This window comes from Poecilia mexicana, unplaced genomic scaffold (assembly GCF_051168715.1).
Source record: "Poecilia mexicana isolate PSO_F unplaced genomic scaffold, ASM5116871v1 scaffold_21, whole genome shotgun sequence".
Lineage (NCBI taxonomy): Eukaryota > Metazoa > Chordata > Actinopteri > Cyprinodontiformes > Poeciliidae > Poecilia > Poecilia mexicana.
In genome coordinates this window covers 9,729,476-10,016,805 of record NW_028263390.1, presented here as the reverse complement: position 1 = coordinate 10,016,805, position 287,330 = coordinate 9,729,476, and the positions used below count along the sequence as shown (strand labels likewise).

At 39.9% G+C, this 287,330-nt stretch overlaps 11 protein-coding genes, 1 long non-coding RNA gene and 2 pseudogenes across 33 annotated transcripts; 7 read left to right on the top strand and 7 right to left on the bottom strand.

Annotated features, from left to right (window-relative positions):
• Positions 1 to 12,537: 12,537 nt before the first annotated feature.
• On the bottom strand, positions 12,538 to 30,235 carry med23 (mediator complex subunit 23). Of its 2 annotated transcripts, none has more exons than XM_014985774.2 (30): positions 30,056 to 30,235; positions 29,635 to 29,666; positions 29,114 to 29,201; positions 28,899 to 29,023; positions 28,701 to 28,812; positions 28,431 to 28,529; positions 28,222 to 28,323; positions 27,756 to 27,825; positions 26,121 to 26,233; positions 25,709 to 25,804; positions 21,067 to 21,273; positions 20,186 to 20,329; positions 19,926 to 20,071; positions 19,591 to 19,836; positions 19,362 to 19,504; positions 18,986 to 19,160; positions 18,349 to 18,512; positions 18,115 to 18,239; positions 17,813 to 18,018; positions 17,538 to 17,718; positions 17,287 to 17,457; positions 16,615 to 16,831; positions 16,425 to 16,534; positions 16,223 to 16,349; positions 15,711 to 15,876; positions 14,758 to 14,830; positions 14,465 to 14,679; positions 14,252 to 14,372; positions 14,035 to 14,166; positions 12,538 to 13,100 (listed from the first exon to the last, which is right to left on the bottom strand). In XM_014985774.2, exons 1-30 carry the CDS (start codon positions 30,104 to 30,106, stop codon positions 12,873 to 12,875), a joined length of 4,185 nt encoding a protein of 1,394 aa, XP_014841260.1. In that variant the 5' UTR covers positions 30,107 to 30,235; the 3' UTR covers positions 12,538 to 12,872. The 2 variants fall into 2 exon arrangements, with proteins under 2 accessions (XP_014841260.1, XP_087857811.1); XM_088001685.1 differs by having other exon boundaries at positions 14,758 to 14,812.
• Positions 30,236 to 31,128: 893 nt separating this feature from the next.
• Positions 31,129 to 40,071, top strand: il20ra (interleukin 20 receptor, alpha). Its single transcript, XM_014985784.2, has 7 exons — positions 31,129 to 31,506; positions 33,826 to 33,949; positions 34,094 to 34,302; positions 34,439 to 34,614; positions 35,221 to 35,365; positions 36,431 to 36,567; positions 36,663 to 40,071. The coding sequence occupies exons 1-7, from the start codon at positions 31,458 to 31,460 to the stop codon at positions 37,752 to 37,754; spliced, it is 1,932 nt and encodes a 643-aa protein (XP_014841270.2). The 5' UTR covers positions 31,129 to 31,457; the 3' UTR covers positions 37,755 to 40,071.
• Positions 40,072 to 41,291: 1,220 nt separating this feature from the next.
• On the top strand, positions 41,292 to 57,526 carry ehd3 (EH-domain containing 3). The gene is made up of 8 exons (XM_014985786.2): positions 41,292 to 42,511; positions 46,149 to 46,325; positions 46,945 to 47,042; positions 51,424 to 51,565; positions 52,281 to 52,380; positions 53,032 to 53,202; positions 54,840 to 55,004; positions 55,081 to 57,526. The coding sequence occupies exons 1-8, from the start codon at positions 42,285 to 42,287 to the stop codon at positions 55,606 to 55,608; spliced, it is 1,608 nt and encodes a 535-aa protein (XP_014841272.1). The 5' UTR covers positions 41,292 to 42,284; the 3' UTR covers positions 55,609 to 57,526.
• Positions 57,527 to 69,859: 12,333 nt separating this feature from the next.
• Positions 69,860 to 70,787, top strand: LOC106917078 (C-C motif chemokine 4-like). The gene is made up of 3 exons (XM_014985787.2): positions 69,860 to 70,052; positions 70,239 to 70,350; positions 70,516 to 70,787. Exons 1-3 carry the CDS (start codon positions 69,974 to 69,976, stop codon positions 70,643 to 70,645), a joined length of 321 nt encoding a protein of 106 aa, XP_014841273.2. The 5' UTR covers positions 69,860 to 69,973; the 3' UTR covers positions 70,646 to 70,787.
• Positions 70,788 to 75,912: 5,125 nt separating this feature from the next.
• Positions 75,913 to 92,294, top strand: stum (stum, mechanosensory transduction mediator homolog). Its single transcript, XM_088001993.1, has 2 exons — positions 75,913 to 77,511; positions 91,381 to 92,294. The coding sequence occupies exons 1-2, from the start codon at positions 77,301 to 77,303 to the stop codon at positions 91,569 to 91,571; spliced, it is 402 nt and encodes a 133-aa protein (XP_087858119.1). The 5' UTR covers positions 75,913 to 77,300; the 3' UTR covers positions 91,572 to 92,294.
• Positions 92,295 to 101,847: 9,553 nt separating this feature from the next.
• Positions 101,848 to 121,537, bottom strand: coq8aa (coenzyme Q8A, genome duplicate a). Of its 4 annotated transcripts, none has more exons than XM_014985790.2 (17): positions 121,390 to 121,537; positions 116,142 to 116,242; positions 114,887 to 114,969; positions 114,553 to 114,797; positions 114,279 to 114,462; positions 114,097 to 114,163; positions 110,548 to 110,622; positions 109,311 to 109,439; positions 108,115 to 108,200; positions 106,450 to 106,590; positions 106,093 to 106,174; positions 105,673 to 105,766; positions 104,669 to 104,810; positions 104,404 to 104,511; positions 103,700 to 103,765; positions 103,503 to 103,589; positions 101,848 to 103,404 (listed from the first exon to the last, which is right to left on the bottom strand). In XM_014985790.2, exons 2-17 carry the CDS (start codon positions 116,233 to 116,235, stop codon positions 103,114 to 103,116), a joined length of 1,974 nt encoding a protein of 657 aa, XP_014841276.2. In that variant the 5' UTR covers positions 116,236 to 116,242; positions 121,390 to 121,537; the 3' UTR covers positions 101,848 to 103,113. The 4 variants fall into 4 exon arrangements, with proteins under 4 accessions (XP_014841276.2, XP_014841275.2, XP_014841277.2 ...); XM_014985789.2 differs by having other exon boundaries at positions 121,046 to 121,533; XM_014985791.2 differs by lacking the exon at positions 121,390 to 121,537 and adding an exon at positions 120,607 to 121,001.
• A 1,626-nt stretch (positions 121,538 to 123,163) lies between these two features.
• Positions 123,164 to 155,251, bottom strand: itpkb (inositol-trisphosphate 3-kinase B). 2 transcript variants are annotated; one of them, XM_088001991.1, is made up of 13 exons: positions 154,793 to 155,251; positions 154,634 to 154,710; positions 149,450 to 149,657; positions 149,125 to 149,275; positions 147,725 to 148,003; positions 146,015 to 146,998; positions 131,803 to 131,902; positions 131,514 to 131,551; positions 131,244 to 131,419; positions 130,101 to 130,305; positions 128,423 to 128,524; positions 127,254 to 127,325; positions 123,164 to 126,645 (listed from the first exon to the last, which is right to left on the bottom strand). In XM_088001991.1, exons 3-13 carry the CDS (start codon positions 149,494 to 149,496, stop codon positions 126,436 to 126,438), a joined length of 2,364 nt encoding a protein of 787 aa, XP_087858117.1. In that variant the 5' UTR covers positions 149,497 to 149,657; positions 154,634 to 154,710; positions 154,793 to 155,251; the 3' UTR covers positions 123,164 to 126,435. The 2 variants fall into 2 exon arrangements, with proteins under 2 accessions (XP_087858117.1, XP_014851578.2); XM_014996092.2 differs by having other exon boundaries at positions 154,852 to 155,251.
• A 6,730-nt stretch (positions 155,252 to 161,981) lies between these two features.
• Positions 161,982 to 218,318, top strand: epb41l2 (erythrocyte membrane protein band 4.1-like 2). Of its 13 annotated transcripts, none has more exons than XM_088002217.1 (25): positions 161,982 to 162,278; positions 182,998 to 183,236; positions 183,398 to 183,586; positions 186,434 to 186,688; positions 189,198 to 189,305; positions 189,408 to 189,450; positions 194,092 to 194,167; positions 195,562 to 195,658; positions 195,809 to 195,933; positions 196,066 to 196,153; positions 197,970 to 198,122; positions 198,716 to 198,813; positions 199,136 to 199,308; positions 199,946 to 200,031; positions 204,081 to 204,131; positions 204,242 to 204,280; positions 204,833 to 204,892; positions 206,492 to 206,656; positions 208,384 to 208,452; positions 209,345 to 210,004; positions 211,511 to 211,639; positions 211,926 to 212,024; positions 212,705 to 212,785; positions 213,536 to 213,650; positions 215,290 to 218,318. In XM_088002217.1, the coding sequence occupies exons 2-24, from the start codon at positions 183,012 to 183,014 to the stop codon at positions 213,638 to 213,640; spliced, it is 3,174 nt and encodes a 1,057-aa protein (XP_087858343.1). In that variant the 5' UTR covers positions 161,982 to 162,278; positions 182,998 to 183,011; the 3' UTR covers positions 213,641 to 213,650; positions 215,290 to 218,318. The 13 variants fall into 13 exon arrangements, with proteins under 13 accessions (XP_087858343.1, XP_014851580.2, XP_087858345.1 ...); XM_014996094.2 differs by lacking the exons at positions 161,982 to 162,278; positions 204,833 to 204,892 and adding exons at positions 165,719 to 165,882; positions 206,968 to 207,168; XM_088002219.1 differs by lacking the exon at positions 161,982 to 162,278 and adding an exon at positions 165,720 to 165,882 and having other exon boundaries at positions 204,245 to 204,280.
• A 14-nt stretch (positions 218,319 to 218,332) lies between these two features.
• Positions 218,333 to 225,420, bottom strand: LOC106923192 (uncharacterized). The gene is made up of 3 exons (XR_001419366.2): positions 223,315 to 225,420; positions 220,882 to 221,069; positions 218,333 to 218,690 (listed from the first exon to the last, which is right to left on the bottom strand). It is a non-coding gene; the product is annotated as an uncharacterized LOC106923192 (long non-coding RNA).
• A 2,629-nt stretch (positions 225,421 to 228,049) lies between these two features.
• Positions 228,050 to 230,865, bottom strand: LOC106923194 (uncharacterized; annotated as a pseudogene). The gene is made up of 2 exons (XR_015761830.1): positions 230,775 to 230,865; positions 228,050 to 229,723 (listed from the first exon to the last, which is right to left on the bottom strand). The product of XR_015761830.1 is annotated as an uncharacterized LOC106923194 (transcript).
• Positions 230,863 to 280,761, top strand: tmem244 (transmembrane protein 244). Of its 2 annotated transcripts, none has more exons than XM_014996116.2 (6): positions 230,863 to 230,944; positions 278,280 to 278,362; positions 278,485 to 278,561; positions 279,402 to 279,527; positions 279,758 to 279,802; positions 280,083 to 280,761. In XM_014996116.2, exons 1-6 carry the CDS (start codon positions 230,903 to 230,905, stop codon positions 280,178 to 280,180), a joined length of 471 nt encoding a protein of 156 aa, XP_014851602.2. In that variant the 5' UTR covers positions 230,863 to 230,902; the 3' UTR covers positions 280,181 to 280,761. The 2 variants fall into 2 exon arrangements, with proteins under 2 accessions (XP_014851602.2, XP_014851601.2); XM_014996115.2 differs by lacking the exon at positions 230,863 to 230,944 and adding an exon at positions 275,427 to 275,882.
• On the bottom strand, positions 242,559 to 244,667 carry LOC148153027 (uncharacterized; annotated as a pseudogene).
• Positions 249,943 to 272,721, bottom strand: tmem200a (transmembrane protein 200A). 3 transcript variants are annotated; one of them, XM_014996110.2, is made up of 5 exons: positions 271,500 to 272,721; positions 256,410 to 256,547; positions 255,694 to 255,911; positions 255,431 to 255,594; positions 249,943 to 254,286 (listed from the first exon to the last, which is right to left on the bottom strand). In XM_014996110.2, exons 2-5 carry the CDS (start codon positions 256,538 to 256,540, stop codon positions 253,156 to 253,158), a joined length of 1,644 nt encoding a protein of 547 aa, XP_014851596.1. In that variant the 5' UTR covers positions 256,541 to 256,547; positions 271,500 to 272,721; the 3' UTR covers positions 249,943 to 253,155. The 3 variants fall into 3 exon arrangements, with proteins under 3 accessions (XP_014851596.1, XP_087857929.1, XP_087857930.1); XM_088001803.1 differs by having other exon boundaries at positions 255,431 to 255,911; XM_088001804.1 differs by lacking the exon at positions 271,500 to 272,721 and having other exon boundaries at positions 255,431 to 255,911; positions 256,410 to 258,006.
• A 697-nt stretch (positions 280,762 to 281,458) lies between the features above and the next one.
• On the top strand, positions 281,459 to 285,171 carry fkbp6 (FKBP prolyl isomerase 6). The gene is made up of 9 exons (XM_014996112.2): positions 281,459 to 281,722; positions 282,162 to 282,279; positions 282,375 to 282,464; positions 282,555 to 282,757; positions 283,124 to 283,243; positions 283,318 to 283,515; positions 283,718 to 283,827; positions 283,980 to 284,063; positions 284,671 to 285,171. Exons 1-8 carry the CDS (start codon positions 281,666 to 281,668, stop codon positions 284,056 to 284,058), a joined length of 975 nt encoding a protein of 324 aa, XP_014851598.1. The 5' UTR covers positions 281,459 to 281,665; the 3' UTR covers positions 284,059 to 284,063; positions 284,671 to 285,171.
• The last annotated feature ends 2,159 nt before the right edge of the window (positions 285,172 to 287,330 follow it).

Genomic DNA, 287,330 nt, shown 5'->3' with positions numbered 1-287,330 from the left:
TACTTAATGCCTTTAAGTACTAAAATGGGTATTTTTTCCTTTTTTATTAGCGTTAACAAATGAAACATAAATTAGCAAATCAAAGAGTTGTTAGCCCTTTTTTTTAGCTTCTTACTAAAATATTTCATTCATAATATGTATCTTTAACAATTGAAACGTTAAAAGAGATGTCGGATTGGTTAATGTGCTTTGTGATGTGTTTGTCTTTAAGTTGAGATTTAAACTTTTTAAAGTAATCTATGTTTGATTACATTAGTCAAAAAATAATATTTTTGTGAATATTATTAGAGAAACAAGCTTTAGTACTTTCTTTAAATGACTTTTTATAGCAATATATATATATAAAAAAAAAAAAAATTCCCTTCTCACCCTCCGCGGGTGGTCTCTTTCATCCTCTGAGCTCGGGTCCTCTACCAGAGGCCTGGGAGCTTGAGGGTTCTGCGCAGTATCTTGGCTGTGCCTAGAACTGCACATTTCTGGACTGAGATGTCTGATGTTGTTCCTGGGATCTGTTTGAGCCACTGCTCCAGTTTGGGGGTGACTGCCCCGAGGGCCCCTATGACCACAGGCACCACTGTGGTCTTCACCTTCCAGGCCTTCTCCAGTTCCTCTCTGAGGCCCTGGTATTTCTCCAGTTTCTCATGTTCCTTTTTCCTGATGTTGTGGTCACTTGGTATTGCTACATCCACCACAACGGCTTTCCTCTGTTCTTTATCCACCACCACAATGTCCGGTTGGTTCGCCATTACCATCTTGTCTGTTTGGATCTGGAAGTACCACAGGATCTTAGCTCGGTCATTCTCCACCACCTTTGGGGGTGTTCCCCACTTTGACCTCGGGGCTTCCAGTCCATATTCGGCACAGATGTTCCTGTACACTATGCCCGCCACTTGGTTATGTCGTTCCATGTATGCTTTCCCTGCCAGCATCTTGCACCCTGCTGTTATGTGCTGGACTGTCTCAGAGGCCTCCTTGCACAACCTACACCTTGGGTCTTGTCTGGTGTGGTAGATCTGAGCCTCTATTGCTCTGGTGTTTAGTGCCTGTTCCTGGGCGGCCAGGATGAGGGCCTCTGTGCTGTCCTTGAGTCCAGCTTTCTCCAGCCATTGGTAGGATTTCCTGATATCAGCCACTTCAGTTATTTGTCGGTGGTACATCCCATGTAGGGGCTTGTCTTCCCATGATGGTTCCTCCAGCACCTCGTCCTCTGTTCCCCATTGTCTGAGACATTCGCTGAGCACATCGTCCATTGAGGCTTTGTCCTTGATGTATTGATGGATCTTGGATGTTTCATCCTGGACAGTGGCTCTCACACTCACTAGTCCTCTGCCTCCTTCCTTACGGCTTGTGTACAGTCTCAGGGTGCTGGATTTGGGGTGGAACCCTCCATGCATGGTTAGCAGCTTCCGAGTCTTAACGTCCGTGGCCTTTATCTCTTCCATTGGCCAGCTAATTATTCCGGCAGGGTATCTGATTACTGGTAAGGCATAGCTGTTTATTGCACGGATCTTGTTCTTGCCATTGAGCTGGCTTCTCAGGACTTGCCTTATTCGTTGGAGGTATTTGGCTGTGGCTCCTTTCCTTGTGACCTCATCGAGGTTGCCATTTGCTTGTGGTATTCCCAGGTACTTGTAGCTGTGCTCTATGTCTTCTATTGTTCCCTCTGGGAGAGAGACCCCTTCTGTGTGGATGACCTTCCCTCTCTTTGTAACCATCCGGCCACACTTCTCTAGTCCGAATGACATCCCAATGTCAGTGCTGTAGATCCTGGTGGTGTGGATCAGTGAGTCGATGTCTCGCTCGTTCTTGGCGTACAGCTTGATGTCATCCATGTAAAGGAGGTGACTGATTGTGGCCCCATTCTTGAGTCGGTATCCGTAGCCAGTCTTGTTGATGATTTGGCTAAGGGGGTTCAGGCCTATGCAGAACAGCAGTGGGGACAGAGCATCTCCTTGGTATATGCCACATTTGATGGACACTTGTGCAAGTGGTTTGCAGTTGGCTTCAAGGGTGGTTTTCCACAGCCCCATCGAGTTTGCAATGAAGGCTCTTAGAGTCCTATTGATGTTGTACATCTCTAAGCATTCAATGATCCAAGTGTGTGGCATCGAATCATAGGCTTTCTTGTAATCAATCCAAGCGGTGCACAGGTTGGTGTGTCGGGTTTTGCAGTCTCGGGTGATTGTGTGGTCTACAAGGAGTTGGTGTTTGGCTCCTCTGCTATTTATGCCGATGCCCTTCTGTGCCGTGTTCATGTATTTATCCATGTGCCCGCTTATCTTAGCTGCTATGATGCCTGACATGAGCTTCCATGTTGTAGAGAGACAGGTTATCGGCCGATAGTTGGATGGGACTGAACCCTTTGAGGGATCCTTCTGGATCAGGATTGTGCGCCCTTCAGTTAGCCATTCAGGGTGAGTCCCATTCTGTAGCAGCTGGTTCAGTTGAACTGCCAGTCGCTCATGGAGGGCAGTGAGTTTCTTTAGCCAGTAGGCATGGATCATGTCAGGCCCTGGTGCTGTCCAGTTTTTCATACCCGAGACTCTTTCTTGGACATCTGCCACAGTGATGGTTACCGGGGCTTGTTCAGGGAGGTTGCTGTGGTCCTCTCGTAGAGAGGTTAGCCACTGTGCATTGCTGTTGTGGGACGCCTCCCTCTCCCATATGCCTTTCCAGTATTGTTCAGTCTCCAGCCTTGGTGGGTCTGCTCTGTTGTTAGTACCCTGCCATTGAGAGTACACTTTAGCTGGTTGGGTGGAGAAGAGCCGGTTAATCCTCCTGGCTTCATTCTCTCTTGTGTATCTCTTTAGGCGGCTGGCCAAGGCTTGGAGCCTTTGTTTGGCAGTTTCGAGTGCTTCAGGTATGGGCATCTGGCTGTACTTCTTAGGTACTGGTCTTTTCATTGCACCTCTTTGGAGCTCTGACAGTTGGCTCACTTCCCTCCTTGTTATCTTGATCTTAGCCTCTAACCGTCTTTTCCATGATGGATATTGGGTCTCATAGTTGCTCTTATAGCCGAGCATTTCAAGGATCACTGATGCTGAGTTGTATATCAGCTCATTGGTTTCTGTTATGGTGTTGGTAGGGATTGTTCTCAATGCTGCATTCACATCTTGAATATATATATATATATATATATATATATATATATAGTTGAATTATCTTAAATTATATGTAGACTGTTATCCACCTGTGACTTTGAGCTTATTGGTTTTTAAATGTTAAAAATCCTGAGTTCATTCTTTCAGAAAACCTCGTCTTCTTGCCCCACAGTGTTTGTTGGTTAGTTCACAAGAGATTCAAAACTGAAAATAAAAAAGTCTAAAGTGGGTCAGAATGCATATCTGTGGGGCACTAAAAGCCAGAAATCGTTTTAGTTAATTAAATTTACATTCTGCTGTGGGTATGGACACATTTTACAGCTTTTTTCTGCAAACGGTAAGAGGAGTCGGGGTAATGAGAAATTTTTTATTTCTTTTCACCGTCCCCTATTAATTACGAATAAACCGCTCAGGGAAAAAAAAGAGCTTAGAGTGGAGTATGTAATGCGCTTTTTGCGGTCTATTTTTGGACCAGTTTTATCACAGCTGAGCCAAATCTCAGCCTGGTGTGAGCGCAGGCAGAGGCTCCTCTGGGCAACTCGGATGATTATTCTGGAGGCCAAATAAACTCTTCATCATATGTTTCTGTGACCTCATCTTGGCTTCCTTCTTGGTCATGGAAACACTTTCAGAATCAGACTGTCTGTTCACGTCTAGCCGTGTTTACTTTCCTTTGGATGGTAATAATGTTAAAACAGCTTGTTTTCGTGAGCTTTTTTTTGTTTTGTTTTTTGTGAATTTTGAACCGAATGAGGGAGATTATTACTGAGAAAAGTTTATGGAAGTGATTTTTTTTTTTTTGCAGTAGATGTTGTGCTCAAACATAGTTAGGATTTCATTAAAACATCATCAGCCTCCCGGTGCTCTCAGCATGACCTCGATTGTGGCTGCAGTTTCTCCCTATTTTGGGGCATTTGTCTTTTTCTCACCAAAACAAATTTTAAAAATCTATGAATGAATCAAAGCAGCTTTTGCACCAGGCATTTTTGCTGCGTTAAGAGGATTATTTGTGAATCAGCGAAACATGAGGTGGCAAATGTGAAAATGCACAAAGAGAGGAGAATGGAATACAGCAACTATCAACAAATCTAATACGCCGGCGCCTTTTATTGACATCATTTCATAAAGATTTGAGTAATAAATGGTTACAGATGCATTGAAAACATGTACGTGTGTGAACCGGTAACATTCATTTGGTCAGACTTTTTGTTCCACAAAAATACAAGCATGCGATAATAAACATACTGCTTCAGCCCATCAACAACAAACATTCAAATTAATTTACCTTCCAGACTCCTTCAGACAAAAAATAAAGACAAAACAGAAAAAAAAAATTAAAATAATATTTCTTCTTCAGTATCCCCATAAATACATGCCATAATGTTGACAAAATAAGAATAAGGAAGCATATTCAGTTGTATGAAGTGCATGCAGGGTCTTCTTAATGATGCTGTGTGAAAAGCAGATCATCTATCCAAAAGCTGCCCTGGGTGCTGAAAGACGGTAATAAAACGTAATGAATTTTTCATTGGTTTGGTTGTGGTTGTCCATAGCCCGTTAAAGATGAGCGTTTACACTCTGTGAAAGATTCCTCTAAATCGTGTGCGGTATTTGTGGCTAACGCGGCTTCAAGAGCCGCGCACAGATGACAAACGGAAAGGAAGAAACTGTGGATTTGTTGACGCCTCACTTCCAGCCACATCTTTGGCGAATGCAGCTCTGATTCACGTCGATAAGCGAGTTACCTGCGGTCGCCTCGGAGCGTTTGTTTGATCCGAGTCTCCACGTCCATATCGACTATTTTAATACAGCTTTTAATATCTTCAACGCACCGCCACCCCACATTCTCCTTTTCAAGCTGCGTCGGTCCTAATCAATGTCACGTCCACTGTTGTTGATGGCTGCTTGGCAACCGAGACCCCCGGGGGCTTTGTTGTTGCCATCCTTCAGCCCTCCTACAAGTGCATGAGATAACACAGAGCAAAAACAACTGAGCTAAAAACAACTCAGTGCATAAGTATTCACACTCTTCAGCTTTTTTTTTTGTTGTTGTTTGTTTGTTTGTTTTTCAAACAACCGTGAACGTGAACCAGTCCGTTGTAGCTCTGGCTGTGCTTTTAGGCTCGTCGTCTCAAACATCTCATGCTCAAACTTTGACGCCTTCACAGAACAGTTGGATTAATGCAGAAATCAAATTATACAGAAGTGGACACCAACAACTGGAACAGGAAAAAAAAAAAAACTGGGAAAAGTTTAAAGGGAATACGAAGCCTTTTCCAAGGCAGCCTCCAAACATAAACGGTCTCTCTCAAACGTCCAAACAAATTATCCAGGCAAACTACCGTCTAACTGCTGAGAAGGTCAGAGAAAAGATGCAAACGGGCGGTGTGTTCTCATGATGAAGTGTTTACCAGAATCCAGTCTGTTCGACACACACACACACACGCACGCACGCACGCACGCACACACACACCCACACACACACACACACACACACCAGCTGCACTCATAGGCTCCAACACACGCCAACCTCTTCTGAACAAACAAACAGCTCCGGCTGCTGAATATGTTCAAGCGTTGTTTTAGTCTGACAGATGCTCAGCAGCAAAGACGAAACAAACTTCAACTTTTTTAATCGATTCCTCGGGGTTCCAACGGCCTTATGTTGTCCTCAATGGCCTGCAGACAGAAGATGGAGAGCAATTATTATATTTTTTTTTTTTTACTGGATAAGGATAATATTACAGTGTTGTTTTTTTATCATTAGACGGATTATCTTGGTCACACGTGTACACTGAGAAGCAGCAATGCCTCAAAAAAACCATTTAAAGTTTTCTACCATCACTGATTTAATCACAAACATTTTTTTTTATTTTTTATTTGGGATTCCAATTTAAAATGGGTTATATTTGCACTGATGGCTGCAGTAATTCCTTGCAATGTATGACTAAAATCAACTATCCTGCTCGTTGACATCTCTCATAGTTTGAAACAGGCGCTCTGATCACCAGTGACAGACTGAGAGTAATCAGCAAAATGAAAACATTTATTTTTAAATCCACACAGTTTGAAAGTTACGGAGCCCCTAAGGGGACATGGAGAAAAAAAAAAAGGGAAAGAAATCTCGACTTATTATCGCGAGATCCCGACTTATTATCGCGAGATCCCGACTTATTATCTCGAGATCCCGACTTATTATCTCGAGATCCCGAGAACCTAAGTCAAGATCTCGAGATCCCGACTTATTATCTCGAGATCCCGACTTATTATCTCGAGATCCCGAGAAACTAAGTCAAGATCTCGAGATCCCGACTTATTATCTCGAGATCCCGAGAAACTAAGTCAAGATCTCGAGATCCCGACTTATTATCTCGAGATCCCGACTTATTTTCTCGGGATCTCGAGATAATAAGTCGGGATCTCGAGATAATAAGTCGGGATCTCGCGATAATAAGTCGGGATCTCGCGATAATAAGTCGGGATCTCGAGATCTCGACTTAGTTTCTCGGGATCTCGCGATAATAAGTCGGGATTTCTTTCCTTTTTTTTTTTTCTCCATGTCCCCTTAACAAAAACAAAAAAACATTTCAGTCACTGAATAGCAGATAAATAACATTTACTTTTTACCCTTTCTATGCAGATCTGACCGGAACACAGGTGAGATTTCCAATTAAGTGCCAGGAAGAAGAAAAAAGAGACGATCGACAAACATCTCAGAGGACAACACTGCCTGCGGTCACTTTGGTCCATCCATTAATCTCCTCTCTTCTCTCCTCTGTTCCTCCCCAATCAGTCTCCCGCTTCTTTATCCTCGACTATCTGCTGCTGGTTGAAGACGTACGATGGCCGGAGAAGGAACCGAACGTAAAGGTGAAGAGTTAATTAAGCACAGCAAAAATACTTCAAGGTAGTGAGCCAGAAAGACACAACACACACACACACACACACACACACACACACACACACACACACACACACATCGACCCCAATAAATTCAGTTACTGAGGCAACCTCAGTCGAGGAGAATTGGAACGGTGCAGGTGTGTTTAGCTCAGAGCTTCTCATTTGAAACTAAATTAATGAAAGGGTTGGATTACTCATGACTGCTGTGCGGGGAAAGCAGCGATTAAACAAAAAAGCCAGCGATGCAAACGCTTTGCAGATGGAAATCTTTAATGTGAGACAAATGGAGAGCTCGGGGGGGGCTTTCAAACACTTAGATCAGGATGCATCGTCTAATTCCCTTTAAAAATAAAAAGTCAGAAGTCATCAGAAAGTGTGGACAAGCAAAAATACCCAAACATTTCTTACTATATTCTGCTCTTTGTAATCGACTGAGTGTGTTCTGATTGTTCACAGCATCTAAAGCGTTTTGGTGCTTCCTAATTCTCAGGTTCTGCAAGTTTACATAGTTTACATTGTGCCTCTCTCAACACCCAACAGTAAGAAGACCCAAACACCAGGCTTGGGCTAACTTGGCTAGCTCCGAAGCAAATTCCAGCCATCTTCAAACAACTCAAATCGCAAATGTATAAAAACTTTCTGCAACAAGAAAGTGGCTCAAGTAAACTGTACAAGACAGATCAGTTCCAGAAAACACACCTGTGTGGCAGTTTCACTTATTACTGATTCTCACAGACTCATGCATTTCCTTCAGATTTTCTATTTTTTTTTTTTTTTACTCTAGTCAGCTTTTGCTTCACATATTCAGTTTTGCAAAGTGTGTTTCACCTTGAAGCATTGTTGCTAAAAGCCTTTCACTCTATATAGACTTCTTCAACATGAACTTTAATATAAGAAAACATTAATATTTGTGCCATTTCTATGACAGTCCATTGAATATATGTCAAGATAGTTTAGACATAATGGAAATGTCAAAGGCTAAAAGGAAGGTAAGTAGACCGACAAAGCTATTTGGTTTCATCCTGTAGTGACCCCGGAATGATCCACAACGCATTAAGTTATTTCCACAGGGACGGCGGTGCTGAAGCAACTGACGCACGAACATTAAAATCCTTGCTCACTTTTCCGACCATGTTGTTTGCGCCACATCTGGCATATTTGTTTGGATGTACTTTCATTGGAATATATCCCAAAATTAGATCAAAAATAACTAAAAATTCTACATTAGACAGGTAAAAATATCTGCTGCCAAAGTAAAAAAAAAATTCTAACGCTTTTCATCAGCAAAAATTATACCAACAGACTGTTTAAAAGCGGGACCTGTAAGATTCTGGTGGAACTGTCCTCATACAACAAGAGAAAAACTTGCTACTCTAATACATTTTGATGCATTTTTTTCTTTTTTAGCTGATATTTCTAAGCTCCATGATGGAAAAATAAACAAAAGCCTTCACCTAAAGCTCAACTTCATAATTCAAAACGGCCACTGCATTTTTTTTTTTTTTTTAATTTAGTGATAGTATACGCTTGTTATCATCTTGTAATGTTTAGTGGTTAGGTTGTTGCTACATTGAAGAATTAGCACAGCTAAATGTTCAGCTCTCCTTGATTGAAATCATTTCTTCTGTCAGTGCCAGTTTTTGATGCGGACCATAAGGGACGTTTCCCAGGGCAACACGAGACGATGGGGCGCACAAGCACCATACTACCTCTGGCACAAAAGCAGAACATTTCAGTAAATTATTTTTTTTTTTCACAAAAGCAGAGATATATTTGAACAGCTGGATGGGATGAGAGAAACTCATGACCTCGAAACCCCATGAATTGACTCCACACAGGGGAGGATGCAAACGTAAGCGATTCCACGGCCAATAAGTTTTAGAACCTCACTGTATGGTGCTACAGCCTTACAGTACTTCTTATATCATGGTTTGAGAATGTCACAAGTAGAGGACCTGAAAATATTTATTGTTAAAAAGGTAAAAATGTTTCCAAAGAGTACAGAGGGAGTAAGTTAGTACCAGATGGGTGGAAAGCTGCGGTAAAAGTAATTCATAGATCCAGAATCAATATGGAAGGACACATAAATCCTGTCTGCCGGTTCGTTTTCAGCTCATAATCCCTACGGATCGCCAGGCTAAATTTAAACCCAGCCTTCCCACATGACGGTTGCAGCGCTAAAACAAAGACGCACAAACCCAACAAAAGCTTCGCCCAACCAACGTTGCGATACTTGGCTGCTTTAGCCGCCACGTCCCACCGGCCGTCGCGTTGCCACGTTACATTTTGGGGTGGGGGAGTTGAGTTAAATGGATGAGCCACAGGCCATAAGGGTGCTGCACTCTCTGACCTACATCTCTGCCTTATGGGGAGAGAATGTGATGACTCAATCATGCACGCGCAGCTCAAAGAACAGGATTAAAGCGCAAGAGAAGCGGTGGAGATCTGATAAGGCCTGCATGAAACTTTGCGATGCCGAAGCTTCCTGGATGCAAGCCTACGACACTCAACGTGAAGCCGCAAGTGAGGGCGGGCAAGAATTGCATTAGCGCTGTCCTCGCGATGAAAATCACAAGAGACCCTCGAGTCTCTGATGTAATTTGAAGAGACCTTGCATAACATTCGTGTAATTCACTTACAGCTGACCTGGTGACTATCTAATGTGATCTAGAGTGGATATGGGAGAACAATTGATATTTTCCTGACCTTATTGTTGGTCTGCTACATAAACACTAGGGTTTTTATGAGGTGTTCATAAGCCCGTGCAGCAGGAATCGACAGGATGGAAGGACTGGAGTGATGCTACAGTCCAAGCAAAGGCAGAAGAGAAGCCAGGAACAGAGCAACTGAGACGCTGGCTCTTCACCGCAGCCTACATCTTCACAATCAATAGTAAAAAGTAACTAGACACCAGAAGGAATCTTCAGATTTGTTTTTTTTTTAACTCCAGGATTAATACCTGAGGTCTCGTAGATCTAACATGAGCTGTTCAAACTTGCCTCTAAATTTTGTTTTGTCTTCGTTGTCCTCTTATATAAAGAAAATAAACAGATATTCAGAAAATGACTCTCTTTAGATGGGGTAATCATCAGAAAAGACAACATGCTGCTTCGATCATTATTTTGGTGACCAATACTGACGCTGGAAAACTACAATCACCAACTCTGGGATTTGGAAAGGATGAACAGCAGGGTGCAATTTCCATTCCATAAGAGGAAACGCCTGTTTTTATGCCCAAATTAGGGCAATCAAGTTTAAAAGCACGGGAGATTACAGTGACGGAATTAATAAATGTTACATAGAGCACCAGAATTCATTCTGATACATAAGCACCAGTTGAACATTATCAATGTAAAGGAACTCTTACACTATGTTAAATATTAGGAAATCCACAATCCAAGTGCATAGAGCAGCTTTAGTAGTCAAATTGAAAAGATTTGTGATAATTATGGATTAAATTACTGTATTAAGTGTAGTTGGTTAGAAAGTTATGCAGTGAAAAGTTGTGAAGCAATGTGCCTCTTTCTGGCCTTACAAATATGTTTTTATTATTCCACAAATTTGCTCTTTAATTCAGCTGGTGGTTTGCTACTTTGCATTCTTTTTTTTCTTTTTATCGTGTATTCTGGGCATGGAATTGAGGATGTGGGTGGAGAGGGTCACAGATCAGCAGCATTCTTATCATCACACTGAGGCTAAAAAAACTGCCAAATTTAGGTGCTATCTGAGCAAGGAGATGTTACATTAAAATTGTGCAAATATTAACAGACTTGTCTTAATCACTGCACCACTTTTTAATTGAAGAATTGTTTGGATTATTAAAATGTGGTCGTCAATGTTTATTTTTGCCTCTTTCTATTCTAGAAAACAAAAACCTTAACTAAGGAAAAAAAAACTGGAAAACAGCAGGGAGAGAGAAAGAAATCTCAGAAGGCCATCTGTTTGGATAAGCTGTGAAAACCAAAATATATCAAGAAAAAAAAAAGTATATTTTTGTTAGCAACAATGCCCAGGGCAAAAATAATCTATTCTTTCACTGACTCTTTATTTTCCCTGAAATTGTGGGACATTTGTAAGCGACAAGGATTGGTGACTGAGCAGCTGAATTAGGTGTGCAGGTTATGCTCATGAAAATTTTGCCAAACCCGTTTTCCCAATGCCAAACAGATTTTGTGGAGGCAGTGTGATGGTGTGGGGAGGCGTCTCACTCACTGGAAATAAAACAACGCTCATCACTGTTGATTGCAAATCTTCATACAAAAAGACATCGAGGTAGGTTGGAGAGAACCGGATGGCCTGCCTACAGTCCTGACTCTGGCTACAGCGAACATTGTAGGATCAGATTTCCATCCCACTGCAGGGCCTGAACACGCTGGTGACCAGAATGAGGAGGGATGGAGTGGCAGACCCTTGCTGATGTTGTACGGTTTACCCACACACAACGTTTTGAATCAGGAGAACTTTCTCTCCACAACTGCCCTGGAGTGACTGCTCTAAAATATGACACAAGCCAACATGTCACGTTCAACGGGAAGTGCACATGCTAGCATTAGCCTAGCACTGCAGCAAACTGCTCTAACCGAAAAACACCGTCAGCAGGAGCAAGAAGTGAGTTTGTTGAAGACTGGAGCAGTACGTGTGAGGTCAGGCCTTCACATTTCAGGTGAATATTATAGTAGACTTCTGAACTGAACAGCAACATTAATTCGAGGCTGTTCAGTAAATTTCCCGCTAGCTAGGGAAACATTCGCCATCGCCAAATAAAACGGATGCTGCAACAGGCCGAGCGGCATTGGTGAGTCAAGTTAGGAGAGACGTAGCACTACTACAGTAGACCATGTACTACTAGAAGACTATATAGAGGGTTATTTTACTGCAATTTAAAGCTACTGGGTTTTGTATTCAAGGCCCCGATTTTCACAAAAGCTAGTGCTGGACCTCAATGGATTAATATCCTGACCCCCAAAGTCAAACGTTGGATCAAATTTTAAACCTCTGCTGGCCATCTGCAAGGTTTTAGTAACCAAAAAGTAAGAGTTTGTGTATCAAATCCTACTCATTTCTTGAGCCTACTTGTTGCAGTCAAACTCTAAGCTTTGTATAGTGTTGACCTAAATATTTTAGCACTTTATTCTGGCAAAAATACACAGGTGTAAAAAAAAAAAGTGTTTTGTCTTCTTGGACCAAAAATATGGCGGCGGATGTTCAAGAAAAGAATATGGTTTGTAAAAATAAATGTTGGGACTCCCCCTACTGGCATACAGCCGCAAAACAGCCGATATATTGTGTATGACAGCACATCAGTTTGCTCTTGCATGCTTGACACTTTGATGACCTGCTCGAGAGTGACGGTCAAAGAAAAGGTTTCTCCAGAGAGAAGAATGAGGATAAAATGACCTGACAGGTTCAAATCTGGGCCAACAGGAGGCTAAGAAGTAGAGCAACAAAAAATAATAGAAGAGCCAAGGAAAAATATTAAGTGAAGTTGAGAAGATGTTATCAAAAGAAACTGGTGTAAAAAGTTCACAGCACATTTAGTATAAAAAACAATTTTATTGCAGTTTTCAATGAAGTAAAAGTAATATTCAATGTAGAAAAAGACTACAAAAATAAAACACAGTAGTAAGAAATAGTTATGTGATCCTTCTGCAACAGTAAATCTTTGCACTTTGCCTGTTCTGATTATTCACTACAGTCATGCAAATAACACAATCAGCTTCCCAAGTTTTCTTTCCTCTGACGACGTAAATAAAAAAAAAAACAGAACAGCGACTTTGAAATCCATCTTTACGCTTCAAAAACTCCCAGCCAAAACACCTGGCTGTCATTTCGCGTTTCAGTTCACCAGCGTTGTCTTCCCTTCCGTCTTTACATGGGCGTGTGTGCGTGCTGTGAGGAAGAGGAGGGAGACGCTGCGGCGTTGGTGGAGGAGAGCGAGGAAGGAGGAGGCTGGGGAGTGCCGGCGGAGGAGGAAGAGGCGGAGGCAGACGACGCGGCGGCGGCGGCTGATGAGGAGGTCTCGATGATGCTGCTGTGAGTGATGAAGCGCAGACGCAGCTTCATCGCGGGGCGAAGCGTCATGATGATTTTCTCCACCTGGAGAGAGATGAATTTAGGGATATTTCAACATGGTTGGTGGTAGACTGGTTAGTCTGTCTGGGTATTTCAGAAACTGCTGGTCCCAGGTTAGGCAGCTGGTGATTTTATTTTTTATATACACTGCTCAAAAAAATAAAGGGAACACTCAAATAACACATCCTAGATCTGAATGAATGAAATCTTCTCATTGAATACTTTGTTCTGTACAAAGTTGAATGTGCTGACAACAAAATCACACAAAAATCATCAATGGAAATCAAATTTATTAACCAATGGAGGCCTGGATTTGGAGCCACACACAAAATTAAAGTGAAATGTTCCCTTTATTTTTTTGAGCAGTATATTTCTTCCCCCTAAACACATTGTGCAGTTTTCAGTTAAAATGTACTGAATATACGTCACAATAAGAGTTGGGCAACATTTGAACTCATATATTATGGACCAACCGAACATTACCAAAACGCGAGAAATTTTGTGCGTTTCCACGGAAACAAAATAATACAAATGGGTAAATAATTCGCCAGATTCAGAACCAGCTACACTTTTTTCGTGCGACAACTCTGAAGCTCGGTTTGGCTGAATCCTTCGACATCGTTTTCTGTTATGCAGATTGTCGTACGATCCATTTTGTGCAGATTGAATAATTTTGCGAAAGAAGCCGACACACAAAATTGAAAAATGACAACAAAAAAAAAACAAAACTATCCTCAGTCTGACCTCTCCTGTCACTTCAGGTGAATCTGATGGAAATATAGAAAAGCATTTTGACAATCCAGTGATAATTGTATTCTCAGCTGTCTGGTTAGATAAACAGCAGAGTTACGTCGTCCCTACCGGGTGTTTTGGTTCTATGAAATCACATCATCTCAGTCTCTTTTTCAGCTTCCTCCTTCATCGGTGAACAACCGCCATCATTCTGGTTTGTCCTCACCTGCTCCTTCACGCTGTCTCCGGTGTACATGTACTTGATGTGATAGAGAAAATCACAGATGGGGTCCATGTAGCTCAGATGTTGGCAGTGCTGGTCAACGGCCTGCAGCATCTCATAGAAGGCCACCCCGATCTTTAACACAAACATTGACAAGTGCTTAAAGAAAAACCCAAACGTTTATCGTTTTTATCGTCCAAAACTAGAGCTGTGATTGTACCTCCAGCATGCATCGTGTCCTTTCTTGCTGAAAGCGCTGCAGGAACGGCCCCACTAGGTGATACACATAAAGCAACTGCAACTCTGTCTGGACGATGGGCTTCAGCGTCTCTGACAGGAATCTACACACAAAAAAAAGATAAAGTGCTACATCACACCAGACCCTTAAAAGCACACAATGGCAGGCTTTAAAAGAGAAGGTGGGAAGGCTAACTTGGGAATCAGGGAGAGCTGTCCGATGGAGGAGTGGTGCCACACGGCGTGCGTCAACGCCAGCACGTAGCTGCAGTTCATCTCGCTGTAGCTCTGGTGGCAGGCGGTGAAGTCCAGCAAGGCGAAGGGATCCCCCGCCCACTCGGTCTCCGACGTCAACGCCGGAGAGCTGAGCACAGAGATGATGCGGTCGTGGAGGACGATCCAGTAGGGTTCCTGCGACAGGAGATGAGAGATGTTTGAAGTTGTTTGGAAACGCTCAAAAGATGTCACGTTTTCTGTGAGTTTTCTTACAGGAAGGGCAGTGATCACCAGTCCAATGGCGTTCATCCAAGCTGTGATGTTCTCCCTGGGAACCAGAGGTTGACTAAAAGGTGAAAAAGATTTCAATCTCAACCACACAAATCAGCAGGCGACCTATAGTCACATCACACTACGTTTTGAAGGTCAGCAATCAATAACTGAAGCTTTCGATGAGCAGTGGACGTTCCTCTGGGCTTGCTGCCTTGGCTGCTGGTTTATGCATTTAAAAAAGTCATTCTGCAACTTTCCTTCCAACTTATCAAGCCTTTCGATTTGGAAATAAGAAAATCACAATCTTTGCTTCGCGTCCAACAAATTGGGGTTAAAGGAGAAAGAACTAAACCAGGAAGAAAGCTGATGCCGAGAACTTCAACTACCAAACCATTTATCCCTGAATGAAAACACAATATAAAAGAGAAAATCTTACCAAGTGTTTTTGGTCTAGTTTCTAATGCAAATATCTTAGTTTTATCTTATTTAAAGTGCACTAACTTACAAGTAACTTTTCAGCAATGATATGGGAGATTGTTTTCATATTGATAAAAAAGTACAAATTCCACTGGCAAATTATCTCCCTTACAATAGGAGGGGAAAAGTTTTATTATAAGTGAAATAGTACTTTTTCGTCAATATTAAGGTATTATTTACTAAAAACAAGGTCCTTTATCTTTCTGAAAAGATACTTGTAAGTTAGCACACTTGAAATGAAACAAAACTAAGAGAAATTAGACCAAAATACTTGACAAGATTTTGTGTCTTTGTCAAAATTCTGAAGTCTAGGTTTGTTTGCTCCATCCAGATCTGGAATCTCAATGAGACAGATTTGGTTGATTAACAAAAAAAAAAAAAAAAAAAAAAAAAAAAGAAAGAGTAAACAGGAAACTACTAATGCTACAAACCACAGATTTGCATGCAATTCACAATCATTAATGTGTTTGCTGCACCTCTTTAACACCACGTTGAGCAAAGCATTTCCCACGTCCTTCCCCGGGACGGCCAGAGCCATGAGCTCCACGCAGGTGACATGCAGGGCGTGAGCCGCGGGGTTGGGGAACTCGTTGAACCTCCAGTCACAGTTCGGGAAGGGGCCGGGCGACTTTCCCGCCATGGGTGGGAGCGAGAGTTAAGGCGGGCAGAGATGGGAGTAGCATCGCTTTCAACTCCAATGAAAGCGAAGATGACCTTGTTTTGAATGAGCGGAGGCGAGTAACCCAGCAGCCACGAAAAGCCCTGAGGCCGATTTTTATCTTGCTTACAGATAATTCTAACAACACGTTGGGGCACAACAGTAAAAAATTCACTTTTAATTGCTTTGCAAAGCCATCGAGGGAGACATGCTATTAGGAGTAACAAGTGTATTAGCCGGGCGCCTCAGAGGGCTGTGCTTTCCTCCATTACCCTGCATCAGTCTGATCTCGTTACGGTGATGGATCCGTTCAGATTATTAAAAGGATATTGTCCACAAGGCGGCCAATCAGCTTGCAGTAGTAGGTGTCGTCGGGGATCCAGACGTTGTCCTCCCTGGGGTTCATGCCAAACTTCAAGTAGGTCTCACTCAGACACCATCCTGGGGTTCGGTTGTCCTGCAGAACAAAAGCTTCAGGGTTAACGCCGCCGCTCATATCCAACGGCAGCTCTGCTCGGTTCTCTCTGCCTGCCTTCAGTGAAGACATGATGGCGTGAACCAGCTTCCTCTTCAGGTTGGTTCGGTCTCTGAGATGCCGTTCGTAGTAGTGAAGGGTGTTGTACAGGTACGTCACGGGCCGGTCTGAGAACAGAAGACATTCGCAGATTAAAAACTTTGGTGCTTACCGACGTTTGCCCCCGCCGACCAATGGTCTTCCTCACCGTGGAACTTGTACAGTCCCCCCAGGTGATCCAGTAGCGTCTCCAGAGACTTGGAGACGGGGAGGAGCTCCAGGAAGCGGTGGATGACAATGTCGAAGACGGGCAGGAAGCGCAGGCAGACGTTGCCGAAGTAGATCGGCAGGTACTGAGACTGCAGCTGCAGGGGAGGGCTCACTTGTTCTGCAAGACCCTCAAAGTACAGCTTCTCAGGGTATTTCTGGCAATGAAACGAAGGTTTTTCCCTGTCAGCATTACTTTCTCAAACTCAATTTTGGTCGACAGTCAGGAAATACCCTGACAGGCTACAAACTGTGGCAAAGTGGAAGGAGAGGGATATCTGCAGGTTTAAGTGAGTTACATTTTAGACTTTTGGAAATCTTTTTCAAACCCCATGACTAGGACGGCAACTAACAATCATTTTAGAAATTGATTCAATTGATTATCGCTTAATTGGATTAAACAAAAAAGGGTCTTTACAGATTCGACGAGATGGACAGACAAATGAACCCACAAACATGTAGGAAAACATGTAGAGAATTCGTTAAGAAAAATGATAGAATCAATCATTTTCCACAGTCCTTTTTCTTTTTCCAGACCCATTTAAACCTGAAAACACTCAATATTTTGACATAAAATCTTTTAAGAAGAAGAAATAAAATAAATAAAAGACACCTTGTGGTAGTTCATGTGTTTGTTGTGCCAGTCGCTCTGCAGCCAGTGCTCAGGAGCGTTCTCCTTCACAAAGTCGTTGACTCGGTTCCTGAAGTCGCTCGGCTTCAACAGAAGGAGCTGGATGATGAAGTAACAGACCTGAGCCTCGTTCCCCTCGTGGCTTCGCATCGCCTGGAAGAAAACACCGCTAATGAAGAACACTGAACCAAAGAGGAGCATCAGCGATGCCGAGTTTCTGTAGATGTTCTCACCAGACACAGAATGAGTCTGTCCAGAGTGACGATGTTGTATTTCCAGACCATGTCGTTCAGGATTTCGATGCACTTGTTGAGCTGCTGTCCGCCAGCCGAAGTCGAGAACTCGTAGACAAGAAAGTCGGCGAATGTTCGGACGTGAGCCACCAGCGCACGAGCTCCGATTCGCTCCAAAACCCTGATCAAGGTTTAAAAAACACTAAATAAATAAATCACAATGTCTTAATTCATGACACCATCCTCTCTCATAGTACAAAGCAGCGTCTCCAGACCTGAATCCTATCTGGTTTATGCGATCCGTCTCCAGGAGCATCTTCCACAGCAGACACAGGAACAAGGGAGGAGAGCCCTGCATTGAGAAGTGGGTGATGATGTCATTCTCATTGGCCATCGACTTCCACTTCCTGTACTCCTCCTCCACGTTCTTCTTCAGGTTGAAGCGAGACTCCTGAGGAACATTGTTCTGCTTGAAGAACGCCTGCATGGCAAACAGAGGAATAGTTTAATGAAAACAAAATAAATAAATCTGTCGTTTTTAATCCATGTCGTGCCTGCAGAGGTAAACGCGTGGCACCTGCAGAGGAGCTGGGAAGCAGGACAGAGTGTGAGACGCCCAGTTGTGAGGCGTAAAACTCATGATGGTCTGGAGGATGTCTTTACACCAGGTGCCATGAATGGAGTCGGAGCCGGTGAAAAAATCTGCAGAAGGTACAGAGCAGACGGCTTTTCAGCTGAGGAAGCGTGGCGGAATAAATGAAGCTGAAACCAAAACAAAACGGATCTAAAAACAAAGTCTACTGGAAAGTACCAGTCACATGCGTGGCCCTGGCCAGCGTCAGTATCAAAGCTCGGTTCAACTCCTCTGACTCGGCAGAGAGGACGGTCTTCGGGTCGTTGAGGAAGCGGGTGAACTGAGGTTGGACCTCTGAACTCCCCAGCGCCGTGATGAGCCGCAGGGCGGTGCTCTCGACGCTGAGGAAAGAGACACAAATCTCGGTTTCTATAAAGTTATGAGTAAAAAAAAAACTTGAGCACAATCAGATACACACTCTCACTATTACTACTACATCGTACATAGTAAGAAAATAAAAGACGACGCAAAACCTTTTCACATCATATCAGTTGAGTCATTTCCAAACAGAACAAATGGCAGTAATATGGAGACTTTACAAATATCATTACTATATATACAAAAAGAAACAGCAAAACAAAACCAGGGATCCTTAGAATTAAACCTTGGGAAACGTATGAAAATGTTAATTTTTAATTTGCATATATTTTTTCTTTATCCTGCAACCTAATTAACTGCATCTCTCTTGCGGTTTTCGTTTTTATTACATGCTCTTTCACAACACCGTCTTCCTGCTTAATTGTTGCAGTTTTTTACTTAAGAATTTGAACCTCCAGAGCGTAGAACAACCATTTCTTTCTTGCATTGAGGTTACCAGAGATGCAGCTGATTCTGGTTGGTCTGGGGCACGGCAGCCAGGCTGTGTAGATGGCTGAGGAGCTGAACCCTGTAGTGCGGCTGGATGTGATGCATCCTGTAGCTGAACATCTCCAGCAGCGTGTGAAGGATCCCCCACGCGTGAGACTTGAACACATTGGGCAGCAACTGACCTGGACAGGGAAGTTTTGTAATGTTTCTGCATACTGACATTTATTTCAGCGCAAAAAATACCGGTGAAAAACGTTCAGAAATTTAAGCGGCATGGATACGTTCGCAAAGTTTTGCGCACCGGTTCGTCAAAAGTGTTTTCCTGGATTCTTCAAACATTCTTTGTAAGTTCGTCCTACGTCAAAACATAAGCAAACACTTACTGATGAATCCCTTGATGCCCAGTGACTCGATCTCCATGTAGACCAAAAGCCTGCTGTACGTTTCCACTAGCGCCGGAGCCAGGGCGACGCTGGACTTGGCGTGGGCCAGTTTGATCACACGCGTGGCGATGCTGTGGATCAGGCTGAAAACAAACCCGGCGGACGCATGCGTTAAAGATAAACCGCTTCGGCTCAAATGAACTGCTCTCTCCCTTCCTTTCTCTACTACCTCATTTTCGCGTGCACAGTGAGAGAATCCAGCAGGTTCATGGGCAGCGGAGTGACGGATCCTGACGCCATGCAGCTGGTGCCGGGCAGGTTGATCCTCATGGACCCGTTTCCGTAGATGGTCTCCACCAGGACGCCCATCGGCAGCGAGAAGCAGTCGGAGTTGGTGCTGTAGGCGTTGCACAGCAAGGCGATCTTGTAGTCGGACATGCCCAGGCTTTTGTTACGCAGCGACTGCTGGAGAAACCTGAGACGAAGACGATGACAATGAGTAAACTACTGATAAACTAAGAGCGGCAATTCCACTGTGGGACCAGATGAGTTAAATATACGTACTCATGGTGGAGTTTCAGGGAGTGCGGTATGAGAATCTGTAGTTTGGAGTTGTCGTTCTGAGCTTTGCGGTTCAGGTGGATCCAGATGCAGGTCATGGCAAAGGAGTGAGTCGACTGAGGTTTGCTGATGTCAGGAACCGGTATACACTGAAAATGTGGAGAAATTTTTTTTTTGCTACATTTAGTTATTACGATCAAATGCATAAAGTAACACACACAGCAAAAAAGCCAAACTGAGTGCACCAGTTCACTTTAGTTTACCTCTTTTTCTGGGTAAAGCAGGTCAAAGAGCTTCATGACTGGCAAGAAGTCAGCTAAGGCATTTTTCTGAATGCTGCCTGATATGAACTGCAGCAGGACCCACATCAGGTGATCTCTGCCTTTAATAAGACCTCTGCCTGCAAGCTACAAAGACAGAAAGGTTGAGAAAAACAAGGATGATTAAGAGTAGGATTTTTCACCCAATTCATGTCATTTAGCAACAGAAAGCTGTTTGTGCATCAACTAAGCCTGTCACTATAAGCAATAAATCAAAAATGAGTGCGTCTTTAAAGAGATGCTCCCATTTAAGTCGGCATTTATTAGAGCATTATTTTGAGTGGACTCTGAGATGGCAACAGGCATTCAACATAACAGTTTTATACAGAAGACTAAAACAAATCCTAAACACTGGAGAGAGTCTGGCTCAACAACACCTAACCTTGGGTGTGCAGGTTCATCTGGTGAGAGTTCATGAGACTTTAGAATAAAGACATAACCAACAGATTGTATTGTATCATGTAGAATTAAATTTTAAGTTTATGTTTCAGCACTTTTGGCCACTGGACCACCTAAGAGCCGCTCCATTTCAACATTTTGCAAAATCTTTGACTTGTCAGACTGGATCATCCAGCACTAAAGACAGATTGTTTAAGCAACAGTTTGTTATCTTGGACAAATGTTTTATTTGGCATCTAACCCAGACAGTTTAGAAACCCCAGGTTCAGATTAATCACACTGATCCAAGAGGCTCAAAGACATGAAAAAGCACAAAACAACCCGTTTTCATTCTTTTCCTGACTCTCCTATTCAGCTGTGGCAATCCTGTGTCCTTAAAATCTGAGCGGAAGATGCACCAACTCTGCTCATAGAAACTGTCTTACCTTCTGATGCAAGGAGAGCACCATGTGAGGGAAGCTCGCAAACTGAAACAACACAAAGAAGATGAGCTGCGAGGAGAGGTGTTGCCACAGTAACTGGCTCGTTCCTCCGATGTCGGCGTCGAAATGTTCCTCCGTCTCCGACCGCTCCATGGCGTACACCACCAGGTCCACCAGCTGCTCCTCCAGCACCGGGCACCGCTGCTTTTGCTGCAAGGCGAGGAGCGGAGCGTCAAAAGGGCGAAGGACAAAGGAAGCGCGACAACAGGAGGGTTAACACAGAAAGACAAAAACATTATTACAACTACGCTAAAGTTTCACATGCCACAGCCATTATTAAAACACACAGACTTGGAAAATATATTTCAGTCTCTCTCATGCAGGACGGGATCTTATCGAGGTTCAACTGCAGCTCTATTCTGGCGTACAGCTTCCCCTCGTCCTTTCATTTCACTGAGATTCAAAAGTCAATAAAAAAATAAATAAATAACGTACAGTTACCACAGCATGATTTTTGTACACACTGCATAATTATTTAAATCCATAGTGATAAAACAAGGACCTTGATGCAAGTAAAACTAAAATTCACCTGCATGAAAACAGCATTAATTAATTTTCAAACAGCATATCATCATATTTGGTAGTTCTGGTTAGAATTAGAACTGAAATACATCAGTATAACATTTGCTAGGGTAGAAAGATGTTTTTTTTTTTTTTTTTTTTTCAAAAAGGGGATAGAAAAGTGGGGAAAACGAAATAAACAAAAACAGGGAAGGAGGAGCATTCCCAAGAGAATAGGATACTGTAGGAAAACGGGAAAGGCAGGCAGGAGGAGAGATGAATAAAGGGATATTAAAGCCCCAAACTGTGATTGATTTTATTCAGAATTTTTGCAAATCATATTTTAAGTCTTTATTTAGTCAATATATTTAATGTTGCACACTCAAGACAAAGACTCTGCTCTGCTCGTTTTAAACTGTTGACTAAATATTTCCTTTAACTGAAAGAGCTTTCAATTGGCATTTTTAGCTATGAATTTTTCTTCTTTTTTTTTTTAACCAAGGTGTTTTAACTGTTTTAAAACAAAATAAAGCTCTTGATCCAGATCCTTAGAGTCCGCATCGGGTTGCTAATCGAGTCAATAAAAAATAAAATAAAATTAAAAAAATGTATCAGTTTCTGTTTAGACTCACAATCCCTGCTGCTGGCGCGCGTGTGTGTGTGTGTGTGTGTGTGTGTGTGTGTGTGTGTGTGTGTGTGTGTGTGTGTGTTTGTGCATGCGTGCGTACGTGTCTCGCAATAATGCAACACAAACTCATCGTATTAATTTATTGATCTACTGAATCTGTCGGTTTCCAAACAACAGATTCATGCTCACAGTAAAAGAGAGACCGTAATGGCTGCTGCAGCTCTGTCAGCGTCAGGTGACCTGCTGTACTTTGTTGACCTCATTCTATCTGAGTTTTCTGGTTTTCTTTCTCTGTGTAACGCTTATGGCTTTATTACGGTTCATTAATGGTGCAATATAAGAGCTGTTAAAAATCAATAAAACTGATTATTGATTTTACAACAAATCGCGTGGTGCAGGTCTAGTTTCACCAGCTTTATGAAGAAATGGAGCACAAAATATTTTATTTATAAGACAACTGAATTCACATCCTGTTGTCAGAGCGAAGGAGGTAAAGATCTCTTTCACTAGGAAGTCGTGTGAAACCTCTGGGGATAGAAGTTCTTATGTAACTCAGACACAGATTGGGTTGAACAACACAGCACGACGCAACACAGCACGGCACAGCAACCAACCAAAAAAAAAAAAAAGGTGCAACACATTCCTGCATGCAGAACTGCAAGGTTTGGAGAGGCAGTCAGAGGGGGGGAAGGGGAGATTAGGAGGAAGAAGAGGAGGCTGTCCTTCACTTTCTCACTCAATTGTATTTATTTATTTGTTTTGCTTTTTAAAAATAAAATCCAACTACTGGTACAACCTCTTTTCCATGCTCACACAGGGAAATAGAAGGCAACAAAGGGACAGAGAAAAAGAGAGGCGCAGCTTCTGTGAAATTTCTGAAAATCACCCACATGGTTTATCTACATCACTCCAAAAAATAAAAAATAAAAATCACCCCAATCACTGGAGAACTAGAAATCACTAAACATCAGGACAAAAAGTCCTTCAATTTAGCAGATTTCTTCTCCTGAATCAATCCAATCCAATGCTTTGAATTAAACACAACCTCAGCTATTACAACAGTTTAATGCCAACAATTATACGTCACGGACAATTGTGTATGGAAACACTAATCGAGTTCAAGTTAAGATTCCTTGTTCCACAAACAGCAAGACTTCAAGCCTCCCTTACATCCAACTTTTATCTTGGGTGTTACAGCTCAATAAAAGACATCCAACAATCTACGCCCTTCGTTTACAGCACACTATTTAATTGTTGTGCCACAGGTCAGCGGTCCGTCAACCAGCCAATCACAGCTGGGTTTGTATATGAAGCTTTCCCTTGGCTTCTGAATCTACTTCACTATCCCGTGGCTTTTTAGTCGGGCAGCGGTTAAGGTATTTCGCCGTTTCTCCAAGAAACATTCGAGTGTTTTCCTTTCAGACTCTTACTGTCTGCTCTCAGGGTGAACGCAGACCGCTTTTATTTTGAAATCCCTCCACCTGTAGAGTACTTTCCATACAGTGGAATGGCTGATTTCAAGTTCTTGAGACCTCCTTAAAGCCCTTACCAGACTCACAAATGGCTCAGATCTTTCAGATCACATTGTTTCTGTAGATCTAAAATCCTCAGTCACAACTAAAAATGACCCATTATGCAACAATAAATTAACCTCTGGGAATCAATTTCCTTTCTATACATTTATAACAGAGAACCAACTTCCTGCTCCTCCTGCCAACCTGATATTGTTTTAAAACCAGCTCTGCTTCCTCTCTGACTGCTTGTTTAATCAGGTGTCTGAAGGTCACAAACTACAAATAGTATTCCCTGTTCCTGCAAGGTTATAGTAAGCTGTTATGTGTCGACAAACAAATGCATAGGGAAGAAGATGCGTCCTCAGTAATGCGAGTTAGAGTTTCTGGAAACAGTTTTGCCCAGGTTGGCATGACAACAAGCACCTTGCTGACAACAGGCAAGCACCAGACTACATCCACACATGCAGTGCAACAGCACCTGAAATGTCAACAGCAGGGTTTCAACTTGAAAATACTTAGTCTGACTCAGAATAAACTGGAAGTTTTTAACGGCGTTTCGAGTGAAAGACTATCAGTGATAGCCACAGAGCTGGTTAAAGTTTTAAAGCGCAGGACAATAGTCCAGAAGGAATGTTAAACATTAACAAATAAATCTATAAACAGAATGTATTAAAAGAGCGCAGGCTCAGCAGAGCAGAGCTGCTTCTAAATGGCACAATGCAACTTTAATAAAAAACACATTTTAGCCTTTAAAATGTAAGAATAGGCAAAAAATGTAATCTCTCAATGTGGAAAACTGGTATGGACTTTTTCCTAAAAGACTTGCAGCTGTAATTATGGTGAGTAATAGTTCTGAAAAAAACTAATAAATTAGAGAGTTGAATACCTTTGCCCACCAAAAAACAAAACACATGAATCATTGGCATTTTATTATTTTTGCCCTACTTCCCCCAGCCCTGAAAATAAATGGAAGTTTTTTGGTTGTAGCATAAAAAAAAAATTAAAAAAACTGAAAACATTTTAGGGAATGTAAATAATTTGGCAAGACACTGCATCATTCATGTCCTACGTTGTTGCACAGAAGTCAAATCGTATACCTGCTGCTTCCTGTGAGCACAAAAGTGATTCAGCACTCATTTCAAAACACAAATATATCCATATGAACCCCTTCTGCATCCATTTCAAGCACTGTTGCGATTCTGATTTGCTTCCATTCGACTTTCTGTCTTTGTCCACTTTGGAGATTTTTTTGTATTACAAACAAAATCTAAGCGAGCGGAGAGCTGGTTAGTTGGCAGGTCGTGTAACCAGAAGAGGAACAACGACATACCTGGGCAATGTTCAGAGTCTAGAGAGCGCATGGCAGAGAGACGGACAAACACCAGAGACAACCAGAGGACAAAAGAGAGAGAAACAGGAAAGAAAAAGTAAACAAAGAGGACGGGAAAGGGGCAGGAGGGGGGAGACAGAGAGAAAGTGGTGACCAAGGAGCTACAAGTAGGATGTTCACTGTTTGTTCACCACAGTTTAGCATCAACTCAGCCATCTAAAGTGTACAAAACAGGCTCTGGTTCGCTGAATGTCAACAGAGACCCGTGTGTTGCTTTAGTTATGGTTTGCTGTCATTGCGACACTGAGTGGTGAACTCGAGCTGAAACTGGATGAACCCAACAGGGAAAACTGACATAAGTGCATTATGGGACAAGCTCACAGCATTGCATTACATGGATCTGTACAGCTGCATGGAAAGGATGACAAAAAGAAGAATGGGAGGAGGGTCAGTGAAAAAGGACTGAGAGGGATTAAGAAAAATTAAGGGGAAAATGTTTTAAAAAGTCCAAACCAATGGAATAAGTAGAAATAAATGGGCAGATGTATATAAAAACCAAAAAAAAAATGGCATGGTGTTTAGGCAAAGAAAACGGTAGAGAGACCGTTTTACCTGTTTGTTGAGTCCTAACATGTTGCACACCATCTCTCTGGAATACGGCTGCTCGAGCACATAGCGGAGCAAGCCGGTCTGAGGCTCGAATAGGTCCTACACAATGTAAAACACATGTATCCCACTTCAGAACGGGCAAATAAGCGCAAACTGTGGATCCAAATAGATAGCATTAATACCACTTGTGAAAGTAATTTACTGCATTGGCACATCAGAGCAAGAGGAAGTTGAATTAAAAAAATGCCACATTATGCAGATTTTTACTTTCAGATTACAGTCATATCATTTTATGTCGCACTGCAGCTTAAAATACATTGAGGATTGCGGCTGTAAGGTGACAAAATGTGAAAACATTCAAGGGGTTGGGAATACTTTTGCGATTCAAAGTGTTAGCTGTGTACAGGTATGTTACTTTGTCATAAGGCAGCATGCCCCTCAGAGGGAAGCGAAGCGTTGTTGGGTCTAATTTCCAAGAGTTGCAGATGGCTCCGCTGTTGTTCACCACCGGCAGCAGACTACACCGTCCTGCACACACAAATACACACGGATTAGATACGACCGATTAAAAAAAAAAAAAAAAAAAAACTGAACGAAAATCAATTTGAGGAAACGAGTAGCAGCTGTGTCCTTTTCATCACATCGAGATTTTTCTGATCTTATCTGACTGGAAGATTTAGTAAGAGGTGCAAATACAAAGAGTTGGATTTCGAAAGGAAAAGATGTCGTGTATAATGTGATACAACAGATTATAAACTGCTGAAAATGTTATCAGGTTTTTCTGCAGTTTTCACACAAAAGCGTTGGCAACAAAATGAGATAATAGCGAAGACAAATGTCATCCAGGTAACAAGTGATACATTTACACTTTAGCTAGTTAGCGGTAGCCACAACGGCTCGGAGTCACAGAACGTAATTAATATGTCTGAGGGTGACTCAAACAAAAACCACCTACCTATACAAGATTAAATAGTGTTGGCATGACAAAATTAAAGGCCTGTGATTGACATATGGAAGGCCTATTTACTTTTTTTAATATATAAATTTAAGACATTGTAAGATGTTAATTTTAGATGCACAAATTTTAAGGCTGTTCAAGGACACCTTGTTTATACTCAGATCAAAATAGTTACGTTTTCCCACTGCTCTGGATCTGGTTACAGCCAGGCTCCATCGCAAAGACAAAACAATTACTCAGCATGGCACCTTGTTTCCTGGCATTGAGCTTTACGTTGAAACCATTATGAAACAAACTTTACTTATCTGATTTATAGCTTTATCTTAAGAGTTTGCAAGTTGCTGATTGTCCGCCTCATTCTCAAACAAGCAGCAGATGCTGTTTCTAAGCAAACAGCGAGAGCAAATAGATCATTTTGTGGTAAAATTCAAACAGGTGCTAAAAGCATCTTGATTTATGTGCTGGGAACACAGTAGCAGTGAACAATAATGTCGAAGAAAAACGTGTTTATACAACTGGGTGAACAGGAATCCTTATTTTATTTTTGTTACAATATTTTAAAACATTTTGTACTTTATCGGTAGATATATTCACAATGTTGATAAACAGAGGTTGTTGTTTATTTTTCCTTTTGTCATAACCTAATATTTACACTGTCAAGTATGATGACAGACCATGAAATAGTGTATGTACACTTTGGATGAGGAAACCAAAACCTACAAGATAATAAGGAATAAACAGTTTGTATCCAGTCAGGAACAAATGCAGGTATTAGCTGTCAGAGTCGTAAAATTTATAAAGAGCTCATGTTACATCATAACGTACTCCTAAATAACTAAATGACCTCCTCTTGATGCTTGTTATTTATCAGTCACATAATCACATTTCACTATAGTAGACTCAGTGAGTTATAGAAAATAAAAATATGCAATATCTGAACAAAAACAAAATCAATATGAAGGTGATTAAAAAGTAAGGACTGCTGATCTCACGTTGTACAAACACAAACTGAAATGAAATGTTTTTAAAAATGAAGAAAAAAATATTTCTAACTCAAATCTTGTATATTTTTTGTCAAAATTAGTGCCTTACCACATATCGAGTTGATTCTGGCTGTGGGTCTGAAACTGTCCACAAAGTCTGATATCAAACTGCCCAAAAGCTACAGATGAGAAAAAGTCATATGAACAGATTATTACAAGGGAAAATAACCAAAACAAAGTACCAGTTTTAAAACACGGCTGCACAAATTAGTTGTGACAATATGAGTGTTTAAAATATTAATTACAAAGGACTGCTTGGAAAGGAGTGGTTAATGTATTCCAAATCTCATCAGTTCCTAATATTTAGCCTATTGGTTGCAGTGGATGCAGACACTTAACATAAATGACAGCGTCAAAGATGCTGAAGGTCTTCAAAAGTGTTTGAGTAACAGATGAGAAAAGGTGGCAAGATAAATTTGGATTAGTTGCAATCAATATCGTCACAATTACCAACAATGTTGCCATCAAATTATTTTCCAACATTGTGCAGCCCTATGTATTAGAAACACTTTTACCCAATGTGAAAGGTGTCCTTCTGGGTAGAGTTTTCTGATTTCTGTGACAGCAAAGTAGGCAGGCAGCAGACAGGCGTTTCTGTCCAGGATATATTCTACTACCTGCAATGGAAGCAAATAAAAATAAAAAAATAAATAAATAAATAAAATGAAAATGTGACAAAGATTTACAAAACAAAACAAAAACATTTTTCAATGTGTCTGGGTACCTCTCTTGCCGCCAGCAGTTGCTGCACAATAGCTGAGCTGACAGTGATGGGGATGGTCTGGATTTTATCCAGAACAGCTTTCAGCAGATCGCGAACGCCCTGGATTAAAATTCAAAACATAGTTTTTAAACCATCCCAGTTTAAGTAAACATTACTCGACAAGCCTTAAAATGGAGAACAAAACAACTTAGAGCTTTGATAACAAACATGTCAGACTAAAGAATACAGCGGCACTTCCTCATCATGCATTGTTTTGTGTGTCAGAGAGACCTTGTAATCCACTCCTCCGATTATCTTGCGAATAAGTTTGAAAGTTAAGGCCCACAGTCGAGTCCTTTCCCACTCCAAACTCTCAGAGCTGATCAGGGCAACACACACCATCCTGAAAATACACCTCAGATTAATTAGATGTTTAAGAATTATGGAGGATCTTTGTAATCAGGCTTTAAGGAGGGAGTGTGTCTTGACCTGGGCGGTAACAAACTGGTCTCCACAGCCATCGCCAGACAGTCATACAGGAATGAGATCCTCTTGGGACTGTGCTGACTGTGGATGAAGCGCACTATCCACTGCACACACTGCTCATGAGAGTCCTGATGAAACACAGAGACAGTTGATGGAATGAAGTTAATGTAGGTTATCTTTTAGTGCTGGTATGTGTTTGACTTTGCACGTGTAGAAACCTGTTGCAGTGTCCCCCAGTACTGTCTGAAGGCCCCGAGACAGCTTATCAGTTTAGTCCTCTCATTCTCAGGAGTGTCCATGAACATCCTAAGAAAAAAATAAATAAATAAATCTCAGGACTTTGTGAATACACCCTCTGACTTAATTTATCTCTTGTAGCTGGTCTTTCCAGATGTAAAACACTGACTAACTCAATCTTGTACAGTAGAGGAGCACTGACAAATCAGTCGCGAGTTTTTTAATTTTGGGAGACTGACCGATACTTTCATATAAAATCACTGATCGTATCTACCTTCAAGGCACAGCTTGAAAAAAAATGCTAAGAGGAGTTCTTACAACTTTCTTTCTATAATCCCAAACTTCCATTTTGAAGATTTTTTCCTCCATAAATCCCCCCCAAAAAAATTTTCTGAGATCTAAAATTAGTTTTGTAAGAGCTAAAAAAAAAAAAAAAAAAAAAAAATTCAAGGTGAAATAAAAATTTTGCAATGTGCTGCAAGTGTGAAGATTAAAGTCTTACCCTGCAAATGCCTCTTCTATCATCTCGGTTTTCTGAGGAACACAAAAAAGATGAACAATTATTTGAAATGATAGAAATAATGGTAAAATCACAACTTATACGGTTTGGTTTTAACTCTAACATGGCCTTCAAAAACCCCATTTCCAGTGCAATTCTGACTTGCATAAAAATAAACACAACAAAATGCTTGGCATGTTCCGAAACAAATATATCCTGTAGCTTGTGAGGTGGAAACCATTGAGTCACAAATATCTTTATGTGTAATCATGCATCAAATATTAACCATCTGAACTGTATTTATGTTTATATGATGAAATCTAAAGTGAGATCACTGTGTGCATTTCAATGAAAAAAAGCTAACAAGTGAAATGCTAACTAATCTTAGCTCGCTAATAAATCAAGTTATAAACATGCATGTTACCACAACATCTTCAAAGATGCTCTGAAGCTGCGTCTCCATCGAAAGCGCCATGTTTGCCGCTTTAAATGTTAGTTATTTTCATTAAAACATCACAAAAACCAAGCTGGTCACTCCATCAAGGGAGCGCACAGATATCAACAAGCTAAATGCTAACCACGGTGCAGCGACTAAAACAATCCAGACGCTATTAAGGTACACGACAAAACGTTCCGCTACCTTTTATGAACGTCAAACTTATAAAATATGCACTTAAGTAATACATACCGACTTTATTATATAATTTACAAAAAATGTATAATAATGTATAATATGAAAAGCAATACTCCATGCCTTACTCATATATCTAATGTTTGTTTTTGTTTTTTTTGCCGAATAAGGAGGTTGCAATTAAAATATTTACCACAGATGTAGTAGAGACCATTAGCTCGCTTTTTATTATGATCGTAATTGTGTTGTTTCATAGCAATTCAAATTTAATTTGTAGCTCAAGTTGTTTGAACTCTTAAGTTTTTGTCTGCACTCGTTCTGTTTCATGCTTGAAGCTGCTCGGCCCGAGGAAAATGAGATAATTTTGTTTGTTTGTTTGTTTTACTTTTTTTTTTTTTAATTCAGAGTCTTGGCTAATGTGCCTTCACCCACACGGTCTATTTTCCATTTAAGACTGAAGGTGGACAGAAAACATATGCCTTAACTAAAATCTATTAATTTCTGCAGAGACAATATGACATAGTTAAGAATTGAAAATTGTGGCCAAAAGTCATTTAGCAGTCAATAAAATAGAATAACAACGAAAAAGAAGTTTAAGCTTAAAAATGAATTAAAATGTGAAATTCATCTATTAGGATTTATAATACATAAAAGTTTCGAGTTACAATTTAGAAAGATTTATAGAACACAAAATGGCATTCTAAGTGTTTTATCCAGTTATTTTTGATGATTATTTGTGTCTGTTCCCACGCGGATTTGTTGACCTTAGAAGGAAGAATAATCGTTGGTGAATTATTGCTGTACTGTTTCATAACAAGGGCAGTAACTGTGTTGGCTGTAAAACCCTCTCAAGACGGAAGTTCAGAAAAAGCAACATTGCTAAGTAGGGAAAAGTTTCATAGCTCAGGGTTGTACCTGCTCAGGTGTTATGTGCACAGACGAGTGAGGCCACATTCCTTCTTCCGAACACGGAAACCTGCTGGCGTAAATCATTGAGTTTTTACAGGTACACTGGTCAAACAGTGGGAGCTACTCTCTCGGGGAGAAACCTCTCTTTATTTTTTATTTTTTGGAAATGGTTATTCGTCTCTGCTGATTTCTTTCGATCCTCAAGGGAAAACTTGTCCAAGGACAGGTGTCCCACCCGGGAAAAACCCGCCGGTTTCTCGGGAAAACATGACTTCTTCGGACCAAGATGTGGACTAAGCTAATTTTTGTTGCCCTTTTCCTTCTGCGCTGCGCAGGTAAGGCTGCACGGATAACAACGGGCGATACTCACAAACTGTTATTTCAATTAGGTTGGGTCTGTTGGTTTGGACTTTTTCGTTCCCATAAACAATCACTAGAGTGAAAGGACAAACTTTAGACATACTTCAAACCCTAATGTTTGTAGAAGCAGACTCAATAAAACCCAAAATAAATCTTATCGTGGTGTTGTACTGATTTACCAAGTATCAGTTTTGTTTTTCTTACATATATATAATTTTAATGCTTGCTTAAATTAAACTGACATTTATAAGAGTATGCTATATGCACGGTTATTACAGTTAACGAAAAATCAGAATAGAAGTAAACAGACTGTTAATGCAACTTGAGAAAATAAAACGCTCAGATCATTCAATAGTTCCTCATGCTTTTACTGGTTGCTTTGTTTTAGTTACTCATGTATTCTGTTTAAATAGAAACAGTCATTGCTATATTTTTTTAATTACCACTTGTAATAAATCAGCACTTTGAATGCTGATTATTTGTCTAATCAGATGGCTTGGATGCTTTTGCATGCCAAGAAAATGTTTAATACTCAGAACAAGAAATATGTTATGGAGGAGCGGCAGATTTTCTCATGAAATGAATAGATCTTGAAATGTTGGCATGAGAAATAGTTGAAGTCAGTCAACCAAACATTTTATAATATACCTCAGAAGATCTGGAGGTTTTCAACATCACAGATGAAAGAAACTGCTTTGATTGGACAATAAAAAGAGAAATGTGTTAGGACTTGGGGTTGTTTGTTTTTGGTTTTGTGACTTTTTTGTGTTCCTTCGTCTTTTCTATTAGTTCTGCCTTATTCCATTACCACTTAAGTTCTTCCTTACCAAGTCTAGCTTGTTTCTTGTTTCTAGTTATTCTTTGTCTCTATAGTTTATTTATGTTTCTTTAGTTATTCTTTAATATTGGATTTATTTCCTAAGTCCCCTGTGTTTTCTCCTTTACCCTCTGTACCACCTTCTCTCACCCTCTACTCAGTCTGCCTCCTGATCCCTTCACCCACATCTGCAACCCCTTTAGCAATCAGCCCAGTTCCTTTATCAACCTTCCAGTATTTAAGCACTTGATCGTCAGTCACTACTGGCCGTTTCGTCTCGTCACTTCTCCCTGGTTTCCCGCTGGTTGGCTTTGTTTTTGATTATTTGTGTTACTCTGGCATCTCGCTTTTTTTTTTTCTTTTGACTGTATTAGACTTCCTTTCAATTTTTTACTAGATAAAATTAGAAATTAAATTCATATACAATGACTTCGTGTGGAGGATGGAAGAATTCATTACATCATCACCCTTCCTGCTTTAGATTAATAATATAAAATAAATGATTGCATAATTATTCACCACCTTCAAGTCAGTATCTAATAGATGCACCTTTTCCTGCAGCTGCAGCAACTGAGTCTGTGTCGTGAGGTCTCAGTCAGGCTTTCACATCTGGGCACTGCAATTTTACTCCATTCTTCCTGATAAACTTTTCCAGCTATGGCAGTTTGCGTGGGGATCGGCTGTGTTCAGCCCTTTTCAAGTACTGTCACAGATTATCTACCAGATTAAGTCTGGGCTTTGACTCGGCTACTCCACCTTGGCTGCAAACCATTTCGCTGTATCTTTAGTTGGATGCTTCGGGTCATAAAATAATGCTTTGTCTGATAGCAAAAAGGCTCCATTTTGTTCTCAGCAGATCAAAGAACTTTCTTCCGCTTGACCGTGGAGCCTCCAACACGCCTTTTGGCAAACTCTACTCAAACTGTTTTCTCCAACAGTTGCTTTCTCTTTGCCACTCTCCCATAAAACTTTAACTGGTGAAGAACCCGGACAACAGTTGTATGCAGAGTCTCTCCCATCTCAGCTGCTGAAGCTTTTTAATATTTAAGTGTTAGGTGCCAAGGTGACCAGTTTGTGAGAATGACCTGATCCAGGTAAATTTACACATGTGCCATGCTCCTTCCATTTCTTGATTATGGATTTAACTGACCTTCAGGAGATATTCAGTGCCTTTGAATTTTTTTTCTCATATCCATCCCCTGACTTATACTTTCCAATATCCTTTTCTTTGATTTACTCGGGGTGTTCTTTTGTCTCAACGTTGTAATGGTAGGTAGGAATACTGAATACAGAATATCCCTTAGTGTCTTGGCAGATTATAGCAGAAGGCTTCACTTTGTGTCACAGGAAAAGTGTGGAGGTTATTAGCACTGTAAAATAATATAAAAACACCCTCAGGCATTATGTGCTACATGACTATATGGAGCCGTGCGCTGCGTCTTTAGCAATCTGAATGTTATAATCTGCTTCCTTTTAGTCTCCTCCTCTCCTCCGAAACCGATTAATGTCAGCTTCTCTTCCGTGAACCTGAGGAATGTTCTGCACTGGTTTCCAGGAAATGGCACACCAGATGGCACACACTTTACTGTGCAATATGCCATGTAAGTTCATACTCAGTAAATGTACACTCAATAAACCGTGCGTGAATGTGTCCCTGAAAAGTAGCCTGTTTTCTGCTCAAGTGTTTCAAAGATATGAGTTTCAGTTTTTGTTTCACCCCTTGCGTGGACCTGTGTCTTTCGCAGCTATGGAAACCCCAGGGAGGTCAGAAAAGGAAAACGGGAGCACTGGAGAGCAGTGGACCAGTGCACCAATATCGTACGGACCTGGTGCGATCTGAGTGCTGAGACGTGGGATGAGGAAGAAGGATACTATGCCAGGGTTCGCGCATCGGAAAGAAAGTCATTTTCAAAATGGACTGTGACAAACAAAAGATTTGATCCAAAGTCAGAGAGTGAGTAAAACATACCGACTTGAGTAGTTCTTGATGTATCATTTGCAATGGGCATTTTAACCAAACTTTGCACATTGCAAGGTCAGAGTTAATGATTTTTAGATGTTATTAAAAAATAAAACATCTGTGTGTTTAGCAATTTTCGGCCCTCCACTGGTTTCTGTGGAAATGGAGAACAACAGTGCAGTTGTCACTCTAAGTGGGCCAGTGAGGTATTCACCAAACAACCACACCACAGCGCTCACCATGAAAACAATCTACCATCGCATGTCCTACAACCTCTCCATCTTCAACACCCACCGCAACCAAGTGGTGAGTAAAAATCTTAAATATGATGATAAGAAAGTGAGGATGGCTGCACCACAGCACTATGCACAGCTGTCCAGTGTTTATACAAAGATTATCTCAACATGCGAAACTCTTTCATGCTCAAGCATATACACAAAACAGTACTGGAGAAAAGTATAAATATAGATTTCATTTGTTTTTAACTCCTTTTAAATCTATCTGATGATCAAACTAAATTTAGCAGGAAACAAAGATATTTTTGTTGTTTTTGATCATCAGTAGTTTTTGTCTAGGATGTGAATATTACCAGTTATTGACTTTGACTGAACTCTGCTGGATTGGATAGCTTTTTTCCTCCTGAATGAATGGAAGAATCATCTAAGTAAGGCATTGTGTATTTACTCAGATTGCATTTATTCAATGTTTTCGTAATCTGAAACATCAAATTCAGAAAACCAAAGTAAAACATGAGAAATGGCGGCAATTACTTTTTTTTTCTTTAGTAAGGTAGGTGAAACAAAGATGCAGCATCTGAATTACTACTTTGTCTTATTCAACATTTTCAGGGAAGTGGTGGTTAATATTTTGTAGCACCAGCTTATCTATCTTTACCTATCCTTTGCTTTGCAGCTTCATTTTCCAGTGGGGGACAGCCTGTTCAAATATCAAATGATGGACTACAATACAGAATATTGCTTCTCTGCCAAATCAAGATTCCTCTCCATACCACTGCAGTCCTTGTCCTCAGTTTGGCACTGCATAACCACACCTCAAGGTACAACCTTGTGACAAACGTGTTTGTGAAATACATTCTTTTGATTTGGAAAAGGCCCATTGGGAAGAATGCTGCTGAACTAGACACAAAAACTGAAGAGTCGTTCATGTTGTTTTTCATGCCAGAACATCCGGTTTAATTCAGCTGAATGAAAATGCTTTCTAGATCAACTTCGTCATTATGGTGATATAGAGCATGAAAATTGGAATCTCATTTGACTGGATGAATACAGGCCAAGGTCAAGAAAGAAAGATTTCTTGCCCTTTGGCAAAAACTGCAAAGTATTTGCAGTTTTATGTTTACGGAAACTGCAAATACTTTGGAATCCTGCAAGAAAATGGCGACCAGGGTCAGGTTATACAGTTTATTGGCAACCAAACAGATTCTGAAGAACAAACTGAATGGAAAGAATAAAAAACAACTGGTATCATAGCCTCGCCACATTAAAAGAAAGGAACCAGAGAAAAGAAGGCAGTATCCTGAGAGTGTGTCCTAATCAGAAGGATGGAGGCCAATGACCATTGACCTTCAGAGTCACCATTAAGGTATAAAAATGAAAAAGTAGGGCTTAATCTGTCTACCTTGTGCCTGTGGTGATCATATAAGGATTCATGACCAAAAGATTGAGATCCTGGCCACAAGTGCTTGAAATGAGCCTACTCCACTGGGTCTCTGCCTTAAATACAGAGTAAGGCTTTCCATCACCTAGATAAGCCAAGGCACTTCTCCTCTGCATTGACAATAACCTGCTGAGGTGGTTCAGCCGTTTGTTCAGGATCTGCATCTGTCCCTTTGGGAGTATTCCTGGCACATTCTATTGGGAGGAGACCAGTAGAACCAGATCATTTTGGAGAGATGGCATGCCCTTCTGACCTTTGAAGGCCATGGGATCCCTGTAAATGACTTGTTGGTTTTCGGTGGAAAGAGGGATGTCTGGGTTTCCCTCATGCACCTGTTAACCCTTGAAACCCAATCTTGGATAAGTGGAAGAGAAAGGATGGATGAATGTATAAAATTGTGGGTCTACTTTACATGTTATTGACTCTGATCTATTTCTTCCCACAGACCCTGTTATTGTGCAGCTGCAGCAAGTGGTTGTGGGGATTGTTGTCCCATCGCTTTGCATCTGTATAATTGTGTTGCTCAGTTACCTTCTCTACAACTACCTGAGTGGGAAGGGACGGGCAAGCCCACCTGTATTGGTAATTTGAATACATATTCATGTGCACAAAGGCATTTACACAATTAACTTGCTTGTACAATTTTGTCAATCCATGTCTTATTCTTCTCTCTCTAGAATCAACCATCGTTTCACTCATGTCCTATTGTGTTCCTTCCTGATAACGCCACCCTGCAGCTAACCAGTATCATTCCCAATAAACCACCTCCTGAGATCCAACCCTTCATTCCATGCCCTCCATATGCACCTCAGAGGGCTGATGTACCACAAGAACCTGAAGAACCCATGAATAATTTGTCAGATGACTATGCCGCTGTCGTCCGTAAAAAAGATAGTGGAGAGAACACAAGACAGAGGGAGCCTGAGGAAGGAGTTGCTGTGAATAATTTGAAGGATGAGCACCAGAAAAATGCAGACTGTTATGAGAAGAAAGATGTTAAGATTGAAGATGGTAATGCTTCTAGTGGGTATAAACCTCAAGCTAAAACATTTGGGCAATCACCTACGCAGACAGAGGTTAGTGCTTTATTGCAGAGTTTGCCGTGCTCCCTAAGACCCCCTGTTTCACCATCACAAACTCAGCCATCAACACAATCTAATCAGAGATCATTTAGTGATAAGCAAACTATAGAGAACAATACAGAGTCATCAGCTTTGTGGTTTACCAAAAACGCTCAAACCCGTCCATTTAACGTCCATCTAAACCTACCATTATTGAAGGAGAAAGAAAAGAGGGAAAAGATAGAGGGAGGTGAGCAGGAACAAAATCAGTGTGAGAATGTTCCTCTTCTTTCCAAGTGTGCCTCTCAGGTCATCCCAACCACGCCCGCTGTCCACCCCCAACAGTCTGACTGCTTGTCAGACGAGTACGGTGCTCTAATTCAAGCCGCAGCACAGAAAGCAGAGGCAGGTGATTTTAAGATGGAGATGTGTAGTAACTGGAATCCTGAGAACATCCAAGAAATGCTGCCCATGCCAGGGACGACCTTCAACTGCGACGAAAGGTTGGGTGGCATGCAGCCTTCAGACAGAGGCAAAGAGGACAGTATAGGAGGAACATTTGAGGGGAAGTATATGACAAGAAATCACCTGAAGTTGGAAAATGTGTTTCTCAGACAAGCAAGTGACGAAGGGGCTGGCGCACAGATGGAGGAAGACATGGATAATATTCTTAGCAAATGGCATTTGGTCATCTCAAATGATGACTAGAAGAAATTAATGACTGCCAGTTTTACTCTTATCTACAAGCATCGTATCATCATATCACAGTAATGTACTCCATTCGGTTTTGAGTCCAGTTAATGTAGATCTTTTTTATATAACTAGAAGCTCAAATCACAATGAGGTGTTTACATTTATTGGATTTTTGTGTAGATGAAAGGTGCTGATGACGTCACTTCTTCGTCATTTCGTACCTTTGCACTCTAGGTTCTTTTATGTTCCACTGTTGTGGCTCTAAAATGGCGCCATTTACTTTGACATGTTTCTTGTGAACTACATTTGTAGTAGCCAGGAGGAAATTTTGCACTTGCAACTACAACCAACAGTTCGAGTAGTTTTCTTTATTTCCATTCTACCGTAGCACAATGTAAGGAAATAACTATTTTAATTGATTCCAATGAATCATATCTGCCAGCTAAGGCACAATAAATTTTGGTTTTGATAAGTGTCATCTTAGTATTTCATAAAAATGAATTAACCTGAATTGGTTTTAGAACCAAAGCCCCGGCAAAAACAAAAGACAATAGGATATAACACAAAGAATTCAGAAAATAAAGTGAGGTTTGAGTGTTTTGTCACTATCTCCATAAATCTTGAAAACAACGAGCTACAAAGAAAAATAGACTGATCCATAGGTTAAGTGACAAATTGGTTTATTTCTGGATATAAAATTAAAGCATTAAGGTACACAATGGCAAAGAGGTGAATTGACCAGAAGCTGCAGATAGTCAACAAGCAAACAACTTGAAAGTAATGAGGAAAGACCTACACCTCTACCCTAACCCTTGACCCATGAATGATCAGATGTAGCGACAGAAAGCTTTAGGCGTATGATTCATGCCTTGCTCTGTTTGTGGTGTATTTGAGTGACTCTGTTACAACGTTGCATGAAGCCCAGGGAGTGCCACTTTAATGTTTAGGATCTTGTTCTTTTATTTCTTAAATGACGCCATATTTATGAGAAACCATTTTAGAAAGTGCAGATGATGATTGGCTTAATCATTTGCAGACATAAAACAATATAAGTTGTCAGTTGGAGACAAGAAGCAAAAGCAGTTGCTGCTGCTTTTGCTTTCGTCAACAGTTACAAAAATAACAAGCAATCCGGAACAAATCAAATCTCTCACAAGCTCTGTCGTTTTACGGAAAGCTGACTTTATGTAGGAGTAGTGTCAAATATGTTGTACTTTATCGTATCGTTTTATTGTGTACATCTTAAAGGATTTTCCCGGATAATTCTGTGGTTGATTTACTAGCTGTACCAGTTCATTTTATACGACTGTGTACGTCTTTATGCCGTTTACTTGTACATCACTTTGGTTTAGTTGCAGAGTTTAATCATTCGATTCCAGTTAAAGCACTTGAAACTCCATATGTGGTTACTGAATATATATTGTTTTTGTCTATTGTCGGTAAATTTAGTGGAATATGTCTGAAATTCATTCCTTACGTATTTATATTCATTTTAAGTTAATTGCTGATGATCAGAGGAAAACATGAGTTACTTTGTGCATGTTAATTGTTTCTAGAGGAATAGATAGCACTTTATCACTAAATGTATCTTAGGTTTACTCATGAAGTAATGTGTGACACGATGTGTCAACTTTTCTTTTCTCACTATATTATTTTTTACTTCCTTTCCTTACCAAGCCAACTGGTTCTCTTTATCAGCATTAATTGTTCTTCTATCTTGATTTTCTGGTTTGGGACAAAACTTGTTTGGATTTTAAGAAGATATGGGTGTGAAGGGGTTTTTCTTTTTCCCTGTGTCACTACAAGTTGACAGATTTGACACAGATACTTCCTCGTTCCATCACCATAAGTAGGCCTAACTAAAGTAGTATGATGTCGTACAACACTGTAAATACTTTCACTTTCCTTTTTTTGAGCTGTAATAGAGAAGATGACTTAAAACTAGTTGTTTTTTACTCAAATATAAATGAAGGAAATCTTTATTTAATTGTACTATTGTTGTTTCTGATTCCGTGCCTTTTTTAATGAAGCTTTTAAAATCTTTATACAGAGCTTTTTTTTTTTTTTTTTTTTTTTCTTGGTCCTACCATGAGAATGTGAAATCATGGAGGATCCAAGTGCTCCGCCATAATGTGTAACTCTTATGTCAATTCCGATTCCCAGTTGGTTCATATAGTTTCTGTTTTCTGTATTTACAGAGTTAAGGATGATAAATTACAGGCTTTATGTGTAAACTCTGGGAATTAAGTGATTATGTTTTTACGTTGATATGAATTGTATTTGTATTGAGAGAAATGACAGAATGAAAAAAAAATAAACTGAATGTATTACATACTTTTGTCAGTTTCTGTTTTCCAAACCTGCTTCATATTTTAATAAACATACTTAAATTGTCAAATAACTATTTGCATGTTAAAACAGACATCTGATATAACTGTATGATTGATAGTATTGTGCAGAGTTCACCCCCTTTATGATTGTTTTGTTTATGATATGATTCAATCTGGTTGCTTATTTGTATGTTGAAGAACATACAAATCAGTTTTTAAAAAATCTTGTTAAATTCTTGCTGGTACTTATTACATCAAAATATTGTCATATCTCATGAAAGACAATATTTTTTATACCAATGATCGCCCCAAGCTGGCCTAACCAGGCATGGCAGTTTCTCTTTCTATTTGTTACCACATTGATTATCTAACTAGTAAATTAACAACAGATAACATAAGCTGAATTTGAAGATTACTGTGTGAAACGTGTCTGATAAACTGATAAACTAGGCAACAAAAAAAAAATTCTTGGTTCATACTGTGCATTCAAGGGCTCTTGGGAGCCCCCTGCTGACATTATTTAAAATAAAAGGAAATATGACTTAATTTGCCCTTGGATTGATGGTGTTTGAGATATGAGAACATTTCAGAAAGAATCATTCTAATTGACAATCATTTCAAAAGCATAATATCTAACAACTATTTATGGTGTGATTGGAGAACTTCATGTGGAAGCAAGATCCATCCCAATTACTTTCAGGTGGGCCAGTCTTGGATCAGCTGCAGTTTTCTGCCCACATCCTGACTTCAGACAAATTGTACATGCCTCCATACATCAGATAGGAATGTCAATAAATTGGTGTCTTTTGCTTAGTCGTTTTGGTTAGATTGTTAAGCTTGAAAATGTTCATGTTCTGATCTGTTGTAGGTTCTGGTAGGGATGTTGGAAAAAACAACTGGAACAGTTTGTAAAGGATGTTTTTATCACTTTTTTCTCTCCCATATTTTTCTATATCACACAACAACACCAATTTATGCACACGTAAGGCAATTGAATATTAGAAAATGACATAAAGTGGCGACTTCTAGAATCATTTTTGAAAGATAGTATAAAAAAAGCAACTTATATATTCACTTTTTTACGTTATGTTTTATAGCAACATTGAAAGCAGTGGACTGAATTATCTTTACAGGAAAAATATCTTCATACTCAGATGTAACCTTTAGGTGACGCTGTGCTTTTACCCATAGCAGCTCCCCTCTCCCTCCGTCTCCTCTCCATCCAATATGGCGCCGTCCGGGACGGCTGCTCCGCATCATCATCACTGGGCGGGACCGCGGTGGGTCGAGCTTCGCCCTGCCAGCAGCTGAGCACTTCCGCCGGGGGTCAGGTTTCGCCTCTCTCCGTCATTCGGCATTTAAATTGGGCTGCAGGACATCAGCTGCTGCCCCACTCAGCTTTGCTGCGTGACAGGAAAAATAACGCCTAGCGCTAGCTGAAACATTTAGCTTTTCATTTCTTTTTTTTTGGTCTCGGAAGCAGCAGAATTACCCGCGGACCCTGGAAGAGGTTCGGGTTGTTTTGGAGCAGAAGAGCAGGAGAAGCTGAACAATAACGGTGGATGCACACTGACAGACAGCCACATCATTTCTGGGACTCCTCTGCTAACTATTGGATCATACTGAATAGCGGTAACGGTGCGCTGTGCCTGAGCAGAATAAATACGTTTTTTCTCAATGGAGTTTGTTTACTGATGCAGATTAGTAAACAAACAAACAACGACAAAAAAAAAAAAAAAAAAAACTCATTCAAAACAGTGCTGGGTAGCATTAGTGGCCTGGAGCTGGAAGGACCGATGAGCCCGATTGAATTGTAATAAATAGATATGCTGTTTCACTGATTTTAGTTGTAGGTAAAATTAAATTCCCTCCAGATTATTTCATCAACTTTATTCAGAGCAGGTTAAACTTTGACATTTAATTTACTTGACCACTTTGTGACAAATTAACTTTGCATAATTTTTTGTAAGTATTGGTTTTGTCCATTTTTCATATTTTTCTATACAAAAAAATAGATCCGTCATTTTTTTCCCCTCATATATGCAAAAACATCTCCCTACACTTAATTTTTGTACCTGCATGTCAGGAAAAAGCTGAACAAAAGCTGACCTGTGTCCCGCTAATCTTCCAGTAATTTTTTTTTAAATTGTTGGCTTCCCCCCCACCCTCACCCTAAAAGTTGGTGAATCAGTCCAACAGTAGGTAAACTGCACCAATGTTCAGCTGGCTTGGAACCGATGACCGGAGGAAGAAGGAGCCAGAAGTCTTTCAGACAGTCAGTGATGGACTGAAAAAACTCTACAAGACCAAACTCCTGCCGCTGGAGGAGAGCTACAAGTTCCACGAGTTTCACTCTCCGGCACTAGAGGATGCTGACTTTGACAACAAGCCGATGGTCCTGCTGGTGGGGCAGTACTCCACTGGAAAGACGAGCTTCATACGGTGAGACTGTGCAGCCGCACTCTTGTTAGACTTTGTTAGATTGAAAGATGAAATGCACACGGCAGGAGAAAACAGAAAGATAAAAACAAGGAGAGGCTGACACGCCCAGTCAGACTCTTGTGGACAAACCACACTGTTAAAAATCACAAATGAAACATAGGACAATTAAAATGGCACAAAGGGCCTGTGGTGAACGTCTGCAGACTATATGTACTCTATAAAAATGTTTATTTAACAGACACGTTCAGACACGCACACACACACACAAATGTGTTGCATCTGGAAGCATCACTGCATGGAACAGCATTCTTTCCTTGCATCTTATCTTTATGCTAATGTACCATGCAGAAAATAGCTTCTGATAAAAACGTAGTTCCTTATGTAGAACAACTGTGATCAAATGTTTTGAGATAAAATGCCCGACATGCATGCTGTATCAGGGTTTTCAGTTCATTTGTCGTTTCTGATCTGCTGATCGCAGATCAGATCCAACAAGGAGAATCTCTGATTGATAGTTTTTCAGTCAGCGATATAGTGAGGCTTGCAGCATCCAGAGATCTCATCATGGCTATGAGAGGTAGACCTGGTTTTCATGGAGATGCAGAAACTGTTCAGTAATGTTTACCACCTCATCCAGTCCTTTGTGCTATGGAGGAAAACGTATGCAGACCATATTGTTTGTTTTTTTTCCCCTTTGTATATTTGAGTGTATATTACCAAGACATATTTCATCCAACAACTTTTACAATTTCAGTGCATAACTATTGTTATTTTTCTGCTCTTTAACAGGAAGTGTTGCTTGTTCAACTATTGATTTAGAATTTTTTTTTTTACTTTTGAGAAAAAGAAATCATTTTTTGAGATACACTAACATATTAAATCCAAATATTAAACCATTATTGTTTTTGTTGACAAAAGGTTTTTCAAATATGTTATGCTATTAATGTTGTGGCATTAGTGATGATTAATTGATGGTTGTGCAACTGACTTACACTCCAAACCAGTGTTTTATTTGCTGTGTTGGAGTTTTGAGAACCGTAGAGGGATTTATAAATCTTCTTACATTCCTGTTGACAAACCTGCATTGGGCTTTACACAATTAGCATGTACCTTTTTTAAATCAACCAAGTAATCTACTAGTTACTGTTTTTTTTTTCACCAGTGCTTCCTAAAAATCTGATTTTATTTGCTTGCATATACTTTTCTTTGTCAAATTGTTGACAGATCAAGGTTCTAGAGTAATTTGACCTTCAAAAAATTACTCAAGATGTAACAGACTTTCAGATAAATAAAGTATCATAAGTCATTTTTAACCACTGAAGAGGTAGAGCTGTCAGTTTCAATCCTGTCTCTAGGGGGGGGGGGAAACAGAGATTAAGGCAATATTTCAACAAACTTTACATTTTTTTTAATTTGGTAAATGGTTCGTTTTTAACCTACATGCATTCTCTGGATTTACTCAAGATATATTTTTGATGCATTTTTTCAAATGTAACCACAATTTTGACTGAAAATTTTAGAGCCAAAACTCAAAGTAGGTCAATATATTTTCGTTTTTGCTTCGACTGCATTTTCTGTGGCCTATCAAAGCACATGACCTGGACTACCCCTGGAATTAATGTGTAATGCTGAGCAATATTAGCAGCACGGCGTTGAGCCTCTTTTAAGCCGAGGAGCGTCTGCACACACACTTGCACAGAGACACGCTTGCAGAGAGCGCTGTGGGTAATTAGCGAGTTAAGGCTTTGAAAGCCAGAGAGATGATGCTGTTAGTGACTTCCTGCTACAAGACATGGAGACATCCCTGCTCTCTCATCTTCCTCATAAAGGTCTAATTCTCTTTCTCTCTCTCTAACTCCCTCGGTCTCTGATGGCTGCTCCCCCGGTCAGCTGCCTGACCCCACACCACCAGCATTTTAACAACACAATGCAGAATGTACGAACCGCTTAGTAATGTTTGGTCTAAGCTCTTGCTCCTGCAACTCTTGCATACTTTGCAAAGCAACATTTCTTGCAAAACAAGGCATTGCTGCACCTCCTTGTTCTGCAGCTCATAGATAAGCCCAGTGAACCTCATCGTTAGGCTGAATTTACTGATTTAACCTCGCACGGTGTCAAAGAGCGAGTAATCTCCTGCGCCTTTTTCCCCCCCTTTTTTTTCCTTTTAAACCTCACGATGTATGATTTATTTGCAGATTTTATGAAACATGCTGCTGTGAGTCTTCAAATAAATTTGTAGTCCAAGTGCAGAATTCAAGCTGAGGTGATCCAGAATGACGCGAATGTTATAACTGTGCACACAAGCTGTACTCGTGTGAGGTTGTATATCATGCATCATCCTCGTAGCTGAGCCACGGATCTGTGTATATGTTGCACAATGTTCTCACAGAAAGGAGGGTTCACGCTACTCAGGCGCGTATGCATAGAGATGGCCCTACCAGGCACCACTGTCTCCTCTGGCAAGGTGTGTCTTTTGTCAGATAATCTTATGGAAATATTCCACAGATCCCAGTTTACACTTGAAACATGTAACCCTCCAACTTCCAGTTGTCAAAATCTTTCCTCAAGGTCTGCTAATGCTATTAGAATTGTAAAAAGTCCCATAAAATTTCTCCACGAGTTTAAAAGGTGACGTTTAAAACAAAAAATACAATTCAGAATTCAATCTTAAACACATGACATGTCTAATAAGTATTTTCAACCTTGGCTGTCACAACTTTTTGTGCCCTGCAACACTTTTAGAGTTGCCCTATTAATTCAGTGGAAAGGGAACACATGATGCTGTAAAAATATGATAACCAGATACCAGATAATCCGGTCTCCATTGATTTTTACTTTTGTCCCTTTTTTATGTTGATGCGCCTCTGCTTTCACGTGCCATGCAGACTACACATGAGCACCACTGCTACAAAATTGATGCAACTATGAGTCGCATGTTACAGCAATAGCATAATATTACTTAATTCAATTCTTCACACTGCATTGACGAAGATTTGTTCACTTTGGTTTGCTTGGCACTGAAACTGAAAGCTGACCGCCTCGCCTGCCCTACTTATTGCTTAGTTTTGCTAGTAGCTATCTGACAACTTGAGGCGCTAACGGGGTATTTAAATTACGTTAGCAGGCTGCCAGTTGGTTTTTCAATAAGGAACAAAGTAAAAGGTCAAAACAAGACCATGTTGTCACAGCTAAACTGACCAACCCTGTCCTGCTGCAGCAGAACACTGAATTTTTTCAAAGATGTGATGGGATTTGATGTTGCATTCATCCCCTTCGTCACATTTGGACCCACTTAACTGACATTTTTAAATATGTCGATGCACAAAGAAAGATGGGAGCAGTGTGGCCTCAGCATTAGTTTTTGTGATATTCATAGGCTAAGTGAAATTTGAAATGCATTTGGCAAAACACCAAAATGCCAAATGCAGTGGTGCGTGAAGGAGAAATAAACTTGCCTTGCCTTGTCCCACATAGCTGCTCTTTGTTCTTTCTGGTAGCATTTTCTTGGAAGCCTAGTCCCACTTAATGGAAAACCTGTTCCTATACGGCTGGTTTAGTTTTATAAACTGCTGGACTGTTTGAAGAAGTCCCTCATCTCGTTTAGTTTTAACACCGTGACCTTCAATTTCACCTGCAGCTACCTGCTGGAGCAGGATTTTCCCGGAATGCGGATTGGCCCGGAGCCCACCACGGATTCTTTCATTGCGGTGATGCACGGCGACACCGAAGGAGTCATCCCCGGGAACGCTCTGGTGGTCGACCCCAAGAAGCCCTTCAGGAAGCTGAACGCGTTTGGAAACGCTTTCCTGAACAGGTAGACGCCGCGGTTCAGCGAGCGCACGCACACGTTCGGCGAGGTCGCCGATTAACGCGGCGCAGGTGTCGCCGGACGTCTCAGGAGGAGTGTTCAGGGGAAGCAACATGTTATTTAGAGGTAAAGGTAGAGGGGAAAGGCTGCAGCAGCTAAGAGAGAACAAGTGAGAATCCACACCAGCGCTCCACATTCCTGTGTGATTGAATTTCTCTCCTCTTATGGCTCAGACTTTTTTTTTTTTTAGATTCTTTTAAATGGGTGCCTGTGTGAGCCACTGCACTGCCATCCTCCTGAAAAACTCTCTACTCTTTTTTTTTTTTTTTTTTTTTTTTTGCAGATATGCTGTCGCAGATATTTTACTGCTGAGAAAGAGCATAATGAGTTAGAATTAGAGGGGGTTGCCATGGGGATGACCCCTAACGTGTTCATATTTATTCAGCTGAGCAAACAGAGACGAGACGAGTAAGAGGAGAAAGGAGAGGTAGAGGTGTCCCAGTGTGGGACAGTGTTTGTTATAAGAACACTTTACACTTCTGTCCTGATTTGGTCTAACGTCACTGCCTTCTCCTCTCTATGTGTGTGTGTGTGTGTGTGTGTGTGTGTGTGTGTGTGTGTGTAGGTTTGTGTGCGCCCAGCTACCTAACCCTGTGCTGGAAAGCATTAGTGTGATCGACACGCCAGGAATTCTGTCTGGAGAAAAACAGAGAATAAGTCGGGGTAAGACACACACTTGTCACTCTCGCTCTTTTAAATATTCCTCTGTTTATGTTGCTGTGTGCGTGCACACGCGTGCGTGCTTGTGTGTGTTTGTTAGTTCATCGGACCCACTCAGCTGCAGGCTCACAGTCCCACTGATCTCTGAAACCCAGTGTCAGCATTTCCTTTGGACACTCTTGTCTCTTTGTTTGTTTTTAGCTGTTGCTTTCAGGAGGATTATGCCTCATTCATTTCAAAGAGCAGGAAGCGGAGACAAAAAAGATGAGCTTCGAATTCACTCTTGGCACACGCACATGCATATTTTTACTCTGCAGCCCTGTAACAAATTGATTTAATACCCTTTTTCTTCCCCCCACAAGTACTTCCTAAATAGCAAACAGAGCTGCAGATGAGAGCACAATCACACATGCTGAGTTTGTCATGGGTTAGATGCTCAAACATAGTAAGCCACAGCTGCAATGTCCATAATTCCCGTTGTGCATCACACACAACTTCATTGCCACATGTGTGTCTCGGCAACGCCTTTTCACTTGACTGTCCAGCACAGGCAGAGATCCTTTTAATCACCAATAAGAACAAGCTGTTACATGTGGTTTAGGTTTAGATCTTAAGTCATTGTGAACAGAAAACACAACCTGAGAAGAACCCTAGTGCCGCTTCGGAGGAGGGAAATTAAAGGTCTCGAATGACAAGACTTTCACGTTTCTGGTAAAACCCTGGAATAAATACATTTTTAGGGGGAATTTGTGACACCAAGATGCCACTTTATGTTGAGAGTAATTTCTCCTAGTTCATAAAGACACACTTCTACCTTAGTTGAATGCCTTGTTTTCTTGTTTTCCCAGTTTCCCACCTCCCACTACAATTGCTTGTATTGAAAGAGTTGGGTTACTAATTAAAAGTTCCCCAATATTGAGGTAAAATACAACTTTTTATTGGTATTTATTGAACAAATCAATATATGTAGATAGATTTTTAAAAAAAAAAAAAAATAAGTATGGAAGATGCTACTTATGAAAAGAAAATCTCAAAAATTATTTCAGTATTTTTCAGCATTATCAGAGAAAAAAATTACACTATGCAGTTTATATCAGAAGTGAATAAAATATGTCAGCTTTTCAGTCTAACTTCACAGTTTGAATGATTTTACATTAAAAACAGTTCTTTGTCTGAACAGAGAAAATCAATCCTTAAACACAACGCAGCAGTTAATTACAAAAGCTTGTGAAATGTTGAGCCTGACACAAATTTGTAAGAAATTAAATTTACAGTTGAACTCCAAGCTGTCTAATTGTAATTAATATTCATTATTAATTGTAATCTTTTGGGTTATTTTACATGATTTGACACCGAGACTTGGTAAGACCATGTCGAACTTGTATTAAACTTTTTGAAAAAGTGAAGATATCCGCGGAATGGTGGACCGGCTAGTCAGACAAACGATGGATCTGGTGAATCAGCTGATTGTGAGTCTGTCGGAATAATTTTCAAACACATGCGAGACCTGCAAGCAGAAGAACATACCATCTGTGATGCCGTTGCACAACTGAGAGAAAACAGTTCACCACATTCTTGGTGGAGCCAGAGCAGATTTGGCAGATTGATGCAACTGGAAGGCTTTTAAAGTCCAGACGATGTTACTGTACGTAACTGTGCAACATAAAACCTTTGTAGGTGATTGATGCCTTTAACATCAACATTATTAAATGAAAACCAGAAAGAAAATCTGAGGAATTTTCAAATGAACTCAACCTTTTCACTACATCCTGATCTGAGTGAACTTGGAAGTGAACAGACGGCAAAGTGAGAGGATATTGTGGAGCAAAGCTCTTCGTTACAGGCAGAAAAGTGTTTGTGTGAGGCATGGTTGGCATTCCCTGAGCCCGGTAACGGCCTCACCATGCCAACCAGCAACATTTACAAACGAGCAGAGACTCAATAAAATACTTTCACGGCTTCGCCTTCTTTATTTCTTCTTTGCTTACCGCTGTTGCCCTTTGGTGATTGTTTTTTTTCCCTCTCTTACAAGAAGCCTGATTTTGTTAGTTGCAGGATTCATCCTAAGCTGCTCTTGTCCTGCTTTGGTTTCCGTCGAACCTTCTTAGCGATGCATGCATTTCACACACTTGCCTTTCAAAACACGTCATAAAGATGCATAAATTTTCTTACGCAGTTAATTCCCAAGCAGTGAGATCTGCAGATCACGGCTGATTACTTCATAGCCGGGGTGGGGTTAGATGCTTCTATTTGGAGTTTCCTCAAAACGCGAATGTGGAAAGGAGTTTTTCATCTGTTATTATCTCCAGCTCTTCTCTTGAGAAACGACTTCGACCGAGTGATTAGTGAATACGAACAGAGCGTTATTTAGGTGTGGCAGTAGTTGATTTAACACAGCCCTGTGTCAGCTCATTTTTATGGCTTTCTTTGGTCATTTTTCCCAGGAAATACAACTGAATCAGCACAGATGTGTTTTGTCCTCTTGTCCATTTTGTAATCCCTTCCCGCCATCTGAGTCGATTTATTATTCATCGCGTATGAGTTTAGTAATTCCGCATCTGTATACAACTGTATGCTCTTTTTTTTTTGTCCACATCCTTTCTTTTTCCACTTTTCATTCATTGTGTTATCAGATTTCACCTTTATCTATTTGTGTGTCTAGATGAGGAGTTGTCAGGATATAGCTCTCTGCGTAGATGTCCTTACGGAGGTACAGTAGATTATCTGACAAATCTCAGAGTCGGCCAGCTGCAAAAATCGCTCGATTTTTGATAAGTGTTTGAGTTCATGCATGTTCTTCACCAGTCTTGTCGCATATATTGGGGGGGGAAAATTGTCTTTGAGTTATATTTCTGTTTCTTCGCTGTTCAGATTGTCTAGATTTTGTTTTTCTCACCCCACAATCCCCATTTTGTATTTTTTTTCTGTACAAGACACACTGTTGCCAAAATAATCAAATCACTTGCTTTTAAGAACAAATTAGATTTAATGATATCCTATATTTAATGTAAAGGTTCTGGTCTACACTTTTTGGCTATAAGGCTGAAATGTGGACCGTTTTTCCAGATGCTGATTCAAACATCTGATTCAGACATCTGAATTCAATGATCCTGATGGGTGCGCAATTACGTTTAGTATTTCAACAACTAATCAAATAGTTTTTTCCAGTTCTATTCTGACCTTTAACAGCCTGATTTTACAGTTTAAATGCATCATTTTCAGGTAAAATGTTAGCAGTGTAAATGAACTCGCCGAAGCGTTTCTACAGATTTAGTTTTCTACACTTGTGGTTTAGCAGGCTGAGGCACATCGAACCCTTTCGAGATTAAAAACGGACCTTAAAATGTCTTAACTTCCCCCCTCAATATGTGATAAGTTGGCGAGGAACAGTAAATTCTTCTATTTTGCTCTATCTTGTTTTCTCAAGCAGCAGATCGATTCATGCAGGTCCCTGGTGACACATCAGCTAACCTTCTGCTAACTCCGACAGAACGACGAGTCTGTTAAAACCATGTCAGATTTAATGTTGTCATGTGTTGAAGACCTTAGCTTTATCAAGACTAGTTAGTTAATCATTCATAGCTGTTATAGATTAAAAAAAAGTCCCTTTGGTAAAGGACAAGTGTTGATTTTACACCAAAATCTAATTGAAAATAGAAGAAAAAAAATTTGTTTTGTAAAAACTAGATGCACACAAAACTTCTAGATTCGTACGTTATTGTTTTTATCTTGGCGAAAGCATTTCAAAAATGAGCTTTTAAACAGTTGATATCTGCTGGCCTCCTTGCTGGTTGCTGTGGCTTATAAGTTATGGTGTAACTCATTAACCTGTAATGTACTAATTGTCCTTATGTGTTGAGTGGAAATTTCACCTCACTAATATTTCATCCTAATGTTTTATTTTATTCTATGATTCCTTCAGGCAAACCTCATGTTTGTCCTTTAGTGGCACGCAAGGCCAAACATCAATGATGATGATGATTTTCTCACTGATTAATTTACAGTAGAGGACAGTGGTGGTGGTTTTCACTGAGTGAGGATTTATATATTTTATTTTAATTTTAAAACCTAAAACAGGTCCTTTTTTTTAATGCAAAAAAGCCCTTTTGGTGTGTAACGTCGAGAGTTCGACCTTCAAGAGGAAACAACATTCTTCTCTGTCAACGTGTTTTAATAAAGTTCTTGTTTCTTTTGGCTCTGCTTTATTCTGGAGTCACCGTAGTTTCTCTGGAGAGTATAGATCCATCATCACCTGAAGTTTCCTTTTTTTTTTCTCACATCACGTCGAGAGTTGAGAACTGCACTTGCTGTGCTTGTTTGAAGGACAATCAGTAGTTTGAATTTGTTTTTTGTTTTTTTTTTTGGTTTTGGTATCTCATTTTAGGCTACGACTTTGCTGCTGTCCTCGAGTGGTTTGCAGAGCGTGTGGACAGGATCATACTGCTGTTCGATGCCCACAAACTGGACATTTCTGACGAGTTCTCGGAAGTCATAAAGGCCTTAAAGAACCATGAAGACAAGATCAGGTACTGTAAGGCTTCTAACTACCAGATCATCATTTCGAATTCATAAAAGTTTCCTACGCTCTCTGGAAAAGAGAACCACATCCAGATAATTGACTGTTTTTTTGTCCAGACTTTTTTTTCATCTTATTTTCTTTTTTCAATTAAACAAATCTGGTGCCAAATAAATGAAGTACTTGGCAATAACTTCCCTCGCTTTGTCTTTCATTTGCAAACTCGTAGCTTGATTTTAACATTTTACCTACAAACATTTCCATCTTTGACTGAATCAATGACACCCATACAAATGGAAAAAAGTAGAGCGAGTTTTTCTACCGGTTCAATCTCTAGAAAACTTCAAAATTCAGGTTGACTAAGTAGCACTAAAATTGTGATTTGCTGGAGTTTTAACGGCATCTGCATTGACAAACTATTGCTTTTAGTCTAAGATCCTAATTTCCTTGACAGGACCAAGAGTAACACATTTTGAAATAAAGCTCATGTGAATTAATCCAGAAGCAAAATGCTCTATTTTAAAAATCAGTGATCTACCAGCCATAAGATCCAGATACTTTTTAAGGAGGTTTCAAATATAGAAACAAGTACGGAGTTTAGTCTGGAATCTGGAACCCAGTTGATGAATATTTTGTTGTGCAAAACTATTTCGTCTTTTTTTTTTTTTTTTTAATCACCTTCTTACAAGCAGCTCATTCGCTCTGTTTTCTGTTGTTTTCTCCAGAGTTGTGCTGAACAAGGCGGACCAGATCGAGACCCAGCAGTTGATGAGAGTGTACGGTGCCTTGATGTGGTCGCTGGGCAAAATAGTCAACACACCCGAGGTACAAAGATGGACGTTCACGTCACGCAGTTGTTTGGCATTTTGGCATTGTGGTGAAACAAACGTAAAGTTTGAGGCTGTATGGAGTGAAAATCATTTGAAATGGGGATACAGGTCCAGATTATTCACACAACACCTCATTACGGAGAACGACTTTTCAGCAAGATACACGAGTTTGTTTTCAGTCAACAATTCCTTAGTTACAAGTGAAATAATCTGCCAGTGGAAGAAGATATTCTGGCTTAAAGTACAGGAAAAATGTCTTGTTCCACTGGCAGATTATTTAAGTTATAACAAGTTCTTTTTCATTAATATTAAGTTGTTGCTAACTTCAAACAATCTCCTATATCTTGCTGAAAAGTTCCTTGTAAGTTAGTTTTATATTTTTTTAAGTATACCAAGATATTTGCAATAGAAACTAGATCAAAAATACTTGGTAATATTTAGTGGTTTTGGAGTGTTGTGGTTTATGATGTTGTTAGCGCTCTTCTTCCCTCTTGATGTTTTTACGCTAATTTGTGACGGTATGTCACTTAAAATCCTAGCAGGAAATATTGGAGTTTGTGGTTGTGGCAATAGTTGAGAAAATGTGAATATTTTTTTACTCCAAACCTGCCGTTGATTTTTTTTTTTCCGCTTTTCTCATCTGCAGGTGATCCGTGTCTACATCGGCTCGTTTTGGTCTCACCCGCTGCTGATCCCTGACAACAGGAAGCTTTTTGAAGCGGAGGAGCAGGATTTATTTAAGGACATCCAGTCTTTACCCCGAAATGCGGCACTTAGAAAACTCAATGATTTGATCAAGAGAGCAAGACTTGCCAAGGTGAGGCTCTGGCTGGAAGGACAGCAGAGATCTGGAACATTTTCTCCCAAACACTGTGACCCAGAGCCAGATTAACAGGACCTCTAATGACGTGGCCGAATGTCAGCATCATGCGCATATGTTTCCTATTTGTTTCCCCCCCGCTCTCCGTCCCTCCTACGGCTGTTAACCTTGACAGGGAAGCGCTTATCGCTGTCGCAAAACCGATCGCGTGGGACAAACATCGTTTTTCAGCTCTTGAGTGAATTATCTCCCGTTTCCTCTCTGAGCAGGAAGTCAGGTAGGAGCCTCACGTCGTAGTTTGGGGAAGGGCGTACGCTCGGACGCACAGATTTATCGGAGTTGATGGAGGTTTTCCTGCTCGACAGCTCATGGGTGTGTTTGAGTGTTTCAAGGACGGGAGGCGGAGGCAGGAAAACGCGCATGCATCAACACGGCAACCCCACAAACATTATGGATTTTTTTTTTTTTTTTGCGGAACTTTTCTTTTGCTACATTCATTTTCTAAATATTTTTTTTTCCCTATTTCAACCTCCAAAATCTGATGCAATAGTTTGTCTAATGACTAAAACAAACCTGAAAGATTTAGTGGATGAGAAAACTAGTTTCAGGAATGCTGAGTGCAACACCAAGCTGTGATTACAACAAAATAACAAATTATACATTGCAAAGGTTTGAAGTCATACGTAAAAGATGGGAGGTAAGAACATAGCAATTAAAAGCAGATGCATGCAAACACTTTATTCATTTTTTATGGTAATGTTGTCTATTTTGATGACTTGTTATGATTAAACCTGGCTGGATGAAGATGATTTTTGTTCAAAACTCATAGATTTTTATTATTCACGGTCAGGTGCAGCCAGAGGCTTTGTATCTACAGATGAGATGTTTTGAACTTGTTGAACTTTCTGAAATGCTTTTGTCACAACTGGTTATTTTTATCCCAGTACATCGTAGGCAAATAATATAATAGTTAACATGATGTAGCTGAACATCGTCAAAAAAAAGTTTATTTAAACCGTTTTTTTCTTGTGTGTAATTTTGATGATCTCAAGCAAATGAAAACCAAATATTCAGATTCACATGAAATCTGAATGTTACATCAAATATATATGTATCTTTAATTATCCAAAAGTTGTTTTATTTATAGTCCACACTGTTGAGTTGATGGAAAGTTGAGTAGAAGGAAAAAGTGTGGTTAAAAATTATGCTGAAGCAACAGGGATAATGGAGGAAGTAATTTGGATTGTTACTCAATGGTTCGTGATCCTTTTTTTTCTTATGAAGCTATATATAGTATGCTGTTTGGAAGTCAATGTGGCAGAGTCTGGAGGAAGAGTGAATCCAGGCTGCTTGAAGCTTAATGTGAAGCTTCTGCAGTCAGTGATGATTTGGGGAGCCATGTCATCTGCTGGTTCTGGTCCTGAACCTCTTTTGGACCTTTCTGCTCCGGTTTTGAGACTGATATTGTGACCTCATTATTCAGGATCGAGTTTCCACTTTAACAGCCATCTGTGAATAATTTCTGTTTGTTTTCCATCTCAGCTTGCGTGAACTCAAATCGGTGTCTTAATTGCAAAAACGTTAAATGCTGACCTGTCGAGAAATATCCTGATGCTCCCCGCCTTCGTTCGCAGGTCCACGCCTACATCATCAGCTCTCTGAAGAAAGAGATGCCGTCTGTGTTCGGGAAGGAGAACAAGAAGAAAGAGCTGATTGCCAGTCTTGGAGACATTTACAAGCGCATCGAGAGAGAACATCAGATCTCGCCCGGAGATTTCCCAAACCTGAAGAAGATGCAGGTGAACGGAGAAGGAAGCGAATGTTTCAGGGGGTCACGGATGACGTCATGATCTGACGTTGACTTTTGTTTTCCAGGACCAGCTCCAGGCTCAGGACCTCACCAAGTTCCAGCCTCTCAAACCCAAACTTCTGGAGGCAGTCGACGACATGCTGGCCAACGACATCGCTGGCTTGATGGTGCTGGTTCGCCAAGAGGAAACCCAAAAGCCCAACGCAGTGGTGAAGGGCGGCGCGTTCGACGGCACCCTGGACGGTCCGTTCGGGCACGGATACGGGGAGGGAGCCGGCGAAGGCATCGACGAGGCGGAGTGGGTGGTTGCCCGCGACAAACCCGCGTACGACGAGATTTTCTACACCCTCTCCCCCGTCAACGGAAAGGTGACCGGAGCCAACGCGAAGAAGGAGATGGTGAAGTCAAAATTGCCCAACACTGTGCTGGGGAAGATCTGGAAGCTGGCAGATATCGATAAGGACGGGATGCTGGATGACGAGGAGTTCGCTTTGGCCAATCACCTGATCAAGGTGAAACTGGAGGGACATGAGCTGCCCTCAGAGCTGCCCGCACACCTGGTGCCTCCTTCCAAGAGGAAAATAGCCGAGTAAAAGAAAAAGAAGAGAGAGAATAGATTCATGCCCAGAGAAAACTGTAACTGGAGGACTTCAACTTACAAATGTACAAAAAAAGGAAGATATCCGTCGTCCAGTCCTGTTGTTTCTGTCATTCCAACGTCTTCACAGCATTTCAACTTCCATCAAATTGAAACTACTTGATATAAGCAGATTTTTGAACATTCGTACAATTGGACAAAATTTTGTTGAATTTATCCTGCAAATATTTGAACAGTCACAGAAAGCTTTTATTAGAGCCTAACGAAACAGCTAAAACAGACAGTAGGATAAAAATAGACGTCAAACATGTAAGTACAGTCAGTAGATAATAAAATAAAACATAAAGCACCTTAGCAATATTAAATCAAAGTGAATTACAGTATTTCACAGCACTTGTTCTGTCTGGTACTGTGTTACTTTGAGTTTTCCAGGCATGTAATTAATTTTCTGATCCATGTTTAAGGCTGACATAAAAATGAAAGGTTTCCTGTAAGGCAGAAGAATACCCAAAACAAAACGATGGTTATCACTACAATTTGCTGTAGCACCTGGATTAGCTTTTGTTGTTGAATAATTAAAATTTGAATTAGAGAATATGAATTTAGTTATTTTTCTTTTCTTTTTGTGATTCGTAACCTGCTTCGAATCTCATTAACATGTTCCGATACTGTGACACTAATAACAATCTACGTTATACGTTTTGTTTTTGACAGAGACTGAATATTGAATGTGCAGATGCTTGTTATTTCTCCGTAGATTTGTCATGGCCATTGTATGTATTTTATGTATGTGTGTGCATCTGTTTGAAAACGTGCATCGGTGTTAACATATTTGTATTTTCATTTTACATCTCACAAGCTACTGACTTGGGAATTTTCCAGTGAATTATTACAAAAATGGTCCAATAACATCCTGGTGGAGCTAGTATTTTATCATTTTGTACAAAGTGTATTTCGAACCATTTAAAAAGTATCTCATGCCGGCAGACTTTACTTTCTGAATCATGTGTTTCGCTGAAAGAAACTCACATTACGGTATTTCTAACATTAGCATGACGTTTATAGCTTCTCATAGTTTCTAATTGGTCAGTAATGAAATGAAATGACCACATTAGACTCGATTCCATTTTAGCCAGAGATCCTTAAAAGTTGTCAGAAGAGTAAAGGGGTTACATAGCAACTCAAAGTAAATATTTCCACTTCTCTCCTTCTCAGTGTTCTTCATACGCTTTGCAGTTTTAAATCTAAAGTTATTGTCATTCCAGCTTTCTTTATCCAAATCAAGTCTGGACTTTGGCTGAGGTAAAAACATTATTATATTACTTCAGCTCAGACGAAACAAGTTGATGACATTGAAAGATGGCTCTAACCCTTAATCTGCAAGGAATAGGAACTAAGATCTATTTTCGGCTTAAAGCATAACAGCATTCCATTAGTTTATTGTTGGAAAGGTTTGGACCCGATCGGCTACGCATTTTTCCTTTTTTTGTTTTTGTAGTCCTGGTTTCTTAATTAATCATAACAGCATGTTGCTTCCTGAGAAGTTTGTGCTGCAACTACAGAAATACTCTATTACTCTACTAGTGACTGGCTTTATGAAGAAACTCTAACCGCACCATTTACACTAGTTTCAGATGGCTGGAAAGTCATCAGCAGCATGCTTTACTCATTACATCCCTGTATGTCATCAGATGAGTGCATTCACTTGAATACGGAAAAGCTGCCTGTTGAATGTGGATTGCAAAATCCTCCGGCGGTTTTCATAGGTTGCGACATGAAATAAGTGGCATCGCTGGCGTTTCCAGTGTGTTTTCTGTTTGTCGGATGATGATGCATTCCTTCGATGTGTACCTCGCTGCTTTTCTGTCTTCGGAAAAAGTTTAAACGTGGAATAAAAATCATCTTCAACTGCTTCACCTGTGGCTTTTTCTTAAATAAAATACAAAAGTAACCATGCTTTGAAAGGAGGTTTTATCTCTTAAGTCTTGTGCTGCATAAGGCAAAACTACAGTGGAGTACCTGCTAGTCTTGAGTTTTAATTTTACTCAAGGTAAGAGTATACCTCTAACTTTTAGAGTTAAGGTTTGGGTGTAAAGTTGGAAGCTCGTCATTCCTTTGCAACTCCTCTTTTAGCAAGAGCAGCAAAGTCACAGCACCTCCCTCAATAAAGAAGATTTGAATGAGAATCTTGATTAGAAATTAAGTTTCTGGAGATTAGACTCTGTGGGGAGTCAAAATTGTTCACTTTACACAAAAAAGCTACTGGAAAAGGAATAATACATAGTTGTATTTATATTTACACACGTTATTTTGCCGTACAGGCGCATTGGAGTTCTAGTGCGTTCAGTCTTACATCAGCATCCGATGAAAAAAAGAAAGAAAATTCACAAGAGATAAAATAAACGATGCACAAAGGGAAGTAGACCTACCGCATTTCAATATTGTATGTTTTTTTTTTTTTTTTTTTTTGTCTCAGATTAAACCCGGGAAACGCCAGTGAAAGAAAATGACTACTATACAGTAATTCAGATGGATTTCCAGCTCATCTAGGAGATAATCTATTAAATTAACTGTGTTCTCGTTCAGCCCTGACTTTGATGAACAGGGTGTGAAATCCCATACAGTATGGAAATTGAAATTCCTTCAGATTGTTTTTTTCCCCCTCCGTATCTTGGAGTCATTTTGGGGAGGATCTCGTTCAACAGTATGCGACACGGAGCACATGATAAGTCAGTTATTATTTCTGCTCAAAGCTGCAGTGGAAATGAAGTGGTGAAACAGGAGATTCCAGCTCCGACCATCTTTTTAAGGACAGGAAACGGAGCGTGTGATTCCAGCCTGGAACCACCAGCATTTCTGAATCATCCAGGGACTTCTGAATGTATGCATGTTGATGTGGCAGGAGGCCAGAGGATCCCGTTGGACTGTGACTTACAGGCTCTGTAAACCTTCAACACACACACACACACACACACACACACACATCAACACACACGCACACTGGCCACATGAAGAAGTGAAACGCAGTAATCTACTGCGCACACAGGACGGCCTGTACTTGTCCACCACTTCCTGTCAATCCCGCTGTGACCTTCATGGTTTCTCCCACAAATGCATCCTCCATTCAATAATTTCATCAAAACAGAGTTTTGGTGCATTAGTGCTAAAGTAAAGACACACACATATACAACATATTTGTGCTACTATTGTTTTTGAGATTGATAAGATCGAGAGATTTTCTTTTTTCTTTTTTTTTTTGCTTAACCTGCCGACAGTAAAAAGCTGTTTCTAGATAACGCGCCTAAATTTAATTTAGGAATAAGGGGGGGAAACAACATTTTCAACAATTTTAAGTGTGCTTATATTTCCTGGAACTCTGCAGTAAGATAATGAAGATACTTTTTTAAGATTACCAAGAAACAGATGGACAGCGAGGAGCCAAAGAGTCTTAACTTAGTGAAAGATGACTTATTTTATCAGTTTTATCTTTTCAGAAGGAAAAACACCTACAAATCTTGTGCTGTTTTGTCAGCAGCAATAAATGAGGAACATCAGTCAACAGAAACGTCTAAACGTGTATCTGTATTTGTGTGTGTGTGTGTGTGTGTGTGTGTGTGTGTGTGTGTGCGTGCGTGCGTGTGTGTGTGTGTGTGCAGTAAATGTGTGTGAGTTATGTGAGTGAGTGGTTGGTGAAGAAATACACTTGGGGAAGCCATACATCAAAACAAATTTGAGTCAGGAATTTGAAAAAAATGTTGGGTGGAGAGGATTCTCATTCTTTACATCTCACCCTCATACATGCTGGATGGGAAAAGTGCTCTGCTGCTGCAGGCACTGCTGTGTTATCATATGTGGAGCTGTGCTTTGACATTTTTTCCACATTTTCTACCCTCGCAACCGCAGCTTTCATTGTATTTTGGGGGTATTTTTGTCTGTTAGACCATCAAAACGCCAGCATGCTTACCATTGTTTTACAATCAGTCTGTCATTTGTTATCTCTAAACTTTAATTAAAACAACATAAATGGAGGCTGATTCATTCAGCATTTAGCAAACTTCTTGGACTCTCGGTGAATTACTTACTGTCAACCAATCAATCCAGCTTGGATCTTCATCGGCTCAAACAGTACACAGTAAATAATCTGTTTGTGGGAAAACTTGGTTTGATAGTGATCACATCGGGTGTGGGTACCCTCACGTTCTGATTGGTGCCATTATCTTTAGGTCCCACATGCAAGGCTTTATGCAAACCCAGAATGCGATCCCGTATCTTTCCTGTGTTTTCTGGTATTCGGGCTGTTGAGCAATAAATATAAAGCAGGCTAAAAATTCTTGGCGGGCGTCGATGAAGAGAGATGATTGCTCGTTGTTTTCCAAGCCACGAGTGTCGTCTTCGGCAGGCTGAGATTTTGGCAGATCGTCCGTCCACGTCAGGTGTCGGGTGATGTCCCGCTCTTCTCACGCTATCTGTCAAACTCAAACATCGGCACAGTTGCAGAGTTATGCTGCAGAAATGATTGGTGTTATCTTACTTTACACAATACCAGATCACAAATGAAAAATGTATTTTTCATTTGTGTTAAGAAAAATGTTGTGTTTTGAAAAAACAACAGAAAGGTATTACACTTATTAAATGTGAAGAAGTTGGAGATAGTTAGTGTAGGTTTTGATGACAGACGGGTAAGCCAGGTTTCATTTGCCGGAGTTAACGGATGTACCGAGGGCCAGAGTGCCTGGAAGTGATTGTTTGTGTTTTGACAAGAGGAGAGTGTGTGCTTATAGTAGATCACAAAGTCAGATGGGTTATCAGGTGACAAGGAAAGGCAGGCGGACATTTTGATGGTAAGAGAAGAGCAAAGACGGAGATGGATTGGAGGTCTCTGAAAGTTATTTTACGTTTATCTTCAGGGGTGGTGACATCCATAGTGATTTCCAGGTGGTCTGAGATGTTGAGGATGAGGCTGGAGGAGAAAGAGCCAGGGCGTGACTATGAGTGTGTGTGTGTGTGTGCGTGCGTGCGTGTGTGTGTGTGTGGAAGTTAATATGTTGTGTGAAACTGAAGCAATGTTGTTCAGTGGAAGGCTTGCAGTGAAAGTCATTTATGCAGAAAGAAACCACCTTTTCGTTTATGTTAAGAAAATTTTTTATTTCCTTTTTGAAAAGAGGTTGCATACATTTGAGATGGATCTCTATAGGAAGATGGTATTTGTGAGAAATTATGTAGGTGAAATAAATATGACTGATACTTTTTGTGACATTCTGCTGTGGATATTCAGTGCAAATAATTCAGGAGGAAAAATGGCACAAAAACCTCATTTGTTGCTATGTTTGTTTTTAAAAACATGCGTTGTCTTTATATTGTTTAGCAAAAAAAATAACTGTCATTTTAACTTTTTTTTTGTTGCTTTTTGTACAAATCCAGACCGTTCTTAGTAGTAAAGGCGACGTGAAAAAGGAAGAAGGGTATTTATTCATTGAAAGCAGAAGTTCAAAGCTTTTCAGGTAAACAGAACAAGCCTGAACCTTACAAGGTATTTTTTGGGGAATGAACAGATTATTGTTGGAGGTGAAAAGAGGGGAGGAGAGAGCCAAGGATCCAACATGTAGAGAAGGAGATTTTACAAGGAAGCACGAAACAGGAGTGAAAGTGATGAAGCAAGGTCTTTTTCCTCTGAATTTAATTTATTCCTTTCATAATCCTATAGATATAAGTGGAATTTTGTGCGATAGATCAAAATGAAGTAATGAAAGGAAATAAGTTAGAGGCAGAGGTTCATCTTCCAGCAGGATAATGACCCCAAACGTCCAGCCATAGACAGAATGCACATGTAGATTAAAGCATATTATGAAATAAAACTGTTTTAGAACAGCCCCAGACCAGAAAATGTGGCAAGATGTTAAAAATCGCTTTATACATAAATAACTTCCTTCACGTTTGGTCTACATTTCAAGATTCTGGTTGCAAGATGAAAAAAATGTCAACAGGTTTTGGGGGTAGGGATACTTTTTCAGCTCCTTCTACACAAAACAGCCATGTTAAAAAAAAGACTGATTACTGCTAATAAATAATAAAGAGTGTACAGTTGATAAAGATGCCCTGTTAGCTGTGTTCATCCGTTTGCATCCTGTGGATAAATAATCCCCAGTCCTCGTAACCCCTCCTTGGACCTCTTCCTGGCTTGAACAGAGGTCATGTACCCGGTCAGCATCCTGTAAAAATATACACACACACACACGCACGCAACCACACACGCACGCACGCGCGCGCACGCACGCACGCACGCACGCACACACACACACACAGAAACAAACATCAACACACACGCATCCATGCTTGTTTTCACCAATCCAGTTTGAGCTTCGACTCCTCCCATTGATTAACATTTTAAATAATGGATTTCATCACATTTTGTGGTCGGTTCTGATTCAAAGTTCACTTTTATCAGGTATTAATCGAATTAAAGTGCAGTAAATGCATCTTCTTGTAGTTCAGATATCTCTGAGGAAGAAATGAGCAGGACATTTCTCATTCCTCTGAATGCTGTTGTGATTGGCTGCTTCCTCCACCGTCTCCTGATATCTGATAGCTTCCTTCCAGGAAGTTCCTCTCTAAAAAAATATCAGATGAAACGTCAAATTTCTGCATCGCTCGCAGTGATATGTATCCTATCCATGAATCAAACACGCAAACAAACATATTAACCTTATTGACAAAGCAACAACTGCAATTCTGCTTCTAAATTTGTTGAAATCGAAGCTCCAAGAAGGAATCTGACCCCCTTTCCCTTGAGCTTAGGGAGTGCCGCCTTATGTTTTTACACATGCACTGGCTCGATTTCTGCTGTACATGAATTTTTATCACAGTTACATAAGATGATGTCAGGGTGAGGAGGTTTCTGATATGTTATCTGGGAACATTATGTTGTTGGTAAGAACAGGCACCAGACGGGCTCAGCTGTAGACAGCAGGACATTCACCTATTCATCACGCATGAACAGATTCTTCTAAAAAAAACAAAAACTTCACCTTTAAATAACTCTTCTGTTTGTTCCTGATCATGCAGTGCGCAAGAGATGAGCCGTCTGCATCAGATTCCCTTTATAGACAAGGAGTTTGCCAAGTAATCACAAATTAACCATTTATCGAATCATCATTAACTTTAACGAGAAGTTTAGTTGCTTGGACAAAATCGTCGGCTAACCCAAGAGAGGCCAGCAAACGCTACTAAGTTTTAGAAATAAAAATAAGAAATTTTTACTCTAAAATGATTAACCCTTTGTCGGACATGTACTGATTTAAAGAAAAGATCAGATCTATATATGTAGGTACCAATAAACAAATAAACGATACTAGATGCTGAATAGCCGTGGATTTTGGATGAACAGTAATTTGCAGAAACTCTTAAGTAGTTTGAGCAAAAGTATCTTCTTCATCCTGGAAGAAGGTTTTGATTCCCCCACATTACACAGAGTTTCCTGAGTTTTTGTCGTGGTGTTTCTCCAAGACAACCAGTCTGCTGGCAGAGAAAATGCTCCACTGTAAAACCTGGCGTCTGCAAGACAAAGTGAGACGTTCATAGATCAGACTTCTTTAAATCGAGCTCGCAACGTCTCAGCAAAGACGAACAAAACAAGTAAACCGGGGACTGATGGAATCGGGACAATGATGCTCTCTCAGTGCGCATGACGCGTTCAGATGTCTTTACATACGTACAATGTTCATAACTTATTAACTAAGACATATTTCTACATTTTAGTCACTGAAGAGAAACAAAACTGAAGTCTGAATGGGAATATATTCAGAAGGCAACGTACACTAAAACGAGCTGCGAGTTTTTCTGTTGACAGTAGGGAAAATCATAATTGATTCACTCATTTAGGTCATTAACTTTGTCAGTAGTTATGTGGAAAAAAGTGATCAAGAACAACTTTAAAAAAAAAACAAACAAAAAAAAAACAGGCAGATATACTGCTCAGTAAGTGCAGCCATCATTAAGGAGGTTAACGGTGTTGGGGGGGTTAAGAGGTCAAAATGGAGACGCTGAACAAAACAACACAGAAGCAAGAGTTGATAAGAGCAATAGCTCATCTGGGAGGTTAACGTAGTTCATGGCAGCTGTAGATTCTTGGAAGAAAACAATGCTAAACACATTGTGACCAGACCAGAGGTCAACAACCTACTAAACAGGATTTGTCTAAAGCCTCAAAACCCAAATGACACTTTGGGGAGGGGGGGGGGGATGCTTGTGAAATATTTACCTGAAATATAAAAGATTTTCTGTTTCAGTGTGTGAGTTTCAGAGCCAAGATTACTTCTGAGGGAAGAATAAAGGCGGTTCCTTCGATTCCAAGTTATAGGAGAAAACAATTAAGAACAGCTTTTAGATTTACAGGTAGCTTAACATTGACAAAGATCACTGGGGGGGAGGGGGCGCAATGTCTGCAATGTTCTTTGAAAAACCTTCCAAAATGAGCAACCATATGACTCTGCTGGGAATGTGCACATCACAAACAATTAGATCACTGAAATGTGGTGGAGTTGGATCAGGAGAAGAAAAAGTTTCTTAACAGAAAAGGTGTAAAGAGAAGCTAAAACCGGAGGGATGTATGACCAGAGGTCTTTATTGTGCTTTCTGATAATAATGTGAATCAAAGAATTCAGAACTATCTACAAATGAATAATAAAATACTCCTGACTTCTGCTCTATGCTGTATCTACAGTCACTACAAAGTGGAAGCAATAACTTGGCAATGATTTGCATTTACTGCCACCTGCTGGTCACTTTTAAAATTTCTGCCAGTAGAAGATTCACCTGTTTTTGTTTCAAAGCTAATTGAACAGAGACGTTGTAGTGCATTAGAAAACAGCATGCTGTTGTGTTTTAGCTACAAGTGAACCACAGTATTACTTAGAACACAACATATCATTTAAAACCCAAACAATCGTTGCTTCTTGTCTTGTGCTGAATGTTTCCTGTCAGCTTGATGTGGTTAACCAGTTTTCTTCACGAGATTCAACGTGCTGTGTTGCTGTCTGCCACAAGCCAGTGTCATCTTGATTGCAGGTAGGTTAACACATGAACCTCTCTCTAATCTAAGGCAACCACTGCCAATAAAAGAAACCATGAGTATTTTTTGTTGTCAAATATTCCTATATTTTCCCTATTTCATTTGATTTATTTTGTGTGTGTGTGTGTGTGTGTGTGTGTGTGTGTGTGCATTAGCACAGAGCTCTGTGGCAGCAACACACTTCAATAGATTTAGCTGAATTTTCCCGAATTCAAATGAAACACTGAAGTGTGACGACGATTTAGGCTTCAATCACAAATACGCTTCAGTATGTGCTCAAGAGTTGCCATCATCTTTCACAAGGCTTCTGCATTTTCACGTTTAAATGTCAAACAATAACTTATGTTTACAACTCTCCAATTCTCCTGACTGACTCAGTAACAAACGCCGCCTTCTGCATGACGCCATCTGATTTTGATCGGATATAAGCAACATATGCAACAAACATTACAGTCACATCCAGTAAATAAGAAGACTTTTCTTTCTGAAAAGTATCTTTAAGCAGTAAATAAATTGACTTTTTATTAAGCTCAAATTTCTGAATAAAAATATATTTTTTTATTGGTCCGATGTCATATTCTCATACTAAATATGGTATCTGCATTAGCCATCATAGGAAAATCATCACACTTTACAGAAATAAAGGTTTGAAAACATCAATCTGTGTGTAATTTATCTGTGTAGTGTTTCAGTTAGTGAACTAACTTACTGAAATGAATCACATAGCGCATTTTTTATCTCACTTTAACATTAAATCAGAGCAAATCTTTTCTGCTTGGGGCAGTTAGGATCGTTAAAATGATTTCCATTTGTTAAAAAGGCAGAATAACAAGAGGTGTTTGGTTTTTCCCCCTTTTTCTTCCAAATGTAACAATTGTCATTATAGGGTAATACTTTAATTTTGGTTTCATCAAACCACAGGACATGTTTCCACATGTTTAAGACTTTGTCCCTGGGTGCATTTCCTAACTTTAATCCTGCTTCTTATGTTGATTTTGGAGTAATGTGTGCGTAAATTTGCATACAATAGTTAGATTTATTTCATTGCTGGGAGAAATTAGTTCCATCTGGCGAAAAGATGCTACATATAAGAAAAGTGTTCATCTGTATCTGAGTTACCAGGCCCTTATTAGGTAATGAGTGAAATTTCATTTCCGTTCTTTGAGTTGATTTTATTTCGACATCATGTAAAATCTAGTTCTCAGAATTTCTAACCAGATTCCTTCCTGGGTAGATGTTAAGAGAAAAAAAATAAATTGCAGACAAAAGGTAAGTGTATACGAAGGGTAATTTTGCGGTGGGGATTTGCTGAGCTGTGATACGGATGCGTAGCGCTCTGCCCTTCTCTAACCCTCAAGCAGAGTTTCCATTTCACACTTTCCACCAAACCTCAGGTCCTTCGTCTTTGGTCACTCTCGTTTAATTTCTATCACTTCTCCCGACGTTTTTTTTTTTTTTTTGTATTTATTAACTGAACTGGAGCAACACTTAAATTTGTAAAGTTTCACTTTGTTACTTTCAAAGATTTTTGTACTCATTTTATTAGTGGTGTGTATATTTCACACCAGTTTAATTTTAGGACTGAGGTTAAGGCCACAGGATCTTTTTTTTTTTTTTTTAGTACTCACCGATTATGCACCTACAGCCCACACACCTGTCTAAATGCCAACTGTGCAGCCTCTAAGGTTAGTTAGGCCTACTGTACATATCTGAATTTTGCATTGACTTTGTTGTTTTTTACACGAGCATGTAGATGCATTGTACCCCTGCCTCTGTTACAAACCACAGGTTTCCGTTTGAGTAAGCAGATGAGGAATTTATGCTGAAGTCAGTCTCCTCTTGGGGTTTTTTTTTTGGTTTGTAAAAAAAAAAAAAAAAAAAACTTAAAGGAAATGTTTTCTCGATACTCTGAAATAAAGAAACACTAATAATTTAGTCATTAATGTAATTATTATTGCTTCTTAACAACCAAGTTAAAACTAACGAGGAACGAGGAGAACGTAGATAAAACATCCATCTTGATTTTATTAAAAGGTAATAAAGCCTTTTAAAAGCATTGTCCTTCTCCCGTGATAAAACTTTGATCTTATTCCTCAAACTAAAAACTAAATTATTTGTCTTAAAGAAATCAGGACTACAATTTCTGTCATTTACTACGCACTTACAAATAATTTGTAACCAGTGTCAGACATCCTGTGTCTCCGTGGTTTTTCTGCAAATTGATGTGAAAATGTTTTGTGTGTATAACTGGAAACAGAACAAAAGACCATTTTAGAAAACGGAAGTCTTCTTTGTGTTAAAATCTCAAACTTTAATATGCTTTACTGAGATTTTGTGTGACAAACCAACGCAAAGTAATGAATAACTATGGGATGGAATGAAACAGAGATGTAGATTTCAAAATCTATTCCTAATGCTAATCTAAATTGTGTGGCCTGTATTGTCAAGCCCTCTTTACCATGACAACTATTAATAAAATCAAATGCAGCCAATTGCATTCAGATGTAACCTAAGTACCGGTTGGTAGTCAATAGCCTCTGTGTAATTTAATCTCAATATTATAATGGTTCTGTGAAAGTCTCAGAGTTTTGAGCAGACGGGATCACGAAGACCAAGGAGCACAGCAGATGGCTCAGGAAGAAAATTATGTGGAGGTTTATTCAGAGAAGTACACTGGGTAACGCTGAACAATCTGGATCGTTCCAGAACAACTATCAGCGTGGGACTCAACAAATTTGGACATGGCATTCCCCATGTCAAAAAAAAAGTGTTTGCATGTAGAAGAAATGGCAAACAACTGGTCTGATGAGATCAAAATGAAAGGTTTTGGAAAAACAAAAAGCTGTATGCAGTGGAAGCACTAAATCTGGACATCACCTTGAACCCACCGTGGTCATGTTGAACCATGTTGGTGGCAACACCACAGTTATGGCCTTTACTTGTTAGCACATTTCTTAATTTTCTGCATTTTACTTATGCGTATTAGAGTGATGGGGGGGTTGAATAAAGTAGTATAGACTTTAAAAATAATCAATAATCCATCCATTTCAGAATTATACACCAATTTTGTTGGTAAATTACCTAAGTACCAATTAAATGAATTACAGTTAATGGTTGTAATATGTCAGGAGGTGAGTATTTATTTTCTAGATAAAAATGGTCTTTTGTTTAAAAAAAATGTGCAAAGAAAAAAATAATTCATCATATAGCTGTACCACTGCAAACATCTTAATCTCAACAAGCCTTTATGGCCAATATGGAAAATACCTGAAATGTGTATCAGCAGAGGAATTTTGATTAAATCAATTATTTTTTATAATGGGATTTGTAGATATACTCTAATCAACAGTTATTTAAATATTTTAGTGTCACATCTTTACTGGATGCGTCAATAAAGTTGGTGTCTAAAGCATTAAAAGTTTTCAAATACAATCCCAATATGAAGATACTTTGAGAATATTGTACTCTGTAGAGGATGAATATCTTCTTCAGGATATCATCAACTTTAATTTGAACCTAAGCTCTAAAATCACTTTCTTCCATGGAGCAGATGATAGCTGGAAGGAAAAAGCAGTGGTTGAAAGTTTGTCGAGACGGGCGACCGTCTACGCTTCGTTGAGGTTGAGAGAACCGGAAGGCAGAAATGGCAATTGCCTACATACACAGAAAGTGAAGAGAGCGAAGAGGTGATCGATACATCACGGGACGTCCCCCATTAACCTAAACCAGTGTAACTACAAGGACATCTCAGGGTCTTCCATTAAAATAGGGAAGGTGATTACACACCCAACAAAAACTGGAAGCTGGTTCTTATATGACAACAGGAATTCAATATGTGTAGAAGTCATTATTTTACTGTGAGAGACTCTAGTGATCTGCAGTCTAAGAATAAAGGTCTTTGTTGGGATAATATAGAACCTTGGGATCTTCAAAATATGACAGTTTGGTCATAAGAAGCTTTAAATGTTAGAAAACAAATTAAAACTTATATTTGATTAATTATTTCAGAAATATAATCTCACCTGTCAAACCTCCTCACAAGTCTTGTCTCCATGACCTACTAAGCAGAAGAAGTTTAAGCAGGATTTGGTGTGCTAGCTAATAACCACAATGTCTACTGTCGGCCCGTCACTTCCTGTCGTCTCTCTGAAAAGATTTCACCACGCATTGTGGTTAAAAAAAAAAAGCGACGTAGCATCTCCCCTCATGAAATACCCTGAAATATTTCTACACCACAATCGGCGTGTGCTCAAAGCACACCTAACTGCTTTCTTCTCAACTGGTTCGCTGAGAAGAAAACTCAAAAGGTTGGAACGTAAAGGGGCATTGGGAACCCATTAATGCCCCTTTAACTTTCTTATCATATTGTCACTTTCCTAACACAAACTTCAATGTTTTATATTCTTATTTTATGTTTTTCTAAATGAAAACCCGGAGTTTTCATGATGGAGTGCAATAAGTTGTATCAGGTGTAATTCAAGCTCAATGCCCGAACCAATGAAAGTAAGGAACAGATGGGAAACGGGCTGGAGAGAGGTACAAAGATTTTTCTAAGGACAGCAGGGAACCAGAGTGACAGCCATTATTCTAAACTACAGAAAACAAGGAGAGATTTTGGTTTTCAACAACATCCGAAGATCTGCAGGCCTCAGTTAGTGTTTATGAATAGCAAGACATTTGAGAGAAATTATATCTTTTCATGTTACCAACATGTTTTGCTTGCTTTGGAGTGGCCCACCCAGTCCAAAGAAACTTTTATTACTGCATATTAGCATCTTTTTGTTCAAATTGACCTTTGTTTTTCTTTCCTTGACATTGAAGTTCACCGTGGGCGGAAGCAAACCATTAACATGAGTAGTAACAGGTGGGGAAGATGCAAGCCACCGTGCATCTGCACACGCTGCACAGACATGCAAATGCTGAAGCATAAATGTATTCACACATACAGGCACATAAAGCCTGTATACCAGAAACTGAGACGATGCAACGTTCTCGGTTTCAAAGAACTCGCCTGAAACCCACGGCACATCACCCTCTCCACCCATTTCTTTTTTTTTTTTTTTTTTTAAACCCTCGCGCTTTTCCCCTTTTGAGAAATGTTGACCACATGACCGCAGGTTTTTTTTTTTTTTTTTTTTTGCAGGTAAGGTTTTGTCATGGAACCTGTACTTCTGCAAATACACACACATGTGAGGTGCAACGCAATAAAAAGGGACTCTGAGTGGAGCAGACACACACAGACAACTCAGCCGGACCTGCAAGCACGCCTGAGAGACACCAGACGACAGACAACATGGTGATGATGAAGAACTCCGTAATCATGGCGACCTGCCTCCTGCTTCTCTCATCCCTCGCTCTTCAGACTGATGCCAGTAAGATTACCAATTTTTTAAAATAAATTCTGTCATCATTTGTGAACATCTTTGCAAAAACAAGAGAACTTAATCTACATCCCAGCTAAATATATTTTTCTGGCACCACTTTTCCAGGTGGAATTATTGTTCTGGGTTTTATTTTTGCATGCAAAGTAAATTTTTATTTACGCCAACCTTTTTTAGATTCCTTCGGCCCGGACGAATGCTGCTTCAAGTTCTTTCCGAAACGGCTGCAAAAGTCAGCGGTGGTGAACTTCAGATACACGGACTCTCTTTGTCCCATGGAGGGTGTGCTGTAAGTATTTTTAGATACTAAAAAACACTTCTAAATTTAAATCCAAATAGTTTATCACTACTTTTTTATGCGTCTAATGAAAAATAAATGCATGTTTTCAGCATTCATATGGCTTTCGACGAACAATGAGAAACTAATCAGCCTCTTTCCTCGCCTCTGTTGCAGTTTTTTGATGAAGGGTGGCAAAGAGGTCTGTGTCGACGCAACTCAGCTGTGGGTGAAGAAAATCATCAAGACCAAGGAGATTAACCAGGCCAAAGGAGCGACCAACTCCACCACCACACCGTCCCAGTAACCCTCAAACGACCTCTCAATGTTCACTGAGCCAAGTCAAAGTGCTGGTGGAAATATTTATCTCAAGCTCTCTCTGCCTGTACACTGACAATCCTATTATTATCTATATCTATATATTTTTCAATAAATGCAAAAATTCCTGAGATGACTTGTGTTTTTGATTTTGTTGTGTTAATTCACTGGCTTCATTTCTGTCAAACCGACTGCGAAGTTGCATTTTTAAAAACAGGAATTAGGAACTGACAAGCAACGAAACGCAAACAATCTATTTTTCTAAACTGGTTTTAATGGCAAAACGACTGAAATTATCTTAAATAAACAAACCAAAGGGTTATGAATGTCGTCCACTTCAATTAATTTGAGTTCAAGTTCACTTATATGTTTCTGATTTACAATAAATGTCACGTCACGAACTTCGTGAGACGTTCAGGAGCAATTCATGCCCATTTGTGCTAAAATTAATCCTGTAAAACACACCACATCGCAATTAATTGCACACTTTTCAGTTCTATCTACTGATTAACACTGCTCAGTTAAATTCAGTGCTTATAACCAATTGGAAAAAGTTATCTCCAATACCATAGGACCTCGTGGAAGATTAACCCCTCCAGAACCAAACTGTAATCCTTCTTTAATAACAAATACACCAATATACATGAGATGTGTAATTCGTTTTATGTTCAGAAAGAGAGAAACTCTACCTTGTTCTGATTCACACCATAGAGCATCAAAGTTCCTGTGGTTTCTGGTTGATGAAACCAGAGGAAGTTGTTATCTAAACCACAAAGATTTGACCCAAAACTGTTTTTTTCTCTCTCTCTTTGTCTTTTCTTTTTTTTAAGTCATGAGAATTCAAAACCAAACAGGTTGGGTTCTTTGGGAAAACGTGAAGTGAATATTATGCAGTTCTCGGTGTTGTATATTATCCTTGTGCGTCATCGTCACTTTTAGCAACTCTCCGTGTGCTTGCAGCATCTTTCCAGCAGGGGTCGCTCTTTCGTCTTGTACTGAAACGTTTCAAATCAGTCGCCACAGAGCACGTTAATATTGATCAGAGTGGACAGCGTCGTTATTAGATTTGCTTAAAATCTAATTTCCAAGCGCACTGCCATCAGCAGAAGCTCAGTAGGGTCATTTTATGAGCATTCATACCAGACAGGACTGTAATAAAACACATGTGCACAGTCAGTGCTGCATGCAGCTCACTGCTAACAATTATTCTCATTTCATTTAAAAATGCAAACCTTACCCATTTCAGATAGAATTTAGTTTGATTTATTCAATAAACTGAAGATAAAAAAAAAAAAAAAAGAATCTCCTTTAATCCCTAGACATGAGCACAGCGGGCGTCAACTGATCGTGGACCCAGATTTTTATTTTTATGCTACACTGATTCCTCCATGCAAGCAATGGAAAGACGCTTTACTGGCTCCACATGTGACCTATCAGAGGAGATGCTCTGATTAGACTTTGGAGGACCTGCTGCATGGATTTACATAATAATTAGATTGAAAACAACAGAGACTTGAGTGCCTCTTGTTTGCAGTTGTGATGATTCTTTTCTACACGCAAAGAGAACGAAATAAATGCATGACATTTTAGGAAGGATGCTCACAAGCCTTATATTGCTGTCAAATCTAACGTAACTCATGTTCCAATGGATTTATTTAGTTCAGAAAGCTGCATTGTGAAGATTTCTGAGAGGTGTCCTATTAAATTTACATAAAACCGAGCAGCTCAGTGACGCCATGACCTACCTGTGGCAGAAGGAAATTAGGACAAGCAGAAGCGGACTGCCTGAGGTTTTTATTTTCCTTTCACAGCCATTGTTGTTGGTCGGGAAAATGTCAGCAGCGTAAGAACAAATCTGTGTAAAATGGTCCCCAATCATGTTACTTACTCAGGAAATATTTAGTGGTTAAAGTAACTTAAGTGGGAATTTCCACTTGCTTTTCAATTCAGTTTAGCCATTAGCAAATCCAGCATTTTGTAAGTTAATACAGGCAAACCCACAGGCAAAATAGTTTTTGAAATTGTATTTTCTTTTATTTGTCATTTAGTGACAGAAATTACTTCAGCTGATAATGTTAATGCTTGAAATACTGAAGTCAGTTGATGAAAATAAATGTTTTTTGCTTTTTCTAACACGTGTTAATATCCCACTGTGGTGTGAACTCTAGAAATTGCAGCTTAAATAAACAAATCTACTAATAAAATAATGCGCTTCTTATTGATCACAAGTTTTCAATGTCTAACTTTTCTTTTCTTTTTTTTTTTTTTTTTACTTTTTGTCTCATTCCACCCATAAACTTCATTGTATTGTATTGGTATTTTATCTGATCTGAATGGGAAGGCAATAATTAATAATTTTCAAAGGACAAAGCAGACAAAGTAAAAAGCTTTGGACACAATGTCTAAGTTTAGTCATTCAAAAATGAAAAAAGTGTTGCTCAACTTCTTTAACTTATAGGTCAAATGGAGCATTAATTACAGAAGCAGCCAAGAGGTAACTCTGGAAGAGCTGCAGGGATCTACAGCTCAGACGGGGAAATCTGTCCACAGAACGACTTAGTTTGAAGAAAAGCTATTGCTGAAAAAGGTTTGGCACAAGCCATGGGTCACAGAGCAAATGGAAGAATGTGCTCTGGTCAGGCGAGACTAAAACTCAACATTTTCACAAACATGCAAAACACTTCATGTGGCTAAAAAGCTAACCGTACACATCATCTCCACAGTGAAATACGGCGACTGCAGCATCATTCTTCAGCAGGATCATGAAACAATAATCAGGCTGCCTGTTTTTCAGCAAGACAACACAGTAATCACATTTGTAAAACATTGCAATGCTTCTTTTACTTTGCAGAAAAAAAAAAACATTCATCAGGTCAAATTTACTGTTGCAAAGTTAAATTTTATTGCTTATTTCATTTGACAGAAGTCAAACGACTTAGTAATTCAGCAACTTGAACTGAGAAAACTGCACATATTTCATATGTGCCTTTCCTGAAGGTTTGTGCCGCTTCATCGTTCGAGTAAAAGAATGAATGTTCATTATAGCAGAAGCCGAAAGAAGACCAATCTCCTGTATTGCCCTCGAGGAGGGAATTCGTGTGGTGCTGTGGGCAAGTAGAAGACTTAAAGGAGGCAAGAAAACAGCAAGTCAAACCATAAGACACAGTCAAAAAGGGTAAAAGGGGGAGTTTGTGACGGCTACAGTTTCTGAGGCGCACACATGTAAAAATAACCAGAACGTGATGTCAGCTTTTCCTGACAGATGGGATCAACATAAATTAGGTCTCATGTGAACCAAACAGGGGATGGGGAGGAGTTTGTCTGTGAGATCTCAGCAGTAAAAGGAGGAAGTCAAAAGAGATAGCAGAAACAGACACACACACACACACACACACATATGCATGGACTCTCAATTAACTGCTTGTTATGATGCTTGCAAGGTAACTACACTGTAAATCACGGTGGTCACATCTTGGTTTCACAAATATTATGAGCAGAACTTTAATGTAGCAATTATTGTCTGACTTTCTCCAGCCCGTCCCCGTAATAATAAGCGCAGGAAGCCTTTAGCTGGGCAATCGAACAGAGTCTGAGTCCAGATAGTTTAGAGCCCTGTGCTTATTTGCATAACAACGGAGCGAAACCTCTTTATGTTCCATATTTTATAGCGATTAAGCAAAATTAAGAGTGGGATTCAAAGTGAAATTATAGGAGAGAGAAAGAGAAACAGAGAGAGAGAGAGAAAGAGAAGGGATAACCAAAAACTCAAGATCGATATCTTCTGTATAATTACCTACAGCTTGGTGGTTGCTTGGAAACCAAACAGAGCGAGGGGGGGATGGAGATGAAGCTGATGAGACGGACAGAGACACTATTACAAAGCCCGAAACTAATTCCTGGGTTGAGATGATTTCCACTCTCTCTGCTACTTGTGTTTAAATAGAGCTTAGGATGACAGATGAGGAGGTGAAAAAGTGGGGGAGTCGAAAGGAAAGTCGAACATGGAGTTAAAAGGAGATGCAGGGTGAAGAAACGGAGACATGTGTCTTACATGCGGGAGAGCGGATGCATGAATAATTACTGAGATATTGACATTGGACATCTCTTCGTCTTTGTTCTGACCGTCCTGTCATCTCTCATCTTCTTTCTTTTCTCTTCCATACTAGTTTTAATCCTCCTGTCTGTTGCTTCTATTTTGCATCACTCATATGGGCCGTATGGGCAACAGCCCAGGGCGGCATTAGAAAGGGAGCGCACAAACCCGGCACAAAATATAAAATATATCTGGGGGTGCCTTGAAAAAGTTTTCTATTGCTTTAATTTATGTCCGGTCAATAATTAGCTAGCACCCCATATCCAACCAAACATTGTTTAGACCAGAAATTTTGAGCTGATATAAACCAACGTTGGCATTTTTCAACGTGTGGATCTGACAAAATTATGATCACATGCACACTTTCCACACCAGATCCCCTTCAGCTCCTGATACCAACTATCTCCCCCACCCCCCATGAGCTTAAATCCAAACATCCCTTGTTTGATCAGATTCAGTGTCTCCTCTGTGTGGTCAGACACTGTAGCAGCAAAATAGCACTTTATTAATCTGTAGGAGCTGATATATTCCTGCTGAAGAAGAACTGAATGCTGAAATCAGTTCAGATGATGCTTCAGTGAAGCTAAGATATGTAATGGAGTGTGTACCCCCCTTTTTTTAGACCAGTTGTTTGTTTTAAAAAGAACATAATGATTCGGTTTAATAATGATAAGTATAACAATTTCAAACAACTGTATGAACTGTGGGCTGTTCAGAAGTTTAGCTGGTACCACTGTTGTCTTGCATCATGAAAATCCTGGGTTCAAATCCCAGCCTGGGGTCTTTTTTTTTTCACGTTTGCATGTTTTCCTTGTGCATGCATGTGCTCTGTCCAGGTACTCCGGCTTCCCCCCACTGTCCATGTTAAGTTAATCCAAACTGTCCTTAGGTACGAGTGTGTGCATGTATGACCGTTTGATCTGCCCAGTGACGGACTGGTGATTTCTCCAGGGTGTGTCTGCTTCTCGCTCAAAGGTTGCTGGAGAGAAGCACCAGCCCTGTTGCATTATATGTTTTTACGGTCATTGATTTTCATGATCATGTGGATCAACCTGAGAGCATTTGCATCCTACCCTTCCATTATCTTTCACTTATTTCTGGAAACTGTTATGGGGTGCGGTTGGTGGTGGCGAGAATGAACGCAGACGACCCAGGTAGTGATGAAGATGATGATGAATTTAATAAAGAGAGCTCAAACACAGTCCGACACAGGCGGCACGGCAGAGAGTTAGCACACAGCTAATTACCGGTAGCAACTGAAAGAGAGGACTGAAAACGAGAGCTGAACCAACACAGGACTTTACAGTTCGACTGTGGTGGCAAGCAGACAAATGACGTACGACGAGGATCCGACAAGAGACAGAGACAACAGGTGGGACTAAATACACAGGGAGGGTAATCAAGGAATGAGACACAGAAACAACAGAGACTCAGGACAGAAACTGAACACAGAAAAACCTTAAAATAAATACACAGAAACACGGATCACGACAGAAACTCTCTTGTCTCTATGAACCAATAAACAAACAACATATAAATATTTTAACATTAAGATGCATAAAACATAAAACAATGGGTGCATTAGCTTCATCGACCGGATACACCTAAACTGCTTGTTGCATGTGACCTCACTGATGTGAAACACTGGATGGGTGTACTGTTTCTTTAAATGGAGGAAAGACAAGGGAGGAGCAGAGTCAGAGGAGAGAGAGAGAGTGAGTGAGAAGGAGATGTAGTAAAATAAGCAGAGCTGTATTCATGGTTTCCTCTCTGTAAGAGAGGTGGATTTAGATAAGACAGAAGGATTTCACAGAAAGAAAGACAGAAAGAAAGAAAGAAAGAAAGAAAGAAAGAAAGAAAGAAAGAAAGAAAGAAAGAAAGAAAGAAAGAAAGAAAGAAAGAAAGAAAGAAAGAAAGAAGAAGGAAAGAGAGGGAGAGAGAAAGAGGCTATACACATTTAACAGGATTTTTCTAAAAGCATTCCAACAATCTGAGGAGGAGTTATCTCAGATCAGCATCTTGCAAGATGTTTTACAAGGACTCAGCTCACTGACCTCTGATGGCTTAACGCGGAATATTTTTGCTGTTTTAAAGCGAAACTCTTTCTTCCTTTAAGACGTTTTTCTTTTTTCCTAACTGAAATAATTTTAAAGTCACTTTTCAAAGAGATTTCATCACCTCCTTTGCAGGTTACGTGAATTTCACAGATATTTCTTTACTCCCCAAAACCTTTAAGGCAAAGTGCTGAATGTTTTTCAAGTTGACTGGAAGTAAACAAATCTCAGGAAAGCATTAACCCTGTACTTTACATTCTAAATGCTTTTGGGCAACTAATTTATGCTTTTATTTATGAAGCTTTGAAAAGACAGCTGTTCACGTGAGCTGTTGAATTTGAAGTTGATCCTGTGTAAACTGAACTTCTTGTCAATGCACAGTTTTTAGACTTCAGCTGAATTTTCCCACATATTTGCCACGCTGCTGTTGTAAAGCTTTGCGCAGATATTTACAATTTTAGCATCTGGGTGAAAGAGAGAAAAAGAAGGGAAGACAGATGGCTCAGAAAGAAGGAGGAACAGAGCAGGGGCGCCTTAAAACAGAGGACAGTCTAGGGACCAAAACCATGGCTGGGGCCCCCTTGGCTGGTGGAGGAGTGGTGGTGGAGGTTCGGGAGAAGAAGGGACCTCTCCGGGCTGCAATACCCACAATGCCTTTCCCCGTGGCTGTCATTTGTCTTTTCCTAAACACCTTCATACCTGGGCTTGGTGAGTTCAAAATCGCTTTTTCTGTTCTACTGCTGTCTGAAATTAACGCTACAAGAGTTAGCGCCAAAGCTGAAGTTGATCATTGTTTGCCACTGCAATGACTGAATGAAGGTATCATGCATGTGATGTCGTTGTTTATGTGTACAGCCAGTAAGATTGTATGTGTAACATTGTGTGGTTACACTTATAAACTCTATGGTTTACCATAAACCCTGGGGTTAAGAGCATAGACTTTATGTCCGTGCCTATAAACTATCTGGTTACACCCGTAGACCACGTAGTTATAGCCTCCGGATCAACTGTGGCTCAGTGGGTAGTTGTCTTGCAATTGGAAGGTTGTAGGTTTGATTCCAGCTTCTTCCTGTCACCTGACTACGGCTGCGTTCACACCAGGCCTGGTTAGTCTGCTTTATTTGAAATCGAGTTTGTTTGGGGAGGTATGCATCAACGTGCCACTAGTCCAAAAGCAGGAAGCGAATTATAGTGCAGAGTTTTCTGGGTAAACTCAACCAAAACAAATGTGTGAGTCTAGCGTTAGCTCTAGACTCGTTTTGGGTAAATGGCTCATTTACCTAAAACAAAAGAGAAATCCTACAACTGCTGAAATCCAATGTCTCTCCATTTTTGTTTATATTGTGCAAGAAGGAAGTTGCGTTCATGTCTTGTTCAGAGGTTTCCATGTCGATTCTTTCATTAGTTCTTGGTGCAGCGCCACCACAGGCCAGGAGGTGAACAGCTTTTTCAAAGAGTTTGGATTGTGAAAGAGAACTGCATCAGCTGAAAATACAACTAACGTAGCAGTTCTGGTCCACAGTCGAACCGAGTCTACCAAACTATCTTAAGTGAAAACGCCCTCTGTATCACATCAACCTTAATTCTACATAAAGTGGGCATTCACTCTTAAACAGAACAATGTCTGTTGTAACAAGAAAAAAAAAGTAAGCGTTTAGGTAAAAGTCTAATCAGGTTTAGACTGAAATTATAACGGCACTCATAAAACTTTTCCTTTATACACATTAGTCTATGCCACAAGTTGAATACTTGAGTGCTAATGGAAATGTATGACCTCTATTATTAATCACATCTGAAAAAAAAAAACCTTTTTAGAGTGGTTGAGACCTGGGTAATTATCCAAATGATCCAAAATGTACTCTTTTTTGCAGCTAGAATACTTCATATTTTATATTTGTGAAACCAGGACATTAGACATATTGGACGATGCTCTCACAAGTTCCCCTTTGACTCCTGACTTGCAAGTTCAAAAACTTGCCAGAGTGCTTCTATCTCTGTGAAACACCTGTAAGAAAAGGCAGATAAAGGCAGCAAGAGCTCTTTTTCACACCTCTTGAAAAGTGTAAGGTGTTTGAAAACACAACTGACTTTGCCAGGTGTTAATGCGCTGCAACTAGAAAGTGTCACAATCTGGGCGAAGCAGAAATGTCACTGGTGTCATCATTATGGCAGCGATATTCTCACAGTGGATGGATAAATCAAGTCAAGTGTGGGCGACATTAGCGTAGGCAGACTCATCATTTGTTATCAAGACAACAAACTTTGGCACTGTTTGGAGGAATTAACTCTTTATCAGACTCTTAATCCAGATTAGTCACTAGCCCATGCAACGCTGTGAGTTTTACTCTGCAACTGCCGACTGGCAGGCTAGCAGACAATTGTTTCCATTTTTATAATTTAACACTTTTGTGGAATATTTACATGAAATTATTTTTCTCTTTATGTTTCTCACTGTTTATTTATCACTACTTCATTTCCACCATTTTCAGGCCAATGGAAATAAGTAATAATAGAAAACATCAGGTCAAGTAGGTGTCTTTTTATGCCTTTCATGCTGCTTATAGCATGATTCAACAGAAACCAGGCGTGAAAAATTAGAAAAATTTGCAACAGGCTTTAACAACGATATAACAACAAATAATGAAAATCAATTATTGTTGTCTGTTGTGTGAAACATTAAGACTCCATAATGCAGTCAGTCTGATTCACTTGGTATGAATGAAACAGAATGGACCCTTTGTGCTCTCTGAAGTCCGCCTGATCCTTCATCCGTCACTCTGCTTTCTGTGTCACGTCACACGCAGCAACATCTGGCCCCTAATGACCCACAAACAAATATATGCACGGTCTCAGCAGGTGGCATCATCCTCACTGATGTGTTGGTCCACATTTTGTTTAGAGCAAAGCTTGGTGAGCTAGAATAATTCCTTTATAAGAAATTTGTAACAACCCCTCCCCTCTGACCCCCTAAAATTACTTTTTTTTTTTTTTTTTTTTTCTTACTTTGAAGCAGTTATTCAGAAAAAAAAAATAGAGAATGGAGAAAAAAACTGAGAATTTTTCTTGGCATCATATTTGTCTGTTTTCACTGAATATTATTCAGCTTTAATAAACTGTTCTTTTTTTCCTTTTATAATTCTCAATCTGCTCTGAAAGTCACTTTTTGACATAAATACCGTCTGACTCTCTCCCAGATGCCGTCTGAAGGCATCAAGGCGACGCTTCACCTCGGTGTGTCTGAAGCTTCTTGCTCACACAGTGAGTGTGTGTGCGTGCAGGGTTTCTTTTTTTTTCTTTTTTTGTTGCCTGAATGCTTTGACATTTCATTGAATAGCTGGGGCTAGTTGCCATGACAACGATGACTAAAATTGCGTGCACGCGCGTGTGTGTGCTTGTGTGTATATGTGTCATGGCCGTTTGGCTCTAATTGACTTTGACTGAAAACAGCGTATCGTTCTCTATCCAATTTGAGGCCAAAATAATAATAATAATAATAATAATAATCATCATCATCATCATCATAATGGAAGAGTGTGATTAAGTTTGGATGATAACCGGAGCCGGTCGCCACCCCCTGCAGGAATTCATGCACAGGTGCAACAAATTAGGATAAATTTGTGGCACAGCATCCGGGACGCTGGTATTGTTTTGTGGAAAACACAGGCTGCAGTTTTAAGGTCACTCATACGTCAAAAAAATAAAAATAATCAAATGTATCTAGAGGTTACTAATTAAAAGAAAATTAATTATGAGGGATGTGAACCGTTTAAAATTATGGGGGTGCAGAACAGCTGAACCAGAAACACAGGATAAAAATTCACACCTTGTTTCCTCACGGTCTTTTAATTAAGCAAAACATTCTGGTAATAGATAAGTGAGGATTTCTGAAATTATTTCCATTTACTAAATGCAAGAATAATAAGGGAATATTTATGCTTTTTTTTTCAAAAACCTGATTTAAATTATGAAGTATAAATTCATTTATGTAGCATTTAGTGTTATTCTAAGCTTCTTTCAATTCCTCCCAACAGAGCAGCAGTAAATGAGTCAGGTTTGGACACACACTTATAGCTCTGCCCGTAAATCTTCTGTAGGATTCAGGGCTGCTGTGTGGGCTACTCTTAAAACGTCGGTGTTATTGTCCGTAAGCCACATTGTAACTAATTACTTGGCATGCCTTAACTTCCATTAAGATGCTGCTTCAATATTCCCACAGGATGTTGTCCCTCGTCATGCTATCTGTTTTGTGAAGTGTAACAATGGTCATTGCGATCAAACTCTTCAAGGTCAGTTTCATCAGACCACAAACTTGGCATATCTTCAAAAATGAAGAACTTTGTCTCTGCATGGACGTGCAAACTCCAAGCCAAATTTTCATTTTGCCTTTGGAGCAACGACTTCTTCCTCACCGAGTGACACAGTTTCAACCAGCATCTTCAGAAGGTCTTGTCCTTTAGCTCTTGGATTGATATTCCAATTTTTCACAAGAACATTTCATCCTCGAGACACAGACAAAAATCCACCTTTTTCTGAAGAGTGTAATTACTGGACATTCTCGTCCATATAATTATTTGAACAGATGAATGGGGCGCCTTCAGATATCTAGAAGTGGTACTCACAGACGATTAAGACGTGTCGAAGTCGTTTTCTTAATATCCTACCTAGTTTATTCTGATTTTTTTACATGATGGGAACAGAGGTAGTGTGTTTGAGGTGCTGTTTTTAAAAAGTGTTTGCCCCCATGAGAAGCTCGCAAAGCCATGACGTCATCATCTAGGCTTCACCTAGAGTTGTTTAAAGGTGTAATCGTCTTAGTTCATTTTAATTTCTGACTCCTTCCCGATTTTGATTCTCAGAGGGAAAAAAATGAAATAATTTGGTTATTCTATATAACATAAAACCAAAAAGATTCAACCTGATTTATTGTCTTTAACTGATTAAAATGTGTTATTAGTATTTTTATACAGACTCGTAAATCTGCTTCAGCTGCATGAAGTGCAGACTTGTGTTTTGCAAAGTAGTTCCTAATATTGCTCCCAGTATTTTTTTCCCCTTTTGAAAATAATCTCATTTATCTATTAGTCAGATTTCTACCATCTTGAACTTCTGCTCTGTGTTGAGTTTCCTGCCCCATAGCGTCTCCATGTTTTGGTTCTTACCAGCTTCTCCCTCTTATCCAGACTTGCATGCAGCAGATTAGAAACACTGCTTTCGCACATCATGAAAATATTAGCAATTTCTTTTATGGTCATTTTGTTTTTTGTTGTGATGTTTCCCAGTTTACTCAACTCTACATTCTTTTCCTCTGTGCCTTGTTATCCCTGACTCTTTATAAGCGGCCTGCCCTGTCCTCTTTAGTAATAAAAGCGAACGCTCTGTTCCAAGGATTATCCCATTCTTCCTCTAGAGCAGTTCTGCCCCTAACTTGGTGCGGGAACAAAACTGGTACCTTTTCCATGAACTGTCAGGAAACAAAGCAGATTTCTTTGACCAACGTAAGAAGGAGGCAGATGTTATTATCAAAACATACTTTCAATACACATAATCCAGTTAATTATCACATCCTTACTTCATCTTTGATAAATAATCAACATTCTTTGCAAACTGATTCAATATCCCTCTCAGCGAATGACAGTTAAAAAAAATAATAATATGGGAAAATTAGATAAACAGATTATTTCCCGAATGTTTTTGTGGAAATGGAACCGAATATCAAATTTCTGAGAAACCCAAACAGGCAACAGTCCCCAGTGTTTCCCTCTTGTTGATATGATAGATATTACACAACAGGAGTCTTGGTGATTGATTTAACTCTCATTCAGCTGCCTCTCTTCTGCTCCGAAAACAGGAAGCAGCAGAGGACAGAAATTAACACGGTTATTAGCACAGTTTTTAACACATTAATAACCGACAACAAAGCCGAGCAGAGACTCTCGCTCTGGTCAGAATTAACAAGTGTTTCTGAGTTGACGATTACGCTTTCGTTCTCTGTTAATTGAATCCTGAGGCATTAACAGGCTAGAACTCGTGTGTGTGTGTGTGTGTGTGTGTGTGTGTGCGTGTGCGTGTGTGTGTGTGTGTGTGCGCGTGCGTGTGTGTGTGTGTGTGTTTGGCTTAGGAGTCTTTGCTTCTTCGTGGAGAATTTGAAAGTGTTTATTTTCGGTCTAGCAGGTGCTATGCTAGGCGTTGCAACGCAGGGGATACGCTGCTCAACAGGAACCCATCTGTGCGTATCAATCACTTCACGTTGGCTTCTGGGGGAGGAGAACGACCGCTTGCTCTCGCTTGTTGCCGTCTAAGCCGTAATTTCCCGGAAGCAATTGAGACATTTTTGAAGGGAAAGTTGATGAAAAGTAAATTAATTACGGGTCTTAAATCGACTTCACGTTGGCAGCTGAAGTGGGTTCAGCTGATGTCAAACATGAGTGGTGTGGTTAACAGCTCATATTCGGACTGTTAATCTCCAATAACATTAAATCATCCCTCCGCTGTGTGTGTGTCTTTGTGTATGGAGGGTGGGATGGGACAGGGTAGTGTTGATGTCACTCATTAGCTCCAGAACCCCAGCACCCCACCTCCAATTCAGTTTTTCTTGTAATTAGAGCCATGTGCTTGAGCCAGCCTTCTTAGACCAAACCATGCTGTCTCTCTCGATGAACAGAGGACTTGGATTTAAGAATTTGACTGAGTATGTTGGATCCCTAAAAGCCCAATCCTTTGAACCAGATCAGAAATGAACCAATCAGCATCAAGCTGCGCGGCTCCTCGGGGTTATTTTAAACCGTCTGCTCTTGCATTTCTTTGTCACCTCGGGAGTGGCCATCAAATGACAAATGTTCAGCTATTTTTACCGTGTGCTGATTAGCTCAATATCGGCGGCACGGCTGAGATCAAGAAACATGTTGAATTAGTTTATTTCAAGCAAGCAGGTTCTGAGTTTTAGAGAGGCACTTAATCACAGCGTCTAATAGCTCTTATTGTCTTAATTTTTCAGGCTGTGGTTTTAGAATCAAGATCGAGTTTGAGATGTGACAACCTAAACGGAAAAGAGAGGGAGCTTTCACATTCTCTTTTGTGTTTTTCTAGATTGTCACCTATTGTGTTTGGCTTGTATGAAGAGGAGAAAAATACATTCCCACAGCAAAATAACCTGCTGCAACATCAGCGCCCAATTAGTGGAAAAACATGCAACTTGCACAGCAGGAGTTCTTTATTTAGCAGGAGGCTTAAGGCAGCTTTTTGTTCCGACATCAGACTTTTAATGACGTGACGCTCAGGCAGCTACAGGTTTACCTTACCAGATCCACAGAGTGTCCTTTCAATCAGCAGACATAACGAATAGTGGATATTACACAAACTGGTAGGATTGGAAATGTAAGCTGAACAACAAGCTCTGCTGAGATTTATCTGGACAGAACCTTCCCATTGCTCTTTCTAATACCATAGTGACATCAGGTAAATTGGTCACTATTTACCTGATATGTGACTTTGCATGGATGCAAAGTCACATGTCTTTGCATCCATGCGTGCACGTGTGTGTGTGTGTGTGACTGATGTCATGTGCATTGATGCACTGACTCATGTTGACATTTCACCATGACAGAGTTTGCGCTCACACTGTGGGAAGTTGGTGCTGTTCTCTCTCTGAAATGACCCTTCTGTGTCAATCATGCACACAAGCAGAGAGCTGACAGATTTTTCCAAATAAACTGAGTTTGCTTTTGCAGCAACATGTTGAGTAGTTGTATAAGACCTCGTAACAGATTTGGTGAACTTGCACTCCATACATAAAGAAAAACACCAACTGTTTTACCTGCACAATTGCAAGTTACCTAAAAGAAAATTCCCCCTTTGGAAATAAGTTTAGATTCCTTATGTCTTTGTCGTGTTCCTCTCCCTTTAAGTCTTCTTCTCTTTTTGTCCTTGACACGCTCACACTCTGTCATTAGCCTCCCACACTGGCAGTGGGTGCCTTGTAGAGCTCTCTGTGTAATTATAGTAATAAGTCTGGCTAATATCTAGGCGCACACATTCAAACTCTCACAATTTTCCTACATGCTACATACAAAAGGAGCTAAGAGCACAGGCGGGAAGGAGATCCCTCTGGAGGAAAAATATGGGAGATTTTCTTTGGAGTCTATCAATGTTGAGTTTAAGTTTAAAAGATATCACACAAGATAAGCCATTTTCACAACACAGTCTAATTCAGGCATTGCAAAGGATTGCGCAACAACTCAAGCATGCTGTGTTTCTCTATTTCATACAAGCAGCACCAGTTTCACACAACCTGTCACTGTCTTTTGCCTAGGAAATACAGCAATTTTCTTTTCTTTTCTTTTTTTTTTTTTGCAACACAACAGATATAGGGACAGAGAGAGAAAGAGCAAAACGAAGCAAAGCTAGTAACTAACTATTGTCACCAAGTGGCAGCTTGGTTGTGTCGCAGACGGTAAAGGGTTTGTTCTGAGTTGAGGAGGCGTTGGTGAAGCGCTGGGGAGGCAGAGGAAAAGCCTGTTGAAGCAAATTAGTGCTGCTTTCTCGAGTTTGGTGTAGATTATTGAACGTCATCCGTCACGTTCGCCTCGCTGGTTATGAAAGACTTTTTTTTTTTTCTAAAAGGAAAAACCATTCTTAAAACGTTTCATCCACTGTACTTCCCTACGCAGTTGAAGAGCGATTTGAAATAGGAAGAAGTGGGAACAGATAATAAAGAAATCATAACTAAATAACTTAAAAGTTTAGCAGTCTTTCGGTCAAAACAAAATACATTCAAATACATGGTTTGTGAATATAAGCCAGAGGTTTCTGCCTGGAGCAGAACTAATGCAATTAATGCACAAATATTTTGATTTCAAATTGATCCCTTGTGAGCATTTATTATATTGAAGGTGAAGTGAGGATGCATCAGAAAAGGTTGCAATATTCATTAAGGAGACAATTTACAAAACTTTTTACTTGAACCAAATGTATGTATATCTCTTTAACTTGTAGGATCCTTAAGGATTTAGATTTTTGTTGGTGTTTCGATCATGTTCCAGTTTATTTATGCTCAGCAGGTCTCATCTCATTTCTCTGTTTGTTATTGCTAGTAAGGTGTTGCCATATTGGTTTATATTCTGTATGTTTGAATTTACTTCTCTCCCGCCCTCACTAAGGGACAAGGGTGTACAGAAAATGGATGGATGGATGAATTTACTTCTGCCACATTTGCACAATTACCCTTTCCCCTTGGTTTGTGGATCCTTTTTTGTCATGATGAGTTTCTACAAGATATACTGCTTTGTAAATTTCCCCGTAAGTTGTCCCCGCAATCAAGTTGAAAAAGTATATACGCTAATCCGAGAAAGTGAACGTGAAAGATACGTGTAAAATAGCAGCATGAGTTTGAAACTTAATTTATGTCAACCTTTAGAGTCTCTGTTTCAAGATCTGACCTCCATCTCTAATGTGCTGATTTATCACCATGGCAGCAAATTCAATCATTAATATCATTATTTTTGTTTTCATGGCAACACACTCAAATGTGCAGCATTCCTGTTTTGTTAGCCTGCTCCTGTTATGTTGTCTTAGGCCTCAACATGAAGCTATTTCTGGCTTAAAAAAAAAAAAAATAATCCAGTGGCCATGAGCCGGTCTCAAAGTAACTGCTGAGAAAATTCTTCTTGTTTATTGACTTTTTTGTATTTATAAAGACGAGAAAGAAATAGCTAAAAAATAAATAAATTCTATAGGCAATATGTCCGATTTTAGATACCAAGAAAACAGAAAAGGCTTTTACTCACGACTCCCTTTGCCTAGTGGACATAATAGATGATAAACACGTTAACGCCAGGCGACACGTGTTATCAGTACCTGACAGAGTGAGCAGAAGTTGGAAACCAGACAGGAAAAAGTGAAAGTAGCCAGACCGTATAAATCCTGTTGTGCATGCCAAAGCTCAGATGGAAGTGATGCGTAACCATGCAGCTTGCTGTCAGTCACGTCTGAAAGTGGGCGGCTCCGCCAGGCAGCCAGAGCATCTGTTGGTGGGCGAGGCCTCGGCGACCCGAAGATCCGATCTGAGCGGTTTTGTGTTCCTGCTGCTCTTTTATGTGAGAGGCTTTGAAGTGAGTCGCAGGTGAAAGATTGAGCCCTTCAAATGCAAGAGGTCAAGGGGTGTTTTTCCCACGTCTTTTAGCGATTTAAGGGTGAAAGCGTGAGGTATGATTTCACTGCACTCATTTAAAAGACTGATGCATCTGCCCTATTTGCTTATCTAGCTTCAAATGAAACACAGAAATGATCTGCGATCAAACTAACTCGAACAGGATCGATCTGTGGCATTTCCTTATTTCCAACGAGCAACATTCAGCTGGCAGCCGGGCCGCGCCGCGCTCGCGCCTCCTTCCTTCCACCTGTTCGGCTTTTCCCCTCCTGGTATTTGAATTCCTCCGAAGTGACGAGAACCGAAGCTTGCAGGGAGGAAAGGACCAAAGTTGCGATGCCCATGACGCCCACTGGCACTTCCAGTGTGGCTGTCAGCGTTTGCAGGAATCACTTCAGATTTTGCAAAAAGAAGGAAGACAGAAAAGCTTGAAGAGGCGACGGCCAGACATCAGTTGATTGTCTGAATGGAGATGTTGATTTGACTTCGAGAAAAGAGTCGCATGGACTGTTTGTTATTTTGAATATGGTGGTGCAACTTTATATTAAAGCTATTTTTCAAATATGAGATCAATAATTTGCTTCAATTTATAAAAAAATAAATAAAACGGTCAAAGATTTTATGATTCTGCCTACAAACATGAAGTCATTTTCTTTCCTTTCCTTTTAGCTTACCATTAAAAAAAGAGCTTTCCGTGCTTAAACAAAAAAACATTGATTAGCAATCTAAACTGCTGAGATCACGTTTGTTTACAAGTATTTTTCACCAAATACATCTAACTAAAGTACACCTGCATAATTCCTGTTGAATTGCTAACCTCGGACAAACAGGATGTCTTGTTCCTTAATGTTTTTGATCAACAAACTCACAAAGTGCAGCAGATTTGCATTTTTAGTAAACGTCTTCTGATACAGTCCTGAATTCAAATCAGGAACTTGGAAAACCACAGAACAGTAATTCTTTTGGAGAAAAGCACTAATTATGTATGACTAAATGTGATTATATGAATAAATAAATGGAAATTGTTGATTCGCAATTGTAATACCCAGACTTCTCATAGGGATGTGCTACATGTACCGCATGTTTTCTTTAAGAAATCTTTGTTTTTATTTATTACTTCTGTATTTTTTTAGTTAAAGCTGATCATCTGAACTTAGAATGCAGATTAACAATATGAATCTTTTAAGAATTGGTACAATTCTCACAAGATAAATTGTGGCTAATGTCGTAACCACAACTTGAGCGTACCAGCGAGTTTGGACTCAGTATGGGTAGTGGTTTATTCAGATACAAAAGGACAGATTTAAATTCAGACCTACTAAGGTGTTCCACATGAAAACTTATCCACATAATAGTTTTTATCCTGAAAATTGTAAATAATTCCTTGAACAAACAACATTTTCTGGGGAAAAAAAAAATGTTTTCAGCCTCGCAAAAAGACGACGTCTGATCATCGGTTTTAAAAAATTTTACAATGTTTTTCTTCTTTATGGTTTTGAGGCTCCTATTTGTGACACACACACACACACACACACACACACAAAAAAAACACAAACACACAGAAGCACACTTATACATTTGTGTGTTCACATCACACCATGCCTGTGTGTACAAGACTGAAACCTGAGTTGGCCAATCCAATATCCAACATATCAGGGCATGTAGTGTTAATAAGACAGGACTCTTTAAAATGCAGTGTTTCTGGGTAAGGGTGTTCCTGTGTTGTCAACTAATTAGAAAGAGTGGAGTCTCACTGTATGTTCACACCTGGCACACGAGACAGTTTTCAAGACAATAAAAGCTAAAAAGCTACAGAAAGACAGCCGAGAGACAGAGGAGTGAATTAAATGTGGATTTATCACATCTGACGCTGATGTTGTTGTCACAATTTAACAATAACATCACAAGGTTTTCTGAGATTGTCTCTTCCCACTTTAAATGCAGACGAATGCGTAGCAACATCGCAGCATCGTAGGTTGTCACTCAAGTAGGAAACGGTGGCCACATCTACTGACGTTTCAGTAAAGTCATCCATAAATTAGTTTTTATTAACATAAGCCACCCTGTTCTAAGCAGTAAAAGTCCAGACAGCACGCTGACAGGCTGTCAGCCGATTGGTGCGGCACTTCTAAGAAGAAATGATACATCGAACCACTTGGATTTCTACTTTTGTGTGTTTATTTTATCACACCGTTTAAGATCATCCAGGCAAAGATGACCCAACCCAATTAGGATTTTCTTTACAAAGGGAAAAAATTATCTTAACCAACCTGCTCCAATGGAAAAAGTACCAAGAAAACACCTCGAATACATAAAGTACACACAAGTATGTAAGAATATATATGGGAAAAACTGTTTTTTATGCCACAGATTGTTTATCAGAAAACCCAGTGTTCAGCAGTTTAACACAGTTTACACTAAAACTGTGTCAGATGTTTGTAATCTAAGACGTCTGACTGCTGTGCCAGCTTAGTCTGAACCCCATTCATGACTATAAATGGACAAATATACACAAGAAGGCCAAATCCAATGCAGTTCGTTGCTGGCGAGATAATCCAAAAGAAAAGCACAGAGGCAGCCCAAGAATCATCCATTAACTTCGTATCAAAAGAGCAACAGTCATGCCTTTATGCGCGGACAATGCTGTTCGTGAGCATGTGTTGTCATGGAAACACAGCGATACAACAATGTGGCTTGTGTGCAGACAGCGTGACACGCGTTCGCACAGAACGTTTGCGGCAGCGATAAATGTGCCGAGGTGCTCTGGGTGAGGAGTGATGGTGCATTCAGGAAAACGACAATTGTCCAGAGAGATGATCCCTTATTTCAGCTCATGCAGTCAATGGTGGGTTAATATGGCTGCAGGCTTCCAGGGAATGGAGACACGATGCCACAGCGGCTGCGAGCTGAGTGGATGTAAAAATCACAGTTAAAGCTGGGTGCTTATCTACCAGTGGTTTGTAATCAATGCAGTATACGTGGTGACTTGGTCTGCAATCCCTCTATGTTTACACAGTTTTAACTGGGGTCTGTGTAGAGTTTCTTTTAAATATGCAGACGTCCTAAACTTTTTCTTTTAATTTTATCTAGTTTCAGCCACAGACTTCTATGTATTTTACACAATATACCATCATCCTGAGGATGAAAAATATGTAGATTTTACAATTTCTCGAAATATTAGAAAGGAGTGGTTTATTTGTATTCAGTCTTCCAGTCAGGCTTTTTATAAACGTCTCCACTAGCTTTAAACAAGTGGACACTGAAGTATTTCCACATTGTTCTTTGCATAGCAGCTCGGACTCAGTCCCACTGATTCATGATGTGTCCAAATGTTATTTTTGAAGTCTTACCGACATGAGTTAAGTTTAGACTTTGACTAGGCCATTCTGAGACGACTGTGCTTTAATTTTAACCATGTTCGGTCCTCGCAGAAGTTGAAGCTCTGCCCCAGCCTCAGGGTTTTTACAGCCTTCAACAGGTTCTGGTCCAGGACTGTCCGGTATTTGTTCAGTCCATCCTCCCATCAGCTCTGATCGGCTTCTCTTTACCTGCTGAAGACGTTCATTCGCGCAGCATGACGCTGCCATTCCAGATGAATCTGAGGAAAACCATGAAAATCATTTTAATATGAATTGGTCTATCACACAAAAACCCAATGAAGCACTTTGAACTTTGTGTTTATAACCAGACCAAGTCTAAGGGGTATAAATACTTTTACAAGGCTTCTTACTCTAAGCAGAAGTGCAGCAGCCTCAAACAAAGTGCTCTGTGTGATTGCATTAACTTGTGTGTGTGTGTGTGTGTGTGTGTGTGTGTGTGTGTGTGTGTGTGCGTGTGTGTGTGTGTGTGTGTGTGCGTGTGCGTGCGTGTGTGTGTGGTGATCTTGTCTCATAGCTCGGAGTCAGAAGAGTCGGGGGACTGTGAGATATCCTTGAAATTTTATGAACTTCATAAATCTGAAATTTGTGTCAAGAAGATGAATGCTAACACATTAGATCATACTCCAAATGTTTTTTAAAAAAACTAATTACATTTCCATTGCTTATTGTTTTTTTGTTGTTGTTTTTTTAATCCTGTAGTAATTATGCTGAGTATAGAGAAGACTTCCTGAGCAGCTCCAGGCGCTGCTGTGAGTTTCACTTCACATTAACTCGTGAATTGTTTTCATCAGAGTGCTCTGGTCTATTTCCCAGGGAAGACAGTTGTTTGATATAACTCACCGGAGATGAACCAGAGTGGAAAACTACTTTAAAAAGCCCTTAATCACGCCAGTCTACAAATATCACAGAGCCAAATACAGGGCAGTGATAAGTGAGGCTGCTTCGGCGACATCGCAGCTGTTACTACCTTCGTTTTTTGTTGTTCTTTTATTTTATTTTTATTTATTTTTTTAAACTGTGCAGCTTAGGATTTTGTCTTTGTTTCTGTCGCAGGAACCTTCGTCTCTGCGTTCACCGTGCTGTGCGGCGCACGCAGCGAGCTGATCTCAGAGAGAGGCGTGTGCTGCGTGTTCTGGCTCAACATGGCGGCTGCCCTCATCCAGATCCTGACAGCCGTCATAATGGTCGGATGGATCATGAGCATCTTCTGGGGGATGGACATGGTCATCCTGGCGAGTCAGTAGCTGTATTTATCTGCCCTCTGCTCCCTCTCTCTTCTACAGTTTCCCTTTGAGTGATTTTAGTGTCAACTTTTCCTTTTTTTTTTCTAATAAGTTAAACATGTTTTCCTTTTAGGTAAAATGTTGACTCGGGAGCTGATTTGGTGGTTTGTGCCCTCCTACGTCCTCCTTATCCAAAACGTTTAGCATTTCTAACACTAGCTAGGTTTTAGATTGGTGCTTTGTTTTCATGCTTTTCCTGTTTCACAGTCAGTACGCCCAGCATATGCCAGTCTGAAAATGATCCGTCTGAAAAGGATCAATTATACATTTTTTTTATTTTTGCAATTCGGTTAAATTCGTAACAAAAGCACAAAAAAGGCCAATGCATTCTACTTAGGTCTACCCTTATTCAAACTCATTTGTTTAACTAAATGCAACAGTTTCTAATATTCTCACCTGAAGCCCCTCCATATCAGGGGAGCTGGTGAAGGTGATGAAGGTGACAGAGAGTTTTAGAGTGAAGGGTACACGCTCCTGTCATGGTGTGCTATTTTGGGATTTACTTCCCTCTGGATCATGCAAGCTTTTCAGATATATGCAGGCATCACGTCTCCATTTTCTTGAATCTGACTGCTTGACGGTGTTCTATCAGATAGCCATACGCTATCAGGATCATAGACATAAATACGTATTAATGTCTATGATCAGGATAGCATACATGCAGTGAGTACGCATGCCCGCGCATGCGCATTAAGAAGTCCGACCGTCAGTGGAGTTGTCAGTTCAGTTTACGCAAGAAGTTATGACGAAAATAAGTCATTAAATTGTTTATATTATATAATATGATAACTAGATAAATATACATGCGTTGTCGTGGTTTCAAAGTGTATTTAAAGCAGGTCTGGCTGCAGCTGCAGTCAACTACAACACAGGCCCGTGTAAAACTCATTAACCTACTTAAGCGCTAAGTCAGGATGCCATACAGCTGTTAATAACAAAGTGTATGATGATCTACGTCATGATTCTATGTTGCTAATTAAATAAAAATCATATGGTAATGACTGCGTATACATGTCTGAGCTAAGCGTGTGACTATCTGACGACGTATGCTGATCTGACGTGGCGATGAGCTGCTGCCTTGTGCTTAGGGTCAAACTTCACGTCTTTACAAGGAAAAAAACCTTTAGATTGAGCAACCAAAATGAGCTGAAAACAATGTTATTTGAGAAGAATAGCATCCAGACTCGAGCCGTTTCTTTGTGAATATTCCTCTACAGGTTCGTAGACGGGCTGTGTTTACGTCAGCGGTTTTGATTTTGAGCAATATGGTTTCCGGGTTACTCCACTGCGACACAGTAACACATATCTTCACTCTGTAATCATCTCACGTGGTTCAGCTTTCTAATGAGGTCGAGATTATAAATGATGCTATTGTAGCTGGAAAGATAAACCCACTTTTTTAAGCAAGAAGGAGTCGTACTGGAAAAAAATAGGAATCGCAAGTAATTCAAAAATGCTAAAATGAATAGAAAACAACATGCTAACTCAGGGGTCCCCAAACTACGGCCCGCGGGCCGGATCCGGCCCGCCACGTCATTTGGTACGGCCCCCTGAACAATGCCGGATCCGGCCCGCCTGCTCATACCAGAGAGCATTAAGTGATTTTTTTCATATATTGTATTTTCCGGTTTATATGTGGATTTTTCTTCAACCACCAGGGGGCTTTTGAGCAAATGTGAAACTTTCCCTCAATGGAATATATACTCGTCAGTCACCGTTTCACTCACGGTTTTTTCCATTTGCATTGTGGGTAAAAATCTATCCAAAGGCGCGAATGTGTCGTCGTCTCTCTCTCCCCCCCCCCCTCCCCCCACAAGAATTTTTTTGTTTTTTTTACTGCAAAAACTAAGACGAGCCCCCGACCACAGAAAGGAACAGCTATGTGGCCCTCGCAGGAAAAAGTTTGGGGACCCCTGTGCTAACTGATTAAAATGCTCACTTTTATGACTGAAGCGATGGATATTTGTTTTGATTGCTGGGATTTATCCACGGCAAAAAATAAATAAAAAATCTGAATTACACCACTCCTGTTCTTTGGTAGCAATATCACCAAAATAATATAAATCCACTTAAAAACCCACATGTATTCAAGATATCTTGCATTATTTATAAACATCAGATGCAAGAGCATGTCGAACAGAGATGGGAAGGTGGGCAAATTTCACCTCCTTCTTCTCTGTCATGAAATGTATTCTTCTTCTTCTTCAGGAGTGACGCCTGAACTGGCTGCAGCACACAGAACGAGTCTCTATCCCCCCCAGTGAGCCGAGGCAGCCTTCAAATTAGTGCAGAACTGCCTCCTTTGTGAGCATGCATGAGTGTGCACATGTGAGGAGGTTCCTGCCTGTGTGCGATCAAAGCGCATCAGCTCACACACACAAGCCCGGAAGACGGTGTGTGTGTGTGTGTGTGTGTGTGTTCGCAGTGCTGTGAACGTTGAGTGTCTGTTTAGAGCCAGCACCCCCCCGGTGTGTTTTTGTGCACAGATCCCGACTGGTTTTCAGGCCTCCGGGTTCTTGTCTTCCTCGACCGTCGCTGCTGAAATTTCTGCTTTCTGCTGGCTGCAGCAGCAGCGCTGCTGGGTATTTCTGTTGTGTTTTCTGGTTAGCAGGGCTTTTCGAGCTGAACTCGTTTACGCATGTTTGGGTAGAGGATTAATTGTCAGATCAATATTACAGCACAAGTCTCTGCGGCTTTGGGAGTTGGTGCTCTCTTTCAGCTGCACTCCTTTTTTTATTTTGCCTCCAGCAATTCAATCGGAAATATTGGATTTTTATCAGTTTTCCTGTTCTCTTGATCAGCCTCCATATCTCTTTTCATGTTCTCTCTCTCTTCATGTATGTAATGATTTCGGTGTTATTTTCCCCTACTGATCCTTTTCCATCCCTATCTGAAAATTGTTTCTATTTGATCTCTCCACATTCTTTCTTCCTCTGCCTCTGTTGCTTATCTTCATTTCTATTCAGTCTCGGTCTCCCTCTTCAGCCATTGATCCGGCAAACTAGAGTTGTGTTCCTGTTAATGCTTTCAGTAGCTCATGTAATATATCTGGATTAAGGGATACATAGAACGCAGCAATTTTGTTCTAAAAAAATGATGGCTAACCTTGTCTTTGTCTCTTTTTTTTTCTTTCCTCTGCTCTCCTTTTGGAAAGTTTCTGATGGTAAGTGTTTTTGTTGTTTTAAAGACATACGTATGTGCTGATCATTTGGTTCTTCACCTGTAATTTGGTCTGACAGAAAAATCAGAAGTGTAAAAGAATGAAAGAGCAGCTTTTTAAGTCTTATACTCCATGAATAAACAATAAACATATGTTAATTTGTTAGTTCGTATGGACAGGACGTTAGCATTTAGTTTATTTTTGTCCAAACACCTTGGAGAAAACAACGGTCTCTGTGGAACTTCACCTTATATCTCATCAAAAAGGACTATAAACCAATGAAATTTAAATTTCAACAGTTGTGATTGTTGTTAATCTTCTTTGGCCCTCATTATATAAAACTAGTCATTGCATTCACAATGGACATGGTAATGTGAGACGCAATCGAACTCACAGTTCGTTTAAATGTGAGTTTTTGCTGCTTATCCGCCTCAAGATCTGTTTTAGCTTCTAACCAAATATTATTTTTCCTCAACAAGTTTGGATGAAAATGTAACATTCATCACCATCTACATGCTGGCAATATATATTTAATATATTAAAAATGTTAATGTTGTATCAAAGCAACACAGTGAAACACTCGGCATCCATACCGCAAAACATAATTTATCTCTTTCTCTGACAACAAACATGCACTTATATAAGATTTGAGTTTTACAGTGGAATATTTTGCTATGTAAACGGTCTGAGCTTTTGTTTCCCTCAAGCAGATTAAATCAGATCCCTGCTTGTTTGCTGTGTGCAGCTCCAAAAAAACTGTGTTTGATGTCACCAAAACTTACAATTTAAGATTTCAAAAACAGTATGCGTGTCTTTGTTGCAACAATTCTGGCCTCTCAGTCTGTTTGTTTTAACCTTCGAGGCGACTAGTCCAATGTAACGGAAAATGAAATGAATGGATTTAGTCAGATGTCTCCCACTCTGACTACAGCACCTACTAAAGCAAAGCTCCCTCAGAAAGCCCGGCTTGACTCTGCCAACAAAACAAGTTCTTGGGCGCAAACTCGGTTCCAAAACTCCCTTTTTTTGTCACTCTTGTGCAGAAGTTGTCAGCACGTTGCTTATTTTCGTGTTACATGCTTGTACTCGCTGCTCACCAAAAACTAACTTGGAGTCTGCTGTCACTGCTGCTTCTGCAATATTTCACACATCCAACCACCCACTATCTTCACAACCTTTCCTCTGTTTGGCACTCTGAATAAGAGAAATTTGTTGTGTTAAGTCTGAATGTGTATTAGTTTGTTTTTGTTTTTTTTTTTACTGATTGTTCTGGTCAGAGGTTTGTCATGGGATTGGATTTTTTTCATTCCCAATAAGATTTGGTTTAATAACCCTGGAAGGTTGCACTACAACCACATGCTTTTTGTACCAATCGACAAGTTTCTGGCATCATAGACAGTTATTGGCAGAATCAGCTTAATTCATTTTTTTGTCTATTTCTTGCCATTAAGTATGGTCCACGAAATTTTAGTAGTCACTCGAAAGGCTTAATGTTATCCAGCTTCATTGTTTCCAAAACCAGCTTTGATGTTCAGTCGGATCACCAAATTGTGTCCAGTTCTCAGTCATCTGACCCAAACTGTCCTCGTCAGATGAAAGCAAACTGTTTATAATTATTATTCAAGAACAATCCGAACCACATCTGCTCCAAACTTAACATCTTTAGGTCAACTGAAAGTGGAGGCTCAACGCCCACAAGTCAAGTGAGAGAAGTTTCTAATTCGCTGAGCGATAGCAAGTCTCTGCTTTTTGTTTCTTGTAATCTTTGCATATCAAACTGTAAAGTTTTTTTTTTATGTGTGTGTGTGTTTCTTGATTCCTCAGGCTGTAGAGACCAAGGTATCCCTCAAGATGTCTGAGAAGCATCTCTTTCGCATTCGCTGACGGATCTTATGAAGCTTGCCCAACAAAACCGCAACGAAGGCAAACTTTTAACGACTTTTAACTTGATATTGAGTTGACAACAGCGTATGGCAGCGACGTATAAAAAAAAGTGAGCGGATATGAATTGACTGATGGCTGGCTGCTGATATGGTCGACACCAGACTGCATTTGTGTTTATATTTAAAAAGAATTTGGACATTTAAAAAAAAAAAAGATCATTGTGTTTTATCTTCGAGAGAAATGTTTTCCTTGGCTTTTGTTTTTGTCAAAAAGGAATAATTGCTGGCTAGTGTATGACTTCAGCATTAGCTTGAAAAAATTGTGAAAATCCAGTGAAATTGTAAATCCAACAACAACATTATGATTATAAGCTGTTTGTGAAAGTTGACAGAAGGCCAAATCGTCTTTTCCACTGCTGAACTGGAAGCTGAGCAGCTATGTGTCACATTATCTTTGGTTTCTCTTAAGAGGTTTACTCTCCGCTTATAGAGCTGTAGGTTAGCACAAGCTAGGGCATGAGCATCTTCTGCTTGTAAATCTTGCAATATTTTTAACCTCCCCATTAAATTTCACCCCTGCTTAAGAATCTCTTAGTGCTTTCATTGTTATTATGATTAAAAGAAATGAAATATTCAGTGGCAAACAAACAGCCAGTGGTGGATACTTTGTTAGCACAAATTAATGCTAGCACTTTACAGAAAGGGCTAGCATGAACTCAATGCATTACCAAACAAACACATCTTTCTCAAATATTTTTATTTAAAACTCCACTCTTTATTAATTAAAAAATAATAATAAATACATTACAAAGATGTTTGCTAAGGATATTTGCTAGTTAAAATATGCTTGTTTATAAAAGTTCATCTTTCCTCATTTGAATCTTCACACATCCTAAATGTGTAAATCTGTGCCAATGGGATTTTACACATTATTCAAGCTTCAAATCTAATTAGCAAGTCTTAAAATAGCGGCTCATTGCGCTTGATGTGGCCACAACCCCGTCTGTCACTTTGAAGAAAAGACTAAACCTTGAGAGATTGCGGCTAGTTACAAGTCTGCACTGTCATAAATAAAACACTCCCAATGTTGGAGACTGAAAGTGGAACAGTACCAGCAAAGGAATCTGAGAGGGAATCGGGTTAAAAGTGAGAAAAACCTCAATCATCCACCAGAAGGTTCCCTTGGAACCGCTGCTCTGAACAAGAGCTTTCTCATGGTCGCCAGATAGCAGACCGCATTGCTGGCTTGTTTCCAGGAACTTTATCAGAGGTCAAAGAGCATCCTGAAACCAAATAGCTTCCCCAAACCTGAGCAGTAAAAACTCCAGGATCCGGAGCCAGGCCAGGGTTAAAAGCTAATAACTCCTGGATCTGGATCGGCCTCATATTCATACCAACTTGTTTATTATTTTTGAGTAAGTGAGCCACTGGGTCACTTTGGCTCGACTGCGATCAAAAGGAACGCATTAAGTCAAAACCTCTGTGAGCTCGTTTGCTGAAAATGTTTTAAAAATATGTAAAGTGTGCTCAGAGAAGGTCAAGCATGAGCTGACTCGAGCCAAGTGAAAGTTTGGATTAGCAAATGTATTCCAGATAATAGTCTGTTCTTCTTTTTACATTTATATACAAGCTGAGAATAATGTGATTCACAGTGGACACAGATTATCACAGCTTGCTGCTTTCCAACTCATCGGATCGGATGGAGTTGTAACTACTCCAATTGACACACAGCAACAGTGTGAATGTATTGAAATTTACTAGTGTTTTATTCAAAGTGTGTTTGTACACAGAGTTCCTTCATTTGGTCAAAGCATAGTGTCATTTTAAAACTGGCATTAACAGATATTGCTTCCTGCCACTGTAACATAATATGTGAAGACAACGTAATGGTTAAATTAGTAATTGTGTCAGCTGCATCAAACTCAATGTGAATATTTCAGGTTCGGTTCCTGCACCTTTCATGTGTCATCTGTATTTTTAACCAAATGCCTTTTCAATGATACTGCGTTGTTATATATAAAACTACGTTTTTATGTCTTTTTATGTTGTACAGTGTTTATATGCAAGAAAATGATGATGATGATGATAACGATGAATGATGTCTGTAAAAGTGATATTATTCTATGCCTTACAACTGATCCATGTTCTCTTAAGTGACTGACGTGTCTTCATTTCATTTACACTTAGAAGCAGTTTAAGCATCCAGATCAAACATAACACTGTAAGTATATATTTAGTAACTTCTGCTATGTGTCATGGGAATCCTTGTATCGTTGTTTAATAATGACATTGTGCTAGAGTTTTTGGTGAAAAAGTATTTGGCTCCCTCTGTCTTCGCTTAAATATTTTAGATGAGCAAATAGTTGTTTTTTGTTTTTTTTTTTTTAATCAGACAAAGCTAACCTGAGTAATTACAAAAATCTTCTTTTTCAATTATGATTTTGTGTTTGAATGGAAGAAAACTACACAAAACAAGCTGTTGGATTGGACAGCTTTTGTCATTTAGCTCCATAGAATATTTTCTTTATGAGTGAACTTTTTTTGTTTGTTTTTTTTTTTTTTGCTGTCAAATGAATGTATATGATGACGTGTGCTTGCAAATACAAATGGAGATCTCAGAAGTTTAAGTCAAGAGTTTCAGCTTATTTCTGTGGCACTAGGATAAACATAAGCAGCTTGAGGAATCATGCAACAAATAGCCTAAAATTTTACTTTCGTCATTTGAAGCTCAGTCTGTGTGGACATTACTTACTGAATTATGTACGTTTTTTTTTTCTATTGAAATCACAAACGTATTCTTCATAGATTTTCCTGCTTATAAATTCAAGCGCTGTGGGTTTCTGTTTTACCTGCAGCCTTTACCCTGTGCTCAGCCTTAGCTTCATTTGTATGTTTAGTTTTTCTATGATTGCAAATAAAGTGTGAATTTATCTCTGACTCATGAATAAACCTACATGGCTGTAGAGCCTCCTGCTGATGTCTCTGTTGTTTTGAACATTTAAAAAAAAAAAAAAAACATAATCCACGGTTGTGTGTAAAGCAGTGATTAGCGGGAATTTTATTTATTTTTTTCCTCTACAAATGCTTGCCGAAACATTTAAGCGCTAAAACAGTTTCTCAAATAAATTGCCATCCAATTTGCATTAGCAAGTCAAACTTATTCTCATGGGCGCATTTCCACAATTACTCCAAACTACAAAAAGATTATTTCTGTTTCCATGACAAAAAAAAAATAGTGAGTAGTCTCACTAATGATCTCTACCGCGATCGTGGTTGTGAGAGTATAAAAATAGTGCCAAACCACACTGAAGTAAACTGTCGAGGGCTGATTTCTGAGCTGTTTGTCTGAAATGATTGCTGACCGACTCTCTAGCTGCCCTGTCTCACCAAATAAGGATTTGTTGCTGCCTGCTCTTTGTGACCAGACAGGCTCAGAGTGCAACATCCTCCCAACGCTCCCGCTGAGCTCATAGTCTTGTAAACACAACCGGATTCAGAGATGCCTTTCAGCTACTTGACTCTGGAATCATCTCAAAACCCTGCAATGTCACAAAATACACACACATGACTGAAGACAAGATAAATAGAAATATTTGCTAAAAAAATGTTGGATTGACTATGGGGTTCAAATTACAGGCCACTTTTACATCTTTTTATCATATTTCTTGTTTAAAATACACATTTAAGGTAAGTATTTCCAGATAATGATTCCATGCTTCAGCTTAATTTTTGAAAGTAAACGACGAAGTAACAGACAGCCCACAATGGAGTGGTTTACTGTTGATTAAAACATACCCACATGTTAGAATGGCCTAGTTAAAGCCCAAAGGCAAATCGAGCATTGAAGTGGCAGCTGGTCAAAGCATGCCCCAAGAGGCTGGTCGATGTATTTGCAATGGAAGGCAGTTCAAAGTAGTACCAACTCAAATGCACAGCACTCATCTCTGATTTTTGTTGTAAAAAAAACAAAATAAGCTAACATATTTCCTTTCTCAAAACTGCACCACAATAAAGATACCAGAGTTTAACTGGATATACAAAACGTGTTTGAAATACAAGTTTCAGTCTCTCTGTCTCTCTCCAGAAATGTTCAACAAATGAGTTTGATGCTAAAGGGCTCCGGTGGATCATTTATGAATCTAATCATGTTTTGTTTTATTCCCTTTTCTAAAGCCTCACAGCTCCGACAACAGCATATTGTATTATAACCTAAAATTTAAATATTAAACCTCTTAACGTGCTCCAGATAATAACCCATGTGCCCTGCTTGTGTCTTCTCCAGTCTTGGGGAGGCACTTCCATTTAGCGCGTCGTATTCATAAACTTATTCATCATTGCTGTTGTTTGTAAAACATATGGTTGAAAATTTAAGTAAAACAAACGTCAAAATACACCGCTACGTTTACATTTCACTCCAATACTGCAACAAGAGCTGAAATGTTACTCGAGGTTTCTCATGAAGGTGACAGTGAGACCACAGCGCCCCATGCTGGACAAAAATGTGAATTGCAACTAGCTTTGATCGTTTAATAAGGTTTGCAAAAATAAAACTAAAAATAATAAAAAAAAATACATCCACATTCACTGTGGATGTACTTGCATCCAGAGTGAATTTGCAGTAGTGATTTGCCCTAAATGATTAAGTTTCACTGTTCTTAGTCTAACTAGTTTATCATAGACATTATCCTTCAGAGTTCAGTCATCCTGCAGGTTTTGTGTAGGATTTAGCTTATGAAGTTTTTAATTTCAAAAAGCTAAACTTTCATTCTCCCACACAAACACAGAATTGGAAAATTGTCAAATTAAAATCCAGACTCTAAAGGATTAAAAATTATGGATTTCAAGAATATTTGTATGGATGGAAAGATCAACAGATGAATCCAACTGTGTGGAATGATTATCATGTTGACAACAGGACATGGAACATTTAGAAATAAACATTGTGTTCTCCATTTTAGCTTGTTTTCCCTTAGTGTTCTTGACTCTTCAAGACTGTAGCAACCACAGTGAAAGGAGATATTACATGTATCTATAACTAAAAAAAAAAAAAAAACAGGAAAAGAAAATAAATATTTCTTGATTTTGAATCGTCTTCCATTCCAAAATTTAAGGTTGGATTTTTCAGACGTAAATTTTAATGCATTTCTACCGAGTGGAAGCTGCTTTACCTGATAATACCACACAGACACAAGGCTAGGGCTTAAACATTTAATCTCTTTATACAATATATTGTTCTAACTTTCAGTTGCACTTTGATTATAAAACTGGAAACGGTCATTAGAAACAAAAATCGACATTTTCAAGCTGAAAGCCCTCTGCGGAGAATGACAGGCACATTACTCTTTGCTTCTTTTTTTTTTACCCTCTTTTCTCTTTCTCTCTCTCTCTCTCTCTCTCTTCCCCATTTTCACACCATGTAGCATTAAAACTGCATTCACACATCAGAACATCGAGAACTTTCACAGCCACATGGCCGCCAGGTGACGGAGGAGTCTGCACCCGAGGAGGCGTGGAAAGATCACCGGCGTGTGGGAAGCGATTTGAGCCCACGGGCGAGCGATGTGCGTCGACTGGATGATGAGCCTCCCTGCCCGCCCGCCGCGTCGTCTCATGAACATTCATGACTAACCGCAGGAGGGATCTTTCGTTTTGTGTTAGCAACACACACATTTTGTTTTTAGACGTGTAACCAAACTGGAATACAATGAAAAGTATGGCTGAAAATCAGAGCCAGGACAGAATTGAGAACTTATCAGCTGGTTTAAACAAAATCATGCCTCAAAACAAAACAATTTTCTTTTTGTTTGTTTTTTTTTTTTTTTTAAATGCAACAAACTATTTTCATCGACGTTAGTCCCATTGCAATTGAAGCAGCTACAGAGCTATAAACCGAGAGTGAAACATGACCGGTGAGCTAATAATACACCGCGAGTCGGAGCTTGTGCGTAAAAGCTGACGAAACGTCTCGACTTCAACAACAAAACGGTCACTAAGCTATTCTTAATCAGCGTTTTCCTTATATTCATAAATCGAAATGACCTACTCTTTCCGACGCAGACAGCTTGGTCAAAAGTGAGACCCGAAAAGCCAACAAAGTCTTATTAATGCCATGATTTCTTTTCTTTCTGACTTTTAGGTGTTTCGAGTTTATGGTATCTAAAGGTTGAACGACAAAACGAAAACACAGCAACACAAAATGAGAAAATACTCGGAACAAAAATAGCAGAGATTACTCCAACTTTTCTACATTCATCTCCTTTTGTTCACCAAGCTGCTGCTCCCACTTCAGACGTTCCTTTGAAACTGTATAATAGCTCCTCGAAACGTCAAACAGGAAAAGCAATGTCCTCACATCCTCCACTCTGCAGTTCGTCTAAACTCAACCCCCCACCCCCACCCAATCGATCGGCACTTTGCTGTTGGCCCCAGGATGAGTCCGTCGTGTCCGCACCGGACCGGCTCAGGCAGAGGGAGGCGTGCGGCCCTCCCAGTACTTCTCGTACGCCTTGTGGAACATATCCTTGCACTGCAGCTTGGCGTTGAGCCGGGAGCAGATGAGGAAGGAGCCGCCCATCTTGCGGTGCAGCGAGTACGTCTCCTCCGGAGGCGGGGTGAGCCGGTGCTTCAGCATCACCGGGATCAGGTTGTGGATTCTCTCGGTGGTGGACTGGGCGCCGAAGTCGAAGGTCTCGGACGACGCGAACGCCTCGCCGAGGATCATCACCGCGTCCACGTGGGCGTTTATCATCGCCTGGTGAAGGAGGCAGCGTGAGGGTACGTCTCCGCATTCGGAGCCGTCTTCGGCGAACAGGAGACGTTAAACTTTAGGCGAAGAAAAACCATCATTACCTTGGACTCGTATCCTGTCAGGAACTTCATCTCGATCGATCGCTTTAGCACTTCCTCTCTGTCGCCTTCAGCGGCGGCGCGGATAATCTGGTCGCACGGGAAGATTAAGAAATGTGGAGAGAATATTTAGCCTCCTAAATGAATTCCTGCTAAAATAACACACTAACCCTTCAGCTCTTATAAAGTGATGACCTTACCTCTACGTAGACGTCTGTGAAACTTTGATCAAAACCCCTAGTAGCACCAAAGTCCAACAGCGCCACCTAGCGATACATAATGAAACGGTCATTCATTTATTTTACCGTACTCCTCTCCATCTCATCTGCAAATTGTGGAATAAACTTTTCTGCATTTATTACTCAGCAAAACAACCTCGAGCTTTCATGTATTTTACTGACATTTTATGCGATCGACCAGCACACAAGTAGTGTAGGAGTATGAAGGGAAAACAAAAACAAAAAAACATTTCGAAATAAAACTCTGAGAAGTGTGACGTCTGATATCCCTAAATACAAAACCCAATGCTTATAGATAATAAATATAAGTCTGTAAAGGTTTGTTAGCAGCAATACAGAACAAACGAGAGAATGAAACCAGATGACTAATCAGAGAGGAACTGAAGCGCTAAATGAAAACATACACATGCCCGCCACACTTCTCAGAGTTTTATTTTGAATAAACATGTTGAGAATGATTTATAATTTTCCTTCACTGCAAATTCATGCATGCTTTGTTTTGGTCTGACAGAAATAAGCCCATCAAAACACACTGAGGCCTGTGGCCGGAGCGGGCACAACAGGGCAAAAGTTCGAGGGGGGGAGGGAATATTTTTCGCGAGGCACATCATCTCTGCAGACAGTATTATAACCGACCGGTTTGATTAGGCTGTGAGCGGACTCACCCTGTGCGTGTTTGGATCGTAGAAGAAGTTGGACCAGTTTGGATCGGTCTGCATGTACCTGAACTCAAACAGCTCTCTGAGGCACAGAAACAAGATGTTCTGGCAGATCTGAGGGAAGAAACAAACACTTCCAGTGTCTTGGTTTGGCTAACTGTTAACGCCAACTGCAGCAAATTTATATTTACTCGCAGCATACAGGCGGTGGCGCTACCGAAACGGGATCAAGAGGAACACGGAACGGGTCGCGGTGAACCGTTAGCCTCACCTCGTCCTTCAGCTCCTGCGAGAGGCTCTCTGCCTTGTCCAGGGGAAATCCAGGAACCAGTTCAGTAGTCAGGACGTGGCTGCTGCTCAGCTCGTCGATCACCTCCGGCACGTAGAAGAACGGGTCGTCCTTCAGCAGCTCCCTGCGTCAGAGGAGGGAGATGCAAGCGTCCATGAGCCCCAACGAAGCACGCAAGGAGTGCGTATTGTAAATATGCATGTCGCGATTTACATAGCATCGTACTGAGCGAGGTGACTGAGTGCAATCCCATACAAGATTAAATGAATTTGAACATTTAGAAAGCAATGAGAAAAACACAAGAGAATTTTGTCTACTAAAAAGCCATTTGTGCTCATATTTGTTTTTTTATTTTAAATATATATAAAAAAAAAAATCACTCCAGAAAAAAGATGTAAAAAAAAATCCAAAAGCAAAACACAGCAAGGGCAACAAATACACACAGAATGACTTAAATATAGGCTGCCATCCGATATATGTAAGTTGTTTTCTACTGACTAAAGTTTTATGGCAAACATTAGAGGACAAAAGTGTATAAAGTTTGAAAATCATTTTTTCACACTCAATTTTCAATTTTCTGTACTTAACCAGACATGGAAAATGATCAAATTAAAACTTCACACTCTTAAAAAAAAGAACTCTGTGGCATGTTTCCAATTACACCACAAGGTGGCGGTAATGCACCAATCTGAACACAGCAGCTACTGTTAATTTCAAAACAAAGGTGCTGTTTTTCTGACTAACCACCTGCGAAACTCCCCAAAACTAAAGGATTGTCCATCCAAAACACTGGAGAATTAATCTGTGGTAGAATGACTTCACAATAATTGAATAATTAAAACACAAAAAATAAAATTAAATTACATTTTCTTCAGCAGCTGTTGTAAAATTTACACAGGAAGGCTTGGAAATATAAAACTATCAGAAGGCAACATGAAGGGGTTTTGTGCAGATTTTAAAAAAATCACACATTTTCTCTAAAGTACCTGAACTTTTTTGCACACTGAGCTTCTCTGATGTAGTCACACTCCAGGGCCAGCTCTCTCCTCATCACATCTATCAGATGGTCTGGAAACAGACCTAGAGACGAGCAAAGAAAATAACAAATTCAAGAAGGAAAAAAAACATTTACCAAATATTTTAAGTGTGTGTTGACAGCTAGATTTCTTTCCCCTTAACCAAGATGGAGAAAGAGTCAAAGAAGTCTCCAGCTTGCAGACATGCAACCGCTCTCTGAGACGTTAAGCAGATGTCTGACTAAGTGAAAGTAATGCAGGTCTTGGAGGCCCAATGGAGATGAAATAAAACAGAAAGGAGGGCGAAACATAGAGGGAGGCGACGGGCGTGCTTTTGGTCAAGCAGGCTTTAGGTTGCTGCGTGTTGGGATGGGTTTGGTGAGTGCGTACCCTCAGGCAGAGCGTTGCTCATGTTCAGCACAGTCATCAAGTTGTTGACGTCACTGTTGATGCTCTGAGCCACACCAGGATACTGAGGACAGAAACAGAGAAAAAAAAAAAAGTAGCTTCGTTTATTTCAACTCAGTAATTTCATGTCTTAAACTCAATCTTTTTAATATACTGTAGTTCTACTATAACTAGTCCTCCCTCATGTCAGCTGGACTTGTTCTACAGAGACTCTGACCTGTCTGTAAACAGATCAGAGGGATCAGATTATGGACGGCGTACGCACACTCTCTCCAGTAATCCTGTTGGTCCTAATAACACGGGAATGTCCTGTGTCCACACACACGTTTACGCCCTAACCTGTATCTTCATGGCCACCTCCCTGCCGTCCTTCATCCTCGCCAGGTGCACCTGCCCGATGGAGGCGGCTGCAAACGGACGATCCTCGAACGACGCCAGCTTGTCCCTCCAGTTTGGACCCAAGTCGCTGTTCAGCGCCTTCTGCACATGGAGAAAAACAAATGTCTTGTTCTATTTTTCCCCTCATTTTAAGTGATTTTAAATGAATAGTAGGAGTTCAGTTACTTCATCCGGCAATTGAAAATTTCAATCAGATCCCAGATTAAAGAAACAAACTTTGTTTTTTTTTCTTTTAAGTAATCCTCAATCTTCTTCTCAGACCTTTACACTTTAACACAGTTCCCATACGGATGTAAATGTCCACTTGGGAACTAGGGATTGATGAATAACTCAGTCAGAAGCTAACCTAAGAGGATTTAGCATGGCGAGTTGAGCAATTCTTCACCGGCGCAGGCAAAGCGTATGCATAGCGTAGCATAAGTCTGTCATTTGTCAAGTCTTTGCCCGTCATATATGTACATCTCATCATATATATTTAAACTCATGATTATCCATGCACCTAACACAGATAATAGAATTAAAGTTATCAAGTTTCTTTTCTGGTAGCGAAGGCAAATACTAATACAAATAAATAATAAATGAAAAAGTCTCATCAATTACAGAAATAAAATCCTTCTTATAAAGCGACTTTTAGTTTCTTTCTACTGATATTTTAATTCTTAATCTAAGGCAGAGGTTCCCAAACTGTGGGGCACGCCCCCTAGGGGGGGGGGCGCCGTGTCATTGCAGGGGGGGCGCGGGAAGCCGTCTGGATGAAAAACAAAACAAAACATGAACACTGTATGGGTTTTTACCTTAGAACCTATTTACCTATGTCAATTTGATACAGTAGAGGCTTCCACACTTCCCATATTTGTGTCCTCTGTCACTTTTATCAGCAGTTAAAACTGTTTAATCCGTTGTTAACATGTTGTAACCTGTTTTTCCGAGCCGCCTTTAAACGCAACATGAGCGCTACGACGCTCGCGCTGGGTTTCCACCTGTGAAGGAGACCTGCTGCTGCTGGGCGGAGCTACGTAGGTTTGTGTTAGAATCACGGCAGCAAACCAGCAAAACGCAAAGAACTTTTCACAGTTTTTCCCTCCAAACTAACCGACTGTGTTGAGTAAAGCTGTTGGATGCAGGTAATGTTAGCTAAAAGATGACTAGCTAATATCAATACAGAACCTTAAGCTTGTTAACAAGTAGCTTGTAGGCTACCGATGTTGGTGTCTATTTTCAGCTACGTACATTCATTTTGCCCCCGAAAAAGTCAATGCCCCCCCCCCCCCCTCCTCCCGTCACACGCGTCGTTTCAACCAGACAGCCATTTGTAATCAATAGGGGTGGGGGGGCGCAGAATATGTTTGGAAACCACTGATCTAAGGGGTCCTTGTCATCACCCTAATCTTTTTATCCCTATAAAAGTTCTCTATCCGATTCAAGTCTAGACTCTTGGTTCCACCACTTCCAAATGCTAATATTATTTTCAATCATTAGAAACATGTTGGTAAATTGAAAAAACTGATTTAAATCTAAATCTTTAAGTTTCACGTAAAGCTGGGCGTATGACTAATTTGCATTCATCCGTAAATATGAAGGTTTTTGCTGGAGAGAGACACTTACTGTCATCTGTTTGATTGGCATGAAGTCGGCGCTCTGCCTGACGCGCTCAAAGATCTTGGCGAGTTGAGGATTGATGAACGCATCGTCTAAAACACACAGAAACACAAAATGTTCCTCAGCAAGACATAGAAACTGAACTGAAAATTTGCAAAATACACATTTTTTCAAAAAAGTACTGGACCTAAGGTTTTTTAAGATTATAATAACTATATTAACAGGCCCGCAGAACAACATAAAATCTCACATGCCTACTGGGGAAATAAATCCTGATAAGCAGATTAACTGCGCAGGTATAGGAGCTCCAGACGTTTTGGCGAAAACTGCGCTCTACTTGGCAGCGACTGCGACTATTATTAACCTTTGAAACAGCTGGGACCTCTGAAGGTGAGCACTATTTTGGACTTGTGGTGAAAGGGAACAACGGCGGAACGATCCAAGAGCAGCATTCCCGCTGTGACAGATAAACGTCAGCAGAGGGCAGCGATTTTTATTGATTCACTCAGCTTATCTGCACCATTTACAGGATCTGAGGCCGAGGACCGCCTCCGTCATTATTTAGGAATCACCGGTTTAAAGATAGCAGTCCCCGCTCTGCCATCCGTGTGCGCCAGGTCTGAACCTGACAGGAAAACAGTGGGAAGATTATGTCCTTTTTGCTTGAGTACGTACGGCTATGTTTACTCATTCCCTGAATTGCGCTTTCCAAGTTTGGACCAGCATGTTTATGGTGAACCTGAATACCACAGGAGGGAGCTAAGCAGGACAAGGTCGAGCTGTGGGACAGGCCAGCGGTGGTAAACAAATTCAGGACGAGGTGTTTATTGCCGTTACCTGAGCTGGGTTCATAACTTCGCCGCAAGCCTGTCTGCTGCGGTTAGCGGTGTACTTTAATTATCTGGAGATTGCTTGAAAGCAAATAAACCTGTAATCCAGATGCAGGTCAGTGTCGGTGCAAAAAGCTCCGACGGAGAAATAACGCAGACACGGCCATAAAACATCTGTGTTTTCATTCCTTCTGCACAATCAGCTCGAAAGGAATGCATCCCGTTGACGAAAATGAATTTTAAACACATTAAGGACATCGATCCCCCCCGTCGACATCTTCTAAAACACTTTGTGAATCACAAACACCATCGTGAGGCTTTGAATAAAGTTTTCGAGAATAAACGTTATTAATTTAATGTTCTGCAGCTCACCTTGGATACTTAGAGCTTGTCCAAGTTTGAGAGCGGCTCCTCTGACTTTGCACAAGGTCCTGACGATGCGCTCAGCGTTGGCCTCGGACAGGAAGGGGCTGGAGTCCAGAACGGCTTTCTTATTTTCACCTGGGGAAAAAAAATAAACAAAAACATTTTATTTGGGTTTCATAGACGTAGGCTTGAATGAAACAGCAGAGGATTCTGATTCACATCTGGCAGGTTTTCATTAAAAACAGATGGGATGAAACCGGTCAAATTCACCAAGTGTAACTTTTTTTCCGCTACGTTTAGGAGCGATTAAACGTGTTTTCTGTTCTATGACTGTCTCGGATTTTGTTAGAGAACAACAGTGAACAAACAGCATCATGAAGATCAAGAGACGCAGCTGAGGGGTGAAGGAGAAATCAGTGGGGGATGTTTATAGCAGAGTTGTCTTATAAGACAATATCTTTAACCCTCGAACATCTCACAGTTCTGTTTCCAGTTTTCCACAAAACTATGTAGCAGACACGGTGAACACCCGGGCAAAAACGTTGCAAAATGACGCAAAAGCTCTGAACGGTCTGACAACTTGGTTTGGCCACAGACAAAATAAGCCTGACAAGCTGGATTCTCTCATATTTCTGTAAAAGTAAACAAGGAATGTCCTGAGTTTGGGAAAAAAAAAAAAAAAGTGTGAACCCAACCAAACATTACAGATATTTTAAAAAGGTGCAGCTTTCTGGCTCCCAACCTCGTCCAGAACAGAACACGACCCGCTGTAGTTGTAAACATGTGGGGACGACAGTCCGCCGGGCGTCGTTTACAAAAACGCGCTGAGGCGGGGGAGTGATTGTGTGTGTTTATGTCAGTGGGCCGTCAGGTAGACACCTCAGGAGGCTTTGGCAAAGATTTACCCATCGTTCGGCGCGTTCTCGCTGGGATTAGAGAATAAATGTAGATAAAAATACCGGCCAGCAGAAGCACAAAAGCCTGGGATTTACGCCTGGCAGCTCTGTTACAGCTTAGGATTAGTAGGTCATTGGAACAGAGAGGCAGCGCTTGCTTAAGAGGCGAGCTCATCGGGGAGGCGGTTTTTGAAATATGCGTAACATGTGACGACGTGCATGAGAGAAGACGAGATGTTTTCATCTCGAGTGGAGAAGAACGCATAACATGCGATGCATGTCTTAATACAGACACTCAAAACATTAATATTCACACCAGAATAATAACTTCGACGTGTTCACTTTACCTGCAGCTCCGTTCATTCCGATGCTCTTCTTTGCGACTTCTGCCAGGGCTCCAATACCTAAACCCACAGCTAAACCTGTGCAGAAACAGAGACGCACACACAGATATTCCATTAAATTCATTTATAAAGAAATAAAACATCAATGCATTTTTACACATAGGTACAGATTACACTCAAAGCAGCAGGGACACTAAAAAAAACACGCCGCCATGCAGTGACCTGAAAGAGCCTTTCAGTCAACCTGCAAGCATGTAAACATGGAGCGTTTCTCTGTGTGCAAAAGTGCGGCGCTTAACTCTGGCCAATGAAAGCTCCGCCGTGGAGCAGAGCAATGCAAACCGAGCCGCTTCCTTTGAGGAACCTATCTGTTGATAGTAAAAACACAAAGCAGAGGACTGTTTGTGAACAAGTTCCTCCATGTCGAGCTTTCACCTTACGTAACCTCGCATTACGTAATCGACAACAAATCTGAGCCGTGTCGCTGAGCGTGGATAAAAAATAAATAAATAAAAAAAGGAGGACGCTGTGCATCTTTACCGCCCGACATGCAGCCCGATGTCCTCAGCAGTAATCACAGCCTAAATGTACGGAGTCTGAATACGTGAATCCAGCATAACGCTGTTCTTTTAATGCTGATGTTAGAGGCAAAACAAAAGACGGACTCCTAATCGTGCAATTAGAGGCGAGTATGAATACATCTCTCTAAGGTCAGTATGTCCTCATCCCTGTCTGACAGGCACTTTTCCAACTCGAGCACAAGCGTCTGTCCATCATCTGATCCGACGGAGCAGCAATGTGTTTACAAAAATGCAGCTCTGTGTATGTGCTCTGCCAAACGCCGTCAATTAACTATTATTTACACATGACAATTTCGAATACAGCTGGTATGAAATGAATACATCTATAGTTATTTAAAGATGGCTGCTATTTATAAAACATATGTTAGACAGTAACATTTAAAACACCTTAAATAACAATTTTAAGTCGTACCATAAAAGCACATGCAGTTATTGCAATATTTATTTGCATTATTAAAGGAAGGAATAAGCACAGCTCCTGCCAACGCTGCAGATAACCAAACAGCTCCTAATGAGCAAAAGGTTTATCAAGGAAGAATATGGGCGGGTTTTATTTTAATGACTGTATTTCAAATGAGTTCTCTGTAAACTAAATAACTTCATATGTGGGTCTTTTTTTTATTAATCAGTGTAGGCTAATTTGGTGACACTTGGAAATAAACATCCGTGTCAGAGTATCAGCATTGAAATCACCCAGTCTATCTTTTTCACAAAGATCACAGATCTGAGCACACACACAGCAAACTTTTATACCCCAGTTGGGGTACCTGTTTGCTAGGTTTCCAAGCCACTGAACTCAGACATCATGTAGTCCAATTTCCTTCTTATCACTGGCTAAAGAACCATACAAATCTTCACTTGTGCACTCAAAATTAATCTGGAGACATGCTGCAACTTTTGTCTTAGACTTACCCAACAATTCCATAATTCTATATATTTTTTTATTTTTATTTTTTTAGATATGTAAGATGATGACTTACCCAACAATTCCATAATTCTATATATTTTTTTATTTTTATTTTTTTAGATATGTAAGATGATTTTCTCACTCAAAAAGTCCTCAAAACCCTCAGCAAAATCTTTGACGTCAGTGAGAATCACGGCAACGGCAAGAAGACATCGGAGCTAGGTTGTAGCCAGGGAAAGAAGCCAACCGAGTCATGACTATAAACCTTGATGCTGTTTTTGTTTTTCCTTCTCCCCGTACTAAAATGTGTACATTTTCCACACACGGCTGTGTGAAAGGCAATGAACCTGTTGACGTTTCTTACCGACCGTTACTGGAGAGCGAAGGACGAGCAGAGGCCACGTTGCTAAACCTGCTCTGCCCACACTTTTCAACACCTTCTAAGTGTCACGACCGTCGACATGCTCAATCAGCTACCCGCCGCATGGCGTTGCGGCCCCAGTGGGTCCCGCTGGACTGGAAACGAGCTGCAGCTAAATTCTGACGCCCGTGTTTGTGTCGGCCGCGTCCTCTCCCAATTTATCCCAGACCGCTCTGGGTTTAACTTTTGTTCGCCGTGTAGTCGCTTTCAAAGTTCCGGTTTAAAGTTGACGACAGATTGTCGTGTATACAGCATCTTAAATTAAGCCACAAGCTACAGACTGGATGCGCTGTAATCTGAGATTTTCCCCATTCGTCTGTGACTAGTCTGAGATAGATAAACTACAGGGTGTTGAGGATTCTCTGTAACATTCGCAGCATTTACCCCGGAGGCGATGAGGTTAAGAACTGTCATTACAGGAGCGTTTTAGACTAGAAGATAAAAAGTCTGTAATGTTCCGTTACTGATCTTGTAACACTGTGACTCCGTCACGTAATGATTGTGAAGCAAGCGGCCCAATCTTAAAGGAGTGAAAGACCAACTCAAGTAATAAAATTACTCCGGTGAAGCTTGACCAGCGTTTAACACCGCCTGTTCGAGACAAAGAGGACCCCGTCCTATCGGGTCTAGTAGCCATGACCCAGTTATCGGTATCAGGAAGGAAGGAAATAAGGAAAAAGGAGAAACGGGGCACGAGGGAGTAAAGACAGAAGGATCCAAGGAATACAAGAAAGGCAAAGTCTGACATTTGAAAATATTTCAACATGAACAGTCGTGACGCGGCAACTAAAATTAATCTACCGGCTACTCTTCTTTCGGTAAGGGCATTTCAAAACTACATCTGGCGAGCTCCCAACAGCGCATTTGTTATTGCAGCCAGTATCGCCTCAGTAATCAACCAGTTAATATCTGCTTGTCGTTCTCATAAACGGATATCTCCAACTCCAGCCCTCGAGGGCCTGTTAACCGCAACTTTTACACGCGTCTCTGCTTCAGCACGCCTCGTCCTAATAACTGGACCGTCAGCGGGAGTCCGCAGAACAAACAGGAGACATGCAGAGTCGGTAATTTGGCCGTTTGTTTCGAGGCTCCGTGGACTTGCGGTTAAAGATCCGTGGAAGACATCAAAAAGATTTTATGTTCTTTACTGAAAAATTTAAATTAAGTGTCCTGACTGCTGAATGTTAAGCTAATATACAGAGTAGATGCCAATATACCTGTAATTACCAGTATGTTATATTATTTCCTGTTTGATTAGGAATAATTGTTGCTTTGAAAATGAAAATCGATTAGATTGAGTGTGTTCATTTTTGTTCTAAATTTCTGCTTCAATACCAGATGTGTGAACCATTTAGTCAGGGTTATGACCCCTCAAAGGAGTCCGCTGATAATAGTTTTTATTTATTCTTTCATAAACATGATCTAATAATTGTGGTTGTAAGGATATTTGTTGCAGCTGTGAACCCAGAAAGGACTCTAGCAGTAATGTAATCTAGCTCACTTATTGAGTTGTTTTTTGCCATGGTTACAGTCTGCTGCTGATGTACGTGCACACTCGCAGGAGGGCACCCATGACCGCAGATGTAGTCAGACCAACAGCCGATGAGTCACCCGCAGACTCAGACGCAGTAATCTGGTTGTACCTCCAAAGTTGGCCAATCTGCCGAGCCGGGTCACAGGCACCTTCCTCTCTCTGGCTCGTTCGCTCAGCTGCGGACGACACAAAAGTGACGAAACCTTCGCATCACGTTGTTAAACCGGGAGCGCAAAGCTGATGTTTGCCAGGAGTACGAGCGCCAGCTGTTGTTATGGGAACAGGAATTACCATCTGTTTGTGCGGCTTCGAGTCAGCCCTCTTGCTCTGGCTGGTTTTCTCAATGTCCTCAGCTGTCAGTCCTCCCACTGAGGACTGGTCCTGGTGGTAGCTCCTGAACTGGTGTGGATAATTAACCCCCTGCAGCACGTGCCTGCTCAGGCTGTGGTTGTACCGCTGATGTCCAAGGAAATGCCTGTAAAACACGAAAGACATATTATTACCGTTAAATACACAATCCGACAGAAATGTCACTTAAAAATATAAGCTGTTAACAGAAACAGACCTAGCGTCTTGGTGGTAGGATCTTGTGTGACCACTGAACTGGCCGCTTGGATCTTTGTATCCCTCAAACATTGACTTTTTCCCGCTCGTGTTGCTGGTCCCTGCCGACCCGTCAGTACCCGTCTCTGTGTGATCAGCTGTAAAGTCCGCGTGTTCTTCCCTGAACTCCGACGATGCGAACGGCGTCTCATCCTGAGGAAAATCAAACTCCGACTCAGAGGTGCTTTGCTGCTGACCAGACAGCTCCTGGAAACCAAAGGAAGACGTACTCGGGTTACAAATCAACTAGCGAGACGCCGCTCTGCCGCAGACTAACCGATTAAACGGAAACTCGCCTGTATTTTCGACATGGCTACAGACAGGCCTTGCTCTGCGGCTGATTGGACGCTCTGGACAGCGGCACCGACGCCTGCAGCTCCTGAGTAAAAAAAAAAAAAAATGTCATTAGGAATTTAAAGATGCGTATTTATCCTAAGTTGCTTATAGTTTGGTCTGATATGAAAGTTGAATTTTTCCCTTTTGCCAATCCAATATTCTTGACTCGTGCGGTTTGTTGACTTGCCTGAGCTCCAGGTGCAAAACAGCAGGAGACACATTTTGGCAATGGAACAACTGTCCACCAAATCAAGCACAGATGCTGTGAAAGCTGATCTGACACCGTGCATATTTTATACATCATCCAAGCCATATGTTAAGCGTAGCACAAGACACAGATTTTTACTGCTGCAACACAAAGAGGGATCTTTTCAAACATCAAAAAACATTAACTACATGAATTTTAAACATAATTTTGTACAAAGCTTTGGGTTACGACGCCCTGCGTGACCCCGAGACATCTTACTAGTGCCGCTGTTATGAGCTTATGTTGCTAGGGGACTTTCAAAGCTGTAGTCTTTCCCTTCCATTTACCCAACGCCTCCAACTAATACTGCCAATAAATACGTGTTGGATTTTTTGTTTGTTTTTAAGTACAGAAATCAGTATAGACAAAAGAAGAACCCACTGCTAAGGTACTTGCAAAAGAGATTTTTTTCCCCCACAGATTATCATATTAAGAATAACAAACTTCTATGTAATCAAAAAGTAGCGCATAAATGAAGAGGAAAACAATACGGTAATGGCAATGCAAATGTTTTCCAGGAGAAAATTGGTGATGGCAGCATAATGCTGAAGGGATATTTTTTATCTAGAAGAGACGGTGGATGGGGAGAAATAACGGAGGCTGGGTTAAAGGTGAACCAGCAGGACCATAAATCCAATGTCACAATTTCAATGGTTTAGATCAAAGCGTATTTACATTGCGTTAGAAATGTCCCAGTCAAAGTCCAGACCTAAAATCCAGCTGTGAATCTGTGAGAAAACCTGAAAACCACAATTCGCAGATGATCTCTGGCCAATCGAACTAAAACTGGAGCTTTTTTGCCCCCACAGTCACAGTCAGCTAACCAACATGGCTAGCTAAGTAGCATCTCAATTCCCCACATCGTTAAACATCTAATATTTGGTTCCAGGTCCACATGCTGCTAAATAACTTGCAAATAAAAAGAAATGTGGGAAAGGTGTTAGAAAGCCGTTACACAGTGTACATACCGGTCCCATTGCGCACGGCGTTGCTCTGGGTCTCCACCACAGCCTGGCTCAACTTGGCCAAGCCTCGCATAAGCAACATCATATCACCCGCCATGATGGTGCTGGACACAGAAAGAACAACAGAGATTAACGCTACCTTATACATTCAGGGGAATATAATAAATTAATACAAATAAAAACAAAAAAGAAAAACACACATTCAGATATGTAACCCCGTCCACAGAAACAAAGACCTGAAGATGGACTAGGAAGCAAATGGAAAGGAATAAAACTTGTCAACACTCTCGTTCCTGCCAATAAGTGAGCTCGCCAACAAACATACACAGCTGTTCTGACTTTAAATCGTCACCTAAAAATACACGACCTCCACTCTGTCCCCTGCTTGGATGAGAACACACACACACACACACAGATTGGGAAAGGCGACTCTTGCTCGGGTGAGCTGTGAATATGCAGTCCAAGACCGAATCTGAAAATGTCACTGGAAACGAAAAGGGAGGAGTGCAAAACAAACGCTGCAGCTATTTCAGGACACCAGTCACTGTAGGTGCATGTGTTTGGTTTATGTTCAAGGCCTGAAGCCGCACTGTACCGCTCTCTGAGGTGTTTTTTTTAAAAATATATATACAACTGACAAGCTTGTGAGACTGCTTTCTATTAACCTTCATCTCAAAGCCCTACCACTAAGCAAAACAGATCGGGGTTAATTCAGGCCACAAAGTGAGTCTTATCTAAACAGCAGCGCTTTCATCTGCATTCCTGAGTGTGTCGCAACATTCTACTGCTGTTTTGACACACAGGTGATCCACCGACGGTGCGACAATGCGCTTCGACACAACACAGCCGAGGCCGAGTGGAAACAGCTCATGCTGCTGAGTCTTAGCAAAATGTGAGCATGCGTGAAGCGCTATACATACACTGGCAGTCGGTAATTAGGTCATCTCCCTGCTTCAGGCCTGTTCTGTGTATACTTTACAACTCATGTGAACATGGGTGGAGAAAAAGAAAAAAAAAAAAAAACAAACTTAATCATCTATCTTATCAGAGTAGTATTGTTTAACGTGTATTAGTTGGACTTTTGATCACGGCAAGAGGCCGCGGCTTTTGTTTTGGTTCTACAGGACCGGGAGGTAAAAGCAGTGAACCGTCATTTTCAGGGAACAAATCTGTTCATTCACAAATAAAAAGCTGACTAATAACATGAGTTATTATGGGGTTGTATGTTTTTTTTTTCTTGTTTGTTTTGCAAATATCACCAAAAATGGTAGTAAATAAAGGCTGAAATTAGATTCACAAATTAAGCGATTGCTAATTGTATAGTTGCCTTACTAAGAGTGAATGGTGCCTCTCTTTTAGTCCATTTTGCCACTGCAGAAAGTTTGCTCAGAAACAGATGAATTTGTCTTTTGTAAAGCAAGTAAACATACCAATGTTCTTTCAGTCAGCTGATTGGCAGTGGGCAACAGGAGACGGTGGGAAGGGGGGGGAGGGGCAGTGCTGTGTTCCTCTATGCTCCATGCGAAAAGAGAAAACTTTGATCATGTTGGTATTTTCCCTCTCACCTCATCATAATAATACATTGTTTTCATAGTTGCCAGCATCAAGGTTCCAAATATGATAGCAAAAAAAATATATATAACAAAAGAATTTTTTATTTTTTTTTTTCAAACGTCCTGTTTTTATGGTTGGTAGTTATTTCCAGGAAAATCCATTAAGTGCCAAGAGTGACCACTTTCTGGTCACACTGCAGAGTGAGGCAGCGATGCCCCTCCCCCACCTGTTGCTTGCTGTGCGTTTCAATCAAAGAAGGCTTTCATAGTTTTCCCATGCTTATAAACGATGATATGAAGCAGTAAAGAATAGTAAAAAATACAAATAAAAATTAGCATTAGACAACAAACATGAGATTGCAACAAGTTCAGCATTTTAGGCTTTTTAGCCTGGCCAGGACTAGAAGGATCTGCCCTGTGGAGGGAAAAAACAGAAAACAGGCAGGAAGGGTGCGTTGTCAGGGCAACAGGCATGCATGTGGTCATGGGATCAAAGTCGACCCATTAGGAAAGTGGTAGCAGTAACTTCATCCTTGCAGTTTTATTATTATTATTATTATCATTTTGAGTTTTTTGTCCTCTCTTCAGTCCCATAAAAGAGCAACACATAGAACAAAAACAAAAAAATACCTTATTCCTATTATAGCAATACATTTGTAAAATTATAAGCAGCGTCTGCTAAGCAGCCGACTGCAGAGTGGCTACAGATACACTCACTCACTAGTTAGCCAATATCAACTTGCTGTTTGCGCAGTGTAAGTTTTAAATCTATTTTTAATGAAAAAATAGATTTTCTAATAAAAAAGGTTTATTGATCTGAAGAAAACAGCTTGAAAACTACCACTTAAATTTAGCTGGTGTTAGCTCAGCAGTTTTTTTTTTTTGTCTATTTATCAGAGAAATAAAATTATATATTTTTTATAGCAACAATAGTACAAATTGTAGCTTTTTGTTTGAAATAAAAACTATTTGATCATGTTCTTTAATTAACTTACAACTGAATTATAAAGATTCCACGAAATCATGCTACTTTCACTCAATCGTTAAAGTATTATTACATCCAATGCAGCCACGTTAATAATAAACCTATAATTGTTATCGATCTCAAAGATAACACAGGCAATCAACTTGTCAGACTTTGCGAAACGAAAAGCAAACAACTTTTTAAGAGCTTAATAAAACCGTTCATTTAAACACCTTAGAAACACATCAGCTGTGGGTAAACGGATTGATTGAGGAAATGCTTTTTTACCCAACACTGTAGCGAGGGAGAGGAAAAACACAGAGGCTATTCTTAAAGCTCACACTCTGTGCTGATGCGACGTATTGTGTGCCGTATTTTCTCTGCACAAGAACACACATGTAATCCTCAGCTGTTGTTTGCTCCACGGGACGATATGGGAATAGCTGAGCAGCTTGAGTCACTGTCTGAATGCTGTTAGCTGCACCTCATGGAGCCCCGACAGTAAATCATCGCCGCCCTTGACCACTGAGCCTGAGCCAAAAGTGGGAAACCGATTCCCGTTGCTGTGAAGTGGCGAAGCGCCACTGCGGTGGCATCACCACTTCTTACTGGGGAAAGCTGAATTAGATCATGTTCCCTGAAAGATGACGAAGCTGGAGTTTGGTCTCAGTTCCATGCTAGTAAATGACTAAGTCAATGTTTGTTACAAATGGTTTGTAACGGCTACACCACGCTGGTGAAATTTGTAATTGTCAATGTCATGTTATTTATTTTTACAGTTTTTGAATAGAATACAAATCGTCTATGCTTTAACGAGTGAGTGGATAGTCTTGCCGTGTATACTCTGTTGGAATCAAGAGAGAACTGTGCAACATTAGGAAGACATAAAATTGAAAAATTATTGTTTAATATTGCTCTTGGATTACTCAAAATGTCTTTATAGTCATCACAATGTTTCTCATTCACCCTCTACGTATTAGATCTCGGCGAATGAGTTGGATTCCGGATTGAACTAGAGATGTGATACAGAATCTCTAGTTCTTCTTACTGATTTCAATAATGTTTTTTTTTAGGTTAATATGGGCTTTTAAACGGGACAGTTAACCCAAACTAATGAAGCAAGATGTTAATTGTTCTCTTAACATAGGTTTGTTAAGATTGGTCCTAACAATATCAAGTGATTTCGGAGGCAATTACAGAAGAACATCAATGTAAACGTTTTGTTTATCTCTGTGACTTTTTTGCATGTTTGTTGCTCCGAATGAACCCCTCATTTTGCACCCAGACTATTATGGATAAACAAAGTTGCTTAGCCTAATTTTGGAGAAAACTAAGGATTCAAACTTTTTTTTTTCAGAAATAAAAATACCAAACCTGTGTTTTGAAGAATCATACATTGAAAATGCTGGGGGGAAGGGGTCCCTGCAGAGAAGGCTTTTATAAATCTCAAAAGTGATGTTAAAGAATCTCATTTCTGTGTAAAATGTTTCAGATCAGATTCATTGAGATGATTAAGTGAAGTTTAAAAAACAAAACAAAAAACTAGAATAGCCCTCAGACAGAGGCACCCTTATTGATATAGCACATTTAATACTGCAATCACAGACTCAAAGTACCTTAAAAGAAAATAAATTTAGTAAATTATATACGATCGCACAATAAATCAAGAGAGTAAGACAATGAGTAAACAATAAAACATCCTAGTAAAATGAATGAGTCTTTCTAAAAGCTTGGAAAAACCGATCATAACAACCTCTAAAACGATTATATTAAATTGTCCGCTGTAATAATTAAAAATAAACTCATAAATACACCAGTCTCGCTTTAAAAAAAAAACGTAAACATTTATAGTTTTTACTATCTAGCTACTCGACGTTATGCCATAACATCCTTTCAGAAACACTTTAACGCAATCCTCAACTTGAGAGTTATTGCAGCAGTTTCACTTCACCTTTTAAAGGGTCACTCCGCTATATTCTTCAAAAAGCGACCACAGTGGCCTCCTTTTAAAATCTGCGACCGACGGCTTCCGTGGAGCCACGAGACTTGACGAAAACTCACGAGCCGTTTGCAAGTATGAACTCCCGAGTTCACGCTACCATTTTGAGCGTCTTAAAGCGTCCGTAGCCGTGTGGTTTCTGTGATTCGGCAGCCTGGGCAAAGTTTGTATGAGCAGCTCGCTAAGTTTAGCATTAGTGAAGGCGGCCATAGACCCGCCGCCATATGCCAGGGACGTCAGCACGCTGACCAAGAATTTGCAACGTAACCCGTTTCAGGCTGAAGCTGCGGAAAAAAATACGACTGTTTCAGCATTAACTGGGTTATCGGTGCGTTGTTTTGCTCCCACGCGTCGATGCACGAAAATCAATGTTTGGGTTTGAGGAACTCACCAGCCAGCAGCTGTCCTGCAGAGTCTCTGCTGCTGGTTCCTTCCAAGTCTATTAGAGGTCAACAGTGGCAAGCGTCTCAGAGTAAACACTCCCCTTTTGCGGTTGCACAGTTGAGATATGGAGAGGATGTTGTTGTTATTATTATTTTTGATTGAAACTGTTTGTAAGAATTGATTCCTCTTCTTCTCCTTCTCCTCCCGCTGCTCCTCCTGCAGGCAGCGTTTAATCCAGGCTGTCTGTCAACACGAGGTCAAACCCTGTTTCCCAACTTCATGTAGCAGCCAGGGCCACTTATTGGCGCAACCTTTATCTTGCGATCAAAAGCAACCTTTCACACGGCTCACCTGAACAGTTTACTTTCCCGTCCCCTCGGTTCTTATTCCTGAAGTCATTGCTATGCATCTACACGGTATAACCTCGGTTTTGCAGGGCTCTGGTTGTATTTTTTCCTCTATTAAGCCCCGCCCACTCTTTCTCATTGGCTCTTGATAGTTTGTTTACAGTCGAGGGAGTTCTATCCGGGAGGCCCCATGTTGTTCCTGAAGGAAAGCAGTGCAGATAAGCTCTGGCGGCTGTCAATGGCATGTCAGGTGAATGACCTTCACAGGCATACAGATTTACACTCAAAATATACATATGTCCAAGTGTTGTGCCAGCAGAAAGCAACACAAAAGCAGCAAAATAACTTATTACTCACATTTCTGACTAACTGGTTTTTTGGTGCCATCTGCTGGTGGTAAGACGACAGCGCGGTGACGTGGACTCTTGTTTTTCCGCTTAACTTGGCGGTGCGCAGAGTTTGACGTTTCATACGTCTGTAAAGTCTCGTCTTTGAAAGATGGGTAATAAAAAAAGTGCGCAGGATTGTAGCTATGGGCATATACAGTCCTGAAGAATTTTAGGAAGGGGATTTTTAAAGAGTGTGAGATAAATGTAAGTTGTTTCTCTGGAAAATAATCCAAACTCTAAAGCTTGAACCAAATATATTTTGTCTTTTACACTACTTTCTTTATTATTATAAAGAAAGTAGTCTTTATATTCTTACGAATCAAAGAATAAAGTGTAATGAATTGCAATTCTGTGCAACTTTATAAAATGGTCGCATGTTCACACCCTTTTAATTTCTATTTAGGTCAGGTGATTTATGAAACATATTTTCTATAGTCTTCTGTCATCCTACTATAAGGAAATGTTAATGCACAACACAACGATAAACACCGAGATTGACTTCTTTTCTGATTATATTAGTCAAGGATTTGAAATAAAACTTATAGAAAAATGTGTAACAAAAATAAAAGTTGTAATTGAATAAAATATGCTATTAAATTAAATTGCGAATTGAGCACGTTTGTGATTACTCATCTCAACACTTCATAAAAATACTTTATGAACTAACATAAGCTGACAGCTTTTCAGAAAGCCTGTCACTGTCAGTGTATTGACAGTAGAGGGCGCCACTAACCTACAGTTTTTTTGTTATGCTTCATAAACGTGATGATTTGTCACCTATGTCTCCAAGTAAAAATACATTTCTGCATCCTCTTAAGTTAGCATGTCTTCTGTAGAACTCTGTAGCGTACAAAATGTACTCATACATTTTGTGAAAAATTACTAGAAATAAAAAAGCACAAATGAATAATCAATACAAATTGTTTGATACATTAAATCAACATCGAGATAAAATTGTGATTTCAAATTCTAGAAAACAGTACTTCAGTTCTGACACCTACAATAAATTGCAATAAAAATGCAAAATGGAATTACAATTAGCTTCAATATGGGAGAAAAAAGTAAAAGCATCTAAAGTTTCTTTCTTTAGCAAACACTCTTGAGGACTGAGCTTGAGTCCGTCGCCTCACACACACAAAAAAAGAGGTGCGCATGTACAGCTTCTCTGGCCAAAAGCACTCACGAATCACGTCTTCTCTTTCCCAGCAACTCCGGATGCTGCTGCTGTTGTGGACAGGTGTGATTTGAATGGCAAATAAGCTTCATGCAAACCCAGCAATTAGTGTGGGTAAGGAGTGCAGCGTTGGAGGGGTCATAGTTTCAGAAGAAGTGAAATGCACAAGATAGATAGATGGATCGATAGATAGTTAGAAAAATATCACACACAAACATGTTTCACCACAAATGTATTTTTAAGGGAACAGTCCGAAAAATAAATACACAAACCAGCGACACTACAAACCTTTAACACCTACATTAAACATCTGTAAGTGCACACAAATGAAAACAGGCAATATTTATGACTGCTAGCTCTGAAATGAATAGTTAGCACATTTCATTAAAACACCCCAGACACGATTGTGGTGCCATGATGTCTACCTGTTTCCTGAAGAAGGCACGGCGTTAACTTACAGTAATTCCTTATTTACTGTAACAGCAAATGTTTAATAAAGGCCAGCCTGTGAAGAATGTTATTTCCTTCTCATCTACCAAATGATTCTAAAATCAACACCAAACATATCAATCTCATATATATTGTTTTAAATGCATATTGTTTTTTTTTAAAGTCATATCCCCAATTTCCCTACTCCGTGATTACTTCTTTAAATCCAACATGTTTAATGACAAATCCAGATATTATTATTATTATTATTCAAAAAAAAAAAAAAAATTAAAGCCTCCCACAGAATACATTGTGTTGTTTAAATAAAATCAGAACAATTTACAAAGTAATAAACATTTAAGAGAATAATAAACATGCACCCATGTTAGACTAAGCAAAGAAATCCATATTTATACCTAAAAACAAAAACCAACATTTTTTTTTTCCCCGCTTTCTGACTTGGCTTTGTAACGTCAAGGCACTGTGTAGCTTAAATAGGATTGTTCATGGCTGTAAGTGTTCCACAGGATTTAACAACAACTATGTTACAGTAAAAACCAAAACAAAACTACATAAAACTAAATAATAAATCTTTCTGTACACCGCATGAACTACCCAGAGCAACCAAAGAGAAACGTGTCAAGTGTTATAATAATGTCACAATTCATAACACTTCAAAACTACTGGGAAATGCACTTTGTTTACCTCCGTCGCGCCTCCTCATGGTGAGTAATTCCCATACGACTGTGAATCAAACAACATGTTCTAGCTTAACTTTGACTCTGTCTGGGTGTAAAACTGTTGGGCTAATTTTTCTTTATATGTAGTTTTTAAACACACTTAATTGTACTAACTCTTTCCATGGGTTCCCCGTTGAAATTGATGTTTAAAATTGCATTAAAACAAAAAAGAAAAGAAAATACAATAAAAACAGAGTTACATTTTGTGGCTTAACGATGCTTAAATTGGCAATCTTGAACATTTTCATTTAACTGAATTTCTTAGATTTGAATTGCTGAACGACTTGGCTCAGTAGTGCTTGCGCGTACGCCTCACTGAACAACAGTACTTCTGTGTTTTACAGTATCGGAAAACCTAGTGGTATTTAAAAATAGCTCCTTTTATTTGAATATGAAGAATCTGCAAACAAGAAACACAATTTAAGCATCTGAGCATTTTTTTTAGCTGTGTAACAACAGCTAACAATCTTTTCCCTCAAATCACTGGCTAACATTTATTTCAAAACTATTATATTATAATTACTATTCACTGGAACTGTTTATCCTGGTCCAAGTGTATATTCCATTATCTACATACTACTTTGCATTTTCAGAAATCACAAGCACACTAATAGCCAAGACATCAACAAATTGGAACATTTCCTGAAAAACTGCCAGATCCAGTTATTCCTAATGACAAGTAAACATACCATGCTGCTGCAGCTTCACAGCACAAATATTTGACCTGTTAAACAGGTGCTGAGATCAGATAAGGCAGTCACCTTAAATGCAATGTGTGTGTGTGTGTGTGTGTGTGTGCGTGTGTGTGTGTGTGTGTGTGAGACTGAGAAGGATCAAGCATTATTATTGGAAGAGCTCTAGAAAGTAAAACACTTTGTGGCTGCAAGACAGTATTGTAACTCACAATTATGCTCGTAGTGAGAGCAAATACAATTATTGACGAGACTAAATGTTGAGTGAAAATGAATGTGAGATTTAGAGGTTTGACAATAAAGCATGGTTGAAATGTTAAAGATTGCCATTTTAAGCTCAAATATGGGTCAGATCTTTTTTTTTTAGCCCTAGAATTATTTTTCTGATTCAACACCATCAAAATAAAGCAGGACAGCAGAAGTGGAGGTGTGTTAGATATCTAGTCAAAGTCCTGCCAAATTTATATAAAATGCATTTTTAAAAATGTTATTTCTTGGGATTTTCTAAAAGAAAAAAAAAAATTAAAGGAAGCCCAAGACAACAAGCTGCACCAAACTACTGCTCTAATAGTGCCTTGCAGAAGTATAGTATACGGCTTGAGCTATTTCACTTTCTGTCACATTACAGCCGCAAAACTTTATGTATTTTATTGAGATTTTATGTGAAAAACCAAAACAAAGTAGTCGTTAATTATGAATTGGAAGAACGCATGTTTTTAAAAACTTTTTTTTTACAAAAACACCGTAAGAAGACGAGCATATGTTTGGATTCAGTCTCCTTTTAAACGAAGAAAAACATTGTTGAAAGAAAGGCTCAGTATAATCATCCTGCAGGAACTTTAAAAATGCATCCAGAGATGAAACAGGATCAAGGCAAATCCATGTGTTAGAATGGCCCAGTCAAAGTCCTAACCTAAAACAAATTCAGAATCCATCTTGGAAATTGGCATTTACTGATGCCTCCATCCTGTCAGACTGAGCTTAAGCTATTTTTCAAAGAATGGGCAAAAACATCTAGTAAGTAGTTGAGCAAAGACGTGTTAAGAAGTGGTTCTACAAAGCTTTGATTGATCAAAGCTGAATACGTACGGATGCACGTTATTTCATATTTTCATTTGCAGAAAATGTAAAAAAAAAAACGTGACAAAATGTTAAAAAGTGTCATAAAGCACAGCGCATAATATAATAGAATGCCGAGGCTCTCATTAACAATCAAATATTAGGTAACCTCTTGTTGGTTTAGGCCGTTGCGGAGGATTTATTTATAATATTAAAGTACGTCAACAGGTCTTAGTTTGTATTAGGCAAGAAGATTCATATTGTTTGCTTTTCAATGGGAATTTCTTAAGTAAAAGGTTATGCTGTCAAAATGAGGTTATATAAGATTGACCTTTTTCCCCATGTTTAAACCACAGCACAAAATAACTCAATTATGAGGAACTGAGGCGCTGTCGCTGTTAGTAGTTCCACTTGTGAGGAACTAAGAGGAGCTGGACCATACGGTTTGCGTCGTGAGCTAAAGTGTCAGTGTTTCAAAGGTTTCTCCAGGAGAGTGAAGTATGAATGGAAGCTTTAATGGTGGTGTGTCCAAAAGTTTACTTGGTTCAAAAACAAAACCTTCAGACTTCAAGTCTCAGAGTCCACCATGGAGGAGAAGATGTCCACCAAGCTGTCGAGTCCGTAAAGGTAGCCGTCCTCTCTGTTCCCTTCTACCCATGATGCTCGGTGGGTTAGTTCCTCCCCGTCAGGGAGGGGCGTGGTCTTTCCAAAGTCGATCATCCACACTTTGGCGCGCTTCCTGCTGTCGTGAACAAATAAGAGCGAGCTGCCGATGACCTGCGAAGACACACAACAGCCATATGATCCAAGAGAACTGGACACAAAGACCAGAACCGAGCAGGGCTCCCACCGTTATTTGCTCAGCAGAACACGCCTGTTTGTTTCTTTTCAAAACATTATCTCACTTCTCGTTTCAGCTTCGTGCGAAATGTCTGTCTGTGTGTGTGAGTGCGTGTTTGCGAAAGTGTGAAAATGTGCGCGAGCGTGTGGTCAGGCAGTTAAGAGTCTAATTTCCATGATGAGTCTTGCTGTGTCTAAGTGATTTGGTGTCTTTACTTTACATTAACAACATAAACTGAGTAAACAGGTAACTAGGACTGGAGCGAAAGCACAAATCCACAACTGGCTTGTGTTTAACTCACAACGGAGATAATAAAGCTGCAAAAAGACTTTTGCTAAAATCCATACATCAGTGACAAAGCAAAAAAAAAAAAAAGATGCATTTAACATATTTTTTCAGAAATATAATCTTACATGCATAATAAATACACAGAGCATATTTTCAGTGTTTTGTTTCAATGTGAGCAAGAATTTTATTTTTTTTCTTTTGCAAGTTTTACAAACCAACTTTTTAAATGTTTCTCCTACTAGCTGCGTGTCTTTACCTCATGACTTCTGAAGAACGGAGAGATCTCCAAAGTGGCTCGGATTTCCTTTAACCTCGTTAGATATTTGTTCTGGAAAATAATACAAATAAAGAACAAAATTAGTCTGACGTGTGCTTAGCAGAGGAAAACAGGCCCTGTTTTAAGCTTTATTCAGTCTCCAGTCAACTTTGACCATCTTTCTAGTCCCCACTGATGGAAAGCTTCCCCACACCATGATGCTGCCACCACCGTGTTTCACTGTAAATGTGGTGAGCAGTGTTAGGTGTTAGGATTTCACCACACATAGCATTTTGTTTGAAGACCAGAAAGATTTTCTGTCTCAACCATGCAGAGCATCTTCTTTGTATTTTTCAACTAGGGCGACTGCTTGCTCTAGTTTTTGATTTATTTAGGGGTATCAGAGTAACCGAGGCTGGAAATAAAAGCACTGCACATCTTTCAGATTTGTATTTCTAAAAACGTTATAGGTAGAAGTTTCATACTACTTCACAGTTTTGTGCTACTTTGAGTTGTAATATATTCTTAGATAACCCTGCAAACTCTATACATAAGTATTATATATAAAGGTTGTATCAGCTTAAAATCAGCTCAATAATTTCCATTCTGATGATTAATGTTTATTGCAGGGCAACAGAGAAATCATAATCCATTTTATTTTTTGTTTTATTAACTATTTTTGATTGTGTTTTATCTTAGATATTTAAAATAGCTTCCAGTACTAGGTGTTTGTTACAAAATTAAAGTTTATTGGCTTGTAAAAGGGCAAACTTGCATTATTATGCCACTATCAATATATGTTACTTGAAAATTGACTCAAAACCACAATATCAAAATTTTTCACAATAATTACTGGGACAAGTTATCATCCAGCAAAGTTTGCTAATAGTTTTGTTATAAAATATGTGAACAAGTAGCTACGCTTCACCGTGTTCCAGTTGGGAAATGAAACTAAAGCACAGAAATGTTTGACGTCGTCTGAATTGTTGCGGTTCTACACGACTGTAATCCAGACTGTTAAAACGTTCAGACACAGCGTCAACTTGTTCCTCAGACGCAAACATAATGATGGACATCCTACACAACTTCACCTCATCCTCCGATGCTTTACTGTCACTATTGTAATTGGCAGCTTATTGGCTCACAGAGTATTTTAGAAAAACACTCACCAATATCTCCGAATCTCCTCTTACAAAGTCATGGAAGGCTGTCACCACTTGTTCCCTTGTCCTTGTTTTCTTAAAATCTCTGTTCACAGTTCCATCTTCTTTCTACAGAAAAAAAAAACAAGAAAAAAACAAACAAGAGGAAATTAAAATTTACTGGCTTTATTACTCTCTGGAGTTGCAAAATCCGAGAAATGACCTTGCAGCTATTTGTAGGCTGACAGTTAATGGATGTGTTTCTCATATGACCTTGTATTTCTATAGACGTTTCAAAATATTTTAACCTACTTCAGGTTGTCAGACAGGATAGAAAAATTTCTTTCTTAATTTTTACACCCAGGGCCAAGTTGACTTGGACAACTTTTTTTCCATTAGTACATGAAATTGCCATTTTAGCTTATTAAGAGTACTTAACATTAAAATCAAATAACTTGTTTGACAATCTGAAACATTTAAGTTTGACAAAAAAGAAGAAAAAAAAAGCAGAAGAAATTTGAAAATCATTTCTCAGGCTTCAGTCTTAGGAAAGCAGACAGACAGAAAAGGTAGGAAGGAGAAGAAAAGGAGAACAATGTGTGGAAGGAAGGCAGAAGGGTAGGAGATATATTTTTAGAAATTTAGCCTTTGAGCAAGAAAGTATCTCTTTGTGTTTTTTTTTTAATCTAAACATCCACACAGTAACTATTTTTAAACCTTCAAGCTTTCCACTTCATAGATCAAGTCTGGTCATCGTAAGTTTCCAACACTCCACAAAAAGAGCGCGTTTAATGCTTAGAAGCGTCACAGATCTGCTGCCAGTGCCTTTGTAGTAAAGAGTCTTCCTAAAATGAACTCATCAATGATTAAAACCATCACAACAGACCAAACTGTACACTTCCCTTCTAAAACGGCAAATGTGGAAGTATCAATGTTCAAAGTTGTAACAGAGTGCCGGTGTGTGAAGCCGAAGCGGTGACAGAAAATGCAACTCTGCAGCAAGCATGTTCTTACAGGAGGCGAGACCATTGGTGGTCACTAGTTAGGTGGTTTAAAAAGGAATAAATTTGCTTTTCTTATTCCGCTCGCTGCCTAGCAACGAGGTAATATTTAGAAGCAAAAGTACTTTTTCTTTTTCTCTTTGTGGCTTAAAGTCTGAAGAGTCTCTGATCCAATCTGCCCTTTACTCACACTTTACCATGTTTTCAGCTTACATAATAGAATCATTGCTACAGGTTTGGCCGTCCATGAAATGATGACGATCCGTGCATAATTTTCCAAACGGAGAAGTACACACACACACACACACACACACACGTCTTTTTCTGGGGATAATCCTCCACATCATGGCAGCGGACCACCAGGAGGTTGTGAATGTCCTTATATAGCCATGACTCCCACAGACAAAGGGACTTTGAGTGTGGACACAATATGTCAGAACCGTATGTCGAGGCCGACACAGCTGACACTGACAGAGCTCATAAAGGACAAGGGTACTCCTGTACCTTGAGAGGAAGTTCCTGGGAAAAAACAGGAAGTTAGGTCATATTCCTGAATTGACCACACAGCAGCGCAGACCGTTGGAAGAAAGAAGGGAAGGAAAGCTGCTCTCTCACACTCACACACACACACACACACACACCCCCACCCCCACACACACACACACACACACACACACACCTTAGTCCCTCTTTGTGAGTCTTACCTTGACTCCCTCTATCCTGAACCCCAGGGTTGCCGTTGAGCTTATTGTCTCTCTCCACTGCATGTATCTTGGCTTGGTCACTGCCTTCTTGTCGTTTTCCTCCAATGTGGGCGCCTCAGGGTCGACCTCGATCATTTTCTGATACATGTCGGGCCTCGGCGCAGGCTTTCTCCGAGCCTTGGTTAGTTCTTCCTCAAGGTAGGTCCTAAAAAATTAAGAGAAGCACATTTGGCGAGGGATGGAGAGGGAAATTAGGTAAAGGTTACATGAGTAGAAACACACCTTACACTGCATATTGTTCCTATGGTTTTTAGCTCTACCTGACCTAGAGAGGTTATCTGCTTTCCCACAATGTAGGGTGACAAGCAGCTCAATGGAGTTTTTCTAAATGTAACATTCAGTGTTATGTATAAACATGGTAAAAAGCGTACCTATGTGAGTGGCGTTAGCGTTTTGGAGAACCTTGAGCAAAATTATGATCAAGATGATTGATTCGAACTGAGAGAAAAATTCAACAACAGGATTTGAGTGAAAACAAAAGATGAAAAATGCATTTTGAGTGACGCAAACTTTATCTATTTTATGTAGAAAAGAGCTGTAACATTACCCTGCACAGGTAAGTATCTGGTGACTGGCGTATGTGCAAAGCCACATATCTTACTTTAAACTTGGCTTTTGCACCTTGAATTTTCTTTAAACTTAACAATATAAACCTAAGGCCCATTTCCCAACCAAAACTGATTTTTTTTGACCAGTCCAGTTTCAGACTTTAGAGTAAATGAGTGATAATTTTGACAGCTGATACTCTCAAACATCAACAGGGATTGGGATTATTTTGCTCTATGACGGTTAAAGGAGGAACATGTGGGGAAACGCAGCTTTCAGCCAAATAAAAGGCTTTAATCTTATTTGGCTGGGGAGAAGAAAATAATGAAACAGATGTAAATAAATTAACATAGACCAGGCTGAAAATGCTGCACAATGACATAATTGCGTTTGTAGTTGACACGTAATAAAATAACTTTCCATCTCACATCTCAGACAACAGACGAGCTCCTCTGTAAGCCCAAAAACCTGGAGCAGTCGGTGGAATTAAGCACATCATGTAAAACATTTTGCGAAAACAATTTTGCGTTCTCTCACCTCACTCCCATCTTACAGTCCATTACACACGGGTAGTCGAACTCTGCCAGCAGATCCTCCATCTGGTTGTACTTCTGGCCATCCTTCTCCACGTCTCCGTGATAACCAGGAACGTAGGGCTTCAGCACATCCTCCATCAGCCGGGACAAGCAGCGCTGCTCGCATTCACAGTGTTTCTAAAAGACACCGTTAGCAAGTGAGCATTTAAATCAGAATTACAAATATGAGGAAGGTGTTAACAACAGAGATGATCTGAAGCTAATTTCTTACTTTTAATATGCGTCCATTTGCACCCGCTTTAAAACTCCCTGTGAAGAGAAAAACCTTTAGTCAGGCGGCTGCGGAAAGAGCCTGAAGTGCCGTAGCTTAGGTTAGCTGACTGAAGACACTTCAGCTGTGATTTAGATCTCCGTTAAGCAAACAGGTTCTGTGGGGTCCAACACGATGATGTATAGCGCTAACGTTGCAGCCAACCATTTTTCAGCTAGATGTGTCAGAGCACTTAGGATTCAACCGTCCCTTTCTTTTGTCACCAGGAAGTCGTCTGTGTTCTGCATACCTGCGTGTCCAGCCAGTTGAATCCAGGGATACTTCTTCTTGAAGGACATAACAAATGGAGACCAGTGGACCATGTTCTTTATCTTCTTCCATGACTTGTGCTGCATAAACACACACAGAGAAACAAAGAGGCTTAGCGTATCTATCATGTATCTCTACTTTGTTACACTGCTATGCTTAGACTTGGTGCACCTGACTTTCAGGATGTTTATTTCCGAGTAGCTGCATGGGCAGAGAATCAGCTGCTCTCCAAGAATGTATACTGCTCAAAAAAATAAAGGGAACATTTCACTTTAATTTTGTGTGTGGCTCCAAATCCAGGCCTCCATTGGTTAATAAATTTGATTTCCATTGATGATTTTTGTGTGATTTTGTTGTCAGCACATTCAACTTTGTACAGAACAAAGTATTCAATGAGAATATTTCATTCATTCAGATCTAGGATGTGTTATTTGAGTGTTCCCTTTATTTTTTTGAGCAGCGTATTAAGTGGAATATGAAAAAATCATTATCATTTAGCAAAAGTAGATAAGAGAGCCATAGCTAATAAAGGTTAACCTCAGGAAGGTGTACAACCTCAACAACATGCACTGTGGTCTTATCTGTTCTCAAATGGAAAAACAAGAATTACAAGGCAAACAGAAACAGTTTTTTTGATAAGAGTGTTTACTACCTTAAAAGTAAAACCAGTTTTCTGACATATTCAGTTTCAACCCAGTTTAGACTAATATTTGAGGCAAGCTTAGAATTCGACACAATCTGCTTCTGGTCTTTGAGCAGCTGAGATGCCTGTTGATCAACATTTTAAACAAATAAAAGAACATTTTGAATGTAATTTGCCACCACCTAGTGGTATGAGTGTGAAGTACCACTACCTGCAGTATAAAAAGATTTAGCTCAATATTTTGCACGATTATCTCGTTGCACATTTGCATCATACCTATATTTTGCATGGACTGCATTAGCTATATTCAAATAAACAATCTCCATTAGAGTTAGTATCTGCTTCACAGCTAAGCACAATTAACTTAATTTCTATACAACTGTTTACAATCTGAGGCAGTAGAAGGTTGTGAAGAAGTAGTATATACACAGCACCGTTTAACAACAAAGTTCACTTCAACCCAGCCAACAGGTTTAAATCCAACCCTAATAAACTGAATGGCTGCATTATGTATTTACCCTTGAAATGCAAGTTTAAATAAAGAAGAGAAGCAGCAGCAGTTAAAGTCGATCTTTAAATATGTTGGCTAATTATCTGCTTTTCACAGTTTTGCTAAAAATCTATGAGAGACATAATAAACACGTGCACCTAAAAAAAACACACACACACATTGTGTTGACTATCCGTGACCTCGGGGAGCCAACTTCTCCTTTTTTTTTTTTTTACATTTGTTGTTTTCTAACATTTTAACTAAACTCTGGAGAACTGAGCCAGGGTTTCCCCTGGCAACTCACACAAACACAAACAGACCCAGCGTTTCAGCAAAGGCTCGCCTTGTCCCTGGCAGGGATGCATTGAACTGTGGGAGTCCTGCCTCACAAAGAGACACTCATTCACAAAGTGACACACACGCACACACACACACACACACACACACACACACACACACACACACACACACACACACACACACAACATTGTTGTTTCAACATAAACAGCTTTTCTCTGATTTAAATCCAACTCTTCCTTTTTTTTTCTTTTTTACTAGCTCTGTGGCTTTATAGTGCTCAGACTTTCCTTCATTAATCGTGTTTTCCATATTTTGTTACAACCACAAATTTCATTGTAACTTATTGAGCTTTTATAGCTAGAACAACATAAATTAGTTCATAACTGTGAAGCGGAAGAACGTCTTACAAATAAAAATCAGAAAAGTCTGGTGAGCATTTATATCAAGCACTCGTTACTCTGACACATAGAGTCATAAGAAATTGTGCCTTCATGTGGAGAAGTTGCTCTCTGGTCAGATGAGTCCAACATTAAACCTGTGTGGGACTGTGAAACAGTTTGGGACTTGTGTCACAGTCTGCAACTGTGAAACAAGGTGGTGGCAGTATCATGCTGGGAAGCCTCAATCTGCAGAAAGTTTAGTTTAAAAGCTGGCAGAGATATAAAAAAAAAGAGTTGCAGCTGTTACTGCAACAAAGGGGGGTTTCTGTAAAAAGTACTGACTCGGGGGGGGCTAAAAACAATGGCATGCCACACTTTTCAGATTTATTTCTTGTAAATCATTTAAAAATCGTGTATAACTTCTGTCCGCCTTGTAATTATACACTACTTTGTGGATGCCTATGAAAAAAAATATTACAATTCGCAGAGGTTTGTGGTTGGAGTGTGACTTTTGCTGAGAAGCTGTTTTTACTCTGCATAAATAAACCGGGTGCACAACAACTCTGGGAAATCTAAAATAGAAATAAAACAGACTTTTAGTTCAGTGAACAAACCAGTATTATACTCGATCTAAATCCCAGCAATCCAAGACGCTTTTTTTTTTTTTTTTTGTTAACAGTGGAATCATTACATCAGATGTGGAAAAATTCAGCTCGACTCTGAGAGTTCAAACAAAGCTTGGCTGTTCAACAACAAGGTCACCAGCGATTGCAGCAGAGCTGAAAATATGTGTTGAAAAATCCAACTTCCTAAACACCGCTCCACTGATATTATGACAAAATCCTCTCGCTTCACGTTGCAAATAGAAAGTTAAAGTTGACCTCACTGAGAGAAGATTTCCTCCGGTCTGTGAGCATCAGGAGAAATAATATTATGTCTCCAAATAACTCGGGGGTAGAAGAAGAGCAGCAGGAGGAGAAGTGAGGAGAAGAGGGATAAGATAAGAGAGGAGCGGACCATAGAAGGAGACATTTAACCCAAGTCCAATAATCTGGACCTGAAGAAAATTCATCAGCTGTTACTATGACTATCTATGGTTAAACGTGTCCACACACGTTCATTCAAAGCATTCAGAAGTCACGTGATGTCTTTTTTCTTCTCTGGACCAGTGAAGGGGTTAGGAAAAAACTCAAGCAGCAAAAGACACCCAAACCCTGACGTTTACAGAAATCACATGATGGAAACTCATTTAAGAGTGAGGTCATCTGAAATGGCTCCCTGAGCAGAAAGTCTAAACTTTTCTCAGTTTGAGAGGTCCAATAAACAGGGAATGTTTTCTTTCATATTTAACAAGAAAAAAAAATCAAAAAATCAAAGGAGAGCGGGTTGTTTAAAGGGAAAATTATGGCGTGCTGGAGGCAGGAAATCGCTATGTTTACATGTGTTATCCAGTAATTAAGGCTGGAAATTAAACAAAATGGCTAAAACATTCAGTTATCAGCCAACAGATTTGTTTTTGCTTTCTAAACACTCATAAAGCTCGTTTTTGTCAACTTGTTTAGCCAATGGGCAGGAAGGAAAAGAGCGGCGGCTACTGGCTGAAGTTTGTGCTTCCTCTGTGAGTTCTGTCATACTTTCCAGCATGCAAGGCGAGAATCTGCACCAGCTTAACAGAGCAACACCCAACATGGTCACTATGTGCACGTCGCAGAAAAGTACTTCAGCAGTTTTCATAAATGAAAAAGAAACTCAATCATCAAATATTCCACCTGGAATCACCACGTCCCAGTGAAGTCTTGCTAGTTCTAGTTTGTCGAAAGCGAATCCTTAAGTAGGCGTTGAAAAATCTCCTGCGTGGGTTACCTGAGGGCTCCTGCGTCGGTGGATGACGGTGATGATGAAGATGGCTACGAGCGATGCCACAACACTCCACAGTGAGCACAGCCATGCAGACCACATCGTGACAGATGGGCTGCCAGTCAACCAGGCAACCTGACAGAAGCGACGACCTGACCGGCCCGCGCTCCTCTCACAGCTGGAAAACCCGGCTCCTCGGGCGCCTCTCTCCCGACCTCAGCGACATTTACACCTGTGTGTGTGTCTGACTGCGTGCAGGCACAAACAACTGCGGGGTCATTTGATTGGCAAAACAGAGGGTAAACATAATCTGGGCATGCAAATCTCCACACAGGTCCCCGACGATTGAAAAACAGATGGAGCAACGTGTGTGTGAGTCTGAGAATGCAAAATAATCTAGATTTAATTAGAAGTCAAGCAAATTCCTCAGAGATATGTTTCATATTTGAAAGCAGTTAGAGTTTTTTTTTTTTTTAATATTATTCTTTTTTGTGTGTGAATAAAAGATTGATGACAAGAAAACCACAACAATGGCTAATATAAACAAAAGGAAGCATTCGAACCAGCATTGCCCACACTCTATGGCAACATACTCAGCACTTTACCGCAGACTTCATGTGAATTTTAATTACTTAAACTCAATGCACCTAAGCAATCAAAGGCACTGTCCAGTTTATCTACATTTTGTGACAATTCGACTAAATATAACAAATTCTATTGACTGTATCTGTCAGCATTTCTTAAAGACGTGTAACTAAATAAACTGCAGGTTGTTGTTGTTGAATTAGGAAGCTGATGTAACATGATGATTCCATTCGCATCTTAAACAGAACTTAATTTTATCTCTTGTACTTCCTCCAGCCTATACTCGTCAATCCTTTTGTACCTTTAAAACGAGAAAATATATTGGGAAATGAATTTTTCAACGTGGACTGCACGGCGACGCAGCTGGCAGCACCGTTGCCTTGCAGCAAGAAGGCGCTGACTGCACCAGTCTCACAGTGAAACACGGTGGTGGCACTTTTCCTTCTGCAAGCTCAGGGAAGCTGGTCAGAGTTGATGTAAAGGTCGGTGGCGCAAAATATAGTACAATCGAGGAAGAAAACCTCGTTGGAGGCACAAAGCACTTAAACGTGGAGTAAAGGTTCATCCCTCAGCAAGAAAACAGCTCTACACGTTCAGTCGGAGCTGCAATAGAACCGTTTGGATCAAAGCATGCTCATGAGTTCGTGTGGATCAGTCAAGGTCATAACTAAATACAAAATAAAATGTAGGACAAGCCTTGAAAATAAATGATTAGAGATTCTCTCCATTCAATCTGACAGAGGTGGAGCTATTTTGATAAATGGTTGTAAATCTCAGATTCTGGATGCACTGAAAAAAAAAATGAAGTTCAAACTTAAAGATTTGTGTTGGTCATAAGAAACAGAATGAAATTCATCAAACGTACTTTAATTATGTTTGTTTACCTTCACAACTTAATAAATTAACTTTGATAAACATGATTTTATTACTTATTAATTAATGCATTTGCTTTTAAGTTGTAGCTGCATTTTCTTATTTTCAGTGTGTGCAAAGTCTTAATATTATTTGTTTCCACATATACACTACTCTTTCCTGTTTGCAATCAGGGATTTTCCCAAAGTGTTTGTGATCCAACAGGACAGACATTTTTTCTGCTTGGCTTCCACTTTGTTGAGAAATTACTGTCTGTAAGATGAATGAAAGATGCCTTGTTGCCCTCCTGGGTTTAGATGAGATGTTTTCCAGAGAAAAGAGCTTTTCTAGTGAAGCTTCATTACATCTGTTGAAACTTAATGAGAGGCCTCAGACTGTTAAAAAAAAACATCCAACAAGTTTTAATTTAATGGTGTTTGATTTAAAGTCTTCAAGTTCTGTCAGATCAGTGTTTGAATTACTCTCCTCATATACCCACAGTGTTGAATGAGGGTTTCTTCTGGGTATAATTACCCAAAAAATGCTATGTGTGCATACTCATGTCTCTTCATGTCTGTAAAAAAGAAAAAAACAAAAAGAAAAAAAAAAAAAAAGAAGTAAGACTGCTTTTAGAAAGTCGCTGAAGGCTCAAAAGCCTTTTTCCTCTGTCTGTATGTTCCCTTTGCCGCCAGCTTCGGTCTGCCTCACATCTTTGGCCGCTCGGTGAAAGATTTCTTCTATCTCCGTCCCCAGACTGGCTGAGTGACAGGAGGATAGCAGGAAGAACAGCAAAGTTTCCATTGAGGGAGAGTCGAAGAGAGAGAGAGGAAATTGTAAGCGAAGGAACTTCTTGCAGACAGGAAGTTGAGGAAGGGGGGGTTGCCGCTTGCCTCAGCGACAGTATTTTCCACATCCGCCGCTGACTACAAACAAAATAAGGCAGAAAAAAAAACTGGCCTTGCCCACTGTAAACAGCAGATAGAGGAAAGAGTGGAAAAAAAAAAAGAGAGAGGCACCAAGCAAGAGAGGATTTACTGGTCACTGGTCATTACTGGCTCCAGAATATGCATGATTTTCAACACATCAGCTACACGCATTTGCATGTAAAAGCTACAAATTCATTGGTTTTATGTCAAAATGGTTATCTTAAAAATATGCACAGATATATAGAAATATAATGTTTAATTATCAACGAAAAGAAACTGCGGTAATGTTATCCCATATCAACTGTTTGCATGCAGAAAGTAGTGCAGGAAAGGGGTGTCAAATGGTTAAAAAAAGACACTCAGGGCAAAGGGTAACTCTGGGTTACTAATGTGTAACGTGCACAAGCAGGGGAAACACTGATGCACGCCGATGTTTTAAACGGAGAGACTCTGAGGAAACAACAGGCTCGATATCTCTCACCACAAGGTCCCCTTGCAGATACAAATACTGCAACTGTCTGAGTCTGCAAAAGTTTAGACTACGAGGTGCACAAACACAACACAAACACACACTTACTCACAAGCCAAAGAAGAAGAAAAAAAAATCTAGCACACAGGCACCATTAGGCTGCAGTGAGGGTGACGCAGTTTAAACAACATGCTTGGAGAGAGCATGATTAATCCTTCGGTAACCAAGGTTTGGCTGGTGGAGAAACAGCTTTGAAATACCGACTGCGCTGGTGAGCTGGGAAAAGAAAGACCTTACAGTAGAAAGGAGGTTAGATGTTTTGAATGCGGCTGATGTTCAGTTATGTCGTAACTAAACATTGCAGTTAGATAAGAAGACTTCTTTCCAAATTGAGGTCACTATGGAACATTAAAGAGCCAATCTGAGTTTCGATCTAGGCTTGACTCTGCAAGACTAAAAAAAAAAAAAAAAGCCAAAGTGATTCAAGGGCGTCCTTTTGCAAATTTGTCAGGGAATGTCAGTGCATTTCATACTTCTGCATATTGATCTATGGCTCACATGCATGAGTGTTTTCTCATAGCCGTGTATCAGGGCCAGCAGGGTTTCCCCCGTGCAAAAAAGGCCGTCCTGTCATCTAGGCCACCAAACCCAGTGACAGCAGTTTGACCCGACTGCTTCATGTCATGCATAAAGCATGCAGCTGCATTCTCCAAATTTGCACAAAAAACACCAAATAAAGGACTGACCAGTGGTTCCCCTTGCACTGTAAACCAAGTAGGCACTGCAACAAACACACACTTAGGTTAAACACACACCCATAAACTTAGAGACTCTGCACAGCTGTGAGAGGGAAACTCAGTTTGACGTCACAGGGCTGCTAGGCAACTTGCGCTGTGGTGGTGAAGATTTTCCACTGCAGTACAAACAGTGTGTGTGTGCATGTGTGTGTGTGTGTGCGTGTGTGTGTGTGTGTGTGTGTGTGTGTGTGTGCGGGTGTGTGTGTGTGTGTACTGATAGCTCAGTTGACTTACAGTGCTGGACATACAGTAAAAATGGCTGCTCACCTCGGCAAAGTACGGCCAAAAGAAATCTCCCATTTTGGTTAAATTTGCAGGAAACAGCATAAAATCAACACGGAAAGGTGACGATGTTGGGTTTGGGTCAGCGTGTGACCACGTTTATCAGAGACACAGAAAAAGGGGATATGAGTGTAGCTTTGCCAGGTTACACTTTCTGTGTGTGTACGCTGATGAATGTGTGATATTTTACTGACTAAATTTGTAGAGAAATGTGTGCAGAAGGTGTGCCGATGATGTGTTGGGGTTTACGGTTACTGCAGGATGGGTGTGGCCTTCGCTTCAAAAAGCCCAGCCTGTTTATATAGTCGATCTGTGTATTTAACAGGCGCATCTATTTCAGCTCCTTGAAAGTTTATAGAAATCTTTTCAAGCATCCCGTCCTCTGCAAACTCTACATATGGTTTCGTAACACTTTGCGTGTATCACTTCGCTTCTAGATGTCCTGCTGTGCATCCTTTTCGTTGCTTCTGTCCAAAATAGCTTCAAAGTCTTGACTGAGTCTGTATAGGATCTGAAAGATGAAGGACTTTTATTCCAACCCTCTGACAAAGTGAGGAGATAAATAATCATTTTTTTTACATAAAAAAAACAACGATTGGATTCTTGATAATCCCAATAAAAATATATGATTATTAATAATTATTATAGTTAATTTAGCATTCAAAAAAATATTTAGTTACATTTTTTTCCCGTGATCATCACGTATGCAGCTTTAAGAGAGCCAAACCACATGAATGTCCTTCCCCGGCTAACAAAGGAAGCAACGCTGAAGACCGACTGCTGGACAACCGAGTTCTGAAGAAGCCACAAACTTTTGCTCTTGTAGGACGATGTGTCATGTGGCTTACAAAGATCTCACGCACGGAAAGATTCTCACGAATGGAAGGTGAAGAAAGCAAAATAGCATTCTTTGTCCCGAGACAGACCACGAAAAAGAATCAGAGACAGCAGTTTCACACTGGCTGTAAGGTAACACGCTTTCTAAATTTAGGGCCACATAATATTGGAAGATCATACGACTTTGACGCTGTTGGCAAAAAAAAACTGAGATTGTTTTCTTTAGTACATTTCCTACAACTTGTTTTTTTTTTTTTTTTTATTATTCATAGCCTGTGCAGTAGAACATTCATAATATTTTGTTGATCAAACTGGCTTCGTCCACAGAGGACAGCAGAAACACCAGTCGATAAAAGTTATAACGCTCAAAGCAAGAAGCAAAGTTTTGAGTTAGCACTCCAACCTCTGTCTGTATGACTTGTCTGACTCAAAACGAACTGGCAACGCACTGAAATATGTTACAAGCCTAAACATCAATTATCTGTATAAAAACAAAGAGGGACGCTGCTGGCATTACAATGGCATTTTAACGAATTCTTCCACGCAACCAGCAGGACCGAGATGTGAGCGTGATTGGGTTAGGAATGCTGTCCTGCAGGAGCTGCACAGCTGGGTTCACTAATTGTCCAAATGCCACTAGTTGATTAAATGTGACACACTCACATCTATGCAGAAAATATAGTGTCAATATTAAGCTAATGACAACTGAGGTTTTATTTTGAAAAATAGTCTATACTTTTTTTGTTTTACTCTCACATAAAATACACGTGAGCTACATTTTTTAATAAAAACTAGTCACAAATGACTACACTTAACCAAAATTATTATGCAACTCTGAACATTTGAAGTGGAAAAACTGCCTTGAAGTGGTAAAGAATTGAAATGGAAACCTGCAAAATAGGATTTAGAAGAGAAAAAGAAAACTATAAATACATTTTCTAAGTGAAGTAAGTTGTTCTTAACAACAACAAATTCTGCAAATTTCCCCAACACACTTACATTTTTGAAAAAAAGTAATAATGTTTGTATCTCGAACTAAACTTGCACCATTTCACTATTTTTTCTCTCAGACATTTTCGCCAAACCAATTGCTCCACTTGAGCTTAAGTGAAAAAAAAAAACTGTTTTCTAATTTCTTTTTTTTTTTAACTGACATATTATTACATGAATAGGTATAATTTCAAGTCCAAGTTGATGTCAAATTTGAAGAAAAAAAGGATTTTAAATGTCTAAGTTGTGTTAAAAAAACACATTTATGGAATGAGGCGTTTAATATTTATAGAAAGGTTTTTGATTTAAAAAAAAAACTAAATGTGGAAATTATATGCAAAACATTAAAGGCAAATCAACTAAAAATTAGTAGTCAATTAATTAAAAATAAATAAAAAAGTTTTTATATCTCCTGCAAAAGCAGAAAATTTACCATTTCATACAAGCCCTGAATTAATTCTCCTGTTATGATAAACGTATCCTATTAATCCAGATGCTTCTTTGACGTTTTCTTTTGTAGCTTTGTTTCCTGAAGACATTTCCCAGCTGCAACAAACAACTATTATCTAGACAAGGCTTCACTCGTTCCTCCACAGAGCTAAACTGAAACACTGATGCCAATCTGTGACAGGTGTCTTTCTGCTGCAAACATTATCAGAACAGGGGGAAAAAACTGCCAGCACATTTCTAAGTGACTTGTATTTTAGGAGAGATGTGGGAGAGTTAAAATATCTGCCAAATGTCTCTATGTGTACCTTCTGTTGGAAATTCTTTTTTCTTCAATTAATTTTTGTTGTCACGACGCTCTACAAATAGTTAGCATTTAAAGTCACTCAAAAATGTCTTTAAACAAACAGTTGTTTGCAAAACTTCATAAAACAAATGGACAGCAAAGCAGAGCAAAAGGATCAACTCATAACTGTGAAATAATGGGTTTGGATGTGTCTCACATTTGCATTTTTTTACACCTAGCATGCAATAAAAATTCCTTTTTCTAGCCCTTGTTTGATTCACGCTCTGGCATTTATAGCTGTGTCAGAGCCACGTTAACACATCTATGCATTTCCTGGAACATTCAATGGTATGACAAACACCTTTTAAAGAGCTGCTTTCAGTTTTTCTTTGTCTTTTCTGCAAACTAAATACTATGAAAAATGATTTATTTCCTTGTTGGTGTTTGTAGCAGCTAAATTCTTATTCGGTTCCACCGTGTTTGCATCACTCCTCCTCTCTCTGTCCCTCTCCTCACTCCCACATACCTCCTACACGAGCAAGCATGCTTTATGTGTTTCTGCACGTTTGCCTCTTGCACACATACATCAGATTTCCTTAAAGGACGGATCAGGAACTGTAACAAGCTAAAGACAAAATCAAGCTACACGTTTGACAACGTCATGATGTGCCTATATGTTGCTTGCAAATTGTACCGAGAGCTTTGGCTTCTATCTTTATCCGGACAAACAGAAAAAAAACAAAAAAACAACAATGAATGGAAATATGCAAAAGACAATACAAACCCTATTCAAATCTTTAAGCCAAATTCATTTAAACAAATGATTTATACAACAGCAGGGTAAGTGGAGAGGTTGGTTACTAGTGCAATCTTTCAGCAAACTTCTATTAAAAAGACCTTACAGAGAGTCTGGAAAAAAAAGGTCACTTATAAGAGAGGAAGTTTTAAAACAATGCGAAATCAGTCCCACAATCCTTCCTTTCAAAAGAAAGTCAAATGATTTCGTAAAAAGCTGCCACCCACATGGTTACACACACACTTCGAACCCGAAAAGGGCCTGGGTTTTAGCAGCATCGACATTCAGGAGGCTTAATGCAGTTTCTCATGCCTTCACCTTGTTTTAAAACACGCACAATCTCACACAGCTTCAGAACTACACATTAGCAAGAACACGACTAGTGTTGAAGTAACTCAGGTAGAGGGCTTAGGGCAATTTGACACAGAAGCATCCAGAAACATGCAGAGGCATATTCAGGAACATCAGCAAGGGGCATAAAGAGGGATTCCTGAAGCAAAACACTAAAAGAGAAGCTTCCATTCTCTCTTATGTAAAATCTGATTTTGCGGCACCTGAGTCCAGAGCGATTCAGACAATTTACCTGCATGGTGTGATGGGTAAATCACAACTGAGATCATTTATGTTGACTAAATTCTCTGCCCCCACTAAAACCTGCAAGTTCTGTTTGTGAATGAATGCGGATGTTGTGTAAGCCGATTATGCGCTACTGATAGTACCTTCTTTTCATACCACCCTGTTGCAATAAACACATAGACAAAGTAAAAACAAAAAAAGCCAGGGAAAAGTCTTTCCAGGAAAGAAAAAGAACCAAATGCGCTTCCAAGAATCTCCGTGAAAATATTTTAGACAATAAAACAGGTTTGGCGCTTTAATGGCTCCTTTCAGCACTTTCGTTAAACAGCTTCGTGTAGAAAACGTTCTATACAGAGACGGGTTAAAGAATGGTTTTCTACAAAGTAATGCGACAAACACATGCTATGAGCTCCCAGTTGGGATCGGGGATCAGCAAAGTTAAAAGCCATTGGGTGGAAAGAGGAAACAACTATAGAGACATCCCAGTAATCCATCCAGCACCCTTTGAGACCCTTTAGCCAAAGTCAGAAGAATAAAACCAAACAAGCACTTCCTCTCACAGCAGTCAGACAAGCTAACAGAGATTAAACTGCATTAAAAAGCCATGTTATGTTATGTTAAGTAGAATAAAACTAGATTTAAAATAAAAAAAAAAAGGTTTGTCATTGCAGTCAAATGCAAAGAATCCAAAGTGAATATTAACAACAGTCGGTAATAAATACTTGGTTGATGATCTCACTTTCGCTAATTACACTTCCAAAAGAAGATACAGCAGCAACTACTAATTAGCAGTGTTGTGCATGAACACGTTCATGAGCATAGCTCAATTTTTATGAGGGCGTTGAAATGAGCGGTGCTTGTTCTTACATGACAAACTCCGCATAGTTTATTGTACCATCTTTAAAACGACCCGATATATGTGGCACGTCTCTTTTCTTGCGTTCAACTTGACTCTAAAGTCTTCATCCGAACGTAGGAATTTGAACTAATGACAACTATTCAAACTAATCAACTGCGTTTTGCTTTTTCTGTGTGTTTCTCACCATAATTGTATTATTTTTTTGGGAGGAGATACGGTAAACTTTTCCTTGTACAAATAAGTAGCAGACGTAACAGCGCCGATGATGTCAGATTTTTACATAATTGCAATTTTTGTCAGCCGATTAAGTTTAGAATGAACCAGGATTTTATTAAAAAAGTAAGATTTTATGCCTTTATGACCCCAATTATGCATAATCCACGTCAACGTATTTTAATTTTACGTCCATACCATCGTAAAAATAACTGATGTAAGTATTTTTGATCTTTTGTTCAAGGTAACTTCAACTTTTAGTATCTGGCAGTAAATCATTATTACTGCGTGTTTTTGACCATGCAATAAATTGAAAGAGCAAAAAAGGCATATCTTTTAAATAAGCCTTTTTTCACTCAGTATTTTACTGATTTTGCTTATATGTGAATATGAGCAACTTTTTTGGGAGTTTTACCATTACTAAACACTATTTATGTGAGCAAAGGGAGAACAAAACACATTTAAGGAGGATTACAAATGTTAGGCAACAACAAATTCAGTATGCTAGTTGGTCAATAATATAACAAAGTACAAATAATTATAAGTCAATGTGGACCTGTTAATATTGGAATTGTGACCTGTGAACTATGAACATGAACAGACTCACGCTGCTAAATAACTCCAGTAATAATTATTTTCACTGTTTCTGCCTCCTGGGTTGATTCAACAACTTTGTCACGAATATCTGCGCCTAAGAAAAGCTCCAAAAAGCATTCAGTGGAAGTTTACCAAATGCATAATCTGATGAATGTTGATTTCACACTTCTACTCATCCAGGAAGATCAGATAATTAAATGTCACATCCAATAATAGCGCATTAAGTGGCAGTACAATATATTGCAAATGTACTATTCTCATAATATCACTGGGCAAATATGAATACTGCACATACTGCAATAAATACTGGCTAAATGCATAAATAAAATGCTTTATGTAATCTTTATGCCAATAATATAATTAGTGTCATTCATTTTGCTTAATGCAGCAGAAATTATCCTAGGGGGGCATAAAGATGTTAAAGTCAAAGCAGATGTGGCCAGATGCAACTTTTTCAACAAAACCATGTTACTGAGATACAAATCATTTTATTTTTTATAATAGCTAGAGACATGAGTCGCAATCTGGGGCCTAGGTTTGCAAAGAAACTGAAGCACAAAGACTTTAACACTGTTTATCAATATCTACTAATATTGTACAGCTATTATCCATTTAACCAATATTGTCCTAATATCAACTAAAGATCTTCCTCTTATTTCACTGGGTAAATGTCTGTTTTTCTACAATGCAGCTGTCTCTGTTCTGTGTCCAGTTAGAAACCTGGCTGCAAAAATTTGGATCCTGCAGATGGGAATACAGAAAGCAAGTAATAGAGCAATATACCTCCGCTTAAGTCATTATTAAGAGAGATTTGAGATGAGATATGGTACTCTGATCTAAAAAAACAACTCAATACAACAGAGCTAATCTGTTGTATTGAGTTTAAATTTAAAGCGCAATCAAAAATAGATCATTATTCTCATGAAAATAAAAGAAATCCTTGAGGAACTCTGTAAATGACAAGCTTTTTGTTCAAGCCGAAAACAAAAACAGATTTTGTGTCGACTCACCGCCTTCTGCTTAGAGCTGAGATGTGCAGGATTCAGGAGATTGTCTCCCTTCTCCGTGTCACTGGAAACATCGTCCTCCGACTCTTCCCAAGACGAGGAGAATCCGGCTGAGGAGGCGGAGGAGGAGGACAGCTTCCTGAGGGGGCGAGACGAGGAGTATGGAACGGGGCTGGAGCTGGGGCTCGGGGACCGCGACAGTCCCCGCTCCGAGCCGGAGCCGTCGGTAGTTTGGGACCGGCTCTCCAAACCGTGGTCGGTGATTATGACTGCAGGGATGGAGGGGAGCAGGGAGGATAAATGGTCGGACGTTTGATCAGGTGCGTTCAGCGAACTCAGCTTCATGTTATTACTGTTATGTCCTTGAGGTAAAGAAGGGGCTTCGGAGATACCGATAAACCTTTTTCCTTCGGTCTGAATAACCACTTTTGAATCCCAATGATCCTCCTGCTCATCTTTGTTTTCTCTGTTTGTCCGTTCTCTCTCGTCTCGCTCCATTTCTCTGTTTTCTACCTCCTTTCTAACTTTTTCCTCCTCCCTTTCTCTCAGTTTTTCCTTATTCTCCTCATCTGTAGCTGAATGTTTTCCTGATGTCTCAGGGGAACAACAAATAATCCGTTTATCCCCATAAGGAGTTCGTAACGTTGTTTGTGAATGGCAGTCATTTTGATCAATCAGTGTCTTGTTCTCGGTGTTTGACTTCACAGCATTGCTGTTCTTCTCGCCCTCATCCATTCCACCTTCCTTCATTAGTCTTTCCATCACCCCTTCCTCCACCTCTCTGCCATTTTGGGCGACAGAAGGTACTTTAGTCACTTGTGGGTGGGTCATTGGATTTTCGAGAAGTGTGTTTCCTAGGCTGGGAGGCGAAGAGGACTGGCTAGTCGCTCGTCTTGTCGTCCGAGGACTGCGCTGGAGTTCACTGTTGAGGACCTGGGCGCGGATCCCGGAAATGTGGGCCTCGAAGATGCCCACTTTCCCCCTGACCTAAAAGACAGGAATAATAAAGGAGTATTTATTTTGAACATTTATTACGATTCCAATTGTTTTTTATTGTTTAACAATAAATCCAGTATGAATATAAGCAAACAAATTGTATTTGGAATCACAACGGCTCACTAATTTCTACATCAACAGGAATTTGTCTCTATGACCTGATGGGATGATGCTGCATATAAACTGAGATCATGGGACATTTTCCCACTATAGAGTGAACAGCACTCTTCAAAATAAAACTAAGCATTACAAGCCAAGTTAAGGATGTATGCATGCAGTAAATGTTTTATATTTAATACAACTTTTAGAAAACCTTTTAATTGTTTAGTATGTTAAAATATCAGTTTAAATTATATTTTTTCCAGCAATATAAAGGGAAAGTAGAATGACTCAGAAAGTAAAGACACCACAATTATAGCTAATTTTTTTTCCAATAAATAGAGAAAAAAATTACATATTTAACAAACCTTAACCCAACAGTTCTTCAAAAATAACTTTACTCCCCTAAGGAAAGTTTAATCATGTTGGAAAATGGAGCATATATTGCTACAAAGCTCTTAGAAACACTGTTATTCAATCGACTTAAAAAAAATCAAGAAGTAAATTCCTCTGAGTTTTCATCCATTACTGAAAATCTTTGCATAATCAGATGTAAATAAAGAGCTCCACAGATGACTATATAAAGATAAATTTCTGTTAGAAAGTAGATAAAATCACCTCAACGTTTTGCAGCTCTCTGTGGATCCGGAGCAGATGTTCCTGGCGTTTCCTCTCGTCTCGCGCCTCGCCGCCTCTCGTCCCTCCTCCCGTATCCTCCTGCCCGTCTCCCTCCCCTCTGTCGTCACCGCTCAGGCGTCGGATGCGCTGGCCCACATTGACTCCCAGGCGCTCCGGGCTTCGCGGCGAGGGGGAGCGAGGGCGAGTTGTGTCGAAGGGGGAGAGCAAATTTGGAGGAGGGGGAAAGACGAAGGCTTGGCTAAGAGATCGGGGGCTCGTCTAAGGGAAGGAAGACAGGACATTAGCAGCCACCATTAATAATTCACAATAATGTGGAGTTATTTTGACGCATTTATGACAGATTTATTCATGTTTCAGCTGTTTAGCTTTGACTTCTGAACTAAACTCCAGGGAGGGAAACACATTGTGTTTTGACTATTATGTGCTTTCTAGAGCAGGTATTATTTTTGTAAATAACTATATTATTTTTATTATTTAAAAATTAAGGATGAAACCAGATCTTATGATATAAAAACACCATCACATCTCTTGTGAAAGTAGAAAGAGCGCCTTTAGCCTGACACCAAATCCAAAGAATATCTCCATCCAGGATTAAAACAAAAGTGCTGCTGGGGTGCTATATAGAAAAAAAATACTTAAAAATGATTTATTTTTACAAAATGGTGAACACATACTGATTTTGCATAAATTGAGAGTAAATTAACAATAAAATAAACTGCTGTGCTATTCATAAGAAAGAATACAATGCTTTGAAATAAATTTCAACACAATCAAAGATGATAGAAAGTATTTTCTTATTAAAGGTGCCAAGTTGAGGAAAGATGTGTCAAAACGCTGCTTTTTGGACCGGCCAAACTTAAATAATTCTACGCAGGTTACAGAAACTTCAGCTTGTCGTTTGTGACTGACTCTGTTTTTGAAAAGCTGAAAGAAAGTATTCTTAAGTTGCCCCGAAACGTCGCTATCTCCTTAATATATACCATTCTACTCCTGCTGCAAGTGTATTATGAAGATAGGAAAACTTTTTCTACGTTATTATAGAGGAGTTTTTTATCAAGCAAAATTAAACTTTAATAAAAGAGTGAACAGAATCAATTGTCCACACTTATCCCAAAAGTACAGATACAACACAATAATGTTTTAAATCTAACCGCAAGCTAACAAAACCACACACCATTGTCTCCACCGAGTCACAAAAACCAAAGTTTAAAAGTCACTTAAAGACTAGAAGTACTCCAAAGACCCCAGATACATACACAATATGGTGGTCCACGCTCTTTCTAAAGTTAACAGCATATGTTTCTAAATTCACTTCAGAGGAGATGGTTGGAAATATAAAGAAATGTCTCCAGACTGGCTGGACATGGTGCTGTTGCTACCTTAGGACTCGTTGGGCTGTAGAGGCTTCCCCCCAGTAACGGACAGTAGGTGCTCCGATCCGGAACCGGCAGCACAGGTCGGCCCACTGGGCTGGTGTTTGTTCTAGAGGTGGCGTTGGAGGACCCTGGCTGGGAGTGAAACTGGTTGCTGCTGCAGAGAGGAGGGAAACATACGTCATTAACAAACATCATACGGAGACATTATCAAAAAAAAAACACACTTTCAATAAGTAAGATCAATCTCACCACTTTGGTCTAACAGTTTCTTATTTAGTATAGTAACAAAACTTGTAGAAATAACTGATTTTTATCAAAGTCCTTGTACCTGTTCATGACTCCAAGGCCGTTCAGGTTCAAGGCAGAGGCTGCCATCCCCACGGCCAGGCCAGGGGCTTTGTGTGCTGGGTACACATCTGACAAAGTCCCCTGAAGCTGCAGGGATGCCTGCCGCGCCAAACAGCTCTCAGGGTTTTGTCTGCGTCCACAAAGAAGCAGCAACAGAAGATTGGCAGCAGGAAAACAGGTCCCCGCCGCTGGAAACGAAGAGAAAGAGCCAGATGAGCTTACTACGTGCTGTTAAATTCTTGCAAATATACCCACCTGAAGCAAGAGTCTGTATAAAAGTTCTGTTTGCAAGCGAAAGATACTGGCTGTGGGATTTTTAAGTAGCGGGAGTCATTGTGAAGTGCGTCACAAACAAAAAACATTATTCATGTGACGCTGTTGTTCAAAAATTGAATCACGTTATTTAATCCGTAAATTAATAAATTGAATAAAGAGAAGGGGAATTTAAGGAGCAGACAGAGTTTATTCAGGGAACAAATTCTACAGCACAAAACAGCTCTTATTTCTGCACAAAGACGAATTGTCCTTCCATCAATAAAAAAAAGAAAACGTGAAAACTATTACTGATGAGTTATTTGCTGCTATCAATATATCCTTACGTTTTAAAAAGTTACAAAACCATAAAAGGTTTCCTTCATTCTATCCCAATGGATTAAAATACTAAAAACAAAGTACCAGAAAAAATGCTGAAGTTTGTTTTATGGCTGTTTGAAACTGCCCCTCCCCCAACAATCGCTCTGCACTGCTGGTCAACTGGCTAAAACAAGAAACTGTTTGTTTTTTTTCCAGTTAGAAAGGTTGCACAATATTAGAAAATCTTGCAATTAAATATTGTTAAATACTGCGCTGACGATATTCAGCACAAAAGATGCCCATGTTCATCTTTTCTCTCTTTCTTATCTATACTTCAGCCACTCCTTGACCTTTAGCATTTTCAGGAAAGTCTCGTGGTTCCATCTGTTGCTGTGAAAGTGTCTCCTACTAACTAATTATTACATAACAATTAAAACTGCAAGATCAAAACACTTTGAATATATTAGCCAACAATTATAAAAACAAACACACTTTTGCAACACAACTCTTACACATTGTGATGAAGATATTCACAATATATTGTGCAGCACAAGACTGGAGATGAAAAAAAAAAGTTCTTCATCACTCCTTTTAAGACAACAAAAGTAGCATGTTTGCTAAGCAATTAGCTACCACTTGACTACATGAGCAGATAACCTGACTAAATAACAAGCTAATATCAACCTGTTAAATGTTTACAGAACAAAAAAGAAAAACATTAATATTATGTGCAATAGGAAACTACAAGTAAATTTAACAGATGTTTATTCTTACTTAAGAGTGAATATCAGAGTTGGAGAAAAGTAAATAAATGTTACGGATAACACTCTTAGACACGAATCAACTAAAAAACAGATCACATGTGTAAGTGAATACTCTTAAAATTAAATAATTTGAATGACAATAAAACCGGTAAGATTATTCAAAGAAAACAAAAAACGGCTGGTTCTGATCACTGATCAAAATTTTATTTTTTCTTATTCAATAAATGCATCAAAACCAAGAACACCCAGTAATTTCTTTGCATAAATTCATCAACAAACAGCTCACGCTTTGACGCATGTATTTGTATCTTTAAAAAAAAAGCAAAGAAAGAAAACAAAGTGCAAAGCACTTTTTTGTTGTACATGTGTTACAGGTCAGCAGTCAAGAAAACCAGCTATCAGTATCAGACGGGAAAAGCTCAATTGGTGCATCACTAACCGTCATATACCTAATAAAGTTAATATGTTGCATAATTTTAGCAGAAGTGAGAATAACAGTTTAAATCAAAAAATGTCAGAGGTTTTCATAGTTTTGAAAGCTAATGCAAAGTGTGCATTAATTTTTATGGCATTCATAGTTTTGTTTTTATATGTATACCATGATTTTCCAAATTACAACTGAGAATCTGTTGTCTTGCTCTTTTACAACTTCTTAGCTGCTTTAAAGTATCGTAGGAAAAGTTGCTGCAATGACGAAGAGGGAGGAAGAAAAAAACGAGAGCAAAGGACTCCCTAAAGATGCAGTGACACAGACATAGTAAAAACTAACAAAAGCTGCACTTCTTTAACAAAAAAAAACACACTGACTAAATGTTGTGTAGTTTTGTTTTTAGTGTTTGTTTTCTTTTTATGCAATTTATCAACCTCTGCTCTTATGCAACCAAAGTAAGACGTGAATTAACCCCAACTAGAGGTGAACTGTGGCATACTACAGTTTTAGTTCTGCACTGGTCAGTTTAAACACGGCATAATAGCTTGTTTTATCATATCCCGCTGTGAAACAAGCTATGCAAATCAGCTTGACTGAGCAACATGAGTTGAAGACTGGCATTCCATGCGCAGATGGTCAGCTGCAGAAAACCTGCTTAGTGCTTCGCCTTATTTGCCAGCTACTTGTTAGAGATGTCATGCTTCAACTCAAGACCGCTTCAGTGAAGCACTGAAACATCCACAGTATCTGGCAGATGAGTGATTATGATAAACTGTTTCTGGCGAGTAATAAGTCTTTGTGTTCAAAAACGTTGGTTTCAAGGATATTTCTTTCGAACAGCCAACATTTTATCAGACTTTAATCACACCGCCGTCTATTTTTCCACTCTGCTTTATTTGTCGGTACACTCAGAGAAACTAAACTGAAGCCGTTATCTCTGCAAATCAAGAGCTTTTTTTTCGAATCTTTTGCATTCTGGTTCTCGGGGGCTCACTGAAGCAACCAGTTCTTCTTGTCATGCGCAGGGCTGACGGAAAGCAGCCTCAATAATAAGTTTTGATTCCAGATAAGTAAAAACATCAGGTCACGAACCGTGGGGTAAATATGAGATTTCCTTATTGGGTAGTGACGCACTTAGAAAGAAACTGAAAAGACGATCTGATAGGGCCCCTCTTGACTAGAAAGTGGCTTAATAACCATCACCGCTGCTTTTTTTCTTTCTTTCTCTTCTTTAACATCACACAACGTAATAAATGTTGGCTTCATTTGTGCGAATGGTTATAAAGTGTTAGTGAAAACAAGTAAATAAAAAAGAATGAGTGAGAAGATGGAAAGAGAGGTGTGTAAGAGTTATTTTGGTTCTGTTGTCTGTTCTGAACCCCTCATGCAGAAGGAGCAGATTTACTTTCTGTCAAACAGAGGGAGTGTAATGAAGCAGCACTGGGCACCAAGGACCAATTTCACACTGTGTGGGGCACGTGGTCTTTGCAGTCTAGAGAAAAGCTCAGTCTTTTTCTTTTTGTAGCCAAATTTCTCATAAAAAAAAACAACAACATTGAGCAGCTAAAACCCAAACCCAACCTTTGCTTTGACTCAGTAGTTAATCACCCATCCAGAGATGTACTGGATGAAATCAGAGGGTACCAACAACCTCTTCAATCCACTAAAACTTAAAAAAAAATTTATACAGTAACGAAGGGACACAGACTTTAAAAGAGACAGCGCCGTGTATTTTGATCCATCCGTCACAACTTCATTATGCCGGCACAAAAACATGCAAATCCTGTTGTGATCTGCCCGTTTTCTTTTATCGCGCTGGCAAAGGTCCAACGGCAACAGCGATTAAACAGAAAGGCAAACAAATACCCGGGCCATGCCTTTAACATCGCACAGATGAGTCAAGCTTCAAGGCCACAGGCAGACCTGTGCTAACTTTAGTGCATCTCAGTCAGGCCCTTCAGTGTTATTTGTGCTTCAGCTCGGCCTTGCTCATCAGAGCGAGTGGGACCACGTTGAGACTCCAAACCGTTCGCTTGCCTACACGAGTGGGCAAGTTATGCATACAACAATCAGCTGGTGGAGAGGTTTTTAAAAAGTGCAGTAAGGACAGCAGCGGGGAGACAGCGTGCATTTATCTGCTGTGTAACGCTTTCACAGCAACTCCGTTTCATGAGTTTTGTTTGTGGGTGTTTTATTGGTGACTCTGACGAGTGCTTATTAGTAGAGATGAACCTATCAGGCTTTTCCTGGCCAATACAGGCTGATACTTTCTGATCATAAAACTGATTTTTAACTTGAAGGACTATAACATGTAATTAAAAAAAAGAAAAAAAAAAGAGGCTGCAGGTTTTTTTTGAAATAGGTCATTTGAATCCAACCTGCAACGAATGAATTACAATAGCATCATCCTCTCTAATTTGTATTAAACTCATGCATAGGTTGGTGGTGCATCTGTATTTCTTAATTTGTATCAGTTGAACAAATATTTAACTTGGTGCACTCAATTTACCTTGCACAGTAATTAGCACATAAATATTACAAAAGAAAGAAATCTGTCATTAATTTCATCCTCATTTCCCTCTAATCCTGACATCCTGTCATCTAAAGCTCACAAGAAAAGGGCTTGAGTCCAAATGCAAAATAATTTGACGTATACTTGTGTAATAATAATCATATTAATAAACAGTAATAATAAGTGTATTTTCTTCTAAAGTGAAAAGTATTCATGTGCCTATATTTATTTTATTATTATTATTTTAAATGCTAACAGAGGATAAATCTTCCAGAAACCTACTTTGCATAATTTGCACTATTTTATCAGCAGTTTAATAGAAATAAAATTCTAACTGAGTGCATTTTTTTTTCATTATGAGTGATAGGTTAAAATATTCAAGTGTAAAATTTAGCAAAAAATACTTTGTACTTATATTACATACAATAAGAAATTTGTCAACTTAAACTGCATCTTATGCTGCATTTCATGAGGATTTAAAGAGCTTTTTGTACCTCTAAGCAGCCTGATATGACTGAATGTTAAGTGAATGCAGATCCAACTTTATCAAGGAAAATGTGAAAATGTGCACAGATCAACAAACAGTCCCGCTGCTCTTTGCACTGCAGGGGCCAAATCTCCAAAGACGTGTGTATCTTCAAAGAAATATGTATGAGGCAGCTTGTGTAAGACAACATTTCCACAAGGATCGTTTAAAATTCCGCACATTCTTTGACTTTCCCACCATCTTAACTAATGTTTACGCCTGTGTTCCTGAAGGGTCTACTCTGCCACGGCGCTAAGTGCAGTTAGTGCTAACAAAGTGTAATAAACAACAATCCAGCTGCAATGTTCAAAATAATGACGTGAGAAAGCATGTTACAGCGGCCCGGGTTGCTGTCTTACCTCCTCCACCCCGTCCCGTCTCCTCCGGGTCTTCTCCGGGACACTTTTTAGTATTAAACCGATCAGATGCAATATCTCTATGTGTGAAACATACAAGAAATCAGCCGTCGTGCACCATCTTTGTTTTCACTTGTCACGAAGCAACTTTGTTAGACGCACTCGCCGGTTTTCTGCTTTTGCTCCTCCACCTCTTCGCGCACACATAAAAAAAGACCCACCTCCACTTTAAAAAAGAGGAAAATTAGCCTTTCGCGACGAAGAGCATCCGCTTGTTTCTCCACCCGCCTGAACCTCGAAAGCCGTCCGGACTGCTGCAGCCCAGTGCTGCTCGGTCCTGTGGATGGACAGCAGTTTTTTGGGGGGGATTGGTGTCTGTTATCATCCGTTGCTCGACTCCTCTCTGAGTGTAGTAAAGCTTTTTGTGTCTGCGAGTATGAAGGCGGAAGCTCGTCCTCTCTCTATCTCTTGCTCTCTTTCTCTCTCTGTCACTCCCTCGCGTGGACTCGGTTTAGTGGAAGGGGGGAGAAAGATTGAAAAAGCTGCGTGCACGTGAACGTGCAGCATGGGGGAAACCCTCGCACGCACGTGCTCGGACGCGTACATGAGCTGAGTAGAAATGAAAAGTTTGAGAGCCCAAAGTCAAATACTCCGGCTACCACTGCAGAGGAGGTGGTACTCTCCTTTAATGTTCTTATTCAGAGCCGGTTCTAGGGATTCTGGTGCCCAAGGTGAGATAATTATTTGAAATCCGCCCAGAACCCACCACATACACTTTGGTGTTCAAACTTCTAGGCCAAAGTTCTCAGTTAAAAGTTCCTGTGAACCAGAATTGTTTTTTTTAAATAAAAAAAAATGCAAAAGTAGTTCTTTGAACTTGAAATATATATATATATATATATATATATATATATATATATATATATATATATATATATATATATATATATATATATATATATATATATATATATATATATATATTGTATATCAAAAACTATAGGGTCTCACATTTACTTTTTTGAAAGAAAGTTCTACAGTGTCCTATTTTATATGTTTCAACACAACAATTTCATATTTTTGTGCTTCTAGAAAAATGTTTTGTTCTATTGTCTTCAGAAAGAACAGGGTGTGTCTCACTCTGGATGTTTGTCGCCCTATTGATGATGAAAGAAATAGAGAAAGCAACTCATTAAAGACATTAAAAACTTTGAGTCGTACTTAATTATTTTGATTTTAAGATAAATTTAATTCAGCAATAAAAATCTTAAAATGTTTCTATTTTCATCAAATGTGTGACACTCCTCCATTAGAGGTTTACCATGCAGACAAGTTATTTTAGATTTGTTATCCCAAGTGCCTTTTTTTATGGATTCAGTCTTGACGTTCTATGTAGACTTTACTTACTCTCAAATAAACATTATTGCATAATTTTTAAACAATTTTTACTATAATACATAAGGTTGTAATGTAGCGTTTAATAATAGGTACTGTTAGTCTTCTTAAATGAAGTCTTTTTGAAAAGGCAAAACAATATTCAAATGAACATTAGAACCCTTGTGGAAGCTAGGATTGACCTTCAGAAAAATTAAAAGGCTTAAACAATAAACTACTAAAATAGTCTTTTAGAGCCTCTATGTATGAAGAAATGTCACAAATATGTCTTCAATGGACCTTTCCAGGACAGGCATAAATAAGTTTTAGCTGTTGCTGAACAGTACAAACAAAACATGTATTTGCATCGCAGGAGACAACTTGATGTTGTCAACATAACAAATGATCCAGTATGGAGATTAACAGCATCCTATTTTACTATTTTATGAAGTAAAATAGGATGCAATACAGTTGCATAATTACACAGCAGCACCAGAAGCATCATTAGGCAACTTAGTGATTTTAATTTATCTACCCTGAACATACTTCAAAACCAGATCTGCAACATGTACCTCCAAAAAGACACAAACGATCTAACAAAGAGGGAGACGTTATAATAACAAGACTAATTGACCCAGTAGTGATGTTTTTGGACAGTGGGAGGAAGCTGGAGATAATCCACGCATGCACAGGGAAAACAAACTCTATCCAGAAAGACTCCAGGCTGGGATTCAAACCCAAGATCTTCTTGCTTGCAAAGCAGCAGTGCTACCAACTGCATCACTGTGCAGCCCAAGATATACATGTCAAGTAATTTGATCTACCAACTATTTTCTTGAGAATATTTAAATGATGTAAAAAAAATAAATACTTCTTATTACTATTTCATTCCAACGCTAGGAATGTGACAAAAAGTCTATATATAATATTTAACATAACAGATTAGAGAGCAAGAGAAAAGCTTCATCATTAGCCTGTTGTTTTTTTTTGATCATGCAAAACAGGGATACACTGTTCCCATATTTTCCTTGTTTCCATGTAAAAGGATCATATGACAAAATTTACTCTGCAAGAAAATATAAACAAAGGTTTATATTCTCTTTACAAACAAGTCCAAATACATTAGATATTGAAATAATCCATTTTAAAGCTGTCAGGGAAAGCTATTAAAAATGATGGATCTCATAGGATTTTTTTTAAAGCAATAATTTATTTATTTTACCTCTTCTTGGTCTGTCCACACAGGAAATAAAATCCAACAACTATTCACCAAGTAAGTAAGTAAAAACTGTTCTATTAGTTTTGTGGCTACTTCAGGTGGGAAACACCAACAGTGAAACAGTTCTGTCAGAAGCTACATATTACAAGCTGCCTTTATTTTGTAACAACAACGGAAAGTCCCTTCGGATATTAGCTACCGTTACTAAATCTTAAAAACATGCTAATAAGGGTAGCATTTAGTCTCAGATACTGCTTGAAAATATAATTATAAGACACAACTTTTGTTAAATACTTATTTGAATAAGCTGATTGTGGCAGAAATTGGTAGAAAGGTTACATTTTTAAAAAAAACCTTTGTGCCTGGCAGGAGGTTCATCAGACTAAGGAGCAACAGACACAGACGGGTTATCGCTCTTTTACTTTTCTTTTTTTAAGGAAACGAAGTCTGGGAACTCATTTGGTTTTTTTCTCCAAATGTAATGAGTATCTTTGTTGTGTGACTTGATTTTTTTTACAGCACTGCTATTCACTTTTTCCATAAAAAGCAAATAAACTATAGCCTCCTGATGGATAATTACTGAATGTCTGACTATGTTTCAGCTAGTAATAAGTTAGTTAACCCCAGTGATGCAGTGAGTAGCTTCTCATTGCTTAAACAACCTTGTCAAAAGACATCCTGCGATGCAGACCTGAGTAAAGGAAACATCAAACGAAGAAATTCAAAACTTTGAAGATGGGTTGAGAACTCTCAGTCAGGAAGAGCCCATCATAAATCTGTTCACAAAAAGTCAGAAGTATAAAATTGTCCAACATGTCTTGGCATGCGGAAGCATTAAAAGATCCTTCCAAAAGTTCTAAAAGGTAAGTCCCCACTTCTGAAAAACAAACAGAATGCTGTCTAACAAGGTTGTTCTTCTGGCAAATGTCGAACCCAGACTGGATTACAGAAGTATAATTTAGCAATCCTGAGAATTTGGGAAGCAGACTGCAATGGCATCACACTTACCATTGCTTTGTGTGGTATTAAGGCTTGAACAGACCAGGAAAACACAGTTTAATGGGGCTTTGTACAGACTGTCCTTGAGCTAATCTCAAGGCCACATGTGCTTGGAAGGCTCCAGCTACAGCGCTGCAGAAAGCAGGCAACTTCTACTTCCCTCTACTTCTACTGACTCGGCTCTTTGACTTTGTCTCCAACTTTGAGTTATTGCCAGGCCCTGCTTCTTCCCCATTCCTTTCCTATGGCATCAAAACAGAAAGCAGTGTGTTTCAGGTGTGGCCTTAAAGTACAATCGCAGGTGTGACTCCAATTAACTCAAATGTATCACATAAGAAGTTTGTAAAAACTGGTATCATCTGGGGTTTGCCAAGTCATTTAAAGCAATCATTTTTTATGTTAACTTTTGATTCTGAAGACATCAATAAATAAATAATTTTGGTAATTCTAACATAAAACAAGAGAAGTTTGGACTGATTTAACTTCAGACAGTGAGAAAAAGAGGTGTATGTGTCTTTCTGTTTGGTGCATGTAAACTTCAGGTGTCAACTTTATGTTTTCATAATTAGCCGAATATCATTTATAACTTAATTCTTCAAAGTTGTTTTCTCGAATTACCTCTGTCTGACTCCCCATGCGTAATTATTTTCAATTTTTTTAAGGAGTTAATAGATTCAATTGATAAATCATGTTAACAATGACAAGTACTAAGATGAACTAAGAGTTTAGTGCTGAAAAATGTTGATTTGAATGTTGTCAGGGTTGCAGCCACAGTAAAATGAATTTGCTGTCCACAAAGAGCAATGAAACAGCAGGGGGACATTTCACCAAGTCGGAAAGCAGATTACGTGCAGAGAATTTAGATTTTGCTTCAGTTTTTCTCCCCGATAAATAAATGTGTTTAATTGTTGGTCTGAGGATGGAAACACATAAAAATTTAAATGTATGAAACCTCAGAACTTTAGTCCTGGTCAAAAGTCCTGCTGGAACAAATTGTCCTAATTTTGACCATCTAGCTGGTGTGAAATTTTGAGGAAATTCTCTTCCAAATTTGAGGAAGACTTCTTTATTATTCAATCCACTTTTTTCAATGCATCACTAGATCTGGCAGTGTTACAGACCCTCAGCATGATGTTGCCATTACCATGTTTGACTGCGGAAAGCCCTTCTTTTAAGCATTCGGCATACTAGCCAAACAGAGTTATGTCTATTTGGCTAGTATAGGATCATAAAAACTTTCCCCAGGAAACTTTAGACTTCTCCATTTGGGTCAGCCAAGTTCACAAGTGTTGATTATAGAGCTTGGTCTTCCTGCTTGATCATCACTTTCCCCATGAAACTGTAGACTTTTACATTTGGGTCAGCCAGCCAGTTGCTTATAGACCTTCCTGGTTGATCATCACCGTCTCAGACAACACTGATGCTTCATCAGGTGAGGACTGGACTAAAAGAGAAAATCTAAGAATCTATTTTGTCTGCCGTATCAACACTAAAAACTTGGATGTAGATGATTTTTCTTGCAGAATTTGGAACTTAGATCTCATTTGTAAGACACTTATGATAATAATAATAACACTTATGATAGGTTGAATTAAATGTAGAACATACAGACTAAAGTTTGTTGAACATACAGACTAACACTATTTTTTTCAGTTTTCAAGAAAAGAGGGAAAAAACATTTTAACTCTCTATCAACTTATTTAACAACATATATTAAAAACAAATAGGACTCCATCTTTCCTGAAATCAAATGAGACTCTGGTAATGGGAGAATAAGCTTTTGCCCCCTAGTGGCTTTTGTATATACTGCATGTTGTCAGGAGATATCAATTTGTCTAACGTTAAAGAAATTTTATTGCCTCAAAACTACACTGTGCTAAAATCAAACCTTAATGGTTGACTTATGAAACCAACTTTAATACTATCATATAAATATGTAAATATATCAATAAAAGACTTGCCACAGTGTTGCCATGCAGCATTTGTAGAGAATTTGCATGCCAAAGAGAGCTGCTAATCTTAGATTGAAGATGCCATCGTTTCACTCTTTTAGCTTTAGCTGAAGCTTATCAATCATGATGAAAAGCTATTAGGTATATTTGTTCATCCAAAATGGTTCATAGATGTTGCTTGATGCTCTGTTGCTGTTCTAAATACAGCAGCAAAGGTGTGAAAATACAAACTGTTGGCTGAAATGCAGAATGGAGAGGCTTGGATTCATGAAAAATCAACAATAATTACTCTGTCATGATTATTATAAATGTTTCCTGATCTCTGGATGTGATGTAATGCAGAAATCTTGGAGTTCGCTTTGACATAACTTAAAATTGCCAGTGTTTATAAAACAGGTCATAAAACAATATGAGGAAAACCTGTCGTTGTTTTCAAAGACTGTTCTTCAATCACCCATTTTAGGGTAATAAGCTCCCTTTAATCAGCTAATGTAGCTCTGTGGGCCATACAAAATGTGTTCATTATTTATTTATTTATTTATTTATTTTTAACAAAAAAAAAAATCATTTTCAGATTATGAGATGTCGCCCAGCCAGTTCTGTCTATTTTGAGCTCATTTCAGAATACATTTTTAGGGCTACGTCACTATTGTGGAAATAAGTGCATCTCAGTGTTTACACTTTATACACTTGAGAATGGCTGGTAACAGATACATGTTTGACCCAGAAGCAGAAGAAGCAAAAGAAGCTGAGCCTGCTGGGCAACCAAGATCCAGCAGCTGTTCTGAATAGTAAGTCAACCGTCTTGCAGTCCCAGAGTGAGATAGAGTGTCTGGGAACAGACAAGGCCAATTACTAAACCTTCTCCATCTCTTTTTATTATCTTTTTACTCTCATGAACATAAAAAGTACTCCTACATCTGTTTCTTTTTGTGTGTCTTCTCACACTCCCAGTGGGTGGCTGCTTGTACTGAGCCGGGTTTTGGTTCTGTTAGATGTTTCTTCCTGTTAAGGGGTTTTTCTTTTCCTCCCCACTGTAACTACATTCATGCTAGGAATGAGGAATCACTTTAAAGTCAGCGACACAATAAGAGTGATTGTCTGTTGCTATGTGATCCTCCAGGAAGTGTGAATCCTTTCCTTAGAGAGAGTACTTTTAAAACTAATTTGAATAATGAACTGAACTTAATTCACTGTTTGATAAATAATATCACTTAGTTAGAATGTTTGTGTGATTGAACTGAAACGACTTTCTTTTTGAAAAGTGCCTCGAGATGACATGCCGTGACTTGGTCCTCCATAAATAAACTGAATTGAATTCTCCAACACTGTGGAGAACTAGTTTCTCCAAAATTTGTATGTTTCAGCGTTATTCAATTTGATCAATTAAGGAAACACAACTCGCAACTCTTTAAACACCCCGTTTTAAAACACTGTCCAATTCTTCGTGGCTGCATTGTTCTAGATTGTTGACAAACACATAAATAAACACGGCGCGTGTGTCCGAGAGACTTGTTTAAAGGGATAGCATTTCATGAGGTTAGGTTTCTGGCTAACCGTACTTAAAAGAGAGCCGGGGCAAGATGTAACAAGCTCACACACAAACACAAAAACCCAAGACCATGAATTAGGCATGCCCAGGCAGGGTTCTAAGGACGTTTCAGATTAGACTAATATTTGATATTTCAGTGTCTTCTCCCATGCTATTTGCTCATGAGAAACAAAACATGAAAGATACTCTTTTTGTAATAGCTTCTTTTTACCCTCCCCTCTGCCCCCTGTTGCTCCTGTTTGATACATTCCTACATGTTTTTAATCTCTGTCCATCTGTGTTTTTATCTCTGTGCTCATCTGGTTCTTCTTCTCCTCCTTGTGTGACACCTGATCCTTGGGTTTAGAGTTACCACTCACACATACAAAGACGTGCAAGAGGAAGCCAGAGGGCACCGGCGATTGACATTACATCAAGCAAAGAGGTGTGAACTGCTGGGAAATATTTGTTCGGCGTCTTTGTTCACCAGAGATAAAGAGAGCAAAAGAAGTGGGTTTCATACAAGGAAATACCGACTCGAGTCGTTCCAGTTGGTTGTCGTCGGATTTCCAGGTAAAAGACGTCCAGATGTGTGTGTTTGACTGACTGCTGTGCTCTTAGGGCAGGTGGCGGTGCATGATGCATGGCCTTCGGGTGTAACGCTTTGAAATAACGCCATCTATAGAACTTGACTGCAAACCCTTGCAGTTGCTGTTGTTGTTTATCTGCTGAAAATGGGAGGTTTGCTCTGAATAGCCAAAAATAAATGGCTACGAAAATAACTTGCCCATCTAAACTTGCCATTCAGAGCAAATCATTCAATGTTGAAGTGCATCATTATCTTTTCAAAATTTTGTACTAAAAGATGAATCACTTACACTTAATGACTATGTTTTTTTTTATTATTATTTTACATCATGCAAAAACTATTAGTTAAACAAATACACTATAAACAAATATTTTTAGATTGAATTAGATTTGTTTTTCCAAGATCATCCACTTGCTGATTTATAACCCATTATCCCCGTCCAGTTTTGGGAGCCACTGATCTTTTAGTTATAAAAGGTTTTATATGACGGTTTAACGGTGTCATAAACTTTTGAGTGAATTAAACGGTCTCCTAATCTGATGAATTCAGCCGGTTTCATCCGTTGAATTTGCTGGATTGAGTAATTAAAGCTGATTGGTTTAAATGGAGGACTTGTGAGGGACAGTTTACTTAGAGAAAGTGTTTGATCTTGGCTGCGTTAAAGTGCGCCTCCAAAGTCAACAGACTGTTATAAACACTTGGATGCAAAATGCAGATCTTGTTTAAATACTAGGATTGGATTTAATTAGATTTTCTTTTTTGGGGGGTTTATGGAAAGAGTGGCTGATTGGATCTCAGATAAACTCACAATCATGGCTGGACAATAACTATTCTCATAGGCAGTGTTTTCTGTCCAGATGGCTCTGTCGGAGTAATTCTCCTCAGAAGGACCTGACGCTAATCCTCCGGAGAATCTGAACTGCCTTGATCTCGTGCCTGCATGGGAAACTGAACTGCTTGTTCCCTTCTTATTCTGCTATTATTTTGTTTTTGCTACATTGAAGCCTCTTGGCTTAAAGATCATAGCATAACCTGTTTGTTTATAGCAAGGACATGGATATCCTGGTGTGATGGGCTCTGCAGTAGGAGTAAAACTGGTCTGCACAGGGTGGGGAGCTGCTCTGTAAGCCCGCCAGTGAGAGGAGAGAGGTTGTGGTTGGACAGCCGAGGAGCGGCAGCAAGGAAAGAGCATTTCAGAACCATAGATCGCGGCAAGCTGATTAGCTGCAGATTCATGACTGTTTTAATCTCATTGGGGACGCTCTTCTTGAAGGATGGGGCTATTACATATCAGGTATAATTTTTCTGATTTCTATGTTAATTGTCATATTTATTGTGTCTTAACTACCCTACAAAATTCCTCTAAGGCGTTTTGGTCAAAGACCCGATTACCTAAAAAGGTTAAAGAAATGCATGTGACTGTCATTTTCTTAACATTGTATAATTTGTGTGCGATAAAAGCTGTGTGTAGGTGTATCTGCTTGGGCTTTTTTAATCATTTCCAGCATAAATATGCTGAAACCTATCAGTTTGCTAATGCATTAGAGAGCAGATTTGCCACTCTTCCAGCGACCGGTTTACAATCCCTTTTATGTATATATATATATATATATATATATATATATATATATATATATATATATATATATATATATATATATATATATATATATATATATATATATATATATATATATATAGTCATACAATGTGAACGTAAATGGATGACATTGCGTTTTGAGTCAATCCCCTTTGACATACGTAGTTTTTGCATGACAGGAGAGCGCTAAGACGAGTAGCCTTAGCAGACGCAGCTCATTAAACAAACATGCTGATGTGAAGGTGGTGGTGGTGGGGGATACTAGGCTTTAAAGCAGCATCTGTGCTAAATATGCTCTCATGTACGTTCTCTTTCTCTCTATCTCTTTCTTTCTCTCTCCCTCTCTCCCTTTCTCTCTCTGTGTGTTTGTGCGCATGCTCCCACGTGGCCTGCTTTGGATCCATGCTGCATCATTAATGGTGAGTCTGAGGAAACACACTCCTCTCCTCTTCATTAGGAGTCCTACCTGTTTTCCATCAGATTTATTCAGCAAGGATTTTGCTCATTCATTTCCTTCTACTACAGACAACCGGTGTCCCTGTGTGGTTGTTTACTCTTCTTATGTAGATGTCAAATCTGCATGGTTCCTTACACTTTAAGCCAATTACCTGAGCTTCTTTAACTGGCATGTGGTGTGCTTGTATATGTAATGGTGTTTGTCTACAGTGGCAATGGACAGGAGCTGTTATGCAATGACCTGCCCATGCATTTTTATTTATGTGAGTCTGAGAAATGAAGGGATAATTCGCATTGAAAGTATGATAACAGATCCTTATCATCTTCATAAACTTAATGAAAATCCTTCTTTGTTTTGTTTTTTCTAATAAAAATCACTTCATACACCTTTCTGCCTCATACACCTTTTATTAAGGGTGTTTATAGCAGCCATTATAAAATGTCACACATTGTTGTGTGTTGCCAAAGTATTCATGCCTCCTGGATTATTTTGACATTGTATAAGGTCTCACACACACACACACACACACACACACACACACACACACACACACACACACACACACACACACACACACACACACACACACACACACACATACACACACAAAGAAACAGTACAGAGAAGAAGAAAGAAATGAGTAGTGTAGTGTGTATTTATTCATTCAGCTTCTGTCCGGAGTTACGGGGGAAGCTTTTAAGGAGTATTTAATACCCTGTTGGCTTGAGGAAAGAAAGTTTTACACAAGCTGGATAATCTGGCCCAGATGCTAGATAACCTCCCTCCAGAGGACAAGAGAAAGAAGTAAGCAGTGCAGGTTGAAAGTGTTTCCAGCAAGATGTTTGCTGCTTTTTGCATTTCTCTATCAGAAGTGCCTACAAGTTTGAACACTGAACACCACTATCTAAGCACCATAAAAATCTACACAATCTGTATGTTTAATTTACACTGATGGCCATTCAAATCAATAATTTAACACCCTACATAAATTATTTAAAATATTAATATAAATACATTCCATAATAAATGTATTTATACGTATAAAAATATAAAAAATTGAAATATATAATAAATGCATTTTTTTGTGTGAAAATTGTAACCCCATTATTAAGAGTCCTGCTTTGAAATAAATGCTAGATGCCAGAAAAACATTTTTTTTTTAAAGTTGCAGGATTTAGCCTCTAGGGGGAGCTGTCGTGTCACACTGACGCTTAACTTATTTAAATCGTACATCCCTCCATTTTAAACTGGCAACCAAAGCGACCAATCAAATGTCATACTCTAATACAGTATTTCCTCTGAGCCAATGAGAACGGGGTAAAAGGTGTTTTTTCACTGTAATAGGCGGGACTTTATGATGATGGACACGTCTCCTTTGAGCTCCTGCCAGACCGTCGGTGTGAGTGGAGTGTAGTTGAGATTTTTGGGAGGCTGAGCTACTGGGACGTGCATTATTTTTTTGGAGCAGAACCGAGCGCGAGTCCACGTTTGGGAAAATCCGCAACACACTTATCTTTGGAGATTTAACCAGGTATGGGCTGATTTTTCACCTCCTTTAAAGTCACGTGATGGAGATATCAGCGACATATCGGCTTGCTTCATGGCTGTGTGGATCGGCATCATTTTCTGGTCTTTATGCTTTACATACTGAGGTTATATGCTTAATTTCCATGAATACCTACTTTTTTTCGTAGGTATAGCTGTCAAAAAAACACCGCTATTCAGTGGTCTCTGTTATGAAGGAAATTAATTCATACCTTCGATTTAAGGCGCTTCATGGCGCCTGCCTTCTTCCATGTTATCCCTGTTATCATCACCTTACTCCCCCCGCTTCCCGCTGCTTCTCATTCGGATGTGATTTACGTTGCTAGCGTAAAAGCCCTCGCGGGCATGTTTTTCTTTCTTTTTCAGCTCAGGTTAATTCAGCTACACTCTCATGTTTACATGTTTGTGTTTTTCTTTCAACGTGAACAAACTCTCTTGCTCTACAGGTAAATGGTAGTTCTGATTGATTGAACATGGTGCTACCTTTACGGCAATTTTAACGGTAGGTCATTTTAAAAGTGATGCGTTAAGAGGCTGTTCAAACATCCGGCTCCGTTTTTTTTTTTTTTTTGTGGGACAATACACGTAGCAGTTTCCTGCCGCTGACAAAACAAAGTAGTAAATACCTTGTTGTTTAAACACCACGCTGCTGAGCTACTCCCCAGGGTATTTTCTTTTTATTTGTTGTGTTTTCTCCCGGCACTAGTTCACGACTTAAATTTGGTCAAGGGATTTTATTTTTATTTTTAATAGTTTCAGTGTGATATAGATGAGCTTTTCTGTTGGTAAAGGGTTTACAAGCGTGCATGGGTGGGACACTAATATACAGTTTTGCATAATTCTTCACTTTAATGGTTTGGTAAGGCATCCACAGTTTTATAAGTCGGGCAGTTCCTATACATTTTTATATGCAGGGTGTTGTGTGTCTGTATCATAATATTTTAGACAAACTTTGACAGATGGCAAAGGGCTCATCTAGTTTAGACTGACAAGCAAACAGGCCAGCAGACTGGCAGACACTGATCTGAGATTGTGCTGACTTGTAGGTTTGTGCTAGACCTATTGGATATTTCAATTATCGCATATTCAAGTAATCCTTTGATCAATCAAGTAATCAACTGCTACGTTCCCACCTTCTCATGTCTACTGTAAAAATGTCTGCACTGTACTGTACTGCATTGAGATAGAAAATAACCAAAACCTCCATTCATATCATAACCTGAATTTGACATTTTGAGGTTTCACATCCCTAAAACTTTCATCTATTCTGTTGTATTACCAGTTAGTGAAAGTCAATTTCTGCTTTTTATATATATTCATGCAGAGTCATGTAGAAATGTAAAGAAGTGTGTTCAAAACCTTTTTGAAGATAACAGTGTTGAGCAGATATGGATAAAAGGTTAAAAAAATGCATAACTTACTTTGACATAATGATAAATAGAAATAATAACATCATATATTACATTATTAGAACTGCAACAGTTGAGCTGCAGCAGGGATAGCAGTTTGTAAATGAAAGCAAGTAGACCATACTTTACATTTATATTTGAATTTTAATGTGAATGGTGTGAAAAATGTGGTTAAGAGAAAATGCCACATTGTGTCTAATCCGTGCTGATGGGTTTTAGATGTGTCTATTGTGTTCTTTGTTATTCGGATTAAATATTTTTAAAACATGTCCTACACAGGCAATATAACTTGACAGACTAATACCAGGACACCAGGTTGTTCCATTTGGCATTAAAGGTAACCCTGAAATTTAGCTCTAATTATGGGTTTCAGTTTGTCTTGTGAACTCCTCTTCACTTTGATCAGCACAACCCACCCAGGAAAAGCTCCATTAGTGTGTTATAAAGTGATTATCTTTGTTCCCTGGTATCTTATTGAGAGGCAACTGGATTCTCAGTGAAGAGAGGATACGTCTTGGTTTTGAGCTGTACTTTTATGGCTGTCATGTGCAACAGTGGTTGCTTTTTATGGATGGGATTTCAGTCAGAGAACAGCTAACAACAACATCAGCTCGCTAAGAGCTGTGCTATAGATGTTTATGGTTGTAGTCTGGAGGGGCGGGGCTTTGAAAAACCACCTACTGGCTTCGTTATTAGTGGTCCAGTAATCTGTTTTGTTACAGAAAACCCATTAGAGACACTTGTAGAGATATTGATCAGGTTTGGAGTGCCTCCTCCATGTTCATGGCCATACTGTCCAATTAGATAATTGCAAATGTTTTTTACTTTTGGACAAACAAGCTGCTAATCTTATTTTTTTGTTTTGTTTTCTAAAGCATGTATTTGTATTTATTTTTGGCATCATTAATTTGTCCCATTTACCTGTAATACTTTACCAAATGTGAGCTATATTTCCTGTCGTTGAGAAGAAATAAAAGGCTAACCAAATAAAAACACAATTTGTTACTAGGGCAACATAATTATAGAAAAAAAAACATGATATATTTATTGCAGAATATTACAATGATGACATCAGTTGTGACCAACCAACAACTTTCATTAGTCTTTTTTTATTTATTTTTTATTTTCCATCCTCACAATGTCCCCACAATTTCCCAAAAGCTTTAGCATCCTGGTCGCTCAAATCTACATCCGATATGGGCATCAAGTGCAGTGAAATATAAAAGCCTACCCACTAATGCATCGAAGCATTCCTATCTGATTGCACACATTGATAATGCTGTGATGATTGTGGTTTGGTATATCGTGCAGCTCCGGTTTGTAGCGAGTGCAAGTAAATTCACAAGGCCCATCAACTTAGTAATTAACAATCGGATTGGATTGCAAGTGGTCTTTTCTTTTTAAACACAGCGCTACACGTGGATAGAGTCAAGCTGCAAAAAAAAACCCGACTTGTGCAATTTTAAAATGATTACAATAAAAATATATTAAAACTCACCATGTATACTTCCTGTAATAAAAAAAATGTTTAAGGTGGAGCTGTTGTCGGGCACCTCGCTGTGTGTATCATTGATCTGTAACCATCAGTGCCATGTTCACTCCCAGACTCTCAGGATGTGCAGAACAGTGGCAGCTCTGTTTAAACCCGCTAATGAGAAAGCCCTAATTGGTTGTTCTGCTGGGGAGAATGGGCTCATTAGATAGAGCTGCATGCTTGCAATAAGTTCATGATTATGTTTTTCTTAACACTATGTCTGATTTCATGTGGAAACTTTGCACATAATCTCTAGATTATGTTTTTTTTTTTTTGTTTTTTTACATTTTAGAAGTCATCTCATATACAGTAATTGTTGAAAGGGAAATATGCCTTTGAAGAGTTCGAAAATATGATTTCCTCTCTTTTTTTTGTAAGTTGTAGACACACAAGGTTATGAAAAATATGAGTAAAGCTTAGAGTGGATGTGATGTGACAAAATGGGAAAGATGGGAGCACATTTAAGCTGAGAGGAAGTGAGAACGATTTGCACATAAGAGAAGAAAAGGGACTGAATTAGAGCGACGGAGAGAGTGAAATATATTGCTTAACCATTCGGAAAGGCTATGGGAACATCCCTGTGTGCGTGTGGGTGTGTGTGTGTGTGGATGTGTGTTTTCATGCCAGCTCTGTAGTTTCACCAGAAGCAGAAAATCGACTCCCATCCACCCTGATAACCCTACTGTCCCACATTGGGTTTAAAACGAACCGAGTTCAACAAAAAGTTGTGCAAACAATCCATAAAAAAATGCAGCCCTCCTTCAATCCACTTGACTGTGCAAGTCACCGAAGGTGCCTGCTTACATAACAAAGCACAGTAATGAGCTTTTATCTCCTCAGTGACTGTAGTGACAGCACTGTCACAACAATTATCAAGGAAGACATATTTTTACAGCGCAGCGCTCAGCTGTGACAGGAAAGTATCGTCCTCCTGGTTTTGGAGTTGCAGGGCGGTGAGGCACCACAGGAGCTCTTTTCACACAGAGGAGATCAGAGCGGGCCATGGATGAATGGAAACTGTAATGCAATGTTCAGCTTATTACAGGGACGGGTGGGTGAAAGGGCGAGGCGGGGGGAGATGTGTGGGACGGAGGGATAGAAATGTGGAAAGGGAGGGTGGGCTTGATTCTTCGGGTAAACCTGTGATGTTGATCTCGAATGGACATCAACGGGGGCAAAAACGCAGTTTCAAGGACTGTTTGATGAGAGAATTAAAAGGAACCCATTGTGTTCAGTGGTAACATTTCAAATAAGAGGGGGAGAAGGAGAGGACAAGCTACCTTCCCCAGCGTGCGTCCACTTCGATGGAGTAAAAAACAGAGTCACGGAGAGCAGGCCCGTTGCTTTGGCGCGGATCCAGACGTAGTTAAAAAGAGATTAATCAGCATAGGGTCAAATTCTCAAAGGGGGAGGCTGGTCAGGCCAGGGAGGCGTGGGGCAAAGCATTGAGTTTTGAAAGGCAACAAGTCAGGATGCAGCATGAGGAAACAAGTGGCTGCTGAACACATGGTGTGTGATGCTTATCATCAACTCTGATTTCTAGAATTTGGACGGCGCATTTCTGTAGATTTTAAATAAAAATAAAAAAAATCAGGGATTTTGCTATTTGTTGATCAGTTTGTAACAGGAAAACATGTAATTTTAGTGTTATTGTTTAAGAATATTAATGGTTCCTTCTGGTAGTGATCATTTATTATGTCGTTTCTTATTTATTATGAGCAATTTCTTATCACGATTAGAATTTGTATTTATTGTAGCCACGTCATTGACTAGCCTAAATGCTAGTCAGTAACTGACAGGTTGTTATTTTTGATATTTTCTCCACTGTTTGATCCATGAGAGCATCAATTAATATCAGTAAATTTAAAAATATGATTAAATGTAGTTACGTTGTGCAGTTTAGTGATATAAATCACATTTATTAAAGAAGCCAATTTCAAGTGGAAACGTTTTTCAAGAAGATAAGAAGATAGCTTTTGTGTCACTACAAATGCTAGTTATGTAAAAAGTAAATGCATGATGTTTTTATCATAATCTTTATCGTAATCTTTAACACCCACCCCAGTTCGTAACTCTGGAAATGTTTTGAAGTTACCCATTTTCAAACCTGAAATAAGATGAAGTGTGGAAGCTACAAAAAGGCTCAAGCTAATTCTACATTGATTAGACGCCATATTTCCAACAACACAGTAAAAGTTTTTTTTTGTTTTTTTTTTCTAAACCACAAAATGTGTTTCAAGACGTATCTGTTTAGTGTGGAATAATTCAGACCAGGTTTGACCAGTTTAAATGTTGGCGAGCTAAACAAAGACAGCCTGGAGTCGTTAAAACCACTGAGGTAGTCTTTTACTCAGTTGCTGAATCAGACAGAAACCCCAACATTGTTTTATCCACGTGCCGACTGTTGCTATGAACAACCACAGGAACGAAGGGGAAAGCATGCCGACGATGTGCGACACAAATTTAAAAGAAAAAAGTCATATGAATTAACAGCGAAGGTGCTTGACTGCCGATCACCACTCAGAGACGCCTCCATCACCCACAGCTGACCCTCATTCATCTGACCAGACAATGAAGATTATGCCATCCATGCAACTTCCTGTATTGTATAGCAGATCTAAAACCATTTGGTTTTGTACAACATTATGGATCATGTTGCATCATATCAGACTTGTGGTAAATACACTAAATACATGAATTCAGGTTTGACTTTTCTTTGTGCTGTTTTCGCTCTACTCGTCTCGGCCAATGATGGTGCCGAAGTAGTTCAGAATCAGATGCCATTAAATATAGCAAAGCAGCCCTTTAATTTAGCACACAAATCAGGTACCAACTTGGTGTTTTGTGTTTTACAAAAACCTAAACTTTTTTTAACCTGTACTTACTACTTTACAAGACATTAGTGTAATTTGTAGGCAGAGATCTTGTGATATAATTTGCCACAACACACTGAGACTGTAAATCAACAGATAGTTTATCCTACATGGCAACTATGGACAACTACATTTTTATTTTTTTTACATGATTTTAGTTATAATTTACTCCACATTTAATCACGTTGGCCAACTTATTCATTGTTACATTTAAACATCCATCCGAAGATCTTTTTGTGTCGAAAAATAACACGGAAGCGTTTGACAAATTAGGAGCATGGGAAGCGAGACTGGACAAAGAAGAAAGGATACCGAGAGTAAACGAAATGAGAGACGGAGAGTCCCGGTCAAGAAGGTTGAGTGGGAGTGCTGTCCTGCCAACTAGTTCTCATTAGCAGCTATTGAGATGCTCTGAAGTTTGTTAAACATTTTGGAGAGAGTTTAAAGAACTCTGTGAACTCTGTGTTTGTTTGAGGGCGAAATCGAGGGAGTCAGAGTTTAGGGTCTGTGCTCTGTAGTTCAGGTCAAAAAATATTTGTGGCAGGAAGTGGCTGCATGTGGCCCTGAATTTGACCAAATGTTCCAAAAGTGTGTGAGGAGATAATTTTTTTTTTTTTTTAACCTAAATAGCAAAATAAATAATTGTGGGGTTATTTAGAAATGCATAGACGGATTTTTAACATTGGCCTTTTATAAGTCACATTTTTGTCAGTATAACCAGTGTTTTCCACACCACATATATCACTTTTCCACATGGAAATGTTATTGCATGTACAAACACAGCCTCACTTGGTTGCCATGGTAGCATCAGTAGAACAAAAAAGACTGCTCTTTTCATTATATCCTCTGCAGTAGTTATTATTATTTTACTTATCCGCAAGTCTTCTGTCGGGAAGCTTCAACAAGTTGTTCAGAAATAAATATTTTTACTCACAAAACCTAATTTACTTAATATTTTACTTTTATCGCACCAATTTTTCTTTTAAATATTAAATTTCCTCGTAAAAACAGACAGAGATGCTGAGATTTTTATATTCCAAGAGGAAATTTAAAACAGAAATAGACGGGTAAACGTGAAGGAATGGAGTTCTGCTGGGAGAAGCAGAAGAAGGGAGGGGGTCTCTTCCTGTTTCCAAGCTAGGGGTCAAAGGTCATTGGTTTGGGATTAGTTGATACCAGACGCCTAAATAATCTGTCTGGTTTTGGCGTTTGTATATGTGTGAGGCTCTGGCCACCACACACATTGTTCACAGACGGATGGGAACGAGAGCGTGACCAAAGTTCAACAACAGCCGCGGTGTCCTTGAAGTGACCGAGGAAACAGTAGACTGGCATAGAAAAGAGGACATCTTGCTGTGGTCGCCAGGGAAACCTCTAATTTTAGAGTTTAGGGTTAAGGATGGAGAGCTAATGAGTGACTGGCAGCAGTGAGTTTAGGATGTGTGGGTGTGTTATGACCTAACCTTAAGCTTTTTTCACATTTTGCCACCATTTGAGCGTCCGGCACAAAGCAGTGCATCACTGTGAATTAGAAGGACAAAGCTTTGTAGAGCCTCATGTGGTAAGAAGTGGGGGATCTCTACCAGTTTTCCACATGCATAGACTGAGTTTAGGAAATTCTTTACAAAATAGCTCAAGCTCCCTCAGAGGTGACATGTACTAGATCAGTGTTTTTCAACCTTTTTTGAGCCAAGGTACACTGTTTTAATTGAAAAAATCACAAGGCACAGCACCAACCAAAAAAGTAAACAAAGATACTCTGTAGCCGCCTGTATTATATATATATAGCCATTCTTATCAAAGTGTCTTGAATAGGAATCCAATAAACACAAAAATGTATTTTTTATCACATTTTACATTTCTTATTTCAAATTGCACGTAAAATGTCCACTTCAAAAATACACCTGAACAGTGTCACAACACTGTGGTGTTAAATTTAAAGAAGTTGTACAAAACTTCAAAGTGTTTTACAAACTAATCCACAAGCATTCTTTAAGCTGGAATACAGAAAATCATTATTATTCTGAAAGAAGAATATTTGGGAAAGATTTCACTGTTACAATATGAAGATTTGCATGTACAAAATGTCAATATCTGTATATTTTACCCATCTAGTGTGAAACCTGTGCATGTTTGGATGAAAACAGCTGATTTCCTGGCAGAAATTGAAGAAAGACAAAGCTCTTTCTCAACAGCTCTCAGTCTGTCTCTGGTTTCAGTTTTTATAGTAGCCAGGCTTGAGAAGCTCACTTCACACAGACATGTTGTGGGAAATGGACCCATGTTCTTTCTAACTACTGCTGAGCTTCACTGTCGTCACAGTCTTGCTAGATACGATGCTCTCACCGCTACCTGTAACATTCATGCATCACTAATTCTCTTGTTTTAATGTAAAATGCTCTGTACCTACTGCCATCCAGTGGTAAGAAAATTACATGATTACGCCGCTAGCCACTACTAACCATGGTTTCGTTCACACCGAGCTTAAGTGCAGCGGCTTTATTTCTCTCCTGTAGTGCCAGATTGACAGCCCTCAACTTAAAAGCTGGATCATACGAGTTTGAAAACATTTCTCCGTCGTGCCTGCTGCTAGCATGTGATTGTTCTAAATGAAAATTAACGCGTTCTTCTTTGATTTACAATTTTGACTTCTAATGATTCACTTCCTGCTAGAGAGCCCCCTGGTGGTTGAAGAAAAATACACAGAAAAGCCGCACCGGGCTACAATCCGCATGGTTCAAAGTTTAGGAAAAATGTAGCAGCTTATAGTCCGGAAAATACGGTGCCATAGGTGAAATTGAATAATTTCCACGGCACACCTGACGATCACTCACGGCACACTAGTGTGCCGCGGAACAGTGGTTGAAAAACACTGTACTAGATGGTAGTTTTCTGACACTTATAGTGTTTTGCAAGTGGGCCTTAAAGTATAACTAAGCCCCAAATCAGCTTTTTTGTTTTTGCTGATAAACTGTCTAAATAGGTTATTTAGGGTTCTATTTTTAAGTTTCTGTCTGAATGTAGACATTTTTGTGTAAATTTGTTTTGGCATTATTTTGCCTTGACCTAAGTTTCAAATGCCCGCCTGGATGTTTTTGCTTATTTTAATTGTACGCAGTTCTTTAAATGTCCCATTATTTCATAAGACCTGAAACTTTTGATATCTTAGCAAGTTATTTTCGCAATTTACAGTGCCGCTCAGATTAATTTCACTCCCTCGTACTGTGAAATTACCATGGTAACCTGATATTGGCTGAAAAGACTTCCCTTTTAGAAACCATTGGAATTTTTCATATAGCGCAAATAGGCCTGTCGCGATAAGAAATAGGTTCTAAGAAAATAGGGGATGTGCCCATCTTCTTTATTTAAATCTAGTGATTACTGAAGGGCAATACCGACTTCATAATCTGCACTCTTTTGGTTGAATGCAGTATTTATTTCCACTTTGGCTTCATGTTGTTTAGTTTTTATTCAAGTACGTGTTTTGTTAATGGAGACTGAGAATCCATTTTATTTTTGTTTTAAACAAACAAAACAAAAGAAACTAAACAACAAAAGAAAACAGTCTTATGTGTTTGGAAAATAAAGTGTACCTAGCTATGGCAGGAAATCACATGCATTATTAGTCATTTTCATTAAATCAGTGTCAAAAGTCTTGAAACAATATTGTCGTTTATCACAATAATTTTTAGACAATTAATCGCTCAGCAAAATTTGTTATTGTTACAGGCCTAAGCGCAAAGTGTGGCAAAATTAAGGTGCAAATTTGGCTGGATTGTTGCCGCTACGTTCAGTCTGGAAGCGTTAAACCTTCTCGCTTTTTTAGAAAGCTTTATGGCCATAAAGGACTCCCCAACAACACAGAAAAAGACTTGCTGGATTTATCACTTGTTGTTTTCATTTTTTTTTAAAAGTCGCTAGAGGTGCAGGAAAATTTGATGAACATAGCGACAAAGTGGGTAAGTTGACAATAGTACCTTTTTCGTTCTGATCACAGCCCCACTCACCCTTTCATTCATCCTCGCGCTGGGCCGTGTTTCTTTGCTCCGGCCCAATTTGCGGGAAGTTTTCAAAGTTTGCCAGGGGCGGGGTCTAGCTTTCCCAGGGGGGTTAGTAACTACCCTAAATTTAGCTCCATCCATCTTCCTATCAACTGCGAAGAGATGCACCTCCAAAACATGATGCTGCCACCATTGGGATGGTGAGTTCAGGGCAATGCAGAGTTTGTTTGCCACCATTTTGGTGAGAAAAACAAATCCCAATGAAATGCAGAAATTTGTTGTTGTAAGGTACTGTGAAAAATAATTTGATTTGCCAAAATAAAGAGTTCATAAGAGTTCATATCCTGCATCGGTTTGTCACCTGAGCCAAGTGTGATGATCATTTGTTTTTGCCACAGCACCTGTTATTACTAACCGCTATCAAATGTTTACCCACCATAGTGTCCCACACCCACCGCTGCAGAGCGAGCGGTGCAGTTTCACCTCAAGTTTCAGTCTCTCCTTGTGTAATTCTTTTTGTGTGTGTGTGTGTGTGTGTGTGTGTGTGTGTGTGTCTTGAGGCTTTGTTCCTGCCTGCTTTCTTACTCTCTCTTCTCTCTCTTTTTTTATGTCCTGGGATATCACAGTAAAATATAACCCCTCTCATGTGCGCTTGTGTGACACGCCCCCGGTTCTTTGTCTCCCTTACACACACACACACACACACACACACACACACACACACACACACACACAGTCTCACATTCACACAGACGGGCCATTTGCGCCTGACTGCTTTAATCGCTGAAAAGGGGAGTTTAGCACTTAACAATAGTAGTTATGAGCTGACCTATTATTCTCACAGACACAGAGCGACACAGAGGGGGACACTTTACAGAGGAGGACCAAATCCATGAACTGAGTTAAGTGTTTTTTTGTTTTTGTTTTTTGTGGATAAACATATTTTATTGCGATTTAATCAAGACGTTGACATACTGGAATTTTTTTTCTTTTTAAATCATGCCAAAGGAATATAAATTTATCCTAATTTCTTACAACAGCTACCAATGAACTGAAACCAGGTCTTTAGCAGCAGACAATTGTTGCTGTGAGTTGGGAATAATGGTATAGCAACCAGAGTAATTACATATTAAACATCCTCTAAGAATCATGCTTGAGATGAACTTTCATTAGAAAGCTGGAGGAGGACTCCGTGTCATTTTATTTCAGTGAAAAGTTAGACCCGAGCGTAGATGGAAAGCAGAGGCAGTGAGGCGGTAGAAAGGATGCCAGTATGGACAGGCTGACAGACAGACACACAAACATACACAGGGATTATCCCTTGTGTAATCCTCCGTTTGAGGGTCAGAGTACTGTGTAAAGAGACAGGCATGTCCCGAATTTTCACACCACCGGCGTTCCTAAGTATCTTTTTATTGTGTGGGCGTGTGTGTTTGGGAGGATGTGTGTGTCGGAAGTTTAGGTCAAAAACTCATCACTCGACTGGTATTCTCCCCCCTCTCCTCTCTAATTCTGAAAATATGGCATTAAATATGTTTAAGTGTGTTGAAATGCATCTGCTTCTGTTTGTGCATATTATTTTTTTGTGCCGCTGCGTGACAGATGGAGGGATCATACAAGAGAACAGCACAGATTAGGGTTCTGCACCGTGTTTGTGTGTGCTTATTTCAAAACTGTGCCTGCGTAGCTGTCAGCTGCTGGCCCGTGATGCAATTCTTTTTGGAAAGCTCCAACTTGTTGCCTCGACGTCCAGCTATCTGCTGGAGTTAATCCTTATTTCATTACATTTGGCCGGATGGAGGCACATCCTTTTACAATTCTTTGTAATTTGTGAAAACCTTGCAGAGGTGAAGGCTAATACAGAGCTAATGTACATCTACTGCACTGATGGACTGGGTTTCATTTATTGCACTCCATAGTTCGGGTTATCAGTGTGCGCTTTGATGGAAAAATCATGCTATTGATTTATTTAATGTTCAGTTTAACAGCCCATCCTTCTGGTCTCCATCTTTTATTGTAAGTTGAGCAATTTGTCACTGTCTTAGAGCCTTATATTACAGACTTGCGTGTCTATTGACAATTGGACAAGATAAAAATAAGTAATGGAACAAGCATTTTTTTTTTGGTGCACCTCTACAAATTTGGCTGTTTTGAAAAGTTGATATTTGCAATAAGAACAGAGTCAGAAATGTGGAAATGAAACCCTCATTTCCTAAGACATGTTTTTAGGTTTTTGGACTGTGGGAGGAAGACGGAGTACCCAGTGAGAACCCAAGCATGCACAGGGAGAACATGCACAGCAGTAACCGTTTCTGATCTTTAGTTGTTGACCTTAATGAAATGATTTTACAGCAACTCTTATGTGAATCACTGGAGCCCACTGATCAGAGATCGTCCCGTTTTCCTCATTGAGGTTTCAAGCATCATTGTGTGTGTGCAGTAAAAGAACCTGCTACGTTTTGTCAGAATCAACTTTATTTATTAAAGTTTGTGCGCACACACAATGGCTTTTTGTAAATATGTATAAATTAGGGCCGCTACTAATGATTAGTTTAGTAATTTATTACTCTCTTGGTTATTCTATTAAACGAAACATGAGAACATTCTGCAGATTTTTAATTTAGCTATACACGATATTAGAATGACATTAAAAGATGTATATAAAAAAACAATTCAATTTTCTACTTAAATAAGAAAATAAACATTTTGTTGCCCAAAATGCAGTAACATAGCATTCCTTTAGCAAATAAGAACTAGACTAGACTTGACATATTTACAGATGAGGGTGTTTTTATCTTAAATGGCCTTATTTTGAGTCAGTATCTGTTAGTGATTAATCAGTTACTAAAATACTTAGCGTAGATATGAGTTAGTGCATGGTATAGGTCTGATTTGGACTTTTTTCCTGTAAAGTGTTCATCAGAGAGACAGCCTGGGGAAAGAAACCATCTCTGGCTACTCGTTTTATTTTGCAATCACCAACCAGCAAAAATTAGTAGCAAATATCATAAAGCATAAATCACCGTCATCGTAGTCGCTGAATCACTTTTTAAGGACAGTCATGGATGAAGCAGCCGCTGTTAAACGGAGCCCTGCTCTCTCTACGGCGGGTTGAACGCAGAGAGTCAGAAGCATCCGTTCCGGTTCTGATAGCTGCACAATGAACGTCGCATGTAACCCTGATGTGCTCTGAAAAGGCTTCGACACGGTAACACTCTCCTATTGTCACCAGTCCCCCTCCCGCATCCACAGATATTTATTTTTGCCGTTGTAATCTCTCATCTCCATGGGGATTTATTGTCGTAGCCCATGAATGCCTTCACCATAGAAACCTGTTCCTCCACTCTTGCCCTGCTACGCCCCGTAGAATAGGGTGGGTGGGTACGCATGTGCTTTTGTATCACCTAGACAGCCCTGCTATCTTCATTACAACATATAGAAGAAAGGAAAAAGGGGGAAGGGAGGCATTAAAACCCAGATTATTACTGTCCTTTTTTCCCCCTTTCTAACAGTGTTTTCCATTTGAATTTCTGTCTATTTGGCTTCGATGTTTGAGGCGGAACAGAGTCATATCTGAACAAATGGGTGGTGCTCTCTCTCCCTCTCTCTGGGGTTAGTGGTACTCTTCATGACCCTCTTTTTCCATGCAAAGAAATATGCAGTTTCAACTGTCTGCAGTCTAAAAAAAAAATGATGCAGTGATAACTTCGTATGTAAGAGCTCTGCGTTCAGGATGCTCATAAATACTCCAAACAAGTACAATGAAAAAACAGTGGGTGGGTGGGGGAGTATAGTCATGTTAGAATAGGTGTTTATGGAAGCTTTTCCTGCTTGATGTGGTATGAAAACCGAGCCGAGGAAGTCTTAATCCCTATGCCGATCGTCGTCCATTAGTAATCTGGCGCAGTAGGCACACTTTCTGTCTCTCTCTCAAGGGTCTTCTGTAACTCCACCCTCCCCCCCTTTCCAGCCCTCTGAATTTCTCTCCCGTTTTCTGCCCTCGTTTCTCTGAGCGAGGGTCCTGGGAGGCGGGGGAGGGGAGATGGAGGAAGAGGAGCTCTGAGGGACGGAGGAGAGGATGGAGGACAGTTAGTAGGACAGGCGTTCCCTGAGCAGCGGGGGAGAGAAAGAGACGGAAAGGAAAGGCAGAAAGAGCTGAACAGGATTTCAGAAGGCAACTGTAGGTGAGAAGGAGCGAAAGGGAAGTAAGAGAGAAACACAAGCGACGGTAGGTAAGGCTGTAAGCTCATCAGCTCACGTAACCATTCATCCGCTCATTTGCACGAACTAACAGGAGAGGTGGGAAACGTTCCCAGCAGGGTAATCAGCTTCTCACAACAGTTTCGTCTGCGGCAATTTTGTAAAGCAAATAAAGGCGAATCATGTCAAATGCACAAAGCGGAGTAAAACGGCAATTAGCCAGCGATTCTGCACACCTCTGGATAATGATTAAATCGGTTGAGCTATGCAAAGTGAGAGGCTAAGGTAAATGCAGAGAAAGCTCAGGAATGTTGAATCACAAACCCGACTTACACGATTCCACTGGATTAAATGAGCATAAAATATTTGAATAAAATGCACCACAACACCACCAGTGTGCGCCTGCAGACGAATTTGGAGTCGTCTTTAATGAAGCAAGAAACACGCAGGATGTCGGCTCGCTCAGGCGTCAGCTGTACGATTCAATGTTTCTCACCTGCGCCTGACCTCTTTGTATCAGCCATCTGTTACAGTTGTAGCTCAGAAGCTCTTGACTCCCATCAGAAAAACTTGGTTCTACTGTCTTCTCTGGCTTGTTTGTGAAGGGAGAGAGAGAAGAAGAGCGTAGGAGATAATGTAAATTAGGCCAAAATGGGGCCTTGGAAGAGAGAAAGAGGCTTCCTGAGCTGAGAAGAAAAGAGAGCAAAGAAGAGAAAGCGGGGGGAAACGAGAGAGTTGAAGTTATGGGAGCAGCAGAACAAGGTTCCCGGTGTTAATAGCTGCAGAGACAGAGGGCGAGTTTGAAGCAGGCCTAAGTCGCCGTGACGAAGCTCCACTTAGGTGCCATCTCCGAATGAACCCACTCTTAAAGAGAAGCACTGTTTCTGAGAAGGATCTGCAGGGTGCCTTTAATAGAGGATTGTTCTTACAAACCAGAATTGAAGTAGTTTTGTCGCTACTCAAATTGGGCATCCAGTGCTTTGCAAAAGTTTTCGTCGCCCTTAAACCATTTCATATTTGATCACATTATAATCACTACTCTATAGCTCTGTACAAAGTATTACATAATTAGAGGGAGGAAAATGGCACGTGGTAAAAGCCTGACGCAATAAATCAGTTAACCGCATGATAAATTAAAACGAGCTGGATGATTTCTATTTGTGTGATCGTTTTTCTCAGTCTTTCTAAAAACTGGATGACAAAAACTTCAGTCTGGTGGAAATTTTGCTTATAGAGACTTAATAATTCCTTTTATTTGTTGTTTCTTTTGTGTGTTTGTGTTTTTTTTAAAAAGATATTTAAAATTTCCTCTGGTTCTAGAGTTAAATGTCGGTCAGCAATTAAAGTTTATTGGTTTATGAAATGGGGAAACTTGCATTATTATGCCATTACCAATGTATTACTTGAAAATGGTCTAAAAACATTATCATTCATTGCAATAACTTCTGGAGCAATTTATCATCCAGCAAAATGTGTTGTTTTGACAGGACTGCACATAGCAACCATTTCTGTTTAACCCTCTTTACTCTGACGACTAGAAATAAAATCCAGTGCAACAAGGACTTTAGTTGTAGGGGTGTGCATAAGACTGGCATAATGCTGTCATAAACATGACATTAACACCTGTAATGAACAAGAAGGGGTAAACGTGAATATCTATGACTGCTGTCATGAAGTGTCATCCGGTAAATAATGACAATGCAACTTTTAGTACAACTTTGCATTAAAAGTGTCAGTATTTACCAAATGACAGCAGTCATAAACATTCACAAACAGTCAGAAATAAAATGGATCATGAAAAATCCCTGTAAACAAAGTAGCTCAATTCAGGGCAATCCTGGCAGAAGAACCTGTTGGAGACAAACCCATTGAGTCTGAAGACTGGAGGTTTACTTTGCTCTACAGACGGTCTTCAGGCGCCGCTCGCTTACAGCACACCTGATATAGTATTTCTTCATTGCTCCTCTGATGCCGACAGGAAAGCTTCGCCTTGACTCTGCAGTAAAACCTCGACTCTGCTGAGACACATTTTCTGAAACGAATCAAAGCTTGCGTATGTGCAGCTCAGTTTTACTTTTTCATTCCTGGATCTACAAGCAACTTCTTATTTTTAGCAAATTGTTTTGATTCCCTTATTTTTTCCTCGACTTATCATTGAACCTCTATGAGAAACGCTCAAGAATCGGTTTTGAGTCTGAGAAAACTCAGCCGCGGTTCTTGTATGTGATGTTTTATTGGACTGGGTTTACCTCTTAAGAAGTGTTTATCTCCTCGTTTTTGTTCTCTACTCAACTGGTTTATTGCTTCTCCCACACACACACACACACACACCTTTCCCCATCCATCTCTCCTCCTCCCAGCTCTACCTCATTAGCCAATCATGCGTAAGAAGACCTGTTCTATTTTTACTCCGACCCCCTCCCTTTGCACCGCTGCTGCACTGTGGATGTTTGTGTGTCCGCTTTTATCGAACATGGCAGACCAGAGTAATGACAGTCAAGGACCGTTTAAGATGTTAATAAGGAAAAATAAAGATGACTCAAGAGGAATGGCATCTTAAGTATGATTTAAATACCACGTTTTTACTTTCAAACTTGTTCATCTCACATCCCTGACCTTTACTTCCCCTAGAGAAGCGATGTCGTCGTCTCACAGTGCTATCAACAAATTAGCGTCAAGCTGCTTGAAAGTATCTGTTGCTGTGAAAGGTTGTGTGTGTGGACAGCGCTGCCAAGGAAATTTGGGTTGAAGAGTTTGTGTATGCTGACCGCAGCTGCAGGACACAACCGTCGTGACTCATATTTTAACAATTGAGGAACTCGCTTCTCTTTCTCTGGGTTTACAAAGATGTGCTTGTAACCAGCTAGTGACCCAGATGAAAGTCTCTGTGGAAATGTGATATCATAAACTAATGAGTTCACCTGCTGCCAGCTGTTATTTGTGTTAGGCAAATATTTGCAGTGGGTTTAACGTACAACATACCTCCATGCTTTTGTAGGAGTCGTAAAACCCAAAAGGCATTTCATCACATCATGCTTCATCACTCACCTCCTTTTTCTTTTCTTTCCTTTTAATTTACTACAGATTGACCCATCACCATGACAACAGAAGCGGGCTCTGAGACGGAGGTGAAGGAGAAAGCAGAGGAGTCAGCTGCTCAGCCGGACCAATCGGAGACGGCCAAGCCAGAGAGCCAGGAAGTAGCAAACGTTGAGGGAGGGGAGAAGGAAAAGGGGAAGGAGAAGGAAAAGGAGGGCAAAGAAGGCAAAGGGATAACTCGATACCTGCCAACATGGTTTAAGAAGCAGAAATCTCAAAACCAGGTAAAGTCACACTGATGTTACTATGCTGTTGAGACTGCATGAAAAGCAAGATTTCAGTTTCACTATCAGTGTCTGTTTACTGGATCTTCAAAGCCAGGAGTGTTATCTAAGGTCTAAAACTGGGATTTAATAAAAAAAAAAATGAAATTCTGCCCATTTAGACATCTCCAACAAAGGAGGTCCCAGCAACAGAGGAACCCGTCAGCAAGGGGGTAGAGGGAGAGGAGGAGCCTGCCCCGGAGGTGAACGGCCACGCCGAGGAAGTGGAAGAGAAAGAGGAAGTGAAGTCGGAGGAAGTCAAGGAAGCAACGCAGCCTGAATCTGACTCCAACGCCAGTGCAGACACTGAGGTAAGGGGCTCTGCTATGTGTATCATCAGCATCATGGCAGAAATGGGAAAATGGGAGCTGTACTTTCAGATGTGTGAATTTAGTCCAAAATGTTTGGAAAAAATTACAACTGGAGCCATAGAGATGATTTGCAGTGTGTTTATTTTCACTTTTTGTCATGTTGAAACTGCAAACTTCAATGTATCTTAAGGAGTTTTTATGTGACAAAACAACATAAAGTAGTGGTTGACTATGAAATTGTAACATTTTATTTGAAGGGGGGTGAATAAGGCTGTCATGAATAAATAAATCATAAATAAATCAATAAATCATTATTGATATAAATTTGTTATAAAAGTATTACTGATTGCACTTTAAAAATAAGGTAACTTTATGTTATTAAAGGTAAAGTTTAAACAGTAATGATTTTCTGGTTAATGTCAAGATGAAGCCCTAGGCGAAAATTCAACCTGTAAGACTCTTCCGGCATCACCTATCACCACACCTTCACCCCAGCCAATCAGGACGCACCACCTCTCTACCTCGATCCAATCAACTGGCAAGAGCTCCTTCAAAAAGGCGAAGCGACCACGGATCCACCCGCTTCAGCTGTGTTTCAACTAGAGATGTGCCGATCAGGTTTTTTCCTCCCGATACCGATACCGATCACCCATGAGGGCTGATCACCGATACCAATCACCGATACCGATCACATAATTATTTTTTTTTTTTTTTATCATAAACACTACCGGTTACATTATGTTGAAAAAGGAACCATGAATTCACCTTAATTTAGACAAAAACTTGTTTTTAATAACTTTTTTCAAGAAGAAAACTAAACAAAACAGGCATTGTGCAAATTGTACTGCTATTGATAATACTATCTTTAACAGACTGAAAACATATGAAGGCTCTGAAGAGGCTAAATAACGCAAAGAGCCAAAATAAAACCTCTCAACATTGCCAAAAAAATTCAAGTATAAAACTTAACATTCAAAGGCAAAAACAGGTTCCATACAATAAACAATCCAGAGTTACTGAATGAAAACTTCCTGATAGCATGGCAGCTAGCTGATTACTGCTAGCTCTGATTGGCTGTTTCTGACTGAGCGGAGTAATTATGCAGATCAGGAGGAGATCGATTATTTTTTCAGAGATTATCTGCCTCATGTTAGGACAGTGAAAGTTTTAATACGTATGTAAAATTTATTTTTTTAGGTTAGATGCGTGTTTGTAGCTGTGCGCTGCTTTACCTGCTATCTGATCCTCCGTATGTCTTTTTTACTGCAGTGAGCCTCGATGTAGCCAAACTCCGTCAAGTATGTCATTGTTTTTATGTTGTATTAGCTTCGTTGTGTTGATGCATTTTGACGTGCTTCAATTTTCCGCCGCAACACGCAAACTTCCCCATTCACTCAGTGCGATACAGTTACACATCGCTTAGGATTTGTTGCTGCGCGTTTGCGCAGAGTGAAGGAAAGAGGAGACCAGCTGCACAGGCAGGCTGGAAATGAGATGATCGGTATCGGCAACAAGAGCCAATGATCGCCGATCACCGATCATGCACTTTTTCATGAAAATCGGCCCGATTATGATCGGTGACCGATCGATCGGCACACCTCTAGTTTCAACCCACCTCCTCCCCGTTTCCACCACCAGCCTCACAGACGCCTCCAGGTCCCCTCAAGACTCCTCTCTCCAAGCTCCGCTCCACCACCAGTGACTGGGCCCGGGGGAAGACCTACCTGAGCTTCATTCGAGCCGATCATTCAAGCTCGCTGCGATTCTCAGCACGCACGTCTTCCGCCGGTGTCCGAGCGCCAAATTCTCGGTCCAATAAAATTGTCTAACTGCTGTTTCTCTCTCTGTGTGAGTCTCTACAGATTGAATTGTCATAACAAAGACATTTTGAATAATGTCAACTTTGTATTAAAAGTGTCATAATTTACCGAATGACACTTTATGACAACAGTCATAAATATTCATGAAGGCTTATTTATGTTCATGACAGGTGTTATGTCATATTTATGAAAGTGTTATGTCAGTCTTATTCACCCCCCTTCAAATAAAGTGTTACCAAAGAAATATTCTGCATCATTTTAAAAATCTTTTACAAATTAAAATGTAAAAGTTTAGAGAGTACTAGTCAGAAATATAGCCGTGGTTTTCAAACAACTTTTTAATAATTAATTGAGCTTACTCTATTGTTTGATAATTAGGATCAATTGGAAAGTATGTGTGAGTTAATTTAATTTTTTTTTTTTGTAAATTTCCTTGAGATGACATTTGTTGTGAATTGACGCTAAATAAATAAAACTGAATTGAACTTCTAACTCTGTATGAACAGCACTTGACTGGATTTAGGAGTATCACAGTAAAGGAATGCACACTACATTTTTCAAATTTTAATTGGCAAGAAAAACTTTGAAAACCAAGATTTTCCACTTCACAGTTAAGGGAGGAACATTTTAAGGAGATTACCTCTTAAAAAAAAAAAAAAAAGACGACGTCAAGCTGATAAAGATGTATGTGCAACAGTATTCTCTTTAGATTTGTTTCTTTACCCGGAAAGAATGAAGGAAAGACTTGAAAATGTTCTCCAGCTTGCTTACATGTGTTCTTCCATCCGCTGGTCACATTATGCTAAGTGGACCCACCCACTGACATCAACATTTCAGTCACCAGGCCAAAAGAAACGCCTGCTTTCCTTTAAACATCAAATTGGAGAGAAAATCACACAAGGAGCATTAAATGGAGCCAACTGGGAACTTCCCACTGAGTTCAAGCAAACAGTTGGGGTTTGAATAAGATAATAAAGAAATCAGAGCATCAATAACAACTGAGTTTTGCCTCGCTTTTTTCTTGCAGCCGGCAAAGGAAGAGAAGGTGGAAGACGCCACTGCAAAAAGTCCAGAGAAGACCAAAGAGACTGCAGTCGCAGAAGGAGCGGAGGAGGAGAAGAAGAAGGAGCCAGAAGGACACGTGGAGGCTGAAACAGACGGAGGAGAAAGCCAGACTTCGATTTTTCAGTCTCCTCTTCGCCTGGTGAGGAAGAATAAGATGAAGGTGGTGGTGTGTCACGTCACCCTCCTGGATGGGACTGACTTCACCTGTGAGGTGGAGGTAAGATGTCACTGAAATTCGTCTGTAAATAAAAGTAGGCTTGTTTAGTCCAAAGCACGTGAGTTTCTTTATGCCAGTGATGTAATCACTAATAGGATCAGATCTGGTGTGTGTCTTTGTTGGGGGGGGAAAAAAAGCTCTGGGGTATTTAACTTTCTGACTCAAAGCATAGCCATGGCGGAAGCACCACCTGCTCACATTGCAAAGCGGACCAAGCTGATGGGGGCTCGTCCGGGGAATAAAACGCACTCACACACACATTGAGCAGATTAGGGGGTTCCACCAGATTACTTTTCTCCATCTGTTGCTCCCCAATGGACACGTGCCTTATATCCCCCCATTCTCCTACAGACAGACACAGCAACTTATATTGCTTTGAAAAGTTTTCATGCCCAATGTAAAGAAAGCCAAAATAAATTTAATTTACTACAAACATGTGGAAGAAGGTGTGCTTAGATGAACAGTGCACCAATACTATATTAGCAGATTATAAACCTCTTCACTTTAGCTTAAGACATTTATTTACTTAAATACAATAACGGTACATCTGAATAAGCGTAAATATACACAGGAGCAACTGTTTAGTTAAAACAGACAAAGCAGAGCGCGAACCGAACCACAGAACAACCAGAGAGAACATCATCAGTGGTGTGGTGAGGCTGGCACATTAAGTTTTCTGTTCTCCCATAAAAAAGCCAAACCATCCCTTTACTGCCTGTTTTTTGTCCCAATTTTTTCATCACTGCAGTTTGCTTGAAAATATTTCCCACACAGTGTGGACATTTTTAGCCCTACAACCCCTCACATTCCCACACTTGCCCCCATCCAGTGGGAAGCATCCCAAAATAGCCATTGTGCAGATCCACTTTGGTCCTCCATGTCTGCATTTCTGCATCGAGTGTCCGTAAGCAGAACATGCACCGGATTCTGACAGTTTTAACGTTAGGGTTCACAATCCTGCACTCGGGAATGGACGGTGCCAAACCGGTTCCCTGATCTACAGTGTGCCAACGCCTAACCAACTCGCCTGTGAGAGTCTACGGTTGTTTGAACAGTGGCTGCTTTGTGGCACAACAGATAACGCTGATACTGCAACTAACTCCTATTGTCCTGTAGTGAAACACACACACACACACACACTCTCACACATATCCATCCATCCATCCTTCACTCCACATGCTGGCATAGTTAGGATGGCGGCCTGGAAAGATGCACAATGCATTCCAGAGATTAAATTTTCTGTTCTGCTAGCAGACTTCCAACACGGGCAATATGACAGATTTATATGTTCTGATCACTTGCTTTGTTTCAAGAATTAAAATATTCAGGACTTACAATAAGTATACAAGGTGTCCACCATCCTTAAAAAGTCTTTAAAAAAGTCTCATTTATGGAAAAATAAGTTTTGAAAATGTCTTAAATTCATTAAAGAATATGTGAGTTGACCTTAAATACGTTAATCAGAGGTCTTAAATTTTGTCTCTTTAATTTTATCTATTTAATCTTATAAATCCTATGTAAAAAAAATTTCTCACTGGACTTTTCTATCAAGCAGACATCTTCACTCATTATTTGCCATGACTTAAGCCGGTTAAAGCTACCGGTAATGAGCTGCTAACACTTGCTTGGTAGCTGGCTAGCTAGCTAGTTTGCTTTTTAGCTAGCTGGCCAGCAAGAAAACGAACAAGCATATGCTAACTACTAATGACATTCTGTTAGATACACAAATCTGCTGCCAAGAGTCACCAAAAGACCCCAGAAATTTTACTGTTTTGGTCCCTTGTAGTTTTTTTTTTGTATATTTCTGTTGTGTTATAGGTCTTTTATTCATAATAGTTTTAAAAAGTCTTATATTTGAATTGATGAAACCTGCATTAATGCTGTATTTGATGTTTCAGAGGGGAGGGTCTTGGTGTCACATGGTCTAACTCAACCATGTAGCGGTAGCGCTTTGTGGCGAGACAAAACGACACTCTAAAAGTGTTGCATTCAAATACCGCAGATGTTTCCAGTTGTCCCAGGACAAAAGGAAAAATGATTTCTTTCATCTGCGTCCTTCCACTTCCACCACGCTCCCTAGCCTGTCTGTGAGCAATGCCCTCTTCTCTGTCTGACCGCCAGCGTTAGAGTGAGGCTCCAGTAAATAACTCAAAAGCAGAAGAATTTGACCTCATATAATTACTTTGTTCTTTGTGATCGCCTGCCCCTTCTTTCCCACCCTCCTTCCTTTGACCTTCTGACTGTCTGAAGGGGGCCGCTGTGTGTTTGGGTGCGCACACTTGGGCATGCATTCACAGATGGTTGTTAAATGTCATTGTCATAGCTGAGTGTGGAGGATTTCAGGGCTAAAGCCGCTATCAGGCCGATGAAGGAATGCGAGACAAATGAAGACACTGTAATAAAGAGCAGAGAGTAATCTAACAGATTTACTCCTAAAATTTTAATTTCAAGTTTTCAAATGATGTTAGAAATGGTTCTTTGTGATGACCTTTCTTTCATTTTGTCTCAGCAGAAACGAGCCAAGGGGCAGTACTTGTTCTTCAAGGTGTGTGAGCACCTAAATCTGTTGGAGAAGGACTACTTTGGCCTGACGTACAAGGACAACCATGATGAGAAGGTGTGCACTGCTTGGGTTTTAGACTAAAACATGAAAGGCTGCATTGATTCAGGATTTTGACTCTCTCCTTGCTGTGTGTTTCTCCTTCTGTGACCCCCCCAGTGTTGGTTGGATCCCACAAAGGAGATCAAGAGACAAATTCGCAGTAAGTTCACCATTGCAAATCTTCCGTTTCAGATTTCTGTTTGATACCTTATTATGTTTCCATCCATCCATGCATCCATGTAAGCTGTTTCTAATTTAAAAATGTAGTATACTGAATCTACCCAAATGGTCTGAATAATACATCTATAATTAATTAATCGATTGTCCTGCTGTCAGGAGAAAAACAAACTACTTAAACAAAACACCAGAGACACTGGAAGCCAAATGACAGCAGTCATGCGGTGCTAAAGAGTTTACCAAGGGCGTCATCACTCTGCTTCATTATTTAAAGACCTTTTCATTACCTGTTGTTAATATTTAAATGTGAGATAAAACAGGTATCGTTTCACCTTTTTAGGGTTGGCACCTACTGGAGGAGGGTTGGCAGCTGCTAAGCTTACAATGTCATGTTTGGTTTTTTATACACAAAACATGGCGGTAGCTGTTTGACGGTTACATCAGTTTGGGAAAATGTCAAAGTCCATTATTTCTTTATGATTGATCTAAATCCAGTCCGCCTTTCTGTTCTGAGCTTGCATGCGCTTTGAGTTAAATTAAAAGTTCGGTGTAGACCTTCGTTTGCCTTCAAACTTGTCTGTTTCTTGTATTCTCAGGATTTTCCTCTAGCTCTTTAAAAAAAGAAGCTCAATAAATCTGACCAATAGTCATAAAAGTTAGAAATGTTCTAATTCGTCTTTTTATGCCGTTCATACCTTGCTTCCTCTTATGTTTGCTGTATAAGTCAAAACAAGCTCTTATAAAGCCTGTAACTTCACAGTACAACCATGTAATTTAGGCTAGAAAAAAAGTTTACATTTTGTTAATTAGCAGATGTGTGAGGCAGTGGAGTTTGGGTGTGTGCAGAACGCATGTGGTTTATCCCAGACTCTTTATGTGAGAGTGTGCGGTGTGCATAAATGCCTATATAGATGCTATAAGTGCTTTACATCTCACTCTATGTGCTCATTTGTGTGCATTTTTTTGGTGTGTGAATGTTTAGAAAAGCGTTCACTCACAACCTGTATGCATGCGGCCATTGCTTTACGCAAATCACAGGGTTGACACCATTCTTCCCTAAACTGCTGTCATTTTGAGTACAGCCGTCGTCGCAGTGCGGATGCAAATAAAGATGGGTTGAAATCTAAAGCGCCTGTCGGTTGCTCCAGGACCTGTGCTAGAAAGTACACAGGCGTGTTTTCCATGAAGACCTAAAAGTTTCAGTATGGCCCCCGATTTAACCGAAACATTTTATTCATCATGTCTGCTGTTTGTGCTACAAGGCTTGTGAGAACCATGCAACTGGGACGTTGCTTTCGTGAAGGCTAGAGTTGTTAAGTGCACAACTAATAGTTGCAAAGTCAACAGCTTCACTCCGTTGATTTCTGCAGCTCCTCCAGTTGCTTTAAGCCTCCAGGCTGCTTTTTTTTATTTATTTTTTTATTAAAGCTCTGTTTGCCTGGCCTGGCTTTTTAAGTGGATGAAAATTTTTAAAACCTCAGGATGTTTTTTTTCTTCTTTTTAACAACCTAGCTGTGATCATGACCTCAACAATTTTATCCTTGACAGTTTGTATAATGTCATGATGCTGTTTGTTCACTAATGCTCTTTAATAAAACTTTAAAACAGAAGCATATAAAGTGTTTTCTGTAAAAGGAACAGGCTTTATTTCCCAAGTCTGTTTTTTTGCATGTTTGTGTTTAATTTACTATTAAATTAAACTAAATTAAAAGGAAAAACGCAGCTGATATAGGATGAACATTATATATATTCACCTATTCAAGAAGATTTTTATGTATCTGTTAGGGAGAGTTCACCATTTTTTTTTCCAAACATGCCTCTACATCAACCACTTTTGCTGGCAAATGTAATTTAGGAACTTGAATTATTATTGAGGACCGGGACAAAGTCGTTCCGAGGACCTCAAATGGTCCCCGGGCCACACTTTGGACATCCCTGCTTTAAAACCTTCACACAAGAGCTACATTTATTATTACATTAAATTGCATACAGGGGTTTATATTTACCAAGTAGGAGACTTCTGGATTTTATTTAGGGGTGACAGAGTAAAGAGGGATGATTACAAATTTACTCCACAGTTTCTGGATTTGCAGTTGTAAAAAAAGTAAAAGTTATGTGTATCATTTTCCACCCACTTAACATTTATATCTTCCTTTTTATTGTTTTTTCTCGTAAAGTGAAGGTTTGTGGTTGGAACGTGACAAATGTTACAATTTTCATCGAGCATATAAATAGCCTCACAAGGCACTGCAAGTAATGACCTAGGGACGCAAAATCACATCAATCACAGTTTCTTTCTGTCGTGCTCAATAAAGTCCGGGAACCTCCTACAGTTGTTGGCACAGATCAGAATATTCCGATTTAAATGGATCACTTTTTCCTGAAGGTTTTAAAAAAATTCCTGTCAGTTTAAGACGAGGCAGAGAATCTCGTTTTCTGAATCAGAAGCAGCGGGAACAGAACCACGCATCAGATGGGTCGATGGCTACTTGGATACACTGTAAGGGTACAGACAGAGTTCATAGCTGGAGTGGAAACATATACAGAGCCTTCTACTAGAAATTGACAAAGTATTTCGCAGTCCACTTTTAAACTTCTAAATAAATCAAATAATAATTCTAGGTTTCCTTATTCTGTTGAATTAACTTAAAAAAATCATAGGTGGGCACTGCTTAACCAATATATTTCTGCACATATTGGTTAATGTGCAGAAACGACAATGTGTCACTTTTAATGACAGTCTCTATGGATCTGATCACTTTATCTCTTTATTTATTGTGTTTTTTTAAGACACTTGTCATGCCTATTCTGCACTCCATCCACATGAAGTGATATCGAACCTTTAAAAATATGCCGGTTCTACAAATGATGACAAGTTAAATGTCTGAAGTCGGATTTTTGGAGCCCACAATGAAACATTTAGTCCTGCAGGAAGTGACTGGGTGTTTGCTTTGACAGAAAACGGCAGCAAGATTTAATCTCACCTGTAATGTTGGACTGAATCTAACTGGAGGGCATGCAAAGCGAGCGGGTCTGGACGTAGGCCATGTTTAGACCTCAACTGTGCGTGTGGCTGCTGTTAATATTTAACAGCGGTGGTCAGATTTGCTCCTTCATCAAACTGCCTCCGACATGTCTACGTGCCTCACTGGACACTTTCATCCAGGATTGTTCAGACTGCTGCAATGAGCATAAGCAGGTGCATCTATTGGCAGTTCTAGATGATTTTCAGCCAGAAGGATCTGAGAGAGGCGTTAAAATCCTCTTATCTGGTTCTGCTGCAGAAGCATCAGTGTAGCTCATCAAATTGTTTCCCTTTTTGTGTGTTTTGTTACTTTACTTGACATTTTTCACTATGGATTTCTTCATAAAAAAATCTCAAAAGAACCTAGAATGAGTGAAAACATGTCTGATGCCATTTTTTATGAATATATAAAAAATGTATTATCTAAACATAACTATGGCTGAAATGATTAGTAATTATTATTGAAATAATTGTCAGCTAATTTAGTCATTGATTAATCATTAACTGGAGTATACAGACTAAAAAAAAAGCAATTTGTCTAAAAAAACAAAACAAAAAAACCCAATGTATTCAGAACAGTAATTAAGCCAAAGCTGTACAAAATGTATATACATTTAGCATTTATAATAAAAACATTTTTGTCTTTAAATATTCTTTACCACAAAACTCCTACAGTGTCATTTTAGCTTTATCCACTTCAAGTTCACTAAAGGAATGCTATTTTATTGCATTTTAGGCAATAAAATGTTTTTTTTTCTTATTATTTTATAAAGCAATTGAAGTGTTTGTTTTGCATATTTTAACATTGTATTAAAAAACTTAAGAGATTAAATGAAAAATCTATAGGATATGCCAATTTTTTTTATGCGATTAATGCAAATAATCCATTACGAAAATAATAGCTGGTTTGCTGCCTTGAACAAAACAGGCACAAAATAAACAGTAAATGCTGTGAATACTTTCCAGGTTCATTAATGTCAAATAATGTGTTTAGTTTTAAATTTGCATACTTTTACTTTACTTGGAAATATTTATCAAAACAACCTGTTTATCAAATCTATTAGGAGTCAAAATCCTGAATCTAAAGCTGTTTTCAACCAGTGTGATGCATCTTTTACTTGTGTTTGATTGCTCTCTGATGTCATGTTTTCTAAGAATAAAATACCCAGATGATGTGATCTGCATTACTTCACCCGGACATTTTTTGTTGGGTGGAACAAAACTCAGCAGACTGGCCTTTTGGTTGCAGGCAGAACAGAACATAAATGAAGGCCACGTTATGACAGGTTGTTGAAGACATTCGCTGTCATGTTGCCGGTGATGACAGCTCCTTTTTTTTTGATCTCATTGAAGACTGAAATGAAGCATGGCATTTAGTAAAGCTGGAGAGGTGGGGGGATGTTATACAGCACCAGATCTGCTCATTTGTGTGTGGGAACACGATGCATAACAGCTGTCCTGCATTATTTTTTATGAATCTCATCTGCTTTTATTGTAATTTTCTCTCAGGAATTTATACATGTGTTCTGTTGTATTTTCCGCTCTGTTTTCTTGGTTTTCTGCGACGTAAATCACTTAATTGAATATTTCGTTCTCCAGGTAACAACTGGCAGTTTGCATTCGGTGTCAAGTTTTACCCTCCTGACCCATCGCAGCTCACCGAGGACATCACAAGGTACAGACACACACTCACACTCAACTTCCACAATTACTAACACCGTTTGGTAAAAATGCAAACAAAAGCCTGAAAATAAACTGTTGTGAAGACTTGGTGATCACAACATGACGTTTTTTGTCAGTGTTGCTGAAAAATGAACACTTTGAACAAGACAAGCTAACAAAAACAAAAAGCTAGAAATGAGCTCAGTTGAAGAGAACAGCATGGCCTAGTCAAAACCTACTGAACCGGGTCAAAATATATTCTGAGCTGTCTTCTGGGTTCTCTCTCGCATGGTTAGTGAATTGTAACCATGCGAGAGAAATAATATCGCAGGTTAGCTGGCCATGTTTCCAAATAATCCCCTTCCAACTTAACGTCCAGCCATTATGCCGACTGATCCCACCTACCAGCAGACTCAGAGTTATACTTCCTGCATTCATTGAGTGACTTTCTTTTTGCCATCCAAAAAAAAAAAAATACCATCACAATATCTACTTGTGTTTCAGTGGTGTTTTTGTCCTACACCAGATGCCTTTTTTGTGATAAAGTATCCATTACGTTCTGCTGCTTTGGCCTGCTGTTTTATGTTAGGCTCTTTGTTGTTCAGATTTGCTGAAAACAACGACCCACTCTGGCTGAAAATGTGAGTCATAGAGTAAAGTCAGTGAAAGTGAAGCAGACCCATTGAAGACTGGGTCTGGCCCTAATGCCAAAACAATGTGCTCTGAAGCCACACAACGCTTCATAGAGGAGCAGGGAAGCGCTCAGCTAATTTGAAACTCGATGCTGGACTTCTTCTCACGTGTAATAGTTTTTCCTTCTGATTAAACTTGGGTAAATGAACATAAACTCAGATTTTTATATGTATTCAGACGCATGTTCTCCTGAGTCAGTACTTTGTATTTTCATCGGGGTTCGTACCAGTGCTTGAAATCCTTCAAAATGCTTGGATTTCAATTAGCTCTTTTCAAGGCTCAGAAACGGCTTGATTTCTGTATAAAGTACTTTAAAGTGCTTAATATTCAAACTGCATGGTTTTGTCATAAAGTCCACTCTGGAATTGAATCTGAAATTGAATCGAGACCATCTTTTTTTAGTCAATCTGTTTTGTTTTCATCTCCAGTGTGGTAGTGGAAAAATTTGAAAACGTACCTTGAAAATGCTTGACAGGTTTTTGAATTTTACTGTGGGAAAAGTGTAGGAACCCTGAACCATCAACTAAACAGAGCAGAAGAAATCTTTATGATGCAGGGAGAAACCTCTTGAAGAATCAGTAAAAGATGTCCTGTTGTTCAGCTACAAGAATGGAAAGAAACCTGCCCTACTGAGACAACTATAACAAAGGCATTTAATCCATACCCGTTTCCTGTTTTGAGTCTATTTTTTTTCCCTCACCGTATCGTTTTTAGGTACCTTTTGTGTCTGCAGCTGCGGGAGGATGTTGCTTCTGGACGGCTGCCTTGCTCATTCGTCACCCACGCTCTGCTGGGGTCATACACGTTGCAGGTAGAGCAAAAAAAACCAAAAACAAATATTCTGTCTGTTCTGTTGTCTTGTGTTTCTGAGGTAACCTATGCGATAATCATGTTGACCAGTAAGTATATTTAGCTGTGGCAGCTTCCCAAAAATAGATTTCTGTTTTTGAATAATTTACAGGCCGAACTGGGTGACCATGAACCCGACCAACCTCGCCCTTTGGACTTCATCAGTCAGCTGACGTTTGCGCCCAATCAGAACAAAGAGATGGAGGAGAAGATTCTTGAACTCCACAAATCCCACAGGTCAGAGAGGAAAATGAGTTTGACTCGTAGTTTGATAGTTCAGTTGTTATCAAGGGAGTCTGACCGGATTATATTTATATGCACGACTTATTGTGATACGTTATCTAATTTTAGCCATTCTTTCGTTTGTAGGGGAATGACACCAGCACAGGCGGACCTCCAGTTTCTAGAAAATGCCAAGAAGCTGTCCATGTACGGAGTGGACCTGCACCACGCCAAGGTATAAATAAATGAAGGCCTCCTCTCTTCTCCTCTTCCTCTCCATTGTTGTTGACATCTGGGGATTAGCCCAGCTCCTTTGATGCCGGTGCGCATGCATGTTTGTATCTGTGCGTGTCAGCTGTGCAAACACTCGGACAGACCATTTCCATGGGAACAGCCACTCTCCCTCGCTGGAATAGTGGCTCATCAGCCGACTGGATGTGTGTCGGAACATGTACTGGGGTCTTTGGGGCAAAACCAGCAAATACACATGAGAATAAGAGAGTCTGGAAATAGGAAGCTGGGAGGCATGTTAGAGAGCGAAGACAAAACAGGGTTTAACTGAGGATGAGGGCAGTCCAATTAGATTTAGAGAGAGGCAAGTTCCCTTTAAGGACATGCTCCACTTCTGCCCAGCAGAGAGTGGAAAGAACGGTGCAGCGGAGCGCTTTAATTGCTGACAGTCTTTTTTCTTTTCATCACACACAATTGTTAATTATCCTGGAAATTCAAAGGGATGATCTACTTGATCTTTTATGTAACATGTCTGCAGGTTTTATCACTCCAAAGCCTGCAAAAGAGGCGACCTAAACACCATAAATAACCTGTAGAAGGAGTCATACTAGGTTGTGTGCCTGATGATGCGGAGACTTCGGCGTTATGGAACGGGGTCGCAGCTTGATTTGTTTGATCATTACATGGCAGATCAAAATGTGGTGCCTGTTGGGTTTGGGATGCAGTGCAGCTTTGAAATGCTTCTATGCTATTGGTGCAAATTCCTTTCAAAACGTTGCAGTATTTTCTGAAGCCACTTGTCTTTAAAACTCTTTAAAACTGAACTTGCATTTACTGGCGCAACACGCAGATTGCATTATGTGCTACATAGAGGGTCATCAGCAGCACAGCGCTGATATTCAGCTCAAAACTCGTGTGGTTTTACGTGATAAATGGGAAAATTTGCACGAATGAGTTGGAATAAAATTCGACATTATTGAATTCATGGTTCATCTGTTCAGTTTGTTTGCTCCATTTATTCATCTTTCAGTTTGGACTAGGCATATGCTGGTGACCCACATCAAGGTTAAACAAGGCTATGGTTCAAAAACATTCCCCACTGTAGCAGCCCTGTGGGTTAAAGTCCTTTTAATGAGATGCCAGAGCAAGTGTTGGAGTGAGACTGTTTTGTTTTGGCTAGACTGAGTAGGATGGAGCAGCATTGTTACCGTTTGCTAGAATTTGATGATTCAAAATGACTTTATGACGACTCAAATCGACCAAAACTTGACTAAATCGCCTTCCTGACATAGAAAACCAGGCGCCTTCATGACTTATTCTCATTGATCACTTGGACAATTGTCCATGTTGTTAAGGTCGGTAATAGTTCTGTGTAAGAAATCGACCAAACAACTAAAGCCTATTAGTCCTTACAGCACAAGAACAAAGATCGATGGCTGGCTTTTAACACAGCACGTCCATTTGATGTATAAAATGTGGCTGAGCCCCAGTAAAACTGACCATTATCAGCATATTGCACTCTCCATCTGTGCAACTGATTGTTCTCTGTTAATTCATTGCCGTAATCAATTCACCTTTACTCTGGCCAAACGGCCTTGAATTTAAAAGGTGGGTTAGTCTGGAGGCTAACGTGTGTGTGTGTGTGTGTGTGCGTGCGTGTGTGTAATAATTTCTGCTGACCCTAAACAGACTACTTTAAAAATCAGTCGATGAACGTCATGATCTGGTTTGTTTGTACTGCAGGCATTTATATCAGAAGAATACATAATCTCCTCATCGAGTCATTTTCTATTTTCTACTTTTCTGTCTGACTGGGACAGGATTCAGAAGGAGTGGACATCATGCTGGGTGTGTGCGCCAACGGACTCTTGGTGTACAAAGACAGGCTTCGGATAAATCGGTTCGCTTGGCCCAAAATACTCAAGATATCGTACAAGAGGAACAACTTCTACATCAAGATCAGACCAGGAGAGGTTTGTATTAAACACACACACTGATAGATGGATGAATGTTAAAGTACTTTAAGGTTGTTGGGATGAATTGTGTTTAACTTCTGACATATGGGAGCACGTATAGATCAGTATGTGGAGTAAATGTGACGTAAGGGAGGAGAGTTTGTTTAAAAAATTACAGGACAAATGTTAAAAACAGTTCTTCAGTTAGACGGCTTTAGGTGTGGAATAATTCTTGTGAGGAGTTAAAGTTGTGTTTTTCACTCTTTAGATAAAAACAAAGTATAGAAATAATTTGCCTAACAAATACAGTAAGGCTTGATTATGATTGTTTATTTTCTTTTATGAGTTTGTCTACAGACTCAACTGCAGTCCTTAGATGTTTCTGAAAAATATGCAGGAAAGATTTTGATAAATAAAGGCATAATAAGCTTTCACCTACACTTTTTTTTTTTGATTTACACTTTCTTGAAATTGATTGTCAGGATTTTAGGTTTTTGTTTTTTTTCTACATTGTGTGTGCTTTATTGCTCTATATGGAAAGGTTAAAATGACTGAAAAAAATAAATTGCAAAACAAGAAAACGTGTTCCTGCCATTTTGTTCCTTTGACAGACGGAGCAGTTTGAGAGCACCGTGGGATTCAAGCTCCAGAATCACCGATCTGCTAAAAGGCTGTGGAAGGTCTGCGTAGAAAACCACAGCTTCTTCAGGTAAAAAGACAAATATACGTTCACAGTGAGACGCAATGCAATTAACAACGTAGAGTTTTAAGAACTTTATTTGACTCAAGACGAACCTGTATGTTCGTGAGTGTATTTTATGTATAAAATACACTCATACATAACCACAACATAGACAGAAAATCCAAGTGCACACTTTTGAGTGTGTTCTCCATGAGCTTCAGTATCCAGTCTGACAGCTAGGAGACATTTCCCTCAATCACACGCACCTGTAAAAGTAACTACAAAATGTTTTTTTTCAAATTAGACCATTGAACACGCTTTTGTCGGTGCTCTTTTTCTCCGTCTCCAGGCTAAACGCGCCGGAGCCTCCTACCAAGGCCCGCTTTCTGACGCTGGGATCCAAGTTCCGCTACAGCGGGCGAACGCAGGCCCAGACCCGGCTGGCCAGTTCCCTCATAGACCGACCCGCACCCAGCTTCGAACGCACCTCCTCGAAACGCATCAGCCGCAGCCTGGACGGAGGTAACGCACGCGGAAACGAGCGCCTTTTTTAAAGAGCGTCTCAGCTTAAGGAAATACGCATCAAAAGAGGAATGTCGAGCATGAAGCACAGTTGGAATTTCATAAGTTTGCATCTGAATATCTTTTTTTCAAAATGGATCTGAAACGCTCTATGTCGGAGCAGATACAGGAAATAGCTGGAGCATCTGTTTCCTGTCACACAGGGAGAGACAGAGCGAGGGAAAGGGAAAGAAGAAAATAAAGAATGCTCTGTTTATCGAAAATAACAAAATTCTCAGCATGTAAAGTAATGTGACGACACGACTCCGGCCTCTGGGCAGTCAGCAAGTGCGAAGTTACCTTGCCTTATCTTGGAGCTGTTTTCATTTTCGTAGGATCACAATCATTTTATTGTCTTTAAAAACAGAACGCACCGTTTATCCTGCGGTTTCCCCACATTTGGTTTACAGATTCCACTTTTTGCAGCTGCTCGCCTCCGTTTCCTGTCGGTTGCATTGTTCACCTACCTTACAGCGACCCCTGCTGGACAGATTGTTTTACTACAGTTCAGTGTACTTGCTCTTTTGGAACCGCAAATTAAACCGTCGGATAACCAACAGATTTTTGTTTTGTTTTTTTTCTTTCTTTGCCTCTTCAGCACCGGTGATCAGCATAACTGAGGCTGGAAGTGAGACGGCGGAGAACGGACGGGATCATCGTCTAGAGCTTCACTCTGACTCCAAGGTGTGTATTCACCAAAATCCCATCGAAATGGAAATATTAAAGCAGAAAATATCTGCCAGTGTTTTCAGACAACTTTAATACTGACGTTTTTCTTATTTCCGGGGGCGCAACGGTAGCTGTGTTATTGCTCAAATAACAGAAATCAGTAACAAGGTGACACTTGCTTTGTTGAACACTGAAAAAAAAGCAGCATTATTTTGCCGTTTTTGTCAATTTCTTTAAATTGACTTTCTGACCACTACCTCAAAAAGCATAAACTGCCACAGGGAGGACTTGAACAGAACCAAATTGAGGGCCAGGATATTGTCGTTTGGAACATTTTTCACTGCCTTCAGGGGTAAAAAAAAAAAAAAGGGAAAATGTCTGACTTTCTTTGCTTGTTTCTGGTGTTTCCTGAAAATCCTTCAGACCTCTAACGAACAAGAGTTCATCACTAATATATTTGTTTTCAGCATGTCAGTTTCAATGCAAGGCTTCACGTCATCTTGGGCCAAACAACTGTTGGATTCCATCAAGCTTTAAATAAATCATGAGAAATCTACAGATGCACTTATTGACAACTATAGTGTTTCTTTTTTGTTTCACACAAGAAAACCATGAAGTGGTTGTTGTCAAAGGAACCTCAGAATCATCTGTCTAAAGCAAACTGTATCAGCTAAGGCCTCATCAGTTGTAATGAGCGGCATGTGTTAACATTTGTGATGGTAGGACAGAAAAGGCTCTATTTGACCATTGCTCTGATTGTAAATATGAGCAACTTCAGGTCTACAGCTATTTTCTTTTGGAAATACCTGCCTTACTTGATCTACACATTTTTCTATTTTCCCCATTTTGAAGAGTGGCTAAGCGAGATGAGCTTAAGCAAGCTCTGGCAAAAAGGAGGCCATTCAAATCGAAATTACAGTAGAAAACAAATATAAATCTAAAATATATTTTTAAAAAATCAATATTGAAATTAATTATTAAAGAAAATAAATGTTTTGGTTACATTTATTTTTAGGAGTTGTTATAGGGTGTGTCTTTATGAAAAAAAAATCTTTTGACATGCTATTTATTTCCTCTTAATAAATTTACTCAGATTAAAGGCTTTATTTTTCTAAACTTGTTAGTGTGAGATAAGGCTACACATTTCCACTTACACATGGTGTCAATATGGCATCTGGAGGCAGATGCACATCTGTTAATTGACTGATAAAGTCACTAAATACTGTCACGTTTACCTGGACTGCCATGCACTCACATGTCCACAAGGGGGCACTGCGCCCTCCTAAAGCCACCTCACAGGAGTGGATCCTGTTTGCAGTGCATGCCTCCTGTCCCACCACCTTTTCCCTCACTGCCACCTTTTCCCTCCTGATCCTCACTCGCCTCCCGTCTCTCGCTGGTGACGCCCCCTGTTGGCAGTTTCTGCGAACTCCTGCGCCCTCTACTTTCTGCACTTTGCTCTCCCCGCTATGTTCACTTTGAAGCTGTCGTGTCGTTCACTGACTAATGTTATGTTTCTTTCCCTTTCTCTTTTTTTTCCCTTCACACACACTCCCTTTAATTTTGCTTTTCCAATATCCCACTGGCATGATTTTTATATTTTCTTGTCATGACATGCCTATCGCTTATTTTGGTTTGTCGTTTCAATTGTTTTGTTTTTTTCCATACCTCGCCTTTTTTTTTTTTTTTTAACTTTTTCGTCGTGTGTATGCATTTTTCTCCCTCCTTTATATTATTTGCTTTATTTCCCATGTACATTTTCCCTCACCTTCACTTCCCACCGATTAGTCAATCTTTATGTTCCCTCTTTCGTTTTCCTCATCATCCTCACTCTCCTCCATCCCCCCTTCGCTCGACTCCATCTCCGAGCTCGACCGCGCCCTTTCCGACATCTCCGAGGACGACGACCGAGCCGAGGACGCGGAAGCCGCACGCTCGTTGTGGAGCCTCCCCTCAAACACCCTTTCGCTTTTCACCGATCAGCAGCTGGCTGATCTTGGACACCTCATTCAGACCTCTCCATCCTCCCAGCCGGTCTCTGCCTCCCAGACATGCAGCTCGGAGCTTGTGAAATACGAGGAGGGCGTCACCAGAGCAACAGCTGGTTGGGCAAATTTGCGACAGTGGTTCTCTCTGAAGGGTGTGGTTAAATTAGCTTCTTTCATCTTGTGTTTCCTCTCGGTTTTAAGCAAGAATGAAAGCAGGTGTCTGCCCAGGAAGATATTTACAGGGCTAGGAGAGAAGCTGAACATTTATTTTAACATTTTTGGCACTAAATATTCACCTTTCAACCTACCTGCATTTAGATTACGTCAAATTGTGAGCTGTTTAGCATTTCTGTGGGCTCGTTTTCTGGCATTTTTGACACATCTCCCACTAAAACTCAAGAAGTTCGTCAGTGCTCTGCCTTTATACGCAAAGCAGCGACAGTTTCCCAAAGTATCCTCCATCCCCTGCCCTCAGATCGTCTCCTTCTCTTTGCTTTCCTCCTTTTCTTCCCGTTCCCCTCTTCCTCTTACCACCTTCCGCTCTTCTAGCTTCACTGCATCTGTCCATCGCTACCTCCTAAACCCCTCCCCTCTCTTCCTCCCATGCCTCTTAGCACTCTTCCTGCTCGTCGTGATGGTGACAGCGAGCCAGTCGGTCGTTTTAGCCCTGATTTTAGCCACACCCCTCGGCCTGACCCTGTCCTACTTGGAGACGGCCGTCTCCAGTCGAAGAAAGACTCTTTTGCCCATGTTTGTCAGCCACGAGGCAAGCGAGCGTAATTCAAGCTCCGGTGCAGACCAGGACGCCTCCGCCCTCACACCGACACACACGCACCCTCACGCCAGGCACCACGGAGGCATAGGCTGGACCCAGGAGATGTGTGATCCTGCGGCATAAATTCGCACATTCAGATTTCTCATCCTGCCCCACTTTCCATTTTAATTCTTTTTTTTTCAGCCTTTATGAGAATGTAAACATCACATAAACCTAAATGTTTCCTCCTTTTGTTTTTCCCTGCTAACAGCACCTCCTGATAAAGCCTCCTCCTCTTAGCTTCCCTGCACCTCACTCTAATCTTTCCAAAGTAAAGAATGAAGTTTGTGACATTATTTAAGGAAGTAAAACTATTTTAAAAAGAAGTATCTAAATGAAGAATAATTATATAGTGTAAGTAGATATATGTGAGGCTTTTAGATGCTGTTTTTGACTAAAGTAAACAGACACGTGTTGAACACACTGTACAGTAACTTAACAAAATAGATAAAGTGTAGTATTTAAAAATCTGCGTTATTTGACAATGTTCTCACTCAGCATTTATTAGCTCTTGGATATTAAACAAATGAGCACCCATTTGTTTACACATAGGCATGGGCCGGCGCGAGAATACCGCTGCATGAAAAAAGCAAAAACTATTATGTTACTTTATATCGTGCGCTCATATAAACCATTAAAATCTCCCAGATGCGCACAATCTGTGCACATCAAAGCGACACGTGTATCTCAAAGACACAACATTTCCTGATTTTTCCCACAACAACTAACAGGCAGTGCAGACAAAGAAAACATCTGGCATCACGCTGAAAGGAGAAGAAATGGTTTAGTGACAGATTTAGCTGTTCCCAAGCCGTGATTTACCCTGATTCCCGCTAACCGGTCCATGCATATGTGTAACACATTTGGTGCCCCCCTGCCCCCCTATAGAAACTTTAAAACTCAAAACATATTACGTTTTTTATGAAGACCCTCTACTTCATCTGGAGAAAAAAAATGACTTATTCCTGGTGAATAAAATAGTTTTTAATCGTTTTTGATGTTGTACATAAAAATCAATTAACACAGAATAAATAAGCTTAATCCACACTTGCAGAAAACTTTAAGTCTTTTTTTAAAAGCAAGTTGTTGCCGCCTCTGCGTACTAATCATCCTAAACTTCTGACATATAGCTTCACGTGACCAGAAGTGTCTCCTAACACAATGGGAACAGGCGTTTCTCATCATCCATGTCACCGTTTTTTTTTTTTTAACTCATTTCCCCTTCATTTTGACTTCCACCTCCCATGTCTGCCACACTGAAGGCTGAGGAGGTGGACTTGAGCCCCGCCGATGTGGAAGCCATCCCCTCCCAGGTCTGTAAGACCTGTTTATTAAACACGCTAATTCAAAACCTGGTGTTATGGTACAAGACCTATAGAGGCTGTAGTCCTAACCTGTCCTTTCTCCTTGACTTTTACCCCAGCAGCAGTCACCTGGACGTGCTGAGCCTGCCCTCTCTCAGGTTCATAACGCTGTTATTGGTGATTTGATCGTGCCAGTGGTTTTCTCCGCTCACGCGGGTTGGCTTGATGGTTGACGTTGCCCTAAAGAGATCAGATAAAATCTGATAATAAAAGTCCAGTCAGAGGTTGAGCTGTAAAAATCGATCGAGAATGGGCATTTTCAACCATTATTTTTAATTTCTTGCTGTGGCTTTCAGTTTCGCAGGTTGTGTTTGGGTTTTGCTTCGTGTGTGTGTGGGTGGGTGGTTCATTACATCATTTTGGGATTGCTGAAAACACGCTGGGGTTTGTTGGTTTCTGTGCATGTCTGTTGGTGTCGTGGTGTTTCGAAACGCTTCGGCGGCATGGGTACAGCACTCAGATCATCAGAAATACCAAAATGTCTTCTTGTTCCTGCACCCATGATCAACATTTTTTCTTTTTTTTTTTCAGTTTGGGATATTTACAGTTATTATTTTAATTTAAGTCAAATTAGTTTCTGTTATTTCCTCTACACATTTGAGTTTATTTAAAATTTTTCATTAATTTTCTGCTGTATGTCTGCCTTCCAGAGTCCATTGAGAGTGCATGGGGACAATATTTATGTGAGGCACAGTAATTTAATGTTGGAGGTTGGTACTGGCGTCGACTGATGGCTGAAAACCAGATCTCCGTGTTCCTACTTTTTCTCTAACGCCATCAGAGCTACAGCCCGGTCTTTACCGGACTACTGTACAAGACTGCTGCCCTCTCGCACTCTCAGGCTCTGTGTGCATGCCGGCGTGTGGACGTTTTACTCTCTACTTCAGCTTTTGGCAGATTTTCAGCAAATCCCGTCTCATTGAAAAACTTTGTTTTGAAGATCTTTCATTGCTCAGTGTCCTGATTTGCGCAGCAGCTATTCTGATCACTACGCCCTTATGTTGTACATCGATTACCATACCCTTGGTAAAGTGTACCAGCATTCTGGCCAGTAAAGGGGGAGTTGGATCTGAATGTGTGAAATGCAAACTATTTGTTTCGTGTGCTTTGACACAAAAGCACATAAGAGACTTGCTCATCTAGAAACAATTTCCCAGGCCGAGCGTTCACAATGGCTGCTTTGTGAATAGGATGTGTGGCGTATTGACGCCACTATAATGCATGCTCTGTGCATGTTCAGTGCTGTTTTGTGGCTGTGTTTTTACCTTGTTGTTGTTCTCAGTCCTTGATTTGGTCAAAGAGTTTGATTATTGCCAGGCAGCTGCGTCTAACCTCACTAACCTCTGCCTCTGCACAAGGAGCTTCCTTCCTGATTTCTCGTGATTGGCCGCCACTGCAGAGACATGTGTGGTTGGATAACAAACTAAAACGACAACGCCTGTTTGTACAAATTGGGGCTGATGGTGATCGACTGCCATTGCGCTGAGAAGTCCACAGAGTATTTTGATAGTTTTAGAATTACATGGTTCAAATGGGGGAATCTCTTGTTTGGAGAAATAAGCCAAACTAATTTACTGACTGAAAACCCACAGATAGCCTTTTTTTTTTTTTTTGCCTTTAAAAATCAACTTTTAAAGGCCAGGTTGGTTTAGTTCATTTTTATTTATTAACAAAACTAAATGTAAAAACTACTTTCCAGCTTTACTCATGAAATGTTGTTCGATCTGAAACATTTCAGATTGACAAAAAGTAAAATGAGAAGAAATTTATAAATATTTATTTACATATTTATCCGTAAAGTGAATTACTACCAGCTCCATGTTGTACATTCAGCCATGCTGTTTATGACCTCATTAATGGAGAAAAAAAAGACAAGTTGGGAGGCCCCGTTTCACTGAAGTCTGGATTTCAATTTTTTTTTTAACCACAGAAAAAGCTTCAGTGAAGCCTGCCCTCCATCCTGTTGCTCTTTGGATTGACAGATTATTTCTGTAAACAATGTTTTCCCGCCTTATTCCTTCTCCCTTTATCTTTCCCCTCCCTCCTCAACTACCTTCTCTCCTGCTCTTTCCTGTTACATTTCTGCCTCATTATCTCACTCTTCCACCATTGAAGTTCCATTTTCTTCTCTCTTTTTTTCTCCTAATCTCCTTCTTTTGGAAACTCTAATCAAATCCCCACTTCTATCATTCTTTGATTCTTCCTCCCATTCTCCTCACTCCTTCTACTCATCCTTTTCCCACTTACTCACTCCCTCCCCCGTTTTCCTCCAAATCCTTCATTCCCCGTATCCTGTCCGTCCCCATCAGGACCTCGATAAGACCCAAGACGAGGTTCTGAAACACCAGGCTAGCATTAGCCAGCTCAAGCGCTCCTTTATGGAGGCGCCACCTCCCTCTCCTCCCCAGCCCAACCAGTGGGAGAAACGTCTCACCTCCTCTCCTGCTACGATACGCGTCCAGCAGCAACAAGTGGTACGTCCATCCGGATGTCTCTCTCTGTCTCTCGACAAGCCATTATATCCGCTGGGTTGTTGTGTTGCGTGAACTCAAACTAACTGTATTTCTATGTACAGGTTGGTCCTCCACTGTGTTTAATAGTTGAACATTATTTGTTTTTGATTTTTGTGGAATCACTTCTCGCATAATTGAGCGACTGTTCCTGACACTTAACTTTCCTAACTCCTCTACCTTTTTTTTTGTTGTTTTTTTTAAACTATAGTTTTTCTTTTCAGCTCTCCATTAACCCTCTACCACTGCTGTTTTGTGTGCGTCTCTTGCCGTAGAGCCTCGAAGACGAAATGGCTTCGGTGCTTCTCAGCAGACGCACTGCTGCTGAATTTTACTCTGCGGGCTCTCCGCCTCCCTGCAGTGTGCCAGAACCGCCACTAGAGGCTGCTGTGACCACATGTTCAGCTGCTGCCGCTCCCACTGCTGTCTGCGGTTCATCTTTGTCTCATCCCGTTTCTGCACTCTCTGCCACTGAGGTGCTTCTGCTGGTACTAAACATTAAGGTGTCAGTTTACTTTGCATGGTCCCAATTGGACAGGGATGATGCCTTTTTTTTATTCAAAGAGCTTAAGGGTGAGAAAGATTGATATGTTCTTACAGTCTGACTTTGTATGTGGAGTAAAATATTACTTTATCCCAGTCTACTTTAAAGCCTTGGTGGAAGAGGCTAACATATGATACAATTTTTGAGTTTATTTATTTTTTATTTATCGAGTTGTGTTTCAGCTCCTTTCTTCTATTACTGCAGCACCCAAAACAGTCTCTTCTTTACTGTAAATGTCATCATAAAGGGTGGAAATAACTTATTTTTTTGGAGAAAACAACCAGTATGAGGAGCTGAGTTTAGTTATTTTTCATTTGTACTCTGGACCATTAGCTCATACTAGGGTCATCTCTAGTTCAACCATTATGTGAGATTTATCTTTATTTTCTTACCTATATCTTTTTTTTATATACCTCCTCTCAGTTGACCAGCTTAAAAGTGAACTGACACCTTCTAATGCTTTAGTTGATTAAAGCTGCTTGGCAGATGTGTATATAAAGCCTGCTGTTGATGTTGCATGAATTAATTTGCGTCTGGGAGCATTTAATCCTCAGTGGCTTGTTGCTGCACTATTTTCAGGATTAATTTGATCTAAATCGACTAACAGCTGTGCAGTGCAAGGGTTTGTTATTTCTGGCGGTAAAGGAATGCAAATTTTCCACAATGTGCCAAATCTGCTTCCCAGACGTTCTCTGATGTTAAAGACGGTACGGTGTGAAGCAGCTGTTTTCACAGAGGCTGAAATGGAGGGGGGGGGACAAAAAGAACCTTATAATGTGTTTATTATGTGCCTGTTTGCTGGAGCTTCTTTAAATGGCAAAAGAAACGCATTGCCATGCATGAAAAAGACTCTTCAGTACCATCTTTTGTTTGTTGTTTTTTTTCTGAGCGAACTTCATTTCTATTCCTCTTTTGATCCTGTTTTTGCTCGCTGAGTTCCTGCTGTGCGCGTGTGGATTTAGTGTTTGTGCAGAACAGCCGTCCCACAGACAAAGAGAGGACGAGATAAGAAGTGAAAGAGCAGATGACAAAAGCCGGTCCCATCCCCACGCTGTGATAACAAGCGTCCCGGTGTTGCTAATTGCTAACAGGGACTTTCCCGCCGATGTGTGACTGATGTTGTCGTCCTAACTTCTCTGTCACGCAGGTCAGTGTGCCGCAAACCGAAGCAGCTTCAGCTGATAACGCGAGCTCTGAAACCAAAGAACCTGCAAAGGTGGTACTAACTTTCTTTGTAACCCCTCTTGGCTTTCCATTCATGACTTTCGCTTCCTTCACGCCTCCGTTTGTTCTCAACTGAGCTTTCATGTTCCCATTGCCACTTCGGTCGTTTCCAACTTGATCCACTGTAGAGGGTTCCTACACAGTCTGGAAAAGTATGGAATGAAATTTTTAGCTTTTAGGGAAATATTTTTGTTTCCAGGATTTTTTTTTTTTCCCATTGTCAAAAGTTGTCCTTTCCTCCTTATTCTTTGATTTCCTTTTCCTTTCTTAGTATTTTCTTTTCCTTCTTTCCTTTCCCCACCCTTCCTTCGTTCTTTCCTTCTCTTTTCCTTCCTTCCTTCCTTTCTCCGCTCCTTCCTTCCTTCCTTCCTTCCTTCCTTCCTTCCTCCCTCCCTCCCTCCCTCCCTCCCTCCCTCCCTCCCTCCCTCCCTCCCTCCCTCCCTCCCTCCCTCCCTCCCTTCTCAGTTTCTCTCCTTTCTTCTTTTTTGTTCCCTTCTTCTCTTCCTTTGTCTTTTTTTCCTTTTAATCCGTTCTTAGTTTCCTTGCTTTTTTCCTATCTGTCTTTCCATGTATTTGCTTTCCTTTCTTTCTTTTATTTTAAATTAAATGTTAAAGAAAGAGAATCCTGGAAAGTTGATTATGGATTATTTTCCACGAAAACCGTGTAGAAACCCTGGAGGATCTTCTTCATTTATACCTCATCTTATTTTCCTCATGTTTCTTCTGTATATATATTTTTTCTGTTAACCCATTTTTAATTTATGTTCAATGATCATATTTTGTGTCTTTTGTTTTGCTTTTTTTGCGTTTGTTGTATACGTGTGCACCTCATCGTGTGTGTCTGTGCACTCTGTGTACGTGTGTACATGTGTGCGTGTGTGTAGACCACCGAAGTTGAAATCGAGGAAACTGTTGTCATCCAAGAAGTTTCCAGAGCCCCCAAACCCGGGGTTGTCATGGTTACGGCCGACCCTACTGACGCCCTGCCCGCCGAGCACGAACCTCAGGACCAGAAAGTGAAGGTCGAAGAGGAAGCGGCGCTGGCGGAGGTGGAGGAAGTAAGCCCCGTGAAGCCGGAGAAGGCGTCCTCTGACAGCGAGAGCGAGGAGGAAGCAGAGTACCATCCAAACGTTCCTGCATCCATCTCTCAATCACAAATACCAGAGGAGAAGGAAGAAGAAGAGCAGATGAAGGAGGAGGAAGAGGAGCAGCAGCAAGCATCTGCTCCGGTTGTCCCATCTCTTCCGGCGGAGGTCAGCCAGCCTGCAGAAGAAACGAGTCAAGAAGAAGAAGAAGAATCTAAGAAGGAGGAGATGGAGGTTGAGGAGAAGAAAGACGACCAGGAGGAGAAAGAAAGCGGACGGGAGACGGAGGACAGCACCGACGATCCGATGGTGACCCCCGAAGAGGCGCCGGAGGGCCTCATGCTGCCCGAGGAGAGCGCCGAGGCCGGCCCCACCGAGGACCTGGAGCAGCCTAAAATGAACGGAGAAGCCTCGCTGGTGGAAGTGGATCCCCGGCCGCAGGTTATTTGTTGCTCTGAGGTAAAACCAACTGCGGAGCTCCTCCAGGGGTTTTTGAACCTTCCCGCCAGCCGTAGAAAACACCCACTTCTTTCCCCGCTGCTTCTCACATCGCCGGTTTCCTTTTCCTGCTTGTGTGAAACTTTGAGCCCCATGTACATTCTCACACTCCTCTCCGTTCTGTGAAAGCATATTGAGAAAACAAACACCTTTTGAAGACGGTTAGGACCGTGCTGTAAGACCTTCATCGCCGATACTGTCGGTGTTTATGTCAAATTCCTCAAGAAGCCGCTTTCATTTTACCGCCCAGTCACACTTATTCATGTCTCTGCCACATTTCCTGCCATTTATCCTCGTAGATCTAGTGCCACTCATTGTGGCGTATCGATGCTGTTGCCTCCTGCGTTGTGTTGTGAAGTAAATGGGGCCTAAGTGGGAGATGCAAGATGCTTTTAGGTGTGCGCGTTTTCATTTTGCATGCTGATCTTCACCTTTATGAGCTGTGCCTGTGTGTCCTTTATTGCGTTTGGCAGTGGCGCCGCTCCTCGTATTTGTGGAAATCGCCATTGCCAAGCACTTTGGAAATGCCACCCACTCATCTGAATGCCACCTTGTTTACATTTCAATAGCCGCTTTGTTTTCCAGTCATTAGAGCCCTGCTGGCTTTATTGGCTCATGTTCCCTTCATGTTGGTGCCGTCTCATGTTCGGAGTTGCATGTTGACACCCAAGAAAATTCTGTGCGGTCGGTGCTGCTGCTGTAGCTGCTAGTCGTCTTCTCTTAGCTAGATTGTAATTGGCTTTTTCCTGGCATGTCGTTGCACGAGTTTAAGAGCTCTCATTCCACCTGCATGAATTTTATTGCATGTGTGCTTGTGTGTGCGCTTTGTTTACAAATCTACACTTTCTGATACACATACAGTTATTTACAGTCCCTTGCAACAGTACTCAAAACTTAAACTTTATTGCCTTTTTTTAGGGATCTCATGTGCAAAACTAACACAAATTAGCATGCAGCTGAAGTTTAGAAGAAACATTATGCAAGTTTTTTTTTGTTGTTCTTTTTGATTAGGTCACGTTCTGTATGTTTGGTCAGTCTTCTATGTGACTGCTAGCTTCTTTTTCAATACTTAGGTGACTGACTTCTAAAAGGATTTTATTTAGGAGCGTCAGAGTAAACAAATTCATGCCACACATTTCAGATTGTTAGCCATATATTATTTCTCTGCAGCTTGAACTATCAATCACTGCTTTGTCTTGGGCCGTCACATAAAATCCCAATAAAATACAAATACTATTGCAAGGCACTGTACATTATCAGTACTCACACAAAGTCACTTTTGTTTGGCACCGTTGTCTTTGAAGCCAACTTCTCTTAAATTTTGCTTTAAAGTGACGACCACCTTGGAAGTAATTCTGATGCCAAAGATGTCTTATGTATCTGTTCATTTGTTCCCAAAGCAGTCTCGTATTAAACCTATTAACCGTCTCTCCTTCCCGCTCACTCCTGTCTCTCCTCCCTCCCCAGCCGCCTGTGGTAAAAACAGAAATGGTGACTATATCAGACACGTTTGCCGCCCAGAAAACTGAGATAGCCACAAAAGAAGTGCCCATCGTGCACACGGAAACCAAGACCATCACATACGAGGCCGCACAGGTGCACACTTGAGAAGCACAGGGAGTTTGTTTTTCATATTTTTATAATTATTTGTTTCCTCTGTCACTTTTTTGTAATGTTGGGGGGGAAACCCTTTAGTTTAACGTACTTTGTGTTGCAAAGTGTTTTCTTTTCTAGCAGCAGGGCATGGCGCCACCACTAATTCCTTCATCCAAAGAGAAAAAAAAAATTAAAGTCATGCATTGTATCGATGAGTTAAAGAATTTGCTGATGTGGAGCGGACGATCTGATTTATTTATTTTTGTTGTTTTCCTCTTTTCCTCAGTTGGATGGTAATAGTGATGGTGAACCCGGAGTGTTGATGACCGCTCAGACGATCACCTCTGAGTCTTTGTGCACCACCACCACCACGCACATTACCAAGGTACAAAACACGATTTGTTGTTCTGCTTTTTCATATTGCTATGGTTGAGCATAAGTATCATCATCTAGAATTTAAATCTTACAGCACATTAGTTTTCTCTTTTTTTATGAGTTCAGGGTCTTAAGTTTTGAGTTGTATTTATATGATTTCCATTTTTTTAAGATTCATTTAGTTATCTGTTAAATTTGCTCAACTTCTGCTTTATTAGTTGAAAAATATGAATATTTTTGTTCCATGTTTTGAAGTTATCGATAGATCGCACTCTACTTTGAGAAAACTCCGAGGGACACTATGATGCACGGCAACAAACGAGCATCATAGTCGAACTTTTAGCCTTTTTTCCTCTAGTCTGCAAAAGATTTTGACTCTTGCAAACGATTCATCTTGGAAATTTAGATGTTCTTGACTACGTGCCCACTGTTCTGCTTGTTTATCATGAAAAAACTGCACATTTGTTTGAGTTTAAATAAATCCTATTGAAAGCTGAAGAAACCCTGAAGTTAAACTGAAGCACAGTCTGATACTTAATTATTTTTTCTTTCTTTTTTTTAATGAGGCCATCATTCTTTCATCTGTTTCGCCCCCCCGGCTCAGCGCTGTGTCTCACCAGCCGGGCCATTACACTTACAAATAAACCACATGTGACGGTCATCAAAGTTGTGTCCTCCGTTTTGTTCCAGACATTAAAAGGCGGGCTCTCGGAGACGAGGATTGAGAAGCGCATCGTGATCACCGGCGACTGCGACATCGACCACGACCAGGTCGGTTCTCAAGCCCCGCTGCTCATCTCTAAGGTTTTTAGCTGCAAGCTTGTTGGGCCACTTTAACCTAACAAGATGTGGAAGGTGTGAAAAGGTTCTCTCTAAGATTTAAGTGTAAAAGTGTTTTTGTTTTTTTGTTTTTTTAATTTAAAATCGTAGGATATTTAGATTTCTGGTGACATGTCAGCATCTTGTTGCTGGCAGCCAGAGGCCGACTTCTTCTTTATCACTTCCTCCCTTCGTCCTGGCCTTGTTGGATGTTTTCCTTTGTTTTTGTCTGAGCTTATCGATCTCCCGGTTCATTTGATTTGCTGTCTTTGCTTCCAAATGTCAGAGATTTTGCGTCTTTTGTTCTAAATTCGCTTAGTTAAGCTCAAATGAAAATGGACTGCCTTTGCATCTGCATGACTCTTGCTTTTTTTTTTTTTTGTTTTGTTTTGTTTTGTTTAAGTTGCATGTCTGTTCGGTTTTGCTAAATTTTAGCAAAAACAACCAGCTTGAGTTTGTGTTTTTGGGAATTGATTCCAGTTGGAATAATTTCCTAATTTAAAGCCATTTTACTCTTATTTGCCATTCTGTCAACCCAAAAAGGTAAAATGGTCCACTGATCTTTCATATGATGTTTTTTTTTTAAATGCTTCTTATTTCATTTTTTTTTCTTTATTTAACACCATCATTTTTGCCCTCCTTCCCCTCCACTGCCTGTTGTGCTCGGTGTCTCCCCTATGTGGCTGCCCTTGGGTACTGCAGGCACTGGCACAGGCTATTAAGGAGGCCAAAGAGCAACATCCTGACATGTCTGTTACCAGAGTGGTTGTTCATAAAGAAACTGAACTGGCTGAGGAGGAGGATTGACTGAACTCAGGTAATAATAGTGACAGTTGCACGATTGTTATTATTGTTATTGAAACAGTTTCTGTCTTTCCGAGGTACTAGAAGAGTTTCGACACAGCAAATTGTCTTTTATAGCAGCATCGTGAATTTTAAACAAATCTAGCCTTTAGCTTCAGGAAATGTATTCACTCACATACAGATTTTTATTTATTTATTATTTATTTTCTGGTGGGACGGTACGTAGTGTTCCCTTCCATTTCACAAGGTTGAGAGATTCGCTAGATCATCCAGAGTCCTGACCCTTCCGCCCTCCATCAGCTAAGCTTCCAGGGTTTTAATAGGATTTAACCCCCAGGACAAAGAGTGTGTGTTTTCACTTGTTAGTCTAGTAGACTCGGTTCGTAGACATTTTCAGTTGCCGCGGTTTGCTTTCACTTTGTCGAATAAACCAAACCGTTTTTAAAAAACGAATCGCACCAGAGTTCACTTCAACTGAACCGAGATCTAGGTTTTCAGGCGGAGCAGTTCTTTTTTTTTTTTTTTTTTTCCGTCTCCATATTCACACCTCCCCAGATGAACTGGACTTTCTAAACAGTGCTGGTGACCTTAGATGGCCATGAAAGAAGGTTGAGTTTGTGTCTGTTAAATTATTTCTGTTGATTCAACCATATGTTTGAAAAAAAAAAAAAAAACACTGTGACTGACGCCACATTTTTAGTTTTCAGTTTCCACCAGATTTTCATTAATATCGCCCTGGAATCCTTAAAAATGTATGAAAATAAAAAGGAAATACGATGCTCTAAGCATCTGAAGCTTCTTTCTAGTGTTTGTTTCCTTTAAATCTCAAATTATATTCTGCATTTGATTTTCCTCTCAAGCTAGATGTAATGTCACACCTGTCTTTGGAGTCTTCTTATTCTCAGTCTGGAAACAGTGGGAGCTTTTTATCAGCATCACAATTCAATTACAGCGCGTTTTTTCTCTCCGCTTCGTGTTCAAACTCTGAAAAAACATGTCCACAAATATACAGTTTACAGCACTGTGTGTGCCACCAAAGAAACACAAACCCAGTGGAAGAGCTAATAAATAATTGATACCAGCGAACATCACTACGGTCTGAATGCGTGTCGGCTTTTATTGGCAACTAAAACGACTTCAGAGAAGAAAAAGAACACATTGATTTTTCGCACAACGGTTTTTAATTGAAGGCTTTTTTTATGACATTCTTCAAAAAAAAAAAATTAGTGTGTTTATAGGGTCCAGTTATTGCTACAGAGGCTTAGTTTAAGTTAGCATAAATATATTATAAAAGCATAAAATGATGCAGTTTTAGATCTGTTTGGTTTTTAAATATTTTTTGCTAAAAGGAGATTCCCCCCCACCCCCAAAACCACTGGAATCAAATGGTTGATCATTCTAACGTTTTTCACATGCTGCTGCAATAAAATGACTTTTTGCACATCTTTACCAGTAAATGTTTAGGGTGATGTAGCTTAAAGTGGAATGAGAGTATAGGTGTGTGTTTATGTGTGTGTGTGCGTGTGCGTGCGTGCGTGTGTGTGTGTGTGTGTGTGTGAGGAATAGAAAAAAAAAAGGTGTGTTCTATGAAAGGAGTCTGAGTGTTTCTGATCACAGAGCTGCAGGCTGATTGCCCCCAATCTGCTTTCCAGAACTGAAAGACCAGCAGTGACCCTTACCTCTTCTGACAAACATCTTCATCACTTTACAACAACCAACCTGCACTGCCAAAGGGAGAGAGGAAGAGGAGGAGCTCAAGACTGGGATGAAGAAAAGGTTCAATCCAGGGGGGATGGGAGGATTGAAGATGTCACTCTCATCCCAGATGGTCTTTCAGACATTTGTTTTGGTGCATTTCAGTTTCTCGTTGCAAAAAGAGAAAAAAAAAATATCCTCACTCTCTCTGAGGGAACAAAAAGAACCACTTTGTTAGCTTAACGTTTGTAGCTTCTATTCTTTTATATTAGAGCGTTTTCTTTACCCGGTTTATAAAAAAAAAAGACAGAAAGAGACTATAGTGTTTGTTGCGTGTTGCGAATATCAAATTCGGCTTCTGCTGATCTCCAACACGCCGGACATTCAAAGAATACGTCATCTACGTCTCTGTTATTACATCAGCAAAACTCTAAAATGTCCCAAAATTATGTTGGCATAAAACGAAGCCAACGGCTTCAGACTGAAAGAGAGAGTTTTTTTTTTTTTAGTGCATTCCTTTTGAAAATGAGTTTCAATAAATTACAGCTCCTGTTTTCCTTTAACAAGGTGTAAATGCAAAGAGAAATATTTAACTCATTAATCCGGTTTGAAGAACATAGAAATAAATGTTTTTTGTTTTTTTTTTACCTTATAAAACAATCAACACAAGCTATTTCACATTAATGCTTTTTTATTATATTATTATTAATTTACACAATGGCGGGCGGGAGCTGTAATTTACACATTGCAGTAAATCATCCAGGTTTTTATTATTATTTTTTTTTTATTTTTTATGTTTGTAAATGTAGCTTATTCATCCACATTCCTTGTGTTGCTACCAGCTGCTGAGTAAGTTCACCTTCAGTTCAGCTCTCGTTTCATTTCACTGGCACAAGGCGGCGTTTTATCACTCATGTTTGGCGTGAAATTACATAAGCTTCAAAAGCAGAATGTGATGAATTTCACAAATCGACGCTGAAATGAAGTTGAACTGAAAATAAGCAGATTTCAAAGCTGGTCGATGCATCTCGTACGGGAAAGAAGACGAAGAAAAATGAAGGTCGTTAAAAAAAATATAATAATAAGAAGAAGAGCAGCTTTTCAGTAGCTTAGCGCCTCGTCGGGTTTGTCTACTGTTCAACACTAACCATTCCTGCTGGGCCCCAGGGGAACATGGGAGATTAAACTGACATTTTTAACTGGGAGAGACGACTGGTAAAAAACTGGACGATGATTTGGGAGAGTGCCAACCGATACCCCGGGAGTGAAAACCAATTGGAGCGGCGATGCAAGTCATCCTTACTCTGTGCCGGTTCCAGCGCGGAGATGCTTTGTTTCCAGAGAATGTCTCCATGCAAAATTTCATTTGGTTTAAATTATTCAAAGCGAGCCGCAGAGCAGCGACGGTACCAAAACGGAGGCGACTTGAAACCAGTTCTGTCCCGGATTCAGACTAATGCAACTTTTTACACGTCCGCTGCAACTACAAACCTGCTTGTTGTCGTAGTTCTTCACTGTTCACGCCCGGCTGCTTTTCATATCCCGCTACACTTAACACTAAGAAGAAGAAAAAAAGCCTGTTAGAAGACGATAAAGCGTATGGGATCGAATCGCGCATGCTTCACCCTTTCTTTTCTGTCAAATTCAGCCAGTTTAGAACAGGAGGCTGCTGTATGTGACTGGTTTAAGTTTAGATGATCTCAATTGACATAATCTGACTTCATCATGCTGCTGGATGTGTCGTAGCTGGTTTAGCGCAACCAAACGTTCTGCTCTGTTCAAGCGTGTTTTCGCTTTGCACAAAATACTAGAGGGGTGAAACAGTCGGTACAACATTATAGCGCAGCTTCAAGAGGGAGGAAGTTAGAGGGCCTGAAGTGCTCTTTATACTCATAATGAATTTCTATGTTGTCTTTTTCAAATTGTTTGCAGAATCACACCAAATTACACCATTTTTATTCTTAGAAGCTTAAAGAAAAGGCTTTGTTGTTCAAGCAGACTCTTCTGAGAAAACCTGTACCACTTCCCTTTATAATTGGACCTTTTTAAAATTATATTTAAATTAACAGCTTCTTATAAACATCCAGTCTGGAAAGCGTAACATGTCCAGTGGACTGCGAGACTAATGGAAAAAAAAAAAACTTTCTAAACACAGGTCTTACTTCAACTATGCAGCTAAATAACATTCCACGAGGGGAGGAAGCTTTGACTTCTAATCCTCTTGCAAAACAGAAGAAAAATAAAATAAAATAAACATGAAAAAAAATAAGAACACTTTCATCTCTAGGCAGCTTTTGGAAGCGACTGCTGTTCCACATAGGAAAATCTCATTAAATAAAATCTGTAACGCCACATCAGCTGAATCTGTAGAGTCTCTCACGGTTCGTCTTTTCTCTGTGAAACTGGTCTAGTAGTTTGGGAGGGTGGGGTCTGTCGCTCCACCTTCCTGCTTGTTTGTAATATTGCCACTGTGTATTTTGTTGGTGAAGAAAAACCACTACAGATCAACTTGTTTTTGCCACCTTTTCTCTGCTTCTGGTTCAGGGCTTTTGTTTTTTCTCTTTGAACCGACTGCAGGAGCTTTAGGGGGAGGCCAGGTTGACTTTTCCAAAAATGTTTGTAGCTTTAATGACAACTTTATTTAAAAAAAAAAAAAATCTGAATTTTAATCTTTTTATTCAGATTACAAAGCTGACGATCATTACCAGCTGATTTTAAATTTGTCTGGGATTTTTAACTAAAATGTCTTTATAATCAGATTGTTTATTCCGCACAATGACGGCACATTTTTGTATCTCATCTAAAACACTTTTATGAAGACGGACATTTTGGAGAAATTAACCAGCCGCCTCTTTGCTTCCTGCTACCAACACATCACTGGTAGGTTGTTCTAGTCTAGCTGCATAAATCGTGTTGTCTCCTCACACGCAGCCACTCCTCGCCCCTGTGTAACACTGTTCAAATAAACAATTGTTATACTCTGAAACACTTCCAGTCGTCTTTTTTTTTCCCCCAGGCACTTGTTTTATTGATATTAAAACCTAAATAATGCAAACCGACGTTGATAAGCTGAGAACTGTGTAGAAGATCAATATCATATTAACACTACAGTATCCAATTTAAGAAAACGATGCAAAAGAGTTGTTACACATTTTGAGACGTATCCACTATTTCCACACTGAGGAGTGTTCACATATTATATGTAATGTACATAAGTTAAATTAGTCCATCACTGCTAGAGATTCCTGTCAGGAATAGGGATGTGATCCAAAACTTCTCCTCCTCAGACTGGCACTTCTGTGCCTCTGCCTGTGGATGGCACTTCGGTCCTGCTCAAGACTGGACAGATCCGCCTCAGCTGGGGATGAGAAGAAGGAACAAGTCAGGGCAAGACAGAAAATGTTGGTTTAATGCTAATTGTATAAAGCAATGGATATTGAAGAGTAATGTTCATTTTAGTGGCTTAGAATTCAAATTATTTGTAGTAGCCATTTGGGTGGTTTCACTATAGATACGGTTCTGAAAACTTGCGAGTAATTACAGGTGATGCTCGGAACGAGTGGAGTTATTAGCATCACAAGCTAATCATTTAATTCTCTGCATTTTGTACTTTTCAGTACTTTTATACCCTCTAGCAATATGCTAACTGAAGGCGGTTTTCGTTAAGAAATAATACATTTATTTTTAATATGGCTATTATGCACAACGCAGCCTTAGGATATGTTTTGCTTAGAAATGTTTCCATTTCGATTTCTGATTCTAATAGACCTCATTCAGTTTTTCAACTAGAAACTATACAAGACCGACATCTGAGTAAAAATTTGATTGATTAAATAGCATACCACAACCAAGTCACGCAGTGCTAATGCTCATGTTTCGGATAGCCGAGAACTTACTACCGTAGGGGACAGTTTCACTCCACGTAAGGGTCCCAGTGATTGGTTAGGGGCTTTTTTTTTTTTTTTTATACCAGTAAAAACTGTATATGAGACATCGGAATATTCCAAGATTTTTTGTTTAGCGCATTAAGCTAATGGCTCATCTAAATGTGTCTTTAGAGATATTATCAGTAAATGGAAACAATTATATTTTGTTCGTAAGCTACAATAAAACTAAATGTAAGTGGGTTTTTTTGCGGAAATTAACTTAGAAAGACAAGGTTTTTTGTTGTCGTTTGTTTTTAATTTTTCACATTTTATGACGTAAACATTTGTTTTACTAGCTCTAGCTTTGAAGCTAGTTTAGCGTTAGCTCGCATGTTAGCTCGTCTTCTAGTTAATTAAGTCTGTACTTAGCATTGGATCATTATGTAGTTTACAAATAAAATATCTTCAAGAGGGGGAGCACTGCAACACTAAACGGAAAAGAAGTATTTAAGAATATCCATGAAAACTTAGCACTTCTTTGTAAAATAGGTAAATTAGGCAATGATCACAAAAAAAAAACTTTTTGTAGCTGTAGTAAAAATAGCTAATTTAATCATAGTGAACCACCAAAGGATTTTCGCTCTAGAAGCACAGATGGGTAGATGTTTTGCTAATGGTGAAATGGGACATGACAGCCGTATTTAACTGATTATCAGTGAATGGCTGTAAACTGCGGGATTGAGCAGCTGTAATTGATCAGATCTGCTCCAAGCACAAACAGCAGATGATGAGATTTTCATATTAACTGATTCACGCTCGTTTACCCTGGACATCTTCAAAAGAACGACACAAGAGACGAAAACACCCTCGCACCTCGCTTTTGATTTCATAGCTATTGCTTTAATATAACTGGGCACTTTTCCCTCAAACCTATTCGCAGCCGGATCAGATGGCCAAAGTAGAGTCACGACTTTATTTATGGGATGTGAACGACTGAATGCATCTGTTTGTGCTTTATGTCAACGCAAAGAACAAAGGGGCTCAGGTTAAATCGGCAGAGCAGCATTTGTGACCAAGTCCCAGAACACATACAGAGGAAAGAAAACAAATGTTTCTGAATATTAAACATAACTGACAGCCACGCGCTCTCCCCCTTATACTTCACTCTTTTTGCTTTAGATACACACGTGTAACACCATAGGACCACAGTTGTGTAACCATCTTAGTTATCTGTATCCTTGTGGTTAAATTTAGATTTATCCCAAAAATGTCACAGTGCTGATATTCAGGGGTTTTTTTTTTTTTATCCCCCCAGGAGCCAATTTTGGCCATTTTCACTTATTTATTTATTTATTTTTTGGATGTAGCTTACTCAGGACCCAAAGATATTTCTTCGTAGCCGCGGGCGACGAGTTGTCATGTGCAGCTCAAATAAATCTGGAGGTATGAGTAATCCCTGGCCTGCTGTTAGCACCGTGTGCTTGGATGATGCTAGGAAACAGGAAAACCTTTCTGCACATTCTCGTAATTGGGCTGCTCCTCCTCATTCTGCGATAAAATGAAAGTTTTCTCGGCCCCCGAAGGCAGCCTGCTGCGGTGTGTGCTCAGTTGCGTTCGGCTCATGTTAAATACAACGGCGAGTTATCCGGATGACATGACACGAAGACCTAAAATCGCGCCCACCCTGTCTGAGTTTCCAGCTGAAGTAGATGATTAGTTGCAGCAGCAGCAGACAGACTGACAGGAATAGCAACAATCCAAACAGCCAGAGAGGAAGAAAGCTGTCTGTGTCTCTGTTTGTGAGCGTGACAGTCTGTTGCAGGAGGAGGGCCAGATCAGCCCAGGGGCCACTCAGCACCTCCATGCTTGTTCTAGAAGAGAGGAGCGGACATCAGGGGGTTGATGTGGCATAATGGACATTGTAGCAAAATCTGTGTTTATAATATTCACATTAAGATACATGTAATTTCACAATTTTTAACAAGATACTTTATTAATCTAGCCCAAGGGCCTGAAATAAAATTAGAATTCAACAGGCTGAACATATAGCTTTGTTTTTAGTCTCAATTTCCTCTCCACACCTCCGTTTACCCCTCCCTCATTTTCACACTTTACATGTTCTTGGATATAAATTGTATACCCGTGCTCTGCATTCATTTCCAGCCCCATCTGTCACACCCACAGCTTAATTTAACTGGCATGTGTTGAGCGGCTCACTGACCCAGCAAGCAGACCGTCTGAATTCATGAAGAGCACCTGGTTTGGGTTAACATAAAACAACGTGGCTCTGCTCGTAACGTACCCCTCTCGCAACATGCTGCAATTTCTGCCCTCAACCCCGCTTGAAAAACATTGCATTCGTGAGGTAAACGAAACCTGCAGCGTTTAAAAGTCCTCCGAGTTTCTTGTAACTACGTGAATAAAGTTTTATCTGCTGCGTTATTTACCATAAGACCTTTGGCTGGCAGGTAAATGAAGATTCTTCACAGCTTTCATATCCCGGAAAAGCAACAACAAATTCAGATTGCGGATTTTTCAGGAAAAACTACTGAACTCCCCCCAAAAAATTTTCATCTCAGACTCTGTAGGTCTCATTAGGTGCATTAAATGTTAACGTTTAATGACGGTACCGTTATTAAAAAAGAAAAAGAAAAAAAAAACTGGAACACTTTGTGACTAGCTGTGCTTCTCCTGACTAAAAGAAAATCGCAAAAAGTCAACTGGTAGCTCTGTAGTTCTGCATCCAGATGAAACCAGGTTTTTTTAGGATGATCTCATTTGGATGATCTCATTTGGGAACATGAAACCACAGGTGAAATGCTTGGCCAGAATTTGCGCAGCACATCGGCACAAACGCTTTCATGCTTGCTGCGCGGCGGCAGCCCGGCGGGGGGAAGGTCATCGGATTTGGCTAGTCTCGCAGCCACATCACCTTGGTACCCGGCGGTCATTGAACTTTTAAAGCTTGTCCACTGCTGGGTCACGCAAGCAATGAAACATGTCGTCTAAAAAGCAAAAATAAAGACGTTTCCATTCAGTCTGGTTTTTAGTTGAACCTTATGATTTATATGACGCCAATTTTTTGGTTGTTATATTAAGCATTTTAGCAAGTATAGTAATTTCATCGATTGTGCGTAGTTTTGGTTATTTTAGATTTTACAAAAACTATATTGATGTTTGGATACTTATATGTTTTGGATTTATGCGTTCAGATTTTTAGAACCATACTTTGTTTTTCATATTTACTTCTGGTAGTTCCTCACTAAATTCATTTGCTTTTCTCCAGTTTATAATAATTGTTGTGTTTACCTATCTGTTTGGGTTTTGTAGGTTGTCGAACTTTCTTTTGTCAGTTTTTTACCTCAGAGAATCACTTTGCATTACAGTTGTTTCTACGAAAATCAGTCTGCCTTGTTGTCAGAGTTGATCCTAAAAGCTTTTAAATGACATTATGTGTTTTTTTTTATACTTGAGGGTAGTTTTTAATCATTTTAGCACCTGCTATGTCCTGAAATGTAAAGACACAGACTGGAAAGAAGACAGCAGCATCAGAACTGCTTTCTGAGCCCGTGACTGGCACGGTTAACTATTATTTGATTTTAAATTATTTTCTCTCTTTCCAGCTTAACAGTAAAAATGTCAACCTGTTATTGTGGGAAATGTGTAACTTAGGAGTGCAGATAGCGTCATAGCGGACCACCTGACGCACAGAGCCACAAGTGTGTGTTTTTCCACACCGAATCACTGAACTTTTACGGCGACAGTTTTTAAAAAGTTGCGTTCATTTGCGATAGCCGCCCACAGGTATGATTTCGAGCGACTTGAAGCGGAGCAGAACCTATTTCTGGGTCGAATTTCTACCTGTGAAATTACAGCCTGCATCCGAGGGTGCACTTATGCACTGAATTTAAATTACACTCTTGTTCCTGAAGCAAACTGCCATGAAATTAGTCTGTTTTTCGCCCGCCGACGTCTGGTGACAAAAGCCGACGGCAGTAAAAAGATATGGAGAAGGAAATTAAATCGAGGCCCTCGTTCGCTTGCGGGGCACGCTCGTGCCGAACCAGAACTCAACTCTCGCCTTGTAGGAACGGGAAAGCAAAGGAATGCACTCACAGTTTTCAGGATCCTTCGGTGTCCTGCCAGGTCCAACCTCTGTCAGAGTGTGACAGCAATTTATTTATTTATTTATTTTGCAAAAAATAAAAAAAAAAGAACCCAAAAGAAGACATTCTTGCTCTGAGGAATAATCTTTTCCTCTGCTTTTGCCATTTGATCAGATCTGCCACTGTTCTTGACTCTCTGCCACTCGCCCTCTGTTGTCAGTGTGAACTTTGTTCTGTTTCAACAGTCCAGCCTTGTGATTAGTAAGAAGATTAGCTGTAGCGGCCTGAGTGAGTGTGTGCCTTTGTAACGTGGAGATACTGCGCAGGGGTTCTTCACGTTTCAGCTTCCTCCAAAAGAGCAAAAATTCAAAAGGGAGTTCTTCGTTTCATATGCAACGCTTTGAGTGCACGCGTCCAGTCTCTGATCACTGAACCTCAGGACTTTGGACTTGCTACCTCGTAAAATGCTCAACAACACAGAGACGCTTTCGCCTGCTTGTCTCTGTCCTCTTTTTAAGCGAACATCCAGTCTGTCTCGGATTCTTTCTTGAAAACTTCTGTTTTCATCTAATTGTATCTCTGCAAGCAAACCCATTGTTCCCTCTGCTGATCAAACACAACATTCATGGTGGGGCGTTGAATTGCTTTTCTGTTTGTTTTTTGTTTTGTTTTGTTTTTTGTTTCAGTTCAGCCCCACCATTTCATATCTTTTTGTATTTTTCACCTTTTATTTTGCACGCAAGTTAAATGAAAATTCACCTTCACTTTGCAGCTTTTCCATAAAGCCTTATCTAATCTAGACAGGTGAACCTTTTGGGTTTAGTTCAATAAAGAGTAATAACTGTATTTGTAATGTGATGTATGATGGGGGGGGGGGGGTGGAAGAATACAAAGAAAATTTTTCACTTTTATGTAGTTATCTGTTAAATTAGGTAAAATGCCTGTCAAATATTAAGTCCAGTCATCGATTAAGTCGGCGACGTGATCTGGAAAAATAAAATCTTTCACTTCCAACTGAGGGGAAGTAACCCAACCACCTGAAAGAAAACACTTTCTGAATTATTAAGATATTGTTACTGAAGCACCGTGCCTGTATGATTCACATTTGTTTGACTTTGTCTAATTTTACGTCCCTCCCAGCAGCCTGCAAAGCTATCGTTCTCCTGTGTTGTGCAGGCATTTAAAACTGATTGGTTATCAATTTGAGGCCAAATTTCAGGAGTTCAGAGCGATCGTTTGAAAATGTAAAACTACCCTCCTAACTCTTTATCTCAGTCATCTGTGAACAAGTAAAGGCATTGTTTGCTGCAAACAAACAACAACAACAAAAAAGGAATTGACTGTGCATAAATGTGAACAATCTGTTGGATTTTTTTCTTCTTCTTCACAGATTTAGCTTTAATGTCTTTCCCACCAGCCAGTTCCATTACTGAAAGAAAAACCGCCTTAATGATCCTATCAAAATGCAGCTCCGTCTCAAATCACTCCACCAGATGTTTCATTTAGCCCGTTCCTAATAAGCTCCTAAAATCACAAAGTTAAAAGAAAGAGAGAGAAAAAAAATGCTCTGAGTTCACCGTTTACCATCACCACCGCCGGGACTTGAAAGCACCGACGTTTATGTTTGATTTCAGCGAGCGACCTTTGCACTAACTTGGTAAAGGAAGATGTGTGTTTTTTTTTTCTTTTTTCTTTCTTGAACCCTGTTACTGTCACGTCTCGCCATCGGTGTTTCTGTGGTATGAAAGCAGAGCCGTTCCTGTCTCAGTCGGGCTTGTTTTCGTAAAACTCACAGGCGTTAGCGCCGGTCGGTGAGCCGCGCAGGCTAATGGAGTGACGCCATTGTGAGGATCAATAAGAATCGATCGCCTTTGTGTGATCAACAGATAGGGGAGGGAGGGAGGGAGCTTGTTTTTGGAGAAGTGTGTCTTCATGTCGCCTTTTGACCGACGAAGCGAAGCGGGGCCAAGTCTGGAAAATTACCCACACGTCTTTCTACCGGGGGCTTTACAGATCTTTGTTTCTCCGTTTCTGTTTTGCTGTTTGATCAGAGAATTAATTACGTTTAGGCATTTTGCTGTTTATGTGTTTGTTTGTTGTCTGATAAATCACCACACGTGGCTTTATTGGGTTTGCGTCGGCTTTTAAGGAAAAGACAGAGCCTGGAGCCATTTTAAATTTAAACAGCTTAATGTTTTAAAGTGGTTTTATGAGTTTTCTCTCATGCATAATTGTTCAATAATGGCCTTTTTTTGTTTATAAGGAAGAAAGGGCCTCGCGAAATTAAATCACACGCCAAAAGACTGCACAGGGAAACGACCACTAGAACTACATCAGAGAAGGCAATAACTTGCAGTAAATTAGGTTAATGCATCAAAATTCTAACAATAAATTAATTTAAAGGGGGAGTTCAAGATTTCCAGGACTTTCTCATGCGAGAAACCAGGATGTTAATTGTGCCATCAGTGATATACTCTGACATTACAGAGTTTAACAAATGTAGCAATGAATGGGTGAATGAATGAATGTTTATTTCAAACAATATTTATTAATTAGTAGTAAACAAAAAGTATGAAAATCAGTTCAAAGAGGAGCAGAAAAAAGTAAATACTCCTTATTCTATTTTAGTTTTATTCTATTGCATATAATTTAGTGGACTGAGGTGACAATGTCGTTGTGCTGAAAAGAAATATTTACCCGCGTTTCATAGGAACTGAACTGAGCCGAACCACTTCTGCTCCCTGCTGTAAGCTGTCATCTTTCATGCCTTCACTCGGCGCTTTTCAGGTGCGGCCTGGATCGATGTCTCTGCGCTTTTGTTGGATGTTAAAAAGGAAGCAAAGGAAAGAGCTGTGAGTTCTTGGTGAAGCTGTCTACCCAGGATAACCTTTCATGAATATTTTCCTTTCATACAGGATGACGCTAACTGCAATTGCAGCTACACGTTTCAGCTTTGTTTAACAGGCACCTGAATGGTGTCTTTCTGTAAAGAAATCAAATACCTTTTTTTTCTTTTTTATCATCTTACAGGTAATTTGTGCAAATGGCTGACAGCTTTTCACCTCTCTCAACTTATCTTCTGTTCCCAGCCACCTCTTGATTTCTTCACGAGCCACTTTGTTCCTTTTCTGACTGGTTTCATTTTTAAGCCAGTATGTCAGTGTGAAGGAATCTAATTGGGCGTGTGTGACAGTCAATAATTAGACCTCCCCCTATCAAGCGCCACTGTGGCCCAGTGGAGTTAGCATGATGGCTCTCGGTCTTTCAACTCCCAATTAGTGCACATGCACAGTTAATAGGAGGCTTTTAGATGTGATGCAGGGAATACCGGCGTCTGGCTTCTTATTAAAACAAGACTTCACACATTTTCAAAGTAAACACTAGTCAAATCACATAAAAACATCAACAGGTTACAATTACGGTTTCCCATGTGGCTCTCTGCCCAGGGCGTCATAGCTTGGAGACAAACAGCTGCTCAAAAAGAAAAAAAATCTCATTTATATGTCCAGTCAATTGAGCTGATTTGCAGCTTACTCGGTACTAAACTAAAAAAAAGTTTTGTTTTAGTTTTTTTTTTTTTTTTTTTTTAATGAAATCGAGTGAATTTAAAGTTTTTAGTTTACACTTCACAAAAATGCATTAAAGCATTATTTAAGATGTATTTAAGGTAGATTCCAATTGTGAAAACACACACACACACACACACAAAAACATTTTCAGTGCTCTCTATTTATTAGGATCACCTAATTTGAAGCAAGTTAATGCACAATGCAAAGCGTGATTAAAAATGAACATAGTTATTTCAGTTATTAGAGATGCTTTCAGTTGCAGCCGGCTAAATAAGGGGCTCAACAAGGGCGAAATTCCAACCGCCGCTGACGGTTAAAGGAGACAGGTTAGCAAGGATACAGAACATAAAATATAATAATAAAAAAGATTAGTTGTACACAGTGAGCACGCTGCTTTCTGACATGACAAGCTGGACCTCTAAGCTAGACAGCACTCCCAATTAAGATTACTGTGAATATTTTCTAACAAGCACCATGCGGGCTGTCACCATGTTGCTGTGCGATAGTGAGAGAGCGAGGGTGTGCGCATGCTGAGGGGAATGCCTTTAGGATGATGGTGATGCAGAGTGACTATGAGCATGTATTTCCCAACATTTTCTTGAATCTCCTACCTTACTTTTTCTTTGTGTGTGTGTATGCTTTTATGAAATGCTTTCCGAGACCCATCTCCAATTTTCCTCCCCTCCTGCCTGTCTTGTTTAGCTTCCAGTTGTCATAGAAACCTTTTGGCCTTTTTAGCATAAGTTTTGTCTAGGGTCGCCAATGATGCTCATCTCCATAGTAACTGACTTAAAACAAAAAAAAAAAAAAAGAAAAAGATTCAAACCTTCCAACAAGAAGTGTGACATTTACTTACAGGCATAGTGCAGCAAGAATGTGGATTTTCTGGGACATTCAGTATTGACTGGCAGACATAAGGCTAGGAGCTAAGAAAGCACAAATCTCTCCATGCCCAAATAAAACGGTGTGGCAGCAGCAAATCCATAGATGTTTTATATCAAATTATATCTTTATAATTTGACATAAAGACATCACAGTTTATCACTGCTTCCCAATTCACTCAAAAGTATCTTTACACAAGCAGTAGCACAAATGTTTTCTATACATAAAAATGTGAAAAGTTCTCAGCTTGAGTTCTGTTGTAGAGGACGGAAAAAAAAATCAGGGAAAACAAAAGAAATCTCTTATTTTGTTTATTTACAAGCTACAAACACTGCAACATAGCTTGGCAATACAGGAAGTTAGAAAAGTGGTTTAAAACCTTAGTGAACCATTTGGGAGTAGGAGTTACATACATAACACATGATCTTTTTTTTTTTTCTGGGGTGAACTAGATGGAATTTCACAAAAATATTTCAGATTTAAAAATTGTGAAAAACATGCCCAATTCAAAATGTATACACACATCTACATGTTTATGGAGAGTTTTTTTTTTTTTACATCAAACAATTTTCAATAATTGAACAAGTATGGCAAAAAAGACAAAAAAAAAAAAAATGAAAAAAAAGAAAAACGAGGAATTTGAGGATACACTCAAAACAGACCTGTGCTAAAGCTCAATCTGAACAATTAATGAAATACAGGGAATAAAATATGACTGGCTAAAACTACCAGTTACATAATCTAATAAATCTGTAAGTTATGTAAAATGTTTATTAGAATAAAAAAAACAAAACAAAACAAGACCCAAGCTGAAATTGAGTCAAGACCCTAGACAACGTACAAATATTTCACAGCTAAATGAAGCTGTGCAGATCGAGTATTCATACTGAAATCGTTTCCTCTCCAGGGTGGATCCTCATCATGTGCCTGTTTAAATTTGATTTCTGGGTAAATCTTTGTCCACATAGATCACAACAGAAAGGTTTCTCTCCCGTGTGGATTTTTAAACCTACGCTTTGGCCAAATCTCTTCCCACATTGATCGCAAAAGAAAGGTTTCTGTCCTGTGTGAACTATCATGCGAGTTTTTATACTTGATTCATTGCGAAATCTTTTTCCACAAAGATCACAGCGGGACAGTTTTTGGCCTGTGTGGATCGTCATGTGTCGGTTTAAACGTGATTTAGGACCAAATCTTTGTCCTCATAAATCACAACAGAAAGGTTTCTCACCGGTGTGGATTCTCATGTGAATGTTTAAACTTAATTTATGGCTATATCTGTTGTCACATAGATCACAAGAGTAAGGTTTCTCTCCCGTGTGGATTCTCTATGTACACTTAAAAGTTTTTTTTTCCAGTAAATGTTTTACCACAGTCTTCACAGCTAATCCTCACTCCTGTCTGTACTTTGTTTTTGTGAGTCAACATTTTTCTTCTCTGTGAAACACGCATTATCCTCAGAGGTTGAAGACTCCATTTCTGACTGCGTCACATGTTTCTGAGGAGAGCGACTGTGAAGAAAATGATCAGTACTCTCAGATGAGCTAACAGGTTTGCTAACAATATTTCTATCTGACTCAGGAGCTTTGGTCCCCTTGCAGGCATTGTGCCCGTCTACATCATCGTCCTCTCCGTTGTCCTCGGCGCCTATGGAAGTGGAACCATCTCCGTGATTTTGTCTAGTGATAGATATTCCCCCGTTATTCTCTTCTGGAAGCTCACTGCCTTTAATTTGGTCTTGATAAAACTGTGAGAGCAGAGGGGGCTGTTTATCATTTTCACCAGTGCCAGTGACTGGAAACCTGATAGCATTGATCTCCTCCTTCCTGTTGAGCTGCTCCGCCCCCAGACTGACGCAGACTCCCTCCTGTTTCTCCTCCATGTGGTGGAGCTCAGGGTCATGCAGGTCAGCACAAGATCTGTGATATTCAGGGGCTTTTTCTTTAATCGCCATCATCCGCTTGACATCTGCAGGAAACATTGAAGCACATTATACATATTAGAAAAGTATATATTAGAAAAGGTCGCTTGAGTGAAATGTTCATCCTCTCTGGCTAAGTAAAAGACTGCTTCTTTAAAGAAACTCTGGAACAAAGATTTATTGGTTGACTGTGTATCTAGTAATTGTACATAAAGTCTGAAACTGCTCTAGCTGAGCTCTGATGACGTTGCCAAAGCGGTTTTATTTTCTCTAACCTGAGAGAAGGTGATCCACAGCAGAAAGCTTCATCGGTCTCTAGGCCAAGAACAGCAAAAGCATTTCACTTTACCCAGCCACCGCTGCCGGTAAATGGCTTCCTATGTAAGACGCTATGTTTTGGTAGCAGAAGCAAGATCAACTGAGGAAGAAGAGAGAGCTAGTTCTAATGAAGGACAACAACCCAATTTATTTGAGAATTGCGCAAGAAGGCAATGGCCAGGCTACTGGGATAGTAGTTACCACTAAAAAAAAGACCCTTTAGGTAACAAGATAATTTGTATGTTTGAAATTAATGAAAAATTTTTGATATTAGGTAATGTATACGGTTATAGTAATCAAATCAAAAGATTAATTTCAGAATTAATATTTTAAAAGATCTGTCTCGAAGATATCTAAACAATGGATGAATGGCTAAATAGATCCCTCTGGGATTAGTAAATTGAAGGATTAATGAATGTAATTCATCATTTCTTTGTTTAAACTTGTATCTTTCACAAATAAAGTTCCGGAAAATAGAAAGGCAGCCTTTCACAGCGGACAGGGAACGCAGCCAGCCAATCGTGTGTAGCGTTGAAAAGCTAAGTGGATTCGCACTGCTAAACAAATGAAGCTCGAGCTAGCGGAGTTTTGGCACGATAGTGCCCCCATACCAAGTCCCTCTTCTTCATCACACAATCTAGTTTCTTATTCTACAGTGCAGATAAGTCGCTCAAATCTTCGCTGAAATCGCTCACAACCTTCCTCCGCTTATGTGTACGCAGCCATACTCGTTACGTTACAAAATGGCGCCAACTGTAGACTGGATGAAAACACACTTACCTAATCTGTGCAGCAGAACCTTGGGGTTGAAACGAGCCTCCATGACCTCGTGTTCCAGCTCGACTTCTTTCTCCTCTTCGTTTTAGTTGTTTCGGTAATCTGCCCCACAGCTGCAGCCTCCGTTTGAGATGTTGTCTCCTCTAATGGTACTCCTGAAGCAAAGCTCCAATGTAAGTATAAAAAAAAAAACCAAAAAAAAAAAGAAAAAAAACCGCGGCGTTTGTGACATCAGGGGCGGATTTTGTAAGGTAGGCTACCGCGTGGGGGAAAAGCTATTTGTATTATAACTTATCTTATCAAAGAAATATTTTTGCTAGAAAAATTGTTAAAAAGAACCACAAAGACAGAAAAACCCCAAAATTAGTCTCTTTCGCTTTATTACTTGCTCACCGGCAAGTGCTAGGTCAAAAACAGCCCCTGTGTGCTACAGCTTCTACACATGTGCTTCGACGTGTATTCTAATAGACTAATAAAACACTGAACATTTAATGACATGTATTTCAGAATATGTTTAAGGGCTTCGAGCATCAATATGTTGCAACAAATGCAGTGCGCTCACTCATTAAATCCAGCCTTGGCTACAAGTATTTAATCTCTCCTTGAACTTTTGCCTCAGGGTGTTTCTGATGCCACACTTTTCTTGTACAGGAAGCAAGGAGCAGAGACGAGCAGAATACATTTTGTGACTAAAAGAAGCATAAAGGGCGGAGGAGAGAAAATAAAAACGAGTCGACGGTCAGGGAAAAGTGGACAAACACCTGGTTTGTTTTCTCCTCCTACGTGGTACTCAGAGCTGCTTTGTTGGTATTTCATCTCTGATTTGGGCATTTGGAAGTTGGAAAGCTACAAGGTGAAAAAGGGTAAGAGGATAATGAAAGTTAAAAATAATAATAATAATTATGATTAGCCTCCACTTTGCGAGAGGTCGCAGAGACTTGCGAAGGGAAATCAGGTTTCTCACAGATTAATCGGTTAATAACGCCCGTCGCAGTAATCAGCAGTTTGAGAGTATTCGCAGAGATGAGAGCTGCTGCAGAGACTAATGCAGAGACAACAAGAGGGGCTGGTGGGTGGACGTGTGAGACAGAAGGAGAGAGGAAAAATAATGAAGGCAGAGAAAATTTTACAAAGTGGTGCAGGCAAATATTTCAGATCCTAACTCCGGTTGATTCAATCTGTTGTTTTGACAGTCGGCAAGAGGCAGACAGAGTGCTGCTGGAAATTACTAATCAGCCGAGAAGGAGGCATGATGAGGGCTAACGCAAGAGAGGACCAGACAGCGAGGGAGGACGACGATGAAGGAAAAGGGGTTAAAAGAGACGTGGTGGGCGGATGTGAGAGCGAGCGGCGACGAAGGGGACACTGGGGGAACGAGAGGGACGCGGGGCTGGACGGGCGAGGAGGAGGAGAGAGGACACTGAAAAGTCAGGAGAGTTGCCGAGCGCGCTTTGCATATTTCATCTCAGTCGAGCCAAAGAGCAGAAGCTGTGAGAGCGAATAATGAAACAGGGGAAGCCTGAGTGAGGGAACAGCTTTGCACTGACTAATACTCGTTACTATAGCAGCGATTTAGCATCAGGGCTGGAGAGTGGTTACATAAGAGTGGGCCAGTAGCGTCCTTTATTAAATTTGCACTCGGATCTTGAGTAAGGACCTCTATCCCGATCGGCTCATCGGGACTCTGCTTACCTTGGAGATGGAGGCTTTTTTAGCCTTCTGCACACTTTGATGTCATCGTGCAGGTCTAATCTTTTAATCCCCAACTCCAAGATGCGCCCCTGCTTCTCATGAGTTATTAATCTCCGTTCTGCTGGAAGTAAACGGGAGTAACATTCCAGCCACAAATGTGAACTGTTGGATGCACATTTCTTTGTACAGATGTGCAAGAAATGATCCCATAGTTCTGTCGGTTGTGTATCTTGAAAACATTTATCTAAATATCTGTATTTAGATCAGGGCATCTAGCTTTTCAATAAAGAAATATAGTGATTACATAAAGAATCAGAACTAGAGAAAGGAGCAATCTCCCTGCTGCAAAATCAACAACTTTAAGTTTGAGTTACACTGCCCATAAGAACAACCCCAATGCCTTCTGGAGACTTCTTTTGTGGTAAGAGGAGACAAGATTGACTCCTAAAGTGTTCTGGTCTTTAGGAGTCAATTTAGGAGCGCTGCATGGTGTCGATAGCATTTATGCTGAGGGTCTATTTTGCTGGTAGCGGTACTTGCACACAAAGAGGACGGACCCTCAAACTTCAGTTCGGATCGGTGTATGGACGATTAAAACGATGGGGAAACAACTGGATGTTCCAACAGGACAATGGTTCCGATGACGGATCCAAGCTGTGTCTGGAATGGAGAGAAGGCAGCCGTACCTGCTGCGCTCACTCCGCCGCGCAATAATCAGCGCCAGAGTGCACGGATATTTAACACATTTCCTGCTATTATTTTTGTGTCGGCTGCTGGTTTGCTTTCTAAACATCGCCTACAGAAATTGGCTTAATGGAAATTGCGTGTTTTACAGAACAGTATGTAACCCTGCAGTTCGAAGTCAATTTAGCAGCCGTTTTTGTTTTGTTTTGTTTTGTTTTTTCCCTCTCCTGTTGGCAATCTGCACTTTTATCTCAGTGACTGGAGCATCAGTTGTGGAGCAGCTGTCCCCATGGTGCCCACTGGTTTTAGATGAGCAATACAATAATGTTTTCACATAATCAGCTAGTCAGCATTAGTGAAGATAGTCTTGAGAATCGTCACCCCCGAATCGGTGGTGATGGTGAAAATATTAATTTTGAATCATATGTTCATTTAAAAAGAAAAAAAAAAAAACAGTGATCAGATGCTGCCATCTCTTTATGTGGGAGAGGAGAGGTGAAAGAGAGAGAGAGAGAGAGAGAAAAGCAGCTTTTACTTAGACGTTTTACGTAACATTCACAAATATAATTGTAATTAAATGGTTGTTCCTTTGACATATGAGTGTGCTGCACTATAATGCCGCCTGGTGCAGAAGCAGGTAGACTGGGGACAGGAAAGAGGAGCAGATACAGATTTACACAGACAAAGAATAAATCTGAATATGTGTGGGAGACAGAGGTGTGGAAAGAGAAACAGATTAAAAGGTTATCTCTAACTGTAATGATGCTCGTTGTGAGTGGGGTCATTTCACCTCAGACAGAAGGGAGGAGTGATGGGTGCCAGAGAGGGAGAGGAGAGAGAGAGATTGTTTCTCCTTGTTTAGTCAAGAAGGTTACAATGACGGAGCAGAGATAATGAGAAAAGCACCAAACGGGTTTGTTCGGACCTTTTTTTTGTTGTTGCCGTATTTCATTTGTTTTCCTCCGTATTTGACTGTTCCCTCCGAAACACGTGGAAATGCGTCGCTGTCACGAAAATGGCAAATGGATAATTTCACAAGAGAAATTCGCTTTCCATAACGGGTAGACTCAAAAGTGCTTCAAAATTATTAAGTACAAACACCAGAAAGTGGGGATGACAAAGGAAAAGTTTTAAAAACGAGGCATGATGTTTGTTCATCTTTCAAAAAGAATTACAAGCAATTATTTTATTGCTGACGTTCCTTACAGAGCTGTTCTTTGACAGCTGTTCTTGATTTTACAGCAAAAGTTTTGAAGAAAAAAAAAAAATATCTACAAACAACTTTTATGAGCACATGAATAAACATTAATGAGCTTCTGGTCACTGCAGCCTTCAGGATATTAATGTCAAATTGGTGTTTTTACTATGCTTGCGTTTTTTTTTCCTTAGTCCAACTTGAGTTTCCAAGAGCAGGATAGTTGTTTTGTTTGTAGGATATCCAGGTGACATTTGGAAAGCATTAAAAAGAAATAAATTAAAAAGAAGTTTGTAAACTCTGGTTGCAATATAGCTTCGGGACTAACATTGTCAGCAAGTTAAAAAGAAAAGAAAGGAAATAATTGCGTTACAGGAATCCATCCAACTTGTTGTCGACGCCTGTTTTAATAGACCTCCCTGAACAAATTATGACTGCTTTAAAAAAAAAAAATTATAGTCGCTGAAGGAGAAAGTTTATGAAGTACGTTGGACCTCAGCGTTCCCCCCCCACCTCACATGCAGGGAGTTTTTCGACAGCATTTATAGGCTGTTACAAACTGCAGGACGTGCCGGAGATCTTCTCAAGAGAATCGTTTTCACCTTTCGGAGTTTCAGTCTCAATCTTGCGGCCATCATTCTTCAATTTGTGATCCGCTGGGTGCGCTGCTGATGTGGAAACATGCTGGCAAAGTCAACGATTTAAATGCTTTAAAAACGACTTCTTACCCTCGGCCTAATAAAACATTTTTTTGTGTATATAAGTAGTTACTGGGATGCTGCAGAGATTGCTGCAGACCCTTCGTTTGCTAATCTCAACATAATAATAAACATTTAGATGCTGTATATTGCTTAAAAGGCGTGCTTAATAAAATGCAAAATCCAGTTCTTGGAAGGGGAGAGAAGTTTTCTGTTGCCTTCATGACTCACAAAATACTTTTAGTTTCCCTTCCATAAAGAGCAGAACCAAAACGCGGAGTAAGAGGCTCACTATAGAGTGATATCTATCCGCCATTAAATAACCGAAGAGCTGACTGCTCCCAGTCTGACGTCGGATTGGTATGGCGTCTCAAGAGCCCCTTCTGTTGACTCCGAAATGTCTCGGCTTTTTAGCAAACACGCCAAATGATCTGGTGTTGGCGGCGAAAAAGAACACAAGACTCCTCGAGCACTCTTGAGGAATTAAAATGTCATCGGATTATTTTTATTGTTGACTGCGAGTCCTAACGAAATCCTGTAAATGTTGTGGTTCCGTTATAGGAAGCATTGTGCAATATGCTTCCTTCAGTCTTTTGCTTAAGCTTGTGACGCATATTTGTTTGTTTCTGCTGGTTTACCGTAAGTTTTCTGAAAGAAAAAAAAAAAAAAGTTAGCTTTGTGGTGCCCAGATGAAAATGTTTAGATTTACCAAGCAGCAGATGCAAAATTGACTCTCTGATGGGATCTGGACATGAAATTTGTGCTAACAAGAGTCTGACCTAGCATGGTTGCACCAACCGGACAATTGCACCCGCTTGTCCTTCAGCTGTAAGAATCAAAGCCTTCTGCGCGCCGGGCGTTTGTGTCAGATACTCTCCTCGGTCCTCTTCATGTAACGCACACATGCAGTTCTCACACATACACACAGGGGCTTTTAAGCTCTGTGTAGGCTGCTCTGTGGATAATTTATAACTGTAAATGGAGTCGTGTGTGTGTGTGCGCGCGCGCGCGTACATTTGAGAGAGGGGATGTAGAAAAGACAGCAAAGGAAGGGAGGCAGGAAAAGCTTTCAGGGGCACGTCTTTGTGCTAAAAAGCTAATATTGCTTCAAAATGTCTTGAAGTGGAAATTCAGGTGTCATGCTTCTTCTGTGCTTTTTTTTTTTCTTTCCTGTGTGATTTTGTTATGTCAAAAACAGCATAGCCTCGAGTTATGAAAAAGACTTTATAAGCCGTTTGATTCAAAGCAGATGTTCCAAAAGCTGTGACTCAGAGATCAGCAGTTCCCAACAACTGAGCATGAAGGAAATGTACATGTGCATTGTGCGAACACATTTGCCTACAGAATAATCATTAAGTCACAGGAAACGCTACAAACACAAGCTGTGAGCACAAGGTAGTTTAACCGTGGGGTGCATGGGATTTAATAGTAACGTTAAAGTTATATCTAAACATATAAAAGACAAAAGTTTTTCTAACTTTTGTAAAGAGCTGAGGTAGGCAGTGGAAACTTTAATCTGAGATCGTTTAACAGGTAAATAGTTCCGTTTCGGAGCCGTTTTGTTCCCAATGTTTCACAGATTTAAAAAAAAAAAAAAAGTTAGAAGCTAAAGTGAAGGTTAAAACCCTGCAGTTTTTCTTCCAACAAATTCTGAAAACGGAGCAAAACGAAATGGTTTCAAGTAAGTTGTTTCTGGGTAGAAGTGCAATAATTAACTTCATTTTCTCTTCAGCGTTTTTTTTTTTTTTTTTTTTTTAGTTGAAAATTTGCACTGTAATCAAAAGTCCAAGAGCTGCACTTCAAAAATATAAATAAATCAGTCTTTGCATTAGCCGTATCTATATTTTTTAGAGTCTCCTGTTTAAACTTTCTAATCAGTGTTACCAAGGTTACCATTCATCCATGGTCTGCTTCACAGTTCGTCATGCAAAGTGCACGATGAAAATCCATTTCGTTGTTTCTGAACATATTGGTGCAGCAGAAGAGAAAACGGGTGAACACCTCTAAGGGACAAACCAATTAAAAACACACAAAGGAAAAATGAACGAGAAAAACCTAAAAGGATGTAGTCGAAAAGCTTTTATTAACTGATCTCTTTCTTATGTCACAAGAGGATGTGCCGTGTCAGTGACTTTGATGTTAACAGTTCCTTACTCTCAGTGCTTTAGGTATTTGGATGAGACATATCTCGCAAAACCAGGCAAGTTTAAACTGTTACACTCGATAAATGCGACAACGCATGCAGATTAGACTGCTTTTAGCGAACAGTTCGTATCCCATTGTGAGGTAATTACTGCAGGCAGCTGGGAACATTGCCGATATGGTTCATTGTTAAGATAATCAAAAGAAATTCAAACCCTTTATATCCTCCACACACTAATCTTTGACTCAAAAGCCATGCAAAATATTTAAAATAGAGACATCATTACGGTCACTCTTAATGGAGATGTGAGAAATTGAGGTTGGCTGCCTTAAAGGCTTCAGGATATCTTAAATATTTCTAATTCATTGCATTTTAACACTGATTTAAATTACCTCGTTCCATTTAACACAACAAATCTAACTTAATTTCTATTGAATTCAGTTTTTTGTAGAACATCGATTCATAGCAAATGCCTTTTTATGGTTATTTGCACGTTAAACATATGTACAGATGTATTCAATCCAGTCATGTTGACATTTTAAATACACTTCAACTGGATCCTAGTTTTGATGCTGCAATGAAGAAGCTAGCATTAGCTTGTCTCTTGCTCATACTTTGGGTTCTTCGGTGACCACATCAGTACTCATCGTCCCAATAATCCACAAATAATCCCCTTAAAGACGCTGCTCTGCAGCGAGGCTCGCTCTCACGTGTTGGTTTAAATAAGTAAACCTCGACACGACTCTGCAACAGTTTGCACAGTCGACACAAGTCATGTTGGAGTCACGGACTGAAGCTGCAAAAGCCAATTTTTCAACCCACCGTCAACATGTTTGGACAGGATTTTGGATTCATCGGTCCATTTGGACCCCCAGTCATTTGCTTGTTGTTTTTTTTTTTTTCCCATTTTATTCTTAGCTTGGTCTTCCATTGCCGTCCATCTGCCTGAGCATGACGAGAAGAGCTGTTTGTTTGGAGATGATGTGTTCCACTTTCGTGATTCTGCTGGGATGGTATTTGCAGCCACCTGTCATGTGGAAGAATGCGCGTCGTCTTCATCTGATCCCTGCGGTTCTTAGGCATGGATTGTTCTCCTGATGGTGGTCGTATGAATACATGCTTGCGCCTCAACCCTGGCGCACTGCGACGGATTGTGATCCAGGTGAAATGTCTCTAATATGGTTTGTAAAAAAAAAAAAAAAAAATGGCAGTGAGATGAGTCAACCCTGCTAGGATGGTACGTTGAAGGATAAAAACTATAATATTATTGTTATCTGGGATTTTTCTCGTCTGCGGTTTCTGCAAAGAGGCTTTACCCTCGCTGCAATCTGTCATAACCACTTTGCAGGCATTGGTCCGGTCAAGTTCAGACTTTCTTGAACTTTCAGCAGCAACTATTACGAGCTTCAGGTGAATGCGTGTTAATGAAGTTATATGGATAATTTGAAACATGTTTGAGGAAAATGCTTTATAAATTCACACTTCGGCACCAAATACTTATTCAAAATTATTTACAGGTGTACCTTCTGTGTCAATCAGTCAATCGAGTTTAGTTGCACAGCACATTTCAGCGACAAGGCAGTTAAAGTGTTTTACGTTATAAAATAAAAATTGAACTAAAAAGTCATAAAAACAACACACAGATAACAATTGTGAAAGCCAGTGAGGAACATTACATTTTAACGAGTGCCATCGTCAAAATCATCAGTACATGTCGAAAATATTGGTCAGTGTTTAATCTATTATGGTTTAAAAAGCAACCCTAAACAGGAAATCAATATTCTTTGAAAAAAAATTAAGTGTTGGAAATAAATCTTTACCCGTAGTTATTTTTACAGCTGTTAAAATAGCATGTTTCAAATGCTATTTAGAGTAATCAGTTTATTTATTTTTTTTTTTCAAATTTCGAACTCATAAAACTATGAATAAAAATATGATGGCTTGTGTGAAACACTGGATTATTATTAAGTACCGTCAGTGACGAACCTGCAGTATGAGCGCTCGGTGCTAAAGCAGCAAACGTGTGAGCGCAGAAGTGGATTTTTATATCCTTTTACATCATCGCAACAAGATACTTGACTGATGAGCACAATTAAGCACCCTAAAGAGCAAAGGGAAGCTCAGGCGCAGCTGGAAAGGATGAAAAGGAGAGGCACACATTGTGAGGAAACTGGAACTAAAAGGACAGCTAAAGAGAAATAAGGAAGGAGCAATGCACCTTTGGGATCGCATTTGTGAAGATGAGAGCAGGAATAACATACAGAATAGCCTGTTAGAGGAAGAAATGAAGAGGAGCACGAAGGAGAGGGGGTGTTGGTGCCCTGAGGTCGTTCCTTTCAGTAAAACAAATTTAATTGCCTCGTTAAGAGAGATCTGGGTTCTTTCCTCTTGATTGGTTGGCTAAACAGACAATGCCTGCTAAGGCAAAGAAATACAGGGTCCATTTGAACTTAAAACTCACAGCGGCCACACAGACTGGCACAGATTGCTTCGCATATGAAGGAACATGTGAATGGGCATATGTGTTTAAGGCATAGATTTCCATATGTGGAAGGGGAGACGCGAATGTGGACAAACACACTAAATTTGTCAGACAGACGTTGGCATACTTCATATTAATGCTCCTTCATTTACGCACAAAAAGCTGTGATTGGTGAAGTCGTGCATTCGCTGCAGTTTATTAATGAGAACTGAGACCAAACAGCTGTCTGTGTGTGTGTGTGTGTGTGTAGTGAGCGGTGTGTTTCAAATACAGACACTGATCTGAGTTTAGTGAAAAAGCTTTTAGTTTCAAGAGTCTTGAGGGGAACCCAACTTGAAGATTACACGCACGCACACGCAGACAGCTGTGTGACCTCTCTGTCACTCCACCTACGCTCCCCTCCCTCCCTGCATACCCACGGACTGCTTTGTCCACAAACTCCCTGCAACATTTTAATTTCCCACAAGGCTCTTCAGCTCTCCGTCTCCGTTCCTTCAGTCCCGATCGAAAGGCCGTCCAAGTGAATGCATCGCTGTTCATTTCTGCTGCACTGCTCATGTGTTCCTGATTAAAACCGAAGCCGGAAAATGGAGAGACTTGCACAAACATTTGATTAATAAACTTTCATGGTGGAAATTTGCCTTTGGACAAAACCACAAATAGTTTGCAGACGCTCTTTCCAGCGGAAGGTACGTGGTTTTCAAAATGCTTCGCAAATTAAAATTAGAAGTTATTGTGTCCCTTTGTATTCGACTCGACGTTATTTAGTATGTCAAAGGCACATTTGTGGTTATTACTATAAACCCGTAGCATAAAGAGCCAATACCGTTGCGCAGTCGGCAAACATCGCAGTCTGTTGCATCAAGCACATGGCTTACACACTGACTTGCTTTCACTCCTCATCACATGAGACGAAGATCGTTTATAAGGCTCGAATCTGAGACGAGTCCGAGTCAAGTCTGCGGGGGGGAGGGGGGGGGGATTGGCTGGTATATCTAGTTCTGTTTTGCAGTTGTTGCTCTCGTACTCGCCTGACAGATCAGCTCTCTTGGCTACATCCACGTACAGGTCCCATTCCTGTCCCATCCAGTTTGGTGTCCCACAGGGTTCTGTTCTGAGCCCATTGTGTCGTCTTTTAAAGACAGCTGTCACTGTTATGCAGACGACATGCTGTTGTATACTTATTTTCTTCCCTGTGAAGTTTCAAAACAGCACATTTTGCTAAAATTCCTAGATTCAATTAAAAAGCTGAATATCTGGGAGATATTTTAAATTAAATAGCAGAAAAACATGGCTGAAAAGGAGGGGATTCTTGGGCTACTTGTAAAATGTTAGAAACCTTGTGGTGACCTTCGACTTAAAAATCATGTCAAATCTCCGGTTTGATCCTATTAATATCAATTAACCCTTTCATGCATGAATTATGATCCTTTGTGTCTGGATTTTTTTTCCAATTGTTTTTTATTTTCTTAAGGCATAAAGAAAGGTAGGATTTTTTTTTTTTTAGGTGATCAATTGTAATTTTCTCCAAATGCAAAGTTGTTATTTGAAAAAATACATCAGCAGTATTGTTCTGTAGGGGTTATCTCATGTCACAATAATTTTTTTTTACCTGGTAGAGTCGTCTATAGTTGCACACGTTACACACGTCGAACCAAAACTTCCCTGGACTTGTTGCCGTCCTGTACAAAACGAGGCGGACAACGACATTTTAAAACTATTCATCCTTTCCTTGTCACTTTACAGTGATGCACATCCAAATCAAACACACCAAGGGTTAAGGTAGCAAAGCAAAATGTGGGAATGTCACTATAAGATAAGACTTTTTAACCTGCAGCTTAATATTTCACTTGTCAAAACAGGCTTCGAAAACGTCACCGAATTGCTTTGTGCACTTTTGCATTGCAGAGGCATTTCACTCGCACATAACACTCAGTGAATCTTTCCAATCAAGCCAAATTATCCATTTGTAAGTGTGTACTTCCTGTGTTCAGCTGCCGCAAATTAATTTCAATCAGATAATATTGATTATCTAATTAGCGGGGACAAACATCCACACTGAGGAACCAAGCGGGTAATGCGTCTCAGAGCTCTTCTCATTAGCATCTCTTTCCACCTGTCTGTCTCGGCGCCACTCGCTGCAGAGAAACTAAAATTTTTAAAGCCACCCTTAACACAAAGGAGGGAAACTGAGCCGAGGCAGATACAGGGGTGGGAGAGAACGAGGGGATCAGAGAGACGGAGCCAGGAAAAAAAATAAAAAAATATGAGGGAATACGTAAACAGGGTGCAGTGTGAGGGGAGGAAATAATTGAAAAGCTCAAGAAACGGATGAGGGGATGATGAAGGTAGAGAGCAAACTAGGTGGAAGAGAAGATGGGGGGGGGGACAATGAAAGATGAAGGAGTCAGACGGGTGAGGAAAGAGGAAGGCAGAAACCAAATTTCAGGAAGCAATATAAAGCAGATGCGAAGCTCGCCGGTGACTCACCTGGCGCTGACGCTGGATGCGTTTGTGTCTTTTGGTTTAATCAGCTTTACTGAGGAGGAATTTGGCTTAGTACACTGGAAAAAGTGTGGCCCAGCTTAAATTAAAAAAATTGATGTCCATTTGTTGCATCTAATATATTTGACTTCACAGAATCTAAATAAAGTGGTTTGGTACAACTTGACTATTTAATATTGACTCAAACCGTATTACTTTACTTGACCCAATATTAATTCTTCACCTTTATCCAAGTTAAATTATTTACATTTTAGTTTTTGAACCAAACTAATATATTTAACTTGAACCCATCAAATATATATACCTTGCATTAATTAATTCATTGGCACCATGAAAGTCTTTTTTTTATATATTTCATAAACTTGGTTTCATAAACAATTTGCATCACTCACATCACACTTAACACACTCCAGCAACAGTTTTTTTCTAAGCCATTTATTCCTCAAGTAAAAAAGGACAAAAAAAGTTGCATGTTCAGACAAACAAATATAAACATGTCATTGTTGCTCTACATCAGAGCAATGAAATAAAGACAATATGGCTTATCAAGCAAAATTAAATGGACAGAAAGCATTCACTGTTGTTGTACTGTTCAAACACATCTGAACTTGAAGGAATGTTGCATCTCTAAACATCATCAAAGAACTAAAATTCCAACAAAAGCACTCCATGAAAGTGACCCCGTGAGCCTGTATAGCAAAGTGCTGTGAGGTGGTCTACCTCTTAAATAGATGCCAGTGGCAACTACATGCACACATTAAGCACACACAAATATACACTACTGTGCAGTTTTGAGTTCACCACTGAGTTTGCGAATCTTGGAAGTCATCTTGTTGGAACCAAGCTCCATCTGGATCTTCTGAAGGGCCTCAAAGGTGAACCTGAAACCCTGTGGATACTCCATGTTAAGAGCATAGCAAAGTCCAAAGAGCATTGCCACTCCAGCTGCAAGAGAAGGCAACTCATTGAGGACTTCCACACCATCAATGACAATCCCAACGTCTTGGGGCTGCTGTAGAAGGCTTGAATTCTCTCTGAAGACGAAGACTGCCATGATGGTCCTCTCCAGCTCCTGCTCGGCTTGATCTTTCTGGGAGACCTGAGGCAAAATATACGAAATATGCAACTGAACAACTGCAGTCTGGCACACCTCATTAATCACTATATACTGTATAATATAGGTGTTCTCCCGTGATGAATAAAGTTGAATCATCATTGTGACAGAAAATATCTGGACATACCATGTATTCCTTTATAAGGTCCTCAACACGTTCTCCCAGGTAGATGATGAGAGCTTTGAGGATACACTCCCTTCTGAAATCGGCATCAGCACCCTTTAGGGACAATCAAAATGGTTATTATGCGATGTGTACACTAGTCTAGCAACTTAATTCCCAGCTCTACCATAAACAGTGCTTTTACAGTGTGTGCCTGGTCAATACTGAATCCATGGCAGACAAATTGAAAGCAGTGAAAATGTAAAGCCATTCTAGTACATCTGCCAGAGGTCACTAGTAGTCCCTCTTTACATATGAAGACAGACTGGATGGCTCCTGTTTGGGTTCCTATAGTGACAGGTGCAGAAATTATTTTCTATGCGCTACTACACATTAATGTACTCATAGGTGGCACATGTTTTTCTGTTTTTAAATGGTTGATAGTGAATATGGTGCAAAACTTGGCACACAATAACAATGCCATGTACATCAATTGCACATCATCTGCACATCCTCTTCATGTAGAAGGATTGAGGGCTGTCGTTAGTGGCTAATTATATACTGCACATCATACCTGGTCAAGAAACTCAAGGATCGTGGCAGTTTTTGCTTTAGTGATCCCTCCTTTCTTTCTGAAGATCTTCAGCAGCTGCGGGGAGTGCTTGTCCAGGTGCGCCATAAGTCAGGTCAGGAGGGGAACAGCAGTAACGCACAGAAACTCTGCATCAACCTGCACACAAGAAAACATTGCGAAATACACTTAAAATTTAAGAATAATGTGAAATAAAGAAAATAACAAAAACAAAACATTTTCTCATCTATGGGCTTAAGTATACAAAAAGTTGTAAAAAGTGTACCTCTTCCATCTGAAATAAAGCTGGCCATCTTTCCATGAGGTTCTCGATGGTTGGCTTCTGATCCACAATCTCTTGCCTCCTGAACTGAAAAGTCCTGGCCATCTTCTCCCGTATGGTTCTCTCAGTGGTTAGCTCTATTTCTTCATTCAAGTCATAGTCAGATGGATTGGAAATGAGTGACGTGACAACTATTCCACTTTTAAAGTCATTAATGGTGCATGACTGATGTTTTCTCCATTTATGGCTCCGGAAACTGCTGTATATGTTGGTTTTGTATGAGCAACCATCAAACATACATGGGACTACTTCATATTTTCTCAGATGTTCATAGATATGTTGGAAAAAAACGTGCTCAGTAGAAAGCTGATTGTTTCCACAAATGTAACACTTGAAAGAAGAGTGTCTTTGTTGGGACTCCAGAGAAGGATGATTTCTAGAGAGATGTTTCTGAAGACCATTCCATGTCTTGGACGAACAGGGACATTGTCCGTGGATGCATGGATAGGGACGCCGCCTACCGTGAAACCGATGGTCAATTCTCAAGTGTTTCAGTATCTCAGATCTTCTTGAAAAATGCTTGCTGCATTCTTTGCATTTCCACATCCAACCTAAAAAAGGAAAGCAGACCAGTAAATATTTAGAAAATGCAATGAACAGAAATCTTAGTTTGTTTAGTTTTAATGACAGTCTGGTAATCTATATATCTAAATACAATGTTGAGTCTAGCGGTAGTAAAGAACATTGAGCTGCATGTTTTGTATGAACTAAGATATCATTCATTCAACATCATTATAGCTACTACTGCGCTCTTACAATCAGAGCCACCCTAATGTAAAAATGACTGCGGGCAAATGCTACACTGTACTTGCCCCCCCACCCTTCATTAGAGATTTGCTTTAATAGAGTAAGCTTGGTTGAAGTTGGCATGTTCACCTTTTGAATCACTCTGCCTGCCACACTGATCTTGCAGACCACTTCGACTGAAATAAAATAAATTAATTAATTAATTAAATCGTTTGGTCCACTTAATCTTGTCTCCACATTCATTAGGTTTTTCTGAACGTTGCAACCCAACAGTTTTACTGGCTCAACGATATTTTAACAATGGGCGCGTGCGAAATCACACTTCATAAGATACCTGCCAGCATGCCATGACATATCTCTGAAAACACAATGCATTCGGAAAATGAAGTTCTTAACCTACAGTAAATGGGGCAGTGTCGTGAACCAAATGCATGAAAACCAGTTGTAGAGCCGAACAAAAAGTTTAAGGCTTAACAAGGAGATTCGCTTACCGAGAGCATATCCTGTGAAACCGTTTTAACAGTTGGACAAACCAGCATGGCGAACACTGGGAAACATCACCGACCATACCATACAAGTATAATGCATGCACACAACACCATTAATTTTCAACGGGCCTCGCTACCATTAACAAACTGGGACTTTACAATCATAGTGGTATAAACACACTAGACTAACTAATTGCTAACATGGCTTTACATGGGTTAAGCTAGTCAAGTTCACCGTGTAGCCGAGCTAACCGTGGTGGAAGCTATTGATTGGTAACGAATTATGCCTACCTTGATTAATTCCAGCTACAACCGAACAATGTACACATAGTTATATTTCTCGTGAAATACGTGTAAGTTCAGAAATTACACCACATTTAACCCAGCGAAAAAGAAAGCGTTTACTGGGATACCCACATTTAGGCGGGACTTTCAGCTTGCTAACCAGGTGACATTAACTCGGTCTTTTGCATTAATACAATTGTAGGCTTGTTAAGACATCAGCTTAGTTTAGTACTTACCGCGGGTTTATTCTTTGATAACGTGCTCGGACGTTAATCATTCCTTCATCCCCATGCCGAAACGGACGAAGCTCTCCAAGCACTTCTCCCCAACTTCTTCTCACGTGACTCAGATTGAAAATATGACATCATTTCCTTTCAGCATGTTTTGAGAGGAACCAAAATATTTGCTTTCTTCCCTTCAGAAGTCTTATTAATTCAGTCTGAATCAAAATTGACACCTCAGAATGCAAAAAAATAGACTTTCACAACCAAGTCAATTATTTTACATTGTATTCAATGTAAATTATTAGCTTGAATGAACAACTCTGTGCTACACTTTTTCCAGTGTAGGAATCAGAAAAATCTCACCACACGTCACAGTTGCGTGCAGTTCTGTGCACAAAAAACTTAGCGTTTTACTTGCTCGAATGCTCCTGTCGTCTTTAAATTCTCGAATTTGCAATTTCACACCACCTTTAATTACTCAGACTAAAGAGCAGGAGACGATTCGTGACAGTGCGGAAGATGCAACACCAAGCTGAAGCTTACTTAGACACCAGTTTTTATGTGTTTATGCTAATCGACCTCGGTTCTGTTCAAGCTTGATTTGTGCACCTTCCACTTCAAAGCAGACATGTAATCCATAGTCTGAGAAGTAAACATAAAACAAAGGCAGGATAATGATCTCTCTTCAGGTTGAGGCACTAAAACCTGGTGGCAGGTTTAGATGTTTTAAATCAATTACTTGCATTTCCCTGGGATGCCTGATTACACGCTGATATCTGCTGGAAATTAGTTGTTCCTGAAACACATGACGGAAACTTTTAAAGCCTATTGCAGGTGTTAGATTATTACATCAGCTCCAGTATTTCATCCTTGTTGCCAGTGAAAATAAACGCTCACATGTCAGCTTAGTTACAAGGACATGAGGGCAGGATGGATTTTCAACCAATTTCTGCAACTGTGTTCGTATAAAGCAGCTCATAGCTTTTCCGCTTTTCCTCCCATCAGCACATCGAGGTCAATGCATCACATAAACTCTGCTGACCTCAGTCAGTATTTCTGTTATCTCTGTGGCAGTCTATTGGTTGAACCCCAGACACCTCCCCAAATTACTGCTCAGTTTAGCTTTTTTCTGGCTTCTGGGGGGTGGGGGGGTTGAGCGTTGCTTTTAAAAGCTCGATTTGTGCTCGTGTGTGTTTACTCCTCAGGCAGGGGTCCAGAGCACATATCACGCTGCTATGGCAACTGGGCCGGCACCCCAGCTCCCCCCATCTCTCCGTCGTGGCAAGTGCGCTAACCCACAGACAAAATGAGCACACGCTAAGACGAACGCCATAAGGCTCTTCTCGGTGATGCGCTCAGTTTTCAACTTGATTACAGAAGGATTTGCTATGCTGGGACAGGAAGTGACACGAGAGAGGTTAATAGGACAGAGCCACTGAAGCGTTGACGATGTTGATCTGTAACTGTGTCCGAACATCTGCAAACACAACACACTTTGAAAACATTCACTTGTTTTTCCACTTGATTTAAAAAAGAAAAAAAAAAGAGAGAGACTCCAGGGCTCATTTGCTCTGGACGCCAATATGTTTCCGAACGGATGACTCACTTCCATTACTAATTCAGCGTTGCTCATCCAAACCACGACGCTTTGCTTTTATCTGTGACGGTTCTGCTGATGAAGTCCCTGCTGCCAGCCGCACCACCAGCCTCCACTCCGCACACCATTTCATCTGGCCTCCAGATGAGACGTAGTAATTAGTCTGTTTAATGGCCGAGGATGTGAGTGAAGTGCCCACATTGCTACTGTTTTGTTTTGTTTTTTGTTTAGTTTTTTTGGGCCAAAATCAACAGGAGCCTAATACACAAAACACTTACTGCTCCCCCCCCCCTCTTCTCCAGCCAATTGGAGAAAACGCACAAAAAGTTTCAAACAAGCAAACTAAAGCTCATGAAATGAAACTTAATTTAATGTTTGTTTTGTGGTTGATGTGTTTGCATCATCTTTTTCGGCAACTATGATTTTGTTTTTTTTTTACTTTTTAAAAAGCCTTTCAAGACTTTGTTTAGCTGTCAGCAGCTGAATGCAAATCATCAGAAAAGGTCAGAGCTGACAGGATTGTCCAGCGAACCTGAAATGAACTTTATAAATGTTATTTCGCATGAAGTGCACACTTCTCATGCGTGTCTATACAGATAAACAGGACTGCACTTTCTTATAACTGTAGTACACACATAGTTTTGATGGCTAAACCACGAGGTGAATTTTGTGTCAGTTTGTTTTATTTTCTAAAGGAGCAGCAGGGAAAGTCATTAAATCTGTTTTTTTATCTATTGCAAAAGTTCTCAGTTAGATTACGATATTGCTGACTCATTTTATTGATCGTAGGTCTCTTTAAATTCATGTACATGCATCTTTTTCTATCGCCAGGCTTAGCCTAAAGGTAAACGTATGGGGCAGTCATCATCTAATACAACAGATAAAGTAAGTATTGAACATTTCAATACGTTCTTTGTTTAAATAATTCTAATTTAAATCTCACACAGATCAACACAAACAAAGGAGTCGAAGCAAATAAAAAAATCAGATTGGCACAGACGATAATCGTTGGACACGGTCGTCCAAATCTTTTCACAAGCTGAAGGTTTTCTTCTACAGTGGAGGATTACAGCATGCGAGAGCACAGTGTTTAAATGCAGAGGACGTCTCATGTAAATGCACTTTTGAAAAATTAAACATTGGGCTGACTAGGAATTACTTAAATGTCAACAGCTCTTCAAAGTGTGTGAGGAGGCTGGGGAGATGGGAAAGGTCTGCCTGTGGGATACTCAGATGATGTAGAGTGATAAAAGTGAATGCAAGTGGCGCTAAAGCATAGCGAGAGTAACAGAGAGGGAGTTGAGATTGGTCTGCTCCCCCCCCCCTGTTGGAAGATTGAGGATTTACCATGGAAAGGCACTTTTCTGGATTAATTTCAGTGGCTAGAAAGAATCATTTTGAAGCACTTTATTCAGACGCGTGCCTCATTTAGCCATCTGTTCTTTCCGGACAAACTTAAGTGATGTCGTTCGCAACTAAACTTTCGATGGAGGAGGTTGGTTCCCGTATTCCCTGAGGGTACTGCATGGAGGATACAGAGAGAACGAGTTGTTTATGGAAATGTCTAAATCTGTGTGGTCATTATTTTTTTTACATTTTTTTTGTGAGATCATGAACCAGAACGAACCGGGAAGGAGACGAGGTTCGTGTTGGTCCGTATTGAGGCTGCTAAAAAATTTTAAAAAAAAATCAGCCTCAATTAAAGTACACAATTTGTTTAGCTAAGCTGAAATTCTTTGTTGCATCATGCAGTTTGCTTGCTTGACGCAAAAACTGGTCAGGCATGATCCATTTCCAGTCTTTGCATTGAATTATCATAATTTACAAAATCATGCAAAACTGGCACTTTTAATGGACTTTTAATTTAGAGCAACTTTGCATTAAAAATGTCATTATTTACCAAATGACACTTCATGACAACTCTCATAAACCTTCATAAAGACTTCTTTATGTTCATGACAGATGTTATGTCATGTTTATGACAGTGTCATGTCAGTCTTATGCTCACCCCTTCAAATAAAGTGTTACCAATAGTTTTTCTAAATACCTCCCCTTAGGAGTGATCGTTGTTGTCCTGTGTGTCTCTGAATCCATGTGAGGGACTTGCGACCTGTTGAGTCCCTCCACAGCCCTGCATGGATAAGCAGGTATGGACAGTGTAAACGACTTTCAGCTGATACTGTTCTAACCTTTTTTTCATTTTTTTTAACCTAATTTCTGTCCGTTGGTCTTTTATGATCGGCTCCCACATCAGGTAATTCTTTGTACTTTCCCAGATATTTTTTTCTTATTGTTTGTTCCCCTTTTTTTTTTCCTCCTCTGGGGTGTTTTCTGTTTTCTTGGTAGTTGTCTGTTTTTGGTTTTTTCTTTATGCTGTTTTTCTTAAAAGAAAAATATACTCTTTTTAAGTTTATTCAAATTCCTGTGACATGCCATGGTAAAAAAAAAAAAGCTTTTTTTTTATTTGGCAAGTTCTTGTGCTAGATGCGTTTCTTTATACATTGACTGAAATGTGTTGAGTTGCTATGCTAATGCATGTTTGCCAAGTAATGATGGTCCAACTAAACTGAAGCCTTATTACACAAGAACATGGATTACATCCAATACAATTTCTCACAAATAGAAAGGAAGATGAATTTCTGTGAAATGTAATACCAAATCTGTGTGTGTTGCCAGGAGGCAGAGCCGAGATCCCAGAGATGGCCAGAAAGTTAATTGTACCATTGTCTGATGCAGAAATAGCATCCCCAAGGGATCAATGCCTCTGTGCCAAAAACAGAAAACTATTGTGAGATTAGGCCAATAAAAAGGCAGACTGGGGTCCAGAAAATCCCAGAGGCAGCTACGTCTCTGCAAGTTCCCAGTTCATGGCTCAAAATACGCAGAAATGTGAGTGTATGTATTAAAAGATTATTCATTTTAACAGGAAACACAATTACATTTATCTCAGGTGCGACCTGAGATTTTTACAGTCTGTACAGACAGTTCTCTATGACGCTGACAGAGTAACAGGCAATTGCATAGTTATTTCATAGCCTGTAACATTTGAAAATGTCAAGCCGTTCGTCATCAAGAACAGAGCCGGAATCTGGCAGATTTCAATACACAGTCATATTCAATGGAGGATTATTGAAAAAGTTGACTTATTTCAGTAACAAATAGCTTTTTTTAAGCATGTGTTTACGAAAACACATGGTTTAAGATTAGAATTTTACATCAGACCAAAAAGACATCAACATTTTGAAACGGAAACATGGACTAGGTTTCATACTTGTTTGTGACTTTTTTTTAATGTACTTCTAATTTGAGAAACATGATCAGAAAGCATATTCTAATTTATTAAACACAACTGAATGTGACAGCTACATAACTGATATGTTTAATAGTTATAAAACTAATATGATGATGATGACGTATTTCCAGTAGTTTCTAAGTTATGATACAGACTGTATGTAAGACTTATCACAAACATATTTTGCAGCGAAGTGCAGCAGATCCTTATGTTTTAATTTTTTTTTATAATTTAACATGTTAAAACTGATGCTCTCCCACCACACATGATGTGTAAAACCAGACATGCCAGCTGCTGGCTTGAATTTTCTGATATAGCAGTAAAATCAATCTTTCACTGTCATCTGCAGCCCACAGCTGCTAAAAAGCATTCGTTTCTATTTCCCTGCATAAATAGATGTTGTTGTTTTTAAAAAAAAAGTAATAAGAGCAACGCTTTTCAGAGAAAATAAATTTTATTCTGAGAAAAAACAACAAAATTAAACAGTGACTCACAGACCGCTAGAAACTAGTTCATCTGAAAAAAGACTCTCAACACACATCAGACTGTAAAACAATTTTACTATTCGACCTTGTTGGTTCAAATGTAGCGGAAAATGCTACAATAAAAAACGTTTGCAGAGGTGTCAGCAAAGATGGCCGCCGTAACGTGTCTCGTGACTTTTATCTAGCAGCCCAAACCAAATTTTAAAAAAGATACGCAAGTTGGAACATCATCAAGAATTGATTTTATTTCAGTAATTCAGTCAGAAAGAAAAGTGAAACTCCTGTATCGTATGAATCCTCTTTTCTGTCGGCCTTTTTCCTTCCACTCAACTTTCCATGTACTGAATAGGATAAAGCTCACCTGGTAGTGATTCTTATGTGACTTTTTGGAGAATGTCTGCTGGATATTTATCAGTTGTCCTCATGATTGTGTAGGTTTTTTTTCCATGTCTGTTGCTGATGTCGCAATGTTTTGGATATTTGATTTGTTGTATACTCTAGTTTTCCAATAAACTTAATTTTGTGTTCAATTGCTTTGCAATTGACAAGAATTAAATAAGTACAGGTGAAATAAATAAAAACGTAAACAGGAGATGCAGCTGTATTGGTCTACTTCCTGTTTTCAAGGACAGTTTCAGCTGCTTCGTGAATTATGTTCCATTTGTTTGCAGTTTAATGGAAGAAAATGTGTGACGGCATCTTGTGATGGGACAAAGCTATTTACATGTGGCAATCTTTGGAAACTAATGTGTGTAAAACTGCTTCAAATGGTGATTTATGAAAACACGACCAGCAAAAAAAAAAACAAAAAAGAACAAAAACGAATCAGGGACTGAAACACTGAGGAGTCTTCAGTCCCGCATCATTTCTCTTTAGTCCTGGCCGTCTTTTCCATTCCAGATACAGCTGGAAATACAGTTGAAGCAGAAATGTGCCTTTCAAATTTTGTATTCTTCGTAGACGAGATTGGGTTCAGATATGGTTATTAAGCCATAGCCAAATTTTCTGCACATTTGGTTTTAGGAACTAAACGGTAAGTAAGAAAAGATCTGGTTTGAGAGATGTTCATTTCGTTCAGGAGTTATTCCAAAATGTTTCTGAAAATATTCCTCAATCAGTGACACAATCGTTACTAATAAAACAAGAGATTTTCCGTACTCTGAGTGGGTTTGTGGCCATATGTAGAGATGACTAATCCTGAGTAAAATCTAACCTAGCAGTTAGCTGAAAAATGCCCGCAGCAGAGCCGCAGCCACAGATACCAAACTGTTGGTATTTGCAGCCATCTTTGTACTGAAGTTCCTGGGAAAGGTCAATATTACATGGCCACAGGGCAATGAGGGCCTCTTTGTCGTATTTATTTGCAGGCCACTGTCTTCATTTAACATCGCTGTCTGATGCCTGGTCCAGTTTGTTAAACACCAGAGCATATTCATGTAATTTGAAGTCGTTGCATTGACCCCCGCAGGGAGCGCCGCCTTCCACATGCAAGAGTCAGCTGTAAAACAGCTACTGTCGTAAAGCAGGCATGTGGAATCAGACAGCCATTTAAGTGTAAAACCTTTTTGCTGTGCAGGTTCTAGTGTTACTTACTGGTGCTATTGCTCCTTGTTAAAAGAAAAAAAAGAACTTGTCTTAAAAGCACAACTTGGTCTCGTCGTCATCAACTAAGACAGGGTGAAGAACAATTTTACAGACCAGGAGAGAGTCGGTGTTGCCGCTTCCTTCGCGCGCCTTCAGAATCGAGTTTCCGAGCTTCCTCTCTTCAATGTGCTGCTATTAAACTCATCCTTCTCGAAGCTCAGATTATTATGCGACCTGGATATCATGAGCAGCTTCTCTCGCTTGCTGTAGTCGCGTCTGTCTGTCGGGGACGCCGACTCGTCCGAGAGCCGCTCCGCTTGCTCTTCCCTGTCCTCCAGGCGCGTGTATCCCTTGCTGCTGCCCCTGTTCCCACTGTGACTGCGGCTGCTGTTGCTGCGGTCGAGCCGCGGCCAGCTGGGGTGCTTCCGCTGTTCCGAGCGCACGCTCAGCACGCTGGGCCCGCGCTCCAGGTCCAGGGATTTGGAGTGGCTGTGGCTGTTCAGCATGTGCAAAGAGGAGTTGGATCCAAAGTCGCTCCTCGCCGCTCCCGGCGAGAGCCAGCAGCCTGAGGTAGAGGAGGGAGCCGGGGAGAGGCTGCACGAGGAGAAGGGAGAGCTGCGGGAAGAAGAGGACGCCGAGTTGCTGCGTTGCAAGCCCGGCGGCTTGGAGGCTTTGGCGACAGATGCTACTGGCACCACCAGAGACTCCATGGAGCTCAGAGGCGCTGGCCTCTCTCCCTCCCGCCTCTCGCCTCCTCTGTCCTCCTCGGTAATTGCCTCCATTTCTGGTTCATCAATTACGCAGTTGTTTAGCTTAATAACAGGGAGAGTAAAGGCGGAGATGGAGGAGGAGACAATGGACCCTGCATGGTGTCCTCCTTTCTCCCCATCTCCGTCCACCGACCACTGGTGTCGCATTGAGTCGGACTGCGACAACCCAAGCCCGGCGCCGTAAAAGGGCCCATCCTTGTACAAAGGCGCCAGCAGTCCCGCAAAGCTACAATCCAACCTGGCCTGCTCTCTGTGTCTGTGGAACTCTTCATCCCCAAGCAGCACCTCCTCCTCCTCCGTGGACCCAACTCTGCTTCCAGAACGAGACGAGAAGCCCAGGAGGGAGTTGCTGGCCAGGCGCGCCGCCGTGTCGGCTCCAAAACTGCGAAGGTCACCCACGTCTCGCGCGCACACGCTGCTGCTGCTGCGGTGGTGGTGGTACTGTCTCTGTTCCCTCTGCCGGAGGCGGTGGATGTCGATGACCGTGGAGTACATGTCCCTCATGTGGATTATCTAATGCAGAGGACAGCTGGGTTAGCCGGAATCACCTGTAGTTCCTTGCCACATTCAGGCCTCGTCCACATAATAGCTGGATCTCTGAGAAACCGAACAGATTTTCACGTGATTTGGCCTGTGAACATTAAAAACTCTGACCGACATGGAGATTTGAGAATCATCCTCATTAGCGTTTGCGTGTGTACAACGGAAATGTGCTGCTAACGTCACGCATGTGACTATTGTTATTGTTTAGGCATGCAGTGGAAGAAAGATGATTGCTATCAGATAGGTGCTGATTTTTTTTTTTACCTTCTTTGTTTGTTTTTTACGAGCCCAAATGTTCCAATATGTTGAGCTGCAAAGGAGGAAGACCACTTGGAGGACGGCTGTTTTCCAGCAGATGCACAATTTAGCTCAACGTCCACATGCTTTCACCTGATTCCCAATTAACATTATCTTGTGTTTTATTATCTTTTTATTCTGAGAAGGTGTTTAAAAGTAGTTCAACCTCACAGCCTGCCCACCCAAATGACCCCAATTTGTTCCTAACAGGAAGTCGTGGTTGTTTTTGAAGGATTGTGATTGGTTGACATACCTTGTAGCTTTACTCTACACTGCCCCCTATGGGTTTGACATGTTTAAAACAACGCTCAGTGGCGTAATTCAGCGGGTTTGTGTGGATGAACGCTTTTGTAACCCCATGTGTATGATATTATCTTTTTCAAACGATGCAGAGACGGATACTCGTTTATATAAAGACTCGGCTACATGTGTACGAGGCCTCAATTACAATCGATAACTCAGCACAGTTGGGTAACTAGGAAAGGGAGATGCTGAGAGGAGGGGTTTGATCAAATCAAGGAGGGGAAGAAAAGACCAGATGAACTGAGAAAATGTCATCAAAAGCAAATTGCAGACATAAAAGTGAAAGCAGGTCCAAAGAAATCAAATCTGCGTGTTAGTGGGGGTGCTGTACACGCTGAGAACAGAATACATGCTTTCCACTTTATAAAGAGTAAGAGAAATGAGAATATGGGACTGGCAAGGAATAATTTAAATCATTACTTATCCGGAAAGTAAAATCCACTTGCAAGCGTTATTGAACTTATCTGATCCAAATGGAAATTTGATGTATGATCCGAGAAAATTTCATCCCTACCTTCGTCTCCCTGTCTCTATTTTCATGAAGTATTGCATTAGCGCAGATGAAGATAAAAATCCCTATGCCCATGGTGAAGGGCCCGAGCATCTTCATCCTCTCAGAGTGAAGATGTTGTTCCAGAAACCGCATCAGAGCGCCGCCCGTCCGCTTTGAAGACGAGTCTAAAATCAGAGCGCAGAGAAAATGAGTAACAAAGTGGAGAAAAAAAAAAAAAACCCGGGTTGGAGCAGCTTTGTGAGCCCACTCAGATATAATGTTACCTTGAACATCATGGCTTGCGTTGGTCACACCTTTCCCCATCTTCACTTCGTTTCCTCCTCCTGTTGGTACGGCTTTGTTGTGCGGCCAATAACCGAGGGTCGCCATACCAATCCCTACTGCCAAGATGATAAGTCCCAGGAAGAGAAAAAAGCCAGAAGCCGAGTAGAGTCGAAGCCTTCCTCGGACCACCACAACGTCTGTGCGTCGCTTCCGCTTTCTAAGAGAAACAGAGGCATAAAATATTGATTTATTTATTGGTTCAAAGCAACCGTACTATCTTCTACACTTTTATTGGTTTTGGACAACATTCCTGGATCACATTTTTAGGATTTTGTTTAGAGTTCGATGGCTTTTTCAGTCAGAAATCTAAAGCAGCTTATATGTGTTTGAGATAGTTTTAATTTGTTCCTTACTTTCCAGGTAAATTTTTAATCACACTGCAGAACATGTCAGGTATGAGTAAGAATGAGGTAAAAAGTTAAAAAGGCAAAAATCCTGATGACATATTCATCAATCTTTGAGTAACTGATAAAGTTTTATAAAGTTCCAAACTTGAAATTTACCGAAAAGAAATCTATCAAACCGTTAACGGACGCTCCCTCATTTGTCAAAAAAATAAAAATAAATAAAAAATCTCCTTTAACTCAATAACAACAACAAAAAAGTTGTGTGACTGAAAACAAGTTTGTGTTTTAAATTCCTGAAGAAACATCACCTGGGCGCGCCCTCGGAGCCGGGGTTAGCCAAGCCTTGTGATGCGGGTGGTACGGGCCGATGCTGAGAGCGGGCCGAGTCCTGGCGCTTGAGCTTGGCCAAGCCTGTCAGTACACCTGCTGCTGCAGTCATCCTTTACCTGCAGACAGACACACATCGGGAGGTCGTTGAGTTAATTTGTGGTGCTTAATTAGTTTTTTTTTTTTTTTTTAAATGATGCTAATCATTCAGCATGACAAATGATACATTCACTGGAAAAGTCTTTTTCTGTTCAGTTTAATGCTGCAAAATCGTGCAATCCCAATGCTTGAAAATGTCATTGCTAAAACCAGGACAAAACATGGAAACAAACGAATACATTCATTTGAAATAAAAATGCTATTTTTAGAGCAGATCCAGGCATTTTTTTTTCTGTTGCAGTCTACAGCAAGGCAAACAGATACTTGCAGCATCTCCAAACGCGTTCACTCAGCAAACACGAACCAAGGCCTGGTTGAGTCGTGCCCCTGAAGTCAGTGCCCAGCTATCAGCAGAAAAAGACCATTTCTCTCCACCTTTCTGCTTAATCAAAAGCCATAAATCAGCCAACTTCAGCACAACCGGTACGCAGAAGACGAAAACTGACAAGAGGAGAGAAAAGTTTCTGCAGAATAAGATAAAAGCATCATTCCGTTGATAAGGGTTGAATTCATATGATGGATGACCAGCCTGGAACGTTTTATCCATTATATTTTCTTTGAAGCTGTCCAGTCTATTTTTTTCTCTTTATCCAAACTTCACTAAAAGATGCTCAGCTGCATGCCACAGTCACATCCGTGAACATTTCAGGTGCTTTAAAGGGGGAGTACGATGTAAATGTGTTCCATTTTGTTTATTACATATCTATTTAATTTACTTCTGATTTGTATGGCTGTGATCTGGGTCAAGTCTCCCATGTGAAATAAATTTCTAATCTCAATGGGACTTCCTGGATATTTAAACTGTAGATACTATAGCATTGTTGCAGCCCAAACTGACTCCTACCTTCTTTTTTTTTTTTACATCCAAAAGGCACAGCATGTTTTGCAGGCATGAACCTCTTAAAACAGATAACATAAAGCAGAGAAGAAAGGGGATGTTAGATACGACACATTCGCATCGTTCTTCGTAGCAATGCGAGGAATATTAGCAATACTGTAGATGAAAAGGGGCTCCCGCCGCGTTGCGCGTCTAACAAACGTCAGCTGGCTGTGCAGAGGAACTCTTCCACCCGGCACTAAATGGAGCGCCACTGATCTGAATAACTTCATTGTACCTGCAAGCTTCAAATTGAGAGCCAGGGAGGACACTAAAGCATAAAGACATTTTATTTGGCATCCTCAAGAGCAGAAGCAAAGAAAACTAAAAAAAAAAACCCTGCAGTCTGGATGCTGTAGACACACAAGAATTACAAAAATTTAAAACAGGCACACATGTTGGCATAGAGAAAACAGACGACCAGCTGCTTTGGTGAACAGATGTCCAGGGATGTGAACATCTGCAGTGTTCAGACACTTAATAATCAGAGTAGAGCCTTTCTGACAATGCTGCCGACCTTTGCTGTAAGGGATCATAGCTGCGTTTGTCTAATTTGAATATGGCTACCATTGCATAGCAGTGTCTATTTAAAGCCACAGAAAATGTTTAAAAGTGAAACCATGTTCTGCTCGGAGTGCAAATGAAATGTACGTGATGCACAGATTTGCGATTATTACAAGCAGTGTCATGTTTTAGGTAGCCAGCGTCAGGACAACATGACTTTGCAGAAGCTGTGTAAATTTAATTAGAGTTCTCCTGCAAGGGTTTTTTTTTTTTTAAACCAAAACCAGATCAGCTCCTAAGTCCCAGTGAAACCTTGTTTTTATTACATTTCAGTTTTTGTTGCTTTCCTTACGTATTATTAAGCATTTAAATGAACCCTCAGCTCTGCTCTCCACCAGCTCTGATGTCTATTAATAGCTATTAAAAGATGAGAGCTTGAAACAAACACCAGATTATTTTTTTAAGAGCCGTCATTTGGGTTCAAAAGCTCTGTAATCTGGTTTCACGTGAACATTATCTTTGTCCTTGTGGAGGATTAAATTGACTCTGTTTTTAATTCTGAGTAACTTGAGTATTGCATTCCACCAGTATTTACCTTCAATGTCTGAAATTATTTGTACATTTACAGTTGCTGCCTCGTTCATGCTTTTGTCGTAAGGCGGGGAATCTGCATTTTAGATGCATAACGGGAAACATTGTTTCACAAAAGTGTCATCCCTAAACAATCCCGAGCAGCAAAGAGCAAGATAACAGGAGCTGTTTGCCGTTAGAGAATTATCAGAGGTCGTGATCACTGTTTCTTTGTGCAAACGTTGGGCTCGTTGCTTAGAGTTTGTGCATCGCAAAGTTGCTTTACGTGTTGTTGTGTCCTTTGGCTGGGCGCTTAACCTCATGCATATATTGGTGTTTGTGAGTGTGATTGGGTGAATGGCTTTAAGAACCTTTAAGTGGTTGATTTGACTTGAAAGTGCTGCATAAATTTAGTCCATTCATCACATTTTTCCCCCCGTTAAAGATGCAACATGTCTGAGTTCAGGTATTTCGTCAACAGAACCCTCCAAAAAGAAACTCGCAGTCAACAATTTTGGATGCAATCTTTAGTCCTAAACTGAACTGTGGACCAGAAAGCACGACTTCATCTTGTGAAAGCAGAGAGCGAGACACTCAAGCTGTCAGTCTGTCATTAGGCGAACATGAGGAGAAGAAGAAGCAGCAGCAGCAACGCTCTTTTTTTATACATTTTAAGCAGGTTAGACTTTCATAATCCTGTTAAACTTTGATGAATAGTACGAGGAAATGAAAGTAGAACAACCAGGCCAGATGTTGCTTAGTTACATTGACCTCATTCTAAAGGTATTTCCCTATTCTGGTCTCTAAAGGCCCCCAAAACCAAACTACGACTACTCTTTGAGTCACCTTAACTTCATGCAGCAATGATCAGTTATTACAAATACTTAACAAGTATTATTAATTCTTTGAGATGCACAAATCATTCAGTATATATGTGTTTTCATTGAACAATTACTGCTGCTTGCTTGCATTCAGTGAGCAAATTTGGAGATAATGAACAAAGGTATTGTAAAGAAGTATTTCGTTCTTGCAAATTTTTTTCTGGTTTGGCTTCTTGTCACACTTGCGTGTTTCAGATCACCAATTTTTTGTCAATACTGGACACAAATAAGCCTGATTAAATACAATTAAATTAATTGAATTTCTTGAGGGAAACCAACGCACTCCCATGTGGAAATCTGCACAATTAATCTCAGATTTATTGTTATTTCATCTTCACTGTAATCAGAAATATTATAAAGAACTGCTTGGTCTGTAATAAGTGTCTAATTATTTAATCACCATGTAATCAGGTGTGCATGAGGTAACATTTGCTGTTGCCAGAAGCAACATTTTTTAATAAAACCTGACTGAAATTATGACTTTTGATTTTTACTGTTATTTTATGCAGTTATTTTTTTTTCCCTCGAACCCTCTCATCACATCAAAGTCTCAGCACAGCTACCCGGTTGGTTAGCCTGATCCTAGTTTTCAAATGATATGACAACTTTTTTGCGTGGACTCGGATCATCCTTGTCTGACATTAAAATAAGCTTGAAGATCTGAACATTTCCAGCCCGGATCTGGTTTCACGTTGTTTATCTCGCTCCCCCTCCTGTCTCGTGTCGTCTCCTCGTTCTATTTTTATCCTTTCTCTAATTTTAAATCAGTCTAATTTGGTCACTTCTTGTTTTTCTTCTTTCCTTCCCTCTCTCCCGTACCCTAAAGGAATAATCAAAGCCCTGACAAATCTCAGGAAGCCAAAAATTGCACAGAACCGGAGGGTCTCTCCTCCGCCTACCCCTCTTTTCTCCTTCAGCCATATATACGTATTAATCTTGTCAATCATCCTTTCGGTTACTGAAGAGGGCTTTATCACAGATGGTGAATCACACACAAGGATAAACACAAGCAGCCACTTTTCTCGGGTTTGATCTGGTTCAGCTCTCTCCTTTTTGCTCCTCAACGTGCGTCAAACATGAACCCACACGGTGTTTTACAGCAACAGGAGAGATTTCTTTCGTTCACTTATTCCACAAATAAGAGGAATGGCTAACGGTTGACGATGCAGGACAAGAAACGGGGATTATGGAGGGAAAATTGGCTGAGTGAGGAAAAGAAGGGGGAACAGAGAGGGAAACAAGGAAGTGCTTTCAACTTTGCACCTGCCAAGGTGCAACAATGAGTCATGACCCAAACCTCGCCGAAAAAAAAGCCTCTCCGAGACAAAGTGGCGGCGAGGGAAGCAAGATCTGACAATGAACAAGATAAGAGAGAGAGAGAAATGCCTTTTCCCCCCACGTCCCCCGGAAAATGAGGGGGAATCGAGCCTGGTGCGTTTTGTACTGTAGTCTTAACGAGTCTGGAGTGAGAAACGAGCGGAGAGGAAGGAACTGTTGCTGTAACAGACACACCAGAAGCCTAACGAGAAACCACTCCGGCTCTGACACAACGAGACGAGAGCCTGAATCAAACGAAGAGCTGATATTCAGAGAGCGAGCTCGGCGGCCAACAGACAGTCGGTTCATCTGCGCCCATCATGCATATTGAACGTTCTTAGAAGGCACAGGGTTTAGTTGTTTAAAAATAACTACATGTCCCATCAGTCCTGCGATTGCATTATGTTTCCCGTTTGAATTCACATCCTTCTTCTCCCTCTTAGCTAATAATAATGTGATATCTCCATTGGTGAATAATAAATTAGCCGTGCGATCGCCTCGGTAATGAATGAATTGTTCTCGTTGTTAATCTGTGTGCACAAAGCCATTGGACACCCTCAAGCATTAAAAAAAAAAAAAAACAACTCAAACACCTTGAGAAATGTTTTCCACCCTGAGTTGTATCTTTTCCGTCACCCACTGCATTTCAATACGTCCGTGTTCACCCCTGCGCTTATTATGTCTTGGAGCAACGACAGGTGTTTTTAAGGATTACCACAAACTCCCAGTTCCATATGACACATCACACGAGATTATTGTCCCTATAGCAACTACATCTGCTGCTAGGTGACATGTTTCTATAGCAACAAACCAGCTGTGTGCACAGGAATGACAACTACAGGCACGGAGTAAAAAAGTGAGCCATCTCTCCTCTTTCTCTTTGCAGTAAAGAGAAGTCCCTCCGTTTCGGTTAGGATTTAAAGTGGGCCTAGCCGATTATGACGGCTCTTACCAGCTGCTTACTGCTTGCTTAACTTTATTAAGGTGCTTAAACTTTGTCACCAAGAAAAAATGAAACCCAGATTAAACAAAGGGCAGCATAACATACCAGACAACTTCGCAAAAGGTCATTGTGACACTGGATGTTTGAAGGTCGTAAATATTTCTGGATGGATGGATGTCATCATAAAATTGACATTCTTATATACTTATTTTTATTTTTTTTTATCTCTCTGTATGGAGACCCAGAGAGATAATCCTGGACATAATCCTGGACACTCCAAAAGATGTTCAAACACTTTCTTCAAAACTCGCAGAAGTTGCATTTCAGCAGCATTCTCCAAAAAAATTAAAGTGTGAAACAACTGCAGTTAGCATCACAGCACAGCTGGCTGCTACAACACATGAGGAATGTGAATCATGAACAAATCACTTTAAATATGAATCCCGTTCTGTGACTTTTTTTAAAATTTGGAATGAGACGGTTGCCGTCCTCTTATCAGCTGGAAACGGGTACGGCCGGGAGGAGAAAAGAAGGCGACGCCAAAGGAAACTGGCATGGAACAAGGCGGTGGGTGTACAGAGGCGCACGGAGCTGGCAACGGATGCAACATGAGTAGAGGAGATGGCGAAAGAGAGACCTAGATTCAGGTTGTTAATTACATCTTTTTTTGGGGGGGGGGGAGGCGATTTGTGCCACAGTTCTAGATTTACGCAGTCTCCAGCTCCTTGCTTTAGGAGGAAAAGTGGAAAAGGAAGTGAGCACAACAGGTGGGATAGTGCTCAAAAAAGGAAATGCGGGGGGAAAGAGGTTGAAACCAGATGGAGGCAGGATGAGGATAAAGACAGAAACGGCTATTCTGCATGTGATTTCATAAAGCACACTGGCAGACTTTTCATTCTCTGCACACAGACTTAATTTACTACAACAAACTGTGTGCCCAGATGTCATAGAGTAAGGTGAGCCAAGATTTAAAAGGACGAGAAAGACACAAAAGGTGTGACAAAAGCCTGGCGAAGCAGAAGCTCTCCACTGAAAGACGTGCTTCACAAAACATCCCAAGAACTTGTTTGCAAAACTTTAACCTTTAACTGCCTGGAAATCGGTCCAAAAAAGCAACTCGCGCCGCTAAAAACTGGTGTTTCAATTCGATTACAATGCTGGGAATCCGTTACGCTTTACGTTTAACGCTGCTTCTGAGGTTTAGCTTTCAGAGGCAGATATTGAGTGGGACACCGAGGAAGCCGGAAGGAGACCTTTTGTGCCAGAACAATAAACAACTAGATCTGACGGGAGGGAAAACGCAAAGCAAGAATAACAACAGAATCTGACAAAGAATAACCACCCAGGGAGTGCTTTATGTTGAAAATAAATCAGATTGACTTCAAATATTGTCCTTTTTCAACATGTTTTGGGTTAACCATTACAAGCCCAAATATAGATCTGAGTTTGACAAGATAATAGGAAAAAAAGAAAACCAGGCTGACCTGGGTTCAAACTAAGAATTTTGAAATAGTATCGCGATGAGAAATGCAATTACCCTTCGTCACAAGTCCAGACTTTCCCCTTCCACTAGTTGGGTTTATTTTTATTGCTACAGAATTAATGTATTTTAAGTAGAAAGACATACTGCACCGACATACATTTGCATTATTGCCGCAGGGTTACGGCAGAATAAAACGATTAAATTCATTTGTACAGAACAAAGAGACCATGGGAATCATTAGAGCCAGTCCCAGCTTTCATTGGGCAGCCATTGTGTGCCAGCATGAAACACACACACACACACCCTAACTCTTAAGGGCAGAACACATAAACACCACAAGCTGTGTAAGAGTGCTACCCCTCCATTAATTTATACTACCAACCAACCACCGGTGTGGGTGTGTTCAGCGAGGTTCCAATAGATTTGAGCACATGAAGTTCTCAAGTTTTCATTCTTTGCCAGACTCATGGTGCGTTTGATTTTGCTTCTGGCCACGGGCTGCCGTCATGTATCAGGATTTCAAAACGTTAGCTGGGAAACAAATAAAGGGAGCAATAGTCTTGTTTGCTTAAAGAGAAACAGCAGATAAGTCTACCAACATGACTGCAAATATTTCAGAATATACACAGCACAGGAAACTCTAAGTTTTCCTCCTCATACAGGAAGAAACAAAGTGAGTGCTGACAGCATTTAGAGAAGGATGGGACACCAATGCTGCCCAAATTAGTGGCCACTCTGTTTGGGTCTGGGCCTGGAACACAAGACACACTCTGACTCTTTTTCCATTCACGAGAACTCGTGCACACCCAGCGGCAGCAGGAAGGTGAAAACAGGAACGTGAACCTTCAGTATCGCGAAGTTTCTCCCTCCGCAAAAAATCAAACACTTCTTCTCAGTTGTGTTCATAATGCCAAAGAAGTGGATGTCTCACAGAAAACATCAGTTCCACATCATGCCGTCTTGGTTTAAATTTGTTCTACAACCTGTGTGACAGAGATCTTTCTCTTACACGTGGTGTGAAACTACCCAAGCTTTGAATATAAATAATTTATGACTGCGTGCTCACAGGAGTGTGATTAGAAAAAAAATGTGTTGAAAACTATTATCTATGTGTTTTAAGGGGGGGGCGGGGGGGGAATCCAAATGGGCAAAATGGTATCAGCAGGTAAGAAAAAAATCACCCACAAATTTCAGATGTTGCTGATGTTTTGTGGTACCCAAACATAAGAAAGACGAAGACAGAATCAGAATTAGGGGGAAAAAAAATCTACGTTTTCAGTATAAAATCGTAAATATTTGCAGAGAAATTTGTGCAACATTGTTAGGAGGTTCGTCAAAGCTGACTTTCCTTTTGTCAGTGAGTATCATCAGTCAGGAAATATTGTGCCACGCAGAAGCAGAAAATCTCTTCCCTATAGTCAGAGGCTTTTTCTGAATCACTTTAACTACAGTAAGAAGGTCAAAGGTGAAGTCTAGCTGCACAGATGTTGCCCAAATGAGGCTTCAGTCATGCTTTTTACTTAATACTGCTGTATCCACTGTGCTTTATTTAACCTGGAAGAAAACATGAGGTAAGCCAAATCCTCTAAGGGCCATCATTCAGTCTTTAAAATAAAAAAAAAGTCTAAATCATCCACAATTCCCGCAGAGATTTCTCACTGGTCCAACACTAAGTTTGAAATTTAAAAAAGACATAACTAGCACTGGATGCATAGCATTTGTCTGACAAGATATTTGTTTGTTCAATTTTAAAAATTATTAAAAATTTCCAAATTGAGAGACTACAGATGTCAGATTTCCTTTTTCTGGATATTTACAACGCAAATGTAGTTGCAAGGACAGTAATCTGTAATTTTAATGGTGGCAAGGTGGAAGGACATGATCTGCCCTCTGCCCGGATAGGGCAAAACGTGAAGCGCATGGGGAGACGAGGGGGGTAGTCTGTAATTTCCCGTCAGCTCTTCCGACTCCATCGTTCTTTTTGTTTGTCAGTGCCGTTTCATTTTAAAACTGATCTCGGTAATTACGCAGCCGCTGTGATGTCGTTTAAGCTTAGACGACTGGCAATTCTCGTCAGAACGAGTGTCGGAGACAAAAACAAAAACAAAAAAAAGCAAGCCAAGGCAAAAGCAGATAATGAGCGAGCGCTCGTGCTGTTCTCCTACGGGCTGGCGGTCACTGGTGAGTCATCTGTCTGGAGGATATGTCACTACGTGTTTTCACACTGACCTTTTGGAAGCATATTTTCTGATGTAACCACTTAAGTGTCAAATCCTGCACTCCCTTTAACATCATTCTATTTTTTATTTTTTTTTACCGTCATTAGATTGATGAAACATGCTGTTTCTTCTTAAACGACTCGTATTGATCACACTTAAGAAATACGGCCTCACATGAGGAATGGAGCTCCATGCGACTAAATTACCCTTCGGATTGAGAAGCCCCCTGCTGATTCCAGTCAAATGACTCATTTTTTTGTCATCCCACCAATCCTGACTGCCAGCCAGTCACACATTTGTCCAAACTAAACTACAACCAGGATCCAATAAGCCCCATCTGAACTGACGCAGTAACCAACTTCTGAAGTTTTGATATCCATATGCTCTTTTTTTGTTGTTGAAAAATCGCAAATCTCGTCGGTGTTTCCCTGACAAATTCACTCTCTTGTCATCTTTTTGGGGTCTTAAGAGTGACAGTGAGGAAACTGCTGACCTGCTACGACAGAGGCTCTTCAACGGGATTATCCAGACTGCTTGATATCAGCGAAGGAGGATTAGCCAACAAGCCACTTGACTTTATAATGATTCTTAAATCCAAACTCTCCGAGGATGTCTTATTATTATTCATTTGGCTCAATGAGTAACTCTGTTTTTCTGTAAACAGGTCCCAAGGTTACAGTGACTCTTGATTTAGCATAATTAAGCTAATTCTGAAAAAACAAATAAACCAACGACTGAGCACCTGTCATTACAAAGCGCCTCTCTATTTAGAGGTGCTGGCTTATCGGTGGTTCTTTTGTTTGACCTTCTCCATAAAATAGTAATCTGCTGATTGTACAACTTCTTCTTTTTGTTTGTTTATTAGTTGTTTTTTTGTCTCAAATTTTAGTTAGAAAGATCTGTCCAGGCAAAATCCAAAGTCCATTATGATTTATTTTGTCTTCTAACTGTACCCCTCAAATTAGTAGCTAATTTCAAATTACATTTTGAAAGAATTTAGACTCAAAAACTGTGAAATATACAAATAAGTGGATTCAGAGTGCCCAACAGATACCCAACAAAATATGATAACTCAACACAGACTAGTTTATAAATCATGGACTCATTATTCTTCAACATGGATTTATACTTAGTTATTTTCTTTTCCCTTCTTTTGCTCTTTCCTTAAAATTACCGTACCAACTCAAATCTAAACCAGTGATGCTCCAGTGGTAAAGGAAAACTGTTAAACTTCGTAGATCACTTGTCAACTTTTAGTTATTTTAGTCACTGCAATTGTTTTATTCATTATGTAATTTTCAAAATTGACATAATCCTTGCAGGCTCAGTGGATGAAGAGTAGGGTCCGATCTGGACCAGTGTTGTCATTGTGTGTATGTGTTTACGTGCGTGTGTGTGTGCGTGCGTGTGTGTGTGGATTGAGCCATTTGAAGTGGGAATAAATGTGTTAAATTATACAGAAGAAACTTAAACACGCAAATGTCCAAATATGTTAGAAAAACACAGGCTGTTGTAGGTCCTACTGACTTTTTCACAACATGTACACGTCAAACCAGTGTCCAATTTAAATCAGGCACATCTTGTGCAAAAGTGAAAATGCATTCATAGTTGGTGACGCTTTACAGTTAGTATTCCTGTGGTTACCCATCATATTTCCTGGATGCTGTGCTGGGTCCAAAATGAAGATGGTTATTCAGATTAAATTAGACTCTGTGCTGCTCTAATGACATGTCCCTCCAGTATGAGGATGGCTTTGTGCCAGGTGTCGGTGATGCATTGCCACTTTTGGTGCATAACCTTGTCACAAATCTTTAGGCATCATTAGAAATCCATGCAGCCTGGGTTAATAACTGATGTCTTAAGCATGGTAGCATGCACTTAAACTATCCCAGCCATGTGTGCTACTTCACTTTTAATGAAGCTTTAATCCTGGTCCTGTTTGCAGGACTTAGGATGGCGAAAAGTTTTGCTTATTAATGACAGATGATCTAATTATTGAGTGTTGTAAATGTTAGAAAAGAGGCATTTGTTTTTACAATAACATCGAATTGACGTTTGATTCAGTTTTGCAAAGTCGTGTTATTGGAACATCCAATTCTGTCCAACATCTGATTCCTTTCAAGATTTATTTTCGTTGCCTCCTACAAATTTTATCTGAAGGAAATATCCTGATGACTTTTTATTTCTTCTTGATTGTCCATTAATTGGATGAGAAGATGCCCTATTTTTCTTCTTTCCCTAATGTAGAGTGCCTTTCTCATTCAAACTGTTAATAGCACCTTTGATAGAGAGTGCTTGCGACTATATTCAACCACACACAGTGTGAAAAGTTGTAGATTGACTGTCATATACACCGGTATCTAGCATAAAGAGTGTCTCTTAACATTTAAAACTGCACTACTGACATGAATGAAAAGCAAACTAATTCATTATTTCAAAATTGCAAAAGGAAATTTGGCAATATATAAAAGCATTTTATATAAAAACAGAGACTTGTTCCAGGTGCATCTTGCGCATCTTGATCTTTACACTTTGAATCTTTCAGAGACTAAATTTAAATCAGGCACAACTTGTGCAAAAGTTGCTGTCCTTGCTGTCAATAAAGAGACATGTACTACACTTCCAAATGTTTTCAATTAATTTTGACCATGTTAGTGTTATGAAAAAGCAACAGAGTTGGTTTAGTTGTTCCAAATTATTTCAACATAAAACCACATTGATGTGATTCAAGAAACAAAGCAGCATCTTTTTTTTTTTTTTTTTTACAAAACAAATTCTTTACTTTATAGGTGAGGAAACTCATTTCAACTTTTTTTATTTCAGTCTTTTGGTCAGGAATGTTAGACCCACCAAAAACTTACGACATGGAGGAGCTGAGGTTCAACTCAGAGGTTTTCTCCCCGTCTGTGTGACTGAAGGTCATTTCAGCTGCAGGATATTATTCTGTGTCATGGCTCATATGCCATTACGACAGGTGAGGGCAGGAACACAGATGAACCAGTAAATCACCAGCTTCGCTTTTTGGCTGAGCTCCTTTCTTCACCAACAACAGACGTCCAAGATATATAAACTCTTTCTTTGTCGTTGACAAAGTAAGATGCACCACTGCTAACTTGCTAACATTTTCAGAAATAGCAAGATAAAGCTGCCTGATCTCACCCAGATTTGGGAAACCAAAGCCGTCAGCGTTCAGCAAGGAAGAACACCTAGTGGTCAGACCTGGGAATAGCATGTGCTGAACACATTGCCTTGTTTGTCCAACCCTCTAATGCTGAATGCGAATTTATGGTTGTATGCTCTAAGTTTGTTATACATATATTCAAAACAACAACATGAGGAAGGTAAGGTCCTCGTTAGACAATGAGGTAACCCAAAAATGTTTTTAAAACCACTGCTAACACATTCTAACCTGATTGAGCCTGGTTGTGTTTCCGGACTAGTTTAGTTGCCAGATCTCAGTTTGATCTTTAGACGGCTGAACTGCTATTCAGTCCGGAGAGCAATCACAGACGCATAGCATCAAATCAGTGTGTACCTCTGTTCCGGCATTCAGTTCGCTTTCAATCAACCTCGAGACTTTCCAGATTATTCGGAGAGCCTGCACCGAACGCCTGTACACGCTGTTCTCATTTCTCCAGCTCAAGGTTACAACAAATAATTCACCATATATTCATCATTATTTAAGAACATTAAAAACATCCAGTTAATAACCATTACTGTCTTCTTAAACCTGAAATGAATTTTAACAACTAGCCAATAAAGTTTTGTGCAATTTTATTTGCTCTGCCCCACTTAAGATTTGGCCAAAACTCATAAAAGTTGGCAAAGCATGTCAGCTTCTTGGTAGAAAACGAAACAAAACAAAACAAAAATCTGGATCAGGATATCACAAGTTCACACTGAAAATAGATAAGCTTGGAAAAAATATACATTTAGGCCAAAAAACACTTGATTCGATCAAGTACAACCAATATTTAATACTTTAGACCTGAAGAGCACTGAAGTGTTTCGACTGTTTGTCCAAACTCCAAAACTGATAGAAAACGCGAACAGCAGTCAATAAAAATCCGCTCTGGCTGCATAAACGTTAGCCTGTGGAGTCAAAATAAAATTAGAAATATGGAACTGGTGAGTCTGTGCACCATCATAGAGCAGGAATGAACAGAATGTACCCTAGCCATGATAAGATCTTTGCATTGGGATCTCAGCAGCCTGTTCTAATCCTTCTTGATCTAACTTTGTAAGATTGCCCAACTTTAAATAATTCCCCTAAAAACTTACTTATTCCAAAAGTTAAAAAAAAATCTGAATCCTGACACACATCACATATTTAAAGGTCACCTAAAATATTAATGAGTTAATTTCTGTTTCTACACATGGCAGTTTTAATAATGTTTTACTTGTAGGATGTTAAATCCAAACACTGTTGTAGCTACAACAAAAGCAGCCTGCCAGTCTGGAATAGGTTTTCTTAAATTAGATGTGTTTACAAACGCTAAAAACTGGCTGAATATTAGGAACTGGCTGTGAAAACATTGCATGCCTAAACTTATGAGTCAGTCCAAAAGGGAAATGTCCCGGTGGTTTATGTCAGGCAAAGGTCAGTGCTGACACTCTCTTAACAAGTAGAAACCAAACAAATAACCTTAAATGGGGGGGGGGGGGGAAGGATAATTTCACACATTTTTATTTTATTTTAAAGTGGAGTTAGAGTGCTGGCCACGTATACGAGGAGAGTAGAAGAGGATTAATGTTGTCTTTTTTATCTTTTAACAGCACACTGGGAGCAAAAGACAGGTGAAAATCTCCAACTCTAACTCGCTTGAGAGCTGCAGAAATGATCTCGGGGTCACAAAGCCGCCTTAGCAACCATCTACATGCCAACCAGCTGTTTTCAGCCGCATGCCAGAAACAAAATAGGCAGTTTCTGTACAAACATAAACATTTGGAGTTTGCTCAACCCTGCTGGGATTTAGACTGGAACTGTTTTTCTTTTGTCAGATGAGACTGAGATTGATCTTTGGAGAGGCAAAAAGTTCAGGTTGGTTTGGAGTGAAAAGAAGAATCAAAATGACCATCACACTTAGCCTGCTGCTAAGTACGATGAAGGATTGCGTTTGTTTCACAAAGACAATACATTTAGAGTGTGTGACATCATGAACTCTTTAAAATGTTACAGGATTTTAGATTTAAAAAAAATGCTCTCTGCACCAAATTTAGGAAGTGTTAAAGCAGAAGAATCAATGACGCCCCACTTGAAAAAGGGGGATACGCAAGAGGGGCGCCAATAATAATAATAATTTGATCACATATAAAGCAATTCTGCCTTCACAGACGATTTCCTTCCCAACTGAATAATTAAAATCTCATGACTAAAGGTTAGATTTTCTAGGACTTTAATTGAGCGATTATGCAACTGCAATGAAAGGTACTTTTATCTACTACAGTTTCGAACACATTGTCATCTGTGAATGTCTGAATGTGTTGACTCGTGCGTCGTATGTTGCAAACACATAAAACCGAACTAAATTCAGAGCTACAATGGAACGGTTCAGATCGGAGGACGTCTGAATGTTTGTATGTAGACCAAAGATTTAATTTTGGTCTCATCTGGCCAGAGCACCTCCTTCAGTGTGTTTGCTTTGCCCTCCATGTGGCTTGTAGCACATCCAAAAGGGGACTTTTTATGGCATTCTTTCTCTTTTTTTCTTTTTTGATACTCTTCCAGGAGGGTCAGATTTGTAAATTGTGGATTCTGGTGAGTTTTTTTTTTTTCTTCTTCTTCAGATAGCTGCTTTGTTCTCAAATAAACCTTTGAGGCATTCACTGAACAGACGAATTACTCTGTTTACTCATTTGGTTGGGCTGGATTTTATTTAAGAGTACCAGAGTAAAGAGGAACTGAACGTTTTATATTTTTAAGTTTTACTTTCCACCTCACAATTATACACTAATTGAGTTGATCATCATATAAAATTTGAATAAAGTTTGTGGAAATAATGCGAGAAAATGTGGAAAAAAAAACTTCAAAGGTCACGTTTCTCATTACGTATCGTTAATGCATGCATGGCTGTCAGCTTTAATTATTGGATCAGAAGTTGGATCGGTTGGTTCCTACCTTACTGAAAGACGAGTCTCCACTATCACGGTGTAAATTACGCTTTGTATCCTGGGGGAAAGTCAAAAGCCATCTTCCACACTGAAGCCCACTACTTCCAGAGAGATGATGCCACGCCGGGGAGAACTAAGATGACAGCTCGCTCCCATGCAGCCTCTTGGAAACAGCAGCAGCCCTCACCAGCATCCCAGCTTCTTTAAGGCAGACCGAGAGGCGTCATGTCGGCAGTTTCCTTGCCTCAAATTAGGACTTGAGCGATAAGAAGCGTCGATTTGTGCGCAGAACACTTTTTTTCTCCACCCTTTACGCCTGGTGGAGAGCACAGTACGCGCGCAGAGGATGATGAGGGCGGAGAAACACGCTAATTAAGAGAAATCATTTTCCTCCTCCTCGTTCGGATTATTTAGACGCGTAAAAGCTTGCATTGTAACAGAGGTATTACAATGCAAAAGAAGAAGAAGATGAAGAAGCTACAGAAAAGCGGTCAATGTGACGCCCTCTGTGGTTGTCTGATGCGTAAAAGTCGTTTTGTGGAGCGTTCGGGTCCAAAACTTGACCGCGCGTCCAAACAAAAAGCAAAGTACTATAAAATGGGTCAGATGGAGAATTTCCGTTTTAAGAAGTCCGGGTTCAAGCGAGGTAATGGTGTTTTTTTTTTGTTTTGTTTTTGTTTTGTTTTTTAATCCAATGATTCGAATCGAGCAGCAGCTCCATCCAGGTCTTCTGAAAGCGTTTACGCTCGTGGGAATGCGAGACTGTGGAAGGAGCAGAGAGAGAGAGAGAGAGAGATGTAGAGGGGGCTGTATTATCTGCATGTACGCCCAGGAGGAAGAGCATGCATGCGTGTTTCATTTATATTTAAGAGGAATAACAAGTCGGGGAGTAAATCCTTGCAGGGAGCAGATAACACCAACGAGGCGGAGAGAACGCTTTGTGACGTCTTTGTTAACATCCATATCCTTGGAGAGAAATAAATGCAACAAACACAAAACGTATAAAATACAAAAAAAAAAAAAAAAAAAAGTAATTGTGAAGCTAAAATTGTACTGTACTAGTAGTTTGTCCACTTGGCTGCAATGCACAGTCTGTGTCTTATCTATCTGTTATTTCCAGCACTGCTTTGTTCAACTTTCCTCCCTCCTTTCTCCCCCTCTCACAAACTCATGAACTCACTCACACACACACACCCACACACACACACACACACACGCACACACACACGCACACCCCCCCCCCCCCCACACACACACACACACGCACACACAGGCATACACATAAGGGCAGCAAAAAAAGCGGTGCAGATGTTGGCATTCGTGTCATTTCCTGTGTTTACATGCAGGAAGTGATTCAGTGAAAACACAGCAGCTTGTAGTTGAGGTGAGGGAATGTTAGCAAAGATGCATTATTTGAACAACAGGCTGTGCATTAAAGAGAGAGCCAGAAAGCACCCTATTATTTGTTTTAAGTGGCTTGGATTTGTGAGAGAAAAAGAAAGAAAGAAAGAAAGAAAGAAAGAAAGAAAGGCAGCAGAGCACGCACATGGACAAACGGAGAGGTTACGCTTGGACACGACTGAGGCGTTTCAGTCGGTCTGTAAAACGTCTTCCTTGACCTTAAATGTGACAGTAACATTCACACCTTAACACTCTCTAAAACGTCTCCCATCTCACACATTCACATTCTGTCAAATGCTAAAAAACAAAGTCGTCATCCCAACACGCGAGGACTTGGGACAGGATCAGCAGAAAGCTGAGATCCCTTGCTGAAGCCTGTGGTCAGTTCATGGCTGATGTATTTACATTCCATGCAGGGAAGAAGAAAATGAAAACATACAGAGGCGACAGAAAGGAGCAGAACATGAGGAAGATATAGACAGAGTGTGGGAAAAAGGCAAAGTGAGGAGTAAGGGGTGGGGGGAGGAGAGAAAAAGAAGAAACAAAGCATTGCATTGTTAGCTGTTATATTTGTTGTTTACAAGCCTGCACAGTCGTGAGAATTACAAAAAAAAAATGGTGTTGCACTTATTGTGTGCAGCTGTGGATGGGAGTGTTCAGCGGAACAATTAAAAGGAAAAAGAGCTACTTAATCGAGGAGTGATAAGTGAAGAAAAGACACCAGAGAAACACAGGGGGACATAATTAGGACTAAGTGTTGCTCTGAATAGTCATTTTTGGATTTTAGATTATTGAAATGAGAGAATGGAAAACCAAAGTGAGATGAACAAGGGCCATATTGACTAATGCATTTCTCTCTTAGTGTGCACCCAATAGTTTAATTAAAGCACCTCTACCCCTTAGACATCCCTCATTGACATTTAGGTCAATGAGCCTTAATGTTCCCCAGAGTATCTCTTCCTCTCCTGATGCTTTACTTTTTTTCTTTTTTTCTTTTTTTGTTACAAACCTTAAAATAAATCCTGTCCGGGGGAAAGACGTTCCTGTCTCTGCAGATGGAAACTTATTGCTTAACCTCCCTTCTTCTGTAAATAGAGACTCCAGTTTACCTGTCTCTATCAGTCCCCTTTAAAAAAAAAAAAAACAAAAAAAACTACAGGCCTCCAGATTTACCGTGTGATTTATTTTTAGGATTTTTAAGTGATGAATCAGACAAATACCTCCTCAAATTTTTCCAGCTTGGAAAAGAGCTAAATAGAGATCACACTTTTACAATTTTCTTGCTTCTGAAACTGCAAGGTTATCCTTTTCAGCTTATTTACTTCTAGCTGCTTCACATCCACTTTACCTGTTGTAGCTTTTAATGCTGCAGATTGGTGACTGTAAGAGAATGTGTTAATTACTAAGATTTAGTGGTTTTATGTTTTTGTTTTTTCATCTTTAGAGCGCTCCATCAGCTCTTTTTTGAGTCTGTCTCTCTTAAAAACTAGTGTGTTAATCTTAAGAAGTTCAGAGATATTTTTTTCCTGCAAAGAAAGAACCAGGTAAGATTTATGGCAACAGATATGTGCAGTCTAATTATTCAGTTACTGGATTTGCTGGCATAAATTTGCATAAAAGATGGGGAACGGCAAAATTTCTAAGTGATTGTTTTTTATTTTGTCCAACAAATCCAGAGTATTGTTTTTTTGTTTTTTTTTAAATCTTGATCCTAGTATGCAATTCTCAGTCTGCTATTGTAGCTGCTGCTTTTTCACTGCTTCTTGTTATTATTATTATGGAAAATACTTAAAACTCATGCATCTCAAGATAAAACCACATCAATGCTGTCTGGCATTTTGACAATATTCAGCATGATGCGGAGGAATACAACAAAGATTAGCATGAGTCGCTCCTCGTCAGCCTCAGAGCAATAAAATATGGCACCGGTTCACACAGTGTGTACACACAGAGGGATGCTCGGCTATGACGCCTACCTTACTCCTCATGGAACCCCCTCTTCCTTTCCCTCTGCTCTGCCGTCACCATGGATACAATGATGCAGGTTACCGTGGCAGCAGAGTCAGCCCCAAACCCACACAAAAGGAGCACGTGCATTTGCTTTACGTACGCATGTTATGACGTCAAACGGTCAAGTTTTCTTTTGGCTATTTCCGGAGAGCGCAAAAGAAAACGGCGATGTTCATATTTATGTTGGTCACTACTGGTTTCTGTGTTGAGAAATCGCTTTTCGTCACTTCGCACTTTTCAGTTTTAATCTGGGTAAATAATAGGATTAAAATCTGCATAGCTTTTTTTATAATCCAAATTACATCTGTAGTCGTCAAAACTGTGCTCATGTGAGTCTTGAAATTAATCGTTCTTGTGTCGATTCCACTTTGATGGATCAAGTTTTCTCAAGGTTTGCAGGCTGTCCTGCCATCTAGTGGTCATATTGCAAACTACCTGTAATAATTTTATTTATGGTTGATTACAATGTTCAGATCAGGAGCTTTCAAGACTTTGGTTTGCAAACATTATCAGACGTCGAAATAAAGTCAAATTGTACCGAATTCCACTTGTAAATCACATTCAAGGCAAATGTTTGACTGTCATGCATGGTATAAGTTATCTTATTTTATTCTCTTTAAATTATTGGAAATGTCTGACTCCTGTTGAGGATCAAACTGAAGTGTGTGTGTCATTGCACATGTGAAACAAACAACCTAATTGTGGGTTATGAGTATTTGTCCACACATGCATTTATGCGTCTTATCCCATGTGGGATTTACTCCAACCTCTTAGCAGTAATCTCATTTCATCCAATCCCGCCTTCCTTGCTTCCCTACAAGATGCTCCCAGGGACTCATAAACACACATGGAGGCTACGTTTCCTCATTTAGACCGGCAAACATTCATGTTGTTGGACTACTGCTGTCGTTGCTGTGGAGTCACGCTCATAAAACGCCATGGACCCTTCTCCCTCAAGACTACACCCAGCGACACCTGGGTAAGGACAGAAAACCATAGAACAGAGAACCATTTTAAGAAATGGAGGATTAAAGAAAAAGTTACAATGTAGAGTCTGATCACAAAGCTAATAATAAACAGCTGCATAATATTCATAAATACAATGTTATAGTTTCAATGTTGGTTTGAGAGGACTCTGTGGACATTTGTATCAATACTATTGATGGTAAACATCGGTTTCAGCCAACGATTATTGTTTTAGTTATGTTTATATTAACTTTTAATGCATTTTACATTAAAAGTTAGGTAATTCCATTTTGTTAATTACAAAAGTTAATCCTCAGTATACTTGTAGACTGTAGCAAACAGCAAACAAGTGTATGATACAATGTTTTTCAAACATCCAATAATGGATAGCCTTTATGAAGGATTCTGTCAATACAGGCTTGGAAGAAAAAATTTGAGGTGAAATTTTGGCTTCTAGGTCAGTTTTTTTTTTTTTTAAATAAAAGCTGCAAAGTCTTATTGAGATGGCAGACAAACAAGACGAAGAGTTAGCCATAGGTGTTTAGCTGTCTGAAGGCATTAGCATGAGCTCAACTGCTTTCGTGGTTTTACAAACACCCACACATTTGAAGCTGTTAAAACCAGAGGCAATTTGGGAGAGCATCCACTTTTGCCTTGTGCAGTTTATTTCTTTAAACTCTTAAGCCTTTGAACATAGTCTAAAAAGGACATGGCAGCAAATATGTTCAAACTGAAATCGCCATTCTGCTATATTAGCATCATGCAGAGGAATTAAACAAGTAATTAGTATTGAAAATGTGAACTTATTTTTAGGTTATGAGGTTTAAGGTTTTTCTGGAAACGCTGCCTGCTTTCAGCTACCTGTTAGCACCTACACCAGTTTAGCATTTTTCTAAGCTACAACTAAATGTGAATGAACAGTGAAAAATAAAGACTAAATGAGGCAAACTAACTTTGAATGTCTTTGTTAAGGCTAAAACTGGGCCAGCACATATGGGCTGAAAAAGCTTCCATTCAATTTTGACGGCTAGATTTGACTAGCTAGCTTGACAAACACAGCTCCAGAGTTTGGCAGGCTTTGTTCATACTTTCAAAAATGCATGTTTTAAGCAGGTTATATAGTGACATTATTATTTACTTAGGAATGTGTAGGTGCCCCACACATTCCTCCCTAATTTCCCCTGAACACAATTTATTTTAATCCAAGGTGCTCAATCGCTATTAGCTCAAATATGCTAATTGTCACCGAAGAGCGATAAACACCACAATTATGTTGTGCAGTTTCTTTGTTTATATTTAATTGTCTTACTCTGTACATAGTTTTATGTTTTCATAGAAATGTTATTCTTAATAAAATAAACCTATTTTTAAATGCAAAAGTAAAAATATCAGACCCTACAATACAATTAATAAGTGATAAATGGCAATATTTGACCTAGAAAACTGTTTATCTCTCTGACTGTAAGAGTTGGTCTACTCTGTTCACCCTGCATCACAGTAGACATTTGACTTGTCCCAGCAGGAAATCGCAAGTGTAACTAATAAGATTACCGATGACCCCCATTCCATCGAGGTGCGCCGATAAGCCAGAGAGGCCTGGCACCGACCCACCCGACTGGAATGGAGCTCATTAATGAAATAATTAGTTACACCTGGGTTTAGCCACCTGAAATGTCAGCCACGAGAAAAGGGCTTTTATCTCTGCTCCTGGGGAGTCATGTAGCTCATTTCCTGAAAGGGCTGAAGGCAGTCATCTGTGAAAGCAGGATTTAGCTGGACATTGACTGTCTCCTGTCAGGAGGGTATGTTTTCTAGGTCACTTAGGATAGGAGGAATGGAGGTGCATACATTTTCTGTTAGCTTGGGGCATAAAACATTGGGTGTATATGGATTAAATATGTCAAATCATTGTTTGTATAAAGCAGATTTGATGTTTGGCTTTCTTTATTTGCTTGTTATTTACGCTTAGTACAGAAGACAATGGTATATAAAGTTAAATTCAGCTTTACTGTACCGCTAAAGCCAATAAAGAATTTTTTCAGGAAGACGTTTCCAGGGTTTCTCCCAGTGTGTTATAAGCCTGGCGGGCCACCAGGCTTGACTTGTGCCCCCACCAGGCTAAGCATTGCTTATTTACTTAGGTATTTTTAAAATGTTTGCATTTTTTAGTTGGTGTTCAGGTATTAATCTTCCAATCATTCAATAACACATACTTATCACGTGATATTTTCATATTTCCTGTCAACTTTAAACATTTTCTAACTGAAAAACACGATGGGGCGCTGGATGAAAGCCTGCCCTAGCACCCAGCCACCGGGCTTAGCAAGTTTTCAGGGGGAAACGTTGTATTTCTTACATTTTTACTCAATATCGCTGAGTAAAAAGCTCTCGCTGCCTTCTCCCTTCCCAGGTTGTTCTGCAGAATCTGCTAATGTGCATGGTGTGCTTCTCTCTCTACTACATTGTGGTCAGCCTTTGCATTGGACTTTTCAGGTACGCACACTCGCATACAAATGGCGATGCCACTGTAAAAAAGGCCAGGTTGAAAGGGAACAGATGAAGTTCTTCTAGCCAAATTGGACACGTTTTATGATGTCCTCTTGTCATTTCTTTAGGGTTCACGAGATCAACAGCTTGTTAACGCCATTTGACTACACGACACAACCGTCATGGCAGAACCCCAAATACTTAGGTGAGTTGCAGTAGTGGATTCAACAATGGATAACACATGAGTGTTTGGAGAAGTGTGTTGCTTCCCATTCTCCTGTCACTCATGCTTGACAAAACATTTTAGCTGCAAATGTATTAGAAACACATGTTAGAACACAAATAGCAACACTGCCAATGACTTGGCAACAACTCAGTGCTTTTAAATGTCATAAAGACGACAGGCTGAAGTAATGGAAAAGAAAGGGGGTTTAAGTAAATTTCAATGTAGCATGGCTGATTAAGCTAGACATTGTTGATCGACTGGGATTTCAAGCATTTGCAACTGACATAGACGTGCAGCCAACATATCTGCAGGAATTGTGTGATGCTTTTATTTCAGTATGGACCAAAGTCTCTTACAGATGTTTCTGACAATTTGTTACATCAATGCTGCAAAATATTAGAGCAGTTTTAAAGGCTAAGAGGGGTCTGGTGAGTGTATGTTTTTAACGAAGAAACATTTAAACAGGAATGGTTTTGAGTGCAGAACATCAAAGAAATCACCACTGATATTTGACATGAAAAATTACTGATAAATCTCTTCCAGTGTTGAGGTTGCTAAAGATTGATGCTATAGTTTTGCATGGATAGCCGGTAAGAGCAATTTCTATAATTGCTGCTAAAATACATCCACACACTTCAGCAATCCAAGAAGAAGAAAACATTTGCATATTTGGCAGAAACTGAATTAAAAAAACAATACATTGAAGACCTTTTGTGGTCAGTTAAGGATACAGGGATCCCTTTATATTCTGTAATAACATGACAAGAAAATGTCGAAGGAAATTTCTGTGTAATTAAGGAAAATATTTCTTCCTTCCAGTTGGGGTCATTTCCACAGAAGTGACTTATGTTTTAGGAGGGCTGGTGTTCGCGTGGATTGTGGAGGAGTGGGTCTGGGATTACGCAATAACTGTCACGCTGCTGCACGTTGGGATGACTGTAGCAGGTAAACACACACGTGCGCATGCAAGTGGATGAGATGAGTAGGCCAGGACAACTGATAGGATTGCAGGCCTGATTATATAATTAGCTGTCATTAGCAGAGATACACACACAAAGAGTTAAAAAGAAAAAAAAAAGAATCAAGAAATTGCACTAGAACACTACAGTTATGATATAATAGTTTTGATATTTGGTTGTCATATTCAACCCATTACCTTGATGCGTTTTTTGCAGTGATGTCAGATTTCCCTTCTGCCGAGCATTGGTGGATCGCTCTGGGTAAGGATTTTATTTTCCTATTCATGTCAGCTTCTGCCATCTTATCAGTTTTTCAATCCCTTTTGGACAGCACACACACACACACACACACACACACACACACACACGCACACACACGCACACACATGCACAAATCTCTATTTCTGTCTGTCTGAAGAAGATATGACATTTTCCCCTGACTCATCCAACACACCTCCAAATTCATCTTCTGCTGCTGACCTTTAAAGCTTCCTCTTTATTGTTCACCTTCTGCCGTCTATCTACCTCCATCTCTCTGCAGGTTCGGGCCTGGTCATGATGATATTCGGAGGACAGCTCCTGGCCTACAAACTCTTCAGGAACAACTTTGTCTATCCTGCTGAACTGCAGAACTTCTAATAAAAACAAGGAAAGCTTTTAACTGGCTTAATGGGTAATCCCAGGTCAGAAGTGTGCCAGTCAGTCCTCGTTCCGTTTCACCAATCCATGTTTGTAACGGTGTAACAAAGTAAAGCCTTTCAGATAAGAACATAAAAGAAAACATACATGTGTATTGTTTGCTTTTCATAACATGGATTAGGCAGTAGGCTGCTCCGAATTGTTTAAATGGCTTCACTTCGCCTATTGAAAGACACTTTTTTACTCATTAAAGATATTATTTTGTATTGTTTATTTTCAAGCATCTTTCAATGAGCCAACTTTGAGAGAACCAGGTGATATTTTATAGCTGAAACATTTGTATGGTTATATAAATCTATTGATAATTATTTGCTAATGTATATTTCTGACATCACTGTACTTAGGAGTATAACTCATAACAGATTTACATTTTGTAATAAAATATCAGGTGTACATAAAGAAAGATATGGGAAATAAAATCTGTTATGTGGCAACGAGCCATTATGTTTTATAGTTAAATTTTTTTGTGCTTAAAAATGACTGCGTTCGGCAGCATTATTAAAAGTTTACCGTGTTCTAGTAGTGTGTTCTCTTGTCTTTCTCATTTTGAAAAGTGGGCAAGAGAAATGATTCATGCAATGATTCAATGGCTGCATACGTTTTATAGAACTTGTTTTAGGATTACCATGAGTGGTATGAGCACCAGAGGTGGGTAGAGACAGACAAAAATAAACGTATGTCCAAATTCTAAATCTTTAGCTTAGTGCTTTACAAAGACAGCTCAAATCATTAAGATGGGATTAATTGTTGAATTCAAAGTACTTATTCTGCATCTTTCTTACAGCCAAGTGTAAAACAAAAATACTTTACAGGCATAAAACCTCAAGAGACACACATTAAAAATGACTACACTAAGGAAGAACAGCTAGTTATAAAATTGGTGATAAAACAGAAGAATTAGACAGATGTAAGTTTACCAATCATAAGAAATTCATCATCCACATAATGTCCAACCAACTGTTTCTCCATTTATAGGTCCATTTTGCTTCATTCCTTCTGTCCTTCTGTCCAGTCTCGGTTTCCCGCAGTTTCTGTATTTATTGCATGAACATCGTGGGTCGTCATGATATGTTGTGAACTTTTCAACAAGTGAAGGAAGCATAATTTCGAAAAACAAATTTGTAATTTAATCTCAATTTGTGAAAACAGTATTTTGAGTATGCTGTTATCTTGAGACGCTGAGTGCAAGGTGATATAAAAATATTTCCAAAAACCCTGAATCATTAAGATGATTGGTCAGTAAACTGAGCAGGAAGTTGTTGAACCAGCCCTCCTCGTGCTGGGAGTCAGCTGAAGCAATTAGCTTAAACCATAAAAAAGAAGAAAACATATTACTCCTCTTTACATCTTGAGTAATATTTTTTTATACTGTCTGGACAACTCTGAAGACGGTTGCAGGATATATATATTTTTTTCAGAAGGTAAATGTCTGGAAACGGGTTAGTATCGAGCATCGGGAGGCGGCTAACGACGAGCACGCTGGTAAGTCAACATGTTGGGCTAATTAGCTTTTCTAAAAGATCACATATTACCAATACACTAAAATTAACTTATATCCCCTTATGTTAACATTACTACGTTAAGCTACGTTGTGTATGAACAACGCTGTTGTAGATGCATTTAATTGTATGTTTACTTGTCCTCGCTGCAAATATAGCGCGGATGATTGCTAGACTTAACATTGATGCTAATCTGTAACCTCCTCACATGAGGAGACGAAATCTGTTCCCGTAACAATTTCAAAGTTTTCTTTTTTATTAATAGGGATGTGGAAGCTACTTTTTGAAATACTGGTGCTTTTATTTTGAAGTGCTGGACCAGAAGGAATTCCTACCCTGAGCTTTTAATAATCCCAACATTTACACCTGTTAATTTTATTTTGATAGTCCTAGCTATCTATCCTTCCGTCTCTATTTTATAGAGTCCTTTCGAGCAGCTCGGTCGGCGGATGTATGACATCTTGGGCGATGGAGGAATCCTGAAGGAAGTGGTCCAACCTGGAGAGGGCCCACCTGTGCCTCAAAACGCCTCAGTAATAAGTAGCTACAAAACAAAACAATGAAATCTAAAACCTTTTTATGGGATTCATGCTCTATTTTTTAGCTGGTGTTTAGCATTTTGTATCCTCTTCCAGTGTATTACTCCGGCTACTTGGAGTATTCTAATCAACCTTTTGAAAGCACCGCACACCTCAAGTACCCTCCAATGATGAAGCTGGGAAGGGGTATGATTATTTAAAAGTATTTTTCTAATGTAACCTTCCATCTTTGTCTGGTTAGAATATACATTTTTCTACCCAAACCCTAATTTGCAGATGTGACTTTAGCCGGACTGGAGCTGGGACTGTTGACCATGAAGAAAGGGGAGTTCTCTCGGTTCCTGCTCCAACCGCAGTACGCGTACGGAGAAATGGGCTGTCCACCCTTCATCCCGGCTGCAGCTGCAATTCTGTATGAGGTTCACGTCCTGGACTACCTCGACTCGGGTCAAGTGGATGAGTTTATTTCAATGAGCTCGGTGGGATTTCATTGAAGGACTCTGTGCATAAAGGCTTTGTTTTCCCACTTTAATGCGGGGCTTCCATACAGTCAGGAAAAGTGTGGAATTTGATTAACGAACATGAGAGGTGTGGAAGCAAACGGAATAAAAAAAATAAAAAAAAACATTCTGTTTTCAGGCTTTATTCCCTAACTTATTGCACAATAGTTGTCTATCACTCCATTTTATCAGAACTGATAACTTTGTAAATGTTAGACTGGAAAAGAATAGCATTTTAGGGCATTAAAGAGCTGCAGTTGAGTTACAGAAACCCAAGGATGGTTACTTTTTTACTTCAAGAACAAGTTTACGACAAATCGTGGATCCGTCTGCTTTTGTCCCCAGGAGGAGCAGAGCAGCGTTCCTCTGTCCACACTTGTCAAAGTCATCAACACACTCCGCAGCTTTGGCAACCGCTTCTTCAATCAAAGCCGATACGACCACGCCAAGGATCGCTACAAGCAGGTACTGTGAAAGTCAGTCGGCGTCTGGTAGCGAAGCGCCGCGCCTCGTTCATACGTGCTCCGGGTTGCCAACAGGCGATGACTCTCCTGAGGAATCGGGACTCGCGAAACGAGCCGGACAAGGAGAAGATCCAGGTGGCTCTGCTTCCGCTCTACCTGAACCTTTCGCTCACCGAGCTCCGACTGGAGAATCCCAAAAAAGCCCTGAAGTATGGCAAAAAGGCCCTGGAGATCGACTCAGCCAACACAAAGGCCCTGTTCCGCTGCGGACAGGTCAGGCTGGAGCTTTGGTTTTGAAGCTTTGGAGATAAAACTCTGCAGTGTCCGCAAAGCGGGAGATAAATCTGCCGTTTAGTGGAGAGCCTGGATTTTTATCTGCTTCCTCAGTTGCTTCTGTTGAGAGTAAACTTTAGAGCAGATCAGCACGTGCAGCGATTTATTCGTTGGTTATTTTGCTTATATTTTTCCCCTGCAGGCTTACCATGAGCTGCAGGAGTTTGAGAGCGCACAGGATTGCCTCATAATGGCTCAGTCGAAGAAGCCGTTCGACAGCGACATCAACAACCTCCTGAGGAAAGTAGCGGTGTAAGCTGACATTGTTGCTTAGAGTTTTTCAGGAACTTTTTTTATTTTTTTGTCGTAAGTGTATATAGTTCTGAAAGCTGAGTTTGATTTCCAATTGGGTTTCTGTATTTAGATTTATTTTTTTTGTTTTTGCTTGTTTGTTTTTGTCCTAGGGCTTATAAAGATGGTTTGGATAAAGAAAAAGATATGTACTCCAAGATGTTTAGGGATCTGAGGAGCTCAGTGCAATGATTGTGGTGAGGAATCCCGTTAATTAGCCTTTTGACTTTCTACTTATCGTGAGAAATAAGGAAAACTTTGATTGGGTTCGAATACCTTTCCAAGACGCTGCATAAGAAGGGCTTCACCGCCATTAGTTTTTGTGTTAAAATTCTTGCTAACCGACTGAAACTGCAAATCATGTAACTGAACACCTGATCTACTTTCATGTTCACGTTTGCTGAACATTTGCTGTTGGTAAATAAATGCCTAAAGAAGGCATTCAGTAATATTTACTGAGAACACTTTTGCTTTTAGTAAGTTATTGAAGAAGTTGTATGCTTTTGGGCCCTATTTTACTGACTAAACTGGAGGCGAGTCATAGAAATCTTGAAACTGAGAACCATAAGCCTTGACATTATGATTTCAGGTGTAAAAATGAACTTTTATGAGAAATTACTGTTAATGTACTTGTTTTCCCCTACTAATTTAGTTTGGGAAGGACGAGCTCACACAGTTTCCACTGTATCAAAACCTCATTAGGCTAAATAATTTGGACAAGTTAACCAGCCCTTATTGACAGACAGCTGTTGTGAGCTTTTGTGAGGAAATTGACTAAAATTATGTTTTTATTCCCTTTTGCAGGTGTGAAGATTCAACAGCTTGCTTCTTGTTCATGTTCCTCTCTTCCAGCTGTAAAAGTAGGTTTTGCTCATGTTATAAAGTACTATGTTCACTAATTTCTTTATGATTAGGATTGCTGCTTTTTGGTTGCTGTTCATTGTAATAAATGCTTGTGTTTTCTTTGTTTGCCAAAGTCAGACGTTTGCTTGACCTTGAATCACTCCTGTGGTTAATTTAAATTAAAAACAATTACACTTTTTCTGGCTTTCTTGACTTCTCAGATTTTCTTTTCGGTTCTTTGACTGCTGAGTAAAGAATGGAATTTGAGTTATTAAAAAAAAAAAAATCAACATTTGTGGGACGGGGTGAATATTTATTCTGGATTATATTTACATCAGATTATTTATGTTTGATTTGGTGTATCAGAATGCCATGTTCAACTGGGCCGTTCCTGTGTTTGAGTTGCTGTTTTAAAAACTGGAAATGCATGTACTCAAAAAAAAAAAAAAAACGAAAACAAAAGGGGGACATATTTGCTATTTTTGGTTCAGAAACTGGGTCCAGGTTGGGTGACATACAAAGCATTACTTTAGATTTTTCACTAAAAGAAATCAGACTGATCCAAGGTTGGAATAGCATTGTAAGGTTATCTTTCAACCTGTACAGACTTTTCGAAAAGTGTTGAAAGTTAGTTCAGCTGCCACCCAAAAATCAGGGAAATACCTCACTGATAAATCTCATGTTTCATAATGTTTTGAACTTGAAAGTAATGGAACCTAAATGCGTTTATGTCAGGTATATGAAAATGCAAATGCCGGAAAAATCTTCTAAATCAATGCAAATCTGGAAGAACCAGACATTTTTAAATGGAATATTCATGGAAACCTTGAGTACAAGTAAGAGTTGAATTTTACAAACCCTGCTTTAATAATGCATCCGATTCAAAAGAGTCGCAATCCGCAAACACACCTGGGAGTCTTTGTTTGGACCGACTCAGTCTGCATCTATAATCCGTCATCACAGTGGCCGTAGTGTGCATGTAACTGTGAAGCCTCAGTTTTTCATTTGGCTTTTCATTGTCTTCATTGCCGTCAGTAGGGGGAGCTCTGAGCCGTTTAGATTGTTTAAGATTGTCACAAAGTTTCTTTGCGTACCAACAAATATGAGGAATATACGGGAGCCACGACTCACAGCAAACCTATGTGATACTTTGATATCACATAGGGGATCTGGAGTTTTGTTACTTTTGATCTTACATTTCATTTAGATGAATCCCTTCATTTTGTCAGCAGCCATCAATCTTAAACAGTGTAGGCCTGATGCCTCCCAATGCATGTTTGTGGCCTTTTCAGCGAGCCTGATAACGTCTTTAAGAAGGAATGCAGAGGAGCAGAAATGACAGGGGCAGGCATATTCTGATGGGAGTTACTGGGCCAACTGGGAATACTGGAACCAAAGAGGTTGGAATGACAAAGGATCAGACACTGGGAGGAGCAGGGGAAAAAAAATCTGATTGACCTTGCTGGTTAATCCGCTTGCCACAGTGTTTCTGTGAGTGTTTTACCACCATTTACCAGCGCATGGCCTGTAAGCCATGCTGTGTTAAAGACGACCAGACTCGGAGACAGACGGACAGGATGGTCTCCAGGATCGCGGAGTGCCTCCATCTTAGGTAAGCTGGTCTAAGACAAGCTGTTCGTTTGTGTTTCAAGGCTTCTGTGTACAAACCAGTGTGTGAACATTGCAAGTCTGGCTTAATGACTGGATCTGACCCATATGTTGTTTCTCATACTTTTTTTTTTTTGTAGTCAGTAATGTTCTCAAGGATTAAAATTATTTAATTCGTAATCCACAAAATCTTGTTTCTTAGTACAAAAAATAATCATACCCAATTGAGTTTTACAGTGCACTGTTTGCTTTTGCTGCTCTCTATGTTGTTTTTCTATTATTTTGTAGAAATTGCAGGACTGGTTGTAGTTGGTGGTAGAGCGGTCAGCAAAAATGGTTTTAAACACGTTTGTGCTCATGTTGTACAGAGTCACACCACCGAGTTTGTTTCTAGTTGTAGATGGAGGCTGGACTTCATAGACTGTTTCATTTAACTGGACTGATAAAACAATTGTGCAAAAATAAAAATCTATTTTTTGCTTAATAAATAAAATAAATTGTTGTTGATGAAGATGTTAGGAAATTACACAAAGTATTCAAAGCTGGAATGCCAACAGGGCTAGTGTTTCATTTAGGGTGATATGGCTCTCTGCCCAGGGTGCCATTTTGTTAGGGGAAGTAGACAATTCAAACAGGCCATCTTTTTCATAAGTTACATTTTGGTTGTTACGGTGTAAACGATGTAAGAAAGTCTGGCCACAAACCACTAGAAACTATGATGCTAAAGTTTGTAGCTAAGCTGTAACTTTTTATCATATAAGGTGAAGAGATATTTCACTCTTTTTAAGAAATCCATATTACATTTGATAATATGTAGTTTAAAATAAGAAAGACTAAGACATATGACTGATCTCTACTAAAGAGAAATTATTTAAAACAGTTTCAGATCAATAAAACTTTTTTATTCTGATTGTCAATACTCAACAATAAACTTGTTCAATGTCTTCTTGGCACTGGGTCCATCTTAGATTGAGACGAGGATCCAAACTAGACTATACGGACAGGTCACTCAA

What these genes read in the sequence shown, in the direction of transcription:
- ehd3 (XM_014985786.2), top strand. Translation starts at nt 42,285, where the DNA reads ATGTTCAGCTGGCTTGGAACCGATGACCGGAGGAAGAAGGAGCCAGAA. An exon ending in GGAAACGCTTTCCTGAACAG is followed by an intron (nt 46,326 to 46,944) that starts GTAGACGCCGCG and finishes GTGTGTGTGTAG; the next exon opens with GTTTGTGTGCGCCCAGCTAC. An exon ending in CAAACCTGAAGAAGATGCAG is followed by an intron (nt 55,005 to 55,080) that starts GTGAACGGAGAA and finishes TTTGTTTTCCAG; the next exon opens with GACCAGCTCCAGGCTCAGGA.
- coq8aa (XM_014985790.2), bottom strand. Translation starts at nt 116,235, where the DNA reads ATGGCGGGTGATATGATGTTGCTTATGCGAGGCTTGGCCAAGTTGAGC. An exon ending in AGGTGGCCATGAAGATACAG is followed by an intron (nt 106,175 to 106,449) that starts GTTAGGGCGTAA and finishes TTCTGTCCTCAG; the next exon opens with TATCCTGGTGTGGCTCAGAG. An exon ending in GAGCAACGCTCTGCCTGAGG is followed by an intron (nt 105,767 to 106,092) that starts GTACGCACTCAC and finishes GCTCGTCTCTAG; the next exon opens with GTCTGTTTCCAGACCATCTG.
- fkbp6 (XM_014996112.2), top strand. Translation starts at nt 281,666, where the DNA reads ATGTCTGGAAACGGGTTAGTATCGAGCATCGGGAGGCGGCTAACGACG. An exon ending in GGCTAACGACGAGCACGCTG is followed by an intron (nt 281,723 to 282,161) that starts GTAAGTCAACAT and finishes TCTATTTTATAG; the next exon opens with AGTCCTTTCGAGCAGCTCGG. An exon ending in TCAAAACGCCTCAGTAATAA is followed by an intron (nt 282,280 to 282,374) that starts GTAGCTACAAAA and finishes ATCCTCTTCCAG; the next exon opens with TGTATTACTCCGGCTACTTG.
- epb41l2 (XM_014996094.2), top strand. Translation starts at nt 183,012, where the DNA reads ATGACAACAGAAGCGGGCTCTGAGACGGAGGTGAAGGAGAAAGCAGAG. An exon ending in TCAAGATCAGACCAGGAGAG is followed by an intron (nt 198,123 to 198,715) that starts GTTTGTATTAAA and finishes TTCCTTTGACAG; the next exon opens with ACGGAGCAGTTTGAGAGCAC. An exon ending in GCGTCCAGCAGCAACAAGTG is followed by an intron (nt 206,657 to 206,967) that starts GTACGTCCATCC and finishes CTCTTGCCGTAG; the next exon opens with AGCCTCGAAGACGAAATGGC.
- tmem244 (XM_014996115.2), top strand. Translation starts at nt 275,751, where the DNA reads ATGGAGGCTACGTTTCCTCATTTAGACCGGCAAACATTCATGTTGTTG. An exon ending in GCAGAACCCCAAATACTTAG is followed by an intron (nt 278,562 to 279,401) that starts GTGAGTTGCAGT and finishes TCTTCCTTCCAG; the next exon opens with TTGGGGTCATTTCCACAGAA. An exon ending in GCATTGGTGGATCGCTCTGG is followed by an intron (nt 279,803 to 280,082) that starts GTAAGGATTTTA and finishes ATCTCTCTGCAG; the next exon opens with GTTCGGGCCTGGTCATGATG.
- stum (XM_088001993.1), top strand. Translation starts at nt 77,301, where the DNA reads ATGGCTCAGAAAGAAGGAGGAACAGAGCAGGGGCGCCTTAAAACAGAG. An exon ending in CACCTTCATACCTGGGCTTG is followed by an intron (nt 77,512 to 91,380) that starts GTGAGTTCAAAA and finishes TTTCTGTCGCAG; the next exon opens with GAACCTTCGTCTCTGCGTTC.
- med23 (XM_014985774.2), bottom strand. Translation starts at nt 30,106, where the DNA reads ATGGCGCTTTCGATGGAGACGCAGCTTCAGAGCATCTTTGAAGATGTT. An exon ending in CAGGGCCACGCATGTGACTG is followed by an intron (nt 18,240 to 18,348) that starts GTACTTTCCAGT and finishes TACCTTCTGCAG; the next exon opens with ATTTTTTCACCGGCTCCGAC. An exon ending in GATTGGCCGCCTTGTGGACA is followed by an intron (nt 15,877 to 16,222) that starts ATATCCTTTTAA and finishes TCTCGCTCCCAC; the next exon opens with CCATGGCGGGAAAGTCGCCC.
- tmem200a (XM_088001803.1), bottom strand. Translation starts at nt 256,540, where the DNA reads ATGACTGCAGCAGCAGGTGTACTGACAGGCTTGGCCAAGCTCAAGCGC. An exon ending in GGCTCCGAGGGCGCGCCCAG is followed by an intron (nt 255,912 to 256,409) that starts GTGATGTTTCTT and finishes TGTTTCTCTTAG; the next exon opens with AAAGCGGAAGCGACGCACAG. An exon ending in ATAGAGACAGGGAGACGAAG is followed by an intron (nt 254,287 to 255,430) that starts GTAGGGATGAAA and finishes CCTCTGCATTAG; the next exon opens with ATAATCCACATGAGGGACAT.
- LOC106917078 (XM_014985787.2), top strand. Translation starts at nt 69,974, where the DNA reads ATGGTGATGATGAAGAACTCCGTAATCATGGCGACCTGCCTCCTGCTT. An exon ending in CGCTCTTCAGACTGATGCCA is followed by an intron (nt 70,053 to 70,238) that starts GTAAGATTACCA and finishes AACCTTTTTTAG; the next exon opens with ATTCCTTCGGCCCGGACGAA. An exon ending in TGTCCCATGGAGGGTGTGCT is followed by an intron (nt 70,351 to 70,515) that starts GTAAGTATTTTT and finishes CCTCTGTTGCAG; the next exon opens with TTTTTTGATGAAGGGTGGCA.
- itpkb (XM_088001991.1), bottom strand. Translation starts at nt 149,496, where the DNA reads ATGGCAGCCTCTGCCTTGAACCTGAACGGCCTTGGAGTCATGAACAG. An exon ending in TCAGCTCTAAGCAGAAGGCG is followed by an intron (nt 131,903 to 146,014) that starts GTGAGTCGACAC and finishes GTGTTTATGCAG; the next exon opens with CACAAGTCATGGAAGAAGAT. An exon ending in GACTGTAAGATGGGAGTGAG is followed by an intron (nt 130,306 to 131,243) that starts GTGAGAGAACGC and finishes TTAATTTTTTAG; the next exon opens with GACCTACCTTGAGGAAGAAC.
- il20ra (XM_014985784.2), top strand. Translation starts at nt 31,458, where the DNA reads ATGTGGACTAAGCTAATTTTTGTTGCCCTTTTCCTTCTGCGCTGCGCA. An exon ending in TTTACTGTGCAATATGCCAT is followed by an intron (nt 33,950 to 34,093) that starts GTAAGTTCATAC and finishes TGTCTTTCGCAG; the next exon opens with CTATGGAAACCCCAGGGAGG. An exon ending in ATTTGATCCAAAGTCAGAGA is followed by an intron (nt 34,303 to 34,438) that starts GTGAGTAAAACA and finishes CTGTGTGTTTAG; the next exon opens with CAATTTTCGGCCCTCCACTG.